Source organism: Nelumbo lutea, chromosome 3 (assembly GCF_056320005.1).
Source record: "Nelumbo lutea isolate HS-2025 chromosome 3, American lotus-T2T, whole genome shotgun sequence".
Taxonomy (NCBI): domain Eukaryota; kingdom Viridiplantae; phylum Streptophyta; class Magnoliopsida; order Proteales; family Nelumbonaceae; genus Nelumbo; species Nelumbo lutea.
This window is the reverse complement of record NC_142686.1, coordinates 790,381-1,047,939: the sequence shown is the minus strand read 5'-3', so window position 1 is coordinate 1,047,939 and position 257,559 is coordinate 790,381. Positions and strand designations below refer to the sequence as shown.

The following is a 257,559-nucleotide window of genomic DNA, read 5'->3' as shown; positions in this document are numbered from 1 at the left end:
AATTTAGGCCTAAGAACAATTAATCCAGTCTATCGAATAACTAATTTGTAGTGTCACAAAAAGAAAAGAAAAAAAAAATCAAGTAGAATAGCAATGTAGAATCATCATTTGTTCATCAAGGGGGCTAAAAGCTAATGCCCTAAAGATTGGAAACCAACCCATTAAACTTGGGTTTGTAGTTGGAATTGGAATGCTCTATTTTTATAATTTATTTGGTTCGGATAAGAATTAAAATGGAAATTAGAATCAGTTGGAATGTGATTTCATTCTCCAAAAAAGGGAGACGGAATAATCATTCTTTCAAATGGAGGAATATCATTCCACCACGAATAAGAATAATATTCCAGTTCTACCCAACCAAATAATTAGAATCAGAATGACTCATTCAAATTCAAATTCCAGACCCTTATTTCCACGAACAAAATGAGACCTTAAATTTAACTTAAAAGCACTGTGTTTAATGCCATATTTCATTACTAAGCAAGATTATCAGCTGGTCTATTAGCCTCTCTAAAAGCATGAACAAACCAGATATTAGGGGTATTATAGAGAGATTTAATCTCGTGGATATAATAAACAAAACCCCAAGGATAGCCGCTACTTCAACTAAACCATTTATAATTCCAACATTCACCTAAGTCAAGATAATGGCGGGCATCTCTTTCTTAGATCAACCATGAATGGAGCAATTTTTTGACGACTTATGATCTTCAAGTTAATGAAACCCAAGGCCGTATGCATAGTGATCATTGGTTATAATATTAGAAGAGTGAAAAATGCATGTTTTCCACAAAAGGCTTAAAACCCAAAACAAATGCCCTGAGAAGTATTTGTTGCGAAGATATGTTCATGGGCTATGTCATGCTGGGTTTTTGCTCTTCATTAATATAAATTTTTTAGGCCTGAGTTCGCAAGTGGCGCCGACTAGAGAGATTATCAACTGGTCTATTAGCCTCTCTAAAAGCATGAACAAACCAGTATCGGCTAGAGAGAGAGAGGCGATCTAGATCTGGTGGCGCCAGCCGCCAGTGCCTAAGTTCGTAGAATGAAAACGGTGCGCCTGGGTTCTGGTGGCGCCGATTAGAGAGAGAACTGAGAAGATAGAAGACATAGTTATAAGAAGAGAGATAATTGAGAATGAGAAGAAAGAAGATGAAAATGGTGCCAGTTGGAGAGAGAGATCATCGCCGAAGAGAGAGATGACTAGTTCTAATGGCACCGGCCGCCAGTGCCTAAGTTCGCAGGTGCGGCTAGGTTTGCCAGTTTTGAGAGTTGAGAGGGAGAAATGAGAGCCGCTTCTAAGAGTGAGAGTGAGAAAGGAGAATGAAAATAAAAGTTTTAAGAAGTTAGGGTTAGGGTTAGGCAGTTTAGGAATTTAGGGTTTAACTTATATAAAAGTTGGGTCGGGCCAAGTTTTTTTAACAAATCTCGAGCTTGGCCCATAAAATAGTTGGGCTCGGGCTTTTAGGCCCAAGGTCAAGCCCCACGGGCTAAAACGCAAGCTCAAGCCCGTCTGGGGGCCAGCCTATCGAGCTACCGGGCCCATGAACATGTCTAGTCGTGAATTTTTAGATATATTTGGATTAAACGTTGCCAACATCCAAAACAAATGTTGTGAAAAGTCAATTTTTAGTAAGAGGTAACTTTTTTAGAAATGTTTTAAAACTGATTCGGAACCATCAGTGGATTGATTGTATGGATCGAATGGACGGATTGTTGCAAATAAAAAAAAATTAATTAAAATAAAAATAGCCAAATATCATTGTCTAAATCGAATGGGTCAATCGTTTGACCACCTGGACCAGCGGATTGCTAACTAAGTAAATGGTTTTTCAGCAAAATACAAATTAAGAGTGAAATCGACCCTATTGCTTGAACAATTCCCAAGCCAAACAGTCCGAAACACTATTTTTTCGTGAATTGGGGTAGTGGATTCAAGTACATTGCAACTAATGTGTAAGCCAACATGCTAATTGGTTTAACGTATTGTTGGATTTTAATCTCATTAGAGATTAAATCTAATGTGATTTCATTGATTAATTACATGAAAATACACCTACACATACATTTTGGAAATAGTTTTTAAATCTTTCACTAAAATCAATCTTTTACTTATTCCACATAGGAAAATTAAAAAACATGTTTTGAGTTTTTAAATAGGAACTTATTTACACTCTTTAGATTTATAAGAAGAGAGTATGGTGGCTTGCTACCACACAACATGTACATTCATGCGTGTGTGTGCATTGCAATGAGGTGCTTTAGAGACATACTTTACTTGTACCCGTGTGGTTCACGTAAGGCATTATTATTTTTATTTGTGTGTGCGTGTGTGAGAGGCTGAAGTATGACCATTGATGTTTTAAGAAAATCCAATGGTCACGATTTTATCAGGTGTGATCAAGAGGCATTATTTAGAAGTTAGTAGTCATTAACTATTAACTAACTTTTAATAGTCATAAAATTTGAATTTGTAACTCTACAAAGAGCCTTTTCTGAACCAACACCTTCCTCTTCAAGATGATTCTTCAAAAAATTATATATAGTGTCAATCAAGCAAATGAATACACAATTTTTTGAAAAAATCACTCCTGTCTCTCTTAAGTTCGATCTGCTACTGTCTCACAAAAGGTTTCTATGAAGACTCTTCAACTTTGCCGATTGCAGATTCTCACCCAATGTTTTATTGTATCGTAGGAACAAATTTGCTTGTAACCCATCAACAAATTCAACAAAACTGAGTGGGGGCAAATAACGTTTTAATGACAATATCTTTAAACATGGCTCAGAGCTTTTCTTCCAAATTTTTGTGACTCCAATTCCCAACACATATTAAGTGGTATATCTTGTGCATGCATGTGGGCAAGTTCAAATAGATTCCATACATACCCCTTTCCAATATTGCCAAGTCTTTTTGGTCCATCTCCGCAGTAAAAGGGTTAACTCGCGAATTCGGCTTCAGTTCAGGTACCCTCAGTTAGGGCATTGTTCACACAATTGGAGGACACGCGAATTCGTGTAAATGGTTGAAGCACACGAGGATGCTTCACGCCGTTACTTAACAACATCCTCTCCTCTCCCTTGACAGCTACGGTGAACCAGCGGTGGATTCTCTCCTATTTCAGACCTCCACCTCTAGCCTCTCTCTCTCTCTCTCTCTCTCTCTCTCTCTCTCTCTCCTCTTTCTCTCTCTTTTGTCTTCCCTCCTTTTTCCTCTTATTATGTTCTCTGTTTTGTCATTGCTGAGATCTGGAACACTCTCCTGTTCCGACACCTTGTGAATCGCTTGCCAAAGGGAGCAAGCTTCACCATCATCTCAGACTCCTGCCACAACGACAACCTCATCGATAAAGGAGAAAGAGCAAATCGGGCCTTCTGTTGCCAGTGGTGCACCGCCAGCCCACCGCCCCAAGACCATCCCTCTGGACTAGGGGTGTCAACGGTATTCAAAAATCTAATTTCGAAAACGAGATTCGGCATAACCGAATCGGATTTGGATAATTCAAATATTTAATCGGTAGAATTCGGATATGACCTGATTCAATTCGATAAATATCCGAACTTGATCAATTATTTAATTCTTATATATAATATATAAAATTTTTAAATGTTTTATATAATTTATAGGGAAATTGTCAAAAACTCACCATGAGTTTTCATCATTTCTCTTAAATTCACCAAAAATTTTCAAAATGTCTAAAACTCACCATATTACTAATTTGACGTTAAAGAGACTAATGGTTGTTAATATATTACCATTTTAGCCTTCATAGAAAAATATAAAATATATACATATATTTAATATTTAGGCATGAAAAAAAGGAAAAGTTCAAAAAATATTTTTAAATATAAAAACACAGAAATTACAAAAAATATAAAAAATTATAGAAATTGCACACAAAATAAAAAATTATTTTCAAATTATAGAAACTATAGAAATTGAAAAACATAATCAAAAAATAAAAATTGTAGAAAAAAGGCCAAAATTATAAATAAAAACATTGAAATTGTAAATAAGTAACAAAAAATACAGGAAATTTTATAGATGGTAGAAAATAGAAAAATGTAAAGAAACATAAATTATAACAAAACACTAAAAATATAAAAAAAATGAAAATTGAAAAATGAAAAAGACCATTTTTCCTCTAACTCGCCATTCAAGGGTGATTTGGTTATAAAAATTGTTATTTATGCTGACATGGATACCTCTGTTAAGAAACATTAATAGTACACTAATGGAAGGTGAGTTTTGGAAAATAAAAACTTACTAACATAGTGAGTTTTAGATGTTTTGAAAAGGTGTGGTGAGTTTAAGAGAAATGTTAAAAAGTCATGGTGAGTTTTAGACAATTTCTCTAATTTATACATATAATAATTAAATTATATAAATAATTTATACATTTATATATTTTATATAAATAAAATATTTATTAATTACCTAAAATAATTAATTAGTTAAATTTGAATCAAATCGAATATTCAAATATTTAATCAGATTCGAATTCGAATATTAATTTTCAATATCCGTTGGATATCAAATCGAATTTTTTAATTGGATTCGAATTCTGACATTGCCTGATCGGATTTGAATTCGATCCATTTACACCCCTACTCTGTACTCAATTCTGCAGCACCTTAGTTCACTCACCGGCATTGACTCACTAGACATCGACACCTACCTATGCTAAGTCTTCGGCAGCGATGCAAGCATCAAATTCCACTTGCAAAAGCTTCACAACAGTCTGGTGGGGTCTCTGCACCCAGATGTAGGCCCCCAATTAGCAACTCTCTACATGCAAAGTTCTACTCCCCGGTCCCAATGGCTAACACTGTTGCCAAATACTTGGTGTCAGACCCCCGTTTATTGAGCTTCACTTGGGTGTGATGCTCCACAGAATGCGCATTCAGCAATACCTTCCACCCACTAATAATGAAGCCACTACTACTGGAACTATACTGCCTCTTCCGCTGCCATGGGAGTGAGAAATTGGGCTCTGTGTGAACACAAAATACCTTAACAACCGCATCCATGGAAGGGACTACCTTGACTACATTTTCCCATCGGGGTGATGGCTCAATAATTGAACTATGTCTTGCAAGATCTCCAACGACAGAGACAGCAATGACACACTCTCCATTATTCTCGACCGTCTAAGAAGTCTCTCTCACTGGAGAAGCGACGACACTCGTATCAGCTTTCTCGGCATGCTTTGCAGCTTTGTGAGGTCAACCCCATCCCTTGCGGGCAGTGGGAGGATTGACCTCTTCGATTTCAACATTGCTGATGGAAAAAATGTCATCGATCTGAAAAACCAGAGCTTCTCTAGTTTTTACTTTCATTATTTTATTTACTCAGAATGCCGATATATATACAGTCGAGATCCTATGTCTACAACCTCTTCTCTGATTTTTACTTTCATTATTTTATTTACTCAGAATGTCGAAATATATACAGTCGAGATCCTATGTTTACAAGGATAAGAGCTATCGGAGACTCCTGATTAAATTACAACAGAGACTCTGAATTCAATTACGAATTGTAATCCTAACACCCCCTCCCCTCAAGTTGGAGCATGCAGATTGTGAATGTCCAACTTGCGGAGAAAGTACTCAAATTCTTTGCGACCCAATGCCTTTGTAAAAATGTTAGCCAGCTGAATGGTAGTCGATACATAAGCAGGACGTATGTAGCCATTTTGAATTCGATCCATTTACACCCCTACTCTGTACTCAATTCTGCAGCACCTTAGTTCACTCACCGGCATTGACTCAATAGACATCGACACCTACCTATGCTAAGTCTTCGGCAGCGATGCAAGCATCAAGTTCCACTTGCAAAAGCTTCAAGTAGCCATTTTGAATCTCATCCCATGCAAAATGGCAATCAACTTCAATATATTTCGTACGCTCATAAAACACTGGGTTTGCGGCAATATGCAAGCTGCCTAACTGTCACAATATAAACGCATTGGGTTTGAATGCGTAACTCCAAGAGCCAATAACAATCCCTTCAGCCATTTCAATTCACATGTGGCTGTGGCCATAGACCGATACTTTGCTTCCGCTGAAGAACGAGTCACAGTGTGTTGTTTATTAGTTTTCCAAGAAATCGGCGATTTCCCAAGCATAACAAACCACCCAGACAGAGAACGTCGGGACAAAGGGTAGCTCGCCCAGTCTGAATCACACCATGCATATAACTACAAGTTACAATCTGAACGCAAGAGAATTCCTTGACCAGGATTTCCTTTCAAGTAGCGCACCACTCACAATGCAGCCTCCCAATGTCTTTCTTGCGGTTGTTGCATGAATTGGGACAGAACATGCACATAATAAGACAACTCTGGACGCGTTGCTGAGAGATAAATAAGCCTCCCCACCAAGCGTCTGTATTGCTCAGGATTAGACAAGAGGGCCCCGTCTGTCAAGGCAAGATTGTAATTCTGCTCCAGAGGAAAATGAGCAGGTTTTGCACCAAGTAAACCAACTTCAGAGATAATATCCAAAGCATACTTTCGTTGTGACAGAAAAATTCCTATTGAGTTTCTGGCAACTTCAATGCCCAAAAAATATTTCAATGATCCCAAGTCTTTCATATGGAAGCAGTCACTCAAATATTTCTTGAAGACTTGAATTGTCATACGATCATTACCTGACACGATAATATCGTCCACATATACAAGAACAAGCACATGCACCCTATCCTGACGAAAGGTGAAGAGGGAGTAATCCGAACATGATTGTTGAAACCCATATGTCTTCAAGGCTACGATTAATTTAGCAAATCAACATCTCGGCGCTTGTTTCAAGCCGTACAGAGATTTTTGCAACCGACACACCATACATGGTTTATCTGACTAAAAACTCGGAAGCATTCGCATGTAGACTTTCTCATGTAGATCATCATGCAAGTATGCGTTATGTATGTCCATTTGATGAAGCTCCCAATTTCTAGCTGCTGCGATTGCAAGGAAGGTACGGACAATAACCATTTTTGCAACTGGGGCAAAAGTTTCATTATAATCAATTCCCTCAACTTGCTTGTTCCCAAAAACCACGAGACGAGCTTTATATCTTTCCATTGTCCCATCAGCGTTATACTTGATTCGATAAACCCATTTGCATCTTATGGCTCATTTTTCGGATGGCAAAGGCTCCACAGTCCATGTTTGATTATTTTCAAGTGCTTGTATTTCTTTCTGCATAGCATCCCTCCATTTTTCATCCTTTACAGCTTCAGCAAAAGAAGTGGGTTCAACTCTTGCAGTGATAGCTACCAAGAAAGCACGATGTCGACAAGAAAATTTGTTACAGTTCACATAGTTATCTATGGGATAATGACTACCTGCAGAATGTGATTGGCCGAGTGAGCTTGCAAAGGGACGCGGAGAGGGACTCAAGCGCTGTGTGGTGTGAAGCACATAGTCTCTTAACCTTGTGGATTGCTGTTTCTGTCGATGCCCATGCCCCAAATGAGTATCAGAGTGCTGTTGTTGCTCAACATTGCCACCCCTTGACGTCAGGTCTGTTTTCGCTTGCATTTTCTGTGGTGACGTCAGAAGGATGCATGGGTGCATTGGTATTCGGGTCTACGTGGGTTCCTTCTTCTACACAAACTCCTTTTCTGCGAGTTCATTTTGCCGGCTAGTCTCCGTCTCGCCATTTGCAAGTCCAGGGGAAGAAGTGGATGGTACCAACACCTTATCTGTCCCACTTATTTCACAATCTTGTGCTTTGTTTGGCCGTGCATCCTCTTTGTGTGCATACGAGAATTCATGCTCAAAGAAAGTAATATCTCTGGAAGCAAAGAGCATACCAGACTCTAAAACATATAAGCTCTATCATTTCTTCCCAAAAGGATACCCGACAAAAACACACCGTCTGCTTCGACTAACAAATTTATCCCCTCCATGACCAGGATTGTGTGCATATGCTAAGCAACCAAAGGCTCGCACATTATCATAAGAAGGAGGTCGCCCAAATAACATTTCATAGGGAGTCTTTCCCTTTAACAGAATGGACGGTGTCCGATTGATCAGATAACATGTGATCAAGACACATTCCCCCCAAAGATCAATAGGCAAGCTAGCTTGAAAGCGCAAGGCGCGGGCAACATTGAGTATGTGGCGGTGCTTGTGTTCAACCCTCCCGTTTTGTTGAGAGGTCCCGACACAAGTGGTTTGATGAATAATGCCACTTTCAGCAAAATAACCAGCCAAGCAGACAAACTCAGTCCCATTGTCAGTACGAATCACCTTGACAGGTTTGTTAAATTGCCTTTGAACCATAGCAAAAAAAATTCGAATGACTCGTTCCACTTCCTTCTTACCAATCAGAAGATAAATCCAAACTCCTTTAGAAAAATCGTCCACTATGGTCAAGAAAATAATGTGCACCACAAGAAGCTGCAATTCTATAAGGACCCCACAAATCACAATGAACTAACTCAAAAATATTGAATACTTTATTATTACTAGGAGCAAACTCTTTCGGACATTGTTTAGCTCGGAAGCATACATCACAACCCTTATCTTGGGTGCATCGATTGATTCTCCTTGAGACGTATTGCCTTGTGCAGAGGCTTTGGCTGTATTGGCCTTAGCTTGGTTGTCATGACCTTTTCCTTCTGCCCCTGTTCGTTGTTTCTATCCACCACGCCCTCGGCCTGTTCCACGGGTATTATTTTTCGACCGATCACCCCGCCATTCAGGGTAGCCGATCAGTTGGAAACAAGACTCTACAACGTGGCCTGTGGGCTGCGAAGGCCACAACTTCAACTTTCTCTTCCTTTGCGCGTGTCATAATATGAACTTGCTCTTCTTGAACCACTATAGCATAGGCTCAATTCAAATTTGGCAAGGGTTCCGTACTGAGTATATGCGAATGCACACCTCCATAGACCATGTCATCTAGTCCCATAATCCCAATTCCTCCCATATCATCTTGAATTTACCATGGTAATTTAGAATCATCAAACCTCTTTGTTTGTAATTCGCCGGTTCGGATTTGAGTTGTTGGACTGGTGGTCCATTACCAACAGAAAATCGCTCAATCTTTGTGTATATTACGGTTGAACGTAAATTTATCCACCAATTTTTTAATTCCACTGAAAATTCCAAAGGTTGTTTCACTGATCGATGATGAAGCTGAATTTCTTCGATCCTTTGTTTTCAGCCATGTCGAGTATAGCGTTGGTGCCGCTGAAGAGAAACTGCCGCAGAACGTTGATTCGCCGGAAGAACTCGAAGTGCCGAAAACGATGAACAGTGATACTTCATAAACCAGAAGAAATGCTGCCGCTGTTCTCCGAAGGAGATGATGATCACCGAAGTGCCGAAAAAAAAAACACAGCGCAGTTGATCACTGGTCCGAAACCAGAAGAAGTGCCGCCGCTGTTCACCGAAGGAGACGACGATCACCGAAGTGCCGCCGCTTGTCCAAAAAACACAGCGCCGGACTGAAACCACAGGGCAGAACGCTGTCGCCGCTAATCGCTGATCCGAAGTCGCCGCTGATCACTAGTTCGAAGTCGAAGGAGACGACGATCACCGAAGTGCCGCCGCTTGTCCGAAAAACACAGCGCCGGACTGAAAAGTACAACGCAGAACTTTGTCGCCGCTGATCGCTGATCCGAAGTCGCCGCTGATCACTGGTTCGAAGTCGCCGCTGATCGATCGTTGCATAGCGCCGGACTGAAAAACCACAGGGCAGAACGCTGTCGCCGCTAATCGCTGATCCGAAGTCGCCGCTGATCACATCACCGAAGTGCCACCGCTTGTCTGAAAAACACAATGCCGGACTGAAGCACAACGCAGAACGTTGTCGTCGCTGATCGCTGATCCAAAATCGCCACTGATCACTGGTTCGAAGTCGCCGCTGATCGATCGTCGCTGCCGCCGTTGATCTCCAGAGTGCCCTGGCTCTGATACCATGAAAAACCAAAGCTTCTCTGGCTTTTACTTTCATTATTTTATTTACTCAGAATGCCGAAATATATACAGTCGAGATCCTATGTTTACAAAGATAAGAAGATGTACAAGGATAAGAGGTATCGGAGACTCGTGATTCAATTACAACAAAGACTCCGAATTCAATTACTAATTGTAATCCTAACATGGTCGATGAAGTGGCTCCGGTGTTGTTCATTTGGAGGTCCATAGTTTCAACAGCTGGTTTCTTGGGCTTTCGACCTCGTTTCCTCTTCTAGTCTCCCATCTTATATTAGGGTATTTTTCCAGTTCCACTGCAACAGAGAGTTGTTAGCCGATGACACTCGTATTCACTCACCGACAACTCTCTGCACCGCCAGCCCACCGCCCCAAGACCATCCCTCTGGACTTAATCCTGCAACACCTGACTTCACTCACCAGCATTTACTCACTAGACGTTGGTACCCACCTGTGTCAAGTCTTCGACGGCGACACAAGCATAAAGTTCCGTCTGCAAAAGGCTTTAAGCAGAAACCTCTCCCTAAGGTTGATCCGTTTGCCGGTAATGGTTATTTGTCGCCGGCGATAATAGATGTTAAGTCGCCGCCGGGTGAATGGGGATTAGGAAAGAGGGAGAAAAGAACGAATAATCAAAAAATAGGTTTTGCTTAACTAACGGCATGAAACATTTAACGCGTCCTCCAATTGCGCAAACGGTGCCGTGACTAAGGGTGCCTACTGAAGCCGAACTCTTAACTCGCAAATTCGCAATCCATGTAGAAGTTTATATTCTGTGGTACTCCTTTTTCTTTCTTTGGTAAACAATATTCGGTGGTATGTCGGAAATCGGATTCTTTGCTTTTTGTATAAAATAAATTTCAAATAATGACAGCTGTGGATCACGGCTCTCATATTAACTGCTAGAGCTTATGGCCCTACTTTAATTTGAATTAATCATAGGCCATGTGAGACCACAAAAATGCATCAAAGGCCGTGATCTCACGGTTTTAGCGCAGGGCTACTCTTCCATTGTGTAGCTGATTTCTTCTCACAATCAAGCCAAGGTCCTAGTTGCCCCTTGCCACTGCGTTCCTCTTATGCTAAAACAGAAAGTTCTCTGATCAGGCTTCGGTTATGAATTGTTCAGAGAGAGAGAGAGAACGCTCTTTACATGGAGAGCAGTATACAACTATGCACCAAATGCCTCCACCAAGAAATTAATTCGAGATTGAAGTATGCTTGGAAATAGCAAATCCGGCTAGGTACTAGGTGAAGATGAATGAAAATCTCTACTCACTTGTTTGCTTGGTCGATCACTGCCCAATTATCACGTACCAGAACCTACGGCAAGGTCAATGCCTCGTTAATTATTCTGAATGATACAGGCGAGGCATCCTGAACCACACTGATTCACGCACATAAATAAAAAAAGAAGAAGAAAGAAAAAGGAATAAAATACAGTGCCAGTACTTAGTATATATAACTAGGACGTTGATTCAGGTTACGAAGGAAAAAAAAAAAAAAAACAAACACACAAAGAAGAACAAAAAAAAAAGAGGAAAAAAACATGAAGAAAGGCGTGGCCTTCCCTTTGCCTATATGACTGACTTGCCATATCACCCTCAATTGCTTAGAGGATGTCGTCCTGTTCCTGTACAAATAAATTATGGCTACTCACTTTCTTCTTTTTCTTCTTCTTCTTCCTCCACATCTTGGATCAAGCTTTAAAGTGAAGAACTAATTAAGAAGTTATGGGCTCAGTCTCCCTCTCTGATCGATGGAAAAATTAACCATTTATAGACAAGAGACCTCTCATCATCAGCGGACTAAAGAAATGGATTAATACTAGGTCCCATTGATTCATGCTTATCTCCACTAAGAATGATTTTGTTCGGTCACTTTAGATTAGATATTACTCGAATAGCTAGGGTCATTAGAAATTAAGTTAAAAGGGAGCAGGGGAGGCCAACAAATAACAATAGCGACAAGCTTCACCCGTTTGTAGTTTTTCAATTTATTAATATTAATAATATATATTTTTCTGGTGAAAACTTCACCCATCACTACAAAAGACAAGAGTAATAGGCGATGAGGAAATAAATGGGAGGAGAATAGCATAGGATGGGGCATATAACTGGGTGACTTTCTATAAAGATGTGGGTTAAAGTTAGCATGACAAAATACGTGAATTAAAGGTGGTTAATTAAAGACCAATCAATGACCATGACCCCAGGAGTGTAAAGAAAGAATATTATCTCTAGGTAGATGGCTTTTCATTTTTTCTTTTTAGAGTGCGGCGATTGGCTTTACATCTGTCCATCCTTACCCACTTGACCGTATGTTAAGGGGGGAATAATGTGTCCAGATGAAGGCTGAATGACACCAATTAATATAACCCCGATCATCTATATATCAAAATAAAAAATTAATATACTACTCGATCATCTTTGGTTCAATATTATTTATATATGTTGAAGACAGTCAAAAGGTAGTGGATTAAAGGCAATATAATTAGTGCGTGGATATATTCGGTGGGAGATGGCAAATGTGGAGAGGTTAATTGCACATGGCTAGATAGAATTTAATTAATTAGTCTTTAATTAGTAGCCAAAGTATAGATTTCTGAATTTAATTTTAAGGTGAATCGATCGACTAGGAAGAAATAGAATATCCTCCACAGGATAAGAAAAAGAGAAGAGAAAATTTATGGTCATTTGGGGATTCCTGTAGATTGCACGTTGATTACCTCATTCAATCCCCTAAGCCCTAGCTAGTTTGTCTTTTTAATTTAATAGATAGAATATTAATCATATTACTAACATACTCCACAATCATGCCAACGTTTCGTGCACGCGAAGCTTAAAGCAGCCTGAAACCCAATAAGGCTGTATGCAATTTCTCCTCTATTGCCACATATCGGATTTCTGTTGAATTATGTGACTCGTCAACTAGTAGCTTGACGTATACGGCTAAAAGCAGCTAACTAGCTGGGGGCCGGCATCAGCATTTCATATCATATATTGATATTTTGAAGGAAAATGAATGCATTATGGCCTTATGGGATTCTCTCTCACCCATCTACTTCACTTCATATTTCGTCAGAATGTGCTTGTTTGTCTTCGAGGAAATGAGGGCATCTCTTCGTCTTGCTTGATCAATCAGAAATGGATACAAATTTTCACACAAAAAAAAAAAGAAAATCAAACACTAACATAATGTATGTTTTTGGTAGAATAAAGAGGAGCTACGTATACAAGCCTAGGCCAAAGATCGCATCAGTAAATGAAATCCAAATTCTTAGAGAGAGAGAGAAAGAGAGAGAGAGAGAGGAGGGGCTTAGGATGAGAGGGGAGTTTGCTTTGAGAGTTTTGTGTGCCATTCAATGCATGAGAATACATTGCTCTACGATTCAGCTTCCCCGCAAGCTTTTCACAATCGTCGATGATGATTTTAATTCCCCACAGAGTCTTGATTTTCTTTTCAAGGCATGAAATGACAATGAGAGAGTCTCCCTCGATGCTGATGGACTGGTCTAGTCCAAGACATCCCCAACTCTTTGTAAGAGAGAACTTGCTGCTGAAGAATCCAAGAAGAATCGTTGCTTTTATCGTTAGAGATTTTATTATTTCTGTTTTTCCACACAAACCACAAAATAATACCGATTTTCTCTCTATCAGTATCATAGTGGATTGTTTGGCCCATCTTTAGCCACCAGCTGTTTATGGACTCCAATTTTTCCAAAAGATCCGCTAGCCTCCAATTCTGCTTTGTTATAGGACAATCTTTGAAAATCTGGTCGACACTCTCGTCAACACCAGAATACTATGATAATGTATTGATCGATGTTCGAGCATATCCAACACCGGCAGGGCAACACTTCTTAATTAATTAAGGGTTAAATATTTAAACTAGCCTTATGATTTACTAAGTGGATACAAACATACCTTATAATTTAAGAATTTATTTAAAGCATTTGGACATTTTTGAAATGCACAATCGTCAGAAATCGGTAAAGAATATATTAAAAAGACTATTTTATTTTCTATTTTTCTTCAAATTTTCAAACAGTAACATTTTTTCTCCACCTATATCTGCCCTAACTCTAACTCTAGATCTGAAGTCCCAAAACTAAATAATTCTTTCAAGATTTTTAACTCCATTCAAACCAAACCAAAACCAGAATAAAAGGAATTCAGTGAGTGATCCTTCCGTTCAATCAAACAATAGAAAAGAGAAGGTTTATTAGAACCCAGTGAAAACAAGTTCTAGGGATCAAAAACTTAAAATAAAAGGAACCAACCTGATAACCTGAATAACAATGGTAGAAGGGGCATACACATGGTTTCAGTCCATTCCTGCATAGTAGAGCTATAAAACGGGCTATGTTGGGCTGGCATGGCATGGCCCATGGCTCGTCCCAGGCCATGCCTCCTTCCCTTGGGTTATTTTGTGGGTTAGTCTGATATGGCTCACAGCCTGAACCTACACGGGCCCATGCCATGCCATGAATAGTGGACCGGGCTAAAATTATTTATTTAAAAAAATTAAAAAATCTTAAAATTTTTATTTTATATAAATTTTGATGTATACAATTGTTTATATATACAATAATTAAATAAAATAGTATAATAAAATTGAAAGTAATTGTCTATTTTATTAATATAATAGTATATATATGGGTCATGTTGAGCTGCGGGCCATGGGTGGCATGGCTCGCAGACTTAAAACCCTAAGCCCGGCATGGCCTATACAATTATGCCATACCACAGCATGATTCATGAACCATCAGATCAGGCCGGGCTGCAGGCGACATGGCCTGATTTACACTTATATGCTGCAGAAGAAGCCTCTATACTTGTCAGTTGTAAGCAAAAGCAAGCACCTTCAACGTAAGTGATGCATGACTACAACTCTAAGTTTATAACTATATGCTAATACACAACCCTAGCAGAAGCATTGGCGGTGTCCACTTATAAAAAACATTCCATAATCGATTAAACGAAAACATCTACAATGGCATTCTTTGTTGTACTTCTGCTGTTGCTCGGCTGCTGTGCTAGTATTAAACAATTCTTTTTAAATACAAGCATTGTTTGACATAAATCTTCGTCTTAACCAAGAAAGAAAGAGAAAAGAGTCCAGCATGTAATGGAATTTGGTATGGATATGATTCATTCTTTTTGTCAAAGCCAGATTCTTGGCCTGTTGAGTGTACATGGTGGACCTGTAGTTTGGAGATACACGTACGTGAGGGCCGGGTACTGATTTCAACTACCAAATTAAAGAATTGAAAAAGATAATGCTATACAGAGAACAGGGAATCCAAGACATGGGCTCGTAACAAACCAGGGGTTCAACGAAGCATCCACTTTCTCAATCAAAGGAACTCTGAAGATGCTCATGGATGCTGCTGCATGTCAGAGATTGATTTGATCAGCTTCGGAGAGGACCATTTCTCCAAATCGAAGAAAACTCGATCTCATAACCAACGACCTTTCTTTTTTTTTAGCAACAGAGTTTCATAGTTATAGATTCTTTAATAGCATAGTTAGTTACTTGGGCGTGGCAACATCAAGCAGAGCTGAACAGAGGCTCTTGCAGCAATGGACTGAAACCATGTCTGCCCCTTCACCTGCATTTTTGGGTACTCAGTTGAGACTTTTCAGAATCTAATCCTCTCTTCACCGATGGTGGCCTCTCCGAGTGGATGAAAAATTTCAAATTAATTTGATTCTGAGTAAATAAAAATTTAAAGAGCAATGAAGGGCAAAATCGATCGCAAAATGGTAGTTTTAAAATTAAGAAAAATTATACATGTTACATGACATCACATACGAATGGATTATAACAACATGGTAATGATAATCCATTGTCAGAAATGTCAAGAATATTTTAAGTAATTTATTAAACAGTAGGATATATATTTGTATCCATTTGCTAAACCATAAAATAAGTGCTTAACCATAAATTAATTATGCACTACACTAAGCTTTTGAACAGGTGTTTAAATATTTAAAAATTTACATTCTTTTTTTTTATATGTTTTGAATATAATAAGTTAATTAAAATAATTTTATGCTTTTTCAACTTTCAATGTGCCTTGCCGAATCATATAGAGGGTCTATTGCAGCTCACAAGTCAGAAAAGTGGTGTGGTTCGAGCTCGTGTGGTTCTGCCTCTTATTTTTATGTTAAAATGCCGGTGGTGGCCGACGAGCCAGCTGTAGCTGAGAAGGTGGTTCTGCCTCCCAAATCACAGCATCAAACCTGTGTAACTGCATTAGGTATTGTGTAATACAAGACAAATGCCCTCTAAGATTATACCAAATATTAAGCCTAACCGTTGTAGTAGAAACCTGAAATCAAATCCCACTGTTATCATCAGGATTGGAAAGGTTAAAAGGGATGCATGGTGATTGGGGATGGATTACCCGATTGTGTAGCACCTTGAAATATAAACCAAACAAAGGTTAAAATGCGGGAAATTGCATGATGCCAAATGCATTTTAAGAAATGTCTAAAGAATGAAAGAAGGAAGCACGGCCTGTGCTGTTCCATGCCATGCCGACCCCTTAAAATATTTCAAAAAATGAAAGAAGAAAGCACGGCCTGACTCGATCCGCACATTAACACGGCACGAGCTGCACCCGATTTACACAATTACACCTTTGTATGCAAATCTAGAACATTTGCATTAGAATGCCGCTGATAGATGATCCAATGGTCAAAGGGTTGGAATGGATTTGACAATTACGAAGATCGTCAGCTATGACTATGAGTTGAGTTTGTAGCAATAACAAGTGAGAACATGAAGCACATGTAGAGAAAAGAAGATGGTATTAATGGGCATGAATACGATCACTCATCAGATTCAATCAACCTCAGGAGTAGTCGGGACTCGGGAACATAGAAATTGAAATTTGGTAGGAGAGAATGAGATGCTAATCTCCACACATCCAACCTTTCTCCTCATCAACAACTGCAAGACCTCTAAACAACTCCAACAGGTCCATGCCCAAGCCACCACAAGGGGCCTCATGTCTCTCTACCCATCACTAATTCTAACCAAGATCCTTTACACCTTCTCACTCCTCGACCATCTCACCACCACCTCTCCACACTACCCACTACGCATCTTCAACCAAATTCCAAACCCTTCCACCTTTTGTTACAACACCATCATCCGGGTCTACACCCTCCTCTCATCTCCTCTCTCTGCCCTCTCTCTCTTTGCTAAGATGCGCCGCCTATGCATACCTCCCGATACTCACACCTTTCCCTTCGTCCTAAAGGCGTCTGTTCGCCTCCGTGCGCTTGCCCTTGCCAAGACCCTCCACTCCCAAGTTATCAAATTCGGTTTCGGGTCGGATCTGTTTGTCCTCAACAGCTTGATTCATGTTTACTCGGATTTGGGTTCCATGACTGATGCATGCCAATTGTTCGATGTGACTCCCCAAAGGGATGTCGTCTCTTACAATTCCATAATTCATGGCTTCGTGAAGGCCGGCAACACAGGCCGGGCACGCGACATTTTCGATGAGATGCTCGTAAGGGATGACGTGACCTGGGGAACCCTTTTGGCGGGGTATGCCCAGATGAACCAATGCAAGGAAGCGATTCGACTCTTCAATCAGATGCTCGCTTCAGGGCTGAAACCTAACAACATTGCATTGGTCTCTGCTCTCTCTGCGTGTGCACAACTCGGGGCACTTGATCAAGGAAAGATTATACATAATCATATTGAGCAAAACCAAATTCGATTAGATGCATTCTTGGCGACTGGCTTAGTGGACATGTATGCCAAATGTGGTTGCATAGACCTTGCTAGAGAAGTCTTTGAGTCGAGTGAGGAGAAGAAACTATTTACGTGGAATGCAATGATTGTCGGGCTTGCCATGCATGGAGACGGGGAGTTGTCACTTGAGTATTTCAGGAGAATGAAGGAGGCAGGGATTAAGCCAGATGGGGTAAGCTTCTTGGGGGTCTTGGTTGGGTGTAGCCACGCGGGTCTCGTCAATGAGGCCCAACAGCTTTTCAACGACATGGAATGCGTCTATGGGCTTCCCCGAGAGCTGAAGCACTATGGATGCATGGCTGACTTGCTAGGACGGGCTGGGTTGATCAAAGAAGCAATAAGAATGATACAGGGCATGCCAATGGAGGGTGATGTGTTTGTCTGGGGCGGTTTGCTAGGTGGGTGTAGTATCCATGGGAACGTTGAGGTCGCTGAGATTGCTGCTAAGCACATAATGCAGTTGGACCCTGAAGATGGTGGGGTCTACTCAATCATGGCAAACATTTATGCTCATGCGAGGAGATGGGAAGATGTTGCCAAGATAAGGAAATTGATGGATGCTAGAAGGGTCAACAAAAGTGCCGGTTGTAGTTCAATTCAGTTGGGCGGAGTTACCCATGAATTTGTTGCAGGGGAAAGATTACATCCTCGGATTGATGAAATTTATTGGGTTTTGGATGGAATTCAAAGACAAGTGTTTGAATCATACTAGAAAGCGTCATTTTTTTTGTTGATAAATAACCATTATAGTATAAATATGCATTGAGTGATATTATTATAGGATTTGGATCTAGATATGTAGACTAGTGCTTCCTACCAAATGATCTCTAGTCTTAAAAGTGTACTTGTTTTGCACTTCAGCTGCCTATGAATCATGCACCATTGTGCGTCTTTAATTTCTTGTTCTTGTCTAATGGCACAGGGTTAAATTGGTTATCGTCTTGGTTCTTGTCTAAACATGTAGACATCTGGGACGCCTCCAGTTTCAGCCTCATAGAGCTCACGTTCTGTAGATTTTCTCTCATCACTAATCAGTCAAAAACTGTGTATAATCCTTGCCGTAGATTTTCTATAGATCAGTTTTGGGGCCATTACCCGGTATTGGTCCTGGTTATCCGTCTTGGAGGGGTGAACTGGATACTCTGATCACTTTACAGAGTATCTTATAGTAAGGTTTATTTAGAGAAGTAATCTTTTCAAGATAATTTGTGTTCCATATGAGAAACCTTCATTCTGACTAGGTTGGTTCTAAAGTTGATCCATAATAGCATTTGTTGCTTCAGACTTGCAGAAGCTCAGTTTAACAATAGGATGCAATTTCTGCAATGTGTTATGGTAGTAATTGCTGATATATAATTTTGTGGGCATTGTTATTCCTTCGCCTGTCATGCTTATATCCACAACATACCAACAGGAACTCATCTAATTGAAGTGGCTGGCCTCGGTAACTTGTTTACTGCTTGTGTATAGTCGTGTTTCATATGGTACCAGAGACCAGAGTATGGAATTTATCATTAATGAGCAGGTACTGTTTTCAGGTTTCAAAGGAGGGGCTAATGGCATATGACGCAGAAAGATGAGAGTCTGGTGCAGAAAGATGAGAAACCATAGTTACTCTCACCGTTTACCCACGCTTGGTTAAATTTCTGCAAGTCCATAGTTACTCCATAGAGATTTCTTCACTCTGACATGGATACGTCATCCATTTAGGAGAGTCCATGCAACACCGAGTATCACATGATATAGGTGTTAACATAAGATTGGGCCTTCAACTCACAGTTTTTAAGCTGTATGGACTATGGAGCACACTTTTGCTTACTTTCTAAATCATTTAATACTGAAAATATTGGAATCTTTGCTTTGGTAACTGCTAGGAAGTTCCACTTGGCAGTTGGCACAACTCAGTAACATCAGGAAGCTTTCAGGAAAGTGTGGCTCTTTATAGGAGAAGTTTTAATTACTAAAGCACAATCTATTTGGTTCAATCCAAATTTCTTAGCTAATAAAAGCCTTGTCAACAATCCTGATACTTGACTTATTCTTCACAGGAGGCCTGTAAAAGCTGCTTTAGCTGCTACTGCAGAACATCTGACTGGCTTACTTCCTAATCACCTGGTTTATAGTCAAGCTCATGAAACAAACTTGATGAGGGCAGATTTGGCCCTCCAGTGAAATTGTGACACGTGACACCTCGTGACAACTAGGAAAACACCCAGCCAACAAACTTACGAAGTTGGTGAGCCACCCAGGCACCAGTCTGGCCGGTCTGGTGCATCCTGCGCGCGGCGCGCGCGGCCTGCGCAAACTGCGCACGGCCTGCGCGAACTGCGCGCGGCCTAGCGCGTGGCCTGCGCGACCTGGCTGACTTGGACCAGCCTAGCGCATGATCCGGCCAAGCCGCCCACCGACAAACCTGGCCTAGACACTGACCTGCCGACTGACACAGGCACCAGCTTGACGACCTGGTCTAGACACTGACCCGCCGACTGACGTAGGCGCCCCCCTGACAACCCGGCCCCGGCGCCGACCTGGCCGTCTGACACAAGCGCCAGCCTGACGACCTCGAGGAGTTCACCACCATACCCCGGTTCTGACAGGATGCGACGAGTCTTACCGTTTGGAGGCTTTTCACCCACCTAACCCGCGAGGACTCCGGTATATAAAGACCTCACCCCCCAAAGGGGAGGGGGATGAAAAAAGGGAAGTAACCCTGCTCTGTAGCTCTCTCATATTATCTTCAAAGCTCTCTACAATAAGAGTGCTAACTTAAGCGTCGGAGAGCCCCCATCGGGAAAATACCCCCGGGACCTCTGATTCAGTTCTCGCAGGTCCTTCAGCTCCCGCCGCCTACGAAGAGGAGGAAAAGATGGAGTTCTCGGAGGTCCCTCAGCTCCCGCCACCTACAAAGAGGAGGAAAAGATGGAGTTCTCGCAGGTCCCTTAGCTCCCGCCACCTACAAAGAGGAGGAAAAGATGAAGTTCTCGTAGGTCCCTCAGCTCCCGCTGCCTACAAAGGAAAGAAGACCACCTCATGCTGAGGGCAGTCGGATTGCGCCGCACCAGGGAGCTCTAGCATTCTCTAAGTCACCGGCCGCCTAGTAGGTAGTTCGCTACCAGGCAGTTTGCCACCGAGTAGCTCGCCACCGGGCAGTTCGCCACCAGGCAGTTCGCCACCAAGCAATTTGCCACCAGGCAGTTCGCCACCAGGCAGTTCACCACCAAGCAGTTCGCCACCAAGCAGTTCGCCACCAGGGAGCTCGCCACCAGACAGTTCGCCACCGGGCAGTTCGCCACCAGGCAGTTCGCCCCCAGGCAGTTCTCCACCGAGCAGTTTGCTAGTAGGCAGTTCACCACCAAGTAGCTCATCACTAAGGCACGCCACCACCGGGTCAAATAACGAGGTACTTAGCCAAAAAATTTTACATCACAAAACATTGGTACGTGGCCAAAAATGGTTACATCAATTGGCGCCGTCTGTGGGAACACGCTACAAAAAGCTAAGTTCTCATCTTACAAAAGCTAAGTTCTCATCTTGCCAAAACTAAGTCCTCACTTTTTAGAAATTGAAGCTATCACTTTATAGTTTACATTTTTTATGAACTTAGAGACTATGCAGGGAGCTAACGGACTAAGTAGCTCTACCAACCTTACTTTCAATTCAGATAATGCCACATCAGTCCTCTCCGCAAGGTACCCCCTACAAAGATGAGCTCTTCGTGGCTTCCGCGGGAGTTGGTGGCCAACTGACTACATAGGCGCCCTTACTGGTCGAGCCTTCCAAGGCTCCCGTGTGAGGTGGCAACCTAAAGCTAGTAGTGCTGCCCTCGAAGGTCGAGCCCCTAGTAGCTTCTTGTAGGAGTAGGTGACCGGCATTACGAAGCTGATGCAGGCCAAGCCTACAGGCCACATTGCTACTTAAGACCCGGTCGCCTCTCCAGCATGGGCAAAGTCAGAAAAGAGTAAACCACTAGTCACTCCAAAGCCTACGGGCCACATTACTACTTAAGACCCGGTCGCCTCTCCGGCACGGGCAAAGTCAAAAAAGAGTAGACCACTAGTCACTCCAAAGCCCGACATGGGCAAAGTAAAAAAAGAGTAGACCACTAGTCACTCCAAAGCCTATGGGCCACATTACTACCTAAGACCCGGTCGCCTCTCCGGCACGGACAAAGTCAAAAAAGAGTAGACCACTAGTCACTCCAAAGCCTATGGGCCACATTACTACTTAAGACCCGGTCGCCTCTCCAGCACGGGCAAAGTCAAAAAAGAGTAGACCACTAGTCACTCCAAAGCCTACGGGCCACATTACTACCTAAGACCCGGTCGCCTCTCCGGCACGGGCAAAGTTAGAAAAGAGTAGACCACTGGTCACTCCCAAAGCTTACGGGCCACATTACTACTAAAGACCCGGTCGCCTCTCCGGCACGGGCAAAAGTCAAAGAAGAGTAGACTACGAGTCGCTCCCAAAGCCTACGGGCCACACTAATAATTGGATCAGCACTTACTAGCTCATCGACTTATGGGCCAAAAGAAATCTACTCCCTTCGTTGAGTTACTATCAACTCGGGAGTGGGGGGCTATTGATGATGGCAGATTTGGCCCTCCAGTGAAATTGTGACACGTGGCATCTCGTGACAACTAGGAAAACACCCAGCCAACAAACTTATGAAGTTGGTGACCCACCCGGGCACCAGTCTGGCCGGCCTGGCGCGACCTGCACGCCGCCTGACGCGCGCCTGTGCGAACTGCGCGCGGCCTAGCGCGCGGCCTGCGCGAACTGCGCACGGCCTGCGCAAGCTGCGTGCAGCGTGCGGCCTGCGCGACCTAGCCGACCTGGACCAGCCTAGCGCATGATCCGACCAAGCCGCCCATAAGGCGCCCACCGACAAACCTGGCCTAGACACTGACCCGCCGACTAACATAGGTGCCAGCTTGACGACCTGGTCTAGACACTGACCCGTCGACTGACACAGGCGCCGACCTGACGACCTGGCCTAGACACTGACCCGCCGACTAACGCAGGCGCCCCCCTAACAACCCGGCCCAGGCGCCGACCTGGCCGCCTGACACAAGCGCCAGCCTAACGACCTCGAGGAGTTCACCACCGTACCCCAGTTCTGACAGGATGCGATGAGTTTTACCATTTGGAGGCTTTTCACCCACCTAACCCGTGAGGACTCCGGTATATAAAGACCTCACCCCCCAAAGGGGAGGGGGATGAAAAAAGGGAAGTAACCTTGCTCTGTAGCTCTCTCATATTATCTTCAAAGCTCTCTACAATAAGAGTGCTAACTTAAGCGTCGGAGAGCCCCCACCGGGAAAATACTCCCGGGACCTCTGATTCAGTTCTCGCAGGTCCTTCAACTCCCACCGCCTAAGAAGAGGAGGAAATGATGGAGTTCTCGGAGGTCCCTCAGCTCCCGCCACCTACAAAGAGGAGGAAAAGATGGAGTTCTCGCAGGTCCCTTAGCTCCCGCCACCTACAAAGAGGAGGAAAAGATGAAGTTCTCGCAGGTCCCTTAGCTCCCACTGCTTACAAAGGAAAGAAGACCACCTCATGCTGAGGGCAGTTGGATTGCGTCGCACCAGGGAGCTCCAACATTCTCTAAGTCACCGGCCGCCTAGTAGGCAGTTCGCTACCAGGCAGTTCGCCACCAGGCAATTCGCCACCAAGCAGTTTGCCACCAGGCAGTTCGCCACCAGGCAATTCGCCACCAGGCAGTTCACCACCGAGCAGCTCGCCACCGGGCAGTTTGCCACCAGGTAGTTCGCCACCAAGCAGTTCGCCACCGAGCAGTTCGCCACCAAGCAGTTCGCCACCGAGCAATTCGCCACCAGGCAGTTTGTCCCCAGGCAGTTTGTCCCCAGGCAGTTCTCCACCGAGCAGTTCGCCAGTAGGCAGTTCACCACCAAGTAGCTCATCACTAAGGCACGCCACCACCGGGTCAAATAACGAGGTACTTAGCCAAAAAATTTTACATCACAAAACATTGGTACGTGGCCGAAAACGGTTACATCAAAACTGGTTGAGAAGAAACAAACTGGTCTTTGAAAATTGCTTAGAGAATTCTGTGCTGACTCTCTCTTATATTAATAGAACCATGCAGGAATCAAATCTCTTACAGCAGCAAGTTCCAACATTGGCCCCGTTGAGGATTTCCAAAATTAGATCCAGCCTTGGTCCCCGAGCTCACCACGCAAGTTTTGCCTACATTTGGCTTGATGGCAGCTTCATCAATGGATCCTATGCAGGAGTTGGTATCGTAATTTTGAACTCTAATGGTGGTTTTCTGGCTGCTAATTTAGAACACTACATTTGGACTGGTAGTGTTTTGCCTTGCTCAGCTCTTTTCTCTGAAGCCGCTGCAATCTTCTATGCGATTTGTCTCACAAAGGAGTTGGGTTTCCACAATTTCAAGCTTTTTTGTGACTGTTCTGGTCAACACTCTAAATCTTGGGCCGGACTATGCATCCAATGAATTCTATCCTCTGTTTCAAGAGATCAAAAACAAATTGAGAAGCTTTAATAATCACTTTTGCTGGAAATTTGTTAGGCGCTCAAGTAACTCTTGCTCATTTTCTAGCTAGTAGAAACTGTACTAAGGGGGAGTGGTTCTTCTCTTCTCCTTCTTGCCTGCAGGGATTCCTTTCTCAGTTTAATTTCTCTTCTTGTATCCAGAATTCTCTTTCAGATTTAATGGATTAACTTCATTTCTTACTGAAAAAAAAAGATAAAAAAAAAGAAAGCTGAGCTAATACCCATTTGATCAGAGCCTTTAATTTATTGTCAGAATACTGTATGCTTTATAAAACATAATACTAAACCACAGGAGGAAAACATTGAAACATGTTTTTGAAACCAGAAATTTAACAGTGTTTCTGATTCCAGTTTTGGAAAAAAATACTCCATGCAGATAAATATCGTGTTTTCTGTGCTTTTGTTTTAAGAATCATAATATGGGACCAAAAAAACATGCGGGAGAAGTGGAGAACATCCCTAAATGGATGACTGATGGGTTTTGAGTATGTAGATTGTCACTATGTGATTTTAATTTGACTATGAGTTGTGATGATGTTTTCGGTTTGATTCTTATGAGCAGGGAAAGGTTTCTCCTTTGTCCATAAACGGTGTCAAGCAACTACAGTATGCATTCTCACCTTTGGTGTTGGAGTGGCCAAGGTAGTTACTTCTGATATTACATACACGATACATTATGTTTATTAACTTCTTATGCCTCTTTTCTTAACTATTCTATTACTTGTTCTCTGAAACATATTAATCAACAAATTTGACCTTTGAAAATTATAATTTGAAGGCTGTGTCTAAGCAGTCTATAAGCAGATTGATCTCGAAAAAATTATATTTATTTTTGACTAATGACCCTTCTATTTTAATTCATCAGATGAAGAAATGAGAGTCTTGGGAAGAAGAAACAAGAACTCTAGAATGTAAGTTCAAGTTGAGAGTTTTCACTTGTTTTCTATTTTCTTCCTCCTTTGGTGGGTCCTTCAGGTGGCAATTCTTTACTCAGCCTGACAAGTGAAAATCTAACCCCTTTTCCAGGAAAAAAAATGCATATCTGGTAATTAATAAACCTGATAATAAATACCAACCCAGTCAACAATCCATCGATCCAATTGGTTGAATCTTTCACTCATCTGACTCCTTCAATGGGTTACCGTGTTTTTTGTCATTTTAATTTATCATAATGATGGCATCATATGGGTTGACACTTGACACATTGACTGGATGGTTGAACCGGTAATCCATTGATCCGGAGGCAAAGTGATTTAACTTCCGAGCTAGGTTTTAAAACAGTACTGTCATAATTATCATATTACCCATTGCTGAAAGCATGGACTGGATGCAATTGAATCATGTTTGTGCATGGGATTTAACTGTCTGTGTCATTACAAGTAGAGAAGTAACAGAATACATGTTCATTTAATCCTGATATCCTTCTCTCCATTTCATTTGATAATACATTCTAATTACCTGAGGACTTAAAAAAACATAAAGATCCGAAGAGGTTTAGGCTCACTCATCAAACATCATTTGGCAAACGACATCTCAAGTATTGGAGTGAGCACCGTTTGCTTCATTGGCCTGTAAGTTCTGCAGAAGAAGTAATACTATCTCTTGCCAGTATTTGTTAGATCTTTTAATTAAAAGAGTTGTACTAAAATTGCAATCTTGTGTAGGTCTGTTTTATTCGACAATTCTATGCGTCTGTTTCTAAAATCAATTATTTCACTCTTCGCCACAGATTCATTATGGTAACTCCATTATGATTTTAATATGTTTCTGGTTGTTTATCTCTCTCTAGACCCATTTTTTTCATAAGGTAGTTAATTCAACTTCCAAAGGTTTTGGAGAAGAGATGTGAATGCAGCTTTACAGGTGATGGCTCAAATAAAGGATTCAGGATGTTCCTATCACCATAATGGATCCAGGATGCACCAGGAAAACCTCCCCTGACTATTTTGATGTTCTCTAGAAGTTTATGAAGCATTGGTCACTTGAAAAATAGCAATGCAAATCAGATTTCTAGAACTTGATTAGAAGAGCAAATCATATTACCAGAACTGATTGTATTGAATTCTTGTTTCAGGTTTCAGTCTCATAATTAATGAAATGCTATTTTTAGTAAAAAAAAATCAATATGCCATCATGAAATTGATTTAATAATTTTACGCTTTAGGTTGAAGAGGGTGCCGATTGCTATTATTATTTAAAAAAAAAAGTAAAAATTTAAGCTGGAGGTCATAGAAACCACCGCCTTTGGCAAATCAATATGCCTAAGTTGTGGTTTATACTGGATCTATGCCACCATCTTTGATGAAATAAGACTGGCGGTTTAGTGAGATGACAATTCAGTCTAAGCTGGCGGTGGATTTGATTACATAATTTAACTAAGGTGGCAGTTTATTAAAATGACAAATGGATCTAAGCCGGAGGTCATAATCACCGCTTTGAATTGAAAATAGAATTGAACGACATCAATATTGGCAGTCTTAACCACCACCCTTAATGGTGCTAAGGCGGCAATCAAGAAAAAAAATCGTCGTCCACCATAATCTGTCCCGACAGTTGTGGTTGTCGGCTTACAATGCCTAGGTCGGCGGTCAGGACCGCCACTATCATTGGACCTATGTCAGTGATTAGAAAGTAACTGTCGTTTAGCTTATTTTGTCCTAGCGATTTCGACTATCGCCTTGGATTATTTGGGCCAAAGATTTTTTTTTTTGATAAATCGCTTTTTTTTACATTGTGCAGACGATTTTCTGAAAAACCGCTGGATTGTGATTGGTTGGACCAAGTTCTTAAGGCAATGGGCTTTATCTATGTTAGCAGCGGTTTAAAAAGTTAGGTTGGTGGATTGGTGTAGGGGTGTACAATTGGTCTGTTTGGTTCAAACTGAGGACCTAACCAACTATTTGGTTTTATCATTTCCTCTAACCGAATTATATTTTAAAAGTTAGAACTGAACCAAACTTAACCGAATTTAGTTTGGTTGGACCCTACTTCCACTTCCACATAAAATGACAAGTATTTAATAAGTATTATTAATAAAAAGTTAAAATGGCCCCCAAACTCAATGGTTTTAATTAATTAACTATTAATTAAAAGTTAAAATAACCCTAAAGCCCAATGATTTTAATTAATTAGCTATTATTAATTAAAAAACTAAAATAGACCCCAAGCCCTATACCAATGGGAAATCGACGAATTGGCCATTTTCAAAAATAATTAATGAATAATGAATAATTAATGACTAATAGACAATTAATAATGAATCTAGGTTTTAATTAACTATTATTAATTATTCATTGCGAAATATAATAATTAATTAGCATAAAATATTAATATTTAATATACTTAATTAAATAACAACATTAATTCGGTTTTCAATTTAGTTTGATTGAAAATTTTAATCAAATTGAACCAAAACCAAAAACTGAGTTTTTTAAAAAATAAAAATCAAATTGAACCGAACCGATAGCCGAATTAGCTTATTCAATTTGGTTCAATTTAGTTTTTGGCTTATCAACCAAATTTGAACACGCCTAGTTTGGTGACCGTCGGCCTAGATCATTTTCCTTGTAGTGAACGAAGAGGGCTTGGCCATTGGTATAAACTAGAAAATCATTTAGAATCGACAGTGGAGTGGGTGACTCCATGTTGTCCATGCATGCATTGGATTCTTATTTTTTCACATAGTGCCAAAAAATTTAGGAAAATCTATGGTTTGTTCCCCTCAAAATTTTTATCGATTTTCTGAATGTATTGTCACAAATCCCCAGTTATGTTACAATACACCCCTCCCCCGAATTGTGATAAATTTTCAGAAATTCAAAAAAACAAAAAAACCTTTAAAAACTCCAAAATTTTAATCCATGTAGAGGCCCAGAAAAGGAGATACTTTTGCTGTATGGCATGATAGCAACGACCTATGAGAGCTCACATTATGTGGAGAGTCCACCTTTTACCCTCCACTGTAGCAACACCACCAGAAGAACCGCTACCACGTTATCATCTTATCCCCTCTGTTATTTTTCCACTCCCTCTTTCCCTTCATCCACGAATGGCAATAGAATCAAAGATAAAAAAGAAAACAAAAAGACAGGAGAGTGAAGAGACAAAACTGCAATTCACAATGCAGCCTCAACTATTTCCATCTTCCCTGCTTTTCCTGTTGATAGTCAAAGAGAATACGCCACCTCTCTCTCTGCTCAAAACTTAATAAAATTGAGAAGAAACAAACAAACATTTCCATTAAGGGCGTGTTCGTTTTTGTAAAGTGAAGGGGAAAGTCTGGTCAATGGGATTGTGAATCCCGTTGACCCATTTACATATGTTCAGATTTCAAAGATGTGTGGGATTAATTTTCTCAGGTATCACTCAGGTAAATGATACTCTTGCGAGCTACGGGTAAATCGATTTCCCGAGTGGAGGGTAAGTAGATAAAAATTTAAAATCTTAAAATTGCCCCCACAATCGAGAGTACCTCTCCTGCTTCTCTCAAAATTCACCTTCACCGCTGCTAAGTAGTTTCTCCTCGTACACTTCATCGTCTTGCTGCTGTTGCTTGATCTAGCCATCGCTGTAGCTCCGTCTAGTCACCAATGCCAAAGAGTTTATCCTCCTACAATCTGTCATCTTCGTCCTCCCTCTGTTGCCGGCACCATTGATCCTCCCATTTGCCGCCGCCGCTCCGCCTAGTTTCTGTTGTCACTGCTCTGCCTAATTGCCACCGCCGCTTCTCATTGTTCTTTCCTCCATTGAAATGGTAAGAATCACTATTCCTCTGCCCGTTGATCCGTCGTTCCTCTGTGATGCACATAATGCATCTTATTTTTTTCATCCCGTTCAAAAAATTGTTTCTCATTTTATTATTCCTCTTTTATTATTATTTCATTGATTTCCTTTTTTATTTTGATTTCTTGTTTCCAGAATTCTTGGTAATCCAATTTGTTGAAAGGGTACCAGAATGATTTTGGAGGACATTAAACTTACAGTGAGGAGGAATACGCAGTTGGGAGAAGAGAAATGGAGGATCTGTTTATCTTGTTGATCAATCCAGCTATATCCTGTTTAATTGAGATGCTTTTAAAACAATGTTACTTAAGGCATGTAAAACTCAGAGAACCAAGAAATCTAGCCCAAGCGAAGTCTTACGGGAGCTCTAAATGCAGGTTGTTGTACAATAATTTCAAATATACAACAACCTGAAAAAGTTATCAAAATGTCAGCTTTAGGATGGCCAAACACGTAGGGGTTACTTATCCAGTTTACTGGGAAAAAAAATAAAAGAGAAAAATGCATCATACACCATTGTTGTAGGTCTTTGGGCGTTTCATATGATATGGTATTAATTTTTTTGAGAAATCAATGATAAAAGGGTTTTATTTTTTTGCAGAAACATATTGTTGTTAGTTTGGAATAATGAAAATAGGAAACATTTTTTTTTTAATCTTTTATTAGTAGTTGGGGCAGGATTAAGGTGCAATTCTGGTTCAATTTATTGCTCTTTTCCTATTCTTGTGTGATTTTGAATGCTTTTATATTTTTTATGGTTCCATATATTTCAGTTTGAATCTGTTTTATGATGCAAAATAAAGGCTTATTCATGTCCCTTTCTTTTCATTTTTTGTTCACATTTTTGTGGGGATAGTGGAGATTTCATCTGTTCTATTGAAATTAATAGAACTTTTTATTGAAAATTCAAGAAATTAAGTCATATCCATGGTTGAAATTAGTGAGGTTTAGGTATTCAAATGATAGAAAGGTTATCAAGAAAACCTGTCAAGGATTAGAGTAGTGATAGTCCCTAAACCTAACTGTTAGAGAGAGATAATTGTGGATTACCTTTGTATAGTTGTTTGAGACACATGTATAGAAATACTAGTAAGCCCTTATTCATCAAGAAATACTAGTAAGCCCTTTTTGGTGGGTTAGGAGACTTGGTTGGATGTCTTTGTATTTAGGGAAGTTACTATTATTGATTTATTTTTCTTTATTGATTTAGTTTCTATATTATACATAGTTTTGGGTATGGTAAACCATCTCTGAGTTAACAATACGTAGAGTTAGAATAGTACCTAGTGCTTTGTGATTGAGGAGAATGAGTATTATATATTCTAGTTGTATAGAACAGTATTCTCATCTAATATTAAGTTCTGAATTTGAAATTGTTGGTGTTGTACATAAATATTTGGAAATTAAGAAGAGGCATGAACTAGATTTTTTTTTTTTATAAGTGAGAGTAATTTTATTAAATCAAATAACAAAAATACAATCAGCCTAGGAGGAGACTCGAGATGTTACCCCCTAGGACTGAACCATATACACCAAAACTGCCTAAGCCTGAGACACAATTACAAAGCAGCCCAAAATAGATCTCCCCTTTACACCCCCTGCTTGGCCAGAGAGTCAGCCATAGCAAATCCAGAGAATCAGCCATTGCATTTGCTATGGCTGACTCTCTGGCCAAGCAGGCATGAACTAGATGTTAACCAATAATATGACAAGAAACAGTCTACTATATTTCTTAACTAGAATAGTATTGTCACTTGGTCCATGGCACAGGGCTATTTTATATTAGTTTCTCTTAATAAAATCTATGAGGGAAGAAAACATTTAGGTGCTTCATTTTCAAAACACCAATTAGTTTCTAAATTTTAGCTAATTAGTTTACTTTTCTTAGCTTTGTCATTTTAAAGGACTACTACCTAATGTTGGTTCCAGTTATCCGAGTCTTGGGAGAGGTTAATATCTACCTAAACTCTGGTGCTTTTGCACAAAATGGATATTTTCAGTCTCATCAAACCACCATTTTCACACATTTCTTAGTTTTTCTCATATGATAACAATAAGGTGAATAATGAAAAGCATTAGTAGACTCCAATTTGTTGGAAGAAAATTTTAAATACCTATACAACAGTTGATGTTCATTAGAAATAACAATTCTTCCACTATGATCTTACTTTAGAGCAACAATCTTGATTATCTATATTTATGACCTTCAAAAAATTTGGCTTTGACTGATGTTAACTGTGCTTTCTTAGCCAACTGGTGGTGGTTCAGTTGGTAGATTATTAATGTTTAGAATTTCATAGTCACTAGACAATATTGGATTTTCTTATGATAATGGCAATATGTTCTGGCTACTGGGACAAATCTGTCTTTTGTCCTATGATCACTCCTAAACACATCCTAACCCTCTTAAACAGTTAAACCCATCTTTGATTCATTCAATTCCTACATTAGAATTGGAACAACTGGCCTCAGTAAACATCAGTACAATCACTAGGGCTTGCCTCATCACTACTTACGTGCAGTGGAACTAAAATTAGAATTGGATACATAAACCTTGAGGACACGAAGGATGAACATCACATAGTTACCAATGTTTAGAGTCGCAAGCCTCAGCCTCCCCTAGGCTGTGAGGCCCGTCATTAGAACTCAGTGAGCTAGAGTCCATTGTGATCATCTAGATCACTAGATCTGAATGGATGTAATCAATCCATGTAACATTTGTGATTATTTTAGTTGCAATTATGTGCTCAGAGGTGAATGGATATTTCTATAGCTTCTTTAATACATTTTTGAGGCAACCACATACAGGCTTTTCTCCTCTTGTCAGATAAAGTTGCATTTATACTATGGAGTTCCACTTATTCTTTGATTATTATATTGTTTCGTTTTTTATTTACAGCCAAAATGCTGTTTGATTATAGAGAGGCAGTGTACTTGCTTGAAGAGTTACTGCTTATCATGAGATATATCTCAAAAGGCAAATCATTTGATGACTTCTGGGCATAGTGAAGCATGAAATGGAAGTGATGTAGCCATTCAAGTTTCTAATATGGTTGATTCAAGCTATCTATCTCCACTTCAGGTTTCTGAAGTTTGGACTTTCAGCAATTGCACCAAATGTAGATGTATTTGGTATTGCTGATCTTTTCTCTTGCTGTAACAGAAACATAAAAACAAAGAATGGCTTGTGTTAGTTCTAAAGACTCATCCATAAATTCCCATATTACAGTAAAAAGAAATATTACCTAATGTTGGTCCTAGCTATCTAGGATGTTGGGAGGGTTGGACTGGATAGGAACCCAACATTTGGGCATTTTCTTGAACAAAGTAGCCACTCTCAGACTTAGAGTAAGGAATATTAATAACATGATAATAAGCTTCCACCCAGTAAAATATTGTAAAGGAAGGTTTGATTTGAGTTCATTACATCTCCAAAGCCTTCCTTTACAATTTTCTAACACGGAGGTTGCCTTAGGCCCACATCATCATCATCAACAGCATAATAATCAGACACAAGCTTCCTTTGCAGTTGTTTCTACTGCAGTTCCAACAAGCCTCTTTCTCTCTCCTCATCTAAACAACTCTGGCATCTATTATGGGGTTGAAGGAGAAAATGGTGCACTTGATTCTCATTTATATGTAATGCCACTAAAGTCTGATGGTTCTCAATGTAGCGATGGAGCACCAGGTATCATCATTTGTTATTTATGCTCCATTTGGTTGCTGTGCAAATGCATTACACTGATATAAATGTATAGGAGTGCAAGTTTTTGGTCCAATTGCTTCAGGTTTTAGTTTGCTTAAAAAGAGTGTAATGTTTGAATAATTTTTGTTTCAGGTTTTACTTTGCTTTAGGCTATACTTCATTTCATTCCAAATGAACAAAACAAAAGGAATAGATTGGAGCTGGGTAATGAAGGGCTTTAATGCTTTGACATCTATTCTGATTTGGAGTTGTGGAAATATGGAATAAATTGGCGCACTGCAAAGGTGTATAGGGCTAACCCGCTAGAGCTCAGTTTTTAATGACAAATCACTGTGCATACTGCAATAGTGTTCGAAACATGGATTTGGACCCAAAGGGTAAAATTGAGAAGATGTGAAAAAATACCAACTTACCAAGTGCATGTTGCAAAAGAATATGTGAAAGTAAGCAATCTCATTTACCTGCTAAATTGAACAAAAAAAAAAAAAAGAATATAAATACATGTACTTGCCCAGGTAAAACAATCTCATTTCTTTGTTTCTAAGAAATCCGAGCATCAAAATGTGTTTATCCGCCTAATACACTGAACAGGTAGGGGAGAGATATAACTGACATTTTTGGCTCAAAAGGATGAGATTATTTCTTTGTTTCTAAGAAGAAATCAGAGCATCAAAATACTAAGAAGAAACGAGAAGCCTAAATAGCCGCACCTTGTTCAGATTGGACTTCAAATCGGATCAGAGAAGAAGAAGAAGAAGAAGAAGAAGAAGAAGAAGAAGAAGAAGAAGAGGAGGAAGAGAGAAACGTACCACCGGAGCTCTCACCGTCGTCGCCGATGGCCGCTGGTTCGGGTCGCTCACTGTTGTATGATCGCCGGTGTGTGTGTAGGGTTCGGTCTGCAGGGGAAAAGCATACAGGGGAATGCCAAAAATGAGGTTTGTCAAGGGTTTTTTATCTCTATTTTGTCATTTTGCGGCCGGTTTATATCCGGTTGAACCGTGCCGAATCCACCTAACGGGACTTGAAACGTTAACGTTACGCGTTCTGTGAACGACTCTTATTCGCATGTTCACTCGTCCAATGCAGGGTGCACAGAACGCGAACTCGACGTAAGGTAGGACAACGGCAATGCATCAAGGCCGTGATTTTACGGTTTTAGTCCAGCGCTATTCCAGCCGCCAGCTCCAGAGGGTATAGCTGATTTCTCCTCCGTCTTCATCACAGTGAAATCAGTAGTGACGAAAATTCAGGGGAAGAGTTTTAGTGGGACCCAGGCTCATCCAGATAATCGCAGACTCCGTCCAACGGTTCAAGGTTCAACCCCTCCTTTCTTTCTTTTTTCTTTTTTCTTTTTTTTTTATTATTATTTTTTTATTTTGTTCACTAGAATCTACTTGGTGATTTCCTCCAATTCCCCGGCAACAAATTAAAAACAAACAAAAATTTTCAACTTCACAATTTCCCACCTCTTTACCTCCTTCTCCCAGCGGAATCCGGTAAGGAATCCGACGTTGTTCTCACTCTGTATCTTCTTTTTGATATATTCATGCACCAGTCAAAGTCAAGCCAAGCGTTCTCCCAGCAGAAACTGCTTCCCCCATCTCTGCGCACCAAGCGTTCTGGACAAACGTTTTGCTCACTCTGTGTTTCTTCCATCTGCTGTCGAGTTTGCCAGCAATAGTGGGTTAGATGATAGACGCAAAGACTGAACAAGTAAAGGGAATTTCCAGGTTCTGTTTCTAGGGATATTTAGTGTTTACCAATGAATTTCAGCTCCAGAAAAGAAAAAGGTGAGTTTCTAAGCTTTTCATTATACAAAATAGCTACCGCCATTACTCTTCCTGCCAGAGATTTGAGCAAGGGACTACACAGAATAAATTGGTCTCCGAACCAGAGAACCTGCTAGAGGAATGGCACAGCTCGTTACTGTTCAGATCCTTGACTCGGTAGCTTTGATTTAGTCCTTTGCAGGATTGGACGTACAGCAGAGAAGAGGATAGGTTAACTGACTGAATCCACCCAGGCCCAGCACCTCTTGACATCAAGGAATCCGTTAACGTTAGAGCAGACTTTGAAGCCTCGATCAGAAGTCAGAACCCGATGGACTTCAGCATCGATGCGACGGACCTTGGTGTAGCGGTATTACAGGAACTGTGGAATAAAGTAACTTTTGGAGCAGCGCTAATTGTTACGGAAACCAAGGATGTGGCGTTTGAGAATGCAAGTTTCATAGAATTCTCCAAGTGTATCTCAGCGATGAATATTCTCTTTCAAGCCTTACATGCGAAGAGGATTGAGGCCATCACAGGTTTAGCTCCTACAAGAAAGGCACTGGAGACTTTGGATTCTCTGCTGAAGAAAGCCCACAATATCATCAGAGATTACAAATCTTGGAGCCGACTTCGTCTTCTACTTAATTCACAGTCCATGCTGTCACAGATGCAAAATTTAGCGAGAGAGATTGCTGAGACCATATCGTCCTTGGGGCTGGCAAATTTTGACATGGCCCTGAACTTGAAAGTACAGGCCAACCAAATCATCAACGACCTGAGGTCAATGGAGTTCCGATCAGCAGCTGCTACTGAAAGCATTGCATCAGAGATTCAGAAATCAATAGCTCAGAATGAAAGGAATAAGGACCATGCTATCCATCTGCTACATAAGATTGCAGATGCTGTTGGCACAAGTGCAAATGCTTCACTTGTACAGAATGAACTGGCTTTGCTTAAACAGGAGAAGGAAGAGTTGGAAGTTCAGAAAAAGCAAGCTGAGGCCCTTCAGCTTTCTCAACTGATACGGTTATTGTACAGTACAGAAATGGTCAGAAGCCCAAAAGAAGAAGAAACCACCACATTACAGGAATGCCAATTTGACTCATTCACATGCCCCTTGTGTAAAGATATAATGACAGACCCTGTTGCTATTCTGTGTGGGCACAGCTTTGAGAGGCAAGCAATACAGGAGTACTTCAGAATAGGAGAGACTACATGCCCTACCTGCAGACTGCACCTCCCTTCTCAGGAGCTTACCCCAAACCTCTCTCTTCGAAATTCTATTTTAAAGTGGAAGAAAAGGGATATGGACTTGAAATTTCAAAATACAGTCCACAGCATTGCTTCTGATGATCATGACACACTGAACAAGGCTTTACAAGATATGCAAATTCTAATGGAGATGCCTTGCTACAGGGATGAAGTTGTGGAGAAGGGGTTGATCCCAAGGATGGTGGAACTCCTAAAAATCGACAGGCTAAACACCAAGGCAGTTCTTAAATGTCTCTACTACCTCTTCATACATTCAGAAGACAACAAGGTAATCATGAATCTATACGTCAGTATGTCATCTGACTGCAAACCCATCTGTTCTCCATCAACTCTAAAAGCTAAATCTAGTATTTATTTGGCGCTGAGTTGCAGGCAACCATTGTCAAAGCAGGAGCAATTCGCCGAATAGTGAGGCAGTTCTACAAAGGTGAGGCTGAACCAGATGCTGTTGCAATCTTACTAGAGTTGTCTGCAAATGAGACACTTGTGGAGCAAATAGGGAATACCAAAGACTGTATTCCTCTACTGGTATCTCTGCTCCATAATAATAATCCTGAGATCCCACAGAAAGTCCAAAATGTGTTGCAAAATCTCTCTTCCAACACCAATTTTGTCATCAAGATGGCAGAAGCTGGGCACTTCCAACCATTTGTTGAATGCTTTAAACAAGGTGGAAAAGCGATGCATCTTGTTCTCACTTCTTTTCTGTTTTGCACAATGAAGCTTATTCTCTTGGTTTCTTCTTCCCTCAGGACTTTCAGAGACCAGAGCTTCAATGGCTGCGGCCCTAATTAATATGCAACTTGATGAAAACAGCATGAAGAACCTCGAAGATAAACAATTCATACACAAGCTAGTTGAGATGCTCTCATCTAGCTCTCCAGCACGCAAATATGCATGCCAGTGCATTAAGAAGCTACTGGACGTCCCCAAGATGAGCAAACAGTTTCTGGCAGATACAATCACAATACCATGCTTGCTTGGTCTCATCTCATTTTCAAAGTCTGATTTACACTGGAAACAGGAAGCCACAGAGATCCTCACCTTGTTAATTGGATCAAGCCAAGTCCCTGATTTCCAGAAATATCCATGCCTTCAGGAACTTCAATCTGAGTACAATGTCAGCCTCTTTCTGCAATTGGCAGCAGCTTCCAACTGCCAAACAAAGCTTCAGTTCCTACAATTTCTAGTTGTTCTAAGTAATAAATCTGAGACAACTCGAGACCTGATACGATCAGATAAGAAAGCAGTAACCGACCTATTTTCTTCCCTCAATTGCAGGCAATCTGATGTAAGACAAGAAACAATGAAGCTCATATACTGCATTTCCAAAGACCATCCTACTGGGGTTCCACTTCCACCATCCCCAGAAAAGGAGGCTGCAATTACCACCTTAGTAGCCATTCTCACCAGTTCAACAAAGGTCCAAGAGAGATCATCGGCTGCTGGAATCATAGGCCTGCTTCCAACTGATGACATCATTGTTGATGAGATACTCTGCAAATCTGAAGCTTTGAAAGCAATTCAGGAGGTGATCAGCACTGCAGAAGATGAGCATTGTAGGACCAAGGAACCAGTTGAACCAGGTGAGTCCTTATTGGAGAATGCTCTAGCAGCATTATTACGCTACACAGAACCATCCAAGCCTAGGCTTCAGAGGCAAGTAGGCCAGCTTGAACTGTACCCATTACTGGTGCAGCTCCTCTCTAGGGGCAGCTCAGTCACTAAGCAACGGACTGCAATTGCACTTGCTCATTTATCCCAAGCAAGCAACCTGTTAACCATCGATACACCCACCATTGCCAAACAGGCAACCAAGTCCATGCCAATGTTACGAGTAACTAGTCTCTTCCCCAACATGTTTTGGTGCTGCTCAGCGTCAACGCCTAAGCATAACTTGTGCTCTGTTCATGGGTCCACCTGTTCATCCAGGTACACCTTTTGCCTGGTAAAGGCAGATGCACTACGTCCACTGGTGCAAATTCTGACTGACACACACTCTGGTGCAGCAGAGGCGGCTCTAATGGCACTTGAAACCCTGCTAATGGACCAGAGCACACTCCCACATGCAGCTGCTGCCATAGTGGATAGCGAGGGCCTGGTAGCGATTCTAGAGGTGCTAGAGAAGGGCTCCTTGTCTGCAAAAGACAAAGCACTTGTCCTCTTCCAGAAGATCTTAGAGCATAGAGAGATTACACGTTCAGTGTCCCAGAGGTCTGAGACAATCCTTGTTCACCTCCTCTCAGACAACAAACTCAAGAAGAAAGCTGCCTTGGTACTCAGACAGATGAATATCATCCCGGATCAATCTTCCTACTTCTAAACTGGCTGCTTGTAGCAAGGAGGAAACTTCCATTACAGCTATTGGTATATTTGGCATGAGGCTAGAACATGACATTGGTTCTTAGAAAATCTCTACTGACTGCCTGAATTTTGAAGGCCATTATTACTACCTGCATTCATCCCACCTGTAGGAAATAAAGGAGCCTTCAACACACTTGCTACCAGCTTCAATGACAATGAGTTGCTGTACCACTGAAAGAAAACAAAGAGATATATATATGCATGTGCATGCATTGGCATCACATATAGATTTTCCAAATTTGTTGGCATACCTGGATTTGGGAGGCGCTCCATAACCTCATGAAGAGAATCAGAATGTGAACATGGTTGGCATTGTCTATGGGCATAAATGGCACCCTATTTGCTTCACATTCAAAGTTACAGAACCTCCAATCAGATTCAGGTGCAATAACATCAGCCCAAAACTCTTCCAGAAGATGCAGAGACTATGCTAAAGGATATGAAGAGAACAAATTCAGTTCTTTAGATTCAAATCAGCAGTGAGAAATAAGAATTGATCTCAGTCTGTCATTACCTTATTTGAAGCTAATGTATAGTAACCGAGTAGTGGCATTATTTCAGTTTTATAAGCATGTAAATTACTAAGCATTTTTCCTTTCCTTCTTGATCTATTGTACATACAATTTCTTGTCCCTTTTCTTGTAGTTTGATCATGGACAAGTTAATTTCACCCATATATTGATCAGGGAAGGAAAACCAAAGCAACATCCTAGTATGATCAATTGTACATATCAGTACAACTAAGAATTAAATATTTTCTTTTCTTTTAACATAGTAGTAGCAGTAACTAAGGAATTTTTTTTCTTGGTAAAACTTATAATCAATGAAAATGTTGAGAAACAATGAAATGAAGGCAAGTCCTTTTATTTAGTTTTGACATACCTGTTGTTGGCCAGCAAGTGAGTGTTGCTGGCTTTTGGCTTTGTACTGCCTTTTTGTGTACTTGTACACCTCTTTTTAATAAATTGATACCTTACTGGCCTACTCTTTAAACAAAATTAATGCATGGAACTGAGTTATCGTTAAAGAGCCAGCCTACAAATAAGCCAAAACTTGATCTTTGAACACAGAACACACATAGCATACCCAACAACTTCCCACACTTTTACATGCACAGTGGATCAGGAGCAGCCTCAAACAAACCAACACAGTTAGGAATCAAAATTCAGCTCGAACAGTTCCTTTCACCAGTTTTGTTCTACTTCTGTTTCAAAAGTGGAAAAGTTCATGTTCCTAATACAGGTTAAAGTTTAGGTGGCAAAATTCCATGGTTCTTTGTGTAGCTATATGCTCCTTGGCTTGACAAGCTAGCTGTAGCTGGTTTGTCCCGATCCTCTTAATAGAGAACATGTAGCATGTTACCGTGGTCTCAGAATCCAGGACAGTCTGCTACTAATAATAGTTGAGCATAAGACAAGAATATTTCATCTTTATTGACAATATGGATTCTCATTCTCTTGCCAAATTACAGATAACCAAACAATTTCCATGAAAATGCATATACACAACTGTACGTCTGGGAGGAAATTGTCATATGATGCAATCCCCTAAATATTCCTAAGAAATGCCTAGCAATAAGGTTGGTTAGGGCATGGAACATTCCTTATAAGAGATTTTGTATTGAAATGTAACTGCATAGAGACACCGCTTATGAACCTTCCTGAAAATAGAATATGGGGGTTGATGTGTTTTTCAAGCTGCCATCGAAGGTAAGGTATCTTGACCTTAACAGTAGTACTTTGAAAAATTTGGAAGGAATAATGGATAATGCCCTCAAGTGTAGTTGGCACTGCTCACTAGTACTGCAAAGAAAGAAGCAGCACAGACTTTCACGGTTCTACAGCCTGAGGTGTTAAGGCAAACACCTTTGCGTGAACGGTGCTTACAGACCTTCAGGTCCCGTTCGCATTTTGGTAAATTATTTACCTGGGCAATCTCTCCTGTGAAACACTTACCTGGGTAAGTGCCTTTACCCACATTCTTTTATTTCCCATGTAAATGAGGCAATGACCACTTTAGCCATAAAAACTCATTATTACAAGGGGCATTTTTGTCCCATTCAAGTATTGGCACCCACCTTGGAGAAGGGTATCACTTACCGAGGTAACTGATACCCAGGAAAATGAACTTTCCTTGGTCCCCACATAAATCTGAAAAAAGAACATAGGATTCTTGGTCAATGGGAATCAAAATCCCATTGACCAACTCCCCCCCCCCCCCTCAATATGGGAGATGTTGCAGATGGCAAGAATTCTGATAACTGATTGAAGAGGAAAGATCTTCATTACGATTCCTTCAGTTAAGCAAGTTTTCTTTGTTGGGGAGTGATGTGCTGTGACTAAAGATTGATGTTTGAAGGCGACGACTAAACATGAGGGAGAGGGATTGGGAAGGCAAAGGGGCGGACAGAGGTTGAAGATACTTGATATGGCGCTTACAAATAATGAAATACATTCTGCAATCATTGCAATTGTGGGGCATCTGACTCTCACTGCATTGTTCTTTCCCTGGCTTGATCTGTTGGAAGCAATGGAAACTCTGACCTCATCAAGAGCTTTCTTTCATGATGTACAAATTTCCTGCAGTATAGGTATTTTTACTGTAGCTTTTAATCTTTAAACTGCCTCGTTGTTTTGCTTCAAAAGAGTCTTGTACATGTTGAGGTATTGAATCTATGTCAAACAGAGGCACCAATTGGGTTTTTTCTTTTCCCGTTCAACTGGCTGTTCTGTAGAGTTGAAACAGAGAATTCAACTCAAATCCAGCCAAACCAACCAATCGGAAGTCATCAAGCTGGATTAACCTTAAGATTAAGGTTAGGGTTGAGGGTTAAACAACTCAGATTGGGTTAGGTTTGACCTCAACAACCCTACTTAATCCAGTTTGACTTTCACCCCTATTCTTATTAGTACTGTAAATTGTCTTCACTCCACATAACTAAACCATCTTAGGCTGTGTTGGGGAGTGCTTATTTAGGCTATTAAGCACTTATTGGTATTTAGGAAATAAGCCCCAAATAAGTGTTTATTTTAAAAATAAGGACTTATTTTTTAAGCCCAAATTTCCAGTTTTTTAAAGTGCTTATACAATAAGCACTTATTCAATTTTTTTCTTCCAAAATTATCTCTAGTTGAATTTTAAAATACCACTTATAAAATTATCCTAGTTTAATTTTATAAAAGTGCTTTACAAAAGCACTTTTATGAAAGTATTTTTGTGAAAGCATTTTTACAAAAGCACATTTATAAAAGCTATTTTATAAAAGTACTTTTACAAAAGCACTTTTATGAATGCACATTTATGAAAGTACTTTTACAAAAGCATTTTATGAAGGTACTTTTGTGAAAGCACTTTTATGAAAGCACTTTATATTCGTAAAAGTACTTTTATAAAAGTGCTTTCATAAAAGTGCTTTTTGAAAAGTGTTTTTATAAAAATGCTTTCATAAAAGTACTTTCTTAAAAGTGCTTTCAAAGGGTATAGTTTGAAAACTTGAAAGAAAATGAAGGAAAAAATTGGTTATTAGAGAAAAAGACTACCAAATGCCTAATATAAAATAAGTGCTTATTTTAAAAAATAAAACCTTGAAAATTTGGGTGCCAAATGCAAATAAGTGCTTACTTGAATAAGCACATGTTTTAAGCACTTATTTTTTTACTTAAGCATCCCCAAACATGGCCTTAATTTACTCTCATTTTATCACTTATTGAAGCTACTCCTAAGCCCTAGGTTCCTCTGAATAAGTTCATTTTGATAGATAATAAAAAATGAAGGGAAAATTCCTTATTAGTACCCTATACTTTGGCTCAAGCAACAATTTGGTCCTCAAACTTTAAAATTCAATAATCCAGTACCCGAATTTTTAAAATGTGACAATCCAGTGCCCAAACTTTCAAAATGTGACAATCTAGTACTTGTCATTAATCAACCGTTAAGTGACATTTGAAAAATAAAAAATGCCCTTCGAATGCTATCTAATTCTCTTTATCAACCATCCAAACGTTGACAAAAGACTGAATAGTCCCAAATCCTATTCTCTTTTATTCAAAAAAGTTGGTGACTACTTAGAAGAATCTAGAATTTGGGACTGTTCATTTTATCATCTATGTTTGGATGGTTGATAAAGAGAATTAAATGGCATTCTTAGGGCATTTTTGACTTTTCAAATGCCATTTAGCGGCTAATTAACGATAGGTACTGGATTGTCACAATTTGAGAGTTTGGGTATTGGATTGTCACATTTTGAAAGTTTGAATACTGAATTATCACATTTTAAAGTTTAGGGACCAAATTGTCACTTGAGCCAAAATAGAGGGTACTGATCAAGAACTTTATTTTTGATCTTACTCTTTTTTATTTTCTCACTTGTTTATTTCCAAAGTCACATTTTTACAATATTCAACTCCTTGGCATGTTTTTTTTTTTTTTACTGCCCAACATTTTGCTCCTTACAACATTAGAAGCCTTTTGTCCATTTTATAAAACTTGCTTTTAACCTAAGTGGTATTCTCCTATCACATAAGACTCCAAATTCAATATCCGATCTTGTCATCCTACTATAATTCTCAAATGCATCATCCCTTCATTCTCTTCCTAAGTTTGCCTTGACTTCATTCCTATTATTATTAAATTTACATTATATATAAAAAGTTACTTTTAAAACATCTTGTTTCTATGTTATTTATCCAAAGGTTTAATTTTGTATTTGACCCTTTTTGGTTTCATTAATTAATACCAAGTCAGCAAACAAGATGCACTGCGAGACCTCTTTTAGATTATGACTAGTGTAAATAAATGATAGCTAGGTGACGAGACTTTGAATTGCTATAGAAACTTTAGGCTGGACCGTGAAGAGGTGTAGTCATAAATTCTGCTCTCTCTCTCTCTCCAAGTCTTACATGTATCATCCTATTAATCACAACCTTTTAGGATAATGAGAACAATCATTATCTTTGGTCAAAGAGAAAACTAATGGCTGCATGATAATGAAAACAATCATACGGGTTCTTCAATCAAAAGAATGAGATCCTTGATTAGGTTGACATCCACGGCTGAAGTATTGCAAGAACGGTGTGAGGACCGATCTTGTGAGAACGAAATTTGAGTGTTGGTGTTGCCATGTATCTTAGGCCCGTTTGGTTCACAGGAATAGGGGTTTGGAATTGGAATCCAATTGTTTGATTGGGTGCAATTAGAATCTTATTCCCATTCCCGGTGGAATAGCATTTCTCCATTTGAGGGAATGGCTATTCCCTCCCCCTCCTTTGGGAATGAAATCCCATTTCTGCTGATTCCAATTGTCATTTCTATTCTTGTTTGAACCAAACAGATTATGAGAATAGACCATTCTAATTCCGATTCCAACTGTGAACCAAATGGGCCCTTAGTGATTGCAAAATTTTATGCATTCCAACTAGATCCTTGGATTCCTTGACTCCCAAACAACATAACCATTCTAAAGGAAAGTAGACAGCAATTTGCCGAAGCAAAGGTCTCAGATTTCATTCTGGTTTCAGGCAACTGGAATGGCAATCTCTTTCAAGCTTTTGAGGATGCCAGTGTAGAGGCTATTCTCAATATTCCCCTAAACTCCAAGCCTACCTAGGGATGAACTCCTTTGGAAAGGCACAGAGAATGGGATTTTTTCAGTAAAATCAGCCCACTCTTTGCTCTCAGAAACTGTCTCATCTCAGTTGACATCAGAAGTAAAACGGACTAACTTAATCTTTTGTTAGTCACTTCTTATAGATATTAAATTAATCCATGCTAATAGAACTGTACTACAGCCTGCTCATATAATAGCTAGGCGTTCATGGCTAACTAAATATTTTGTTAACTATGCTAAACCCCCCATCATTCAATCTTTCTAGTGGTTTCCTTTATATATAAATAATTTTAATCGGGTATATGTATGGAAGTTTTCTTGAAGTCGCTTTGAAGTGTGGTAACTGAACTACATTTATGTAATGTTCAATTAAAAAAACAAGTACAGGCTTACACCCCAAAAAAAAAATAAAGAACAAAAAAATAAGAATATTAAGGTGGACAAACGGTACATGACATGAAATACACAGTTGGTATGTGATACATGTAACTTCTTATATGATCAGCTTCATCCGATGCCTGCTGACATCTTAAAGTCCTCGGGAAGGTAAATATAAGAAAATAAAGATCTAAGTCCTACAAAATTTTAGTGACTCTCTGGCCCAGCACAATGAAAATGCATGGTGCTGAATCCGGTCAGCAGTAGTTCAATTCCGTAGTCTGCGCTGACTTTCTCATCTAATCAATTTCAAGGATACCAAGATACGAAAACCTAATCCCTTCAACCAGAATTCACACTCTCAGAAAACTCTCCATTAGCTGTCTTCTCGGCATTGTTGTAAATATTCATTATAAGCAGGATTATAAGCAGCGGCCATTTGTAGTAGTTTTTCCGCTTCAAACTTTCGTCCTTCATTTAATAAAGCACTGGAGTGTTGATTTGTATAGTTCAGTTCATGCAACAGGTTATGCTTAAAGATATGAAACTCAGAAAATAACAATTATGTCCAAATAGATCCAAGAACTTCAAATCTGACATCATTTATGACCACATTCTTACCTTGCAAGCAGTAGTAATCCATCAAAATAATGGGCTTTGCACTTGGGATCCTCTGGCTCTTTCAATTTTGCTATCCTTTCCAGGTGCTCTATTCCTTCTTTGTTTCTACCCTGATGAACGGGAAAATAAGGGAAAGCAAATAAGTAGAATAGAGTTAATCAATAAGATAAATATCACTTTCTTGGAGCACCAGTACAAAATGACGTGACAAGAAAGAATTGTATGTCGCATTTCAGCACCCAAAATGTGGTAATCAAGTTTCAAAGTATCGATACACCAGTGTACCGGTGCTTTAAACAATGCGCTTTTTATTTTTTTAGTTTTTTTCAAAATTTCATTTTTATTATTTAATAAATAAAACAAATAGGTTCCAGAAAACACCTTTAAACAGGTGTATACGATATCAATACTTTGAACCTTGGTGGTAATGACCCTATATGACGAGCATCTAAGCATTTGGGCAATGACCTGCCAGCCAAATCGGTTTGGTTGTCACTTGGATTAGTCATAGCTATGAACCTACAAGGATAATGATAAGCAATTGGCCAATCACTTGTCTTTTGAGAAGCAGTATCAGTGGCCATAACTAACCCTAGAAATGTTGATTGGTCATTTGCAACAATCTAGGAGAAGATGAACAGAGAGGAAGATAGAGTGAACCACCACAATTGGCAGTACCAGGGTGCTTTTTGGAGTCTCTAGAGTTACTTGAATACTTTATATTTAGTGAAAGGAAATGAGTTATTGAGGCTTACTTGTCGTATGTAGGTTACACCTGCCCACGAGGATGAAAGGATCAAAAGATCAGTATTCTCATCATCTGTCGGATGACCAACAATTAATAGCTGTTCAGATGCCACACAAGATTCTAATCAGGGGAATAACCAAGGACAGTAATCCATCTATTCATGTGAAGACTAATCCAACAATTGACATAAACAACAAGAGCATAATAAAATTTAAAGTAAACAAATGAGCTTCAGAATTAAGACCTTCGAAATAGCATGTTCAAAGTGCTCAATAGCTTCCAGCAGAAGTCCTTTTTGCATTAGTGTCTGCCCCAGAACAACCAAAGCCCTTATATATTCAGGATCCTTCTCAAGCGCCATTCTGTAGCCAAAAGTAAACTTAAGAGACAACAATGGTGGGAAAAAAATCCTTTGTTGACCATCTTGAAACAACTGTTAAGACAAGCATTCTACCGTAGTAATGCGATTGCTCTATCTTTATCTCCTTTTGTTAAAAGTTGGATCGAAAGCTGCAAAAAATCTCACTCAGAAAGATTCGATAGAAGCTAAACAAGGCTTTTGACAATTACAGATTGAAAATGAAATTATGTTTATTGCTACTCACAGCAAGAAGTTCATAAGGAGAGAGGCTTTTAACAGAGTTATTTTTCACCAGTGTATCCAATGACCTTCTCTCAAGTTTCTCCAAATTGCCAGAGGTCTCACTTTTTACCAGAGCATCTTTTTCAGGTAGACCTAACTTGTTGCGAATAGCAGGATGGTTGAGAGATAATTGCTGCCAAATTAATTGCATGCAGAAGCAATGACTACATGTTATACTCTTGATTAAATTTCTTATCTGCTATTTTCTCAAGCCAATATGAGTAAGAGCAAGTTCATTTTACAACATCAGTAAAGAATTGTTCTTCAATATGGGAGATAGACTTATACAACGAACCTGAATGACAGACAGTGAACTATTGGTCACCCAATAGATTAAACTCCCCTGCAAAATAAGTGAATCAACATGCAAGGTAAGCAATTCTTAGAAAAAAAAGAATCTTGTTCAGATACAACAAGAATAGAAGAGAAACATGAAAACAGTAGTCATATATCTGCCATTATTATGAATCTCTCTAGAAACACGGTCATTGAGTTCCCACCTAGAGTTCCATTTTTCTGTCCATTTTAGGCAACACAATAACTACTTGGTTGATATATTAATCAGAAAAACTACAGTTCTGGTTCCTTTACAACAGAAATAAGATACTATATCAGACTATATGATTCCACAGGATATTTCTAGCATTTTAATCCATAATAACAGCATAATCTTCTAAATTGTAATCACCATTTTTCATCACTAATCACAACAAAAGGAGATTTATTGCAATTAAACATAAAGAGAACTGTGCTATTAGCACCAAGAGTAAAATTTGAATATACTATTTTTTACAACCAATTTGAATATACTGTCTGCCCAGGATACTGCCTAGGCAATAACCTAGGAGTTGCTTCAACTGCACTTTTACAAGTGCTGAAAAAGGGACTACTATCACCATTTCTCCCAGCTCAATCAGTGCAGTTCTTTTGTGGAATATGGATAACTGAAAATCTTATTAGTAATGATTTGTCAAAAACATTATTAGCAGTGCCGAAAAATATAATATATACAATGCCTTGAATCCCACAACAATAGGCCAGACCCCTTTTACTAACTGTTCTATTACAATTGCTTGTCCCTTAGCTGTCCTCAAAACAGCTGAGGTCTGTTAACCCCTTGTCTTGATAGCATCAGCAATACAGTTGGCTGATCTATGAATCCAGTTGTAATTGCTAATTGTTCCTCTACTTAACTATTGTATTTCCTTCATAGCATTCCAATGTTGTCATGTGACTCTGCTCTTGTTCCTTAACTATCCTATCACAACTTCCAAATCACCATTAAGTTTTAGAAATTCAGAGATTTCAATACACTTAGGTCGTGACGTAGAGCTTTATCTCTGCTCAAGTAGTCTCCATGTCTAATTGGTCCAAAGCATGAAGCTAGTATTGAGCCACTACCACCATTAAATACCCCACCTATATCAGAAGGGCCTGGCTTACCAAGCTCTAAGGCTAAAGGATTATGCTATCCATTGCCAACCTCTAGAAAGGTCATCCATAAATATGTTTTCAAAGATTTTCAATGTTTTGACTCATTAAATGCAGCTTGTGCATTCACTATGGATTCTTCTGCTGTAGTTCAGGTGCATTCTCATAAAAATAGTGACACCGCATCCTTGGTAACTCATGTAACAATTTTGGTGATGAGAGCAAAGAAATCAGATAACTGTAGTTCTTATAGAAATGGCAAGAGATCATTAGCTGTCCTACCATGATAAAATACACTGATTTCCATAGTGGAATTTGATTCATTACTTTATGCTTACTAGTAAGGAGAACTCAGGTAATTTTGTTGTTTCTTCCTGTTCTTCTTTTCTTTCTTGAGGACCCAAGTTTTATTTGGAAGATAAGTGTGTCTGTCTTCCTTTTTGTAATTATTCTTATGTTGAATTAATGAAATTGTTATTGGGGCGCAAGGTTAGATATGTTACCTGAGGAACACAGTATCCCATCACAAATATGGGTAGTGTGAGAATTTGCAAATAGAGCTTGTAGTACTGCAACAAATATTACAGCTTTACCAATCAGATTTAAGACTGAAAAAAAGTCTTAATGCAAACAGAAAAATGTAAGAATCTGCCAATTTCTCAGTCTAGGTCAGCAACTAACTCATCACAAAAGTTTTGCCACCTCTGTAAACCTTAATTTTGTGCAAGTACAACACTAAGATATTAATTCTCAATGGAATATAATAATAAAAACAACCTTTCTCAACTTACCTTGGCTAATAAGCCAAACAGGCCAGTCGCTTTTCCAACTGTAGATGTCCGAAAAGAAATCTGATAACATAGCATAATCAAGATCAGCAAAATCATGTTAAGAGGGTCATTTTCAAGAAGATCAAAATGTAGTAACTATGCAGGACATGTTAAATCAGAAGAATTTGAATCTTCCCACAAGAAATTTCCCTGCTGGGGTCTAACAGTAAGCACCTGAGATAAACAATCTATAGAACTTATCACCATGTGATCATTAAGTTCAGGTAGACATAATGAATCATCTGAAACAAATTGAAGAACTACTGATAAGTGCTAATTTAAAACCAAATAAAAAAAAATTGTGCAAGGAAGTGGAAAGATGTTTTATTGATGTAGAACAGAAAGGAGAGACTCCTACTTGGCTGGACATGGTGAGTAAAGAAAGGGAATAAAGGATCTGGATTTTTTATCAATGATTTTGTTTCATTTTAAAGATCTAATTATAAGAGAGAAATTAAGAACTGATGAGACAAGATAAAGAAAGAGAAAATATTGCACTTTTTTTATCAGTAACAGAACTAAAATGTATTCCTTAATGAAATAGTGCATGTACAAATCACGGGTAGCCTTGGCTACCTCCCTGAAAAAAACAAGAATAGCTTTAATATCTTTTATTCTTGCATCTGAGCCCCAAAGCACTGTTCCTATTCACCCCTTGTTTTGCTAATTGGTCAGCTAGACCATTGGCTGATTTTGGAGTCCACTGAATTATCAACTGCATGTCCCTTGAAAAATTTCTAAATTTTTTAATTTCATTTCTGAAATACCAAGGAGTCTTCGCATTCTGAAATACCAAGAAAAAATATTGCACTTCAGAAGGAAAGATAAAGAATATCATACTCTTACTCGCAAGTAACTTTTTTATAAATATTACTCGCAAGTAGCTTTGAAACAAACTCTTCATTCCATTAATTAACTTTTCAATTCCAATTACAGTCATTCAATTCATGGAATCACTGGAGTTTCCCCCTGACAGACTTAAACTTCAATAAAAAAATTAACCCAAAACAACTTTTAATTGCTTCAAAACTAAGAAAACACAATAGTTCCTGTAGGGATACTCTAAGAAAGATTGACTCCTAAAATACTCTAAATATCCACTACTTGTTCTACTAAAATTGAAAAAATGAAAAAACACTCTATGATTGACCCAAAGAAATAGAAAGACCCAAATCTCGTCATAGACTGATACACATGTAAAATAGCTACAACTTCCTCAAAACACACCAGATTTAGAAGGGCTTAGTCTCATTGGGTAGAAAACTTGATAACCTTTCCAACAGAACAATAGCCATGCAAAATGGACAAGTTTTGGCGCCTGAAAAATAGGCTGGAATAAAAATGACATGATTGAATCTTTGAGCTTTGAAAATTCCAAAAACACTATATGGCCCTCTAAAAATACTATGACTCTTAAGACAACTAACCTATCTATCGGACACTATCTTCTAGCAATGAAGAGTTAGGGGCATTGATCAGCTCAAGGATTATTGGTTGGGTGTTACTTCTTCTAGAATTTGAAGGCCTAGTAAGGAAAATTTTGCAGCTGATTTTTAGTGTATTTTTTTATTGGAAATGGTAACTTCATTAATACAACTTAAGAATAACTTTCCAGAGTTAAGTACAGATGTGAACCCCTAAACAGGTGTTGAGCCCCCAGTAATCTTTTTTACAAAACTGCCAAGAACATTCTCTCCCTCACAGTCCCTTGTTTAGCCAACGTGTCGGCTAAACCATTAGCTGATCTCTTTGTCTGTTTGAAGCATGCACAGATCTCCCTTGTCGTGTTGAGGATTTCCCTTATGGGCTGTCTATAAATCCAGGCTCCAAACTTACCATATTGCAGCCACTCAATCAACAATTTAGAGTCTCCCTCTCTCAATTTGGTGTAACCCCAACTGTTTGGCATATCCTATACCTTGAAGCAAGGCCATCACCTCCGCTCTCAATGAGTCCCCCACTCCTATTGGTCCAGAAAACATAGCCACAATTCTGCCATTTTCATCTCCGAATACTCCTCCTATACCTGAAGGGCCCGGGTTACCTCTAGAACTCCTGTATGTTGAAGATTAATTAGTTTTATGATGTTTTTCTGAGTAGATGTTTATGATAGTTGTTAGATAGGAGGTGGGGACCATAGTAGTTATGTGAGTCCAAATTTTATTATGTTTTTTGAGTGTTATATATGCTGTTTTATGTTTTGCCACCCTATAAGGGCATAGTTGTCTTTGTACTGTTCTATTTATTAGTATAAATAATAAGTGAAGGGGGCGGCCAGATAAATTGCTCTCTTTTCTTTCAACTTCTCTTCTTCTCTTCTTCTCCTTCTCTCTTCCTTCTCTCTTCAAGAAACTACTTTCTTTCATATTTTTTAATTCATCAGATTTCTACTTGGTATCAGAGCATCGGCTAGGGTTTCTTGAAGCATCCTCATGCAGCCCTAGATGAGCCGATTGCATGAAAGTAAAGGGCTGATCGATCTGCTATAGATTGCCCAGTTCTTGGAGTTTTTGGTGGGATCTAGACATTAGGAAGGTGATCTACTGTTCGGCATCAAAATCAGGAAGAACTGGAGTACGGGGAAGAGTCCCAGAAAAGTTGGACTCTTTCTTTTTTATCTGATCTTGGGTGCCCAAGTATTGTTAGTTTTCTTTTGATTTTCTGAAGAGGGCATTTGGTTTCTAAAATTTTCTAGGCCTCCCGGAGTGATCGATTCACTTCTCTCTATTGAGAAGCATGGGGAGGAGAGAGATTTCCCTCCATCTAGGTTTTTCTTCTTCCGAAAGGGTTGGTTTCTATGTGTGTGGTATTAAATTATTTTTTAAAGGTCTCCAATCTATTTTTTTCTTACTGTTGAATTATTTGAAGTAAAATGGAGATTTGGAATACCGAGATAAAATCTACCAATACTGTGGGACTGGGTGTTGGAGGTAGTAGTGATATTTTTGGGTCTGGGATCATTACTATAATAAAACTTGATGGCACAAATTATTTGGAGTGGGCACAATCAACTAAGATGGCTATTGGTGCCTGTGGAAAATTAGGGCATCTCACTGGGGAGGAGAAGAAACCTGATACAACAAACTCTTCCCGATGGGTGCAAGAGAATTACATGGTAATGTCTTGGCTATGTAATTCTATGTTACCTCATATTGCAAAAAAAATCCTATGGGCTAATACTGCTAAGGAGATTTGGGATGGAGTGACTGAAACCTACTCTCAGAAGCAAAATGAAGCCAGAGCCTATCAATTAAGAAATCAGGTTATAAGTATGAAACCGGGAGAAAAACCTCTTGCTGTGTATTTCTCCATGCTGAAAACCCTATGGCAGGAAATAGATCACTTAGAAACTGTGGTATGGGAAAGTGTAAATGATGTAGCAACTTATCACAAACTAGTAGAGAGGAATAGGATTTTTGAGTTCTTGGCAGGCTGAACCCTAAATTTGACATTGCTAGGCAGCATATTCTTTCTAGGGAGGGTGTGACACTCTCTCTCAGGCCTATGCTTTTGTCTCTGGAGAGGAGAGTTGGAGGAATGTAATGCTGAGACAGCCTGGGATTGACCAGCCGGCTATGGTTGGTACAGCAAAACCTAAGCCGAATGGAGATAAGGGGAGTAGTGAGACTAGAAGGGAAGATAAGAAGGACTTGGCGTGTGATTATTGCAAGAAGCCTAAGCATACCAGGGACACTTGTTGGAAGCTTCATCCAAATCTTATGCCCACTCGGATAAGAAACAAGAAGGGAAATGCAAATGTAGCCACTACAAGAGACTCTTTAGCCACTCTCTCCCATACTGATTGAGAATCCATTGCAGTAGCAGCAGTGAGAACAGAATTGGAGAGAATTTGGCAGCTTATGAGTAAGAAAGATTCACCCAGCCTTAGCCTTCCAGATGGACAGCAGAATGCAGAAGCCAACTACACCACTTCCTTTGCACATATAGGTAGTCCATATGCAACTGCGAATCTTGCATCCACTTCAGGTAAGGAGGGACCTCCCTGGATTATAGACTCAGGAGCATCTAAGCATATGACTAATGCCCCTACCATTTCCAGTTCCTATCAGTTGTGCTCTGGTAGAGACAGTTAGAGTGACCAATGATATAACTTTGTCATCTGTTTTACATGTCCCTAGACTTCATACCAACCTACTGTCTATTAGTTCTTTCACAAAAAAATTGAATTGTTCTGTGACCTTTCTTCCTGGTAATTGTGTTTTGCAGGATCTGGAGTCAAAGAAGATGATTGGGAGTGGTCGTGAGGTGAATGGAGTCTACCTTCTGGATGAGATTCCGAGACATCAGGGCCATCATGCTAGTAGTAGCAGTAGTAGTTGGTCAGAGTCAGTAAACCAGATTATGCTTTGGCACAATCGCTTGGGACATCTTTCTTTTAATTCTTTGAAATGTCTTTTCCCAAAGTTGTTTGAGTCTGTTCAATTATCTACTTTGGTGTGAGAGTTGTCAGTTAGGAAAGCATTGTAGACAGTCTTTTAAACCAAGTGATAAAAGAAATACTTTTGCTTTTAATATTGTTCACACTGATGTATGGGGGCCATATCAAATCCCTTCCATGGGAGGATTCCGTTACTTTCTCTTGTTTGTGGATGATTATACACGATATTCTTGGCTATATTTGATGAAATCACGTGACGAGGTTCCTAACTTAATACGACAATTCCACTAGATGTTTCTCATACAATTTGGAGTGAGAACTAAGGTTTTTAGATCAGATAATGCCAGAGAGTACTTTGAGAAGGATCTAACCACGTATCTCTTAGAACATGGTATAGTTCATCAGAGCAGTTGTGCATATACACCGCAACAGAATGGAGTTGCTAAGAGGAAAAATAGACGTGTTCCTTCACGGACTTTGGGGTTTAAGGTGCCATTTTGCCTCATTTTTTCCAGATGGAGAGATATTTCATATACCTCTGAGGGTTTTTGGCTGTGTTTCTTTTGTTCACATTCTTGGCCCTCATCGCAAGAAATTTGATCCTAAGGCCAAGAAATGTGTTTTTCTTGGGTATGCTCAGAACCAAAAGGGGTATTGCTGTTATGACCCAATGTCGAGGAGCAGATTTGTCACTATAGATGTTACCTTTTTGAATCCGCATTCTTCTTCTTGAGTGGTTCTCCTCAGGGGGAGTGTTTTGGGGAGGAGAACTCACAATATGTTCCTCTTCTTGTTACTATGGTGCCTCCATCGGTTCAGCCAGCACCTGCACCTCTAGTTTCATTACTTGAGCCACTACGAGCAGCCTCATAGATATATCAGTGCCGACAGATGATGGTTGACTCCACACATCCTCGACCCACACCACTCTCTGTCAGTCCTTCTAAAACTCCAGATTCAGTAGATACAGTTCCAGGTATTCCTCTTGAGCCTGTTATGTTTTCTGATGATAATGTTTTTGTCCCTAACACCACTTTTGCAGCTGATCCCACTGACCTTGATCTTCCCATTGCACTTCGTAAGGGGAAGAGAAAGTGTACAACCCACGGCATTTCACACCATCTTTCCTACATTGCCTTATCACCCTCCTATCGTGCTTTTCTTTCTTCCCAGGATTCTGTGTCTATACCCAAGAATGTTACTGAGGCTCTCTCCAAACCTAAGTGGAAAACAACCATGCAAGATGAAATGGATGCTTTGGTCAAAAACCAAACTTGGGAAATAGTTGATCTTCCCCCAAACAACGAGACAGTCGGATGTCGATGGGTATTTACAATGAAGTATAAGGTTGATGGCAAGATAGAGAGATACAAGGCAAGGTTGGTAGCAAAAGGGTATACTCAAACCTATGGTGTTGATTATCTGGAAACCTTTGCACTAATAGCTAAGATGAGTTCAGTTCTATTCTTTTATCTCTAGTAGCCACCTATTCATGGCCCTTGTTCTAGCTTGATGTCAAAAATGCTTTCTTCAATGGTAACTTACAGGAGGAGGTATATATGGACATTCCAACAGGATTTTATGAAAATGTTGGTAAAGGAAAGGTGTGCAGACTCAAAAAATCTCTGTATGGACTGAAACAATCACCTAGGGCTTGGTTTGACAGGTTTAGAGGGGCACTCATCCGTTTTGGATACACACAGACACAGTCTGATCACACCCTCTTTGTGAAGAGAGATGCTTTGGTGTCAATTCTGATTGTGTATGTGGATGATATAGTGGTGACAGGAAATGATCTGGAGGAGATTGATGATCTCAAAATATCATTGCAACAAGAATTTGAGATCAAAGATCTTGGTGAGTTCAAATACTTCTTAGGGATTGAAGTTGCAAGATCCAAGCATGGGGTCTTCATTTTACATAGAAAGTATGTACTTGACCTACTGCGAGAGGCTGGGAAGCTGGTGACCAAACCAACAGACACTCCTATTGATCCAAATCACAGAATTAATGGTGTGGATGGTGAATTGGTAAAGGATGTGGGGAGATATCAAAGAATGGTGGGACGACTGTTGTATTTGTGTATGACACGACCAGATATTTCTTATGTTGTCAGTGTTGTGAGTCAGTACATGCATGCACCTTGGGTTCAGCACTAGGAAGCTATTGAAAGAATACTTGCATATCTGAAAAAACACCCTAGCAGAGGTATTATTTTCTCAAATTTTGAGATTCTGAAGCTAGAATCCTATACAGATGCAGATTGGGTAGGATGCTTAGATGACAGGAGGTCTACATCAGGAGTGTGCACCTTTGTAGGTGGAAACTTGATCTCCTGGAAGAGTAAGAAGCAAGCGGTTGTGGCAAGGTCAAGTGCAGAGGCTGAGTATAGATCCATGGCTCATGGTGTCTCAAAACTTCTTTGGGTTAGATCTCTTTTGAGTGAGATTGGGGTGAAAGCAGAAGAACCTATGATGTTATACTGTGACAATCAGGTTGCAATCAATATTGCCCACAATCCAATTCAGCATGATAGGACAAAACACATTGAAGTTGATAGACACTTTATAGGAGAAAGGGTAACAACCGGAGAAGTTTGTTTGCCTTATGTCTCTTCAGAGTTGTAGCTGGCTGATGTTCTCACTAAAGGGGTGGCAAGGAACAAGCTTGAACATGATCTACACAAGTTGGGAATGTGTGACATTTACTCCCATCTTGAGGGGGAGTGTTAAAGATTAATTAGTTTTATAATGTTTTTCTGAGTAGATGTTTATGTTAGTTGTTAGATAAGAGGTGGGGGCCACAGTAGTTATGTGAGTCCAAATTTTATTATGTTTTTTGAGTGTCATATATGTTGTTTTATGTTTTGCCGCCTTATAAGGGCATAGTTGTCTTTGTACTGCGATATTATTTTAGTATAAATAATAAGTGAAGGGGGCGGCCAAATTAATTGCTCTCTTTTCTTTCAATTTCTCTTCTTCTCCTTCTCTCTCCCCCAATATATTCCCCTCACTTACAATAATGCCCAGAATAAAGATTCTCTCCCCATCCCTTGTTTGTTAAAGAATCTGCAAATGAATTAGCACAACATTTAATCCAATTGAAGGTGTTTCTTTTTTTTTTATCAATAACCACGGATTTTTTTTTCTGATCAATAACCATCTGACTTTCTTCTTTTCATTACTGTATATCCATAGCTTTGATCCCCTGCCTTGTAACCAGCTTATTACCAGTTTTGAGTCTCCCTCAACAACCAACTTTCTAATGTTCAGATCTTTAGCCCTTTGAACACCTTCCATCAGAACCAATACTTCTGCTCTAAGGGAATCTCCCTCCCCAGCTGCTCCTGAGTACAGAGCTAGAATTTTGCCTTCCTCATCTCTAAAATTCCCAATAAAACCTGGTTTACCCATACTACTGCCACCAAAATTAAGTTTGATGTACCCTTTTCCAGTGGAGACCAATGGTAATTGGAGATGGACTTTGATGAGCAAGATCAGCCACTTCCTTCCACCTTCTAAAGAAGTTATCCGTTGACACATTTAAGAATGTATTCAAGGACTTCAACCAATGTACCACTCTAATTGTTATTATTTCCATTAGGTCTCTCACCTTCTCTAGAATCCTTTTGTTGTCTTAATTGCTGGAATACAGTTTGTATGTTGGTCGGTGACTCCTTGTCACCTAGTCAATGTACCTTGCTTTATTTTTCAATAAATTTTATTTTTTATTTATCTTCATAAAAATACAAGGATCAAGGATTTGCTGTCTTGGATACATAATATTGTACCCAGCTCAGCTATATTTATTCTTTCTTTAAATTGCAGAAGGAACAAAAGAAACAAAAAAAGGAACAAAGGGCAGTCCAAACCGAATGAGGAGCTCTTCATATATTTACTCTTTCTTTAAATTACTATGGAAATGCATAATTTAAGCACTAGAAATGTGTACAAGTGATATTTTATTAGTTTGGACTTCTATGGAAATATAACTGGAAACTTCAACCTGAAGAAAGAGAAATACAATAGTATACCTGAACATTCATGAAATGGAGACTGGCTATCAATATTGGGAAAATAGATCCAAAAACACCATGTGGGAGTTCCGTCAAATTCTGGAACCATAGTATGCCTCCCTGTGATGAATTTGACAGGATTTCATATCTTAGTGAAAGTAAATGCAGAAATTGACCATCCCCAAGATCAAAATGACAAGTTACAACTAAGCATTCTGTCCAAAGAAACCACACACAGTATCAACTGTCATGCTTTCTATGATACATCGTAATAAAGTTTAGTTAGAAGGGGGTAAGGGTTTCAGAACTAGGACCCAAAATGATAAAAACAATTTTAGAAGTTAATTAGATGTATTACATTTTAATGTTTCCTCTTTCCCAGAGAAATGCAAGCCAACTGACAAATAAGAAGAGAAATATTTAACCCTATAATGCGACTGACAAACATAAACAGGACTACTGCGATGATATTCGCCATAGCATGGAGTAAATAGATTATGAGAAAAAATACTATAGCTATCAGAAGTTCATTTTGTTCCACCTAAATGCATAAGAAGAATAAGGAAAGAGTGTGCCTATACATTCGTTTAGCCATAGCTTGCAGACTCAGGCTTATGACTGCTAGGTAAGGATGTGACTGGAGATCACTCAGGTTTAGAATTTGAGAGACTACGATTATGTAACGTTACATTTCTCTGTGCAAAAAAAATTTGCATTCCACTGATCATAAAATTATAAATCAAAATATAAACACTGTTATCTAAGAAAATTATGCACGCACAGTGCACAGTAATTAAACTTCATTAGTTTCTTCAAAATTTGCATATTAAAGAACATGTGAAACTCAATAAACTATTATGTAAGTTGAACATGTTCAAGAAAAAATTAGGTGTTGCTTTGAGCAAGTTGAGCATGTTCAATATCTGTGCTCCACTTGAGAGGGTTTTTAGAAAGTAGCAAAGTGTACATTAATGATGTAGTTTTATCCTCTTTTAAGAGCTAAGTATACATTCCAAAGGTGGACCAACAATGAGGCTATCATCTTCATTCTCTCATTTGAACTTTTCATCTTCTTCTTCCTTCTATCTCTTCTCTATTTCTTTTCATCTTCTCATGGCATAGGGCTTCCGTTTATTGAATGGTCCTAGATAAACATACACGAAATGATTCAGCATTTTTTTTTACTCTTCTAGCTCCATATATGCTTCCTAGTAGGGCTAGCAGTGAGACCACTCTTCATTCCTGTCCCTTTGTGTTGAGGTTATGGGGGTATTCCTTGGCATTTTTCAGAGCAAGATGGACAGAGAAAACAAATATTACACATTTTTTTGAGCCCCATAAAACCATCAAGGTTAAGATCATGTGGTGCAATCAATTGGCATTTGGATAGTGTGGGGTGAGCAAAATATTGTTTTTTTTCGATAAGAAGCAAATAGTGGAGAAACTTATAAAACCTTTGCTTGTTCACTGATAAAAAAAAAAAAAAAGAGCTTAGAGATTTCTATGTAGATGATGTAATATGAGGCTAGGGTGTTGTAGCCACATCATCACCACTGTCCAGAGTAGTCAGGCCAATATATCGTTAATCCCCCCACCTTAAAGGAGTAGTTAAGTTTAACCTTGATGGGTGCTCCTTGGGAAACCTGGGTTTCTCTGGTATGGGTCTGGTTTTCAAAGACTTGAGGACAAGGTACTGGAATCACCCCACCTTAAAGGAGTAGTTAAGTTTAACTTTGATGAGTGCTCCTTGTGAAACCTGGGTTTCTCTGGTATGGGTATGGTTTTCAAAGACTTGAGGACAGGCTACTGGAGCTGTAATGCTGAATTCAGGACCCATTGATAAAGGAGACACCATTCATGCAGAGCTCCTAACTAATTCCTTTATTATTTAGGTACTTTCTACAGTAAATGACCCCAAAACAGCTGAGCTCTGTTCAGCCTTGGGTTTTGTTACTTATTTTCTTCTGTTATCGGAATTTATTTTATTCACTTCTTTTTAAAATTTGTAAAATCTTTCTAATATGTTGTGACCAATAAAAGAACATATTACAGTTTGACAGGTAATTTTCTATATGGAGAGCAGAGATTGAAGGGCTAGCTGGAAGACCATTTAATGTATGATTAGGATATTCCATTTATAGAGTTAGGAAGCTAATAGATGAGACAGAGGAAGTGGCTCATCACTGGTGTAGAGTCTGAAGAAACTTTTCTAACTCTTCTTTCTAGAATTCAAAATAAGTCGCAAAAGAAAAACTATCGAAGTATAGGCCTGATACATAACTTTCTTTTATAGTACTGATTAACAAAATTCTTCAGACCTATCTTAGCTTCAAGATGGGGAAGACTGGAGACAACTGGAACTTGGTGGGGATATTTCTTAAAATTGTAGTATTGATTCTTTGAAAAGGATGAGCTTATCTCGTTGAGTATATGAACTTGGATTCATAAGAGAGTTTGAACTTACTCACAATTGAGAGTAAAAGATCGTATTAGATGTATTTATCTATAGGAAAATGGGAAAGATAATTACAGTTAAAATTCAAATGGTAAAACTATAGGGAAATTAAGACACTATGTTAGTGCTTTTGGAGGACACTTCATGTGATATAACAGATAAAACCCAAACTCAAATCCTCACTATTAGAAAAGAAAGAGATATAACTTGAAGTTTAGAAGACAAAGAGTTGATACTGCAATAATAAAGTTTAGAAGACAAACTGTACTAGTTTTTATTAATGAAATTGATCCTTTTTAATTATCAAAAAAAAAAAAAAAAGACAGGCTCTGAGAAGCCAAAAGTTATAAATGTCAATGGCTTACACAGTCAAACCCAGGATGATGATCCAATGACATCCTCCGAACGCTTGTCATCCACAAGAGAAAGCATGGGACCTGCAAATACATTATGAAAGAATTTCTAGACCATCAGAACAAAACTAGAGAAAATTAGCCCAGCAGCAGATAAATAATTTGGACAGTTACATGCATAATCGTTTTTCTGAAAAGAAGTTATTTCAGTTGGCCAAATAACATTGTACAGCAAAACAAAATATCTAGAGGAACAACTAGATCAGATCAGCCTTGACTCCTATTTGGGATTGGCTACATGGATCATATCCTATTGATATGTTCTATCAAGAGCCACAGTACTGCCAAACTACAAGCCCTAAGATCATTTCTCATCACTTCAGCCCATGCTGATTTTTTGGTCTTCCCCTTTATCATGCCTTGTAATTGCACCAAATCAGTCATTGTTATTTGGTAGTCATTGTCCACCTATGTAAATGACCAAATCATCTAAGTTAATTTTCCCTCATCTTGTCACCAATTGGGGCTACTTCTAAGTCCCCTTGAATGTACACATTTCTAATTGTATCTTACTATGTTTCTTAGTGCAACTTGTGCAAGTAGGAATTCCTTTTTTCTTGAGAAAAGATAACTTCATTTCAAGGAAAAAGGGGGAAGGGGAATGTACATGAGAGAATCTACAGCCAAAAAAACCTCTATGCCATCAAGAATTACATAAGCAAAGAATTCACATTATGCAGAAAATCCCAATCCACCCAGGTTTAGTTATCAGGTGTTGAATTCATTCCCCTAGAAATACATCTAAAAGTGCAGTTCAAGGAAGCCAAGATGTCATGGATCTCATGTAGAAGGTGAGCAAGCCTCCAAGGGCCAAGGTCCATGCTGGAAGACCAACCAATAACATTCCTAATAGTCACCTTCAAGAGCAAGCCTCCAAGGGCTACCTCATTGTGTAGCACCATGAAAAAAAATAGAAAAGATTACCAAAAGGTTCCTATCCCAGTCAACATACCTAACCCCTTTAAATTGCAAGTAGGATTTCTACAAATTTGGGATTGCAATACAGGCAAAGAAATATAAACTTCAATAAATGTCCAAAAGTGATTAAACGAGCAATGGCAAAAACTGCAATAAAAGGCTAGGAAATAGCTCAATCATGTTTCCAACAACTCCATATAACAAATCCAACTCCATATACTTGTTCAGATCTACACTTTATTGGGATCTAATAGCTAGATGTTCTCTTAATATCATTATCACGTTCATCCTTTTATAAAAAGAACAGAAAAGAATTTATCATAGAAAGAACAGAGATATGTTCTTTCCCTCCCTCCCTCCCTCCCTCCTGTCCTAAGGAGTGGAAAGAACCAAGGAGCAAGTCATTGACTCCAAAGTTGTTAGGATCATACATTGGCTGAAAGCAACTGAACTGTTCAAAAATTTCTCAGCTGAGGATATCCTAAGGGGATGGTCAGTAATGGCTAACTCTTCAGTAGCACAAGTTGTGGTTCAGCCCCTTTGGACACCCGCAGCACAACAAAGAGTAAAATTGAATTTCAATGGAAGCTCATTGGGAAACCCGGGGCCTTCTAGAGTCAGGGGAGTTTTCAGGGATGGGAAAGGCAGAATGCAAGGTATGAGATTGGCCAAGCAATGGGGATATCAAAACCTTGAGGTAGAGGGAGATTCTAAACTTCTAATAGGATGGCTGCAGACAAAAAGCTTGGGTGTATGGACCCTTAGACAACAGATGAGGAAAATACTTTGCCTAGAATGAGAAGTGGGAGTAATTGTAAGATTTCAGATTTTTATGGAGTCAACACTCATGCTATGAGTGGTTGACACTTGTATTTAACTGTTATTTTAATGAAAGTTACCATTTCCAATAAAAGAACCAGCATGAATAATTTGACAAATACAGAATGGTATTTTTCCCCTAATCAATCATCAGAATGAACTCTATAAGTTATATACTTGCAAATCTGCATATTGTCATATAATCTACTCTAAATAATCCATCCATGATATGCCCAATGTTGATGTATTCCTGATACTTCACATGGAGGACCTATAGGAAATAAAAAATTCCAAATATTTGGCTATAAATCCCCATATTTCACTAATATAACAAAAAACTTCAAATATTTTGGCTCAACTTGCTATTACAGTTAAAAAATCAATCAACCTTAAGAAGATTGTGTTGATATTTACTTTCAAATGAGACACTTCTCCAAGTTAAAACCATCCTAGTTATGTTGTCTTTGTGTGGCTACAATTTGCTATTGGGGTATATAAGAAATGAGACAAGAATCATAATGTTTCTCAGGTCCAATTGGAGAAGGGAACTCACCGAGGACATAAAAGCTTTCCCTTCTCCGATTCCAAGGTCTTAGACTAGCATATTCCTCAAATAATTCCAATTTAATTTTAGGAGATTATCAAGTTCTAACATCATAGTTCGCATCATATTTTGCTGGTCCTTGGATTCTTAGACATAATATGAGAGGCAAAAACATTAGCAATCAACGTAGTTTTCAAGGCATTTAGGTGATTCTGGACGATACTGGGGCGTCTAGGCAATAAGAATTTTATAATATAAAGAACTAACATTTGGTTAGTTCCCTAGTTTTATATATCATTAGCATGTATACTAATCGGAAAAAAATAGCAATTGTCTTTATTAAGAACATTAAATTTCCTCTAAAAATGTGGCAAATCATCAAATCTAAAAGATAAAAATCTTTTACATATGTTAATTTTATTATTTTCAAAAATAATACAACTTCATATCAACTAACAGCTAAAGAAGGTTATTAACTTTATATGATAAATATTCAAGATGGAAACTAAAATAGAAAAAACAAGGATGCATAGTTGTCAAGGTGACGCCTAGGCGGGCAGCCGGGCACCTAGGCAACAAGGCGCCCTTGGAGGCTCGCCTCGCCTAATAGCCAAACAGTTTTCTACTTTCTATTAAAAAATACTTTTTTATTCTTTATTTTTTGAGATTATAATTATAAAATAGACATTATTAAACTAAAATATTCATTTTGTGTGTTTATATGCTAATTTCCTTTTATTATTTTCTTATTTGTCATGGTTTAATCAACACAAACATTGATAAATGATGTGTTGAACCCTCGAAGACTTCAAAACCTAAACCAATAAGTAAGGAAGAACTTAAAATTTTGTCTAATCAACACATTTTCTTCTTCTTTTCCTATAACAGAAATAAGGGTTCACCAGTTCAGCCCCTATATTTTATGAATTTTCTTTTCTTTCTTCTATTTCTTCTCAGGAACATGTTGATTTTCTATACTTTAACATGAACTTTATACTTTTCTTATGAAAATTATGAATAATTATTAAGGAAATATGGTTATGGTACCTAGGGAACTACCTTAGGATCTACGTTTTATACTTCAAAAAATCCATCGCCTAGGCAACAAGGTGCCTCCCATGTCGCTTAGCCTCACCTTGGCACCTTGAAAACTATGCAAGGATGGAATTTCTGTTTTATTTGATTAGAGAGAGAATAGGAAAAAAATAAAAAATAAAAACTCTTTATACTTCTAATCCTTCTTTCCTCTTTCTTTCTTTCTTTTTCTCTTCTCAAAACCCTTTGATCTTTTAAATTTCAACAGTAAAACATTAAAATAAAGTATAAATGATATATATAGCATACAATAACATGCATATTAATAAGATACAACAATATAAATAGTATTATATAAGGCATCTGCCTTCTCGTTTTTGTTGAGTAGGCAGGCACCTGGTCGCCTAGTCAACGCCTTGACAACTATGGCAATGAACATAAGCTGGTCATTTAGTTGGATCCCTAGGTCTTCCAGTAGCTTTGTAGATTCTATGGGGAGAGAAGTTGCTAGGAAATGTTTATTTTTTTTAACAAAGTTGAGTTGAATTCAAGCATTCAAAGAGAATCAGCAACATAGCCATGTTGTACTTCTCCTTATTCCCCAATACTCAGTGTATGAGATTCGTTTTCTTCATTAATAAAATCTTAAACTGTTATTGATTATAACAAAACAACTTAAAGAGTTTGAAAAATAATAGTTATACCTGCTAAAATAATTCCCTAATTTTGCTCCCAAATTCATTCATTTAATATGAAACTACTAAAATTCTATGTAATAAACTCAACAAATGTATTTCCTTCTAAACACATGTATTTTATTCAAAATAAAGTATTCTTGGTTTCTGACATAAAGCACACAAGAACATTACCTGTACAGAGAAGGATGCCAGGAACCATAAATATGATGGGCATCCAATGGCGTGTCTTTCCGTGCGAAAAAGCAAAAACTGTTTTATATAACTCTTTCCTGAGAAAGGTGGTGGGAACGGAGGTGGCACTTCAAGAAATGCATAGACAAGAAGAAGAAAATTGAGAAGAAATTGATTATTCTGTGTGTCTACTATCAAACTGATCCAAGGATCTCTCTCCTACATACAGGTATACAGGTAGGAAAATAACTCAACTAACCAAAATTAATTAAGATTTAAGCAAGATAATATAAATGCTCCAGAATCAACTTGTGCTAGGTCAAGTTTTCTACTTATTCATTCCTTTAGCATGATATAAAACTGAAAACATGAAATCCAAGTTCAATTATAACAGCACAAGTTTTTTATAAGCATATTCCTTGTTAGAAAACAAAAACATGCAGAGAAAAGATAAGAAAATAAACCATAATGAATTCCAAATCAAGAAGTTTAGCAAGAAAAACTCATCAAATCTTTTCTTTTCAAAGCATTCCATATAACATATATAGCTCAGAATGGCATACAAGCTTTATGAACAATGATACCTAAATGGTGAACTAAATTAGATACTAAGAAAAAGCATCATCAATGTTGGTCCCAGCAGAGTTGGGTCCCATCAGTAAGACAAAGAATTAAGCTTAACTTTGAAGGGAGCTCTTTTGGTAACCCATGACCTTCTAGCATTGGGGGAATTTTTAGAGATGGGGAAGGAAGGGTGTTGGCTCCAGATTTGGCAGCAACAAAGGGTATTGGCTCTCTATTCTGATCAAATAGAGACTCACTGAAAGCAGAAACTATGTCCCTTCTCCATGGGCTGAAATTGACCAAACAGTTGGGGTTTCAGCAAATAGAAGTGGAAGGTGACTATAAGCTAGCGATACAGTGGATGCAAACAAGAAGTTTAGGGGTGTGGACACACAGACAAGTCATGAGGGAGATATTTCATTTATTAAAGGTGATTGGTGTTAGCTTCAAGTGGAGTAGAAGATCAGCCAATGGGATGGACAACAGTTTAGCTAAACAAGGGACAAATAGGGGGAAATTCTTTTGAGCTGCTTTGTAATTGATTTCAGCACTCTTGTCTTGGGTGATTTTACTGTTGTATCATCTATTTTATTAATTGAAAATTACCGTTTCCAATAAAAAAAGATCGTAAAAAAAAGCAAAAATGCCACTTTTATCTCTCTTATTCCCTAGGTGGATAATGCTTGCAAGGTGAAGATTTCAGACCAATAACTTTAATCCCAAGTCCATATAAAATAATTGCAGAAGTTCTTTCAAGAAGGATAAGATCAATGCTTCATCAAATTATGGATCCAACTCAAATGACATTTGTTGAGGGGACACAAATATTGGATGCAGTAATAATAGCAAGTGAATGTGTTGAACTGTTGATGCAAGAATAAGAAGCAGTATGGAGGGATTAATTTGTAAAATTGACATTAAAAAGGCTTATGATCATGTGGAGTAGGGTTTTTCAGAGGAGGTGTTAGAAAAGATGGGGTTTGGGGAGAAATGGAGTGGAACACCTGGCACACTGGATGCAACCTAGGAATACCAGGCATGTGCCTTTTAAAAGGGGCATTGCCTGGGTTCAGGCAAGGCACATGCCTTAAAATACACACATACATATAAATGTAATAAAGACATCTACAAGTTGGTGCACTCTATGTTTTCCAATTTTATTCAAACGAAGTGCAACTGATAAACAAGATAGGGCAAAGGTAATGACAAAATTCAGATTCTACTTCAAAATAAGAACTAGTAAAAACACCAAAAGGAAAAAGAACATATTAACAAGCCATGATAAAGAAAATAAATACACATACATTTAGGGAATAGCTCAGAGATCCTTTTCATCTTTTTAAGTTGTAAAATGAGAACTGGGAGTAGTGAAAGCCTAAGGGTCAAAGTAGAGGAAGCAATTGTTACCCACCTGTAATGACACTTGAAGAATCAGAAAAATTTAAGAAATAAATTAGACAGTATTTAAGGAAAGGAACAATAAAAACTCAGCCAATAGGAAGCTCATCAAGATCATTTTCTGATCTTTTTAAAGAGGAGGGGTTAATAAAAAGAAAACAAACAAATTACACGTTTACAACAACATTATAATTTATTTTTTTAAGCTTTCTATGATGTTAAAATAGGTGTGAAAGAAGGTTTATAAGTGTTTATCATTTTCAATTTCTGAGCTAGTGTTTAACATTTATACATGTTTCACATCCTTTTATTTGAGCTGGCCAAGAGGTTAGACAATTGTTAGAATCGACAATACAAGGGTATTTTGGTCTTTTGTCTATCTAATTGAGATTGAATAGTCTGTTTTGTCCTAGTTTAATTTATGTGTCTCATACTTGATGAGGGACAATATTGACTTTTGAAATTCAATACATACAATATAAATACAAGGTGGGTCGGCTGGGTGAGTGAACTTTTTCTCTCCTAGACAGAACCCTCCTCCGCCTCTTCCTCCTCCTTCGCCTCTTCCTCTCTTTCTCTTCCTCCTCCTTCGCCTCTTCCTCTCTTTCTCTTCCTCCTCCTTTTTTTTTTTCTGATCAATAACACAATTCATTAATTATCACAATAATTACAAAGAGGAAGACAAACTTTCTTATCTTCCAACTATATTATGAGCCACAAGAGAAGAAAAAAGAGAGAAAGAGAGAACATAAGAAGAAAAAAAATTAAGTTACATGTGCCCAAAACATGACATCCCTGTCCACCCCTTGTTTAGCTAACCCATCAACAAAAGAATTAGCTGATCTTTTTACCCAACTAATTTTAACTTCCATTTCTCGAATCAGCCATTTGAATTTCCTGTTCAAGTTACTATAACTCCATAAACCACTCTCTTCTTTGTTCAGCCACCCAACCACCACCTCCGAGTCTCTTTCAATTATAAGTTTTCCGATATTCATCTCCCTAGCTTTGGACACCTTCCATAATTGCGTGGATCTCAGCTCTAAGAGAGTCACCCACTCCAATTGGGCCTGAGAACATGGCAGAAACGACTCCATTCTCACCCCTGAAGACATCCCCAATCTCTGATTGTCCGGGGTTCCCTATGCTACTTCCATCAAAGTTTAGTTTTATGAAGCCCGCAGGTGGGGGAGTCCAAGACACACTCACCCCAGCTTTAGTCTGGTTATAGCTAGCAATCTCGTCCCACTTCCTTAGCATATCATCCACTGTATATTCTGTGAAAAGCTCTAGGGACTTCATCCACTAAATAACCCTTATGTGGATCAGGGCCCTCAACTCTTCAGCACCTCTCTCTACATTAGAGAAGATTCTGGAATTTATTTCTTCCAACAAAGACCAGCATACTGCTGCCCTCAATCCTCTCCACATAGTCCTTCCCCTTTTCATATGCCACCTGAAAAAAGAAGGACAAAAAAGGCCTTGCAAGTTCGAAGGAAGAATCTAAGTACACCCAAAAAGAGAGCAAGCCCACTCCTAAATAGACTTTGCAAAATGGCAAGACACCAGAAGATGAAAATCAGTCTCCACATCAGCTTTGCAAAGAACACACCAATGGGGGGACAAACAAGTATTGGGTCTCTTCTTTTGGAGCAGATTACCAGTGTTGATTCTTTCCAAAAAGGCTTCCCAACAAAAACTACCAACCTTAGGAGGAATTGGCCTGCACCAAACCTCATTAACAGGGAAAAGGGGGTTATAGGAATGGTGGGTTGGCTAAGTACCTTAAAGAAAGAGGCATAGGAGAAAAAGCCAATAGGGGTGGGGGTCCATATTCTGGAGTCATCCTTAAAAGGATCCAAGAAAACATTATCAAAAATAGAGAGGAGACATGAGATATTGTCTAGGTCTGAATCTCTCACAGCCCTTCTCAGACCCAAATTCCAACCAAACCCAGAGATGGAAGAGGATGGGGTCAAAAAAGAGGAAACTGGCTCATTTTTAAAATTCCGTGTTCTTCTTCTTCAACCAATTCACATGGTATCAAAGCAATAAGAAACCAGTTTCGATCTCAATCTTCTTTAATCGCCCTTTGTCCTCCTGGGATCACCATATCAGATTTTTTTTTGGAGTAACTCTTAGAAAGATTGGAAGATTGATAAGGAGCCAAAAAGGAGTGGTCGTTTTTTGTTCTTGGAGATAAATACGCCTCCAATTGTTGTGGTGGTGATCGTTGTGATGGTGTACTAAATGCCCTCTACTCAATGATACGAAGAGGGCTGCTTGTGGACAGGTGTGAACAGAAATTTCTATTCGGCTAATAGTGGACTGTGGTTGCTTCTTTTTGGGTTGGATTCCATTTATGTGGCAGTGTGGATTGGTAGGTAAGCATATGAACCTCTTTTCCTTCTGTTTATACCTAGATATGTGTGTTGACAGTAGGGTTTTCGAGTGCTGAACTCATGACAGCAGCAGTGTGGTCATAAGTATATTTTATTGTGTAGTGTGTGGTATGGTGCTGAATAGTAGAGGGTGACTCTTTTGCTTATTATAGTGATCTCTTTGTGGGGTGAGGTGAATCAGTTAGCATGGCATCAACTAGAGACGGTAGTGACAATAAGACAAGTATTGTGATTTCTCCTGATTACTTAAACGTCCAAATGACCTCTATTAAATTGAATGATGAGAACTATGTGTCATGGGATAAATCAGTGGAGGTGTTTTTAAGAGCCAAGAAAAAGGTGAAACACGTAAGAGAGGAGAAACCCTCTTTTGATTCTCTAGGGTTTAGTGATTGGGAACAAGAGGATGCACAGATTATGACCTAGTTGTGGAATAGCATGGAACCTAAAATTAGTGTGAATTTTATGTTCATGGATACAGTTAAGGAAATATAGGACCATGCTAAGAAACTTTATTCCGGCCAAGATAATACCACTAGAGTATATCAGCTTTACTAAGAGTACTTTAACATGAAGCAGGGTAACCAAAGGTTGGAAGAATACTATGCAAGGATGAAAATTCTCCGTAATAAGTTTAATGTATATCATCCTCTGACTCCAAATGTTCAAGTTCAACAACAACAGCGAGAACAACTTGATGTGACAAGGTTTCTACTGGGTCTAAAGGCTGAATGTGATCCTGTTCAAGCACAAATACTGGGAGGATTTACTCTCCCCTCTCTTGAAGAAGTGTTTGCCCGTCTTCGGAGGATTTCTATTGATTCTACAGAGTCCTCCCCTCTCTCAGATAGGTCTAATTTTGTGGTAACTAGAGGGGGAGGTCGTAAAAATAGATGTGGTGAAAGTGGTTGTGGATTTCCAAGAAACCGAGGTGGTCCTATGTTTAATCGTACCGGTGGCCGCAATGGAGGTTGAGAGTCAGGGGAGGTCGTGGTAGAGGAAGAAGTAATGGAACTACGAAATGCACATATTGTGGATTAGAAGGTCATACTGTTAATTTCAGTTATGATTTACATGGTCCACCCAATAGACTAGTGGCAATGGTACAGTTAGTGAAAACCAATAGACTAATCAGACCCCCTCCACATCTACTGGTGCTTCAAGGAGGGAAATGGTGAGTGTCCCACGTGAGGTATATGAGAAGTTCCTTCAGACATCCTCTCAGCAGAACATAGCTACTCTTGCTCATTCAGGTATGGCTTGCTTGGCTTCCAAACCCTCACATTGGATCATTGAATTTGGAGCCTCAGGTCATATGTCTGGGACTTTAGATATATTTTCTTCATTCTCCACATCTTCTACTTCTCAAACAGTTACTCTTTACTAATGGTTCTACCTCTCCCATCTACGGTGTTGGTGATGTTAATCTGACCTCCTTGTCCTTATCCTCCGTTTTATGTGTATGTAAGTTCCCTTTTAATCTTATGTTAGTTAGTAAACTAACCAAGTCACTTAATTGTTCTATAACCTTTCATCCCTCTTCTTATGTGTTACAAGATCTCAAGACAGGAATGAAGATTGGTGGAGGGCATAGAGCAGGTGGGCTGTATTACCTTGATGGTGGTGGCCCATTAGTAGCCTTTCAGTCATCTCCCTTACTCCTCTCCAGAGGCACTGCAAACTTGGTCACCCATCTCTCAAGGCTCTGAAGTTGCTAGTTTCATCCTTAAGTCATCTTCCATCATTGGATTGTGAGTCGTGTCAGCTTGGGAAACACCATAGAGTCTCTTTTAGTCCAATAGTTGATAGTCATGTCTTGAGTCTTTTTTCTTTAGTTCATTCAGATGTTTGGGGTCCAAATAAAGTGGTGTCGTACAATGGTTACAAGTATTTTGTAATTTTTGTCAACGACTTTTCAAGGATGACGTGACTATTTTATGAAAGATCGAAGTGAATTGTTCTCTATTTTCCAAAAATTTTATGTTGAAATACGTACCCAATTTGGAGTTCATGTTAAAATTCTTCGCTCAGATAATGCAAAAGAGTACACCTCAACACCATTCCAGCAATACTTAGAGCACCATGAGATAATTCATCAAACTTCTTGTTCTTATACCCCACAATAGAATGGAATGACTGAACGGAAAAATTGACACTTGAAACCACTCGATCCATTATGCATGATATAAATATCCCAAAGCATTTTTGGAGTGACGCTATCCTGACACTATGTTTCCTCATCAATCGGATGCCCATGTCCATCCTTGGAAGTCAATCCCCCTTCTTAGTCTTGTTCCCTACTCTTTCTCTGTTCCCTCTTATTCCTAAAATCTTTGGTTGTGTTTGCTTTGTTCAGAATTTAGGACTTGTTTAGACAAGTTAGATGTGTGTGCCACCAAAAGCATCTTCCTTGGATACTCTAGGACCCAAAAAGGGTATAAGTGTTATAACACTAACTCTCGTCGGTCCTTTGTGTGCTTGAATGTCACTTTCTTTGAGTCCGTTCCATTTTTCTCGAGTACTGATGTCCCTCTTGCTCCTATGGTCCCACTTCTAGTTCCAATTGAGGGCCCCCTTCCTGTGGTTCCTATTCAAGCTCCATCCCCACCTTCTCAAGTGTAGGTTAATATTGAGAGGTCACCAATCACACAAGTGTATACTTGCAAAAGAGCATTGGCCCCTCCTCCAGTTCAGCCCTCGTTGACAGATCATGTGGTTGCATCTCCTCCTTCTAACATTGATCTTCCTATTGCATTGCGGAAAGGTAAACGTAGTTGTACATCTCATCCTATTTGTCATTATACTTCTATTGCTCACCTTTCTGCTTCCCATCACCATTTTATATCTTTGCTATCCTCTGTTTCCACTCCTAAGTCTGTCCAGAAAGCCCTTACTTCTCTAGGGCGGCAACAAGTAATGGAAGAGGAATTGTCTGCTTTACAACACAATCATGCATGGGAACTTACTACTCCCTCTCCCGGTAAGCATGCTGTTGGATGTAACTGGGTCTACACAATGAAGTATCTTCCAAATGGCAGTGTGAAATGATTAAAGACCAGGTTAGTGACCAAGGACTATTCTCAGTTATATGGTGTTGACTATACAGAGACATTCTCTCCTATAACTAAGATTGGTTAAGTTTGTGTGTTAATTTCATTATCAACAATGTACGATTGGCCTCTCTTTCAGCTAGACATCAAAAATGCCTTGTTAAATGGTGATCTAGTTGAGGAAGTATATATGGAGCAACCACTAGGGTTTGTTGCTTAGGGGGAGGGAGGATGGTAAAGTTTGTAGACTTAAGAAGGCAATCTATGGGATGAAGCAATCTCCACATGCGCAGTTTGGTAGACAGTGAAGTAGTGAAGAACTTTGGCATGAAATAGTGTCAAGTAGACCATTCTGTGTTCAGTCGTGACTCAAAAGATGGGAAAATCTTGCTACTGGTGTATGTGGATGATATTGTCATAATTGGCAGTGACAGCGATGGGATTGAGAAGTTGAAAAACTTTCTACAAGATCACTTCCACACGAAGGGTCTTGGTAAGCTAAAATACTTCCTGGAATAAAAGTTGCAATGTCAAGGAATGGAATTAACTTGTGTCAAAGGAAATATATCATTGACTTACTTGAAGAAACGGGGTTGTTAGGTGCCAAACCAGCTGAAACACCCATGGAACCAAATGCTAAGTTGAGTGTTGATGTAGGTGAAGAGTCTGATGATCCTAGAAGGTACAAGAGGTTGGTGGGAAAATTGAACTATTTGACTATCACACGGCCAGATATATCATTTGTTGTAAGTATGGTGAGTCAATTTATGGAACATCCTCGGGTTCCACATTGGGAAGCAGTTCTAAGAATAGTCAGGTACCTAAAGGGTGCTCCAAATTGTGGTTTGTTATACAAAAGTGGAAGAACTCTTGAGATAGAAGGGTATACAGATGCTGATTGGGCCGGATATGTGTCAGATCGAACGTCAACTACAGGATATTGTACCTTCCTTGGTGGCAATCTAGTAACATGGAAGAGCAAAAAACAAACGGTGGGGGCAAGAAGCAGCATAGAAACTGAATACAGGGCTATGGCTCATACTATGATAATCAAGCTATTGTACACATTTCTTCTAATCTAGTCTTCCATGAGAGAACAAAGCATATTGAAGTCAACTACCACTTTATACGAGAAAAAGTGATCGATGGAGTGATAACTACAGCTCATGTGAGTTCAAGAAACCAGTGAGCAAATTTGTTTACAAAGGGATTGTCTCGGGGAAGAGTGGATTACATATGTGACAAGCTAGGACTATGACATATATTGTCCAACTTGAGGGGGAGTGTTAGAATCGAAGTACAAGGGTATTTTGGTCTTTTGTCTATCTAATTGAGATTGAATAGTTTATTTTGTATGAGTTTAAGTTATGTGTCCCATACTTAATGAGGGACAATATTGACTTTTGTAATTCAATACATACAACATAAATACAAGGTGAGTGAACTTCTCTTCTTCTTCTTCTTCTTCTTCAGACTAGACCTGTTCATGGGTTGAGTAGCCCGACGGGCTGGCCCGTTATAAGTTGGACTTGGTCATAAGTTTAGGCCTGCGGGCTCAGGCTCGGCCTAAAGCACTGGGCCCGACTTTTTTCAGGCCAGGCTCAGGCTTTCTCAAAAAAACCGGACTCAAGCCCGAGCCCGACTTAATACTATATATCAAATAATAAAATATATTTTATTTAATGAAAAATATATATACAATATTTTTCTTTGTTCTTCTTCTCTTTTTCTCCAAGTAATAGTGAGATGTTTATTATTTTTGAGTTTTGAAGGTTTTTAATATAAACAAAACACTTTTTATTGAATAGAAAAAGGAAAAATTTCTGTTTTCAAATTTCTGGTCAGGCTCGGGCTTCAGGCTTTATATGAGGGCCGGGTTCGGGCTCAGGCCTAAGTGTATTCTGTTGATACATATGCAAAGCCTGGCCCAATCCCGGCCCGGCCCGACCCATGAACAGGTCTACTCCGGACCTAGAACTGAACTAGGGTTAATCAACCTATTCACAGCAATAAAATCACACTGTTCAAAGTGACCCAATGGTTAAAAAAAAACAAGAGGTTGAAGATCCATTCAGCAATCAGTAATTCACCCCTCCTTATATTGAATGCTGAACAGATTCCAATGATGGACATGGACAGTAACCATTTGATAGGAGCTGAAGTAGCTGCACTGAATGACTTATTGCTTTGTCTTTTAGTTGATAAGTCATTAAGGAGCTCTTTAATGGCTGAATGAAATTTCCTTGGTAAAGGGAAAATATCTTAAGCATAAAAGTCTATTTTAGGCCCAGCTTAAAACAGGTTGTTCATGGACCTGGGGGAGTATTTTAAAAAATAAAACTTTAATCCAGTTTTGGGAGGACAACTGGCTATGCAGTGAACCCTTAGAAGCTACTCAATAACACCACATTGTAAATCCTGAATTCATAGTGGCAAATTGCATTATTTTTTTTTTTTTGATGAATGAAGAAATTTATTAATTCAGAAAAAACACCACTAAAGAGGCACGAGCTGTTACCTCTTCAGAAAAGTATTACATCAAAATAAAACAGAACTAACCATAAATAAAATTACAAAGCAGCCCAAAATAGTTGCTCCCTTCTAGCCCCCTGCTTAGTTAACCCATCCGCTAAGGTGTTTGCTGATCTTCCCACCCATAGAGAGGTAACAGTCATATTTCTTGTAAGCCAGTTTACTCTCCTTAATAAATCTCTGTGTTGCCACCACAATTTGAGAGTCTCCTTCAACTACCAAGTGCTGAACCCCTAATACCTTGTACCGCCACTAAAATCTCAGCACTATTAGAGTCTCCTATTCCCACAGGGCCTGAGAACAAGGCTAATAGGTTGCTCTCCATGTCTCTCAGCACCCCTCCTATCCCCGATGGGCCTGGGTTTCCTTGGCTGCTGCCATCAAAGTTTAGCTTTACCCATCCTTCAGGAGGAGGGGTCCACACTACAAATTCCCTGTCCTTCCTTGTAATGGCTGTTAGCCACCACTACCCAGTTTCTCCAAATATCATCAAAGGAAAAGGTATGAAAGAAGTCCAAAGTTCTCATCAACCAGTGAATGACCCTAGTCAAGATACAATCCTCAACGGCCTGAATGCTTCTTTCTTTTTCTTTGAAAATCCTTGTGTTCCTTTCTTCCCAAATTGTCCACAATGCAGCTGCTCTAATACATCTCCACATTAATTTTCCTTTTTTTGTAGGCCACACAAAAAAGGAGGGATCGAACAGTTGGCTTAAGTCTGTGGACAGATTCCACCTACACCCAAATAAAGAGAAAATCCAACTCCAAATAGCTCTAGAAAAGGAACAAGATACAAGTAGGTAGGAGCAATCCTCACCACTAGCCCTGCAAAGTACACACCACTTAGGGGATAAACACATGAAAGGCCTTTTCCTCTGCAAGAAATCCAAGGTATTAATCTTTCTATAAAACACCTCCCAGCAGAAAATAATAATTTTAGGTGGAACAGGTCTAGACTAAATCTCCTTAGTTGGAAAACCCCACGAACTCAAGGAAGAACAAAGAGCCTTGAAAAGGGAAGCACAAGAAAAGTAACCTTTTGGATGAGGGGACCATAATCTCACATCCCCACTAAGAGGGTCCAAAAAAACATTGCCAAGCAGAGACTACATGTCTTAAACACTGTTAAGTTCATCATCCCTCAACCCTCTCCGAAAGCCAAGGTCCCAACTTAAGGACAAGGGTGAAAAAGGAGAACGAAGAAAATGAGAAATAGCTTTTTCCTTGTAAAGGGAAATAGAATAAAGGGAGGGAAATTGGTCCTTTAAAGCAACAAAACCCACCCAAGTGTCTTCCCAGAATAAAACAGAGTTACTAGAGTTGACATCATACCTGACAAGGTTGAGAAATTGAGGGAGGATATTGCTTTCCAAGGAGATGCCTACGTTGCTTGCCGTGATACACCCGCATCCCATCCATTTTCCAGTCTGCCATGTATACTCACTATCACTTCATGCCACAACCTCTCCCTTTCTCTAAGCCATCTCCACAGCCATTTTCCTAAGAGGGTTTTATTCTTGAGAGTTAACCTTCCTAACCCCAGTCCACCTTCCTCTTTGCTCCTACATACTATTTCCCAATTAATTAAATGATCTTTCTTTTCCTCCCCTAGCTTCCAAAGAAAATTTCTCATTAATCTCTCCAACTTCTTAGACTCCCTATTAGGAATCCTAATAACATATAAGAAATAGATCGGTAGGTTCGCTAGGGTGGCTCTCAATAAAGTCACTCTACCCCCTATAGAGATATAATTCATTTTCCAAGCAGCTAATCTTTTCTCAAACTTTTCCAAAACTGGGTTCCAAGAACTACTCTCTTTTGGGTTAGCCCCTAGAGGGAGACTTAGGTACTGCAAGGGCCACAAAGAGACAGGACAACCTAGACAATTTGCAACAAACTGAATACTCTCCTCATCCATATTGACTCCTACCACACAACTCTTATCCATGTTTATCTTCAAATTGGAAGCCTTCTCAAATTGTTGTAACAATGCTCTAAGATTCCTCACTTTTTGCCTGTCACCCCCTTCACAAAAAATTATGATATCATCAGCAAACTGTAGATGGGTTACCCAAACATCGTTCCTTCCTGTTAGAGTTAGCCGAATAAGGGTAGATTAGTCATCTCACCTTGGTTAAGTTATGAGCTTATGTGGCAGTCTTATTAGAGGTTCTCTGTCCCATACTTAAGTAGGGGCAGTATAGTCCTTGTACATTTAATTAGAAGCCTAATCACTATTAAGAGGTCGATTGATAGGGTTTAGCTATCAAGTTCGGCAGTTCTTTCATCTTCTTCTTCTTCTCTTCTCTTTCTTCTTCTCCTTACTGGTTCGGACTACTGTAGCTACAGTAGTTACAGTGGCTACAGTGAAAACATGGTATCAGAGCGTGACAACTTCAGTTCGTGACCTGTTTTAGTTCGTGACAACTTCAGTTCGTGCTTCAGTTCTCTCCTTTTCTTCTCTGGGCTGTCAATGGAGAAAAGTGATTCGTCCCAAGCCTGAAACATCACAGTTTTTTTCTGGTGCTCAGAACCTTCTTTCCTAAGAAAACAACTTCAGCAGTGAATGGTTGGCTGAAGCTCTCAAATGAAGGTTGGTTATCTCTCATCTGTGTGTTGTTGGTATTTCTGGGTTGAAAATCTTCAAGAACTTGAGAGGACTTATTAGAACCTAGAAAACTAAGTTGGTCGTTGCCCTGGTTCTTGGAAAAAATTCCAAGAACAGGTTGCGTTTATAGTGACCAAATGGTGTAAGGGCTGCTACTGTAGGTGGCCGAATGGTGCAAGGTGTAATGCAATGGTACCAGTTGAGTTTTTTTTTTTTTTGTTGGTCTTGTGGTGCCCTCTTAAAAGCGTTAAAGCAGGTCTGTATTGTGTGTGACAGCTATGGCTGTGTGGTGGCGCTTGTAATGCACGAACTCTTGACAGCAGTAGTGGTGTGACAGCTAGTTGAGTTTTTGCTAAGTAGTTGTGGTGGTGCTTGTAATGCACAAACTCTTGATAGCAGTAGTGGTGTGACAGCTAGTTGAGTTTTTGTTGAGTAGTTGTAAATGAGCTTGCATGTGGTTAGTAAGTGCTGAGTTAATGTCGGTGTAGTCTGTGTTTTTTTTTTTTGTGAAATCAGTAGTGGTGTGAATAAGAACAAAGGCGTGTGTATCTATCATTGTGTTTAGGGACTGCTGTAGGTTCTGGAACATCAAACTCTTGACAGTAGCACTTAGTTGGTGATTGGAAATTCAGATTAAAGGCAGCATTGAAAGAGTATCATGGCAGCAATGGGAGATGGTTGTAGTGATCAGAAACCTAGTGTGGTGGTTTCCTTTGACTATCTAGGTGTACAGATGACCTCAATTAAACTGAATGGTGAGAACTATGTTCCATGGGCCAAGTCGGTGGAAGTTTTTCTCAAGGCAAAGAGAAAAGTGAAGCATGTGAAAGAAGATAAACCACCGGCTGACTCTCTAGGGTTTGATGATTGGGAACAGAAGGATGCTCAAATCATGACATGGCTATGGAACAGTATGGAACCCAAAATAAGTGCCAACTTCATGTTCTTAGATACAGCTAAGGACATATGGGAACATGCCAAGAAGCTGTATTCTGGGCAAGATAATACTACAAGGGTATATCAGCTCTATAAGGAGTACTTTGGTCTGCAACAAGGAAATAAAACCCTAGAAGAGTACTATGCCAGTATAAAAAACCTCAGATATGAACTCAATGTCTATCATCCTCTCACTCCAGATGTTAAAGTTCAGCAACAACAGAGGGAACAACTAGATGTCACAAGGTTCTTAGTGGGGTTGAAATCAAAGTATGAACCAGTTAGAGCCCAAATATTGGGGGGCTCTACCCTTCCTACACTTGAGGAAGTGTTTGCTCGGTTCCGCAGGATTTCTTTGGGACAGATAGAGAATCCCACACAGTCTGATAGATCAGCTTTTGTAACAGCTAGAGGAGGTGGACGTGGTACAAAAGGGGGAGGACATGCCTCCCGAGGAGGTCGTGGTGGTTCCATATTTGGCCGTGGTGGTGGTCGTGACTCAGGGGGAGGCCGTGGCAAAGAAAAAGGCAGCTCTTGTTTTCTTTGTTTTGAATCATTTTTCTTTTTTTTTTTTTTGTTTACAACAGAGAATAGAGAGTGGTGAAAAATGGATTGGAACCGCAACCCTTAAAACTACCACCACCATCACCCCTGCCATCCTCTTCAAAATCCTCTCCTTGGCACGAGATCAATCAAGAAGTTACAGGACAAGAAACCCTAATGGAACATCAGGCACCACCTATGGCTCCACTTTCACCCATTCATAACGTCCAGGGAGGGGCATATCGTTAACAGGATCAAAGTTGTACTTCTCAGTGAAAAGTCTCTGTTGTAGTTGCTCTGCACTAGCAAAGAACTCCTCCATCTCAATCGTTGTTGGAATGTTTCTTTCCGCTGCGTTTTGTGATCTCCGATTGGTCACAGTTGAATTGATAGGCCTGGTAGTAGAATCAGGCGTCCCGATGGTGTCAGAGTCCCTTATCAAACTACAAGGCGTGGTTTCCCTGTTGTTCCTTTCTCTTCCTTCAATCTCCAAAACATTCTCGCCAAATGAAGCTTCAATACCCACATCATTGTTGTTCTCCGACGCTCCCTCGTCCTCCTCGTACTCCAATTTGGTCACTTCCTCTGCCGACAAGCCCTCGTCCTTCTTCGAACAACTCAATGAGCCAGACCCAATAGACCCAGAATTCACAGAACCCAACCTCGAAATCGTTCGACCATTATGGTTTTGGCTAGGGTTTCCCTTGCAGCTCTCTTTGGATGCGCTCTGCTGCTTCTTGGAATCATTGCCACCAGCCACAAGTAGGGGAGGCTTCTCAAGCCTTCGGCTTCGGAGCTGTAAATAGGATGACCCAGAGTTCGATGTGGACGATGTCGGCATCGTCTTCTGGAGCCTCTGCAAAGCTAGGGTTCTGGCTCTGGTTCGAACCCCAAAGGAAGCCTGCGAGACTTCCATCACTACAACTTCCCCTGTGATCTTAGCCTTCCTCATGTACTTCCCCATCTCTTCTTCTGCCTCACTAAGCTCTCATGGAACCTACTATACACGTTCAAGAGAGAGGAGGGAAAGGAGAATACAAATGGAAGAAGAGAGCAAGAAAGCTAAATGCACAGGTGGAAGAAAGAGAGAGAGAGAGAGAGAGAGAGAGAGAGAGAGATGGTTCGTTGTTGGTTAGATGGGATCGATTGGACAGAGTGGTGAGAGTAAAAACACTTCCTATCCTCCAGTAGCTACAGTAGCTACAGTGAAAACACTTCCTATCCTCCAACTACTCACCTCCTCTTCCCTATCTGCCTTAGAGATTAATCTACTGAAAGCATCTGCCACTAAGGTGAAAAGAAACAGGGAGAGTGGGTCACCTTGTCTAAGGCCTCTACAAGCTGGGAAAAAATCTCTAACCATCCCATTAATCAAGATTGAGTAATGGCAAGAACTAATACATCCCTTTACCCAATTGCACCATCTATCTCCAAAGCCACAACACCCAAGGATCTCTAGTAAAAAACTCCAATCCACAAGATCATAACCCTTCTCAAAGTCTAGCTTACACGCAAAACCTTGGTTCCCCGACCTTCACATGTCCTTAGCACACTCATTTGCTATTAGGATCTAATATGTTATTTGCCTTCCTTGCACGAATGCACCTTGTTCTTGACTAATGATGGATGGTAGCACTATTCAAATTCTCATGGGAAACACTTTGGCCAAGATTTTATAGATGCTTGTCACCAAACTAATCGGCCTAAATCCTTAGCGTGCTTTGCATCTATTTTCTTTGGGATAAGGGCTAAGAACGTTGCATTAACTCCAGGGCTTACCTTTTTAATATCTGCAAATTCCTAAAATACCCCAACAAGATCTTCTTTAACCACATCCCAACAATCCTGATAAAAAGCCATTGTGAAGCCATCTGGACCAAGTGCTTTGGATCTATCCATTGAAAACACTTCATGTCTGATCTCTTCTTCATTGAAATCCCTTTCTAACCAATTTGCTTGTTCTTCTGTTATCCTAGTCCAATCCAAATCTTCCAATGTTGACCTATTATTCAAAGGTTTCCTATAGATTGATTTGAAGTGATCCACAAACAACCTTGCTATCTCATCTTGATTTGTTACTTCCTCCCCATTCACCTCCCATTGGCCAGCTTATGGAAAAATTTTGTGTTCCCATCCCCTTCCTTAATCCATCTTGACTTTTGCCTCCATGAAATTTCCTCTCTTAAGAGGACCTCTTCCAAATCCTTCTTTAGGTTTCTTCTTAACACCCTTTCTTGCTCACTCATCATCCTTTGGGCTTCTTTGGAATCTGATTCCTCAATCCTAGACAATAAACTAATTGTTTGCTCCTCTACTCTTCCAAAATGTTCCCAGTTCCACTACTTAATTTTGGATCTCAACCTCTTCAGCTTTTTGTGGAATCTCACTCCCTTCCATTTCACCCTCTTAACTCTTCTCTCCACCACTCCCCAATCAAATGCACAAAGTCCAAGTGAGTCAACCACATATTCTCAAATCTAAAAGGCCGTGAACCAGAGGTTATTGTTTCAAGGCTTAGCTGAATAGGGCAGTGATCAGAAGTGACTCTGGGTAATGCTCTAGCCATCAAGTTTCTCCAATGACTCTCCCAATTTTCATTAAAGAGGAATCTATCTAAATTCGAACAAAGAGGGTTTTCTTGAAAATTAGACCAAGTAAAGTTGGCTTGTAAGAGAGGTAATTCCTTTAGGCCACAATCACTAATAAATTCATTGAACTTTCTCATGCTGGTAATAACTGTTCTTTGGGGATAATTAGTTTCACTACAGAACCTAATTACATTGAAATCCCCCCAAGGCACCAAGGGTCCTCCCATAAGCCTCGTATTCCATACAACTCTTCCCACATCTCATTCCCAAGTAAATCCATCCCCCACATTACTAACCTTTACAGACACAGAGAATCTCCCCATTAGCTCCTCCACTAATTCTACCACATCTTCCCTCCATAATGTTACTAGACCTCCAGAGGCTCCCCAAGAAGGGGCCAACGTCCAATAAATTCCTCTTCATCTCCATACACTTCTCACCCACCTTTTATCTATTTCTGCCAACATGGTCTCCTATATCAACACTATGTCTGGTTTCTCTCTTCTTAGTAAGTCTTTGATGGCCCTTCTTTTTCTTTCACTTCCCAGTCCTCTCACATTCCAGCTGATGATTTTCATTGAACACTTCTTTTCAAAAAACCCTTCCCAAAAAATTCCACCTTACACCAGAATCTTTCTTCTTTCCCCTCTCCCACTAAATTCAATATCACCCTCAATATCTGAAATCAATCTCTCCACTTCTGATCTCTTTTTCTTTTTCCTTTTATTATTACCCTCGGCCTTCCTAGATGATGCATTAGTTTTTGCCTCCCCTCCCCCCAACTTAGGACTTCTGTGGTAATCCTTCTTTTGAGAAATTTCTGCTCTCTCCCTTTGACCTAACTCCTCCTCCTTTACTTTGTACTCCTCCAACAACTCACATATCATCTCCCATATTCTCTCTAATTCCTCCTCTTGTCTCTCTCTAGGGGCCACTCCTTCCTTTCTCAGTTCATTCTCAGGACTGCCAATCTTTCTTCTCTTCCCCGCAACTGGAACTTCCGCTTGGAATGCTGGAGTATCTGTTACAAGCACAGAAGGCACTTAGTAACCAAAACTGAATGGACAATCATACCTGTGTTGTCGGGGATCAATGGGCCATCATTCAAGGGAGGGGGGTGCGCATAAGGAGAAAGGCCTAAATCTGTTCCTTGAGGTTGATTTTGCCTTAGAGAATTTATAGTAGGAGTCAATACCCTGTCGTCTTTAACAGTTGAACTATTCTTCCCGTTACAGATCAAAGTGTTAGGATTTTTCATTACCAACCTCATATCCTGATTTTCCTAAGCTACTGGATTGACTTCCTTTACAAGTGCAGGCAGCACCTGAACCTCATCTTTTGTCAAACGATCCAATACATTCACATCGTCTTCTTCAACTCTTTGAAAATCATCTTCTTCCTTGTTCTCTTGAAAAAGCACCTCTGTACCCAAGCTATCTTCATCAAAAATGTTCCTCGAGCTGTTCAGATCGGTACTCCCTAGGCTCACTATATAGTCTGAATCAGTATCACTGAACTCTTCCTCCTCAAAGCAGTCATGTTGCTTTTGCTCTTCACAATCGCTTCGTCTGACGCTCCTTGGGTTGCGTTTTTCAAGTGACGATCTAATCATTTTTCCTGACACAACCCACTGTAGGGAGTTCCCAGAATATTCACTCTTCGTTGGTCGTGGTTTTCTGTCAGTTGAGCTCAACGAAGGAGAAGATAGATGGTGTTTACCATCTATCAACTCTAACCCCCTAGTCACGCGACCTTTTAAAATCCCTGTGGTCCCTTTCGATGGGCTGATATTATTCAGCCCAAATAGTGTTTTAACAAAGTGTTCCCCCTACCCCACTCCTGCTTTAGACAGGCCCACAGAGGTTGGCCCACTAATTATTTTATCCCTTCTGTTATTAAGTGGCCCAACTTTTAGAACCGGGGGCCCATCTCTTGAAGAAGGCCCATTTACAATTTTCTGGCCCGGATTGGAAATTGAATGGGCCTTATTTATTTTAAATGGATCCAGCATTTTAGCTCCCCTTCTCACCTTTTCTCAGCCGCATAGACGCATTTAATGAGGTAGCTTGCATGCCATCTGTTACTGCTAACGCATATGATGTCAGGTCTCCATCTACTGCCTTGTTGGTCAAGTTTAAGACTTTCCATCTTCAGCCAAGCTTTCGAATTTTCAAAAGCTTGCTTGCCCTCTTTTGTGTATCTGTATTTTCCTTGTAGCTTGACCAACCCCTTACTGCCACGTAAGGTTTCTTCTTCAACCTGACCATCTTCCTCCCTATGAGCTTCCTTCCACATTTCAGCTTCAATGGAGGAAGTCAGCCAGACCGCCATGAAAGCTCCTTCAACTCTCAGGTTCACTTTCCTGGAAATCTCCTCAGGCTTGACACCATTCAGTAAAATTGCTGCAGACCTTAGATCTCCCCAAAAGACACCAGCCAGTTTTGCTCCACACAATGTTGCAATGGCTTCTGCTACTTCACCCTTCCACAGATGGAAAGGTAGACCTAGCACACGCACTTTTACTCCATCCATCACCGAGGATTCCTTCGAGTTTGATGAAGGAGACCACCTGAAAATGTTCACCGACCCCAGTTTATCTTGTACACATACTGCCTCAACTTCTGGCTTATTATCCAGGGGATCTAACAGAGCTTTGCACCTCTCAAAAGAAGTTAATACATATGTGATCGTCATCCTTAATTGTTTTGTCACCAAATCAGCAACCTCCTCCCAGTTTCTACCTGGTTTATCAACTTCAACAATAAGTTTATTGGACCACTCTCCTGCTGCCACTGATGTTAATAATGCTGCTCTATTACCATCTTGCACTGAGGTAGGGGCCATTTTGTTGGGAGGCTCAAAGTTCACTACTGTCTTCATGGGAGCCTCTCTTACCTTCTTTTCTGAACCTTTTTCCTGTCTAAACTTCATTCTAGAGATAAATTCTCTCAGAGCCTTGACTATTTCTATCCATCCTTGGCTCTTCCTCCCTTCTGGAAAGCATACCATCTGCTTTCTAGCATTATCATACTTCTCTGATAGTGCTATGAAGAAACCTTTGTAGTTCTTCCTGCTTTCCACCACATATCTCCTTCCCATCTCTGTTAGAAGTTCCTTCCAAAATCTGTCCTTTCCTTTTGCACTCGCTGCAACTACAAACTCTATGAACCATTCTACCACATTCAATCCTACCAACAGCACTGTAGCCAGCTTATCCTCCCTGATTTTCAAGCTAATCTGCCCTCTGGTTCTTAGTTCTTCCAGCAGAAAACTCTTTGCCTCCACCTTGAGATGCCTTCTCCATCGATTAGCCTCCACGAAGTTCTCCATACTCTCCTTCCCTTTCCTTTCTAATTCAAGTCTTTCTTGCTCTGGCAAATTGCATTAATCAAGAGAACAAAAGTTGGAATTGGCAAACAATTAATACATTGAACCCCGAGAACGTCAGGACGAGATTTTATTCATCGGACCTAAATCAACTTCGGAGGATAAATTCATTTGGGGGTTAGACATGAAGGGAAAATCCACTACTAACTCAGCCCATAAATTGCTGACTTACCAAAGATGAAGTCTTTCTTTGGCTCCTCATGAATGGAAGACTGTCGGTAGCTCGATAAAGCCTTTCCGGCATCAAAAGGATTGGAATAGATCCTGATTGCCCACTGTAGCCTTGAGAATGAAGAGGTTGACCATCTTTTTAAGAATTGTGGCTTTGCTAATCAAATTTAGATGGCAATAAACCTGAATTACCCTGCTCCAAATGAGCATGATGGAACAGTTATGAATTGGTGGCTTCAAATGGTTGAGACAAATATGTAGAATACATTCAATAGCTATTAGTCAATAATTGTTAATATTATGCTGGCATTATGGAAAACTAGAAATATGAAGGTATTTGAGAAAAAGATAGCGGCCCACTGGAAGTCATTGAGAAAGCTTGGAATATGTTCATAGAGAAAATGGAGACAAATGAAAACAAAGACCTGGTAACCATTCTGCAGTATAAACCAGTGTTCAGAGAACCGGACTGGGCATCCACCTGGAAAAGGGAGAGGTTCATGGGTCAGAGATTCAACTGGGGTTGAACCATGATGCATAATATACATATACATAAATACATACATACATATATATATATATATATATATATATATATATATATATATATATATATATATATATATGTATTAAATTATATATATGTATGTAATTATATATATGTATATAATTATATATATGTATATAATTATATTCTTCTATAACATTTTAGTTTCAACCTTTTATATTAAAAATTAAGATTTGAGGCTAAAAAAGGTGTTTTTTGGCAAAAATAGTGCAAGGCGCCTTCGGCCCCTTGGGAAAACAGATCTCAAAATGTTAGCCAAAATTAAAAATGAAAAAGAAAAAGGTCACACCAATCAGACATCTGAGCACAAAGCTATGGCCTCTAGAAGTTTGAATTTGTGTAAAAAAAAATTCAAAAAATGGCTGGTTTTCTAAAACTGGGACCAGTTCACCAGTTTTCCGGTTTGACAGGCTGGGTCAGCAGTTTTGGCCGGTTTTTTACCCAATCTGGTTATGGGGTATGACCAAACCAGCTAGGGGCCAGGTCACAGTTCAACCAGGCCAACTGACCGGTCCGGTCCAGTTTTCTAAACACTGGTATATGCGATAGATCAAGTGGAATCTTCCTACCATTAAGAGCTAAAGATCAATTTTGATGTTTCAGATAGCACTGCAAGGAACCAGTTTGGAGAGACAATAAAATGGACTACAAGGTACTTGGGGAAACCACAATCAATGTTTGCAGAAGCTTGGGAAGATAGGAGTAACACTAATAATGGCCAGGGTAAGCAAGTGTACCATTTTTCTCTTTTCTTTTTTTTTTTTTTTTTTGTCAGCAGCAGGTATAACAGAATTTGGATCAATGGAGACTCTAAATTGGTCATGAACTGTCTGAACAAGAGATCTATACCTCGTTGGAATATAGAATACCTTGCATTAGACTGCTTCAACATCGCACGTGAGGCTGGCATGGATATCATATTTACTTATGTTTATAGAGAAGCCAACTAGGCTGCTGACTGGCTGACCAAAACTGATTATAGGTCTAGTAGTTTTGTTGAATCCAATTACGTATTACCTAAAAAAAGCCGATTACCCAATGTTGGTCCCATCCATCTGGGGTCTTGGAGGGGTAAACAGCCATATAGATCGGTTTTCTTCTCGGCCCCTAGTTCATCCGGGTTTTTTATAGTAAATGAAATTTCATTAAAATAAAAAGAAAGACAAATATATTTCAGCCGTTGTCATAGACATTGTTGTTAAAGCAGAGCCCTAGATTCCCCATGTTCAACAGCTACAATCACGACTACACCCAATAGAGAAAGAAAAATCAATAAAAAAAAAAAGCTAAGCTGCGAAAGCTTACCAAGCAAGACCAGTTAGATCATGGTACCCATCCAGCAAAGAAATAACTGCACGAACAGGACTAAGCAATCCTTCCCCATCTTCATTACTTCCAATCACTCCCACTGCATCTCCATTTGCATCCAATTGCTCCAACTCAGTCTCCAACCCCACATCGAGGCCTACATCTTTGTCTACCTTATCACTGCTTGCAGTATGAATTGAGAACGGTCTAAACCACATAGAGTTCGGAAGCCCGATCAAACTCGCATTCATCCATGGCTGGGATCTCTCTATTAAATCGGATTGACCGATGGGGAGAAAAGGGTAAGAGACGATGACTGAGTTAGGGTTTTGGGAATGGATCGAGCGAACGAGAGGGAGTGAAGGAGTGAGCAGTCGTCTGAATCGGCGAAGATCGTGTAGGAGTTTCGGTTTTCCAATCCCCATAGAGAGGCGAGGCGACTCTTTTCCTACCCTGGGAATTCCCGACAAAAAGTGGATGGCGGGATTCCGAAAATGGAAAATGACGCAGCTGCCAGCCTGCCACTGATTGTTGTACTTGTACACGAGTTGGGATCTGCTTATAACAAAAAAAAAAAAAACTGTTCCAACATCAGCGGTTTAAGGTTGTGGACCGTTGGTGTGATTATCGATATCAATATCTACATCGATTTAAGTTGTATTTACGGATCAACAAATAGGGATCAAATTATGGGTAAACTACAAAAACCTCTCTTAACTTTCTGACAATCATAAAAACCTCCCTATAATTTTACTTTAATAATAATTTCCTTTAAATTTTTAAATAATTTGACAAAAACCTCCCTTCCCTCAAATACCTATTTTACCCTTTTACAAATTAGTCTGGGTAATTTTTACTGAAATTATACCCTTGTTGACATATTATATGCTCTTTCCTCTTTGGTCGACCTATTTACCCCTAAACTCCACTGTTTAAAGTACCTATGTTTCATATCTTACATTTTATTTGTGTTTTTTACATGAAACTTGATCAAAACCATGTAAGCAAAAAGGCAAGATGAGAGTTGTTAATGAGAATGGGGATGGTGGAGAAGACATGACCGTCCCTACACACCACCAAACCCATTATTCATCTCTTCGTTTTCTTCTCCTCCCTCATCACTACCCCTATACAGTACTAAATCGCCTCCATACAGCCCGAATCTCCACTACCAGTAATACAACACCACTGTCACAACCACAGTTGGAATACCACTGGATTAATTTCGTGTTCTCAGGGTAAAAAGAGAAAGCTGGATTAATTTCATGTTTTTATTGGAATACAGCACCGAACCACCCCTATATAGTGGTGGTTCCAATGGTGATTCGCAGTTCAGTGTTGTGTAGGGACGATGAGGAGGGAGGAGAAGAAAAGAGAGATCAAAACAAAAACTTAGCTTCTTGATACCCATCAAAACCAAAACCTTTTTGAGGAATCCCTCTTCAAGTTCAATGAGGCATCTTCAAACATGATTATCATGAGAGCGCCCTTACCATGAAACAATTCATGATGAAAAGAGATCATTTTTTTACGGCTACAGGTGGGGAAAAATACTATTTTTGATAAGATCTATTAGCAAAATAGATTTCTAGAAACAACCAAATCAACAGAGGGAAGAAAATCATGTTAGAACTAGCCTTCCTCCACTCAAAAGAGAAATAAAAGAAGAGTTCGTTATAATATCCAAATCATCAGTTAAAACAAAGAGATACTTGAACAGAATGATGCCCATCAATCATGAAATATACAATGAAGAAATATGAAATTTATTTTCATGAAACCCACCCATTACTAGGCAAACAAAATCTGAGTTGTTAATACTCAAGAGAGCAATAAACCGGGAAAAAATTAAAAAAAAAAAAGAATGAGAAACAAGGGTTTTCTTCTTTTGGGTTTTTTGAGTAATCATGGGTGAAGGCAACGGACAACGACCCTGTATTCCAAGCAAAAACATTTAGAAACACGATGAGGAAAAACGGTCGAATGAAGAAAATCTCTCATTGAACTACTGGTCCTCTACGCACATGCACATACTCATTTGCCCCAGTGCTAGAGTCCTTAGTATTTGCCTCAACAAATGGATCAAAGGCAGTAGGAATATAGATGTCGAGTTCAGACATGAACCTTGGTTGTTGAAAGTGGAGGACTACAAATGGAGATTCTTTTACGTTATAATCACAAATACTAAGAGCTCATCAGAATTAGGGTTTTGAAGTTGAAGAAGAAAGAGGTTGATGGGAGAGGAAAATGGGATAACATGCCTCAGGGGTATTTTGATAAAAATACATGCAAATAAATTTGTAAATGGGTAAAATAGGTATTTGAAAGATATGATTAATCTATTTAACATTTTCTGTTATGGTTATTGAGGAAAAGAGGTTTTTGTCAAATTATTTAAAAATATAGGGGAAGTTTTTGTATTTTACCCTCAAAGTATTTATTTACAATTTACATTATAAACAATCACTATAAATAGTGACCATCAAATTTGGATATGCTCTTCACAAAACTCGTCTCACACCGACCTTAACAGCCACATCCCACCCTGTATTTGGAATATCTCCCCATAAATAATAAAAACAAATATGGGAGATGTTCTTGATGTGCAGCCAAGACATACTGTGAGGTAGGTGTGAAACGCATTCTCTGAGGAACAGATCCAAACTCCTGACCGTCTGGATGTCTCTTATAAATACTAAAACGGAACGAAATCTGCTCCTCACAGACACATTTATCTTGCATTGGGAACATCTCCCGTGAATAATAACCTATAAGTACGGGAGATATTCCCATTCCCAATGCATGGTAGGATGTGTGTATGAGATTGGTGTAAGGCGCCCTGTGTAAAGAGCAGATCCAGTCTCTACTGAAACCTCTAAATGTTGCATCAAATTGCTAGCGAATGAAATATTAAAATGTCATGTATCCTTGCTTCTTTTTCAAATCTTCGAAGTAATAAAGTCCAACACTACTATGGTGATTGTTGACTCCATTTGAGATAAAACAGTCCTTTACCAACCAATGGCTCTATCTACCTTTGCCGATTTTCGTTTCTAGATCCTTAGAAAGATTGAAAGGAAACATTACGGATAGCAATGACTTTATTATAAATTGATAACCATGAATTACTAACGACTTTGGTATAATTTTTTATTTTAGGGAACCAATTTGGTATAATCAAGTCTGAATAGGGAAGACTTGATTATATAGCAATAACTACTGTCCCTGTCATTTGGTTTGGGCAAGGGCGGAGCCATGTGTTGGTGAGGTTTTTGTCCCCCAAATTTTTTATTAAAACTATCATTTATATAGTTAGCAAGTAGAAGCTGGGTTAAAAAGAGTAAAGTGGGAAATTTTGAAATTAAATGTTAAGATCACTCTTTAATGTTCTTCCAACTTTTAAAATAAAAAAATAAAAAAATAAAAATTATTTATTTTTCCTAAAAAAAATCTCTAATAGACCAAAACTTTCCACCCCATTTCTTTTAAAATCCTACATCTTCTAAACTTCTACTCCTTGCTTCATTTTCTTGTTTGACTAGGCCCCCAAAAAGAAAATCCCTGACTCGACCATTGGGTTTGGGTTTGGGCCTCTCCTGCTGTTGCTGTAATTTCAACTTCTTTCGCGGTAATAAGAAATTCTTGGAGTGGAATCGGACTCATTGGCTGTGATTGAGGAAATTCCTCATCCAACTTTAGAGTCATTAAAGCCCCCCTCCCTCTGATTCATAGATGCACAAGATGGCGACCTATGTCAATTAGGAAAAAACTTTTACATCATTCTTGTTCTTTTCAGGGGTGTTTCTTTGCCATCTTAGTACTTGTCCAGTTGTCCTGTCATTCTTCCAAAGTTGAACTTTGAAGTCACAAAGTTGTCATTCTCCACTATGATTAACGATGGGAAAATCACTACTAATTTTCCTGAAATTTAAGATAAATACTTATATCTCCCCTGTGATTTTTTAATATTAAGTAACCATTATATTTAACGGAATCAATAAAAAGACTTCGTTGCCCTTCATTATTCTTTAATTAAAAAAAAAAAAAAACAACAAAGAACCAGGGCGGATGCCTCTATTGATAAATGAAGTATAAATCTTCTAACCCCACAACATGAACACAACAACAACAATCGGATCCTTCCTTTGGGCTCCTTCGCTTTGTTATCATCGTTTATGGGTTTGAATTTGACGGCAATTGAGCGGAGAGATTGGTGAAGGTAAAGAACATGTTTTAGGTTTGAGTGCTTTAATCATGGTTTTCAAAACTGAGAATCGGTCACATGATTAGTTCCGTTTTTCTCAAAACCGTTGATTTGGTCAACAAACCACCAAACCGGCCGATTAATTATTCGAATGGTTTTGATTATTTTTCATTTTCTTTTTTAATTTTTTGTCAGAACCAGACCATTTAAACCGGTAACCAAACCCCTGACCGGTTCAGTTTTAAAATCCATGACTTTAACAAATGTGTTGAAGTGTTAGAGTTCAAGCGCAGGTGTAGAAGTCTGCATGGACGGCAGGTTTTGAGACTAGAACAGGATATGAGACTGGATCTGCTCCTCACACCTGGCATCTCACAGGCGCCTCACACGTACATCCTATCATGCAAATAGTGCTTTATTCTGCCCCTTTAAATTGAAATCGAAAGGATTTAATAATGAATTTGATAATCCTTTTCTTAGTGCAAGTGAAAGTTGAATAACATGATTTTATTAATTGAGAAAAAAAGTTATTACTAAAATAAGGGCCTAGGAATTGTAAAGGGTGGAAATTCATGGAACAATTTGGTGTTAGTTTGTTCCAAAACATTGGCCGTCTTCATTGTTCCAGAACAGTGGTGCTCTGAGGTCAAATTTTGTTCGCTAGTATGGGAGGTTGGGGTTCTTATGCTGTAGTGGTGTTAGTGCTCCACCCCTTGGTTTTTCATTGCAAATGCAGGCATACTTGTTATGTGAAATTATCTTCTTTTTCCCTCCAATTCTTAGATTGATACAAAGAAAAGATGGGGCTTGAGAATAGAAGTGTAAATTGGGCTGTGCTGCCCGTAGTCCAGTATGATTGTACGGGCTGATGAGTTATGCTGGGTTTGGGGTTTCAGGTCAGTAGATCGGCCAGTATATGTATATATATATATATATTAGTAAAATAAATATTTTTTCCAATTTTATTATACTATTTTATTTAATTATTGTATATATAAGTAATTGTATACAATAAAATTCATATAAAATTAAAATTTTAAGTTTTTTTTAATTTTTATAAATAAATAATTTTAATCTGATCTACGACCTGGCATTGACTCAGGTCGTAAGCCGTATCGGACCGACCCCTCAAAATATCCCAAAGGAGAGAGACACAGCCCGGAACAGCCCATAGACCAGCGGGCCTCTTTTACACCTCTACTTGGGAGATAAAAACAGATGATTCACCAGAATTTTTTATGAAGTAAAAATGCATATCATCTCCGGTGGCAAGAAAATGGTTCCTAAGCATAGAGGAGGAAGAAAATGGTTCCTAAGCAGGAGGAATACACTTAACGATTTTGAATCATGGCCAAAGGGCAAATTTGGGGTTTTAAAAACATTTCAGGCACATAAAATACAAACGATCTTAATGTGTTTTTATCCGACGGGAGGTCCCGGTCCATTTTGAAAAAAAGATGGGTGGTCTTAGTATTTAGAAAAAAAATCAAGGAAGTTTGAATCTTTTACTCTTTTTTATCTCTGGGTTGCTTTCTTTAGGGAGCAAGAGAAATAGTTGGAATGGCGTGATTCATTTGAGGTTGTTATTCCCCCCCCCCCACCCAACACCCCCCCTACCCTCCCAAATCCAATCCAGTCCAATGTGAATTCATTACAAATGGATCAAGTCTAATCTAATCCAATAAATATTTTGGATCAGTCCAATTTAATGTCCAGATCATTTAATTTGTTTAAATTTGCTTTTATTTAGATTTGTTTCAACTTAAACCTGGTCTATTGACACTTGTATTCTTAAATTATATCAGTGGACCAAATATTGGCTTATTCCAACTCAATCCAATATAAATTTATTACGACGAGCCTGGTCCAATCCAATCTAATAAATATTTAGACGGGATTGGTCCAATGCAATATGTCTTATTGGTTCCATCCAATCCATCCAAATTGATTTTGGACTAGACCAAAACCGGTCCATTGACATCCTTAGCACCGGGGGAGGGGGGTTTTGCCTAGTGGGATTGGGTCCCATATATGACTATATGTGATTTGGGGTCATTTTGTGAATTCTGAATCATGGTCGATATACCATAATTGGACAAAATTGGGTCCTTCCAGTTATAGGCGGGATTAAATCCCATGAATGTGATTTGGGGTGTTTTTGAGTCATGGTCAATAGATTGTAATTGGGCAAAATTGGATTTAAAAAAGGGAAAATTCTTAAGTAGTACCTTGAGCTTTGGTGGTTGTGTTAAGTCAATTTCCGAATTTCAAAATGTGTCTCTACAATACTCTGAACTTTCAAATTGTGTCTGATAGGTCCCTATGGTTAGTCAACATTGTCACGTGACATCAAGTGTGCATTTAATAATTTCAAAATGGAAAAATTACCCTTGATATTTTTCTTACCATTTTGCCCATTTCGTTTGAGTGTTTAAAGAAAGAAAGGGAAAAAAGGTATGAAACAGGATAGGTGATCATCTGGTTACAATTGATCATTGAATGGGGGAGCTTGAAAAGGGGAATGGGAACTCCAATAGTTGATTGGTGTTTGGTTTCATAACCCTTATTCCCCTTTCCTTCTTTTAACACAGATGAAATGGGTAAAGTGGTCGAAAAAATATCATAAAGGGTAAATTTGTCATTTTAAAATTAATTAATGCACACATGATGTCACATGATGGCGTTGACTAACGATCAACTAACAGTAGAGACCTATTAGACACAATTTGAAAGTCCAGGGTACTGCATAGACACGTTTTGAAGTTTGGGGACTGACTTGACACATCCCCCAAAGTTCATGGTATTGTTTAGGAATTTTCTCATCAACTTGTGATGCGTCCCCACATTTTACTAAGAAACTTGGACCCACCATACATGTGAGTGATATGCATATAGAGATTATGTTGGAATGTGTTGATACTTTTTTTTGTAAGCAGATCTAGTCTACATGAAGGGGGAGGGGATCGACTTCAGTTAGAGCAAAGTCTGTTTGAACAGCCTTTATAGCCTTGCACTGGGACCCTACTTTTATGCTTTATTTCATGGGGAGATATTCCCAATGCAAGGCTATTTCGGGAGGGGGTGTGTGGGTTCTAATGACATCACCCTATAGGGAAGTTCTTTTACCCTACAAATTTTGAATGATGGTCTGAATTCCGTATTTGTGTGGATAGAGCGGTCTACCATGGATTGAAGGGAGTCTGAATCACTTGCCAACAAAATGTGCTCCAACACCCTACCAACATCAGTCCCACTTTATGGTAGGCCCCAGTTTCATAGTGAGATGTGTGGTGTCAGATCAAGTTGGTAGGGTGTTGGAATTTGTTTTGTTGGTAGGAGATCTCAACCCAATTGAAGGGAGGCCTATCTATGTCTACTCCTCTTTTACGGGGAGTTTAATTGTTTTGATATGCCAATTTATTATGAAAATAAGTTTATCTTTTCATATTTGGAGGAGAAGGCATTCGACCTTCTACATCCACCTAAGCCATGAAACTACGAATTGATTGCCATATGGCCAATCTTAGCACTCTCCTTAACCCCCCTATAGGCGATTTGGTCTCTAATCATCTGCATTTTGAGGAAATCACACTTGAAGTTTTCAGAATTTGTATTACTTGCACATGGCAATTTTTTTATGATGGTGATGATGATAGAAAATAATATGTTTTCATTTTTTTTACAATTTTTGTATATTATTATTATTACATAATAGGTTTATCCATTTGACTCAAAAGGTTGAATTGTTGAATTGCCACCAAATATTAAAGCAATTCCATGAAAGAATGAGACTTATTTTTCTTTAATATAGTTAATTAATGTAGGATTCAACAAAAAAATGAGAGTTAATACTTTAAATATAAGACTTCAAAAGATTAAATTTAATTATAAGAAATGTAGTAGTCCAAATTACATTTTATGTCTTTACAATTATAAAAAGATCAAATTTAAAAATAGGGGTATTCTAGTTAAGGATAGGGTTCAATGAATGTTAGTGAGAGTTAATGCCTTAAGACTTAATGAGAGGGTTTTGGATGAAGAAAAAATTAGTTGTTCAAATTACATTTTTGTCCTTATAATTAGAGAACAATCAAATTTAAAGGGATATTTTAATTAAATAAAACTTCCACACTTTTAATAGCAGTACAGATTTTCCCTTTTCTTATTGCTTGAATTCCCTATTGTTGTAATACGAGTATTTTATGGATGATTTTTGCTTTCATGGATAAAAATAATAGAAAGAGAAAATAATGGATAGTCCTCCGGATTAATTGGTTAAGGCAAGATTTTTTAGCTTTGCAGGATAAAAACATATAACTTATACAGTAGGATAAAAACAAATTAACAATGATCCCTGAACAAAATTACTACTAGCCGTGGAGGGAAAAAAAGGAAATTATTAGCTTTCCATTTTTCTAACAGACCTTTACTAGTTAATATGTTCAACAAAATGATCTTCTCTATTAACAAATGATAACGAGTCCGAATAATTAATCAAATTTACCCTAAGATCTGAACTTGATTAACATCGAATTCCAATCAACTCCAATTGAATTTGAGTCTAAACTATTCAATTAAAGCTAAATTTGATTGTTAAAAAGCAAGATGGTATGGTCTTCATTTTATATGACAGAATTGATTTAAGAGGTAGATGATGCAAATTTAATTTGTTTCCAGTATGTCAAATGTGTATCCAGTTCAAAGTTGCACAGCAAAACAAATACAGACTGGCTGAGTCAAGGACAAGTTCAAACACTTGTTTCAAGTTAGAGGCAAGGTTTTAAAATTTTGGGATCTGATATCCATTTCAAACACATTATCGTCTAAAATAAAATTGGACTCAAGTTTTGATGGAAGTGGTTCAGGTAACACCAGAGCTGCTGGTATTGGAGGAGTATTAGGGGATGAAAATGGGAACATTTGCTGGGTGTACAGTGGGCTAATAGGTATAGCTGACTTTACAAAGGGAGAAGTAATGGCTGCACTTACAGGAATCCGTTTAATCAATAGACTAGGGAACTCAATGCTCTTGCAGATGGGTTAGCAAAATTAGGTTCTCTTTTTAGAAGTTCTGTATTGTGATAAGGTCACTTCTCTGTACTTTTCAGGGGTTTGATCCCTGTTTTTTGTTTTCTTTGTACACCCACTTGTATATCCCTCTCAATCAGTTAACTTTTCTCAAAAAAAAAAAATCTAAAAGTTTGAAATCTTATCTAGAAGAATCTTCTCTTATGCTTTTTTATAACTTTTGTGTATCTATACAATTTGTTTTTGTATGACATATACTAGAACATAACCTGAATCTTCAGGAAAACTTCTGAAATTTCTTCCAAAATAAATTCAACTTTTTGTGTAATTTTATTTCGGTTACTACAATCCAAAACTCAAAATTCTCTATGCTTTTACAGAAATTAAAAACCACGGTTTAGAGGCACACACATTAGCAGGTTTGTGTACCAGGACCCAAGATTTAACTTTTTAGAATGAAAAAACAAAAATACAACTCGAACTAATAAGATACATGCCATGTTGCAGATATGGACATAATAAGATCTGATAACCACAACACATTGCTGGTCATGTTTACATTGTCCTGCATATCCGAAACATCTTTTGTACTTGGCTCAGTTTGTTTAGAAGGAGTACAAATGCAGATATATAGAATGCAAAACCTTGTATTTTGTATATATTTATTATGTACATATTTGTATTTATAATCTTTTCAAATTGAACCTTACGTTAATGATGTTCTATGATCGTAAATTCCCTTGCATGCTTTAATACTTTTGTGTGATAAAAACAGATTAACTTGTGGCTTGGGTTTGATATGTACTGATGGTATTAATCAAAATTTGGAAAAAGTGATCCGTCTTTGATTTACTGGGAACTTTGGGAAGACAAAAACATGTTCTACGTACTTTGAAGCTAAGGATACTAATCCTTATATTGTTATATCCTTTAGCATCAGGGATGGAAAACTCCTCAACAGCTAGAGGTGGAACTCCTGCTTTTTGGTCTCCACCGGATTTTGGTGCTGTGAAGATTCTGGTGGGCGGGCAGGTTGTGGTCGGTCCAGCATATGCACCATGCCCCTTTGCAGTTGAAGCTCTAGCCCTTTTAGAAGTCTTGAAGATAGTGAGAACAAAGTTAAGGAAGCCTTGAATTGGACTTTCTCTCCAGCTTATTAACCAATTCAATGATAAAATATAAATACGAAAAGTATAGGCAGGCCCAATGTAGATTTCTGATTTTCACTGTAGATCTATAAACATTTAAAATGTCAAAAACCCTTACTTTATAAACCAATGCCCGCCTATGAATTGGTATCAATTCCAAGCTGACACCCACTCTAACTGTATTTGGGGCCTAAAAATTCTGACCTTGGACTGAACCATCACTGTTGGTTCATGTCAGTCACTCAAATCTAGTTTTTTAAGGAAGATATTCTATAGCTTTGTAAATTGTAATGATGTGATTGTCATGTTCTCCTGGGTTCCCGGTGAATCGAATGGGTGGCCCGCATTTTGGCCATAAAATGGTTTTGAGATTAATTGTGGTAATTAGATGACTGTCTGCCACACTGGCTATAGATTGAGATTATGTCTTTAAGGGAACCATGCATTAAACATAAAATCTTCAGCTGTTAGGTAAGGTATTAACTGAATAGGTTTTAATTTATTCTCTAATCACCCCCTTAGTGAAAGTCTATTAGACTTGAAGTGTGGATAAGCGCAGATTCACCAGAGCACTGTGTTAAAACTTAATTAATTATTATAATAGGTTTCTATTATCTAACATGTTATCTGGGGTTCTTAGTTTGTTGTTTTGAGTTTTAGCTGTTTTCTGCTGTAGGTTTCTTTGTATTGGTCTTTCATTTTCTTTGTTTGTTGGCTGTAGTGTGGTTGTTATGTACACTGTTCACCTTGTGCTGTGTTTTAATGAATTGCTTCTTTGCCAAAAAGAAAAAAAATAGCCACTGTAATTTACTTTTTAAAATAGAAAACACAATTTTAAACGGGTTGAGAAGAAAAAGAGAATAGGCTGAGGTGCTATTATGCATACATACACACATGCTTGATCACGTAGAGTGCATATACTGATCATACCTAATGAATTCCTTGTTAAAATCTCTCCTTTTTTTCTGAATGTTTTTGTTAGGCTGTATTTGGCATTCTTTATTTTAAGGATTTATCTCATTTTTGTAATTAAAAACTCAGTGTCTACTTATAAGAATTCTGCCCACTTTTGCTCACATAATATTGCAGCCACACAGCGAGAATACCTCATCTTTCTGCATAGTATTATGCAGGAGAGATGTTCTCAATTCACGGGGCAGTGTGTTGTGAATCGACCTGAACAAAGTTCTCGTATGTAAGAGATCCCGCGTCCCATTTTAACAGCAAAAAAGAGACCATGCAAATCCTTAAAATAAGGAATACCAAGTGCAGTCTAATTAGACCTTAAAATTTATAGCTACACCTAATTTGCATCCATAGCCGGCCAAACAGGCCAACACGTTAAATAGCCAGCAAGTTGGATAACCAACCCAAACGGTCCCAGTTGACAAAGATGAACAAGACAAGAAAATAGGAAAAGGTGAACATATATATATATATATATGATAGTAATAGTTGAATATATGTATATAAACGATCGCAAGCACCCCAGAAAACAGGAAGTGCATTGATCAGGGTCTAGTAAACAATTGAGTGAAGAAATTAATTACCAAGGAAATGGAGAAGGTTTGGGGTGGATGTAGGTATGTAGTAGTAGTGGTTTTAGGCTTGGCGATTTTGGCGTGGAAGCACTGCGAGGCTCAGGATGAAACGTCGTCATGTCTAAACCAACTAGTTCCTTGCCTAAATTATCTCAACGGGACAAATATTGACCCACCAAGTAGTTGCTGTGACCCGCTGAAGTCGGTAATCGAATCGAACCCTGAATGTCTCTGTGGTCTGGCAAGTGCTAAGGGTAGCACCATGGCTCAGCAGGCTGGGATCAATATCACAGAAGCCCAGCAATTACCGGCCAAATGCGGGCAGAGTGTTAATCCCATCTCTTGTCTTACAGGTAACTCTGCCTCAATCTCCTCGTGATTCTCTATTCTCCGTCTCTTCATTTATTTACCATCATCTCACAACACTTATTAACAATCTATCTCTTCCACTTTTTTTTTTTTGGCAGATGCCAATAAGAATACAGTGCCGAGTTCTGCAAGTGGTAGTGGGTTCTCGTTTGTGAGCATCATACTAGCTGCTACTCTTGGGATGTCGGTTCAATGTGCAACTAATATTTTTGTTTGAGTTTGAGGATCGTCCGACGACCTGTTAGCACTTGCAGAGTACTTGTATTTTTGTTATCTTTATTAATTCTTATTATCATTCTTTCATGCTCTATTAATTTTCAACCACTGTCCATAAACAGGAAACTGCTTAGCTGTATCTGTATTGCTACCGATTAATAAAGTATGGTTAATATTTAATGGATGGTTCATTCAAATGTTGATAATGCATGATGATCCGTGAGCCAGAATCTGAGCTCTCTCTCTCTCTGACTTTGGGATTTGGGGTTCGAATAATACAGTTTCATTACTTGTATGATCAATAGGACAATCCGCAGGTGCAGCTCTAGCCTTATGTAGCTCGTAATGTTCAGATTTTTGTTTACAAAGAAAGAAAGAATAAAAGAAGAAGAATATTATATTCCATGATTTGGCTCAAAACATAATCTAGGAGCAGTATTTCAGAATACAAGAATTGCTGCTTTATTATAATAAAAAAAAAAAAGTAGAAAACGAATACGAAGAATTTCTTGGAAGTATGTGGCATGTGGCTGTGGGTGGTCTGTTTCCGTCTAATTTTGCCTCTAAGCGTGTCAACGTGGATTCAATTATTCAAATCTTGTAGGCCGAAGAGAAACAAACTTCTTGCTCCACTGCGAATAGTGTTGGACACTTGGGCTAAAACATGAAATCACGGTTTTTGATGTATTCTTGTGGCCCCACGTCATTTCATCCATGGATGCAGCACCGTTTTTTCCAATAACAGAAAATTGTGATGCAGTGCTGCTGATGTGTGGGTTGGAAGTTTTTTTTTTGAGAAAATGGTTTCTTTATTTTGTTTGGAAACAGTAATAAGGTAGGACGTTTCCCGGAGCAATAGTAACATTTTCTGTTTGTTTGGTACTAATACGTGAATGATTATCAGAAAGTTCTATTGTCCGAAATGGTTGGTGATAAGGGCGGATTTGGCCTTCCAATGATATTGTGACACATAGCACCTTAGAACAATTAGGTGACACCCGAAACCACTTGGCAACAATTTGCATTAGTCAAGTTGATGGTGTCCCACCTAGTGGCCCAGGCGCGGCCTGGCCCTAGCACGAGCTGGCAGCCCAGCACAGGCACGACCTAGTAGCCTGGCACAGGCACCGAGCTAGCAGCCTAGCATGGGCACGACCTGGCAACCTGGCACAAGCACCGACCTAGCGGCCTGGCCCAGGCGTGACTGGCAACCTGACACATGCGCCGACTTGGCGACTTGTAAGACGTGCTCGCCGACGAATTCGGCATGCATATCCTAACACTCCCATGATCCTTGGAAGTCAGCCGACGTGTCGAACGATTTGGAGGGTGATCAACGTGCATGGCAGTTACCTCCAAAAATCTCGAACAACTTAAACGACCTCACAGAAATCTCGGATATGGCGCGTAAATTCCACGCCAAATAATGATTATATAAAAGCACCAACCCGAAAGGCAAGAAAGAAAATTCTAGCTCTCATATTGTGTGATTTTTAGTTCACAGTCTACTATGAGATTACTGACTTAAGCATCAGAGCAACTTCGTCGGGTTAGCCACCTCGGGTCTTCAGACATTTGGTTCCTTGAATGTCTCTAAAGAGCAACGAAACTCATCAATCCAGCTTGACACCTTACAGGAATCTCGGCACCTCACAGGCAGTTCGGCACCTTACAAGCAACCCTGCACCTGGTCAACCCGATGTCTCATAGGCAACTCACCACCTGATCAGCCCAGCACCTCTCAAGTAACTCAACACCTAGACAACTCCACTTCGACCTCTAAATCATCAGCCACTTGAAAACAAATCAAATGATGAATTACTTAACCAAAAAATCAATACATCATTAAAAATCGATTCATCACTTGGGATTCACCAAGTAGGTGGTCTCATCTCATATACCGATCGCATTTGCAATATCACTTGAGCATGTAAATATGCATTACATGCATAACACCAAATTGACAAATCACCACTCCTAAATGAAAAACAAAAAATGTACACCAAACTGTGGCATGTAGTAATCAAGATGGTTGGCGAGGACAACTCTGGCTCATTAAAAGCGTGGTGTATGTACACAAAGAAGCTGTTTTAACTTTTTGAACTTCTTACAACGAGCATTCACATGCATAAAGGTGGTTGTTTACATTTCGGATGATAGAATGCTCACAGGTTGCTGATAGAACGCAGCGCCGGTGTAAGAAGAAGAAGAAGAGTGTACCGTTGGAACTCTTGCCACCGATGGACGATGGCCGGTGTATGGGGTAGGACTGTAGGAGTGTTCGGTGGAGGAGATAAGAGAAAAGCTAAAAAGGGAAGGGAGGGTTCGAACTGGGAGGGGCTTTATTACTTTTTGCCGTTTTGGACCCGGTTTAACTGCATACCCCAACTAACGGCCGAAACCCATTAAAATTAGCCAGTGTATACCCAGACCAGACGACGTGGTCATCCCTGACGTGAACCCAGGAGTTCACAGAACGCGGACACAGTTTTAACAGGATAAATAAAGATGAATTTACCTAAAACTCAATACTTACTGTACAAAAAAAACACTTTAAAGTTGGTAAATAAATGGTTATCAAAATTAAAATATATGACTTGACGGTGAACAGCTGTTAATCCCGTGGTTAACAGCTGTTTGTTTTTGAAGGGTAGAGTTCTGAACCGATGTTCTTTCAATTTGACCATACAATTGAAGCACGAAACACTAGTGAACTAAAATACAGGGAAAAAAGTTGCAGCACATCCGGGACTCCTTAGTTACTAATACCTTGACGTACACGTTATTGACTATTGAGGAGAGGCGTATGCACTCTATGCATTTTGGAGACGCACCGCCACCGAGCACCGAGCACCGTGCACATGGGGAGACCCGGCTGTTGAATTTCCGCACCCTTTCTTTAATTCAATCCTGCATGTGAAAGAGTAACCTCGTAATAACCCCGATGAGCAAGTTGAAGCGGCCGGAGAGTGGGTACCAAGGGCCAATCGTATACCAGGATCGATCATATTCATTAATGGTTCTTTGACTTCTTCCTCTATTATGAGATTATGATTTATGACTATGTTATCAATCCGGATCTCCTGCCCACAAGATTATGATGTAGAAGATCCGAACTGCTATGTTATTTAATTTAAATTAAAAATTAAGCATGGTTCTTTGACTTTTTGGTAGATTATATAACACCAAATAAAGGTCATTTATATTGACAAGTTGCAGAAAAGATCAGTATATAAGTAGTGCAGTGGCATCATCCTCCGGGCCACAGAGTGAGAGTATCCAACTGACGAAACGAAAAAAATGGGGAAGTTTAGTTTTGTAGTAGTAGTAGTAGCTCTGGTGCTCTCTGTGTCTGAATGCCAGGCTCAGCAGGATTCTTCGTGTTTAAACGAGATTGCTCCGTGTGTGGCTTTTATCAGTGAGACAAAACCGCCGAGTAGTTGCTGTGATCCTTTGAAATCGGTGATCAAGTCCAAGCCGCAGTGCCTCTGCAATCTTATAACCGCCAACGCCGCTAATGCAACTCAACTGAGGATCAATGTCGCCCAGGCGCAGCAATTACCAGCTAAATGTGGAACCAGTTTCAACGCAAGCTCTTGCCTTACAGGTAACCACGTCTCACTTCTGTTTCTGGCATGACTTTACTCACTGTAGACTCTACAGTCTTGTCCATTATACATGATACTTCTGTTAATTATTATTATTATTATAGTCTGCAAATAAGATCTCTCTGAGGGAGCAATATGGATGGGCACTTTAGCCAGTTACCCTATTTGGCCCATCATTTTGGATTAATTGGAGAAACGTAATTGGGATGGGTGAACAGTGGGATCGTATGAATTCGCATTGACGCCTCACAGCACATCCCAACCCTGTATTGAAAACATCTCCCATGGTAATTAAGGACGGTAAGATATGTATGTGGGGCCCGCTCTGTGGAGGCACCAATGTAAATTCCGATCGATCCAATCTCTCTCTACATAAAAACTCTCAACGGTGTGTAATGCCCATTTTTTATATTAATTTCAAATAAACAATTGACATAGTTACTCCATACTTAATATGGGGTGGTCACTACTTAAAAGTATTAAAGAAATGTGCTGGGCTTAAACAAGGATGACCTATTTTACCTGCTTTCCATTATAACTAATGAAATCAATCTACATTAATTGCAGGCTCACCAAGTGTAAACAATACTGCAAATGGAGGAACATCAAGTGTAAACAACACTGCAAATGGAACAGCAACAAGTTCTTCAAGTCAGTTCTCTCCTGTGAGCATTATTGTATTGGCTACGGCATTATCAGTGACTGTTCAATTAGCATCAAACAGTATTTGACCTTAAGTCGCATCTATTACATTCCTTGATTTCAACGGAGATACCATGAGATTACTTGTTTACCATTTTTGTATTGTATCTCTTCTTTGAGCTCAGGTGTATTCTTTCACTGCGGAATAAAACATCTTTTTAGTTTCATTATCATCATGATGGCGGTGATGCATCAACGATTCATGTACATGATACCTTTGCTGGTCAAGCAATTTAGCGAAGGCATGAACCATTTAACTAGGAGTCTTATGAATCAGCTTGGGTATTTGGAAAGATCTAAAGTCCCATTTGATTTGTGGGAATAGGGGTCTGGAATTGGAATCAGAATGGGCCATTCCAATTCCAACAATTGGGTTGGGGGAAATCAGAATCCCATTCCCATTCCTGATGGAATGGCCATTCCCTTTCCCTTGGGAATGAAATTCCGTTCCTGCTGATTCCAATTCCCATCTGAACCAAACAAACTATGAAAATAGACCATTCCGATTCCGATTCTGACTGCAAACGAAATGGACCCTAAGTATGTTTTACCTTTCATAGGTAGGATCATCCTCCTCTTGTTTCTTCTTGCTCTCAGTAATATAAACCCATTTTCCTCTACTACACACATGTATCTGAATAGATTGAGACCAAGATAAATAATTGGTCCCATCCAGCTTCACAGTAGTCATAGCCCCAAAAAGATTCTCCACTGACCCCATGTCCAAACTCAGAATCTGTAGAATATTTGGTCTCTCCTCCAGTTTGCTCCATTAAATAAGCGGATGTAAACGAAAATCAAATTAAGGCTTTAATAGGCTAGATTTACTATTCTAAGCAAAGAACAACCTCTCAACCCCCCCAAAATTAGGGTTTTACAAGGTCTTGCGGGATGAGGAGAAAAAGAATAACTTCAACTGCCCCTTCCAGAGGTTCCAGAACTCAATCCAAACAAAATTGCCCCCAATAGAAATCAAAAGGCTTACCTCTGATCCCAAAGCACCTGGTTCAAATTGTCTCTACAACCTGCAACAAGGTTTCTCTAGTTACCTAGGGTTTTCGGAAAAAATCTCCAAGAACCTGCCCTGGGCTTCAACTAAGGATGAAAAACCTCCACAAAACTCTCTAAAAACCTTCCTAACTGGGCTGCATAAGTAGCAGATCGATCAACCAACCAGTTCTCCATACACACTATGTATGGGCAAAGAAAGGAGAAAAAGTCGAAAGTGAGAACCCTCTCTGATACCAAGTTGAAAATTACACCTACAATAATTCGGATAATGCAAGAAAAGAAGAAATGAGAGAAAGAGAAAGAAGAAGAAAAGAAGTTTCAGCAATAGGTTGTGGAAGAAGAAAAGAAGGGAAGAGAGAAAAAAAAGAATTCGAACCTCTCTCTCTAGCCCCCTATCATCACTTTTATTAATAATTCTAAGTTTGAATACAATTACTTGGATGCCCTTAATGGGGCGACCAGAACTAAAGAAATAATTAAAAAAAATAAAAAAAGGCTCATAAAGCCCATAACAAACAAACATAACTTTTAAACACTACTTAAAAGAAATAAATAACACTAGGGCCAATTCGGCCCATTCTCACCATAGTCTTCTACTTCATCCCTCCACATCACTCTCTCTATTAGGCTTCTCTAATGCTAATTGGGATGGTTGCCCTATTGATCACCGTTCTTAGAGTGGATATGCAATTTTCTTGGGTCCCAATTTGGTTTCCCAGAGTTCTCAAAAACAACCCACTATTTGCTGCTCTAGTACTAAAGGCTGAATACCACTGCCTTCCCTCTACCACTAATGAGGTATTCTTGCTATGTATGCCATTCTCTGAACTCGGCTTCTCCTCTATCAAGCTTGCCACCATATGGTGTGACATGGGGGCAAAGTTTCTTGCATCAAATCCCATTCAATATTCACACATGAAACATATTGAATTTGACATTCATTTTATTGGGAAAAACTTGCAGTTGGTTCTATTATTATTCATTACATTTCTAGCAAAAACCAAGTTGTTGATAATATAAGTTACAAACCAAGCCTCCACTAACAACCAATAAAAGAACTTACCAATTGAGCCACCATGGAGGGGCAAAATTGAGATTATAATAAAATGTATGATGCAGTGCTAATGGCCCTAACCGTTTCATTAATGGAAGGCCTATTTATGTCAAATAGGGCCACCCAACATGGTATGCTTGAGTAGTTCTGAAAACTATAGGGTATATTTAAGTAGTTTAGTAAAACCACATGGTATATTTAAGTAATTTACCTTATTTATTGTTCTAAACTATTGTAAAAGGGAAATATAAAATTGATCTTAAAGTCATTTAAAACATTTTTGGGATGAGTATTTTATTGAGCGGAAGGTTTTTGCCAATTTGAATTCTTAGTTATCTAAATATTTTTATAATGCAATGTCTATTAGATTTCTCATTAGTTTTTAATACCATATATTTTCTTTTAAAGCAAAAAGTATATCATAAGTTTGAAATAGCATTTTTACAAGGATTTTTTTAGATAATATTTGATTTATCTTCTTCATGATGGGCCCTATCAAAGTTTTAAAAGCCAACAACCCTCCCTTTACTTTTTAACTTTATTTTTGACATTTTAGTTTTTAAAAATAATTTCACTTTTTATTATTGAACCATGGACCACTGTCCAGGTCAAATGGCTTAGTGGTTCAATCGTCCGGGTCAGTGTTTAATTGACCATTTCAACAGTTTTGGGGAAAAATCTGAGCCAGGTGAAAAATATAACCAGATAGGCGACCAATTCCCAAGTTGAACATTTTGACCGCCCAGGTCAACAGCAGTTTTAAAACCATGGACCATATTGGCTGGCATGTGCCACTCATATCCATACATGATATATGACAATTTTGGAACCCTAGACCTGTTCCTAACAACATGTCACAGATCCTGTCTAGAAATCTAGAAATCTCATTATAACTAAAACTCATATTAGGCTCAAAAGAAATTAAAACGGTAAATCCTAATTACAGATATCAATCAATCTCCCTTTAAACTTAATAAGAGAAATGTAATCTTTGCTTCCTTGCATCTTCAAGACATTTACACGGTCCCAGTGTCGCTAAATATCATATCTTATATAATGGCATACCAAATATAGAACATACCTAAGACTTTTTTAGGTTGGAGTCGGTACTGGTACCAATTTTAGGTGACTATTTGAAAAGGAGGTCTACAACCACCTAAAAGAAAAGAAAATAGTAAAAATCCATATGCATTAAATATAGTTGATATTATCAGTGAGATCTACCCTGTCTTGGTTTCAATTGACAAATGTATTGCAGATTCTCTCACATGTCAATGAGGTCGAGTCCAGTCGGTGTAGACATCCCATTTCAATTGCCCCGATACACCACCTATGGTGCAATCATGCATCTTGTTGAATTCAACCTAGCAAGTCTTCTATTGATTTCCAGTCCCATATGGTTGGGAGAATACTTGGACAATGATGATGAGGTACTCTATTGATTTTCAGCCGAGCTTGTACGGTCACATTCTCCATCTTTTCTTGATTGTTTCTTATAAGATTTTAGGGGAAAAAGAAACCATTTCTTACCATGCCCATTAACACCCCTCCTACCCCCACGGCCCCCCACCCCCACCCTTCCTAGAGAATTTATTAGTATTCAAAGGTGCAAGAATGAAGTGTATAATTCTAAAGCATGAAATGGTTAGAAGCTTTTTTTTTTTTTTTTTGAGAAAAAGGTAACTGATTATATAATAAAAACAAAGAAAGTACATGAGAAGATGTACAATCTGCTGGGAAAGACCAACACTCAGAAATTACATAGGCAGAAACCTTTCACTATATAGATTTTCCCTAAAGACCAAATCATCGGCTGTTAAATTTAACTCTGGGAACCCAGGCTAGATTTACAACCAAGGTGTCCAAAGTATCTCTGCCCTCAGTCAGGTAATGTGCTAGCATTCAAGAGCCTCCGTCTTTCTTCCCTAACCATTTTATAGTATTTGCAGAATCAACTCCAACGGTTAGAGCAGACCAGCTTTTATCTTTTCTATTCAAAGACCTGTGAGTGCAGCCAAGATTTCTGCTTTTGTAGAATCAGCAAACCCAAATTGGGCCACTGAAAGCTCACTCAAAGCTTCCGTCCCTTCTAAACACTCCACCTATCCCCTCAGTTACAGGGTTACCCAGAGAACTGCCATCAAAATTTAATCCAAGTTCTGACTCCAAACTTGTAAAGGGAACACTAGATCTGCTTAAAGACCCTGATGAAGAATAAAGGATTTCCACCAAACTCCTTTGCAAATCATTCAAAGAAAATCCTTTGAACTCCACAGAATTAGCTCCCACAGGTTACCCAAGAAAGAAATATGAGAAAGCAAATCTTCAAAAGATCTAGATCCATTTTCAAAAAGGCATTGTTTCTTTCTTCCCAAGCTAATTGTATGTACACACCCAAACTCTGGGGGTTGTTGAATAGATGGATGGTATGTTTCAGTTTCATTCCACCATAGATTTTGAACCTACCCATGGAAAAATGGGAAAAAAGTTCCTTCTCAAGAAAGAGCATGTTAGACATAGACTATATGCCTCATTGTTCCAACTAAAAGAAATAACTTAGGACTCGTAAGACACAAGATAGTCAAAAACAAAAGAAACCAGATTCCAAAACCAATCAACAAGTAGATAAGTTCACTCAAATCTCATTGACCAATTGCATGTTCCATCTCTGAAGTTCAAGGCCTATACATATTTTAAGTTCAATATGAAGGCATGGCAACAACAAACCAAAAAAAAAAAAAAAACAAAAGAAATGAAAAGGAAAGAGAGAGAGAGAGAGACTGCATTCATACTAGACAAAGAGAATGTTACGACCATGCCAGTCCACTCGAGCCCAGTCCCAGCAGCCCACGATGGATCCTGAGAGAAGCCATTTCACATCGGTTTGTTAGAAGACAGAGGGGACCACCAGCCATTACAGATGATTCAGTGCCAGAGTTGGTTACACCTGCACATGAGAATATCTGATCCTCATGATTAGCTCAGTAGGCCATTATATAAGGCCAGCAATCATGTAATAAAGGAATATAGAAATAAACTTCTTCTTCCCTTCCTATCTTCTCTATCCAAGGAGGTGAGTCTCCCTCGAAGAGACTACCAAGGTAGGCAGTACCTAGCAGTTGGTATCAGAGGCAACGAGGTTCCTAATGCCGCAGACGCGGTCGATGACAGGGTCAACCAGATTGAGTTGAGCCTGCATCAGGTGGTTTCTGAGCTGAAAGAGATTCGAGCCTCCATGTCTGATATGGCTTCCCAGCACCAAACGGGGGAATCCAGCTGCCAAGAAGGGGATATGGAAGACTCCAACTATACAGGGGGAAGAGGGGGATCGCCTTTTCCAGGAAAGGTAACCAAGATTGACTTTCCCAAGTGTTCCGGCTGTGACCCCATCCCTTGGATTTTCAAGGCAGAGCGGTACTTCGAGTACCATTAGGCTCCGTCCCACCAGCAAGTATCCAACGCTTCCATCCATCTCGATGGCGACACAATACTCTGGTTCCAGTGGTATCGCCATTCTCATCCTCAAGTAATGTCATCAGAAATCACGGAGGCATTCTGCGTCAGGTTCAGCCCTACCACCTTGAGAACTACCACAAACAACTTACTCGACTCAAACAGACCAGCACGATAATGGAGTATCAGTTGGAGTTCGAGAGGTTGTCCTCCCATGTTTTCCGATGGCCATAACCAGCTCTGGTAGGTTGTTTTCTTGGGGGATTACAGGATGACATTCGCCTGGAGCTCAAGGGTGCTCAGCCGGCGGCGGATCTGGCCAGACTTCATGAGGAACGTTTGGACCAGCTGAAGAAGGCCAACCGCTCCATGGGCCCGATCCTGAAGACACCCCCAAAGACTGAACCCATGTTTCACAAGCCCATGACTGATTTTGCAAGACCCACCATTCCCCGACCCAATGTGCCTTACGTGGGCTGAATCGCAGGCCCGGCATGAAAAGGGCCTCTGCTACAACTGTGATGACAAATTTGGTCCAGGCCATAAGTGCAAGGTCCAGCACGCCTACTTGCTACAAATCGATGAGGAGAATTCCAAAGATAGCCCGACGACAACCCCTGAAGAGGAGGCTACCCCAGCTAGCCCCGTCTAGGAGGGCACTAAGATCTCTCGCCATGCCCTGATGGGCTTGGGTTCCATGCAAGCAATGCAGGTCGAAGGCAACTTACTAGGTCATTGCCATCCATATTGAGAGCAGCTCCACCTTAAATTTCATCACCTATCTATGGCCAAGCAACTCGGTATGGTACTCCAACCCACCACCCCTTTTTCTGTTCATGTGGCTAATGGGCACAAAAATACATGTGATATCATTTGTAGAACGGAGCCTATATCCATTCAGGGCCAGAAGTTTTACATTGATTTACATCCCCTAGAATTTTTTGGGGCGGATGTTATACTGGGGATCCAGTGGCTCCGCAGCCTAGGCCTGGTTCTATGTGACTGGAAGCAAATGACTATGGACTTCTCAAACGAAGGGGTGCCTTGCCACTTACAAGGTCATCAACCCAAGAACCTGCAACCAACCACTTTGAACATGCTAATTACCATATCTAAATCCTTCGGGCATCCTATATATATGTATCTTGGCTTGCAGCCCACATCCCCCACATTAGATAATCCGGATGAATCCCCATCAAAGCCCAACCTTCACCCAGCTCTTCAAGAGTTACTAACCCAATTTATGGACATTTTCACTGAGCCCACCTCACTTCTACCCCACCTTGCCAAGGACCACCGGATCCCTCTGAGTTAGCTCTTCACCCACCAACGTCCAACCTTACCAATACCCCTATTTCCAAAAAAAAAAAAAAGAGATTGAGAGGGTTGTTGCTGAGTTGCTTCAGAAGGGGTACATTTGGGCAGCACTAGCCCGTTCTCATCTCCTGTCCTATTAGTCAAGAAGAAAATGGCTCCTGGAGGTTCTGTGTTGATTACCGAGCATTGAACCAAATAACGGTGAAGGACAAATACCCTATTCCCATTATTGATGAGATGCTTGACGAATTGGGGTTAGCAAGGATGTTCTCCAAACTAGACCTTCACTCGGGGGTATCATCAGATCCGGATGCACCTGGAAGACATATCCAAAACGGCGTTTCGAGCCCATGACAGCCACTATGAGTTCCTAGTCATGCCATTTGGGTTCACGAACGCCCCTTCCACCTTCCAGTCCATCATGAATGATCTGTTTAGACCTTTCTTGCGACAATCAGTGCTAGTATTCTTTGACGACATCCTCATCTACAGCCCAAACTGGCCAGCCCACCTAGAGCACCTCCACCAAGTGCTACAGCTTCTAAGAGAGAACTGCTTGTACGCAAAGCTCTCCAAATGCTCATTAGGCCAAAGCAGAGTTCATTATTACTTGGGCCACATTGTGTATGAAGGGAGGGTCACAACTGACCCAGCGAAGGTAGCCGCAATCCAAAGTTGGCCCAAGCCCACCTCAACGACCTCCCTACGGAGCTTCCTAGGCCTTACACGTTACTACCAGCATTTCATACCCAACTAGGGCTCACAGCTGCCCCCCTCATACATCTCCTCAAGAAGGAAGGTTTTGCATGGAACAATGAAGCCCAACAGGCTTTTGAGGCACTTAAAGCCACAGTTACCACGCCACTGGTCCTGACACTACCGGATTTTACTCAGCCCTTTGAACTCAAATGTGATGCATCGGGAGTAGGAATGAGGGTAGTCCTAATGCAGGGTGGAAAGCCTCTAGCCTATTTTAGCAAGGCTTTATCTCTTGCTCACCGGGCCTAGTCTACATATGTCAAAGAACTTATGGCCATAGTCTTGGCTGTCCAGAAGTGGAGGGCCTACGTATTGGGGCGGAAGTTTGTCATCAGAACAGATCAAAAGAGTCTTAAATATCTCCTAGAGCAGCGAGCGCACACGCCAGAACAACAAAAATGGATCTGCAAACTGATGGGCTACGATTACTGGATCGAGTACAAACCCAACATCACCAACCGGGTAGCAGATGCCCTGTCGAGGATAGAAGAGCTGGCCTAGATCATGTGCACAGAACCACCCTACCCCTTGTCTGAGGCAGTACGGCGGGAAGCCAGGACAGATCCCCAACTTCAGCTGATCAGGAATCAGATTTAGGAGAGCCCGACTAAATATCAAGGGTATACTCTTATTGGGCCGGACTTATTCTTCATGGGACGCTTTGTGGTGTCACCCGCCTCGGCCCACATTCCCGACCTGCTAAGGCATTTTCATGATTCCCATCTAGGGGGTCACTCAGGCATCCTAAGAACTCTCAAGCGGCTAGGAAGCCACTACTACTGGCCAGGGATGCGACAGGATGTTCAACGTCACATTGCGGAGTGCAGGGTGTGCCAACAACAGAAATACCAGGCCCAATTGCCAGCTGGGCTCTTACAGCCGCTACGGATCCCTAAATGGGTCTGGGAAGACATTTCAATGGATTTCATCACGGGCCTGCCTCGATCAGCTGGTAAGTCGGTAATTTTGGTAGTGGTTGATCAGCTGACCAAGTATGGGCATTTCTCAGCCCTGCCGCATCCTTACACAGTGGCCATGGTGGCGGAAACTTTTATCAAGGATGTAGCTAATGAGGGCAGATTTGGCCCTCCACTAACATCATGACACATGGCATCTCGAAACAACTGGGTGACACCCAGAACCACCTAGGCGACAACTTGCCTTAGCCAAAATGATGGAGTCCCAGCTAGCGACCTAGCGACCTGCCTCTGGTGCTGACCTAGCAACCTGCCTCCACCGCCGACTTGGTAGAAACCTAGCCAGCGACCTCGTCCACGACTCAGGGCGGTTAGCAGCACCTCGTCCAAGGCCGACCTGTGGTACCTCGTCAATATTAGCTAAAGCAACATTGACGTGGGGAGCGACCTCCCTCGAGGGCTTGCCGACCTGATTGAGGTCCAGGTGACGACTTACAAGACATTCTCGCCATCGATTTCTGCATGCATCCCATCACTCCCGAGTCTCTCAGAAGTCAGCTCTCACACCAAATGTTTTGGGAGAAACCGACTAAGGCGCAAAGATTGGCCTATGTGCACGACTACCTCCGAGGACTTCGGAGCAGTTAGGCACGTCCTCCCAGAGATCCCGGACGTGTTATGTGATGCTCACGCCAAACAATGCCTATATAAAAGCCTTACCTCCAACTCCAAGGGGGAGATGCACAATTGTTAGTTCTCATAGCTCTCTCACATTTAACTATCTTCGCTAGCTTGAGCATCGGAGTACCCACCCCAGGTAAAGCAACCCGGGCACTCTGACACTATTTCCTTGCAAGTTGCATCAGAGCCACCTCTCCAGCTCGTCACCATTTAGCTAGGCATCAGATCCACCTCTCCAGCTTGTCACCCATTCAGCTAGACATCAAAGCCACTTCTCCAGCTCATCACCACTCAGTTAGACATCAGAGCCACCTCTCCAGCTCGTCACCATTTAGCTAGGCATCAGAGCCACCTCTCCAGCTCGTCACCACTCAGCTAGACATCAGAGCCACCTCTCCAACTCGTCACCATTTAGCTAAGCATCAGAGCCACCTCTCCATCTAGGCATCAGAGCCACCTCTCCAGCTCGTCACCATTCAGCTAGGCATCCATGCCACATTCCAGGTAGGGATTATTCAACCAGGCATCCGAGTCACCTACTAGCCGGAAGTTGTCGAAGTGCGCATCATCAGTAGCCAAATTGCATGGGACACCTCGGTCCATTGTCTCCGATAGAGAACCCACCTTCCTCAACCAATTCTGGAAAGAGTATTTCCATTTGCAGGGGACTAAGTTGTTCCACTCTACCAGCCATCACCCGCAAACTGACGGGCAAACCGAGGCTCCCAACAAGTGCTTGGAGGCATATTTAAGATGCTTTGTGGGGGAAAAACCCAAGCAATGGGATCATTGGTTACCTTGGGCCGAATTCTAGTATAACACTACCCACCATTCAGCCGTCAGCATGTCGCCTTTCAAAGCCCTACATGGGCGTGATCCGCCTCCTCTGCTTCCCTATGAGATTGGGTTGACTCGGGCCGCTGAAGTAGAGGCCACCTTGACCGCTAGAGATAAAATTTTAAAGGTTCTCAAGTTCAACCTGACCAAGGCCCAGGCTAGGATGAAAGCTCATTATGATGCCCATCATAGGCATGTGGAGTTCCAAGTGGGTGAGCTCGTCTACTTAAAGCTACAACCATACAGGCAGGTTTTAGTGGCCCGATGAGCATGGCACAAATTAACCCCTAAATTCTATGGGCCCTTCAAAATAGTTGAGAGGATCGGATCGGTAGCTTATCGGTTGGAGCTTCCACCCAACACCAAACTCCATCTGGTATTCCATATTTCGCTCCTTAAGAAAGCAGTAGGTCCTCATAACGGAGTCATAGCCACACTTCCCAAATTCACAGAGGACAAAGAGCTGGAGACGAAAGCCACCTGCATTATTGACTTCATATGTCGAGGACACAAGGTGGTTCCTGAAGCCAAGGTGGAATGGTCTAGACTAACCCCAAAAGACACCACTTGGGAACCCTATATGCAGCTATAGGATCGTTTTCCCAATTTGGACCTTGAAGGCAAGGTCGATCTTAAGGCGGGGGGGAGTTGTTATGACAACGCCAGTCCACTAGAGCCTAGGCCTAGTAGCCCACGATGGATCTAGAGAGAAGGCATTCATTTCACGTCAGTTTGTTAAAAGACAGAGGGGACCACCAGCCGTTACAGATGATTCGGTGCCAGAGTTGGTTACGCCTACACATGAGAATATTCGATCCTCATGATTAGCTTAGTAGGCCATTATATAAGGTTCCCTTCCTATCTTCTCTATTCAAGGAGGTGAGTTTCCCTCGAAGAGACTACCGAGGTAGGCGGTAGCTGCGGTACCTACCAAAGAACATTGAAAACTAGACTAAAGTTCTCCATATTAAGACATGCATGGGTTTAATGCATATACATAGACTAAGAAGTAGGGTAATACCATATACCATATAATAGAATGAATGTAACAAATATAAAAGCAGCATCTCAATGTAAAAGAAAAAATCAATAAAAAATGGATGCCTATAATTTATCCCTTCTACATTTCATCAATAGTTGACTGGACTCTTTCTTTTGATGTAATAGGTGATTACTAATCCATAAATCCTATTAGGCTATTGTAGATCCCTTGGGATACTGTATACTCTTCTGAAAAGATCTTTTATGCCACGGAATAAAGAATGCTAGCTTACAATCCATTAGTTGCTAAAAATTTTCTCCAGAATGCATATAAATACGAAATTTAGAGATGACATGAACTTCAATTACAGCAAGGAAATTGAAATGCAGAATTGTAATTACAACATTGAGCAATGAAGGAATTACAAGCAACTATGTACATAATTATTTCATTGTTTTTTCTTCTGTTTCTCTTGTTTCAAATCCCCTTTAATTGTACATAGCAAGAAGCTCTTACCAGTGGTTACGGTTTCCATAAAAATAATGGATTTAATATCTTGAAATTTCTTAAGACTCTGTCTTACAGAGTTTCTTGAAAGAAAGAAAGAAAGAAAATAGAATGACCAAATAGAAATACCTAACAAGATGGTGATTGGGTGGCTATCAGCGACACTTCTTTGGGATTTCTCTGATTACTTGTACAGTAAGTCCCATATGCAATTAAAATTCCAATCCACTGGCTTTAGATAAGGACAATGTGGTGATATGAAATGAATGGAAGTCCTACTCTCACAGAATCACCCCAAGAGTAATGGGGTGGGAAGGAGCTTGCTAAGTCAAGAAGAGACTGAGTGATCATCCTTGCCCCCCCCCCCCTACTCCTCTCTCAATTTGAGTAGGGCCCAGTCTGTGTGGCACATGGAATTTGACCAACCATTAGGCTCAAAAATCAAGCACAAATCATACACTGATGAGAGAGTCAACTACATTTATACTGGGTCTCTTTTCAGCACAAATCATACACTGAAATCATACTATTCCAAGACACCATACCTCTGACCCAAACTCAGACCAAATAAAAAAACTCTTCTAGAAATTCTAACAAAAGCACACACTGACTACATAGAAGTAAGCAAATTTCGCACAAAGACATCAATTCTAAACCCCAATTTTGGGCTCAACAAATGGATATATGAGAGACAAAAGAGGGGGAAGAGCTTTCTTAGAAGCCTTTGGTGATGATGTGAGAAAGGGTTTGGTTGAATTGACCAGTGTTCATGAATTCATCTATACAGGAACTTTTGGTGGCAATGGCAACTTGTAACATTCCATGTTTGATTTGAGCTGTTCAAGAAAGGAGAGAAGGGTTTTGAATCTCAGGGATGTTAGAGAAGGCTGAAAGAGCTGCATGTGAAGGAAAATTTAAATACCATGAGTTTCAAACTTTATGGTGTTTGATGGAAACCAATGTTGCATGGACTCCCCCAAATGGATGGCATGTCCATGTGAAAAACAAGTTGGAGCCCAACACTCCAGAGATTCTTCAGGACATTTTTACATAACATTCATCTCCCTGGTTTATCTGACATAAATGAACAGCAATGTATAACATGAGTGCTATTTTTTGTATCAAACATTACTTGGTAACAAATGAAACAATTAAGACCCCTTTTTGAAGGTATATAATGTTAGAATTCAAAAAATATGAGCCGTTTTAATAGTATATACTTTTCTGTAGATATGTCTGTGAATCCATTTTTCTCATCTTGTCAAGTCAGACTCTTGGGCAAGCATCAGATTCCAACTACAACGGCTGTGTCCATGCAACACTGATGGAAACAGAATCTAGTGGGAAAGGAAGAGAAAAGCTGTACTAAACCATTGGATCAGAATACTTTTAGACCAAGGAAAAAGATTGAAATTGAGCCAAAAAAAAGGACGGATAGATGTCCCAAATTATAAGTTTTTATTGACGGAATAGTGCCAGTTGTATCTATCATGGATAGCCAATCCCACAATCAGTAACCCTCTTCCCATGGATTCTGTCACACCACTAAATAGAGAAATATCTCTGTGAATGAATATAACACAACTAATCTGCAAATGACACAACTTCGAAGGCTTTACTATGATGTGAAATACTTAAAATAGATAAATGCATGTTTGGCACAATGGCATAAGCGGTGAAGTCTACTGCCAGTCAGTTATCAAAAGATTTTATCTGGAAATGGCATAACTTTAGAAGCTTCACTACCATTCGAAAAATACATGTATGGTACAATGACATGAGCTCCAACCCTACAATTTGGTACATACCAATCCTGGGTCGTAAAACTAAAATACCATTTTATAAATCCATTTTCTAAAATTTGGATAACTGAGTAAGGTTTGGGCAACCACTGTATTCCTGGAATCATGTTACCAAGCTTTGTAAAGTTCATAATCTGTGTCGCATGTAAAGCAACAGAAAACAAGTATATGCTACAGGAAGAAGTGTCACCCAACCTCCCACTGAAAGAGCTGACGATAATGCTGTGTTGGATCACAAAGTATAGAGGTTTTTAATGACTCTGGATCCCCAGCATGCTTGCAAGTAACTTCCTCTATGTTGAGATTTCCATTGCCCCTAATAGCTCTTAGTAGTGATTTCCATAACTCAACATTCAGCTTCATAGCTGTGGAGTGAACTAACTCATAAGCTTTGTCCAACATGCCAGCACGATTCAATAGTTCAACCATGCAACCATAATGATCTATAGTCGGCACAATGTCATAGCGTTCACTCATGTATCTGAAATACCTAAAACCTTCATCCGAATTGCCCATATTTATGCATGCACATAAAACACCTACAAAAGTGATTGCATCAGGCCTCACATCTGCTCTCTCCATCTCAACAAACACGTCAAGGGCTTCCTCTCCTCGTCCATGAACACCCAAGCTAGTGATCATTGAATTCCAGGTTGCTAAGCTCTTCTTCTGCATCTTATCAAAAACCTTTTTTGCATCATCTATACTGCCACATTTACTGTACATATCAATAAGCGCCGTCCCAAGGAAAACACCCAATTCAAATCCATTCTTCAGCGCAAAGTCATGAATCCAGCTACCCAACCTCAGACTTCCTAGTTCAGTACAGGCAATTAACAAGCTAACTAAAGTAAACTCATTGGGTCTCACGTTTTCGAGCTGCATTCGTCTGAAAAGTTCAAAAGCTTCCTCAGGATGCCTATTCCGAGCATACCCATTAATCATAACGGTCCACGACACGACATTCTTAGCCGGCATAACTTCAAAAATTCCGCGAGCAGCATCTAATTCCCCGTGAGCAACAAGACCCGACACCGTAGTAGTCCAAGAAACAACATTCTTCACAGGCATTTTATCAAAAATCATGCACCCAAAACCCAAGTCGCCGCACTTGAAGTAAAGATCCATCACCGTATTCTGAACAAAGGCATCTCCCCAAAATCCAAGCTTGAAAGCAACCCCATGGACCTCCTTTCCTTTATCAATTGCAGAAGAAACGATGCAGGCCCTGATGACGAACGGGAATGTGAACTTATCGGGTCGCACACCTCGACACATCATGAGATTGTATGTGAGAAGAGCTTCACGAGGGTTATCGTTGAGGGTGTGGCCCCTGATCATGAGATTCCAGGCGAAAGTGGTCGGGCTCTGGAGCTGATAGAACAGGAGAGACGCGTAGCCCATTTGGCCGTAAGAAGAGCAGAGACGGAGCATGTTGGCAACCAGCACCTGGTCGTGGGAAAGCCCGGTTCGGAGGATTTGGGAATGGATTTGCTTGAGTTGTTTGAAGTCGGTGCATCTTTGGAGGAAGGATAGAGCTTCCCGTGAATCGAAGGTTCTAGTCCTTGGTCTTCTTATGTTAGAGGATGGAGATGGAGTTCTTGGAAGGGCGTCGGGAGAGAACGAAAGGGATAAGCAGTCCATGGAGAAAGCCCGTGGAACAAGGAGATGACGAGAAGGGTGTCATGAGCCATAAAGACTGGAATGCGATACGGGAGTAAGCGGAACATGAACTCGTCCAAGCACCACAAACCAGTAGAGGATATGACTGGGATAGAGACGGAGGTGATTAGGGTGATGTTTGGCATGGACGATGATTTCTCACACCTGATTTTTTTTTTTTAAACGGCGATTACTTGAATGAGTGAAAAAATCGCTCTTTTTGGTTATTTGGTATCATTTCCTTCATTCAGCCGATTTTTTAGGCTGTGTTTGGAACAGTGGCATTTTCTTAATAAATGTTGCCACGTAGGTGCCCTATAGGCATTTGACGCGATAAACGTTTATTAGAGGTTTATCAGCTGTTTGGTGCGACTGTTTATCAAAAAAAAAACACCAATAAATAAAAACGGGTGAATTTTCGTGCAATGAGCCATTGGGGGAAGTGAAAATTTCTTGCTTCCCCCAACGGTTTAGCATTTCACGAAACACGCATTTGACGTGGTGCATACGTGGACAGGGATGTGGCGTTGAGGGAGATATATCTGGTGCTTCACAGATCAATGAAATTATGAAGAAAACCCCCATGCCCCAAACCTTTACCACTATGCAAAAGGGACTTTTCGCAAGGATAGCCACAGAAAGGGACTTACGCAAGGAGATTCGCTTCTCACGCTGACCAGAGAGGGGGTGCTGCCGGGAAGTTTGCCGTCAACCACTACAAAATCCCTCTCAACGCCGGCCGTATGTTTCATACTGACCATTGCGATTTTTTTCTTGTCTGGCAGCCCTAATCCGGTGAGGTGGTGGTGTTGCGCACACCGGGAAGGTGCTCCGTTGTTTATTTTCCGATCTGAATGGTATGTTACATGGTTTTCAAAACGGTCAGACCGGAAAAACATTGAAAACTAAAAAAAAACCGCTGACCCGAGCGGTTGGACCGCTAAACCGTTCGACCCGGGCAGCGGTTTGTAGGTTAATATTTTTTTTAATGTTTTAAATTAAAAAATATAAAAATAAAATACCCATTATATCCCAACCACTTTGAATCCCTTATTCAGTTTTCCCTTTAGCTTTAGGGTTATTTCTCATTTTCCTGAGTTCCCTCCTCACTCCTCACTCCTCTCAACCCCCACACCCTACCGACCGATCACCTACGACGGCCATCACCTCTAGCATCCGACGATGATACACACCGACAGTGACCAGCGAGCTTGCATCAGCAAAAAGTCACCCTCACCCCAGCTCTTGCAACGACATCCAACGATGAGAAGATTCAACACTTGCAGTGGCAAACGGCGAGCTTGCAGCGACACTTGGTACTCGACAGTGGCACTTAGCACTCGGCATTGGGCATTGGCGAGCCCAATCCCAACTTGCAGGCTTGCAGCAGCAGCGAATCCACTTAGCACTCAGCACTTGCAGGCTTGTTACGGCAACTTGCCTGCAACCAAGCTCGATTGCCCGAGCCCACTGGTGGCGAATCCATTGTCACACCACCATTACCAGCACTTGATAGTGAAACCTTGAATGTATATTTTTTTTTTGTGATTTAATTGATTTTTTATTCATTTAGTTCATCAGCCCCTATTTATTCTTCATTTGGTTCACCATTTTGCTTTGGACCTGTTAGGCAGAGGCTTTTAGTGAATACTTTATAGTTTATAATTAGGAGCAGCAAACGATAAGTTGATAGATTTACTAGCAGAAAGTTGTTGCTTGTATTTTTGTATCAGTTTCTTGTTGATTATATGCCTTGCTGAACCCTCAAACTTCATTTGATGATCAAATGTTTAGTTCTTTGTTTAATTAATCTGGCTTAATTTGTTTTTAATTTTCATATGCATATTTTGCTTAATTTTCATATGATGATCAGATGCTGAAAGTTTTGCTTAAATTTTTTCAAGCAATTTACTCTCATTTCTAATGGAGTGATTTTACATTTTGGTTAATTATTTGCTTAAGTATTTGCTTAATTATTTTTTGCTTATATGGAGCGATTTTACATTTTGGTTGGTTCTTTTAGTTAATGCAAGGTTTTAAATTTTATGTTTTGTGTTTGTATGAAGGGATTTATTTTTGAGTTGGGTTTCTTTGATTGAACTAAGATGATGGAATCTCAAAGTCCAAATGCTAATACATCTAATTCAGCTCCATCACAAGAGTCAATTTCATCAAATGTTAGGGGGAAAACTGATTCTGCTTGGGAGTACATTTCCCTTAAAGTTGACCCTCTTAATGGATCAAAGTCAATGACATGTCTTTATTGTCAAAAGACTTTTAAAGGGAGAGGAATTAATAGAATGAAACAACATCTTGCCCAAAGGAAATGTGAGATTGCAATTTGTCGTAAAGTACCCCATGATGTAAGGTTCAAAATGGAGCAATTGTTGAATGAAATCAATGACAAAAAAAGAAGTGAAAAGCAACAAATGAATTTTGTTGACACTAGAGCACAATGTGGAAGGAACGATAATGATGATGATATTGAGATTAGAGAAATAGATCCACCTAGTACATATGATAACTATCAAGGGAAAAAACCAACTACATCATTGGAAAAAGGGAAAGCATCTTTATGGCTAATAATTAGCCATTTTGCTCCACGGACCACTCCAGGTGCACAACTTGGAAATAAGAGTGTATTGGCATCTAAGGGAGCAATTAATCATGTGGACCATGCTGTTATGAAGTGGTCGTGTGATGCTTGTATTCCCTTGAATGCTTTGCGTTCAAGATATTTTCATCATATGTTTGATGCCCTTGCTACTATTGGTCCAGGGTACAAAGCTCATTCATATCATAATTGTAGAACCAAAATGTTGAAGGATTTATTTCAGGAGGTGCAAATGTCATTTGATAAACTCCGTAAGGATTGGAATACATATAGTTGCATTATAATGGCTAACGATTGGACAAATACACGTAGTCGAACATTGATTAATTTTTTAGTGTATTGTCCTACAGGAACTGCATTTGTGAAGTCTATAGATGCTTCTGAAACAATCAAGAATGCAGAGAATTTATTTCTTTTGTTTAAGGAAATTATTGATTCGGTAAAAGCAGAAAATGTTGTTCAAGTGGTCATTGACAATGTTGCAAATTTTGTAGCTACAAGAAGATTGTTGGAAGCAAAATTTTCATGGATATATTGGTCACCTTGTGTAACACATTGTCTAAAATTGATGTTAAAGGAAATTGGGGAAATGGATTATGTTGCAAATGTGGTTCAACATGTATCTAGAATTACCAAATTTGTCTATAGTCATCTTTTATTACTCTTAATGCTAAGGAAGTGACCTGATTGGACTGAGATAGTACATCATGGAGCCACTCGTTTTGCAACTAATTTCATTGCATTAGATAGCATTTTGAAGCACATGCATGATTTGCAAAATTTAGTGACATATCGAAGTTTTATTGATTCTAGGTATGTAAAAGATGCAAAAGGGAAGTAAGTAATACAAATAGTTTTGGATTCTAAATTTTGGGCACAATGCAAAATAATTGTGGGTTTCACATCACCTCTTGTTAATGCATTAACACTTGTTGATTCTAAGTTTAGGCCTCCAATGGGATATATGTATCATGCAATGTTGAAGGCAAAAGAATAACTAAAAAGGTTTTTTAATTATAAGAAAGCTGAATATGATACAATCATGAACATTATTGATAGAAGATGGAATAGACAAATGGGTCAGAGGCTTCATCTTGCAGGGTATTATTTTAACCCGACCTTTCAATATGATCCGAAACCAAAAGTTAAATCCCCGGCCGTTATGTCTGCAGTTTTTTATGTCATTGAAAAGCTTGCAATCAAATCAGATGATGTGGAGATAAAGCTAAACAAAGAGCTTACAATTTTTGAAAATTGTTGTAGTAATTTTGGAAGACATTTCTCAGTGAAGACATTTAAGTCAACACCTCTAGGTAATAAATATTTTTTCTTATATCATGTTTATTATTTTAGTTTTCAATTTTATTTTATAAATTAAATCAACTCTATTTCATTGTATATAGCTGAATGGTGGTCGAGATTTGGTTGTGACGCTCCAAATTTGAAAATGATTATTATACGGATCCTTAGCCAGACATGTAGCTCATCCGGATGTGAATGCAATTGGAGTGTTTTTAAACATATACACACGAAGAGAATGAATAAGTTAGAGCACCAAAGGCTCAACGACCTACTATATGTTCATTGCAACTGCATGTGATGAATGGGAAGTGTTTTAACTTTTATGTTTCATGATTGCTTTTTTTTAATGCTTGCATTGCATTTAATGTATCATTTATTGATTTGTAGGAAAAAAACTGAAAGTCTTGACCCAATTAGGCATAAATATGTTGATGTTGTGGAAGATTGGATAGTGCACGATAATGAGAATCCCCCTCTATCATTCCCTCATGTTGTGTGCCTTTATGTTTCAATAGATTATTGATCTACTAATGTTTGGTATTTCAATTCTTATGGCATTGAATGTGCAAAGGGTAGTAAACAAGTAAAATGCATTAGATAGATGTGTAGTAACAAGTAAAATGACTCTAAATTTTGTTATTAGGATATACTATATATACATTGGATGCGCAAAAGGTATTTTTGACCATCGGCCCATACTGATCCCCTATACCTGTTATTTTGGTCGTTGGATGTGATTTTCATCCAAAATCAAGCCGTTGGATTTCAAAATATGTGCAAAGAGTAGTTTGAACCATTAGATTTCAAAATATGGCACTAAAAAATCAAGGAAATGTGCCACACCGAATCACCCATATGGCACACTTCTTGAAATGCCCTTCCAAACAACACAAGGTAGGAAATGTTTCTCATCGCTGAGTTGGCAAATGCCTTTAAACGCCATTTGAAACGCCCACAAATTTGCCCAATCAAATAACAAAAAGGGAAAACGTTTATAGGGTGTTTGGAATTATGGACATTTATTAAATAAACGTAGCCAGTAGCCACATAGACACCACTTCAACATTTCCCTCATTATGTGAATTTGTACACATAAGGACTTGCAAATGTAGGTTTCAGTTTATGTGCACATACCGTTGGGGGAAGTTTCATTTTAGCACTTCTCTCAACGGGCAGGCATTTATTCACTATTTTGCTGATGTGGTGCCTAATGGTGCCTAAAGCTCAGTTTGGAAGGAGTACAAATACAAATTTGTAAGTGCAAAACCTTGTATTTTGTATTATTTTGTATGTATTTGTATTGTACATATTTGTATTTGTACTCCTTCCAAACAGAGCCTAAGTATAACTAAACGGGTTCATTATTGCTTTCTTCGGTTTTTCAAACAAATCAAGTACAAAATGTTTACTAAATAAATGTCCACAGTTCTAAACACTTATTTAAAGTAGCATTTATTAGATAAACATTTATCTAACAAACACCCCCTTAAGAAAATCCAATGGAACCAAACATATACTTATAAATCATTCTTAAGATTGTTTGGTAAATAGTGAATTAGTAATTATTTTTCATTAAAGCATTGAAACACCTTCTCACCCCTGCCACATAGGATGCCTCCTCACCCAACAAAAATTGAAACCACCTGAAAATTGGGGAATCACCAAATCCAAATTTGGTGACCTTTGTCCAAATCAGGCTGATTTCAGGGATCGATTTCTTGTTGATTTCCTAGGAATTGACATAACTAACCGACCAAACAATTAAAAAAACCAAATTCTTCAAATCCTGATGTGAATACAATGTGACATGGATTTCTCAAAATCGGAGTCCATACCAAAAATCACCTACCTCTATGAATAGTTCAATAATCTGTACCGAGTCAAACGGCTTGATACATGAAAGCGGGTAGCTATTTTTTTTTGGGTAAAATACAAAAAATTTCCCCTGAAATTTCTATCAATCATAAAAACCTCCCTTGAAGTTTAACTTTAACAAAAACCTCTCCCAAACTTTTGAAAAACTCAACATAAACCTCCCTTTCCTCATTGTCCCGAACGGAAAACGTTTGATTGATGCATTGTTTTTTAAAATACCCATTTTATCCTTTTGTATATGATGTTACATTAAATGAAATAAGCTTTGAATAGCCCATTTATCACCCTCTTTTTCTCCTTGAAACTACATTAAGTTCAAACTCATGCCACCCTTTTTTCTCTCTGAAACTCCATCGACTTCAGACTCATGCCATCATTTTTTCTACCTAACACTTCATCGAGTTCAGACACATGCCATGAAGACATTATGCAAACCCGTGATGGTAAAAACAAGCAGTTGGTAAACCAATCCGGTAGAGAGTACTCCAATTCTTTTACTACAAAATGTCCACAAGTTCATTGGAAATCCAATAATAGATACACACTTATAATGCTTATACAAAGAAATATGGACAACAGATCTCAGATCTTGTGTTCACTTTCAATCTAGGTATTAGAACAGTGATGAAGAAAGAACTTTACACTCAGGCATACACAAAATGCCTATCTGCCACAATTTCCTCAAACACCAAAAGAATTATGTGGGTATCTTTAGACGAAGAGGAGAACATGGTGGAGTAGTTTGATTTCTCATATTCTATAGTTGGCAATGCGGTAACATATTAGTTGAGATCTAGTGTTACTCGGCCTTTCTTAGTTGTATCAAATGAATTAAGGCCTCATTTGGTTCGTAGGAATAGGGTCTGGAATCATTCCGATTCCAACTGTTTGGTTGGGCAGGATCGGAATCCCATTTCCAATCTTGCTGGAATGACATTCCCCCATTTGAGGGAATGGCCATTCCCTGCCCCTCTATTGAGAATGAAATCTCATTTCTTCTGATTCCAATTCCCTCCCATTCTCATTCTTGTTTGAACCAAGTACACTATGGAAATAAACGATTCCAATTTCACTTCCAAAGGAATTTGATTCCGATTTCAATTGTGACTATGAACCAAATGGACCCTAAATAGATTTTTGACAGATTGTAAAAATATACAATGTGCTATAAAACACCCAATTGAAACCTTCCATTCGTCTTCTGATCGAAGCTCTCACATACTATATAAAAAGCGTGAGAATCAAGGGAAAGCCCAACCTTGACTAAAAAAGCTTGATGAACCTCAAGAAGAAACTTGTTAAGAGCAACAAAATCTTCAAAGCTCATTGCTCCATTTCAATCGATATCATACATTTTGATCATTTACTTGCTGGACAACAGAGAGAGCTAGAGAATTCTAGATCTCGTACTACTAGAGCTCTCTTGTGCTTAGTGATGCTCCCTGTCTTGTCTGAATCAACTAGTTTGAACCGTGACTCCTTCAAAATCTCCGTGTTCTCCATTTTGTGTGGAAAGAGGAGTGCACTGTGCACCCTTCTTCATGGTTGTTTAACAGTTTATACGTAATAACCACTCCAATTTCATCTGCATTCACTTGAATTCAAAACATTATTTATCTAGTAAAATAAGTGCTTAGGTGCATCTCTTATTTAGAGACAGGCTTAGTACTGTTGTTGTCTCAAGTAACTAAAGATCATAATTTGAATTAGTGGAGAACTTCCTCTACTTGATTGCATTAGAGCTTGCTAGTGATGAAGAGACAGAGCTTCTTGCTCAAATGCGTGTTCCAATGGTTCTTCACTTGATTGTCAATTTGGCCTAGCACTCACCAGTGATTAAACACCATATATAAAAGAAGCACCTAATGTTGTATTTACTTATTTTACACCAAATGTAAGCATAGGAGACCATGATTTTGCCACAAGCAAAAGGGCAAAATGGGTACTTAAATAAATAATGCATCAATCAAACATTTTTCATGTCAGAGTGATGGAAGGGAGGTTTATGTTTAATTTTCCAAAAGTTTATGAAAGTTTTTTGTTAAAATAAAACTTGATCGGAGGTTTTTATGATTGATAAAAACATTAGGGGAGGTTTTTGTATTTTACCCTTTTTCTTTTGGTATTTGGTGCTAAGTACCATTTAAGGTGGGTCTGGTGGAGGAGCAGGGACAAAGATTTAGGAGGTAGATTGAGGCAAGATGGTTTGAGTTGGGATTTGAAGCAAGATGGATTTAGCAAGGCCAAAGACTCCGTCTTAACTTGGTAGGAACATAAAGTATGCAGACAATCGTGGTATACGGACCTCCCACGTTGAATATACGACAAACGTTAATAGAGAAGCCACCCGTGTACAGAGAATGAAGACTAACAGAAATGCCCTTATTTGATTTTTTTTTTCAAAAAAAGTTGTTTCATTCGGTTATTATATAAAAAATGTTATTTTGATTGATATAAGGGCAAAAAGATGACCGGCTAGGATGTACATGTGAGGCGCCAGGTGTGTGAGGAGCAAATCCGGTGCTATCTAGGACTCATCAAAACTATCTTACAATGGAGTTGTATGGTAAAGAACCATGGAGGGATCCAATGATGGTGAGTCCCCGGCAAGGCAAACAATTATTAAGACGAGATCAAATCAGCCCCCACCACGTCTCACAGATGATGGAGGGAATCAATGTGCTGTGGGACGTTGTGGGGGGCTGATTTGAACTCTATTAAGACATGTTAGAAATTAACATTTCGAGGAGTCGAGACCCTTTTTTAACGGGTCTAGGGCCCTACCCTACCCAACTACCCGAATGGTGTGGCAAGTGCATCGACAATGAGTACTTTAAAATTCGGTTACGTCGAACTGATGGAATCAAGGGATGGCCGGTTGGTGGGTGGGGAGAGTTGACACTTGACAGAGATAAAGCAAGGAGGAAATGTTAACTGGAAAGAAAGGTGAAACTCTAACCCACTTTTTAGTCTTCTCATCACTTGCTCTGGTATTATTTGCCATCTTTTAGGGTTTCCCAGCGAATATGAGCTTCCAAGATATCGAGAATGGCGGGAAGCTACCCACTGCCGGCCGTAACTCTTCATCTCAGAACCCTTCTCAGGCTGTGGCAGCTGGAATCTTTCAGATCAATACTGCCATCGCTGTATTCCGTCGGCTTGTTGATGCCATTGGAACGTCTAAAGACACCCCCGAACACCGCCAGAAGATGTAATGAACTCTCTTCGCCTCTATCTGTCCCGCCATTTCTTTATTGGATTAAACCACCTCTTTGTGCTTTAATCTCAGTTTGGCTCCTCCTTCTATTTCCCCTATGCAGACACAATGCCAGGCAACGGATTGGACAGTTAGTTAAGGAGACTTCTGCTAAGCTCCGAGCTCTGAGCGACTCTGATCATGGCAGCAATGTTAGTGTATGTAATACGCTTTTTTACCCTTTTCTTTTCTATTTCCAATTTACTGTTCTGAAAACAAAGCTTGAACTTTTCTTGCTTGCTTGTGTGTGGGTGGGTGGGGGTAGACACCTGAACCCGGGTGAAAGCGAGACTCGGTCCTAGGTCTCCGCTACAACCAGCTAGAGACTTTACCAGCAGGCTAGCTGGCACCTTCAGCAAGTGCAGTAATTTATGTCTCAGAATCGATTTTTGGACTATAATTTTTCTGATTGGGTATTTGGAATGAAAAATTTACAAGCTGGATTGATTAACTTAGTTTGGCTTCAAATAGAACGGATTGGTAAACAGGATTCATGTAACCAACCCATATAGTTGGGATAAGGCATGGTTGATGATGATGATTGATCAACTTAAATTTTTATTTGTCAAATAAGAAAAAGGAGAGAAAGTTAAATCACATAAGATCTAGGAGGAATTCTTGTTCAACCTGTTTTTTTGTGAAAGTGATGCATATTATAAAAAGTTAGGTTTCCTGCAAATAGGGCAAAATGTGTTTTGCACAAAGAGATAGTAGGAAATAAATGCACAAGCACAAAGGGAAAATAAAATAGTCACTTAAACCAAAGTTAGAAGTCTGTTTTCAGCAATTTAGGCAAAATGGTTTCTGGGAAAATCGAGACTGAGCAATATACTTACATGCACGGATGCACATGTAAAGGGGAAAACAGAAAGTGATAGTCGTTCAGTCAATACTTTTATTTGGGGTAATGATTCGGTCAATACTTTGAGATTGTATTAAAGCAAATTCAGCAGGGAACTAGGTGATCTGCATTATGGAAGTGGTTGAAGGTGGAGAAGAGAAACTACTGGCTATTTGAATTGGAGTACATGAGATTGGGTAACATTTCGAAGGCAATAGAAAGATTGGAATTTGAAAAGGAAAATGTGTTTTTAGTCGTAACAAAGCAGAAAAGGAGCTCCAAAGATAGAGGAATTATAATTATTTTTTGGGTTATCTTGATAGTGCTTTAGTGTTAGTAACTAAGTCTAAAATTGACTGGAAATGAACATTATGCAAAGCATGATAAAAATCAATTATAGCATCACATTACAAAAAAACTTTCTCTGTTACTTTTAAAATGTATTTTTTATTGTAAAATGTAAAATTAATTAGCATGATTGCTGCTGTTTCCCATTAATTTCATGCTGAAGCCAACAGGAAATAAAGGTTTACAATTGGCGAAAAGGGAATTGATGCCATTCTTAGTAACATAAAGATAATTGTTGTATTTTTTGGACGATGTGGATTGTAAGTCATGAGTATCACCAGTGGTTTAAACGACCTTGGTTTATAATTTGTGCTATCCACTTAAAATAGCTGGATGCTCTCTTTTCTGCTAGCATCTAATAAATAAATTCAATACCTTCGTTGACCTTCCTGACTTGGCATGTTCTATGGGTGCCCTTCTTGATTGTATAGTGCCCCAGAAACATTTTCCCCTTGATTTATCATCATCATCATAATCATCCAAGCTTTATCCCAATATGGGGTCAGCAACATTTTTCCCTTGTTTGAGCTATATAATTAGATTGTCAGAGATCCTTTCTATTTTAGCAATAAGTGACGTATTCTTTGGTGGATCTGTCAGCCAAGCAAGAAAGTAGAAGATGCTAAGCTTGCAAGAGATTTTCAAACTACCTTGCAAGATTTACAGAAAGTCCAACAGCTTGCTGCTGAGCGTGAATCAGCTTATTCACCTTCAGCTCCCCCGACTTCTTTTCCATCAAGGTGGAGAATCTATATTCAATGTACACATGCCTCTTTTTTTATTAATATCCACATGTCTCAGTTTGTTATAATTTACCCAAATGATCTATACAAGTTTTCTGTTTTGGTAACAGCTCAGGTTCTGAAGACAATGTGACCCATGATATGGATGGGGAGAGTCAGCCTTTCCTTAGGGAACAAAAAAGGTACATAATTAATACCACAAACAGATCTTGTATTTATATCTGATTCTAACCATTCCCTATCCCTTTCTATTATGTATCTATGTGATAGTTTGGTCTTTTCTCTTAGTATGGGAATTATATTACAGAAAATACTCTTCAGATAGAGTTGTATACTACATGTTGTTGAGTATATAGTTGAGTTTTCCAAATTTAAAATTCATTGTCTACAAGCCTGCATTTTGAGTTTTGAGTTTTCATGGATTTCCCCAGATTCTCATAGTTTTACCAGGGGCTTGATGGGATTGATCAACTTGCTGATTTTAAGATTATTGGATTGCTATTTAAAAGCTTGGGAATACTAGCATAAAGGCATGAAGTTTAACATTACATTCATGTACTTAAAAATACAAATGTATGAATTCGTGGGTCTGGTTTTTAGACTCTAATCTGAGAAATAAAAATGGGGCATTTTCACCTTATATTTGGTTTTGGTTTGCTAGACTGGAAACATAACACGTGGATCTGATTTTCTAGAGTGGAGATTTTTTTGATAGTAGAATAAAAGAATTTTTTTATTAAGATAAGAAAAATAAGTACTTACATGATGTAGACACACCACAATTCATTAAGTCTTACCTTGAAATATTTCAGAACTAAAATACACAAGTTATGAGGTTTCCTGATGCAGCTCTTAGGTGGTCCAAAAGGACGACCCAGAAATATCCCCCTCGACATCTTTAAATTCTGGATGTGCAAGATTCCAATCCAATATAATGTTTCCAATTGATACCCACACTCTTTTGTGACACTATGAGTACCATAAAAATTCTTCCATTTCTCTCATTCCAGATACCCCAAACCACAGCAAACAGAATCTACAAAATTTCTGGCATCTCAAAGACCCAAACACCACTTTACATGTGCCTTCCATTTCTCACATTGAAGGATTGGATAAATCCCTGTATTCACCCACTTTATTGAAACAAAAAAAAATGCAGACAGGAGGTACTACTGCTAGGGAATGAGGTTGCATTCAATGAAGCCATAATAGAGGAAAGAGAGCAAGGGATTAAAGACGTACAAATTGAAATTGGACAAGCAAATGAGATATTCAGGGACCTCGCTGTTCTAGTTCATCAGCAGGGAGTGATGATTGGTGAGATTCCAACATCTCAGTGAAGTGCTATTTTTCTGTTCAACTACTAATGTGCTTTTTTTAGCTCATGCTCATTAATATTATTATCCACTGCAAATCCTGGAAAACTAGTTTGTTTACATTTTTGTTGTGATTTATTTCCTGTAAGCAGATGATATTGGATCAAACATTGAAGCATCATCTGCTGCGACAGCACAAGCAAAAGTTCAAATATCCAAGGCCTCCAAAAGTGTGAAATCTAGGACATCCTGGGTAAGTTTTAAACATTTAGGGTCAATATTAGGTTAAAGGGTTAAATAACATGCTTCCAGGTGCTGAATCACCTCACTATTATTTGACCCTGATTATATGGTATTGCTGCATCATAACTGCAATATCACTTTCATTTCAAGAAGTGACACCAGGAAAGATGTGAAAGACTGAAATTTAAAAAAGAATAAAAAGAAAGGAAAGCAAGTAACGTGATTAAAAAATAATATACTAGTTAAACCTCACATACTCTCTGAACATGTCCTGCAAGAAGTATCTTTAAAACCAGAAACTAGATAAGACCATTTTCAAGACCGGTTCTAATTAATCAACCGATCAATAAGCAGGTCAGATGCCGATCCCATATAGTTGGGATAAGGCTTGGATGATGGTGAGGATGAATAAGCAGGTCAGATGGTCTGACCTGTTAAACTCGTGAATCACTATTTGGGACCATTGACTGTTTTCTAGTTAAACAGTATATGATCTTATTGGGTTTGTAAAATGCTGATTGAAAATTGCCTCATAATGGAATTCTTCGAACATTTAAGATGATATGAAAGAACAAGTGTAAAACGTGGTATGATGTAAGCATCAGATAATCCATTTCATTAACATATAGAAATCTTCCTTACATTCACACAAATAGAGGTGTAAATCGGGCCGGACCGCCCGCAGCCCGGCACAATTTTGGACCGGCCAGGCCTGACCCAGCACGATGGTCTGTGTCGTGCTGGGCCTGGGGTTTGAAGTCCATGGGCCAGCACGGCACGACACGATCAATTTTATTATACTAATTTATTTATTTAATTATTATATATAAGCAATTGTATACATCAAAATTCATATAAAATTAAAATTTTAAGTTTTTTTTCAATTTTTTAAATAAATAGTCAAAAATAGCTTTGGCCCAACTTGGGCCAAGGCTTGGCCCATGTGGGCCTGGGTTGTGGGCTGTGCTAGGCCGACCCCCAAATTTTTCATTGGGGAGGGTGGCATGGCCCATGGTACGGCATGGCCTGCATTTAGCGCGGACCACCTACGGGTCCGCCCGGCACGGCCCACTTTACACCTCTACATAGATGAAAGCTCATTCATCTATGTATTTACAAAAGAAGAAAATGACAGGTGAAGGAAAAGGAAGCAATAACATACCAGAAGAACTGGAACACAAACAAACAGCAAGAAACATAATAGATAGTAAAGCAGGACCTCCCAATTCTCTTAACTTACCACACCTACACAACATTATTAGTGGTCCCAAATGTTTGTTATATAATTATAAATACTAATGCTTTTCAAATAATGTCGTTTTTCATATTATAATCTTAAATTATTGTGTTCATTTTACCAACCTTTTTTTTTTTAATGTTATCCAACAGTGTTGGTGGGTGCTACTGGTTTTTGTATTGGTGCTTGTCATTGTTCTCCTTGTTCTTATAATATAGCGTGGTTTGCTATTGGCCTTACAAGTGCTGAGGTAAGGTTGGGGGTTCGGTTTGAAAGTTAAAAGCTTGTGTACGTCTGTTACCATTTTATTGTTTTTTTTCCACGTAATGATTCTGTTATAAAATTAGATTTCTACCGTGTTTGAATTTCCTTTTTGTTTTTCTGTTTCCCCCCACGCTGTTTGCTTTTCTTTTCTTTTCTTTTTTTTTTTTGAGGGGGGGTCCTTCGGGTTCTGTAAGCAGATTATTGGTTTCGGTTCTTATTAGTGCAACTAATTCAAATATACAGCTCATGTTGGTTGATGCGTTTTCATTTCTCAACCATGAATAGTCTGATTTGATATGATTGAGTTTTTATTATTATCTCAACGTAGTGGAATACTGAGGGAGCACCTTGACATTTGCTGAACTTATGACACGTTGAAACAGAGAGAGAGACCCTCACTTTAGGTAACTCGAGGGTCGAGGCCTATGGGCCATGGAAAATTATCTCTTGACATGGCCGTGGTTGTGCCTTCTCGGCAGCTCAGTGGCTGCAACTTGGTGCCCGTTTGCAACCTTGGCTGTTGGGACCAACAGCTGGACTGTTGGGATTTGGGAACGTTCTTGGGCATGATAGGTCAGCCCATACCCATCCAATGCCCTGTCTTTTTTTTGTCTAAAGAGTGCAATCACCCTTTTACCCCACACCCATGGTAATGTATCATCCCAAAAATGTTTTGGTGCCCCAGTTTTTCATTCAGAGGGTCGGAAGTTGGTGAAAATTTCAAAGATCCCAAATGGCCAAATCTACTGGCAGTCGGTCATTTAAAGGATTCCGGATCTCCTGCCCACGTCTACCCACAGCACACTATCCCCTGTGAATTGGGAATATCTCCTCTGTATAATACTATGCAGAGGATGAGATGTTCTCCATCTGTGACTGTGATAAACGTGGGCAAGAGATCCGGACTCCATCTAAAGGGCTATCGACTTCATCCATAGCTTATTTGGGTGTTTGTTTTAAAGCAGCTGAACCAGCTTATTGCCTGTTTATGAGGGCGGAAGTGCAACAGCTTGTTTTTTCAAGTTAGGTCTGGTAATATGTAAATACCGAAGATATTCTCAATGTACAGCTGTAGTGTCCTATGGGTAGGGTTCTTCTAGATAGGATATTGGAGTTGTATCTGCTTCAGCCTTTTCAAATAGCTTATGTAGAGAATTAGGATCTGCTATTCACAGAGCACTGCTCACACCGACCTCACAGCCACGTCCCACAGTGTATTAGGAACACTTCCCCACGAATAATAAATACAAGTACGGGAGATGTTCCCAATGTGGCAAGGATGTGTTGTGAGGAGTGCTCTGTGAGGAGCAGATCCGGACTCTTATGTAGAGAGGGCTTCAAAGCAAGTAAACATGTTAGCTAAATCTTGAGTATCCCTCCCTAATGGGTCCTTAGTTGTCTTCTATCATTTTCATAGTTCACATCTGCACCCTACAATGTCCCACAGCACATTGGATGATGTCATCATCGGAGATGTTTCTAATACATGGCGGGGATATGCTGTGGGACATTGTGGGGCGCCCCATGGCATAGATGTCAACTCTCATTTTCAATGCAAATAAAAAATAAATGAATTGACTTAGAAAATGGAAGGATTGAAATGAATTTACCCATTCTAAAATCCCAATAACTCCGTTGAAAATCCAAAATCCTCATCATGAAAGAAAGAGAAAAATATCATTGATAGACAATACCTACTCTAATAATGCAAATCCATTCGGTGCTCAAAAAAATATCATCACCAATACAAATCCTCCAAGAAAAGGGTCTTAGACCAATATACATAGAGCCATAGAAGAAATAACAAGAGCGTGAAGTATAATCTTGTGAGCAACCTTGTTTGCTAATTTATGGACAAAACACAAATGAGCACGGACGAAGATTAGAGCAGAGCTCTCTGCAATCTGCCAAAATCGTATGGAATTGCCAGGGAGGAATAAGGTTCTCCGTATTGATAGACAATTTCTCATGCTACGTAAAAACTAAAATGATGTATCAGTACTTTCTAATGCGACTAGGGTGGTAATTTTTAACCCAACCCGCTGGACTCACTCAACCACCCGGTATCTAATCCACTCAACCTGTTTATTTACTTGGCGGGTTGTGTGATCAATCCATCAACCAATCCAATATAAATATTAATTTCTTAGTCTTTTTTTATTTTATTTATTTGAATTAAATAATTTATAATTAATAAATTAAATTTCTATTAATTATTGATTAAATTTAGTTTTGTCTTGAATTAATACACTTCACCCAACATAAATCCAAATCAATTTGACCCGAGTTTGAACCAGTCCAACGCGGTCTGACTCGATCTAGCATATATTGATCCAGGTTGACTCGAATTTGAAATAAACCCTGGGTGGGATGATTTGGTGTCGCTTGCTCTGTTCGAATTTGGGTCATCTGGTCCAACCAATATCCATAGTTCAGTCTAGCTTAGTACAAGCCAATCCGGTCGACCCGAATCCAAAATGGTTTTGAGTGGGATGATTTGGCCTTTGTGTGCTTTGCACGATCTGGTCTGTCCGTCCAACTAATATCCACACGCCCGACCCGATTTACTTACATCAACCTAATTTGGGCCCACCGGTCCGGTCCAAATCCGTGCACAAATGTGATAAGGTCCGATCCAAGTCAATCCACCATTGATTGGATTGGTCCGATCTGATATGACTGGATTGATCCAGATCTAAACTGTTTAACCACCCTTGAACCTAAGTGGTTTAAGTTGGCCTGACTGGTTTAAACCTAAATGGTTTAAGTTGGCCTGACCAGTTTGAACCTAAGTGGTTCGGTCAAATCCGAAATCCGAACATAGTCAAATGGCTTTGCTGCTTGTGTAGAACCTAAGTGGTTCGGTCAAATCCGAAATCCGAACATAGTCAAATGGCTTTGCTGCTTGTGTAAAAATTGCATACATATAATGTGATTTGAACCTTCACCACTACTTGTGTAAATAGTAACTACAATTACCACCAAACTATGACCAACTTACTTGTTAAGAGAGAGAGAGTTTGTTTTTTTAAGTCCATAAATATAAGATTAATGGGTTTGGGAAGATTGGATTGGGTTAAAGCGGGTTTGGGTTGAACCCAACCCATCTAATTTTATATAATTGGGTCATTAATGGGTTGGCGGGTTAGATGGTTGGGTTGAATCTCAACCCAACCCAAACCCAACCCAACCCGCCCAATTGCCACCCTATATGTGACATCATACACTTGTGCAAGACGACTAACGTTACTTTTCTTATCTTGTCTGGTCGGTTTATAGATGTTGATTATTTTTGTTGCTAAAATGTCAAATGGCCATGTCGGTATATAGGGTTGCCAATGGATTGGGTTCGATCCAACGGACTCGATGGATTCAAATCAATTGGGCCAGTTTTGGTTCAAAGATTTGATATCAATGGATCAGTTATGCTTCCTGATTTATTGTTTTAGTTATTATCGGTTTGGAACTAGTTCTACCCATCTCAAATTGACTATATATATATATATATATTAAATGTTTGATATTTTTAACAAATTTATTATAATCGGGTCCATCAAACGCAACTCAAAATGACAACCTTACTACTATCCAAGATCACACGCGCTGTTGAAGATGGAGACAACTCTAACTCTAATTGCATCCATGTGTGATAGTGTGAATTACTTCAACCGCAACCGTGAGGATAGGTAAGCTTCCTTATAGATTTATTCAGTCATCACTCGTCAAGTAAAATAATTTCATATTGTAGGGTTGGCAATCTTGACCCCAATCCATTTGACCCACCCACCTTAAAATCCACCCAATCTATTGGTGGGTCAATATGGGTCGAGTAACCCACTAGGGTCAATGGAAAAAGGGTTAGGGTGAGTTGGGTCGAGTTTACCAATTAGGGTCATAGTGGGTTAGGTCATGCGGGTCAAGATGGGTTGGGTCAAAGTCAACTCTATCTATATTCGCCAAATCTAAAAAACATAGTAGTTGAAGTGACTCAAACTCAGACTTCCTAACACATCAATATCTCATTAGAATTCCAAACCACCATGCTACATTTCCTTTTGAGATTAAAAGTGAAATAAAATAGATTTTATTAACTTTCATGTTCACGTGCAATTTTACACAAAATCACTTATACAAAAACAATTTTATAAAGTAGTTTTATGAAAAGGACTTTTACAAAAGTATTTTTACACGAAAGTACTTTTATGAAAGCACTTTTACAAAAGTATTTTTATGAAAATACTTTTACGAAAGTATTTTTATGAAAGTACTTTTACATGAAAACACTTTTATGAAAGTACTTTTACGAATACACTTTTTATGAAAGCATAAAATCACTTTTATAAAATACTTTTATGAATGCATAAAAGCACTTTTATAAAAGTGCTTTTACGAAAGCACTTTTATGGAAGCCCTTTTATAGAAGTACTTTTATAAAATTACTTTTGTGAAAGCATTTTTATAAAAGTTATGCATTTTTTTGCAAATTTTCTGCAACTTTTTGTATTTTTTCTGTATTTTTTTGCAATTTTTTGGTATTTTCTACATTTTTTGAAAATTTCTGGTATTTTTCTGCATTTTCTACTAAGGTTGTTCATGGGTGGGTTTGGGTAGGTTTACTGGTTTTTTCTAACCGATCTGACCTGATCGGGTTACCTAGAAATGAAACCGAAACCAATCTATTTGGCATTGCCTATTTGGTGTAAAGGACCTTAGAGAGTAGAGATCATTTCTTTAAACCTTTTAAAAAATGCAAGAAGCTATCAAGCTAATATTTCTAAAGGAATAAAGGTGTAGGGAGTAGGACTAGGGATTCCTTGCCTTGCAATGCTTGCCATTAATGGCATTCCTAAAGAGAAGACTAGAAACGAATTGAACCGTCAGTTTACGCTTTTTTGTAACCCGAAACCGACAGATGCCGAAGGAAAACCGGCCAACTCGGGTTAGGTCGGATTGGATTGGTCGATTTGGTTGGTTTGGGTCTTGTTATGAACAAACTTATTTTCTACAAATTTGGTGCTTTAATGCATAGTTTTTTGCATTTTTTCTGGTGTTTTCATGATATAAATTAAATATAAAAATATATATAACATATCTAAAACATATTTATTGATAAAATATATATTTATACACATATATACATATGTGTGTGTGTATATATATAGGTAGATAGATAGATAGAGAGAGAGAGAGAGAGAAAAGAGACATAATACATATATATGATGACATGGAACGATATGAACCGATGACTCATGACCCATGAACCAGAGACAAAAACGATTTGGCCTCTGGGTCGATTTTTAAAACATTGTGCGAGAGTTCCATCTTCCTTGGCACCGATGATACTCTCAATGCACTTATGTATTGTGAGAACGCAAAATGAGTACACTGAAGGGCCCATTAGTTTTTTTTTTTTCTTTTTTTTTGTGGATTTTGAGAGGGTGGAATGTTGGTTAATGGCTATTTTTTTTCAGATTTATGTGATATCTGCAAAAAAAAAAAAAAAAAAAAAAAACTATTTTCCAAGTATCACCCATTTGCATGGGGAAAGTTACCAACACTAGTGAGGTAAAATTGCCCCTTTTAATAATGGTTTTTTATGGTTAAAATGATCATTGCCTTATTTACATGGAAAACAAAGTAACATGGGTAAATGCACTTACTTAGGTAAGTGTAGAAACTAGAAAGTAAAAAACTTTCCGAAAAGCAAACATGGCCCAAAAGGTTGGTCAATTAGGGTTTTTATTTCCAATACACTTTTGCTTTTGAGCTTTTTGCAAGTTGGGGATTTGTATATTTCTGGCTTTCAAAAGAATTAAAACATAAACTTAGAGATTATCCAAGCTCAACCTTATTTACTTATCTATTGCTTTCATGAGGTTACAATGCTCTAGTGTATGTGTGCGCGTGTGTGTGCATAAGAGAGAGAGAGAGAGAGAGAGAGAGAGAGAGAGAGAGAGAGAGAGTATAGATCATATATGTTGTGCAAGATTTTCTGCATTTATGCCTTAAGCTGTGTTTGGTTGCAATGCAAATAAATTTGCACTGACGCAAAACCTCATGGCAGTGCAAATGATTTGAGTGTAAATTTTGATATATTTTTGTTTCAAATTTTAGTTTATTTTGCTTGATTGCATTATAAAAGAAGTAAAATAAGACATAAAGCAAAATAAAATAAAATCCAAAACAAAATTAAACAAAAAATTGCATTTTTTTCATTTGCACTCTCATACATTTATATTTAGTGCAAATTAATTTGCACTGCAACCAAACACAGCCTCAAAGAAAAACTAGCTCATGAAAATTCATCAAAATTCAAGGATATCCGATTGGTTAAAGTTCTTTGCATGTCACATCTATCCACCCCACTTACATATGAGAGTTAAAAGAAACAACCGGTGTGGTGAAATTGAATTTTGATGAAAGTAGTGTTGGAGAACACACATGATGACATATTTGACAAAGAAAATGTCTCGTTTTAATTTTGAAATGGAAAGTGCGCCATTGTTGCAATACAAACAAGTTCACAGCAGATCGAGCATCGCTACAACCAGAAGTCAGTCGTTACCAACTGAGCCAGTTAGCGCTAGTTGATGATAGTTGATAAAGAAAGACAACAGCTGACATTAGTTATTTGTATGCCACTTGGAATGTTAGGATGATCTGGAATATTCTATACAATACAAATGGTAATTAACTAACTAATATCTTCATACAATTCCTTGGAGGGTATTCTTTGCTTTTCTTTCCGTTATGATATGACTATGCAAAACCTGACATTCATGATCTAACAAAAATATGATTTGGACAACAATTTAATTTGATATGAAAATACAATCACAGTTTATTTAATTTGATATGAATACACTACAGCTGATTTAATTTGATTTGAGCACACCATCACACGCGGTTGATTTAATTTGATTTGAACACATCACTACGGTTGATTTAATTTGACACGAAGACATTACATTACAGATTATTTAATTTGATACAATCACACCCATGTCTTTCACACTTTGCACATTCGGCTCAGTTTGAAAGGCGTATAAATATAAATATAAATATGTAGAGTACAAAATTTTATATTTTATTTATTTTATATATATATATATATATATATTTATATTTGTATTTATACTCCTTTCGAACTGAACCTTCATTTCTTGCATGGGTAGGGCTGCAAAGGGGAAGAATTTAATAGTATAAATAGACCTCAATTAATAGTTGTATGCTAACTTTCCTATCTCCCTCCGATGTGTATGTATTTGTCTTTTCCTCAATCTCTTCTTTCTGATGTTTGATTAGGAAATAGTATCAATTGAATTTTCTATAAAAGCATGAGAAAGGAAAGATCATCACATGAGTTGTGATTCTCCGTGGCCCATTAAAATACCCATAAAATCCTAACTCCATTTAAGGTGAATTCAAATTAATCCCAAGTCTCGGCTGCTAATACTTAGAGACTTTTTCCCGATTTCGACTGAGACGATTGTAACCTTCAAATTAATAGTTAATTATATGCATGTAGATGGTAATTGATGGGGCCTTACCCCGGCGTGACCTGATCAATACGTGTACGGTAACGTGGCTGAGGAGATGGCCATGTCCTCGACTGAGTTGGTGATGCGTTCATCACGCGTCAGTACCAACGGCCGTGCCACTAAGCGAGAACGTCGGATCAGGAGCTTTGGCATACAATGAGACCATGAACATTGAGCATTGCGGAAACTAGGGATGGCAACGGAACAGATTAGGGGAGGGTTTTTTAATTCTAGGACTTACCTGTCTCCTTAAATCTCTCAGTCCGTATCCACTTCAAAATCCGGTGCGGGTTGGATTTTGAGAATGCAAATCCTTCCCACATATGAAAGTGTAAAATGGTCTCCCACCCCTATTCTCTTTGTATTCAAGGGTAGGGGTGGGTTGGATTTAAAACCCGCATTTAACTTCATGTTATTTCTTATCATATATAAACAATAAATAAGTAAAACAACACAAATAAACATCAAGATTTCTAATTATATGATTAAAACATGTAAAAAAACATATAAACTATCAATTATTATTTGCATAAAATTCAAAATTTTATTAAAGTCAACACCGTATATAAAGTTTATATGCTTCACAACTATACGTGGATTGAGGAGGGTCGGGTTTAACCTAATACTGTACCCTATCCATATTTGTATGGGTTGTAGAATCTCAAAACTCATACCTGACCCAAAACCCATCATTTAAGAAAAAGAAAAAAAAGCATTCCATCAAGGAGAATAGGGGCGCGTACCCACTGGGTGGATTAGAAATTGCCATCGCTAGCGAAAACTGCCCTAAGGCTTCCGCTAGAGGCCACCACAGCACATGTCATGTATCCCTAAAAACGAGAATTGCAGTTGTACTCCCAGGCAAGTATTTAAGGTTATAATGAGAGAGATATCCCAAACACTTCCATCGTTGTTGGAAGTTATAATCCAATTTTCAGAACTAGGGATCCCAAACAAGAACAATAAAGATTGGGAGGTACAACAGGAATCAAAGAGTGCCGAAGAGAATAATGGAGGGCTTTTAAATCAGGGGCATTTTGGTTCAAATAAAGACATTTTCTTGACACTTACTATTTTTACACTTATTTTTGCAAAGTATCCAATTTTGTCAATTTGAAAAACTTTATTAAATTTTATGCAAAACACGCTTACATTAAAACACATATTGAACTTATGATAAGCTCTAATTAAAGTGTTTTTCTTTTAAGACAACCATCTTTCACAATATTTTAATTACTCATGACATTTTATTTCAGATGACGAATACAAGAATAAATTAGTGTCTTACGACAATAAAATAGATACCGTGACATAGTAGAAAGGAGTTTTATTTAAAAAAAAAAATAGTGTCTTACGCCAATAAAATAGATACCAATAACGTTTACGACACATTGGAATTGAATGGGTTTTATTTAAAAAAAAAATGTAATGAATAATTTCAATTAGAGTTCAGTTTTTGTCAATTCATTTGATCGAATTGTTAGATAGTGTATGTCCTTAGTTCCAATCAGAATGATGTACATTATGACATTTAATGTAAATGAATAAAGTACATATTTGTTTCATTTTATTATGATGTGTTTCTGTGTAATACCCTTAAAATGGACACACATGAGACTCGCGTTAGTTTAGAATCTTCATAGTCGTTGGATAAATTTGGGAAGATTTATCATGCCAAGACTGACACTGATGTGCCGCCAATTTGGTTGGGATGGCTTGTCTCAGTTGCCAGGGTGAGACCTGAGGTACATGCAGTGTAGGTTTTCTTGAAACCCTGAACCGGACCAGAATTCCAGTATTGCCACGGACCTTGGAGATAGATGGACAAAACTGGAATGTTACACCTGACCCCTCGACTCAATTATGATACTGCACTAGGTGTTGGATTGGGTTGTCTTTAATATGCCAATCAGTGAGATCCTTAAAGGGGGTCAAAGCCTGGGTATGTTGGGACAGTCCAAGAATTCATCTGAGTGGGTGATCATAATGATAGGATCAGCCTCTTTGTCAGACAAAGTGAATGATCGAGGATGCACTCTCTCTGATGGAAACCTAAATTTCCGGCAGTTGATTTCAACCGTTGAAATTTGTTTTGCAAAATATATTTATATAGAGATATACATACATACATACACACACACACACACACACACACACACACACACACATATATATATATATATATATCGGGATCCATGTGAGCAAAGAGTATAGCACTATACCTTGTAGTTGAGGGAAATGTCATCTTTTGTCGGACAGTGTTTGATCATTATGGGCTAAGAGGTTAAGTGTAAGACCATTGAGGGTAATACCTGATGGGCTAATCTTGCATCTGCCCACAATCATTGGGTTTTTATAAGGTGGCTTGACCCAATGACCATTTAGTATAAATGTTGGGCCCATTAAGAGCCCATGGTGATAGACTCAGGGGTTCACTGTCCCCTACACTGAATTCGGACAGACCTTGTAACAGATGTTGGGCTGAACCCATGTAATTGATGTGTAGATCAATGTTTGGGTCCCACACCATACAAGGATAACCAACTGGGAAGCAGTTAGGAGGCTAAGTGAGTAGATAAACTTAATGGGCCTAAAGCCCAATTCAAACTGGCTTAATGAAATTAGGAGGCGGTTCTGGGATTTAGATCAGCAATAGGATAAGGGATTATCCCTATCCACTCCGAGAGTCCAGATCCAAATAAACTTAATGGGCCAAAAGCCCAATTCAAACTGGCTTAATGAAATTAATTAAAAAAGAGGCGGTTCTGGGATTTAGATCAGTAATAGGATAAGGGATTATCCCTATCCACTCAGAGAGTCCAGATCCAAATAAAGATTTGGATCAGGAAATTTCTAATTAGATTATGAGGGTTAATCTTTATCTGCAGATAAGATAAGGAATTGTCCTTATCTCTTAAAGAGAGTCTAGATCCAAATACAAGAATTGGATTAGGAAACTCCTAATGGGATTAGGAGAACCTCTCTTTAAGGTTATAAATAGGAGAACAGGGTGAACCCTCATAACACAATAGAAATCATCTGAGTGACTGCTGATTTCCAGAGAGAAACAACACAGTTTGACTACACTGTCTCCTTCTCTCCTACTCTTGCCGCCATACCAGTTCGATTTCTACCTGTGGGAGCGATCAATAGGAGTTCTTGATATTACCTTTTGGCAGAAAAGGTAATCTAAAGACTTGCTCACTAGCCCTCCATCAAATTCTTACTGAAGAATTCGGTTTTTGTTGAAAAACCATCTTGCTGATTCTGCTTCATCCTGCACCGTGTCATCTTCGATGGAAGCAGTCTTTGGATCTTTCCTTGGGTGCGAACACTTTCATTGGAGGTTATTACTACTCCGTATCAGGTATAGCCTTGCATTGGGAATATTTTAGTACTTATGCACTTTATTTCATGAGAAGATATTTTCAATACAAAGTTGAAAGAGGCTGTTGGAATGGTATGAGCACGGGTTTGCACTGATTGAAGCCAAACTCCTTCAGTTAGGTTTGGGGGAAAATTTTGTTGAGTGGATAACATGATGTTTATCTTCACCAACCTAACCAATCAAGTTTTTGTAAGGCTACGTTTGTTTGGGGTGGCGTTTGGTAAATATGTAATTTTATACCAAAAATTGGTGTAAAATATACATCAGTGTAAATTTTCATTTGAATTTTATTTACATCGATAATCAATGTAATATATACATAAAAATTATTGATGTAAAATTAACCGTTCTTTCTTCCTCTCTCTTCTTCTTCTTCTTCTTCTTCTTCTTCTTCTTCGCCTTTTTTTTCCTCTTTCCGTCGTCGCCGCTGCATTGCAACGGTAGATCTAAACCCAACTCCAAAGGGAGAGTCGGAGATGACCCAAAAGGAAGAAAAAGCACTAGTCCAATCGGCCCCTCCGGTTGCAGCTGGCTTTGTTGCGAGTGATCTCTCTCTCTCTCTCTTCTTCTTCTTCCCCTTTTTTCTCTTTCCATCACCGCTACTGCAACCGGTTGCAGTGGCATATCTGAACCCACCTCCGAAGGGAGAGCCGGAGAGGACCCAAAACAAGGTAGGCCAGTCGGCCCATTTTTCTCTTCTTCTTCCTCTTTTGTTCTCTCTCTCTCTTCTCCTCATCCTTTTTCTTCCCCGCTTCCCTCCTCCACTGCAGATTGTCTTTTTCTCCTCTACACCATCTCACCAGATTTACACCTTGACAACTAAACAAAGTAGGTGTAAATTTTTAAAATCAACCGATTTTAATTTCCACCAATCAATAAATCGAATCATTTTTTCCATAGTGACCTCAAACAAATGCAGCATAACTAGAAGTATAATGACAAGAGATTCTTGACTATGTTACCGGAAACGCATCATATCCAAAAAAAATTTGGCTCGTTCACCTAGTTTACTGCAGTCATGTGGGATGAGAAAACATTAACTCCGACCAACAGCTCAAATACCTCCAGTAAAGTGTGATCACGAAAAATTAAAAATAAAAATAAAAATCAACCTGATGTGTTGAATTTTGAATTTCTTTCAAACACTGACGTGCGGCCATGTCGCAGGTAACAATTAAGACATGTCACAAGTTAACAATATGAGACCCCTTTTTGAAGGGGTCCTCCCGTGGGCCCTGCCCTACCAATGGCGTGGCAAGGGAATCGAAGATGTCATGTGCACTGTACAGTCTACTTTAAAATTCGGTTACGTTGAAGTTTGAACTGATGGAATCGAGGGAGGATTGGCCACCGGTTGGTGGGAGTGGAGAGTTAACACTTCACAGTTATAAAGCAAGGAGGAAATGGAGCTGGAAAGAAACCAGAAAGGTGGCACCACCCGGCCTCACCCACTTTTCTTGTCTTCTCATCACTTGCTCTCGCCTCTCGGGCATTAGTTGCCATCTTTTACGGTTTCCGTTTCCCGGCGAATATGAACTTCCAAGATATCGAGAATGGCGGGAAGCTACCCACTTTCGGCCTTAACTCTTCACTTCAGAATCCTTCTCAGGCTGTGGCAGCTGGAATCTTTCAGATCAATACTGCCGTCTATATATTCCGTCGGCTTGTTGATGCCATTGGAACATCTCAAGACACCCCCGAACCGCGCCAGAAGATGTAATTGAACTCTCTCTCCCTCCCTAGCCTCTATCTGTTCCGCCATTTCTTTATTGAATTAAACCACCTCTTTGTGTTTTAATCTCAGTTTGGCTTATCCTTGTATCTTCCTGTGCATGGTTTGTACAGGCACAAAACGAGGCTACGGATTGGACAGTTAGTTAAGGAAACTGTATGCAATACTTTTTTTCTTTTTTTTGCCCTTTTCTTTTCTATTTCCAAGCTACTGTTCTGAAAACAAAGCTTAAGAGTTAAAACTTTTCTTGTTTGCTTTCATCTTGAAATTGTTCATAGACTTTTGCTTTAAGTTTTATCGTAGAGCAAGTGGGGGGTAGACCGTAGACACCTCAACCCGGGTGAAGGCGGGACTCGATCCTTGGGTCTTCGCTACAACCAGCTAGAGACTTTACCAGCACTAGCAGGCTAGCTGGCACCTTTCAGCAAGTGCAATAATTCCTGTCTCAGAATCGATTTTTTGACTACATTTTTTCTGATTGGGGATTTGGACTGTAAAATTTTGATTAACTTAGTCTGGCTTCAAAAAGAACGGATTGGTGATGATGTAACCAACCCAACTATAGTTGGGATAAGCCATGGATGATGATGATGATTGATTAACTTAAAATTTTATTTGTCAAATAAAAAAAGGATAGATAGTTAAAACACATAAGATCTGGGAGGAATTCTTGATCGCCTTGGTTTGTTGTGAAACTGCTGCATATTATAAAAAGTTAGGTTTCTTATAAATAGGGCAAAATGTGTTCTGCACAAATCGATAGTAAGAAATGAATGCACAAACACAAGACACACTAGGCATTGGCTGTTTAATTAGAATAGAACCAATTGAATCCTAAAGGGAAAATAAAGTAGTCACTTGAACCAAAGTTAGAAGTTCGGTTTGAGCAATCTAGGCAAAATGGTTTCTGGGAAAATTGAGACAGAGCAATCTGGATAAAATGAAACTGAGCATTATATATGCTTACATGCACGGATGCACATGTAAAGGGGAAAGCAGAAAGTGGTAGTCATTCGGTCAATACTTTGAGATTGTATTTAAAACAAATTCAGCAGGGAACTAGGTGATCTGTATTGTGGATGTGGTTGGAGGTGGAGGAGAGAAATTACTGGTTATTTGAATTGGAATACATGAGACTGAATAACATTTTGAAGGCATTAGAAAGATTGGAATTTGAAAAAGGAAAATGTGTTTTTAGTCATAAAAAAGCAGAAAATTTTCTGGAAATGATAGAGGGAATTATAACTATTTTCTGGGTTATCTTGATAGTGCTTTAGTATTAGTAACTAAAAGTCTAAATATGGCTGGAAATGAACATTTTGCAAAGCATGATAAGAATTCAATTATAGCATCACATTACAAAAAAAAAAAAAAAAAAAAAGAAAAAAAGAAAAAACTTTCTCTGCTACTTTTAAAATGTATTTTTTTACAAGTGTAAAATGTAAAATAGATTAACAGGATTTCTGATGTTTCCCATTAATTATATTTCACTCTGAAGCCAACGGGAAATAATGGTTTACACGGCGATAAAGGGAATTGATGCTATTCTTAGTAACTTAAAGATAATTGTTATATTTTTTGGATGATGCCAATTGTAAGTCATGAGTCTGACCAGTGGTTTGTATGACCTTGGTTTACAATCTGTGCTATCCACTTAAAATATCTGAATGCTCTCTTTTCTTAATTGTATATAGTGCCCCAGAAACATTTTCCCCTTGATTCATCATCATCATCCAAGCCTTATCCCACTATGGGGTCAACTACATTTCTCCCTTGTTTGAGCTATATAATTAGATTGTCAGAGATCCTTTCTATTTTAGCAATAAGTGACGTATTCTTTGGTGGATCTGTCAGCCAAGCAAGAAAGCAGAAGATGCTAAGGTTGCAAGAGATTTTCAAGCTGTCTTGCAAGATTTCCAGAAAGTCCAACGGCTCGCTGCTGAGCGTGAATCAGCTTATTTATCTTCATCTCCACCAACTTCTTTTCCATCAAGGTGGAAATCTATATTCAATGTACACATGCTTATTTTTTTATTAATATCCACATGTCTCAGTTTGTCATAACTTACCCAATGACCTAAACAAGTTTTCTGTTTTTCGTAACAGCTCAGGTTCTGAAGAGAATGTGGCCCATGATATGGATGGGGAAAGTCAGCCTTTCCTTAGGGAACAAAAAAGGTACATAATACCACAAATAGATCTTCTGGTATTTATATCTGATTCTAACCATTCCCTATCCCTTTCTATTACCTATCTTTGTGATAGCTTGGTCTTTTAGTATTAAATTACAGAAAATACCCTTCAGATAGAGTTGTATATTAAGATGTTGTTGAGTATATAGTTGAGTTCTCCAAATTTTAAAATTTATTGTCTATAATCCTGCAGTTTGTGTTTTCAGTTTTCATGGATTTTCCCAGATTCTCACAGTTTTACCAGGGGCTTGATGGGATTGATCAACTTGCTAATTTTAAGACTATTGAATTGGTATTTAATAGCTTGAGAATACTAGCAATAGGGCATGAAGTTTAACGTGATATTCATGTACTTAAATATAAAAATACATGAATTCGTGGGTTGGTTTTTAGGCTCTAAAACCCCACTTTGATGAAACAAAAAATGCAGACAGGAGGTACTACTGCTAGGGAATGAGGTTGCATTCAATGCGGCCATAATAGAGGAAAGAGAGCAAGGGATTAAAGACATACAAATTGAAATTGGACAAGCAAATGACCTCACTGTTCTAGTTCATCAGCAGAGAGTGATGATTGGTGAGATTTCAACATCTCAGCAAACTATTATTTTTCTGTTCAACTACTAATGTTTTTGTTGTGATTTATTTCCTGTAAGCTGATGAGATTGGATCAAACATTGAAGCCTCATCTTCTGTGGCAGCACAAGCAAAAGTTCGAATATCCAAGGCCTCCAAAAAGTGTGAATTCTAGGACATCCTGGGTAAGTTTTAAACATTTAATGTCCAAATTAAATTAAAGGGTTAAATAACATGCTACCAGGTGCTGAATCACCTCACTATCATTTGACCCTGATTACATGGCATTGCTGCATCATAACTGCTATATCACTTTTATTTCAAGAAGTGACACCAGGAAAGATGTGAAAGACTGAAACTTAAAAAAGAATAAAGGCTGCGTTTGGAAACGATGCAAATGGAGTGTAAATCCCAGTTCAGGGTAAATTCGCACTTTAGTTCACTTTTACCTGTGTTTGGCAACATTACATTTATGCATTGAAAAATGACAGATCAATGCATATTTACATTGATAATAAGATGTAAAAGTATATTAATAAAGAAGAAGTAAATTTGCATTAAAGTGGGCTTTTCATAAAAAAAAAAAAAAAACATATGTTTTATTGGAATTCATGTTTGCATCCATTACAGCTAAAAGTCTGTTTGATAAGAAGGTAAATTTGTCAGTGCAAAACTAACCCAATTTTGCATTTTATATGAACCGTTTTACACTCTACATATTTGCATTCACACTTATTTGCATCGTTTCCAAACACAGCCAAAAAGAAAAAAAAAATGTAACATGATTAAAAAATAAAATACTAGTTAAACCTCGCATACTCTTTGAACATGTCTTGCAAGAAATTATCTTAAAAAACAGAAACTAGATTAGACCATTTTCCAGACTGGTTCTAATTATTCAACAGTTCAATAAGATGCCGATCCCATATAGTTGGGATAAGGCTTGGATGATGGTGATGGTGAATAAGCAGGTCAGATGGTCTGACCTGTTAAACTCGTGAATACTATTTGGAACCATTGACTGTTTTCTAGTTAAACAGTATATGATCTTATTGGGTTTGTAAAATGCTGATTGAAAATTGCCTCATAATGGAGTTCTTCAAACATTTAAGATGATATGATAACAGAACAAGTGTAAAACGTGGTATGATATAAGCATCAGATAATCCATTTCATTAACATATAGAAATCTTCCTTACATTCACACAGGAAAGCTCATTCATCTATGTATTTACGAAAGAAGAAAAATGACAGGTGAAGGAAAAGGAAGCAACATACCAGAAAGACTGGAATACAAACAAACAGCAAGAGACATAATAGATAGTAAAGCAGGACCTTCCAATTCTCTAATTAACCTACCACACATACACAACATTATTAGTGGTCCCAAATGTTTGTGATATAATAAATACTAATGCTTTTCAGATGATGCCGGTTTTCTTATTATAATCTTAAATTGTATTCATTTTAATTACCAACCTTGTTTTATGTTATCCAACAGTGTTGGTGGGTGCTACTGATTTTTATATTGGTGCTGGTCATTGTTCTCCTTGTCCTTATAATATAGCGCGGTTTGCTATTGGCCTTACTAGTGCTGAGGTAAGGTTGGGGGTTTGGTTTGAAAGTTAAGAGCTTGTGTTGTATGTCTGTTACCATTTTATTTTTTCCAATGTAATGATTCTGTCATAAAATTAGATTTCTACCGTGTTTGAAGTTCCTTTTTTTTTTTTGGGGGGGGGGGGTGTCCTTTGTGTTCTGTAAGCAGCTTTTGCAACTAATTCAAATATACAGCTCATGTTGGTTGATGCGTTTTCATTTCTCAACCACGAATTAGTCTGATATGATATGACTGAGTTTTCAGTATGATCTCAACTTGATGTAATCACTACAAGAACAAACAGATAAGTCGGCGGTCTTGAACCGGCGGTCATAAAAAATGCCTGCCTCAATACATCAATGGTGGCAATCTTAACTTGACCGCCGTCTATGAACTAAACTGAGGGTTAATATAAAGGAGGGCGGTAGTTCAATAAATTAGGCCGGCGTTTTCAGATTGAATCGGTCATGACTCGCTCTCGGGCCGGTATGAAGAAAACTTCCCTCTATTTCCAAAACATCAAAACACGCGGTACTTTGTCTTCTACATCAAAAACGTGCGGTAAGTTCCCTCCTCTTTTCTACTTGGCTTCACAGAAAGTTTTCAGTTGACTGCAGAGATTCAATCAAGATTAGATCTATATAGCAATCCTTGGTGTATCTTTGGTAGGAACAATTAGAAAAAGTCAAGAAGTTGAGGAGTAATTCCGAGAAGTTGAGAAAGGCAAGTTCATCAATCTAGGTAATGCTTAAACCCTGTTCATCATTTCCCATAAATTAAAGGATCCCTTTTCATTCTTTTTTTTTTTTTTTTTTTTTTATTTCTTGAATCTATGTTTTCTTTCTTTTTGTATCCCTTTTTCTATTGCTCGTTTTGCATTTCTTCAAAACTTATTCACAGACCTCAAGCAATAATGGCTACAGGCAGGTTCTATTCCATCATTTCTATTGGAAGAAGTCATTTGCCTGTGTCATTGTGAAGGTCTCATCATCAGACTCTTATCCTAATATATAATTTTGTCACTGTTAATTTCTTTTTTTGTCGTTCTGGTTTTTTGTAAGAAACCTTTGTCTACAGAATATTTGTCCAGTCTTACCTCTTTTAGTTTTATGATATGATTTTACTTGAATGCAGAGAGAATCCAAGAGAAAAGTTTTTAGCCAAAATATTTTGAACAGAGGGAACTGAAGAGATCGATAAGAAGGGAACAAGACCTCAGTTTCCATTGATTGGGTAACCCTGCATTTTTTGTGTTTGTTTGGTTTTTTAAATACAAGTGTCTGTGTTTGGTTTGACTTGAGTTTGGGGTTTTGTGTCGGGTTTAATTTTTTTTTCAGTTCATTTCTTTGTTAAAGTTTTCTAGCGCTTTGTCTCACTACCATTGTCAAAGCCGGACCATCTTCAGAGTGTTTTTCTTCTTCTTATATATTTGTTCTTTTTATTAAATATCTTCTTCTATTTTTTATTGCTTATTTGTTCAAATTTTTCTTTTTGCAAGGGTTTGGTCCCGTCATTATCTGTGAATCTGTAATGGCGTTAAGCTACTCCTGACTTCAATCTTTTCAACTTCTCTCATTTCTTGTTAATAGAGTATAGATTTCACATTTTTTTGAAACCTATGGATTTCATCTGTTAAGGTTGTTTCCCTATCATTTGTATTTCTCGTCTTTCTTTATTTCTTTCAGTTTAATGGAAATTTTCTTTTGGAAATTGGTTTTCTTATTTGTATGTTGTTGCACCAATCGTTATGTATAGGTACTGTCGCTGGAATTATATATCTATTAGTAGGGTTTATCATCTTTGTTCTGGGTTTCCTTTGGTGGTGAGGTTGTCTAGTTCACAAAAACGCAATGGATCCAGGTGAGAGAAACTAGCAACATGCGTCTTGGCAATTTTGCGAGGATATACAATAGAATGAACTACTCTTCTAGAAAAAGTTGGCAATTTGACTTGGTGTTTTCTTGAATTTCCGTCATCCATTACATATTTCACGGTATTCTCAATTTTTTTTGGATTTTTGTTCTCCTTTTTATAATATGTTTTAGATTTGCATTTCTTTCTATTGGATATTCTATTTTTATTGAGACATGATTTCAAAATCTCAAGATTTGGAGTTTTCTGGTATACATGTAGCTTTGTAGGTAGACCAGAATTTTTAGCTTATGATGGGATATAATATATATTATTAGATTTTTGCATGTGTATGGAGAAGCTAATTTCTTAACTAATTTCATTTCTAGGATGGGTCAAATGGATAACTCTGATCTTATTTTGAGATCTATTAAAAAAATTAGATTATTTGATTTGTGGAAATGTTCTACCCCTTACCTTGTGTAGAGCTTTATTTTCTGTTTGTATCCAAAAAAAGAGCAATTTGGGTATCAAGTCAAACATTATTCCAAATAATTGTTTGAGTTTATTTAAACCAAAATAAGTTACATGAATCATATATTCATGTAGAAACTTGTTGGGTCATGAGTTGACCAATGACAACCCAACCCTTGAGCTTTCCAGGCTACAAATGCCAAATGGGTCTAACAATCTAGAAGTCACTCACAAGAATTCTCTCTCATCCGGTGGAAAGATAGCCAATTGGCCCTTTGTAACCTTAGAATCCAAAGAAATTAAATGGAAACAGAGCCCCTTGAAACAGTTAATGATTCTCTTTTTCTCTTCAAGAAATTTAACCAACTTTTTTTTTCTAATGATTTTTTTAGTTTACAAGATCTATGGATTGTTCAAAATTATGATTTATCTTGTATGTTCTTGAAAGTACTCATTTATAAATGCATGTAAGCTTTAGGAAAAGTATATAAGCTCAAGGAGATCATTGAATGAATGTTTATTTTAAAATTAATTCATAAAAAGACTTTTAAACACTAACAATTACCTCATGATTGACTGAGTTGTACGTGTTAGGTTCATCATAGGTGGGGTTTGGATTGGAAAAATCAGGCTTTAACCCAACTAAATCTATCCGGTTTATACTCCTTTGTTAGGAGTCGATGGGGATTCAAAGGGATTTTAGAGGAGAGAAAGAGTGATTCAACCAGACCAACATCTCATAGCTTTTCATGTCTTGGCTCAACCTTAGGCTTTTTACCAACAGGAGGTTGTGCAACTACACTATCAAAATTCAAAGCAACTTTCAATGAGCCAGGGGTGCTTGACATCATATGGAAATGGGTTGAACTTGGGAGTATAATTCCAGCACAACCTGACACGACAAATGGAAGCTTCTCTAGACCATGACCCATGTTTTTAATTTGATAATTAAACTCCAAATTTTAACAGTTGGAGTTTCTAGGAAACCAAGACAAATTTCAAGATGCAAATCTGATGTCTACTAAAACATGGAAAAATGCCCAAATTCAAGCTTAAAGGAGAAGGATCAATACATGATCTGAGTGGGAATGGCTTGCCTCTAAACAAATTTGGTAATATTTCCTAGAATAAAGTAAATTTTATGGAAGGTGATTCCCAATGCATTATGCTTAGCCACTTCCTTTGTTAATGTTATTTTTCAAGAAAATAGATAAAAAACCTCAGTCCCATTTGACCCAATGCATTATACTTAGTCACTTTCTTTATGGAAGTATAAATTTTCTTTTTGCCATCTACAACTTTTTTTTTGGCAAAATCAAGCTAAAGCCTCCATTAAGATAAATAAGAATTTGTACAAGGAGCTAATAGACCCATTATAATACCTCTCTGAGGAATGATTTCTGGTGTGAGTAGTGACTGGTAACAAATAATTTGAAAACTTATGTTTTGATGGATTATATGGCTCTTTTTTTTTTATGAATATGGATTATATGACTCTTAATGGAATAGAAGTAGAAAGAATGCAAATTGATGGCATGAGGCTTGGGTGGTGATGCACTGATAATGGTGATGACAATTAGTTCATAGTATATTACCTACTAGAGACCTTTACATCAATGTGCTCCTAGTCTCTTGAAGCTTAATACTAGTGTGCCTTAGTTATATATTTAAGATCTAATGTTGCATTTCTAGTTCATATGATGACTTTTTTTTTATACGAGGTGAAGTATCATTTCGTTAAAACAGAAAAATAAAGACACATGTACAAGTTGAGGTTGTACAATGGGAGAGTACAAAACATATTATGCCACTATTCTATTTGAGATTACAAAAAGATTTTCAACCTTAAAAAGAGAACTAAGGAGAGATCTATATTCAGCTAATTGTGTTGAATACCAGGATAACAACTTCCCTAGTACTTTCTGCCCAGTGTTATCTACAATGAGTTTGAGGATCATATTTTGGATGGTTTCATAGGTTCTCATTGTTTTTATCCTCCAAACAATCTCAAGTATGTTATTGAGCCAAAGAAATAAAATGGTTGAAGATGGAAGCAAAGTCCTTCACTCCTTTATGTACGAGTATACACATGTATATCTCTGCATATGATATGGAAATTTTTTCAATTAATTTCTTTTTGTTAATTTGGTAATCATGTAATTCTTTCTACTTCAGGCAACATATTAGTTTTCTGATCTTAAAATGCTTTTTTGTTACATTCTTCTTTGCTTATAAATTACCTTTTTCTTTGCAGCAAAAGGAATTTTGGAAAGCTGAGTTGAAGGCTTTCTGTAGCAAAAGGAATTTTGTTACATTCTCCTTTGCTTGTAGATGTTCTTGAAGGACACTTGAAATTTGAGGTCTGATGCCCTTGATACCATCCTAGTATGTAGTCTACTACTATAATTCAGAAATATATTTTTTGAGGGTAACTTTCTATTCAAAAGGGATAGTTAGGAATGTTGGCAATATTTTAAAACCCTATTAGGAGGTTGAACTGCTTTTCCCACCAGGTCATGGGTTAGTGGTTCAACATACAAGTCAACTGGTTAAGCCATGAAGCAAACAAGGTTGTTGAGTAAATTAAGAAAACCAAAGTTTCAGGTATTAACTTATGTTTTTTTTTTGGTGTTCTAAAATAATTTCAAAATCATAAAAATTTGGAATATATGGAATTATTTATTTGTCTTGATAGGTGAGGAAGGCTTGAAAATGTTGCATATGGAGGGTCCTCATATATGGGTAGATTGGATATTACCTTGTCCATTGCATTAGCAGTAATGCACCCCTAATTCTATCCTTTATATTGAACAACGTGGTAGAGTATCTTTTATTGCTTATGATCGACTTATATTTTTTATTTATTTTTTGCTTATATGTGCTTGCTTTTTGTAAAATGCAAAATGGGTACCTTAATGTATGGAAATAAATGGAATTTTATCTGAATGTCAAGTTTGTTTCAATGGATACACCTAATATATGTAGGTGTTCACTCTTCAGGTATGTTGAAGATCAGTAGTCCTGTTGATCAGGTTTCTTGAATGAGCTTATCAGGCAATCAAACCTCCACCACTCAATATTTGTGGCTTCAAGGCCTAAAATAGAACTCAAAGAGAACGATGTCCCAAAAGGATGGAACATATGCATGAGTTCCATCACTTATGAGCCAACATTGTATTGCATGTTTAAATTCTAGGATAGGATAGGTATCTAGCATATTAGTGTTCTATGTTTTAACCTGTCGTTTAATATATTTATTTGTTTTTAAACAGCTACTAAACTCTGGGATATAGAGAGAACATTGATAATCCTAATGTCAGGTTAATTTTCCCATATCTGTTGATTCATAATTTAATTCATTGGAGAGGTAATAACTGAAAATTGTTTGCATCATCTTTAACTCCAAGGAGGGTAAACGGGCAACTCAGGATTTATCATTAAAAAATATATACTTTTTTAAATAAATTTGATCTATGCAGGCGGTCATTCACTGCCAGAATATATATATATATATATATATTTCTTTAATGTAGTTGACCTATGCCGGCGGTCATGACTGCCGTAGGTAAAGTTTTAAACAAAAAAGTGAACCTATGCCAGCGGCCATTCTTCGCATTGCTGCTGCCTTACATAGTGGCTAGACAGTCATAATTGCCGTTTTTTAGTACATATGCCGGCAGTTATGACAGAACCACCCATATAAAAACAGTTGGACCGGAGACCTAAGCCGGCATTTCTTTGTATCTAGGCCGGCAGTCATGAGCTAGGCCGACAGTGCTCAAGAAAGCAATCTCAAAACCGCCAGCTTAGGCCTAATCCGGCGGCTTGGAAGGCTAACCCGGCGGTTTTGTGACTGCCGCCTTAGGTCCTTTTTCTTGTAGAGCGAGCACCTTGAGATTTGCTGAACATTTGACACATTGAGAGAGAGAGACCTCGCTAAGGTATTTCGTGGGTCGAGGCCTACGGGACATGGAAAGTTATCTCTTTACATGGTTGCGGTTGTGCAATGCTATATATTCATTCTTTTTCATTCTTACCCAAAATGCGAATAACAGAGTTTTTTTTTTTTTTTTTTTTTTTTTTTCTTGGGTATTTGGTGCCACTCATCACTAATAACTCCATGTTTCCTAATTCGGTGGTTGTACAAATTGATTGCACATCAATACGGGAATGAACCAGCTATATACCAAGGAGGCACCCCTCGGTTTCTAAACAGCATGCAATGTTTTAAAAATCAATATAGAGCCAAAACCATTATGGCCACCAATTTTCGGGTTGATAGATCAATTGTTCAGTTCAAATGAGCGGCCTGTTCTGACAACAAAAATTAAAAAAATAAAATAAAATAAAAAGTGCCTGAAAACTATTAAATGGGTCAAAAGTTCAATCACCCAAATCAATGAATTGCTAACCGACACTTTTTGCCATAAACCAAGTTTGGGGTAAAAACAGAACCGGTTGCCTAAACAATTCCTGGGTCGAACAGTTTAACCATTCAAGTCAACAACGATTTGAAAACCATGAGAGCATGGTTTCATTGGATTATTGAATCACTTTAGGGAGCTTTGCTCCAAATAAAGGGCATTGAAATGGTTCCAAATCTTACCCATTAATAAAAATATGAGTGGCTTAATGTCATCTTCAAAGGACCCTGAATTCATTCTTCCATTTATACCCCTATCATTAAAATATATTTCCATCTTATTACATTTTCAAAAATTTATTAATGTAATTTTATTAGTGTAATAATAATTATTAAGTTACATTAATTATTATAGTAAAGTTTGTTATTTTCAAAATACTGTAATTACAGTAATTTTGAAATAACAGTAATTCCAATATTAATTATTAGTGTAGTTAAATTAATTAATTTTGCAAAACAATTATTACACTAATAATTATTATTGGAATTTTGGCATAGTAGTTAAATAGAGTAATCATTATAATAAATGTTTTACTATAATTACAATTTCTTAAAATTAATTTTATTACACTAACAATTAAATTGTGTTGTTTTCCAGAAAAATTACTAGAAATCAATAAATATACAAAATTTTCAACCAATAATTTCTTTATAAATGTCATTTAAAATTAATTAAAAATTATAAAAATGAAAAATAAATTCAACAATTATAGCTCCAGGAAAGAGTTGGTGGAGTTTGCAAATTGGCAAACAAAATATCAAAATTTTGGAAAAAATGGAGAAGAAAATAAAAAAATTTATTAATGTAATTTTGGAAAATTTCTTTAAATGTAGTAAATAATTATTGAAAATTATTGGAATATTTTGGAAATTTGGGAATTTTTATTACATCTGATAGATTTTGGAAAATTATTTAAAAAATATGTGATTTTCATTTTAAATTAGTATTAGTAAAGGAAAACATTAATTTGGACCAATAATTACACAAATTGTTTATGTTATTAATATAAGTTAGTATAATATTGGAAAAAATTTTAGAAAAGGAAATTATTAACTAACTTATATTGAAAAATAAAAGATGGATTAGTGTAATTTTGTAAATAACATATTTAAAAAATAAAATAAATTATTTAATATATTTAAAAATCAATAGTTTAGTATATATACTTATGGAAATTTACTAGGAGACAACTTTCAATATATCTTTTGACCAGAAAATTAGACATTGGTTTTTCCCGTGCATCACACGGGTTCCCTACTAGTTTTAATCATAAAAAACAATAAACAACCAACTTTTAAGGTCTATCATCAAACCATAGGAAATGAAAGAGAGTGGAAAATCTCAAGTTACATGAACTTATATATATATATATATCAAAGATGCGGGAAAGATATGGTATTGAAAGAGTTTTGATCTATCAAACCCCATCCATGAATTTTGATAAATAACATCTTATTTGCTATCCGTTTATGATTACATTTTATTGGTCATTTTTTTTTGGATATCATGTCTTTTCCATATCATAGTTGCACCCATAAAGTTGCATCTTAAGTACATGTTTGGTTCTATGGGTGTTTATAGCTTTAAACATTTATTTGAAAACTCTAATTTACACATTTATTGCTTTTATTATTTGATTTAACATTATTTTAAGTGTTTCCCAGATTAACACTCCATAAAGTAAAACACATTAGTATTTTATTTTAAGAAATGAAGAAACCAAGCATAGAGAAATGGTTCTGTATACAACTCTTTAAGAAAATAACTCGTGGCATATCATAACAAAATTAACATAGTCACGTTTGTTGTGACAAGGAAAGATAGAATGTTGGCTGCCACGGTCACTCTTACTCTGCACTCATCACGTGTGGATAATTAGTTTAAACAAAAAAAAAGAAATAAAATAAAATTCAATGGAATAAATATGATATAGTGGAAATTAAGGGGGTTTTCATCTATAAAAAAAAGTAATAGACAACATGGTTGATTTTGTTTTTAAAAATAAATATAACTACCATATCAGCAAAAGCAATATAATTTTACTGATATAACCAAAACAAAACCAACCATAAACATAACGGCAACTCTGGATGGGAGGGAAGAAGCAAGCTGACTTAAGGCGCTTTGAATAAATAGCTTCACCGGAGAGTAGAATTTGCGGCAGTTGTTAAGCATATTTTTGCTTTTTCGAAAATTTACCAAACATGTTACATGACTACAACATGCATTTCAGTTATAGGGTTATCACATTCTCGTTGTAACGAGAGAATGACGATTCAACGTAAATCAGAATTTTTAGGCCCAAAATACAGTTGAGGTGAGTGCCACTTCCGCGGACATTGATGCATAGAATGGGGTTTTTGACATTTTAAATGTTTGTAACTGTGCAATGGAAAGATGGGGTTTGCAGGGGACACCACAGACCAGCTGTATCGGGTTCGGGCCGATTAAAATTCTAACAAATTTTCAACCCAATCCGACCCAATACGTACCATAGTGCCACTCGCAGACCATATATGCAGTTCTAGCAGTCAACTACTACTCTCAGACCATACCATAAGCCAAAATGCCAAATCATTCCGATGTAGCGGTTTTTACAAAGGGTCTACGAATTTGATCGTGGATTCTGGGCCTATTCTATCACACACGACACACCCAGTTGAAAGTTGAAACTATTGTTCTAAAAGCTGATTTCAGGAGGGAAAAACCAAAAACCCTAAACGAGGGACTTCGCACGGGTCCAGACTGGTCTCAAGACTCTCAACCGGAAACGAGAGAAACAACAATGCAAACGGGGATGTAAAAATTTTCTGTTTTCCTTTTATTTTGTTGAAGAGGTTTTGTTCGTGGACTGCGAGAGTTCAGGCCTTCAAGGGTGCTCATGGCGAAGCTTCTTCGCAATGTTTATACTTTAAGGCGCTCTCTCATGATAGCGGAGATTCAGGTTTCAGACCTCTTTATCTTTTCTTATTGTTTTTTCTATGAATTGTTACTCTTTTTGTTTTAGGAAATATTTTAGGAGCCTTTCATCATTCCGGAATTTAAAGTGTGCTCTATTTTTATTTATTTTTTCAATTTTCGCAGGTATTATGCCCAAAAATATGTTTCTTAATGGACTTTAGGCCTTCGTTTTCAATGACATAGCTTTTAGAGATTGAGTTTTATTTAAGAAGGCCAGTTCAGATGCTAATGCTTATGGCCGTTTTTTTTGATAAGTAACTAAGGCCAAAAATCTATTTTTGAAGGACGGCTATTCAAAGATTGATCTTTATTTCAGTCTGGATTCTTGTTTGAGAATAATTATTTATACAGTTAATGCCAGATATTTTGTTTTGGAGGCACCCGCTATGGCTACTTATTTGTTTTAACTGCTGCTTATCATTTCAGAGATTGAGATTGATTCTTGTTTAGAAAGGCCATTTAGACACTTGTATTATAAGGTTTGTTTGCGGAGGCTCCTCGTGTTGTTTGGTAGTATCTAGACTGGTCTTTTGAATGTTTTCCACAATAAGGATGGTGAAAGAGCCGTTGGTTAGAAATGGACTAATGGGTAACGCCCATCACAGAAATAATGTTTGAAGAACAAAAGACAAGTGTACGGGGTGTTATGTTTGCAGGAGCCAAATCTTTATATGGGTCAAGGCAGAACCTACTGGAAATGCTTCTGTTTTAAAGCACTCTTTCTCTTCGGTGGAGAAATCCCTTATTTTGGAAACTTTTTATATCTGTTGTTTTCTTTGTGGATTTAAGAGCCTTTATTTTTTCTCATTAATCATAAAATTTTCAGGTTTCTTTCTCCAAACCTTTACGATAAACATCTAGCTTTGGAGGTGACAATCTGTTTAACCAGATTATGGCATGTGGTTTTCATGAGAAACTTCTTTATAATTTGTGGCTCTAGTTTGAAGGAATTTGTATTTTGTTGTGTGCTAAGACGCTAGGCTCTATGAAGCAATACCCATGCAAATATTGTTTTCAACAATACTCATATCATTATTGTCAAAAGGTCATTAGATATTGCCGTTCCCAACAATTTGGTGTCTTGAAAGGGGTGAAAAGAATACCAATATACGCTCTAGCATCTAGCATAAAGTGGCTGCTCCAGACTTGAACTCACATTTTCATGCTTGTCAGCCCAATATTTTATTGTTGTACTACTACTAATAATAGTAGTAATAATGATATTGTTTTGTTGTTTGCTTGGATTTTATTGGAAATTAAGACTAAAATTGGAAGTCTTGAATCACTAACCATTCTAGAGTAACGCTTCATTTTTTTGATCGGCAATCATAAAAATATTTTGTTTGAGTGGAAAGAATATGAATGTATGCTACAAGGCACACAGAAACTGATGTGTTTCACAAGAAGACTCCTTTTTTGTAGGATAGGCACTTGCCTACCTACCCTTTTCCACCCTACTTCCCTGTAGTGTATGATTCCCCTATACAACTGATCTCTACGAGCAGTTGAGCACCCTGTCCAGCTAGGGCATCTGCTAGCCCATAGCCGATCTCTATACCCATTGGACACTTGTCATTTCCTCTATCATTCTTAAAACCTTTCCCATGTTACTCCTATGCTTCTGAGAACCTTCCTGCTTGTTTCTTATCCACCTAACCACCATCACCTTTGAATCACCTTCCACTACTAGGCTATCAAAATTGGAAGATAACTTTCCATTTGGAGGCCCCAAAAGTTACAGGTTCATAAAAGAAAATATGGTATATGTCCATCATGAATCATTCTAGAGTAATGTAATATCTATTTCTTTAAACATAAGCTTCATAAATGTGCTTACCAACTTTTGTGATTCTTTATTTGCTTGGACTTTGTTCTTCAAGAAGTAGGTAGAACAGTAAGAAGAAGCTCTGGCATCCATGTTAATTACTCTTTCATTATTGATTTGCAGAATTATAGACAAGGGATTTTGGGGATCTCTTCTCAATGTTGCAACTTTTCTTCTAAAGGTGCTGCAAACCCTCCCCCCCTCCCCCCTCCCCCCCCCAAAAAAAAAATGTTTGTCTCATTTTGATTTAAATTATACTTGCATAGTTCAAGATTATTATTATTATTATTATATTGTTTCCTTCTCCTCCTTCTCCTACAAGATCCAGTGCTTTATGGATTTCTGATTTTTTTAATCATTGGCTTGTAATTTATTTAGTTTGTTAGTAAAAAACTACTGGAAGTATTTATCAAAAAGAAAAAAAAAACTACTGGGGGTCTTAAGTAAGAATCATCAGTATCCTCATCATCTAAGCTGTGCCCCAACTATATGGGGTTGGCTGCATTAATCCTGTTTCACCATTCCATTCTGTTTGGTGCTAAATTTTGAGCACTTCATTTTTTATTAGTTCAACCCATGTCCTTTTTGGTCTCCCCTAGCACTTCTAGCTCCTTCCACTTGCAACAGATTGCTGAATGTTTGTCTCATTTTGATTTAAATTATACTTTCATAGTTCAAGATTATTATTATTATTATTATTATATTGTTTCCTTCTCCTCCTTCTCCTACAAGATCCAGTGCTTTATGGATTTCTGATTTTTTTAATCATTGGCTTGTAATTTATTTAGTTTGTTAGTAAAAAACTACTGGAAGTATTTATCAAAAAGAAAAAAAAAACTACTGGGGGTCTAAGTAAGAATCATCAGTATCCTCATCATCTAAGCTGTGCCCCAACTATATGGGGTTGGCTGCATTAATCCTGTTTCACCATTCCATTCTGTTTGGTGCTAAATTTTGAGCACTTCATTTTTTATTAGTTCAACCCATGTCCTTTTTGGTCTCCCCTAGCACTTCTAGCTCCTTCCACTTGCAACAGATTGCTGAATGTTTGTCTCATTTTGATTTAAATTATACTTTCATAGTTCAAGATTATTATTATTATTATTATTATATTGTTTCCTTCTCCTCCTTCTCCTACAAGATCCAGTGCTTTATGGATTTCTGATTTTTTTAATCATTGGCTTGTAATTTATTTAGTTTGTTAGTAAAAAACTACTGGAAGTATTTATCAAAAAGAAAAAAAAAACTACTGGGGGTCTAAGTAAGAATCATCAGTATCCTCATCATCTAAGCTGTGCCCCAACTATATGGGGTTGGCTGCATTAATCCTGTTTCACCATTCCATTCTGTTTGGTGCTAAATTTTGAGCACTTCATTTTTTATTAGTTCAACCCATGTCCTTTTTGGTCTCCCCTAGCACTTCTAGCTCCTTCCACTTGCAACAGATTGCTGAATGTTTGTCTCATTTTGATTTAAATTATACTTTCATAGTTCAAGATTATTATTATTATTATTATTATATTGTTTCCTTCTCCTCCTTCTCCTACAAGATCCAGTGCTTTATGGATTTCTGATTTTTTTAATCATTGGCTTGTAATTTATTTAGTTTGTTAGTAAAAAACTACTGGAAGTATTTATCAAAAAGAAAAAAAAAACTACTGGGGGTCTAAGTAAGAATCATCAGTATCCTCATCATCTAAGCTGTGCCCCAACTATATGGGGTTGGCTGCATTAATCCTGTTTCACCATTCCATTCTGTTTGGTGCTAAATTTTGAGCACTTCATTTTTTATTACTTCAACCCATGTCCTTTTTGGTCTCCCCTAGCACTTCTAGCTCCTTCCACTTGCAACAGATTGCTGAATGTTTGTCTCATTTTGATTTAAATTATACTTGCATAGTTCAAGATTATTATTATTATTATTATATTGTTTCCTTCTCCTCCTCCTACAAGATCCAGTGCTTTATGGATTTCTGATTTTTTTAATCATTGGCTTGTAATTTATTTAGTTTGTTAGTAAAAAACTACTGGAATTATTTATCAAAAAGAAAAAAAAAACTATTGGGGGTCTAAGTAAGAATCATCAGTATCCTCATCATCTAAGCTGTGCCCCAACTATATGGGGTTGGCTGCATTAATCCTGTTTCACCATTCCATTCTGTTTGGTGCTAAATTTTGAGCACTTCATTTTTTATTAGTTCAACCCATGTCCTTTTTGGTCTCCCCTAGCACTTCTAGCTCCTTCCACTTGCAACAGATTGCTGCTTCTTTCAGGTGCTGGAGCTGGGAGGTCCAAGTGAGAATGGTTTGCATTAACTTTCTTAGGAAGAAAAGAATTAAGGTAATGCTATGGGAATATATTTTTTCTTTTAAGGATTTCAGATACTACTGCAGTTTGGAAGATGAATCAAATCCAAAATAGATTAGAACCAAATTATAGTATTCTGCTTTTGATGTTTGAAATATCAAACTATATGTGAATCTAGCAAATTATTCAATCTTTCCGGTATATAGAGAAAACAGTAAAATATCTATGGACAATACATTAAAATAAGAGGGCAGTGTAAAGTCAAATCAATCATATCCAGTGATATTGGAACTGCATGACAATTTACAGCATCCAAGATGTAGCAAACTAGCAACAAGTCATTCAGAGTAGTTGGAAAAACTTGGTAAGGAAATAAACATATTTCTGTAGGACGTTTAAGTTTTGTATGCCATATCAGATATCAGGCTTTGGATGTTTCTTTGTCTGATTGCATGGTAGGATAATATCCTTCTTTGGTCAGATGGGGACATGGATGAAACCTCTTCTCAAATTTGGTTGTCTCTATTGGGAGCTCCAAGCTGATGGCAAATTTCACCTTTTCTCTGTTCTGTTTGCAGGGAGAAGGAAGTCTAGATCTGATGGAAGTGATTCTGGCGAAGAGAGCATCTCTAAGAAGGATCTGGCATTGCAACAAGCTCTGGATCAGATTACTACCTCATTTGGAAAGGGAGCAATTATGTGGCTTGGTAGGTCTGTTTCTCCTAGACATGTTCCAGTTGTGTCTACAGGATCATTCGCTTTGGATATGGCATTGGGAATCGGTGGACTTCCAAAGGTATCTTGTCCTATTTGGATTACAACTTATTATTATGTATAGGCTAAGTCCTTTTGTGGCCATATCTTGTTTCATAGTTACCATGTAATAGCTTATGCATTTGATGTTGGTTGGAAGTATTTTATTATGACATTCTCCCACTTGAAGTTGTACACTAATGGTTGTATATGCATGTTTGATCTCTCAAGATTTATTGCTCAACTTAACTCAGCCTTAACCCTAACTATTTGTGGGCCACATTAATCCTTCCCACCATTGTGTTCTATCAAGATCCGTATTTTTTGTCAAACATAAACCCTTCAATCATTTTTTGCCACATCTGACCATGTTTTCTTTACTCCTCCCCTTTTTCTTTTAGAGCTTTTTAGTTTCACCAATTTACTCCTCGCTGGTGCAGTCATTTATTATCACTGTAATCCATGAAGACATGTTGGCATTACAAATGATACATGCTTTGCGATATTTATTTTGACCTTGACCTTGATCTCTTAATATTTTACATTTTTGTATGGCTGAATTATATATTTTCCTCTTCTTTATGCAGGGACGTGTGATAGAGATATATGGCCCAGAGGCTTCTGGAAAAACAACTCTTGCTCTTCACGTAATAGCTGAATCACAGAAGCATGGAGGTGATCCTTAACAGTTCCTTTTTGAAGGTTACTTGAATATTCTTATCTGCATTGATCTTATTAGTCAGCATGGAATGTTCTAAACTTCCAAAAGATTGAAGATGCCCACCTATCCTAGTCATTGAATTGCTTAGTTTGATATAATAAACCTGGGTCTGGTGTGTGCTTCACCAACTAATATGCTAATCATTTACATGCTTCATATGAATGCAAATGACTGGAGATTTGGGGAGGAATATCTATTGGAGAAGGGTGGTGTTATTAATACATTTGGGTTTTGAGATACAGGTTTAATGCTATAGAAGTTAATTTCACATATGGGGTGTAATGTTGTGCCTTTGGAAGTGCGTAATGAAGTTTTGTTCATTGTTTGCTAGACAAACCTTTGGCTCCGTGGTATGGCCAGTAGGCCTCATGTGCACCCTGCTCTTTGCCACCCCTGAGTCCCACTAATGTGTACTATATAATATTGCCCCTTGCAATTCACTGGGGTATATGTAGGGAGAGGGGTGGGAGAAATATTTGAAGGGATGCGGTGAAATATTAGAAGAATTGTTGCTAATATATGTTCTTTGATGATGGAGTGGTTTCTTATCCACCCTGAATTTGAAGATACAGATATTTTGTCATTTGATGCTAATTCTTGGTCAACCTTAGACCTTGTATCTGACGATATTTAGTTGGTCTTTATGTAATTTCTCAGTTGTTTAGGAGTTATTTTTTGGAGGTGAAACTTCTTCACCATTGTTCTAATATTTATATTTCTTTTTCATCAGTTTCTATTTTTATTATAATACTAGAAAATATGGTGCAAGTCACCTCCATTGTCAAAGGCATAAATCTCTATACTTTCTTTTAGGATCACCACTTCTTTACTTTCAATGGTCATGCATCTTGTCTCTTGGATGGCTGGTATCACAATATTTCATTAAATATTGCAATGCTAAGATTTCTAATTTGTCCACAATATTCTCTTTCTTTAGGCACTTAAATTGATTTTGAGTGCCTTACATATTTGGTTTACAACTCCATTAGGAGTTTGATACATGCATATAAAGAATGAAATGTGGCTTATGTCTGACAGACAAAAATGTGAATGATAAAGTATATTTATATTCTGGTAACCCTTTTCCCCCTGAAGATTGAATTGAGGTCATGCATATGCATGCAATGGTTCTTTTTGCCCAGGAAATTTATTCTCTCTCTCCTCAAGACTTGATAATTATTAATTAGCAACAACATGCTTTGTTCACTTGCATTTACTGATGTCTGATATGAATTCCAGTTTGCTTGAGCTTGACATCAGCATTTAATGAATGAGCTCAATTAATGTATTAATCTGATGCTGTAGGATACTGTGTCTTTGTTGATGCGGAGCATGCACTTGATCCAGCACTAGCTGAGGCTGTTGGTGTAAAGACAGAAAACTTGCTTCTTTCACAACCAGATTGTGGTGAACAAGCTCTCAGCCTTGTGGACACCCTAATCCGGAGTGGTTCTGTTGATGTTGTTGTTGTGGACAGTGTAAGGCACTGTATTTACATAGAACTTCTTTCTCATTGATGGAGTGCCAAACTGTCAGATGATATGCGGTGGAATATAAACACTGAGATATGGAGGAGATATGAAATAAAACTGGCTGAACTGTAAGACAATGATACTGAATTAAGATTTCAGAAACAAGAAATTGGGGGAAAGCTTTAAGATGAAGAAAGTAGAGAATCTGTAAGAAAGATAGAAAGAGGGGAAAACTTACTAAGAAATAGTTGATAGTATAAGACAAAAGAACCAGAAAAAATTACAAAAACACTAACCTTTGGTACCAGACATGCCTCACAAATATTAAACCTTATTCTATTAATTCTTTTTATTTTTATATATTCGTTTACAATGTCTTGTAGACTTACCACAGAGCATTGGAGTTCCTTTAATGGACTCCAATTTATATTCAAAAGCTGACAATAATTCTTGAAGGACATTGCCCCATGATGGTCCCTGCCATCTTGGGTCTTGAGAGCACTGAACCGGTTAAAGATCTAATCTTTGGTATTTTTAAAATAAAGTGGCTGTTTTCAGACTTGAATATACTTGTCACACCTGTCACCCCAAGAGTTTACCATCATACCAATCAATGACCCTTTCGAAAGGCTATTGCTTAATTCTAGTTTTAGCTTATCTGGGATCTTGGGAGGGGTGACTGGATGTGAATCTAAACTTTGATTGTTTTACATGAAGTGGCTACTCTCAGACTTGAATTCACGCTCTCATGCTTGTTGCCTAAGATTTTTCTATGCATTAAAGACTATATACCTAGCAAGAAGTCAAACAATTCCTAATTACTTGACATACTAGGAAAACCTATTAATTACCAAGAGAAACAGGTAAAGGCTGACTAGTTGCTTAGAGATCCACTTGTTAATTATTAAGGAAGTTGATGTATCTGAACACCTGTTGGTGGTGGAAGGAGACTCAAGAATTGTCATCAATTTGATGAGAAACTTGAAGGAAGGAGTGAAGGACCTTGGAGACGTCTACATCTTCAATGAGATTAAGAAATCTTGACTTAGTTGAATTATTCTTATAGATGGATTCCTAGAGAACTGAATAGTTTGCAGTTACTCTAGAAAAATCAGGGGTTTGAAGGGAATCCTTGTACAGTGATTCAAGTTTACCCTTGTAAATGATTGGGAGGGTCTTTTTTTGTGGCTATATTGAGATGAAGCTTGTCAGAGAACAAGAGATTGTTGCGGTCTAGGTTGATGTGAGACAGGAAGAGAACTTGAACGAGAGATTGAAGGTTCTAGGGCTATGTCTCATTGGTAGGTTTGTGGGCTCCGAGTTGGAGAAGGAGACAGCTGAAGCTTGGGCGAAGTTTGAATGGTAAGAAAAGAATTGTGGGTGTTAGTAATTTGGCCAGGTGGCTGTTTTTGTTTATGTTCCAGAACAGAGACGTTGTGGCTTGGATTTTGGAATTAGAGAAGAAGAGGAGGGAATGCAACTTAAGGTTAGGTTGGTGGTTTCCAATGGCTGGGGTAATTCTCAATGAAAAGAGAAAAAGGGTGGTGTGGATTATAGTAGTAGGAATTGCCATGCTTGCATAGGGATCATTGATCTTTAATAAGATTGGAGACAGGGGTGGAAAGTTCTTGAGAGTCAACGTTAGGAATGAGAGTTGGGAGAAGATGGATTTTACGAGATCCTTGTGGAAGTTGAAGATAAGGAGGTAGAGGTTAGACCGTTAACCGAACCAGTCGGTTCGGTGTTTTTAAAAAACTGAAGGTACCGGTTCGGTTTCGATTAACCAATATAGAAAACCGGCAGTTAACCGAACCGACCTGTATACATATATTTCTATATATTTTATATATATTTATTCATTGTAATAAAACCCAATTTGGTAATGTTGTTCATTCATTCATTCTAATAAAATGTCTTCTTAAAAAGCAAATAAAACTATAATATCATTATTTTTTGTGTGAAAACTAAGAATTTTTAAGACCTCACGTGGGCTTGTTTGGGCTTGCCTTGAGGGGCGTGGCACAAAGCCGGCTTGTAGAATCAGGAATGTAATATGTTTTACATTACATTAGCTATGTGAAGTACTGCAATTGAGTGAAAAAAGAAATTAGAGGTTTTACATCCTTGAAAATGTTTTATATGTTTGATTTTATTTTTAAATTCTCATTTGAATATGCTTTACATTTTATGTTTATGTATTTTAATTTTAGATAATAGGTTTTTTAAAACATTATTTAAAAATTTTAGTTTATATTTTTTATTAATATTATGTTTAATATTTTTATTTTTTTTGGCATTTTTTTGAAATTTTTAGCATTTTTTTTGTGCCTTGCATAAAAAAGGCGTGCACCTTGCCTTGTGCCTTGTGCCTCAGGCGTAAATTGACCCCTGCGCCTTTTTTGCGCCTTGCGCTTTTAAAACACTGCTAAAAGCCAAAGCTGAAAACTGAATTTTTCAAAAACAAAATTAACCTGAACCCAAAAAACCGAAACTGAAATTTTCGGTTTTAACCAAATTATGCTCATCCCTAGTGAGAATGCATGATCAAGAAATTAACATCTTCGTTCGTGCAATGAAGTAGAGGAGGGTTTCGGGCTTTCAGTTGTTGCAGTCAAGATGTGTTGATTTTTGAAGTGATAGTTGGAAAAGTAGGAATTGATTTGGGTCAGAGGAAGAAGGAACTGGATAGGGATGGAAGTGTGGATACATTAATAGCTGCTAAAAAGGTCTGAGGCTGTAGTAATTGTCAGATAGTGCATGCTACCAAGGTATTCTCACATCGTAAAGAGTTTGGGCGGGTGTGGGCCCCAGCAACAGATTCAAAAGATTATACAAGAGGAAGGGGTAAGATCCAAAATAGCAAAGCAAAACTTCCTAGTTGAGGAAAATCATGTTTCTGGGGATTCAACTAGGAAGGAGTCCCCGTTGTCGCCAACTTTTGAGGGGGAGGTGGTGGGGGTGAAGACTCGGTGGAGAAAGGAAAGGAAGGCAGAGGTGAAGAGTGAGTGAGGGAGGAAGTTAAGGAGGGGATTTCAGAGGGGGGAGAAGCTGAAGCAAGGAAGTGTGGATTTAAAGAAGATTGTTGACAGAGAGGTGGAGGTTGGCAAAACGTTGGGTTTGCTTGGGAGGAGAGGGCTTTGCCAAAAGGGCTTTTGAAGAATTTGAGAAGAGTAGGAGAGAGGATAACAGTAAAAGATCTGTTGTTGGGGTTGGGGGAGAGATTTGGAATGAGGAAGATGGACAATTTTTTCCCCCCTTTTTTGATGGGGTTGTTTGATGCTAAAAGGATTGGATCTCGATTTCTGTTTTGCATCCTTGTTTTCTGCTTTGGTTGTAAGGTATATTTTAGCTTTGTGGGAGGTGTTGCCTTTTGCACCTGCGATGTGGTTGTATCCATTTTCTATTGTCTTTTTAATATTTTTTTATTAGCAAAAAAGTTATTTGGATATAATTCTCTTACATCTCTTTTGTATATCCTTCCCTTTTTTGTTAGTAATGAAAGTAGCCTTTTCTTCAAAAAAAAAAAAAAGCTTTAGCTCCTAATTTGAAGCAAGCCATAAATTAAAGCCTATTAGTAAAGTGGCCATAAATTTCTTAAAAGAATCAGGTGGACGCCAGGTTTCTTTGATAATACTTGGATAATCTATTAACATAAGAATCAAGCCAAAAGAAATAATTTGAAGCATAGGATGGAAAAAGTGATAAACATGTGACTTCAGCTTTGTAAAAATCTCTATTAAAGGTCTTTAAACTATTTAGACCATGTTAAATAATTGAACTGGTCCCTGTTGCAGCCGTAAACTAGAAACCATTACTAAAGATCTAAAATTTACCTAAATGAGATACCCAAAAAAATTATGAAATTGCAAGTGGATAAAGAATCAGGTGAACAACTTTTTTCTCTCACCCGGGTTCCTTTTGCTGTTGCAATTATCTCTGTGACTCACACTTAAAGTAATAAGATGTACGATTAATTTGTAGAGCACTGAAGAATTTTATGTGCTGAAATTGCTTTCTTTCCAAGATTTATCTATCTATTCTATAAAATTGAGATTCCTATCGCTGAACTACTTCTATGTGGAACTATGTCACCAAAGGATAATTTTGTGGGCCTTGCTCCTGATGTGCTGCACATGAGACACTGATTCATATCTGGGACCTCATCATCATTCATCCACCTAACAAGTCCCTGCACATGTTAAAAAAATTCAGGCAGTTGTGTAGTCTCATGTCTATTCATTTAGACCATGCACAGGTTGATATTGTCCCTGGTGTTCTGCACATGGTACGGTGCATGCCTGGGACTTGATCATCCACCAAACAAATCATTGTACACTGGAAAAATATTCAGACAGTTATGTAGTGTCATGTCTAGACATTTAAACCATACAGGTCAATCTTGACATTTTCCTTCAGAATGTTTTAGTTCTTTATGGTTCTCTTTTCTGGGTGGCAGGTGGCTGCACTTGTGCCTAAAAGTGAACTTGATGGTGAGATGGGAGATGCACACATGGCAATGCAAGCCAGATTGATGAGCCAGGCTCTTCGCAAGTTGAGCCATTCTTTGTCCCTCTCAAAGAGTATCTTGATCTTTATAAATCAGGTAAATTTTTACATATTTCTTGTGTCATCTGCATCTTTTAAGGCAAACCTAGGGAGCTGTTATCATGCTTGATGAAAGAAGGGAAATATTGAAGAACACGGGTGTCAAACTTTGTTACCATGCTTCTTCAGAATGGCTAATTTATGATGTTTCTTGTTTGAGGAAACATCACTGTTGTTTTATGTGTTTTATTGAAGGTAGTTGCAATTTTGTTTCCTTGTAATACTAACCAGCCAACTAGTGTGAGCCAATCTCTAATTACTCTATTGTCTGAATCAAAACACGTGACTTGATTTAGGAGCTGTTGGATAATGGCTGAAGTGGCTGATCTGAATGATCCTTTGACTTTTAGTGGATAAAATACTTAAATAATACAATTTTGGAATGCATGGGTAAAATACTTATTTACTAAAAGACAAATGAATGTGGCTTGATTTAGGAGCTGTTCGATAATGGCTGAAGTGGCTGAGCTGAATGATCCTTTAACTTTTAGTGGATAAAATACTTAAATAATACAATTTTGGAATGCATGGGTTATGGGTAATAAACAAAACTTCAGCTCCAGCCATCAAGGAGGTTGCAGCCTCCTTAAAAACTTATTTACTAAAAGACAAATGAATAAATAATTCAGTTAGCTACTTCAGCTTCAGCCATCAGTCTTAGTTTCCAATCTTGATCAACGGTCTCATGCAATATAAAATTTGGCACAAAGTTTTACTGTTTTAGTACGAGTAGGCTAAATTCTAATGCTCAGTTTGGAAAGAGTAATACAATTATGTAGAGTGCAAAATCTTATATTTTGTATGTATTTATACTGTACATATTTGCATTTGTACTCTTTCCAAACTTGAGCCTAAGTTGCAAAGCTCTCGACAATTTATATGATTCAGTGGCTAGGATATTTGAGTCAAGTGGTACAGACTGATTTGCTTGTAATTAGACCAAATGCAAAGAGAAGAATGAAATTAGTTAGTGATTAAGTGAAAGGCCATATGGGATGCCAGCAGTTAGCCGCGTGCACGTAGTAGAGTTACAAGGCATTTTCAGTATCACTATTAAGCAACTCTTTTTCCTTTTCTTTCCCCTTTATGCTTTATATATTTTGGGTGAAAATTGTCTTCTGTTTTAACCATTTAGATCCATTTGAGGACATTTTCTTCTTCTTCTTCTTCTTCTTCTTCTTCTTCTTCTTCTACCCCTTCTGGTTGCATGGTTTCAGGTTAGATCAAAACTGTCCACTTTTGGAGGTTTTGGTGGCCCCATTGAAGTTACTTCAGGTGGTAATGCTTTGAAGTTCTATGCATCAGTCCGATTAAATATTAAAAGAACTGGGCTGGTCAAAAAGGGGGAGGAGGTAATAATTCCACCCATTTATTTATATGCACAAATGCACAGGCACTTCTCTGATTTTTCAATAGATAGCATTGGGTCATTATATTGGCTAGATTCTTCTCATCCTATGATGTTGTCTCTTAGATGTGATTTATTTAACAGTGGGCTTCGTTCCACTTGCACTGCTTTTCTGCCTGTTGTGCATTTCTCCAGTCTAATTGAATGGAGCTATAGCTCTTAAAATAATAAATCTTTTGGTGGTATCAATGTGTCTTTTCACTTTTGCTGTTAGACGATTGGAAGCCAAGTTCTTGTGAAGATTGTGAAGAACAAGCATGCGCCTCCATTCAAAACTGCTCAATTTGAGCTTGAGTTTGGCAAGGGGATATGCCGTTACTCAGAGATCATAGAGCTGGGGTGCAAGCACAAGTTCATAACAAAAGCAGGAGGTGCATTCTACAACTTTAATGGCCAGAATTTTCGTGGGAGGGATGCTATCAAACGATACTTGTCTGAAAATGAGGACTGTTTAGCGGAGCTGATGGCAAAACTCCGAGAAAAGCTTATGCACATTGAGACTAATATTGAAAAGGATTCAGAAACCGGAACTCCAGATGGAGATGCATCAGAAGAGATTGTGTCACCTGACACAACTGATGAGGAAGTTCTCGCTATGGTTGAGGCATGAGGATGTACACCCATTTTGAGTTGTATGATGGGCTGCACCATCTGTATGTTCTAGCAAAGACAGAGGATTTGGAATCTGCAGGTGCATATCCTGATTTTATAGGATCATGGATTATGGCAAGGGACACGCTTTGGGTCAGCTGTGGATCTACTTCCTTGGGGGTTTAATATCATCTACTACTGGGATGCTTGGAAATCAGGTGCAGGAACAGATTGCCAGTCAACAGCAATCCTTTTCCTTTGTAAGTTATGTGCCAATATGAATATATTTCTTGATTGCATCACTTTTATGAGGTATAGACTGTTGCATGAATGAAAGTTGTCAGTACAATTTGATACGTGGGAAAATGCAGAGCCAGGCATAAAATTTTGCTGGTTATGATCCCATGCTGATTGTTTCAAACGATCAGTAATTTTTTCTTTGTTCTTCAGATATACCAAGCAGTATCCAGTTACAGAAGCTTTTTCCAAGTGGAATATTTCCTTCGTGTAGCATGAGCAAGATTTTGACATCCTAAAACACATTTCGCGCTGTTGGGGTAGGGTTACTATTCTCTCTTTATTATGGAAATACTATACTAGGGATATACACATTGAGTAGGAATAAAATCAAAATTGTGAACGCAAAAGCTTGGGATTGAATGAAGAACCTGTTAATTAAGTGCTGAAACATGCTGTGCCCCATATTGAGTAGATAAGGATCCAAAGTCCAGTTGGCCTGACCGTGGATTACTGGTTCAAATATTAGGTTTTAGGTGGGGTGGCAACTGTGCATTTGGGTGGTAGCTGGGTCGGATGGAGAAGTAAATCAGGTACTGGTTATTTTTGCTATAACCTTAATTTAGGCGTCCTATTGTGCATGTGTGATGTTATAGGTGCCATCTATAATATATGGTCACAGGACTATCATTCTTCAGGCCGCAGGCTGCAGCACCTCACAATTCAGGTCTACGTGATTTGAGACAAGGCTTTGCTGAATTGGGTAGGGAAAAAGAAAATAAAGAACATTTGGGTAGTTGGGTTTGGTAAACGAAGAAGAAATGAGGGGCCCATCTCCATGTGGACTGACGATTGTTCTATATGGTAGATGCACAGATAGGTTGTTATGGGGATAAAACTAAAAGAGAAACAAACAAGTAAAACTTGTCATTGATTCATTGGCATTATCATAGACGTAAGGCAGCACGTAGGAGGCAATTTAGATGGGTTTGTTAACATGAACCGGTGTTATTGGTAGGAAAGTGTGTCTCAGTGGTATCGGTTTGATTCCAATAATTCACTTAAGTAACCAATAAAGAATGAGTGCAATCTGACTGGCTGACCCTAACCCAATTCTTCTCTTCTTTTACAATTCATAAACGGGGTGCGAATCTCATATTTATTACTTCGATGGAAATAAAATGGTCGTTAAAGTGGAGTGATGGTGGTACTGATACGGATAAATCCCATTATGTTGTTTCACTTTAAACAATACCTTTGAGTGAAGATTAATACATTATGGAGTTGAAATGTGTCAGAATTCATGAATCGGTGATTGGTGAACAAGAAAACAAGAAATGTCACTTTATTTGAACAATTTCTTTGTTTTAGACCTGCTGATACTGACAAAGAAAAAAATCTAAAGAATTTATGACCCTTGGACTTGCACGCTAGATAAACCTTAAAAGGTTTTGCTAGAAAAGCAGTTCTATATAGAATTTACAGAAGGGATGCATGATTATACTAACTTTTGACACACCCAATGTCTGTAACTTTTGTTCGGCCTGGTGACTTGGGGTTTAATTATTTTTCAAAAATGGTACAGGTTGCAAATTATCTACGTGCCCCGGAGGCAATATGCTCCTGATTCTGAATGTATATTGAGGAGGCAAAAGTGTGGATCCAGCGAGGTAGGACCCATAACCAGTCTGGGGTCTATAATTTGCTCACTGGCGATCAAAGTCATATATCTCATTTATGACCAGTCTGATGAGCCCTACCCACACCGTAAACTAGCATTTTGAATCATCTGATTTATAGCTTTTATGGTTGTATTTATAGACTCCAAAGTTCAATATTACTTTTAGTCCCATTCAAGTATTTGCTTTAGAAAACACAAATTCTGATAAAAAAGAAAGAAAACACTTATGAGTTCTAAATGGTTTTCGACCCAATTTATAATATTTCAGGTGGGATCCATTGAATGCTTGATTTCATCATCTTTAAATCTTTAATGTAGGCCAGATGGCAATTTAGAGTCCAGCCGGTTTGGGTGTTGTGTGCACAGACCCAAGCTTTTGGCATATGTGAGAAACCGGGGAATGTGTTGTGCATTTTATTCTGGTTATGGATCTTGCACTGCTCTATGGCCACATTTATTAATTGACGACACCTGGCCTAATAATCGGATGTTGGTTACTTTGGAAGAAAAAAAAAGAGGTAGGATGGGGGAAGGTAAGATCTTTATTCTTGTTGTAGTACGCACCTACCAACAATCGAACACCACAGGTCCATAACAAACACATTTCCCCCCGAAACTCCATTGCTGATTAGTGTATGGTTATCACAAACCAGAAAAACAATTAAACAAAATTATATATTATCTTCTATTCGTCTGTATACCTGAAAGAAATAAGATACCAAGTGAGGCCGAATAGGCTGGAATATGTGGTTGTGTTTTGGACGAGTTCCCCTCCAAACCAGGATTAGAATTGAATTAATTAGCCTCGTTATAACACTAGCAGGAAGCATGGCTTTGGCTTTGGTATCGACCATTTTTTGTGGCTTGCATCGTTCATCTTCCTACTTACTACTTCTAAAGCCGAAATCATCTCTCTAAGAACTCTTCGACTCTTAGTGGCCCTCTCCACTGATAACCGAGACAAAGCACAAGAAAATAATCAGAAATATATAGCTAAAGCTTTAAAAGCCACAAAAATAATCAAAACCCATTAGCTAAAGAGAAACCCTTTCCAACAGAAGCAACAATTCTAACATCCTGACCATCAAGTACAGGAGAGAACATGCTCATATTTGGAGTTGGATACTGTGACCAGTGTCCCACCTGTGTTTCATGGTCTCGTTATCCTCTTCACAATTAGGCGGCCTAGGTGTTCGTCCTCTTGACGTTGTAAGCCCATAAACATCCAAGGCTCCGGCCTCCGAAGTTGAGTTCCGGCCATGAACTGACTGCATTTACTTCCCCTCCACGTTTGCAACAATGCCCTTCTCTGCTACTCCTCAAAATTCTATTATGTTATTGTTCTGTTTCGTATTTTTATTTATTCGATTGGTCTTATTACTCTGTTTTCTCTGTTGAGACAGAACAACCTCACATGATTGGTCGGCAGGAACAACTGGAGCCGGAAATCAGAAGCACATTCACCCGTGAAAGGTGAAATCGGAAACGAAGGAATCTCATCATCCACAGTCGTCTTCGTGTCCGGAGGTTGTAAGCTCCGCATGCAATGTGGAAGGTTCCAATTCACTGGAGAGCTGCAGGGGGTGTGGTACTAAACATGCAATGCAATGGGGACAGAAGAGAGACAGTCGTGGAGGACTCCGGATTCCGGTGGATAACTTGGTTGCGCTCTCCAATCTCCAGTTCCTCCAACTTCGGCACCACAACTGTTATTTCCAAGACCAAACTTCAAAGTCTCTGTTCTCATCCCGTGTATTTCAATCCAAAGGATGGCAATTTTTCCATCCCCACACGGTGCTCGACCTCAAGGGTGGGGATTAATAAGAGTCCTTGACTGGGGTCGAGGATGAGACTATTTTGGGTAAACAACTTAAATATACTCAAAGCTTTTATAAATTGATTTAAACATATCTTATATCTTAGGTTAAAAGAAAGACTTATATAGTTATATACCTTATGTCTCTTTTATCATTTATTTTCATTTAACTTTTTAAAATATATCCTAAAATTTTCAAACTCTTTTCTCCTTCTAAATCTTATAACATAGGCAGATTTGGTAGTATAGAAGTTTTGTTTTAGATCCAACAATAATGCATGCAATTAATGTGCCAATGCCAGTTATTTGGACAGGACTGATAACTTAGATTAATATGTTTGTGCCAAAGTCTAACCCATTACAAATCAGCTGCTAAGGATTCAAAACTTAGATCTTCAGGTCTTGCTTGTCCCATTATTATCTCTCCCCTGACCCCTCTCTTCCCTAGTCAGAACTCGGTTTCTCTCTCTCTCCCCCCTTTGTCCTCTTGTTTTGTTAGGCAATCAACAATTTTTTTTTTCTCTTTTCTCCTACCCCCTTTTTCTTTTTCTTCTTTCTATAAGGACAAATAGGATTTTTTAAAATTTTTGATGTGTTTTAGGATATGTTTAAGTCTTTTATCCTTATATTTTAAAATATTCTGTTATTTGTATATGATATTATATATATATATATATATATATATATATATTAAAATATATTTAAAATTTTCTTTTATTTTAAGTAAATTTATTTTTAAAAATTTTCTGTTAATTAAAAAATAAGAAATTTGTAGATTAGTACCTTGTACTTTGGGCCTAATCTTACTTTGATGAACTTTAAAATGTGCCAATTCAATACCTGAACTTTTAAAAATGTCAGTTTAGTCCTTGTTGCAGTCCATCAATCACCTTTGTCACGTGACAAACATGTGTGACTTAAAACTTTTAAAAATATCAAAATTATCCTTTGACATTATTTATCATATTCTCACTCAAGAATCAAGGTTGAATCAAAGCAACATTGCCAAAATGCTTTTCTTTATTGACTTTTAATGGATTTGGGCATTTGGATGGTTGATAAAGAAAATTAGATGACACCCAAATGACATTTACATCCTTTCACATGCCACTTAATGATGATTAACGTATTTATACTAAATTGACACATTTTCAGAATTTAAGTACTAAATTGAGACGTTTTAAAGTTTTGAGACCAAAATAAGACTAACCTAATGTATAGGTATTAACTTATAAAAATTTTGAAGATTCAGATAAATCCCCATACTATTAAGAATCATGGATGAAGGGCGATTTTTATCTCTAACGTAAATCAGGATCACCGAGGTCGGGGTCGGGAACAAAGAATGCGATCCCCACCCTGAACCCAGCCCGTTGCCAATCTTAACTCCACGACATCGGCAGAGACCGGATCTGCTCCCAACAAGGCAACACAAAAAAAAAAAAAAAAAAAGCTTACAACGCGTAGTGGGAAGCGTTTTGTGGTTGGGAGCAGATTCCATGGACGCACATGGCAATTGTAATTTGTAGGAGGGAGAGGGACTGTCGTGACTGACTCGTGAATAATAAGATGCGTTTCATTTCCTCCTATTCCAATCCAGGGATTCAATTCAACGCATCTCCCCTTTCTTCCTTCTTGCACTTGACGAAACAGACTCCAATACAAACTCTCTGTCTGTCTGGACAATCCCGGTTTTTTGTTTTTCAATCAGATCAGATGGCCGTCTTAATCTCGCACATCCTCTCCTCGTCAGCCCTCCTCTCACTAGGCCTCTACCATCTCATTTCCACCACCCGCAATCACCTCAAATCCCCAACCACCTACACCGCGAAGCCCTACCATCCTTTCTCCCTCTCGTCCTCTCAGCCCCGCATCAAATACCTGCAACTCTACCTCATCATCCTCTCGCTTCTCCTTGCCTTCGCCCACCAGACTATCGTCTCTTCCGACTCTGACCCTCTCCTCAAGGGCCGAACTCCCGTCCACCGTTTCACCTCCCTCCAGTCTGCCGCTGTTCTCTTCCTTTTCCTCCTCCTCTCCGTCTCTCTTCTCCTCTCTGAGATCACCTCCCTCCTCCCCTTCCCCTCCGACCTATTCTTTGCCGTTGCCTCCGCTGTCTTCTTCCTCCAATACTCCGTCTCTTCTGCCTCCGCCTCCGTCCAGACCTCTGACCTCCAAGCCAAATGCGACTCCCTTTCCGCCCGAATTTCGGCGCTCTCGGCCCTCCTCTGTTTGATCCTCGCTTGTCAGCCCAAGCTCTTTGTCGCCGATGTGGGTTTGGGTGCTTCAATTTGCTTACAGGGGCTCTGGGTGTTGCAGACCGGGCTTTCGCTCTATGTTGAGGCGTTTATCCCTGAAGGGTGTCACAGGCTGTTGGATGTGGTGAATGGGGTGGAGGGGTCGACCAAGTGCGATTTGGAGGAGTCGAGGTTGAGGGCAGTAGCGATTCTGGATCTGGTGTTTGTGGTTCATGTGATGTTTGTGGTAGTGATTCTGTTAGTTGTCTATGCTGCGGTGGCTAAGAGTGTCGGGATGAGAAAGCTTGGATCGTACGAGGCGTTGCCGACGGCGGACTTGAATCATGTCCAGATGAAGGCCTTGACGGGAACCCAGGCATGAAATTGGTTGTATTTTTACACCTTTTGTTTTGTTAAATCTTTTTGTGATTTGCAGCCGAAATTGATATGTAGAATCTACTTCTCCTCTTTCTTAGTTTTCCCTAAATAGTGTAATATTGTGCAACTTCAGAGGATTTGGTGTATACAAAATGTCTAGTTTTTCGAATTGGCAGCTCACATTGGGGGTTCAGTCATTTCTTCTTTATTCCAGTTTTGATAGATACAATGTATATTCGTTTCCAAAGAAAAGGAACAAACAAGCTTACACGAAGGAAAGGACCGCCCATCCTGTGCATCAACATGCCAGAGACTATCAAAACAGGGTTGTAGGACCGAGGACATACTGCAAAGTGGTGCTGAACTCCTTTATTATGAAAATGATTTGATTTTAATATTAAAAAAATATAGGTTGTATATTGTCCATTGTGAAATTGCACTAAATGGGCGAAGTGGGGGTATTAGCTACAGTAACATGTTTTTAATGAGCTAAATCTATCCATTTGCTATTCTAATAAAACTATATTAGATTTAGTCTTCAGAGTTACCTCTCTGAAGCATCAGGAGAATTGCTTCAATTTCTTTCATGGTCTGTTTGTTTTATTTTTCAACATGAAGATATATTCTATTTTTGTTAGCTCATGTTACCTGTTTGACACTTTATCCAATATTCCGAGGTATAAATTAACAACCACCTGGTCTTCTTGCGATATAATGGTAAGATGTGTGCTGACTGATTGGTAGATTATTTTTTGGCATCTAATTTGAGTTGTTTTGGAGGTTAGAAATTGATCCTAGAGAGGGAAGGAAGGTGAGTTGGTGCATGCGTGTCAGGTATCCATATGGAAATAAGATTTTGCTGTGTAAGATGATATCTTATCATCTTTTCTTGGCTAGTCAGAATCATGCTTGATGTTTTTGCTCACGTTGATGTATATGAAAGCACAAGAGATTTCTGGCATGGCAAGAAGGATCAGTTAGTTTATTCAGTTTTTGTGTTGTTTCTTGAACAATTAGTTCTTTGTGGCATTTGAGTTGTTCTCCCATGCAACTGTGCTTGTTACGGTACAAGGCTTCTGTTTTCTTGTTCTAATGGAAAGATAAATACATAATAATACTTCTTTAGAAGCACAATGGCGAGGGCCAATCATGGGCATTTTTTAAGTGATGATATCATGATATTGTTCAAACAGAGCTACCAATAAGGATGACACACCCAAGAAGTGAGACTGCAGCTGAATTCTGAGGGTATGAAGTTGGGTGGAATGCTTAAAATATCATAATATCCCCATTTGTGTCTCAACAGAATTAAATGAAGTGAACTGAGGATTTTCTGATATAAAATCAAGCCTGTCATACTTCACTGTGTCTATTTTCTTGGAAATATGTCCACGTTCTTTCATTAAACACTTTAATGGAGTGGCTAACAAAATTTTCAGAGAGAAGAAAGCAATCGTTCAGGAAGAAACATGGTTAGGTTTTAATGGAACCTTGTATGCTTCTGCATGTCTAAGGTTGTGTTATTTTGTGTTCTTGGTTCTCTCGGAGTCTCTTCTTGTGCTTTTGGGCCTGTGCAGATAATGGTTTCTTTATGGAAAGCTAGAAAAGTCAAGCTTAGTGGATAATGAAAAGATTGCTTTTATGTAGCAGTAACAAAAGGGCATATACATTTGTCATGTGATATGAAGTTGGTGCATCTATACTTCAGATGGACAAACATTGGTCCATTCCTTTACCAGTGGTTGTCTTTATGTAGCAGTGACAAAAGGGCTTCTACATTTGCCATGTGATATGAAGTTGGTGCATCTATACTTCCGATGGACAAACATTGGTCCATTCCTTTACCAATGGTTGTCTAGGCTAATTTTTCAGTGAAAATCTTTGCCGGAGCAAGCTGGCCTATTGGAGCTGGAGCTGGAGCAGGGTGGACTGAGATGGTGGACATGGTGCTATAGAAAATTATTTGATACTTGTACCAGATTGCTGATATCTATAATTCAAGTAGTGGTAGCATGAATTGCTATGACATAACATGGATAATGTAATTTTTTAAAGACTTTGGGGGCTAATCAACTAGATGGCAGGGGATCTTGGTTAGCATGGATATTCCAACATTGGGGGATAGCATGATTCAAGTTTTCTGTGGTTGTTGTAGATTGACTAGCTACTTTTGGCAGGGAATTTAGTTCACTCATCAGGAACGGGAAGGTATTGACACCTCTAAGGAGTCTGTAGGCAGGAACTCTTATGGTGTGGATCAACTTGCTGTTGGACATGGGATCAGAGGAAAAGGAAATGATGGTGCTCTCTGATGGTAGGCCCAAGATCCTGCCTATGTTAGCGAATCATCATGATTTGAGCATTGCTTTAATGCAAAGCATGGATTTTCAAATTCACCATAAGATCGGCAATATAATGGGAAGCACCAAATGGAACCAGGGCTGTGGTTTTTGAATGCAGTAGGCATGCAGTATAAATGAAGTTACCCACTCAGACTCAGGTATTTTAACAGTCAAGGCTGTCTAGCTCTGGCTTTGTTAATCCATTATCTGAATAGATTAATTTCCAGCTCAAGAGACAACCCCCCCCCCCCTCCCCCACGATATTGTGAATGCCACATTCGCTCTAACATTGGAAAAAGAAATTATCCCCATTTCCCCCTCGTGCACTAGAGATGGAGATCTCAATGAGCATAAGCTTCAAAGTTCAAAGTAAAAGCTTGTCCACATTCATTCATTCCATGGTTTCATGCGCTTGTTAAAAATGTGGCTTCCACCACGCGATGCCCTTGATAAAAATGAAACTTCGCTGAGGGGAGTATCTCTCTTTTTTTTTTTTTTTTTTTTTTTTTTTCAAGTAGGGAAAAAGTTTACTTAGGTTTCTGTCCGTGATTCAAACACAGATTAATGCTACTAATTTGAACCAATTTACAAGGATAAAATACCTTCCAGAAACCCATATTTGATGTAGCAAAATGGTAGGACCTAATCCATCTGCATTTTTTTTTTCTTTTTTTTTTAGATACAAGAGAAAGGATTAGAACCAGCGGGGGAGAGCACGGTCAATCCGCTGCGAAATTACCTTCTATGTAAGTGTAATTGTAGGTGATTGTTGACGATGCATGGTGAGTGATTCCTGCATTCATCAGCCAGTGACATGTCCATGGAGCGGTGATGCTACCCTGCAGAATTTTAATAATTAGTAGAGAATCTCCCATGGTAATGATGTATTAGGGAACTGACGAGCTAATTTGTGAGCTTCCAAATCAGCCCAAATTTCTGCCACTGATATGGAAGTGTTTCCAATTTTCCCCCATTTAGCTTTGAAGGACCTCGCCCTTGCAACCTGAACCATGGGAGCAGCTGCCATCTAGTTTAGCAAAAGCATAAAGTAAATTTTCAATTCGGCATGGGCGGGGGACATTTTATCCAGTTAAGGTTGCGGCTAGCTATTGTATCGTAGGATAGATTTATATCTACATAATCACTGACATATTTATAAGCTTTTGCGACGATAGTTTGGGGGAGGATTTAGGATTGAAAACTTGTTCGTTCATGTTCTTCCCAAGGAACCACGACGTTATTTGTGAAATACAACTACCTACGCGGCCGCGGGGATCATACATTGCGTCGTTAGAGGGGGAGGTTTTGTATTACTTGATCATTTCATGTCGTTTAATAACCCTACTTGAGATTCAATAAAGTATCGCACACGAAAAACTATAGCAAGAGTAGGTTGAGATTAATCCATCGGAGCCAGTCAGTTGAGTTCCCTCACAAACTAAGACAATTTCACTTCAGATAAATATACACTAAAGGTAAACCTCTCCAGTTTGTCGGAGGCCAATCCTCTGACAAGAAACACCTTAGTACCTCACACTCATAAACAATTTACATTCCACACAACATCAATGTCCACGTAAAATGCAGGGCCGGTTTTGGCAGAATTTAATCTCTAGTCCAAGCAAAACTAACATGTCACAACCTCCCCACTCTGACCATACAGTTTTATTGTACAAAATAGCTATCCCTCAATTCTTTCTCTGGAAGACAATCAGGTGCAGGTGCGTTTGTTGGGAATATGCAGCTCGACTTTTCAGCAATTTCTGCATCTTGTTTCAGTCATCCAGAGAAGTAATTCTTCGCCAGTTTCAACAACCAAACAGGTATTCTTCCTATATTGTCTCCTCATACCTTAAGGGACCCGTGAATTTTCTCTCTATCACTTAAGCCCTGTTGAGTTCCAAACTCTGCAGCCAACGCATTTATATCAGGCGTTATCTCCCAGTTGCCCTTCTCGCTTACGTTTGTGTGTCTTGGCTGGGTTCCACATCTCTCTAAACTAGCAACACTCCCTATTTGACTCTGTATGTCTTCAAATTCCTCTGCAACAACAGCCTGTCGTTTCCCACCCATCTCAATGTCAAAGCTTGTTTTGGGCATCTCTGGGCTCATGACATGGCCCAATGAGAGTGAGGGGGCGAAGGCAGAGGATGAGTCCTCCTTTATCCTTGCCCTGAAGTTGTTTTTAGAACTTGGAATTTTAGAGAATAAGATTTCCCTAATATTGCGAGCCCATCCAAGGTTATAAGGGTTTGTCCGTCTATCATACCGATACCGGAAGTTTTCATATGTTGTCTGCACAAGAAATTTATAGACATATGAGAAATGACGAAAAAAAAAAACGGTAAAAAACACATGATGAATAACTTTAAGGCATGACAGTTGATAGCAGCAGAAGGAACCTGATTGGTGCAAATTAAGTAGAGATGAAATGCCGTTAGTCCTCCAACAAACCAAACAGCTAAGAATGTGTATAATATAAGAATCCCTGAGAGTGGGGATCTCAGAAGAGCTTTCCAGACATTACAATATTCTGCATCCATTATCTTCTTGATGTTTACCCAGCAGAATACAAAAACATAAAAGCACAGCATGGTTGTAGAGGACACAAACATGAAAAAGAATCGGTAATTTCTCTGCATGGAGAGAACAATAGAAGTATCAGTGAAGCCAATTGAAGGCACGAAGGCAAAATGAGAAATAACCAGTAGAATTCCAGTAATTAAAATCAGCTTTAGGCCCTAGTTTTATAGGCCACAAAATTGCCTCACATAAAGGCAGGAGGACAATTGTAACCCAGGGGATGGCTGCAAATAATTAAAACCAGCTTCTCGGCCCTACTTCCAAAGGTAGTCTGCAAGGACGGCTAAAACAATTCTTACAAAGCTTTCCCCTTTTCTGCAATTGTTATCCAGGGAATTAATGGGATAGATAATATCATAAACATTAGATTTATAGCATGCAAGCTTATCATCAGTCCAGGTGATCCAATCCAATCAAATCATGTATGCCATGTAAAAAGTACAGCCCCATTAGATTTTTCATATAACATGTATTTGAATGAATAAATGCATGCTTAGATTTGTAAATGCCAATCAATGATTATGATGACAACGGCCAATTTGAACATTCAGACTGATTAAATTTTTCCAAAACTAATGATAGGTCAAAACTCAAAAGTTCAAGGTAACACAATGAATAGATAATACCTTCCCGATACACTGCCCCACCCAGGGGCAATGGTGATCAAAACGCTCAACACAGTTATTGCAAATGGAGCAATGAGAGCATCGGGGTGGACGATATAACATGCATGTGTGGCAGTACTTGACCTTGACTATCATTCCATTGACAATGACATCTTTTATGGGTGGCAAACTTGGGACCCCACCCTGACTTCCTGTCCAGCTTGAAGATACAGTAGAGGCTACTTCACTTTCATCATCCGGTTCTGGAGGGTGAGGATTACGAGGAATAATACCCGGATCTCTCCCAGAAGTAAGAAAGAGAAGAATAATAATCTGCATAATTGAACAAGAAAAAAGTCAATTGGCAGATTTCTTCATGAGAATTGGCCAAGAAATTAAAGGACAACCTGAAAAATAATTGCATTCACTCTTATTCTCTCAATGACAAACCATGTACCGTCTCTTCCCTTACTATTTTGAAAAGTTTCTTGTATTTTAGTATTAATAGAGATAATCAGAATTAGACAAAATTAGTTTGCATTTTGAAGAATCTGAAATGGGATAAGGCATAGATGATGATGATGATGATGATGATGATTAAAGAATCTGAAACTTCATCTAGTTTAATATTTCTAACAAATTTTGAACCAACACTGCAAAAATAGGGCATTTTTCACGATTCATTTTCTTCTGTTGGACCCCTACTTTTTTTTTACAATTTTATTTTTCAGTACTACAGAAAGATATGCAATGTCCTTATTGAATGTTTTTTGCCCTAAAGGTTTTACAAGCTCCTACCCAACCAGAAAAAAAAAGGATAGAAAGAAAAATGCATTAACATTTTTTCAGATATATTTAAGATTAGCATATTTTTCTGTAACATAGGAAGTATAAACCATGAAATTGAGATGAAGCTCTAGACTCCCCCCCATTTAATAGGAACTGAGAAAAGGAAGAACTCACATATGCTGTGAAAACCACGCAAGTTGCTACTATGAGATTGCCAAGATGGTGAGGAAACTCATTAACAAGCCTTCGAGAAACAAAAACACTAAATAGGATCACTGGAGTTACAATTAGAAATATTGTAAGTGCCAGTGACCTTACATCTGGACCGAATATAAGCCTACCACCCAGGAAGAATCTCTGTAAAATTTTAAAGAGCAAGTCAGTTCCTTTTTACAAAAATGAGAAGCAAAGTAAACAATTAATTGATCTTCATTAAAAGGAACGATCTATGGATAATGTTTAAGAGGTAGAAATATATGTTAACATATCAGAGAGGCAATCAGTTGCTCCAGAAGAATCCTTGATTCATTATTCAGTGGATTAACTACAAATTTTCCATTGCAAGATACTAAACTGAAACTATTATACAACTGAATTCAAGTCAATACCAAATCTTTAGTTTTCAAAAACTAAAACACCAAATGGTTTTGTTCCACTAGATCACCATGTACTAACCAAAAACAGAAGAATTATTGGAAATGGTGCAGTAACATGGTATTAGCTTTTTTTTCTCTCTTTTTTTGGAGGGCATAGGTATGTAAGAGCAAATTGGAGAACTGTAGAAAGGATAATTTGAAGAGATGCTATTAGAAGACCGAGGATCATGGCACTTAACAAGATAATGAGGTAAAGGTAGTAATGAAGAAAGTCCAAGTAAAGTAATTTTTTACCAGTAACAGCAGCCATATTAAAAGGAGAAGGGAAAGGAAGGATATTGCAAAACCACTCATGATAGGGAGGGGTTAGGAACCATAGCCACAGAAGAGGGCTACAACAATGGGAAAACCACTAAAATGGGGAAAAAAAACTAAATCCAGCAACCCAATTCCCAATATGATGAATTCCTCCCCAACCAAGTCTAGAAAGTTTTCCTACCATCAAATTGGCAGATTTAGGATTCATTTGACCAGGCTGCTCACCTTGGAAGCCAAGCTTCTAGCCTGAATGATGTGATGATGACACAAGCTCCAAGGGCCGTCCTGTCTATCCCACATACGTTCAATGACAATCAGAGAATCACCCTTTGTCTAGACGCACTAAATAGCAGGACGGTACATCAGATTGAGTGTCTGAAGTAAAGCATTGGGTGATATTTTGCTCCTAGAAAGGATGGTTTGCACCATTCCCAAGTTGCTACTAATTATCTATGTAATTCTTTAAGTCATAACCATGAGCATCTAATTTCAACAATGTGGGGGTGGACCACCGGATGCTGTTCCTCTGTGTGGTCGATTAAGGAGTATGGTTTTGAAAGGAACAGAAGAGGTAAAAGTACACCTCAAACTGGCATTGTAATACAATCTCGCAATGTGCTACTGAGAGAATAACAACTCAAGACCTATTCTTATGGGACAAAAATGGAAGCAAATTCTATCAAAAACTTTCTCCTGATATTCTACGAATTTCCTCACCGAGCCAAATCCTATATGCCGTGGACAAGTTTATATAAACAAATGAAGATAAATAAGGAGAATGCCACAAGACAGCGAGGAGAAAACATTTGAACATAATTCCAAAGCAAAGAAATTCGTGCAAGCTGAGCTAAACACAACAATAGAAGAAAAGGACAGGAAAGGCATTAAAGCACTACAGAAAAAGATGCAATTTTTCAGAAACTATATAGATGTTGACAGAGAGAAGCAAAGGAAGGAAGCTCACGTTGCTTCCTTTCCAGACTTGATAGACTCGCTTCGACGGCCCATTTGTGTCGATTATCCGTCTATTGGAATCAGAGAGCTGAGGTGGTGGAGGAGTAGTGTAAATCTTTCCCTGCATTTTAACCAGATCCTGGCCCCTAGAACTCCAAGTTTCAATGTCTCGAAAACATGAAGATGTGCAGACAAATCCGCGATCTACAATTTTAAGGACCGAAAATCAAAATCAAGCATATTTACTGAAGAAAAAAACTGGGATTCCTTGAAATGAGAAAAAAAAAGTTGATTCCCACTTGAAAAGAAATGAAAATTCAAAGATAATTTCACCAAAACCACCAAATGAAGCAAGAAGTAGAGAAAATCGAAGATAGAATATCACACCAGAAATCGAGAGAAAAGCGAGAGAATTCTTTACAAAAACAAAAGATTAAAAAAAAAGCACTAGAGTTTACCTTGAAAAATGAAAAAGCAATGGGGGGGGGGGGGGGGGAGGGAAGAGAAAACCGAGCCCAAGCTTTCAGCGAGAAAAGTAGGAACAGGTAGCGGAGACTGAGAAAGATTGGTGAATCATTAAAACCCTAGCTTCGGTGGAGGAAGAGCAAGCTGTGCTGTTGTAACGGATCGGCTCGGTTTCGGTTTCTCTAGCCCGGTCAGAAAGAGGAAGAGGGGGGCGGGCAGCAGAGACGATTACAGAGGGAGTATGGCTTTGGCGATTATTAGGGAAAGCGTATAGGATCGCCGATTTAGGCGGGAAGGAAAGCAGCTGAGGTGAGTGAGAAGCGGGCCTGGTCTTTTAGTCTTTTGCCGGAGTTGGGAAATATGGTTGGCTCGTCGTTGTTTTGTGCTCGGCGCGGAGGGAGCCTTATAATATTAGTAGTAGTAGAAGTAGTACCGTTACCATTTTAGAAGTTAGGAGTTGAGGAGGAGAAGAGTAGCAAACAAAACAGACAAACAGTACAAAAAATTTCCAAATAAATCGTTTGGGTTTATGGAATAAAGGTGGCTAGAGTAGGTAGGGTGACGATTGACGAAGAGAAGCAGCATTTTAGGCTGTAGCCTGTAGTGCGAACTCCAAAACAAAAGAAGGAAGGAAGGAATATTTTACATGTGACATGTGTGTACATGACATGTGCAGGTAATTTACGAAAAAGGCCCCAGTGCTTTTTCTTTTATTTATGAAATGACTGCATTAACCATGCCAGGTTGGCAAGGCCCCGGAAATGGTGGCAACAGCGCAGAGCGGGACCGGCCATCCCTATCCAAGCCCATCTATATCCATTACTACCATTAGGCATTACCATATAGAATAGATAGAGGCATAGAGACGAAGCTGAGTGAGGCCCGACCTCCCTCAAAGTCTCAAGAGCTCTTTCAAAATAGGGCATATATACTATACATAAGCGGGTGAGTAGAATTTTTATGGGCCAGGCTTTATTCTTTATAAACATGATTTTGTTATGCCCGATCCCGAGCCTATCCCAATCAATTGGCCTATAACATGAGTCCGAGCCTGGCCCTAATAAAAAGCCCAAAGCCTAGGCTCGAACCCAAAGTCTGACCTAACAGAAGAAAGAACTCACGCCATTGATTATGTTCGTCGGTGCTGATTTTGCGTTTGTGTGTGTGTGAGAGAGAGAGAGAGAAGACTCACTGTTGGTCTGTCGGAGTTGTTGCATCGGTCAATGTTCGCCGGTTCTACGGCTACTTGAGAGTTAAGAGTGAGGAGGATGTGAAGAGAAGAGAGGTTCGACACTGGGCAGTTCGACTAACAGGAAATGTGGAAAGAAATGAATGAGAAGGGTTACTTAGGATATTTGAGTTTTTGGGTTTAGTCTATAAGTCGGGCCGGATTGGGCTACTTTGGCAAATCCCAAGCCCGGCTTGAATTTATTGCTGGCCAGGCTTTTTGGCCCGAGGTTAAGCCCATAAGCTCATTTGCATATTCAAGCCCGTCCGGGGGCCAGGCTGGGCCAGCCTGTCGGGTCACCCGGCCCATGAACAAGTTTAATGGTGAGTGGTGGCTGGTACGTACACAAAGTACAAACAGAAACAGGCTCGTTCGCATCGCTTGTCGCTTGTTATGTAATGTATGTCATATGTGGCTGGCGCGGTTGTGACTGTGCTGTGGGCCGCCGGCGGCCAGTTCACACTTCACAGGGGTAGTGGCGTCAAAAGCACCACACCACTACATACATGATACATGTGTAAGGCCAGCCAAAATTCAAAAGGGTCAGAGAGAGCTTGGTGTACCGTGTACGAATCCGAAGAAAGGACCGTTGGTGCACCAACTGGCCCAGCAATCCGGACCCGGCAGCTTGGGACAGGAGAGGAGAGGGGCCTTTTTGACGTGGTGCCGTGCTGGTGCGTGAGTGAGTGTGACAGTTTTTAGTTGACCGTCGTCAAACCTCATACCCCCCACAGGCCATACCCATATACCACCACACCTGATTGCCTGAATGGAAATGTGTGCATGAGTATGAGTAAATACTTTATTAAACACTGCCGTACGTTACGTATGATAATTGCTGAATGACCAAAATGCCCTTAACTAGAAACTCCCAACCCCAACTCCTCCTCCGAGCTCCGACTTGTTTTGAGATTCTCTAATCTAATAATTTCTCCGCGTCTAGTTCTAGTGGCTACTCTGGCTACTTGGGCTAGCTACTACCGAGTTACCCGGTTGTCCCAGGCCATGATCCATCATCCATGTCCCAATTTTCCCCCTGGCAGATTAATTTGAGAGTCCATTCCATCTTCCTTCGCCCGGCCATTGCATTTAGGGTGTCTGTCAATCTTTATTGGATATGGCCTGTGACTGAGTGTGGGTGTGCCCTACAGTTCAAATATTATATTGCTATACTTCTTATTTTTATTTTCTAAATAACCATAATACCCTTTTACTGTATAACATTATTTATGGTGGCTGCGGATAGGATCCGATTGAATATACCTAGATCCATTTTTTTTGGTCCCATTGGATTTAGTCAAACGGCATGTGCATTTACATCATGCAAGAGAGAAATGAACACAGGATTGAGAGGGAAAAAACATACAAGTGCAAATCTTGAATGTTTAGATCGGATCGAAGGTAGATCCATATTCCATATTCCATATTTGATTTGATAAAGTTCGATTGTTCGATGATGGATCACTCAACAGTTAACAATGGAGAAATTGGCTTATTTTGACACCGACAAAATCCGAAAAGCAACTATCGGAGAGTCCTCCAAACGGGTACCGACCACCGAGTACTGAGTACTGGCTAATTCCCCTCTCTCTCAAGACCCCGGCATCGCTTCCCTTCTGTTGACACTCGCAAACTACAAGTGCAACTATCACTTACAAGATCTAGCAGTAACAGACTGAAAGGGGCCAAAATCAAATCAATACGACACTTTTACGAGTACCACGTATAGATGAGTAAAAATCATTGCTCATCTGAACATCACTCCAAAAGGAAAAATACAAAAAGAAAAAGAAAAAACAAGGAAAAAAAACTTATCCAACGGCGCAAGCTTATCTCATGAGAATTTGGCACTGAAAGTGTGAAAAAGTACCGTTTTCTAGAGTTTTGAGTTTTGACGGGTTATGGATCGCTCGCCAGCGTCTTTCATAGGGGGCAAAACTACAAAAGAGACCCTATTTACAATTATAAAAATTGATGTATGGAGGTGTATATCGTTGTAGTTGGAACTTGGAAGCGGTGTGGTGTTTGAATAATCTTTTGCTTTGTTTGCTTGGTAGCAGGCTAGCAGCTGCTGCTGGAAGCCAAACGCCCAGAAAGCAAATAGCAACTTGAAAATTCCTCAAATGGGGCAACCCAACTTATAGCTCTGATTTCACCCAGGTGAAGACTTGATCGGCCATGTGCTCCACCAAGCTGGCCAGCTCTTGTCAATCTGTATTTAAAAAATAATGACAGAAGAGAAGAGAGTTCGTAGCCTTGTACCAGATGGTCAGATGATATGGATTGAGCTGAAATTAAGGTGATGTTTGACATCGATGCCATTGCTTCAGAAAACGGCTCCATGTCTGTGCCACATCAGAAAAAAACGGCGTGTCAAAAAACATAGCCCTGTTTAGAACCGTTGCTCCAAAAAACAGCCACACCTAAGAATTTGGAAAAGCGTGGTTTGAAAAAATGTTAAATTTGGCGTTTTCTCATTTTCGTAACTGTTGCTGCCAACAATATGATGACATGGCATCAATTGGCATCATGTAACACATTAGATATGTGGAGTTGCGGGCCAATGCTCTGAAAACAATTATAGAGCATTGATACCAAATAAAACATGTGGCTTTTCCTAGAAAACATCCTTTATGAAGCACCAATGTTAAACAAAATAATAATAATAATAATAAATAAATAAAAGCCATTTTCTTAAAAGCGGTGCGGCAGATAAAACACGTTTTCTCAGAAAATGGCTTGAAGCAACACATCAACGCCAAACACTTGCTAAAGCTGTCATATATGAAATTCCTACCTATAAGGCTATAACCCATGCCCCTTTTGCCACACTTCTCCGGTTCTCCCAAATGCATATTACAGGGGGAAAGTACTACAGTCACAATGTCATTACTGGTCTTCTATTTTACTAGAAGAAGCAATTGTCAATAATATGTGTCTATTTATTTATTAGTATCATTGTTTTTCAATGTAAATGATCCAAACACGGGAGTTGAACCATATCATACATTCCATTCCTTAATTCTGTTAAGAAGTGAGTTTGGCCATTTGCCACACCTTGAAGTATGTATTTGGTATAGCTTCCATTGACTAAATAAATGCTTGTACTTAATTTCTCTTAAAAATGGAGAAAAGTACTTCAAAAAATCTTTATGGACAATTAGATACCACTAGGCGCTATTAGGTGCCACATCAACATAATAGTGAATGAACATTTAATCGTTGGGGAAGTGTTAATATGAAACTTATCCCAACGGTTAGTGTGTACATAAATCAAAATCTATTTCGTGAATATCAATGCATATGGATGAATATAATGGTAAAAATGATGATTTGGAAATGACATAGCGGCGTTTTGATAAACACCTACTACGAAACACTCACAAAACAAAACACACGCGAAGTTCAAACACTATACTTTAAAGCACAAGCTGCCTATGTGACAAACAATATTTTTGAAGAGCTTTGCAAGTCCTAACAGGCATCTTATGGAATCTTTTATAGGCCTTTTTGATAAATGGTAAATCTGCGTTAAAAAAGGGATGATACTTGATGGAGCGCGATCCGGCTGGTCTTAGCTGTCTGCTGCCTTGCTTCTGAACGGGGTAGCAGGGAACCTGAAACGGAGGAGATGGGAAAGCTCCGGGGGGGAGCCCGGTGTAGAGGCTCCGAAGCTCAAGTTAGAATCCTTCAAAAGCAAGGTAATACCAGATAGCGCAAAGTTTGTATACCTCCGTTGTTGGGGGGCAGGGGGCTCTTATAGTCACTTCGTGTACTCGTCCCGAGGCCCTTGTCAGATCGGGTATGATTACCCTTGCGCTTGTCAACTCGGCCGTCGTCCTTTCTGCTGAGACAGAACCGTCACTGCCTAACCGTCTAACTGGAGATGGCGGCGTCAGTGGCAGTGGCAGGTGGCCGTTTAGAGTGCTGCTGCCAAACGTCAGATCCCAAGTCAGTCAGGCGTGGCGCCCTCGGGCACGGACTTCCCTAGTGTCAGGTATGGTACGACTTGTTTGGCTTTGGTGCCCAGAAGATGATGCGAAGTGCTGAGCGAGGTGGTCTTGAGCTCGGAGGTATTCCGAACTGTTACAAGGTGGGTCAGTTTGGCGAAGTGTATCCCGAACTGTTACAAGGTGGGTCAGTTCGGCGAAGTGTATCCCGAGCTGTTACAAGGTGGCAGTTCGGCGAAGTCTATCCCGAGCTGTTACAAGGTGGCAGTTCGGCGAAGTCTATCCCGAGCTGTTACAAGGTGGCAGTTAGGCAAAGTCTATCCCGAGCTGTTACAAGGTGGCAGTTCGGCGAAGTCTATCCCGAGCTGTTACAAGGTGGCAGTTAGGCAAAGTCTATCCCGAGCTGTTACAAGGTGGCAGTTCGGCGAAGTCTATCCCAAGCTGTTACAAGGTGGGTCAGTTCGGTGAAGTGTATCCCGAACTGTTACAAGGTGGGTCAGTTCGGCGAAGTGTGTCCCCTTGCCTAGGCTTGGCCCCTTTACTCTGCTATTGTAGTAGCGAGCTACCTGCTGCTGGTATGCCGCTGTTTGGATGTGCGCGAGGTCCCTTACCTCGTCTAGTAGGTCGAGGTTGGTGCGTAACTCGTCTCCGTTCGTCCGATCGTCGTATGTTTCTAATCGCAACGTTGGTATTTCGATTTCCGCCGGGATCACTGCTTCAGTGCCGTAGGTGAGGTTGAAGGGGATTTCTCCCGTGGCTGCTTTTTCGGTCGTTTGGTGAGCCCATAAGACACTTGGTAGCTCTTCGGCCCACAATCCCTTAGCTCGATCCAGACGTGCTTTCAGTTCGCGCAGGATGGCTCTGTTCATTACTTCCGTCTGACCGTTTGCCTGCGGGTGCGCGACTGACGTAAAATTTTGCCCAATCCCCATGTTCTGGCACCACTCTTGGAACTTGATATCCTTGAACTGTTTGTCGTTGTCGGAGATTAGAACCCGAAGTAACCCGAACCGACATACTATGTTCTTCCAAAAGAAGTTCTGTATGTTTCGAGCCGTGACAGTTGCCAGAGGTTCGGCTTCTATCCACTTCGTGAAATAATCTACCGCAACCACTAAGAATTTTCTTCCGCCTGTAGCTGGTGGGAATGGCCCTAGGAGGTCGATGCCCCATTGTGCAAAGGGCCACGGGCTGGCGAGGTATTTGAGGTCGGAGGCAGGTTGATGGTGGATGTTAGCGTGCTTCTGACACTTGTCGCATTTTTTGACGAGTTCGACAGTTTCTGCCTTCATCGTTGGCCAGTAGTATCCTTGTCGAAGTGCCTTTTGGGCGAGTGCTTTGCCCCCCAAATGTCTGTCGCACAGGCCTTCATGAGTGTCGCGGAGTACGAACTTGGCTTCGGTAGGTCACAGGCACCGCAAATAGGGGAGCGTGTACGACCGTCGGTATAACCGTTCGTCTATTATGATGTATTTGGCCGCCTGGCGCTGCACCCTCTTTGCCGCATTGCGTTCTGTAGGGCGTCGGCCTCTGTGTTTTCTGACCTCGGGATTTGCCTGATGATGTGTGACCGGAAGTTGAGCAGGGCTTCTTTTACTTTGGCCAAATATGCGATCATGGAGAGATCGCGTGCTTCGTATTCGCCGGTAACTTGGTTTACCACGAGCTGAGAATCGCTGCAGATGACCAAGTGTTTTACCTTAACCTTTCGCGCTAGGTCCAGCCCGACGATCAGTGCTTCGTACTCTGCCTCATTGTTGGATGCCGCGAACTCAAAGCGTAGTGCGTATTCTACTTTTGTGCCGCTCGGGCCGCACAAGACTATTCCAGCTCTGCTGCCTTGCCGGTTCGAGGAACCATCCACGTGAAGGATCCAGGGCTCCTCATCCCAATTCGCTCTTTGCCTGACCAGGAGAGATGCCACACTGGGTGCTACTTCACGGGGTTCGGACTCTATGGGCTCAGGAGCTCTGGGTTCGCCGCAACTGGCGACCTCGGGCTCGACCTGTGGGGCTTCGTGGTTGAAAGTGCACTCGGCGATAAAATCTGCCAAGGCTTGGGCCTTGATAGCGGTTCTCGGTTTGTACTGGAGGTCGTACTCGCTGAGTTCGATGGCCCATTTCGTCAGTCGATCGGAGACTTCGGGTTTGAGTAAAACTTGTCTAAGAGGTTTGTCAGTTAGGACGATGACGGTGTGAGTCTGGAAGTACGGGCGAAGTTTATGAGCTGCTATTACTAGGGCATATGCTAGTTTTTCTATCTCCGGGTACCTTGCCTCTGCTCCCTGCAAAATTTTACTAACATAATATATGGGTCGTTGGACCCGGTCTGTTTCCTTTATTAGTACCGAACTGACCGCCTCGTCGTTCTCCGAGAGGTACAGTTCTAAGACCTCGCCCACCTCGGGCCGGGCTAAGGTTGGCACACTAGCGAGGTAACCTTTTAGTTCGTCGAACGCGAACTGGCAGTCTTGGGTCCACTCGAACCCTTTGCCTTTGACTGCCTTGAAGAATGGTAGGCAGCGGTCTGCTGACTTAGACAAGAAGCGGCTTAGAGCGGCTATGCGGCCGTTTAGCCTCTGAACCTCTTTTACTTTCTGAGGTGGTTTCATATCTAGAATGGCTTTTATTTTGTCCGGGTTCGCCTCAATACCGCGTCGATTTACAATGTAGCCTAGGAACTTGCCCGAGGTGACGCCAAAGACACACTTGTTGGGATTCAACTTCATGCTAAACTGACGCAGGATTTGGAAAACAGAATCCAAGTCTTGTATTAACTCTTGTGAAAACTGAGTCTTGATGACCATGTCGTCTACATAGCACTCTATCTTCGTACCCATCAAGGGCCGGAATAGCTTATTTACAAGTCTTTGGAAAGTAGCCCCGACATTTTTTAGTCCGAAGGGCATGACTTTGTAGCAATATAGGCCGAACTCGGTTATGAAGCTGGTTTTTTCCTCATCGGATGGGTCCATCCTAACTTGGTTGTAGCCTGAGTAGGCGTCCAGGAAGCTTAGAAACTCGTTTCCCGAGGTCACGTCCACTAGGCGGTCAATTCTGGGGAGGGGGAAGCAATCTTTCGGGCAAGCTCGGTTCAGGTTGGTATAGTCGATGCACATGTGCCACTTGCCGCTTGCCTTTTTTACCAACACCGGGTTGGCCACCCAACTCGGGTAGTGGACTTCCCTTATGAAGTTTGCTGCGAGGAGCTTCTCGACCTCCTCGTCGACCGCTCTCCAGCGTTCTGGGGCTAAGTTGCGTTTCTTCTATCTAACGGGTCTGACTACAGGGTCAGTATTAAGTTTGTGAGTTATCAATCCGGGGCTAATGCCGGGCATGTCGGCCGCGGACCAGGCAAAAATATCTAAATTTTGAAGTAAAAAACTCACCAGTTCGGCTCGTAGGGGGTCTTCGATGGAAGCTTCGATGCTTAGTGTGCGAGCTGGGTCCGTAGCTGAAGTCGGGATTGCGACTGTTTCCTCCGTGGGCGAAGCTCGCTCCTCACCTTGCTCCGCCGACCGCTCCAGTTCGAGGTCGTCGGCCGCCTTGGTTTTTCCCTTTAGGGCGGCAATGTAGCACTTGCGGGACTCGAGCTGGTCGCCCCGCGCTACCCCTATACCGAAGTCCGTAGGGAACTTCATGGCCAAATAGTAGGTGGAGACCGCCGCCCGTAGGATATGCGTGATCGGCCGCCCTATTATGGCATTGTATGGGGAGGGGGTCGCGACCACCAGGAAACCATGGTTGAGTCTGACCACACAAGGCCATGTGCCGACTTCCACAGGGACAATTACTTTTCCGAGGGGCCTGACTTCCTCTCCGCTGAAACCTACAAGGGGAGTGTTCGCGGGCTTCAGCTCGCTCCTCTTTAACTGCAGCTGGTCAAATGCTGATTTGAAGAGGATGTCCGCTGAGCTGCCCGAATCCACGAGTACGCGCCTGACCTCGAAGCCGCTGATCCTTAGCTTAATGACAAGCGCGTCATCATGGGGGTAGTGGACTCCTCGCGCGTCGTCCTCCGTGAAAAAGATTGGTTCTTCGGTCTTTGGTCTTTTTGGGGGGTTCCGTTCTTCGAGGGCCGCTTCGCGAACTGAAGTCCGGGTTGCTGCCGAGGTACACCCCGCTACCATCGAACCTCCCACTATTACATGGATGGTTCCCCGAACTGGCCTCTCTTCCGGAGGCTGCTTCTGCAACAGTTCGGCAGGTCTGTTGCTAGACTCAGGGGCATCCTTTTCGTGCTCCATTTGCCGACATGCTTTATTGTTATTGCTGTGCTGTACAAAGTTTCTCAAGTATCCGCGACGGATGAGTCCCTTTATCTCGTCTCGGAGGTTATTACACTGTTCGATGCTATGACCATGGTCTCTATAGAAACTACAATACAAATTCTTGTTTCTCTCATTCGGATTTCCTTTTAGGCGAGGTGGCCACTTAATGTACGGAGCGTCTTTGATCGTCATTAAGATCTCTGTTTGCCTCGTGTTTAACGACGTGTAGTCCGTCCGAACTGCTAGGGGGGCCCGGAAGGACTGATTCAGCTTCGGCTCCTGGGTCGGGTTTTTTCTATTCACCGGGTTGGAGAGCTCGCCTTCTCTCTTTCTTTTCTCGTTCCCGCCTTCGGTTCGTTGGTTGATTTCTTCCTCTGTCCTCATGAAGTTATCCGCGAGTTTGAGGAATTCGGCCACGGTCGCGGGCTGGTTGGATACCATGTGCCATTTGAATTCTTTGTGCGTCACCCCTCTTTTGGCCACCGCGAGCTGCACTGCGGGGTCCAACCGCGGTATTTGCAAGCATGCTTCGTTGAACCGCTTGATGTAGCCCCGAATAGATTCTCCTTCTCTTTGGACCACTCCGAAGATGCTTTCCTCTGTTCTGGGGCACCGTCGGCTGGTGACGAAGTGTGTGGTGAAGACTTGCACGAACTGGGCCCAGCACTTTATCGACCCGGGGGCCAGGTTCCTGTACCAAGTGCTGGCTACCCCCTGAGGGTGGTGGTAAAGGCCACGTACATGCACGATTCGCTAGCCCTGGCGAGGTGCATTTGCGACTGAAAGGCGTCAACGTGGTCGTTGGGGTCGAAGGACCCATCGTACTTGTCCAGAGGTGGGAGCTTGAAGTCTCTGGGTAAGGGGACCGCCAGGAGTTCTGATGCGAGGGGGGAAGGAATGGAGAGAGCCGGGGCTGCCCCTACCTCGTACGAGCTCGTGTCTTTGCCTCTGAATTCCGACAAGGCGCGGGTGGTGGTTTGGCGACTTCGTCGGCGCCTTCGCCGTTGAGCGGGCATTGTGCTGGCGCTGTTGGCCTCCGTGTTACCGAGCTCGATGGGCCCGGAGTGCTGGTGGTCTGCCGCCAGGGCCCTGAATCAGTTTTTGGTGAGCGGGAGCTCGGGCTAGGAGCGCCGGGGTGCGGACCTCGCGGGCAAGGTTCCCGACCCGCCTGCGGGTTGCGAGGCGGGGATGACATTTTTCTCTCTTCGGCCTGGGGACAAGGTCTGGCTGTTGGGGTGGTTCTGGGGCCGGGAGGCCTTCACCTGGTGGGGGCGCCCATCCTGCGGGGAGGCCTTGACCGGCCTCGGAGCGGGGTGGCGAGGTGGAAGTAGTGGTTGGTTTAGTGACAGTTGGGGGAACTGCTGTTGATAGTGATACTTGGAGATGTTGTGCATCACTTGGTGCTGGTGAAGCTGGTGTTGCTGGAACTGTTGCATTTGGGCTTGCATTGCCCGCATGCACTGCATCAGGTCCTCCAATCGGTTTTGGCTAGTTGCCAGGGGGACGGCAGTTGGTTCAGTGAAAGTTGTCTCAATGGGGAGAGGAAAGGGGATGCTTGTGGTAGGAGGGTTTACGGGTGCCACTGTTTGTGGCGTGTTCAAGATGGGGATCCCATCCGCCGAAAGGGGGATGGTGAACTGTCCAACGCACACTACGGGGACCTGAAATTGCTCCCCGGTGGCGTTTGTCTCCGTGCCACGTCCGGTGTTGCTGGAGGAGGTCATGAGTGTTGGGTTTTTTGAAGAAAAAAGGGGGTATCGAAGTTTGGAGGGAGGCTTTTTGAAGCGTTCCCACAGACGGCGCCAATTGATGGAACGCGATCCGGCTGGTCTTAGCTGTCCGCTGCCTTGCTTCCGAACGGGGTAGCAGGGAACCTGAAACGGAGGAGATGGGAAAGCTCCGAGGGGGAGCCCGATGTAGAGGCTCCGAAGCTCAAGTTAGAATCCTTCAAAAGCAAGGTAATACTAGATAGCGCAAAGTTTGCATACCTCCGTTGTCGGGGGGCAGGGGGCTCTTATAGTCACTTCGTGTACTCGTCCCGAGGCCCTTGTCAGATCGGGTATGATTACCCTTGCGCTTGTCAACTCGGCCGTCGTCCTTTCTGCTGAGACAGAACCGTCACTGCCTAACCGTCTAACTGGAGATGGCGGCGTTAGTGGCGGTGGCAGGTGTCCGTTTAGAGTGCTGCTGCCAAACGTCAGATCCCAAGTCAGTCAGGCGTGGTGCCCTCGGGCACGGACCTCCCTAGTGTCAGGCATGGTACGACTTGTTTGGCTTTGGTGCCCAGAAGATGATGCGAAGTGCTGAGCGAGGCGGTCTTGAGCTCGGAGGTATTCCAAACTGTTACAAGGTGGGTCAGTTCGGCGAAGTGTATCCCGAACTATTACAAGGTGGGTTAGTTCGGCGAAGTGTATCCCGAGCTGTTACAAGGTGGTAGTTCGGCGAAGTCTATCCCGAGCTGTTACAAGGTGGCAGTTCGGCGAAGTCTATCCCGAGCTGTTACAAGGTGGCAGTTCGGCGAAGTCTATCCCGAGCTGTTACAAGGTGGCAGTTCGGCGAAGTCTATCCCGAGCTGTTACAAGGTGGCAGTTCGATGAAGTCTACCCCGAGCTGTTACAAGGTGGGTCAGTTCGGCGAAGTGTATCCCGAACTGTTACAAGGTGGGTCAGTTCGGCGAAGTGTATCCCGAACTGTTACAAGGTGGGCCAGTTCGGCGAAGTGTGTCCCCTTGCCTAGGCTTGGCCCCTTTTGTCGAGCTGTCGTTTCAGCCACGTGTCTCATAATAGAGAGGTCGGTCCAAATCTTCCTGCATCAATACTGATGAAGGGTGATTTGGCGTGACCAAGTGAGAAGGGGACATGTGGACACGACCTGACTGAGGGATGACAACTCAGCTTGGCAAGCCTAATTCTCTATGTTTGAGCTCGGGCGTTCGGTCACCTAGCATTCAATCCAATTCGGAACGAAAGAATCGAAGTATCAGCACGGGGCTAACAGCCCGAACTGCCACGTAACGACTCTAGAAGTTTCTCTAGTAGACTCCGAACCTCACGGGATCACGCCGCGTAACGACATACCTTATTTTCTCCCTGCCCGGATCGAGCGGAAACGATAAACTTTATTGACTGATACGTTACTCCCCAATTAAAGCGAAAACGAATCTCATCCCCTCAGGCCGAAGATCACAGAACTGTTCCGTGAAATCAGCGGGAGCTCAGCTATATAAGAGCAATAACTCCTCCAGGGCCCAGGTACACGTGATCACTCTACTTTCAAGCTCTCAAGCTCTCAGATTCTCAAAGCATTCAGCTCGTACCACAGTACACTTACTTAAGCATCAGAGCGGCCTCATTGGGTTAGCCACCCTGGGTTCTTTGATCCACTATCTTGCATATTCATCTAGCTCGCTACTTGATTGGAAGCCAGATCACCCTCCAGTTGGGAGTAGTCATATCGCACTACATCAATTGGCGCCGTCTGTTGGAATCGACCAAAAAGTCATCTTTTTTACAGTTACCAACCTCATTTCTATGACAATGACATCTTCCAGTCATGCCGGTCAAGCAACGAGATGAACGTCTCCGGGGGACAACCCTAACTCCCTACGGTGTGCATCGGCCAGTTCACCATCCAACTTACTGCGTCTAAAGTTCCAACGCTGACCGCGCCATCAAACACCACACAGGTGAATGCCCCACTTCCCCTGGTGGTAGGCACAACTTTTTCTGAGCCTTATGTGGTTGCCCCCGGAGTCGTGCAGTCCCAATTCAACGACCTGGTGCAGTGCACCCGGGCTATCTAGATCTAGATGCAACAGGTCTAGCAGTTTCAACAGTACCAACAACATTTCTTCTACCAACAGTACCAACATCAGTTCCCTCCATTGCCGCAGAACTAGCAACCGGTTCCACCTCGGCACCTAGGGGCCCATCAGAATCAGAACCGACCTCGGGTTAACCAGAATATCAGCCGGTCTCCCCACCAAGACGAAGAGACCTCCTGAGTCTCGATTCCTCCCATGAGTCAGGTCTCACCCCGTGGGAGAAGAGACGACCATCTTACTCCACCTGCCTCACAAGGGAACCTCAGAAACAGGTTCGAGGATACTCAGCCTTATAGGACCAACCTTCCTCGGCATTCACAGCAGGAAAATGACAGTTCGCTAGCAGGTAATCAGTTCGGGGTTCAAGGTGTGAACTCGAGATAGGGCCTCTTCGTCCGTGATAGCCAGCCCTAGAATCCCACAAGGAATCAGGAGTTACCTCGCGATAGAGCGGTACCGGAGCACACCGAAATCAACAGCACCAATGCCAAGCCAGTAAAGAAGCAACAGTGGAGACGTTGCAAGGCACGCCGTACCACGACTCAAAATAGCCAGCTAGCGAGGCCGAACCAGCAGGGAGGGCAAGCCAAAGGTAAGGAAGAAGCGAGCTCGATAGCTACAAGGGTTGCTCCTCCCCTACTTTCTAGGTTGTCTCCCCTGTCTCCCGAGCTCTAGGCAACCCCGATGCCTAAAGACTCCAAGATGCCTCCCTTAGACAAGTACGACGAGTCCTTCGATCCTAATGACCATGTGAACTTTTTCCAGTCCCAGATGCACCTAGCTGGGCCGATGAGTCTTGTATGTGTGTGGCCTTCTCCACTACTTTTAAAGGGGTAGTTTGGACATGGTATCGGAACCTCGCGTTGGGATCGATCAAAAGCTGGTCGTAGTTTACATATTTATTTACCTCACACTTCATCACCAACAAGAAGTTCCCGAGGTTGCAGGAAAGCTTTCTCAACGTAGTTCAAAGAGAAGGAGAGTCGATCAGAAGCTACATTAAGTGCTTCAACGACACCTGCTTATAGATACCAAACCTAGACCCGACGGTAAGACTCACGACAACTAAGAAAGGAATAACCCACAGGGAGTTTAAATGGCATATGCTGGCCAATAAACCAAAGGACATCACTGAATTCCTCAAGCTAGCCGATTAGTTCATCGGTACCGAAGAGGAAATCAACCAGAAGGCTGACAACCCAACAGAAAAAAGGAAAAGAGATAATGAAAACACAGGTAATGGTAAACACAAAAGAAGAAAGAACAAGTCCCCGAGCAGGGGAAGAAACAAATTCGGAAGCCGATCTCCCTCGCGAACTCGCAAATTAGGTCGGCGCTCCAGGACCCCACCTATTGAAAGAACGAACTACACGCCATTAAACGCTAAGCGAGGAGAAATCCTAATGGCCATTAAGGACTCGTCCTTTGTCAAATGGCCTCCCAGGTTGAGGGGGAATCCTGCAACAAGGAACCGGAATGTCTTCTGTCATTTCTACAGAGACCACGGGCACAACACGAAAAATTGCAGGAACCTCCGCGACGAGATCGAGGAGCTCATCCGCCGTGGGTACTTAAAAATTTTATACAGCGAGATGAGAGAGAGGCCAAGCAGATTGACAAGCAGACCGACAGGGGGACCAAAGAAAGAATGCCCCCGAGACCGGTAGGCAGAACGAGCAACCGCCGCGACAGTTGCTCGAGGAAAGACCAATCCGCGGGGTAATCAACATGATTACGGGCGGGTCCATCATCGCGGGGTGTACATCGGTAGGCGGACGGACCTCAGTCCGTGAGCTAGAAAATGAAGAGGAAAACCCGCCAAAGCGACATCGTCTTGAAGAACCAATATACTTCACGGAGGACGATGCACACAGGATCCAATATCCTCATGACGGTGCTCTAGTGATAAAACTGAGGCTCAATGACTTCGAAGTCAAGCGCATCCTAGTGAACTCAGGTAGCTCGGCGGATATACTGTTAAAGAAACTTTCGACAAGCTATAGTTACAACAAAGCGATCTAAAGTCGGCAGACACTACCCTGGTAGGCTTCATCAGCGAGGAGGTTAGACCTCTCGGATGAGTCACGGTACCCGTAGAGGCCAGCATGTGGCCAAATATTGCGAGGTTTGAGCACACATTTCTGGTGGTCGCGACTCCCTCTCCCTATAACGCCATAGTAGGTCAACCCATTACGCACATTCTACGTGCAATAGTATCTACCTATTGTCTGGCGATGAAGTTCCCAACGGACTATGGAGTAGGAGTTGTGCGAGGTGACCAACTCGAATCTCGCAAGTGCTACGTAGCTGCTCTCAAGGTGATAGCAAAGCTAGCGGCTGATGTCGAGCTCAAGCGACCAACGAATTATGCCGACGATCGAGCTGCCCCAACAGAGGAGACAGTCCATATCCTGGTCTCAACCGATGACCCGGCCAAGACTCTCTAGATCGGTGCTTCGATCAACGAGCCGCTCCGCTCCCATCTAGTAAGCTTCTTACTCAAAAACTTAGATATTTTTTTTTGGTCCGCGACAGAAATGCCCAGAATAGACTCCAAAATTGTAACTCATAAATTGAATACCGACTCCTTAGTCAGGCTAGTTAGACAGAAGAAGTGCAACCTCGCCGTGGAACGCAGGAGGGTAGTCGATGAAGAGGTCGAGAAGCTCCTGGCAGTAGACTTCATCAGGGAAGTCCATTACCCGAGCTAGGTAGCTAACCCGGTTCTGGTAAAAAAGAACAACGACAAGTGGCACATGTGCGTCGATTACACCAACCTAAATAGAGCCTGACCAAAAGACTGCTTCCCGCTGCCCAAGATCGATTGCCTAGCGGACGCGACCTCAGGGCATGAGTTGCTGAGCTTCTTGGACGCATATTCTAGTTACAGCCAGATTAGGATAGACCCATACTTACGAAGAAAAAACTGCCTTTATAACTGAGCTCGGGTTGTTTGCTACAAGGTCATGTCCTTCGGACTAAAAAATGCTGAGGCAACATTTCAATGCCTTGTAAATAAAAATTTTGAGCCGTTAATCGGCAATAAAATCGAATGTTACATTGATGAAATGGTCATGAAGACCCAATTTTCAAATTTTTTGTTGGATGATTTACAAAGTGTTTTTCAAAATTTTAAAAAATACAATATGAAATTAAATCCAAACAAATGTGCCTTCGGAGTCACATCGGGTAAATTTCTAGGCTATATATTCAACCGACGTGGAATCGAGGCCAACCCAGAAAAAATAAAAGCCATCCTAGATATGAAACCACCCCGCAAAATAAAAGAGGTTTAGAGGTTGAATGGCCAGATAGCCGCCCTGAGCCACTTTATGTCCAAGTCGACAGATCGTTGCCTAACCTTTTTTAAAGCCATAAAAAAGAGTAAAGACTTTGAATGGACTGCAGAATGTTAGCTCACCTTCGACGAGCTGAAAGGATACCTAGGTACCGCCCTAGTTCTGACTCAACCCGAGGAAGAGGATGTATTAAAGCTGTACCTCTCCGCGAGTGACGGGGTGGTCAGCTCGGTACTAATCAAAGAAGTATATTGGGTCCAATGACCCATCTACTATATTAGTAAAGTTTTACAGGATACAGAAACTAGGTACCCAGAGATCGAGAAATTAGCGTACGCGCTAATCATAGCAGCTCGCAAACTTTGCCCTTACTTCCAAGCCCATACTATCGTCGTCCTCACCAACAAGCTTCTAAGACAGATTCTGCTCAAACCCGAGGTGTCGGGCAGATTGATGAAGTGGTCTATCGAACTTAGTGAGTACGACATCTAGTATGAACCTCGAATGGCAATCAAAGCCCAAGCCTTGGCCGATTTTGTGGCGGAATGCACACTCAGTACTGCACTCTCGAGTTGGCCGAGCTCGAACATATGACGAAAGCTTCAACCAGCGTGACGTCGGTCCCGGTCAAAGCAGGTTCTACTTGGGACGAGGAGCCCTGGATTCTCCACGTTGATGGCTCGTCCAACCAACAAGGAAGCGGTGCAGGAATGATTCTGTATGGCCCAAGCGAGGTGAAGCTGGAATACGCACTCCGGTTCGGGTTCACGGCATCAAACAATGAAGCAGAGTACAAAGCATTGGTCGCCGGGCTAACCCTAGCAAGGGAAATGAAGGACAAACACCTCATCATATGTAGCGACTCACGGTTCGTGGTCAACCAAGTCACCGGTGAGTATGAAGCCTACGACCTCACTATGGTTGCTTACTTGGTCAAAGTTAGAGAGATCCTGCACGACTTCATTTCCTACTTCATCAGACATATTTTGAGGTTCGAGAATGCAGAGGCTGACACCTTGTCCCGATTAGCCAGCACAAGCAATAACACCATGCAGACCGTGTATATAGAGGACTTACCTCGGCCTAGCATTCTCGGGGGGGGGGGGGGGGGGCAGCAGAGGTCGCTCCCGTAGCACAAGCGGAACCGAGTTGGATTGACCCACTCATAAGTTACCTACTTCACGTGACCCTACCTGCAAAACACAATGCGACCCGAAGGGTAGAGCGCTAGTCAACTAAGTACATCATTCTAAACGGATAGTTATACAGAAGGTCCTTTACACTCCCCTATTTACGTTGCTTGCGACCCTTAGAGGCCGAGTACGTACTCCATGACACCCATGAAGGCTTGTGCGACAGACACTTCGGAGCAGGGCTCTCACATAGAAGGTGTTGTGGTAAGGTTATTACTGGCCCCCGATGAAGGCGGATGCAATCGAGCTCGTCAAGAAGTGCAAAGGTGTCAGAGGCACGCCAACATCCACCATCAACCTTTTGCCGATCTGAAATGCCTCACTAGCCCATGGCCCTTCGCGCAGTGGGGAACTAACATCCTTGGCCCATTCCCACCAGCGACAAGACATAGGAGGTTTCTGGTCGTAGCGGTAGACTACTTTACGAAGTGGGTGGAAGTTGAACCCTTGGCAACGATGACAATCTGCAACATACAAAGTTTCTTTTGGAAGAACATAGTATGTCGCTTCGGGCTACCTCGGGTACTCATCTCCGACAACGGGAAGTAGTTCAAATATATCAAGTTTCAAAATCGATGTGCCGAAATGAGAATTCAACAAAATTTCACCTCGATGGCACACCGCAGGCGAACGGGTAAGCGAAAGTCACTAACAGAGCAATACTTCGCGGACTGAAATCTCACTTAGCTTGAGCCAAGGGGTTGTGGGTAGACGAACTGCCCAGCGCCCTTTGGGCCTACCGGACTACCATTAAGACTGCCACAGGTGAGACTCCTTTCAACCTCACTTACGGCATAGAAGCGGTGATCCCAACAAAAATCGAGGTGCCCACACTACGCTTGGAGGCTTATGACCAGGAGACGAATAATGATGAGCTCCACACCAACTTGGACCTGGTAGAAGAGGTACGAGACCTGGCTTACATCCGGACTACAACTTACCAATAGAGAGTAGCTCGGTACTATAACATCCGGGTCAGAAAATGACACTTTCGCATCGACGACCTAGTCCTTCGGAAGGTTATGGTACCTGAGCCCGGCATTAGTAAGCTCAGACCGAATTGGGAAGGTCCGTACCGAGTAAGACAGGTGTTCGAGGAAGGCATGTACGAGCTCGAGACTTTGGAAGGGAAGTGAGTACCCCGAGCGTGGAATATCGACAACCTAAGAAGGTACTACTCGTGACCACCGAACTGGAGAGACGATTGCGAGTCACTCCCAGAAGCCCAAGGGCCAAGATGCCGAGCTGGCATAAGACCTCGGCACTACGATAAGTCCTAGTCGCTTCTTCGGCATAGGTAGATAAGCCCTAGTTGCCTCATCGGCATAGGTAGATAAGTCCTAGTCAACTGCTCGGCATAGGCAGATAAGTCCTACTCACATCTTCAGCATAGATAGACAAGTCCTAGTCGCTTTTTCGGCACATGTAGATCAGTTCTCATGCTTGAGGCATAAATAGCTGGGGTACAAACCCTACGATGTCTAGCCCACCTCGGCATATAACAACAGGTTGATCCCATTTGAAGTTAGGCCCGATGGCTCGGTAATAAGGGTAACCGACACTTGGAAAAAAAACTACTCCAGTTATTCCTATTCGTAGTCCAACTCATTAGCTCAACAGTTCGGGGTAACCGACACTTAGAAGAAAATTTACTCATATTTGGTTTAGTTCGTCAGTTCGAGAGTTATATACACTTAGAAAATTTTTACACAAAGATTGCCAAAATACTTGTATTTCATTATTATGAAGCTTTGAGTACAAAAAAAAAAAAGAGAAAGAAGAAACTATCACTATGAGCCGAGCTCGGAGGCTCGGGGTGTACATCATAAGAGGTCCAAGAAAAGAGGCAAGAGTTATGCGTCCGAACTGCCGGGCAGGTCAGTCTCCATGCGATCCTCCTTCACATCCTCTCGGCCTGACATGCTCGCCTTGGGGATTTCATCGTCGCTTTCCTCTTCAGAGGAGCCGGGTTCTTCGTTGGCCGTCTTTGCCATCTCGGGAGTAAGGTCAAACATGGAAACAGTTCCGAGGTCAAGTTCGGGAAACTTCTGCCGCATCAGCCATTTACATAGTTTGAAACCAGACCAATAAGAGCTTGATTTGTACTCGACCTGGAGATTGTGGAACTCCGAAGACTCTTTGAAACCTTCGATGGTGCGCTTTCTCTCCTCAGCTCGCGCCTCTTGGATGGCGGTCTCAAAGATCTCGGTGCGCTCTTTGATCATCGCATCGAGGTTCTCGTTCTCATGTTGGAGCTTCTCCTTCTCCTCCATCAACGCCATGATCAGCTCCTGTTGACTCTGAGCTCTTTTCTTAGCTCAAAGAACCTCACCCCGAGCTAAGTCCAGCTCGCGGTAAAGTTTCTGAGCATTCTCCTCGGCTTCCCGAGCTCGCTTTAGGCGGATCTCGAACTGGTAGACTAACGAATGAATGGTGGAGTTCACTTGGCAAAAAGAAAGCAGATGTAAGTACCTTTAACAGACGAATAAGGAAATAGAGTATAAAGGTAAAGTACTCACCACCATACAGTAACTGGTAGCCCGACCTCCGAGCTAACTTGTGGGCATGTTAGCCCACTCTGCGACTTTGGCGGGAAAAACAACGTCCTTGCTTTTGAGAAGCCCGAGCTAAGGGGTCATTATGCTCTCCTTCGAGAGCTGAGGCTTGGGCACAGAAGCACCCTCCGACTCACAAGGTGGAGCTCTGTCATCCTGGTCTTCGTCTTGGTCCATGATAGGAGGTTGGGGACGGACCTCCTCCTCCGGAAGCTCGACTGAGATCGGCTCCGGTGCACTGACCTCGGGTGGGATGCGGGCTAAAGGATCGGCCTCCCAGCGAGATTTCTTTGAGGCCTTCCTCCTTTTCCCTCTTTGGAAGCTCCTCAGAAGGTTTTCTGCATCGACCTCCGGCATAGCTACTGCAAGAGAAAAAGGAAGGATTTAGTCACGAATTGAAGTAAATTCAAAATAAAAAAGAGTAATATGAGCGTCGAGGTGCATGCCTATCAGGAGGACTCAAGCCAACTCGACAAGCTTCTCCTCGGCCAAGAAATCTCATCTCTAGGCCGAGGTCCCTCTAGGAGTTAACGACCACCCTGGTCTCCGCATCTAGCCTCACCCCGGGGTCTTTTATGGCCACCTACCAGTGAGTCGGGAAGGGCCACCCCTCAGGGTTCCAGACATAAAAGTACCTCCTCTTCCAGGCCAGTATTTTGTTCGGGTTGCCGAACAGGCTTTTGAACCCAGGGCAGGGAGAGATGTAATAACTCTGCTGGATATCCCCGCGCAGGCAAGCAGAGTTCTTTTTGATCGAACAGATTGAGCTAAAAATATCTAAGGACAGGGGTCGGTTATACTCGTGGAATAGGGAGATTATACCTACTATAGTTCGAATGGAGTTCGAATGTATATGGTTAATGGTGATATCAAAGAACTTAATAATTTTTACAATGAATGGGTGGAGCGGGAAGCACAACCCAGATACGAGTTGCTCTTCGAAAACTGCGAGCTCATGGTGACCATGAACCCAAGGGTACTGACCCAAAGGAATACTAAAAACAAGGTTATTGGGAAGATGATAACGGGCTACCAAGGACAGTAACCTGTCTGAGGTCATAGTGGAAGGACCGAAGTCATCTGGATCCCGACCCCGGGAAGAAGACGAAACCCCCTCTGGAGGCCGGTCCCTCCTCCCGAGCTTCAGTCTCCTCAAGCTAAGATGGCCCGCCTTCGGGTAAAGGAGTTTCTCGTAAGGGGCGAGGGGAGGAACTTCCTGGCGATGAGCTAACCTCACCAGTGGGAGCCAAGGACTGCACCTCGGCACCCTCAGGCTCACTAGAGTCACTAAGAAGCCTATCTATACTAGCACAAGACATACTAGAACAGAAAGGAGAACAAACTCACGAAGAGAAGACGAATTCACCAAAAAGATGAAAACGACCTCATAACACAAGGGAAGAAGTGGCGAGCTGAAGGACTCCGACGCGACCTCAGGAGAATTCTATCACGAGATTTTTTTGGCGAAGAAGAGGGGCCCCTCAGCCCCCTATTTATAGTTCACCACGTGGCGATCAACGACAGAGACCTACTCGATCCAATGACTCTCATGAAAACCGGTTGCACAACACCAGGGGACAAAATCGGTTGAGCGCGCTCTTTGATGTCCGCAGAGTCTATAAACAACATGACATCCGCACGTACCTGGGACACGATCTGGGTCATTTCGTGATTGAGCCAGACAGTTGAACAGACCCGACCAATGGTTCGCTCTTCATATTGTTTAGACCCCGTGCCAAATCCACTTAGATCCTCTATGAACTCCTTACACCGGGTTGGCACCCCTGGCATGAGTGAAGGGCAATTGATGATGGGTGATTTGGCGCAACCTAGCGAGAAGGGGACACGTGGACACGACCTGACTGAGGGATGACAACTCAACTTGGCAAGCCTAGTACGCTACGTTTGAGCTCGGGTGTTCAGTCACCTCGGCATTCAATCCAGTTCGGAACTAAAGAACCGAAGTATCAGCACGGGGCTAATAGCCCGGAATGCCATGTATCGACTCTGAAAGTTTCTCTAGTAGACTTCGAACCTCATGGGATCACGCCACGTAATGGCATGCCTTATCTTCTCCCCGCCCGGATCGAGGGAAAATGATAGACTTTATTGATTGATACGTTACTCATCGATTAAAGTGAAAACGAATCTCATCCCCTCAGGCCGAAGATCCCAGAACTGTTCCGTGAAATTTGTAGGAGCTCAACTATATAAGAGCAACAAACCCTCCAGGGCCTAGGTACGTGTTATCACTCTACTCTCTAGCTCTCAAGCTCTCAAATTCTCGAAGCGTTCAGTTCGCACCACAGTACATTAACTTAAGCATCGGAGCGACCTCGCCAGGTTAGCCACCCCAGGTTCTCTGGTCCACTATCTTGCAGATTCATCTAGCTCGCTGCTCGATTGGAAGCCATATCACCCTCCAACTGGGAATAGTCAGATCGCACTATATCAGATACAATATCTTCAACTTTGAAATAATTCAAACGGTTGGATATGAAACTAAGGCTGTAAACTATTAATATTTGGATTGAAATTGGATTTTATCCATTGTATTTTGGTTGGATTTTCATTAATAAAACAGATTAAAGTGATGTAGTCATTAAAATCAAACTAAATATTACCAAATTACCAAATATAATTTCCATGATATTTGAATTTATGAGCCTACAATAAAAATATGATATTTAAACCAACCTTGACAATGAACATATGTTTATTTTATGTAAGCATATGTATACTAATATTGTCAAACTTGGATCTTAATCAGATTAGATTGGGGTGAAATCATATATGATCTGATTATAAATGGGTAAACTTTTTGGGATCCAAATCTGGTTTAATCAGATTGGATTTCAAACTCTAAATCTGGTAACACTTGATAGCACTGGGTGATAAAAACTTAAACAATTCTATCCTCGGGCTTTCTACCACTCTGAATTGGTAGGCAATATTGCCAACATTGAGATTATCTTGTCAGAACTATGCCTCATGAACTAAAGATTTACAAGGGGGGTACCAGTCAATGAAAGCCACACAAAGGGGTACCCACATATATGCATTATAATATCAGAACCAATATTGTAAGGCTCAGACTGGATATCAAACCATTCAAATTGTGAAAACTGTTATTTAACCGGGACCAGAAAAGGTCACTGGGTCATGGTTCAACCATCCAGTCCAGTCAGAGTCTTACAGGTTACAACACTGATCAGAATCATTTGAGTCGTGTATCAAATGATAGGAAACTAAAGGTTAGCACCAGACCTGACTGAGTTCTGAGAGAGTTGAGTACACCTGAAAAAAAAATTGAAAAGAAAAGGTTTTATAGCTTGTCTTTAAAAGAACTACTTCACACACTAACGGGCAAATAACTTGACTTCAACCTATAAATATGTCCTCTACGAATTTCAACATATCATACTACTTTACAAACTAATAGAAAAGGTTTTACAAGTACCCAGCTATTTGATAGGCAAAGACTTCAACATATCAATATGTCCTCCAAGAATATACATCAGAAAGAACAAGATTTCATGTGTTCCATGTCATTTTTCAGGTTACTAGTATGAGATATTAATTTTACAAGCACATCTATTTTCTCCACATGAATTGCAAATCCTTATCATAGATACTAATGCCACCTCTAACTTGGCATGATTAAAATCAGTCTAGCAACTAGTAGATTCAGAGTAAATCCAGCCTGAAAAAGAGAAGGGGAGTTGGGGATAACAATTATCATCAACATCTAAGCCTTGTCTTAAGTCTTAACTATATGCAGTCAGCTACACGAATCATTCATCAAAATTATTTCATTTTAATAGAAAGAAATGAACAAATATGACTGAAAGCTTTAGTAGAAGTTACAGTAGGCAAATTTTACAAATTGGTTGAAATGCCAAAAAAACTGTAAATTTGACCGTGTAAGTTTCCAGGTACTTTATCAGAATCTAGAAGCAACCATATTTAATTCACTAAATCAGGATTAATAAAACCTGCAAGCAAATTAATAGGAGAAATATGAAAAGGTGTACTATATCTTGACCTAAAACAGTCAAGAGATCAACAATATCAATAATATCAACAATCAAATAAAGAACAAAAGACATGCCAGAATCAATACAATCTATATGCAGCTACAATCGGGCCTTTACATCTATCTGACCCAACACTTGAGCATCCCCTCACTTATGTCAGAAACATAGCTGTTTGAGAGTCAATCCATATGCAACTGCAATTGGGCTTTTACATCTATCTGATCCAACACTTGAGCATCATCCTGACTTATATGGGAAACATAGATGTTTGAGAATCAATATTAGTTTCTTAAGTATTATTTACAAATTATTGAATCTTGAAGCTCATCAAGCCATCTTGACTCAATTGAAAGATTAAAAGGTAACTCGATTATCTAGAAACCCAAAGGGCTCTTGAGATACTGCATTAAAACATGGGTTGATTTCTTAAAGAAAATGAGTGCCATGAACTAGAACAAAATTTCCACACTAGCATGTGCTAGATTGAGTAACTCATTTCTGAATTTAAAATGTCACTAGAAATGGCAGGTGGAGAAAAAGTCATCCCCAGGACCAGCCTTTGGCCTTCCCTTTTTTTGACATTTAATGCAGTGTAGAGATCGTCACAGAAAACCAAACAGCCTTCCTGCAGTAGGAAAGCTCCCCGCCCAACCGCTGAAGAGAAAAGCTCATGAAACATAAAGAACAATGTAGCAAAAAATATACAATTTAACCTTCCTATACTAGGCAAGATCTCTGTTCTCAATCCACAATATTAGAAAAAAATGCAGATCAGCATGTTTTGAAGTGTGCAGAAGATCCTTATTGAGGACCATGAGATATTCTATTGTAATATCAGCACCCCATTAATGACGTCGAGAGGGAAAAGAAGATGGTCCAAATTGCCTTTCCTTTTCCCTCTTAGAGATTTTTTTTTGAAGGTACTCTCATAGAGATTGTGAATGTCCTATTTCCGAGCTATCAGAAAGTTAAACATAATGAACAATCTTCTTGGAGGAAGAATTTCTTTTCAATGTTGCGCATTCTGCGATCTCGGAAAAAAGAAAGAAAGAAACACAGGTAGTTTTCTTTACCACTTGAATAGGGATTATCTTGCAGAAGAAGCAAGTTTGTAGCTGTAAGCTCCGCCTGAGCTGTTCCTTTTGCCAATGCCATCAACCTGGAGATTCATCGGATCGCCGACCGGTTTAACAGAAACAGATAGCGGTTGCATCCACCTCCTCTTCAAAGACGAAGAAAAAACCCTAGATTCAGAATCTGATTATCTGAATGGTCGCCGTTGGATGGAAGAGATTTGTGAGCTTAAGCTTACCAACCATGACTAGTCAGTTCCGAGTTCCGATGCGATGGGAAGGTCAAAACGAAGCTTTCTGCTTCAGCAGCAGCGGCATCTTCGATCGATGTCATCTCCATCAGGTTCTTTTCCGTCATCGTCATTTTCTGAGTCCGGGTAGAGGTGAAGAGAGTGGAGCCCGCCCTCGTCGAGGTTATCATCACCGGAAATATCCCCTTTCCATTTATGTAGTACGTCCGCAGTCCGCTAATTCCAAATGGCGAGCCGCGAGACTAGCAAAAGCTTCACCCCATTTCGGGGCCGGGCTTATGAGGTGGGTCCCCATGTACGCACAACGTCACACACAGACAGACCATCAGAAATAGACATGGCTGGTCCCACTATGGAATTGAAACGGAAACAGATATCTACGGCCCACTGTTTGATTGATTAGAGACTGGATCTGTCCTCACAGAAGGCGCCTCACGCGCACATCCTGCATGAGTCGTGGCGAGTCCCACAAAATTGGAACGCAACGCGTATCATGACACACACGCATTAAGCGAAACGCGTGCGGAACACATTTCACGCCGTCAAATGCACCTCCGTTAATTTCTCTTTTGCCCAAAAGTGTTTCTTCTCCCTTACTCCATTCTACTTCGAACAGATCACTCGTCGGATGGAGAGGCCATGAGGCCACAGGGATAACCCATATTGAAAGTTCGAAGAAAGATTGCTTCAAGCCTTCATCAGACGCCTTGCACATAGCCTCCGCCACATCACATAGGTTCGCAAGATTCTGAATAATAGCTTCTTGGGCTTCCGCCTGCATGTAAAATTTGCAATAAGTTTAAAATTTCCCAAAAAGAAAAAGGATGTCTCAGAAATCGATTTTTTTGTTTGCTCCCACTGGGTTTAGGTTTTTTCTATTTTTGTGGAGTCTTGTTTAAGAGCTTAAGAACTGCCGAACAATGAGAGAGAGAGAGAGAGGGATAACATACATTTCAAAACTTTTCCCTAGATAGAGAAATATGGAAAGAGTACATGTAATAAGAGGTCGTCGATTAATGGCTGGCAAACGGAACCTGAGGTTTGCAACGACTGCAAAGGAAATTCAACAGAAGTTTGTTGCTGTTGCTGCTGGTGGGTGCTTTTCTCCATCTCCTATAACATGTTTGACAAGCGTTCCCAGTGGTCGATCTCTCAGCTTCAGCAGCGTCCTCTTCTTTCGCTCCCTCCGCTGCCTCTGCTCCACCACTGGATCAGAAGCCGGTACTGGTGGTGCAGCAGTAGCAATATAATCTTGTCTTCTCCGGCAGGATTCAGATATAAATGAGAAAAAACAACAAAAATATAAAAAATAAAAAAATTCACAGCGTGGAATGAGTTCCGCACACGTCTTGCTTAATGTGCATATGTCATGACATATCGTATTCCGGTTTTGTGGGACGTTTTTGGGGGGGCAAGTACGTGGAGGCAGATGCGAACCCCTATACTCTTGCTGTGCTGTGACATCAGCCCTCAAGGGGCGTGATGGACTGACAAATGGGCGCTTGATAGACACATCTCCCGTGAATTATAACTAACGGGAGATGTTCCCAATGCATAATATGCGTGTGAGGCGCCAGGTGTGAGGAACAGATCCGGTATATCAAGGGGCGCCTCACAACGTTCTATTGAATATTTTAGCGGTGTATTAAGGACATCTTCCGATGATATTACAAAAAATAATGGAGATGTTTCCAATGCATGACTGAGATGTGTGGACGTTGTGAGGCGCCTTCTTTATCGCAAAGATGGATGGGCCCACAATGGTCCTGACTCATGGGGACCGGCTTTTCGGATCGCGGGATGAGACTTGAGTTGAGACTTGAGAGAGGGACTTCATGCTTTGTTCCTCGATTCTTTCTTCCACATGGTTTTGTTTTTAGTTTCTACAGATTTTTCTAGTTTCTTCCTGTTTCTAGGGCTTGAGAAGGCATGGATTTCCAGAGAAGGAGAGTTCGGCTTCTTTTCTTTATCGCTGCCCTCGTTGCTCTCAGTATTACAGGTACATCTCTCTCCTCTAAAATTTCATTCAAACGGATGGACTTTAACTTTTTTCCTTAAATTGATAAAATTGGCCGGGGACCCTCCGCTGCCTGGAGATTCCAACTAGATACTTAGTTCAAGGTCATCCTCTCCTGTACAAATTGGGAAAATTGTTCTGCGGAATCTTATGACGCCCAACTTGGTCTATTTCTTCTCCATTCAATCAACTAGACTTACAACCTAATTGACTTCAAGACTTGAGCATTTTTTTCCCTGATGCTGTAACTCTTACTGGGGCTTGTTGTAGCAATACCAAATAAACCCAATATTGGTATTCAATGAACATCAACAGCTTCTTAGGGCCATCCAAGGATTAGTATAGATGAAAAAAGTCCTACAGAAAAAAATAATTAAACAATAATAGTAAAAACATTATAATCCCAACTCTCAAGGTTTAAATCCTCAAAAACAGAACAAAAAACAGGGCAACCACCATATTGGTCCTTTACCTTTACAGACGTGATTGGTGTGGAGGCTCAGGAATGCATAATGTGCATTAAATTCAATATCCTTCCAACTAGGATTGTCATCTAGTCTCAAGTCACAGTTTTGTGCTTTGTAACTTACAGTTCAGCTGGCTTTGCTTTAACATCATTATATCACGACTTCACTTTCCTGCATCGACAAAATTGTCTTAGCAAGTTAGCATCAATATTGCATGGTGCTACCACACAACAAGGTGCAACACTACAATTCTAAATTAGGTTTTGCAAGGTAATATGGTAATACATGCTTTTAACCTGTATCTTGGGTTAGAATAGTACCATGCGTGGTAACTCAGAGTTACATAGTACATACATGTGTGGTTACTTGCTAACTAAAATATTCCATAAAACAGAGGATACTTGGGGACAATGATGAATACCCCCTCCCCCTAGAAAATTAATGTTTCATTTTTTTTTTTATGTTCAGTTGTACCTTTGAAGATGAATTATGTAAATGCAGATGGCAGTGCATAATATAGAATCCATGTTCATAAGAGTTTGGAAAAAGTTTTGATGCCATCTGCCAAGCTGATGCAACCTTCCTCCTTTATCTGATCCTGGGACCAGCAGTGTAAGTGAAACCCATACTAGTGGAGTTGAAGTGTCTAGAAGAGCTAGAAGCAGACCAAAAAGGACATCGGTCATTTGGTTGAAGTAGTGAATTATGTATATGCATATTGCAGTGCATAATATAGATTCCATGTTCATAAGAGTTTGGTAAAAGTTTTGATGCCAGCTGCCAAGCTGATACAACCTTCCTCCTTTATCCGATCTTGGGACCGGCAGTGTAAGAGAAACCCATACTAGTGGAATTGAAGTGTCTAGAAGAGCTAGAAGCAGACCAAAAAGGACATCGGTCATTTGGTTGAAGTAGTGAATTATGTATATGCATATTGCAGTGCATAATATAGGATCCATGTTCATAAGAGTTTGGTAAAAGTTTTGATGCCAGCTGCCAAGCTGATACAACCTTCCTCCTTTATCCGATCTTGGGACCAGCAGTGTAAGAGAAACCCATACTAGTGGAATTGAAGCGTCTAGAAGAGCTTGAAGCAGACCAAAAAGGACATTGGTCATTTGGTTGAAGTAGTGAATTATGCATATGCAGAATGCAGTGCATAATATAGAACTCATGTTCATAAGAGTTTGGAAAAAGTTTTGATGCCAGCTGCCAAGCTGATACAACCTTCCTCCTTTATCCGATCTTGGGACCAGTAGTGTAAGAGAAACCCATACTAGTGGAGCTGAAGTGTCTAGAAGAGCTAGAAGAGGACCAAAAAAGGACATTGATCATTTGGTTGAAGTAGTGAGAAAAGAACTAAGGGCCCATAACTTGACAATTGATATATGGCATTAAACAGAGCTTAGCAGTGAAACAAGATTCTTGTAGTTGACCCCATACAGTTGCAAACGCAACTTAGTTGGGTTGATATTGTAATGCATGATTCATCATATTATAAATTTGTGATTTCTGTCCTGAATTCCTGATGTTTGATCTTCTCCATGGTGTTTTCCTCATCAAAAAGACCATAGAGTTTGGGTCCTAGTCCTAGTCCTACTGTTGCCCTCTCTCCCAGTTCTGTCCTTGTGTGGCTTCCTCCCCTCCTATTGTTGTATTCTTAGATAAAAGGATTTGGACTTCTTCCTCCTTATTCTTTGAGGTTCTTTATATGGGAACTAGATTGTTGAAAAGTGAGCATTTATCACATGCTACAATGAAAATAAAAAGAAACAGAATAGACTCATCTCCCCCATGCATCTATCCTTTGTTTTGAGGAATGCAATATCAATCAAACATTTATTTATGCAATGATTTGAAACTTTGGATGTTGGGTGTTTGTTTATGCATGCATGTATTTGTGCATGTGCTGAAAGGCAGCATTGGATTGCCTTAATTATGGTGCTTGAGTTCTTGCTTCGGTGGAAGCTATTCCATTTGGGAGTGAAGTTAGATATTTTGGAACAGGGTTATGCAAACAGTGAATGCGAAACTTATGGGAGAAATTTATTAGATGAGCCTCTATGATGAAACCATCTTTTTTTGATGTCATCCAAGAGAGGATGATCTCCTCTTTAAGCCCACCCCACACTCCTATTCCCATTTCCCCAAAGCTTCCGATAGCACAGCCGAGACAGTGACTGGTTCTCTGCCCCTACGGAGATGGAGCGACAGAAGTTTTAAGAATCCAAGAAAAGGTCATGACATGACAAGCTATTTATCATTACGATAGGTGTCAAGTGGAAGTGCAGTGATTGATGCAGCTGAGGCATCCTAGTAGACCGATATAGACTTGAACCTTGTTCCTACATGACCCGATCAATTCGATTGGGCATTTTCCATCTATTTTCATTGTTCAACTCTTTGACAACATGCAAAAAAAACCAAAAGCCCTTCTCTCCCTCTCTATCTATCCAAGGGATGAAAGGGCAGAGGCCTTTGGTGTCCCCTCTAGTCAAGAATTGGGGCCTCACAATCACTAGCCAATATGCTTTTCTCTCATGCCTTTTTCTCTCATTGGTGGCAATGTGGCATTGGAGTTAATGTAGTTTATCTGTTTATAAATTAGATTTGAAGTTTTCAGATAGACTTCCTTTGAAATGGAGGGGTAGGGGTAAAGAAATCTCATTTTGTGAAGTGGGACTGAGTATGAGTTCCAAAGGTGGGTTGTGGGTAAGTTGGCTGTTAGAAGATTAAGAGCCATGAATAAAGTTTCTTTGGGAAGTGGTATTGCATGGAGAGAGAAGCCTTGTGAAGAAGGGTGGTGTTGCAAACATGGGGTTGCATGATGGATTCCAAGGGATATAGCGGCATCAATGTAAACTAGGCTAAAATGGATCCCACAGAGCTTAACAAGATGGCTGATTGGCCTAGGCAAGTCTGCATGGGGGGTTGGGGTTAAAAAGTTCCTATGTGCTTTAAGATTAAAAAACCAGATGATCTCTCAACTTTGTCTGCATTCAGGTCATTTTTCTGGATATAGAATTTGGGGAGAGCATAAATCTTACGGGTTGGGAACATCTAAAATAACTCCCTCTTCTCTAGATGAAAGATGGTGGAAGGAGTGTGCTAAATAGCTAATGCTGCCTTGAGGCTTCGATAAAAAAACTGGGTGGAGCATTCTCATAACAAAGAGGATGGCTTAACTGATTTCCATCTATATTCAACTAAGAATTGACCTAGAAATTTAGAGTTTTGGTTGGGGGTTAAAATTCTTCACCCAAGCAATGCCTAGAGACAGGGATGTGCCTGTGACTTTGAGTCCTTGACTTGTATGCCTTGCTAACTTGATGATCATGTCATATGTGTCTCTGTGTGTGCATGCATTCTTTTGAAAATTGTTCACATTCTCTCTTTAGAGTATAAACATTTTAAGACAATTTAGGTGTCTGTACAAAAAGCGTAGCTTAATTTTCTGTATGTCCTAAGACATTGATAGACCATGAAGTGTCACTCGTTGTTATTAAGTGACTTTTCAGCCTTTCTGAATTTGTGTGTTCCTACTTTAATTTGCTAGTTGATAAATCCCAAGAACCTCAGGTTTGACTTGAATCCCCAGACAACTAGACTCATTCCACTTTGCAATGTGTTTTTCAACTAAAGAAGAAATGGATTTCTGTGATGCCTGTAAATTAAGAGGGTTCATATCAAAACACATATTGTAGAATAATTTAATCTCTGCAAGACTTTTAAGTGTTTCAATCTTTTTTCTTTCTGTATCTGTAAAACGTATGTGCTTAACTTGTTCTGCAGCTGAAAAATTTCGGCAGCTGGTTGGGGAAGAGGCTTCATCCAAAAGTGGGAAGTTTACATTCTTGAATTGTTTTGATATGAGCTCTGGTACCTTGGCATGTACAGTCAAGGAGGGTGTGAAGCTATATTTTTACAATATAAGAGCTGCTCACGTTGAGAGAGCAAGACATCGAGCTATCGAGACTGCCTTGACTGATGCACTGACACAGGGTCTGAGTGCCAGTGATGCTGCTAAGCGGGCACAGAAAGAGGGAGCTAATGCAGCAAAGCTGGCAACTCGACAAGCCAAACGTATTATTGGACCTATTATCTCTTCAGGATGGGACTTCTTTGAAGCCATTTACTATGAAGGGACCATGACAGAGGGGTTTCTCAGGGGAACCGGAACCTTGTTTGGAACCTATGGAGGAGGTTTCCTTGGAGAAGAAAGGCTTGGGAGGTTTGGTTATCTTGTCGGAAGCCATTTGGGCAGTTGGGTTGGAGGAAGGATAGGACTGATGATATATGATGTCATCAATGGGGTGCACTACTTGCTTGGTTTTGTTCAAACGGAAGAAAATACAGTAAATGAAACTCTTTATGGAAGTTCTGAAGCTTCTGAAGATTCCTACGTTTATGAAACCCCTGCATATGAGCTATGATACATCCAGTGCCTCTGAATGTTCTTATTATGTACCATACTTAGGTGTCCTCGTGGTTTTTTAATTGAACTTGTAAGCTTAGTGATTGGAATATCACCATTCATATGGCAAAAAATTAATCAATGACAGTAATTGGTTCTTTGGGGGCATAAGAGATAAATCTTATTAGTAGCATTTCTGACGATGGTCGTGTTTTACTGTATGCATACCATGTTCCCTATTTTGGACCATACGGCTATATGCTTTTGGATCCACTATCATTTTCTGTGCTGGGAAGAAGAAAAGAATCAGAGGGAAAATGCACCATACTCCAACATTGTCGATTATATTATTCAATGTCTTTTTCTGCAGTTGTTTTTCCCTTGTTCATTTTGTTGTATGTACACATCTTTACACCTATGGAGGAGGATGCATATGATAGGACATCATTTGCATCTTTATGGGTTGTAAAATCTTAAGTGTCATAAAAATTGACGAAATGTTTTCCTCCATTAAGGCTCTTTTCGATAAGTTACTTATCCGGGTAAATGCACTTACCTGGGTAAGTGTTTTTAACACTTACCTAGGTAAGTGCATTTATTCATGTTCTTTTATTTCCTATGTAAATAAGGGATTTTGATTCTCATTGATAAAAAATCTCGTCCTTTTTTCAGATTTATGTGGGGACCAGGGAAAGTTTATCTTCTATCTCTTAGGTGGGTAAATAACTTTCCCATCTTGGGGGAAAGTTGCCAATACTTGAAAGGGATAAAAATGCCCCTTGTAATAATGGATTTTTTTTGGATAAAATGGTCATTGCCTTATTTACATAAGAAATAAAAGAACATGAGTAAATGTACTTACCCGAGCAAATTTTTCATGGAAAACAATTACCTGAGTAAGTAACTTACCGAAATACGAACAAGGCCTTAAAGACGATGGATGTAAGGGATTCCACTTTGGATCCGGTGTGTTTGGACTTGAAGGAATTTTTTCTTTGAACCCATTGAAATTTTGACAACTTGCCAAAACGAGTTAGGGCTAGGGTCTTGCAAAGGATTCTTGGACACAAATTAGTTTGCTCATTAGCTTTTTCCTTCTTAGTTTGTCTTTTGTATTTTGGGGTTTCCAAGACTAAAACTGAATAGGAGAATGGGAGATTTGTTTCTACTTCTCATCGGTAGCTCACTTTTGAACACTTTTTCATTTAAACTTGAAGATTTTTTTTTCACTTGTGATTTTTTCCAATTCCACTGATGATTTTTATTTTAAATTTTAGGGTAAATTACAAAGACCCCCTTCTATTAGTTTTCTATTGAAATCTGCCGTTATAATATTTTTTAATTGCCATACCACCCTTTATAATAAGACAATTGGGAGAAAAAAAAATGTTCATCTTCCCCGATCTCATGATAAATGAACAGGTAATCCCTTCTATGTTAGTGTTTTAATTCTTTCGGGGCCTGTGTGTTCAGAACTGCTCTTGTGGTATATATGGTGATTCGCAGGGTCATTGCTCCGGTTCTGGGAATATTTGTAAGCCATGGCCTATCGCCACCACCAGCTCCGCTGCTGTCGCCGCCGTGCCACCAGTGCAGCAGTCGTAATCGAAAAAGACGAGCAAGGGTTTATTGGCTTTTGCGGTTATAGGATCAGTTGGGATCATTTTTGAGCATGTACTCTTATTTTGTGGGCTTGAATATGCTGTTGCTGGCAGAAGAAAGTCCATACCATTCAACCCACCATAACCAGAGGCAATGCTAAGGCTGGCACACCAACAAGCAATAGTCCATTGAGCGCTTTGTCGAGATCATCCACCATCAGGCGGCAAAGCTCCTAAGTAAGTGTTTCCCAGGAAAAACTTACATAGGTAATTGCATTTATCCGAGTAAATAACTTATCGAAAAGCGAACGGGGCCTTAAAGACAAATGGATGTAAGGGATTCCACTCCGGATCCAGTGTGTTTAGACTCGAAGGAATTTTTTCTTCAAGCCCACTGAAATTTTGACGATTTGCCAAAATGAGTTAGGGTTAGGGTCTTGCAAAGGATTCTTGGATACAAATCAGTTTGTTCATTAGCTTTTTCCTTCTTAATTTGTCTTTTGTATTTTGGGGTTTCCAAGATTAAAACGGAATAGGAGAATGGGAGATTTGTTTCTACTTCTCGTCGGTACCTCACCTTTGAACACTTTTTTATTTAAATTTGAAGTTTTTTTTTTCACTTGTGATTTTTTCCAATTCCATGATTTTTATTTTAAATTTTATTATAATATTTCACTTCAGTTCCATTATAATATTTCACTTTGATACCGTTGTCCCTAAAATCTATGGTTGCTGTTTGATGTCCTTACTGACTAGGGGAGAAGGTTTGAGCCGCAGAATGTAAGGGTGATGTCCGTATTCAGTACCGGTTGTAGGTGATGTCTAATTAAGCATCAAATGACGTGTCAAAGTTTTAGTGAATTTAGAGAGAAAATCCCTTGGATCCGAAGTGAAGGGATTTGACTTTAAGAGTGCCAAGCTCTTCTTAGAGTACAATTTTTACATGAAGGGATTAGATCATAGTTTTAAATAAACACAATCAACCCATAGGACCCACTTTCTTATTAAAAGAAAAATTGAGTCCATTATAAATGGACAACGTCCAATTCAATCCAATGAATGTTTTGAATCAATTCGGATTGGTCTAATTTAATGTTTGGACCATTCAGTTTGTTCAAATTCATTTTGATTTAGATTGTTTTCAACCTAAACCCGGTCCATTGACACACATATATTTTTATCTTATACCAATGGACCAGATATTGGTTTAATCCAACCCAATCCAATATAAATTTGTTATGGACGAACCAGGTCCAATTCAATCTAATAAATATTTTGGACTGGATGGGTTCCAATCCAAAACTGGTCCATTGACACCCTTACAGCCCACTGCATAATTCTGAAATTATATCCCCCCATAGTCTATTAGTAGCCCCCCTTATATAAACCACATCCTCCCCGTGGATTTGACATCAATTCATGGTTAGGATTCATCCCACCTGTATGGTGAGGCTAAGAATTTTGAGGTGGGCTAGACATTCATTCTCCCTAAAAAAAATGCATCCTTATGTTACCATCAAAAAAAGAAAAAAAATCCTTATTAAGTAAAAAAATGGAGAATCTTGAGTCCGTGGTCCCTTATTATTCATTTATCTGGAAAGACTACAATCCATGCGAGATCTGCCACAAACAAGATGTGTACAATTCATCTCCATCAATATACATCATTAGGAGGTAGAGTGTGAAGCTCCATCAACTAAGATCCAATTTCCTTAGCCTGCATTTGGAATCAGTGTAAAATGTCATCGGTGTAAAAGTATGCTGATGATGTTTTACACTGAGCTGTGACTCAATGATTATTGCACTTTTGAAAAGTGTGATGTGTTCAGTGTAAAGTTTTACATCGATTTTATTGATAATTGGTTCCACAATTTTGATTATGATTTTTGGTTTAGCTTTTCCATTGGCTTATTAATAGTTTCTACTCAATCTCATGATGTTTGAGATGGTCTCATCGGAAATATCCATTTTAAAAAGTTATTTTTTTCTAAAAAAAATTGATTTATAAGATTATGAGCATCTCAATATCAACAAACAAAGAAAAACACTTGAGTGCCCTAATTATTCAAGGCATAATTGTTAAGAAGGCTTTGAATAAAATCACAACTAAATTTAAGACTAAAATATAGGGTTGGGAATCGAAAACTATTTTTAAAGATGAAAGAGTGATCCTTATCAAATAAGTTTTGGCTATGATTCTTCTATTTAGAAGGCGCCTATTGGTCGATCGGTAAGGTCTATTCCTCCTTGAGCCATTGTTTACGCTTGTCCTTTGTTAGCAGTCCCTCCCATAGTAATTTTCATGTCAACAAAATGCAACGGTAAGGTATTTTGAGGGTCCATAGTATTGACCAACTGAATTGTGGGGAGGATGATGTTGGATTCATGGAGAGGAAAGCTCGATATGCTGATTTGACTGTGTAGTCTCCACTATTGTTCCTTTTCTAGATTAGAGTGTCCCAACTTAGTTGTGGGTTTGGGTGGACAGCGAGAATTTTGTGGATCGATTCCTCATCAACCAAATTATTCAGAAGTTCATGGTTCCAGTATTGTCCGTCAATGAAGAAGTCAACAACTTTTTGATGACCAACATGTTGTGAGTTGTGAGGAAGAGGACTTGGTGTACCTCCAGTTATAGTGGGGACCCAAGGGTCTCTCAAGAACGATATGGAGTGACCGTCCTTGATCATCCAAAGTGAGTTTGTTTTCAGAGAGGGTAGGAGTTTGTGGGCCCGTTTCCACCACAACTAACTGCCTCTCTTCTTTTTATCTGAGAATAAGCCACCACTAAGAAAATAATTTTCTTTTATTGCTTTACTCCAAAGTGAATTGGGTGATTGTTGTAATCTCCAGATTTGTTTTCTAAACAGAGCTTGGTTCATTGAGGACCAATGACGGAAACCTAGGCCTCTCATTCTTTTCGGATAAAATGATTTCCTCCATATTATAGTGTGTTTCTTTTGCTTGCCTTCATCTCCTTGCCACCAGAAGTCTCTGGATAGTTTGTCCAATTTGTCATAGACTTTATTTGGGTAGATCGTATACATCATGGAATATGTTGGGATTGACAGGAGTTTTGAACTCCACGAGTTTGTTCTTCCACTTATTTTGTTGACTACATCTTAGGGCGACAGGTGGTGCTTGTTTTGAAGATGAACTCTAGTGCCCAAGTATTTTGATCATACCATGGAGTTCTTTACTTTGAGAACGTGTGAATCGGTCTTCCTGTGTTGTCTTGGGACTGAACTGCTAAACAAGATTTGAGATTTTGAGTAATTCACTCTTTAACCTGAAATATCTTCAAATTGCTGAATGATCCGATTGAGAGCCTTTATCCAATTCATTTTTGCTTTACAGAAGATAATGCAATCATCTGCAAATATCAGATGGATGATGGGAGATCCATTCTTACAGATTCTTTCCCCCTCGAGTCAATCATTGTGTGAAGCTGATTGAAGGAGAGCAAGTGAATACTTCCATTCCAATGTTGAACAGGTAGCCTTGACATAAGCCCCTTTGCAAATTGAAATGTTCAAAAGACTCCATCCCCCCTCCCCCCTCCCCCGCCCCCGAGTGAGTAATTTCCCTCACCTCATTAATAGAATGTCGTTTGTGATTTGCATGGCCTTTAGGAAGCTAACTTGTTGAGGAGAGATTAGTTTCTGTAGAATGGGTTGGAGTGGAGTGCGGCATCCTGTGCATGGCAAAATACCCACTAGTTTAATATAAATAATGGTTTAAATTATATTTTTTTCTTAATAAGGATATTTTAATTAAAAAATTTTAAATCTTAACCAGTTCGGAATTAATGCCAATTCATGGGTCCTGCTGGTCCTTTTTAAATGTCTATAGCTCTACATGATAAATCAGAAATTTGCATTGAACAAATCCGTATTATAGGTACCTTCGTACTACTCCCTATAAATATATTTATAGGATTCCATTTTCGAAAATTATATATATATAGGGTGCCGATAGTGCCAGGAAGTAAGTGCAGGAAAAAGTGTCGGTGGGGTCCCAAACTCGGCATAGTTGATTTGACGCCTTGACGTTGACTGGTTGTAACTTGTTACGTCGGTTGAAAAACGGACGGACAACTTGTTGGAATAAACTATATTAATTATCTCATTATTCTGTGGATTAATCTAAATCTAATCGAATATGTATAAAAAAAATGCTCAATGAGCTAATGGGGATCGGGATCGATTGATAGCGATGATAGGGAGATCTTTCTTTGCTAGAAAGCAAGCTGAAATACTACTACTAATAATAAGCAAATTAATTATGTGTACGAGAGGGTAGAAGAAATAGAGGGAATATACCGTCCCACGGTTGAGTACGGCGGGGAATGCGGTTGGTACTTCTCTCTCTCTCAGACATGATTGTTTTATGACATTCAGCCTAAATTTAGTTTTCTGCCTTCCAGATTTTTGCTTTCGTTCTATCGCTCCGTAATTTTTGTAAACCACTCTATTCGCTCCATAAGTTGGTTCTTCAATCTTCTGCTGTCTTGACTTCACCGACACATTCAATTTCAAGGCAAGTTGTCTCTGCATTATACTTCATTTTTTCCCTACACGAGAAACCGATCGGTTCTTTGTCGGTTCCTACATTTTAAGCCATCAAGGGCTCGGAGATCTATATCTCGCCACCTGTGTTAACTGTAATTACACTTGTGGAAGCAAGGCTGCTTAACGCTTGTTCTGGATCTTGCATTTTTATTTGCTTTAAAATATATATCTTGAATCATCGCTTCTTTGTCATTTTCTGATGTGGTTTTTGCTGAAATCCCTGTTACCTGCGGATCTGATAAATTAGGTATTGCAAAGTAGATCTACCTATAACGTTATTGTTCTTTTATCAATAAAAAACTAAAATGATGCTTTTGTCCTTTGAAATGCTGGTCAAGCTGTAGCTTCTACTGCCATTTTTGTTATCCTGCATTGCCAAAGAAAATGTTTCTTTATTTCTTATTAATAGTTACTCGATCTTTCTTATTAATATTGTATCCGAAAGATATTTGGGTATGATTGGGTTGTGAAATTTGTGTAATTTTTTATCCAATTCAGTTATTACTGAAAGAGTGAGAGCGTATTATGATTTGTGGATGCCAAGATGGTAATAAGAGAAATTGATATTGTAATATACTTAATGGCCTGTCCCGCTAATGGGACGAATTTTGATCTGACCACTACAAGCGACTTTTTGACTACAGGCATCAGAACAAATTCCTGTTCAAATGCAAATTGTTGCTTGAAGGGTCTCCTTAATCTTGATAATGGGTCGAGGACGACTTTTTGACTTTCGACTTGTGCCACTGCTTCATGGTTACATGGCAATCAGGAACTGCACTAAGGCTGAGAGTGGTTTTCAACTACAGAAAGGTGCTTTCTCACATCCATAATCAATGGGGGAGTGGGTTGTTGGAGCATTCATCAACCTTTTTGGTAGTGTTGCCATAAACTTTGGGACGAATCTTCTAAAGTTGGGTCATAATCAGGTACTACCTCATTTAATCTGGACATGTCTCCAGCAGGCTTAGTACAGTTAAACTCTTCTCTTGATGCTCGGTATTGGTGAAGTGGAAGTTACTTGACTTTTTTTTTGTACTGCTTAGTGTTGAGTCATTCTGATGAGTGTAAAAGCTGTTCTGTCTTAAGTTTTATTTATTTATTTTTTATCTTTTTTTTTTTAATGATGGAGGCCATGTTTCAGGTGTTTATGATTCTAACTAAATTTCTTGCAGAGAGAAAGGCTTTCTATGCTAGACAATGATGGAGTCAATGGAAAGATTGCCCCGAAGCCAATCATATACTTCCAGACTTGGAGAGTTGGTAATATTCAGGCTAATGGTGCTTAATTTTTTAAGAGTTAGGGGCTGTTTGATAACAGCTGAAGTTGCTGAACTGAAAGACTTATTGTTTTGTATACCCAACTTCAGTTTCAGCCATTAAGGATTTCACAACCTCCTTAAAATCATTTTCACTAAAAACAAAGCGATAAATTTTTCAGTTCAGTAAGTTATTAAGTGACCCCTTAGTTACTGATTCAGTGTTTTAAAAGGTGTGTCACGTCTGAAGCCAGGTGATCCTACCTGGTTTGCTGCTATATTGTGATAAATCAACTTTGAATTTGATTTTGAATATATAATTTACTAAATAGGGTATATGTATGATGTTTAGAGTTCAAACACTTTAGAGTTTAGACCACATAGGATGTAAAGACCAATCCAATCCATAAAAAACAAAACAACCAAAAACCCTCCCACCATTTTACATAGGTAAAGTATTCCCACTATACAAAAAGACCCTATCCACCCCAGATTTGGCTAAACCATTGGCCATACATAGGTGATAGGACTTTATTGTACAAGGCTATATCTTTCATGTTAATAAGGTTATACTTTAACCAACTCACCTAATAGGCTTTTTGAAATATTTTATTAACATGAAAGATATAGCATTGTACAATAAAGTCCTATCACCTATGTATGGACGATGGATTTAGATTTGCACATTTTCGTATAACAAGTTTTCTCTTGTTTCGTTTTCAAAAGTGCACCTACTTTGTTCAGGCTGGTGCCTTGTGCTCCAAGCTTTAGGAACTCCTTGTGCTTAAGTTATCTTTCTTGCTTTTAAAACACTGTAGAGGATCATACTGAGTTTCCAAATGGTCCATTTGAAACTATTGAAATTAATTATAAATATTTGGGTCTTTTGCATGCAGGTATTCTTTTTTTTGCTCTAGGGAATTGCCTAAACTTCATTTCCTTCGGATATGCTGCCCAGGTCGGTGTCAAATATACTAGTCCTGTTGGTTGAAGGATAAATAAAGTTTGAGCAACCTTGCATTTATTTATTAATTTATTTTGATTCTAGTGTTTTAATCAACTTGGTGGATTTTTTTCTTATGGGGGACCACCTTGTGCTTGTTTAGGTTTCAACAGATAACTGGAATCTGACAAATACAGTGTTTCTTTTCTTTTGTTTTTCATATTTTCCTTCCCACAGTCACTTCTTGCAGCATTGGGATCTATTCAGTTTGTATCAAACATTGCATTTGCGTACTTTGTTTTGAACAAGATGGTGACTTTCAAGTATGTTAAAATCAAAGCGAGAATTTGTTCTTTCCAGAATTATGGCTCTTTGCTTCATTTTTTATTTCAGTAATCATGAAGATTGGTCCTTTTGCAGGGTGTTGGTAGCCACAGCTTTTATTGTCCTTGGAAATATCTTTCTTGTAGCTTTTGGCAACCACCAGTCACCTGGTAGTTATTCTCACCATGGAGAGAGTACATGTTAACTCCCATTTCTGTGCTTAGTGATGCCCACTAGTGCTTGTTGCATTTTTTTTTAATGATAAAAATTGTTGCATCTTACACCCTGTTTATTCCATATTGCTCACAAGCCACTTATGGCACAAAAAAGAAAACAAAGTTACCATGTACATAGCAAATTAAGAGAAACTGGCAGAACTAAAATATGGAACACCTAAGGTTGCATTTGGTAGAGTAAATGTTTACCAGCATGCAAGCAGTGCTTGTGGTGTGTACATGGAAACTAGTTGACCTGCCATATTGTGGTCCCATGACTGACATCCCCTGTGAAAGTTGATCCAATTTGTTCATAAATCCTTATACTTTTCTGATTTTACAATGTTCCCCCATTAAGGTTGTTGTCTAGAAGAATATGATAGTTTTTTTTCTTCTTTTTTTTGATCAGCAAGAAAATGGTAGAGGTTATGGTCACTATCATCTAATAAAGTAAATGTTTAGCGTAGTTAATCTCCTAGTAGGAAATTCATTTATGTAACAAGTTTCCATATTCATGTGGATTGTGGGCTAATGTTGGATTCCTCAGTTGATGAAAAATCCATTTTTCTCTCTCTTTTGCAGTTTATACACCAGAGCAATTGGTAGAGAAGTACAGTAACATTATATTCCTTCTTTATTGCCTCATTTTGGCTTTGATTGTCGCTATTCATCATTCAATTTACAGGTGGGAACCACTTTTGTTTATGTATCTTCTTAATGGAATCAGCTGTACACATGCTACTTTGATAAAGCTGCTTGATTTCCATGGTCTAACATCATTCATAAAAAAGCTATCAAGATTTTCGTACATGGATCTTGTAACAATAAAAAATGGAAAACACAGGAGAGGAGAGCTTATGCTTGTTGTTTCGGTAAATGATCTCAGTCCCTATTGGCACATGTTGCTGCCTTTTTCCTATGCTGTTGTCTCTGGTGCTGTGGGGTCATGCTCGGTGTTGTTCGCAAAATCCTTGTAAGTTGCCTTTTTCACATAATGATGAAACAGCAACCTTAAATTTTCCTTATTTTTGTATCTAAAGTTCATAAAGCTTCACATGCAATATGGCTCTTGATAGAGCACAATGGCAAGGCAGGATTTGTGTTGCAAGCTCAAATAGCTGGGATTAAGGCCAAGTTGAGTTGAATTTGTATCTAAAATTCATACTTTATTTATTTATTCTTGTTTTCCAGGTCCAATTTGGTAAGATTAACCATGTCCAGTGGTTATCAGTTGCATAGCTGGTTCACATACTCCATGCTTCTTTTATTTCTTAGTACAGCTGGATTTTGGGTAATGATTTGCATAATCAACTCATTTTATATGAAGGTTTCAGATATGTATTACATTTCCAAACCTACTTAGAAATTACTAATTTTCCAAACTACTAACTTGATCTGTACTTTGTCAGATGGCAAGGTTAAATGAAGGATTGTCACTATTCGATGCTATTCTTATTGTCCCAATGTTTCAGATTGCTTGGACCTTCTTCTCCATTTTTACAGGATTTGTTTACTTCCAAGAATATCAGGTCAACCTAGGGCACATATCAATCTTTTACCTTGTAGGGTTCTCTTAAGTCAGGATGACAAGCTTATTACTGATTTTTAAACAGGTCTTTGATGCCATCAGGACAACAATGTTTATTCTAGGAATGATATCTGTGTTCATAGGAATTTCTTTGCTTGCACCTGATGAACCAAAAGGTATTTTTACTTAAAATTCCAATTGTTTTTCCTGCAGGATCATGCACAAATTAACAATTGAGAGTAACTCATGGTTTTTCCCCCTAGGTGGTGAAGTAAAGGATTCTTCTTTGGTGTCTTCTATGGATTCAAGCATTGTGACTGATATGGACAAGTATGATACAATTCTTGTACAGATTGCTGATCTCATTCCCTGGGATTTCCTCCAAGAAGAGCTCTTGCAGGTTAAAATATATCTCCTGTTTGTAAGATTTTTGTGGATAAATTGTAGATTTTTTTTTTAATCAAAGAAGTGCCTGGAAACCCAAAAAATTGTGGACAAGTTTCAAAATATGAATGGAGGCATGGGGAAAAATATTCAAGACAAAATGTTAAAATATTATTTTCTATAGTTTTTTTTTTTAATTTTTACATGGAAATAAACAATTTAGTTTCTTGTTGTATATATAAATTTAAAAGATTATAGTTAGATCTTTTAATAGAGGAACTGCATAACATATAATTTCATAAAATTAATGAGAATATGCGATTAAATTTCATTAACCAGAAACAGAAATCAAAGAACTTCTACTAATGAGATTATAGATAGAAAAAGACCCTAGAGGACCAGCATTTAGAGACAATTACAAACACATGGCTGACAAGGCACAACTATAAGAATACTACAAATACATCTCAAGTGTTAGCCCCCTGACTTGATGCCCCCAAAACCAGCTCTAGTCTTGTGATCCTTTCCCTTGCCAAAGCATCAGTTAGGCTATTAAAATTTTCTGATATTGGAGTCCTCTTGAAAATGTTGTTGAAGGATGATGACAGTTCTTTAGCTTCTTTAATTCCCAGGTGACCAAGGACTTTAAAGCCTTCAGGATGTATCTGATCTTAAAGACATTTAATATACCAACATTCTGTTCTGTCATTTCGGTTTTTAATAGGTTATATTGTCAATTTAATGGCCAAGTGAGATGTCTCTATGTGGTTTTCCCAAATTTTTCTAATATTTACAGGATGGTGAAGCTGCCTTGTGAAGAAACAGAAATTAGAGACATTAGATCATTTGGGAAAGCAATGATGACAAAAGCTACATCTATAATAACCAAGGCAAAGGTCTGGCAAACTTGGTGGAGTTTTGTTTTTTTTTCTTCCTTTTAATTCCTCAATTGTTAAGGACATTTTAACATTTACCTCTGAAAATTCTTGCAGGCTGCTTGTATGCTGTCATTAGGTCTAGGAGAGGACTCAATCAGTGCATCTTCAGTTCTAGCAATGCCTATGGTGTCATCATGGATGACAGGATTTAGGGGAGCAGGTTTTGATCGGACCAAGTTTTTATCCTTGAGAAGTCCTGGTTGGAGTAAGATTTCAATGAATGAGGATGATGCAGAAATGATGGAGACGAGTTCAATACTCTCATAGAACTGTGGGTAGGGGTAGCAATGCATCAGGATGTCTGTTAGGAAAAACATGATTTTTTCCTCTTTTAATTTCTATTATTCTTGTATATTGTTTGTATAGAAATTATATTTCTTGTTTTTCTTTCTTTCTGGGCTTTATATGGTTTCAAGGTGTATATTATCAAAGTAAAGGCACCACACACTTAAAGGTTTTCTTTTTCTTAGTTTCAGTTATGTTATTCTGTTTCCTTGTTGTTAATCAAGAAGCCATTTTTTCTTCTCTAATGAAAAGCAAAGGCATGAAGACTGTTATTTAATTTTACTTTATAACATAGTAATAATGCCCATTTTAATATTCAAATTTCAAAGTCCAATTTTTTTTTTGTGGCAAAAAAATCGTGTGTTTACATCTGCATAATTACTCCTCAAAACTGCCAAAAAAACTTTTTTAACAATTTGCAAAATCTTCAGATATACATTTTATGCACAGAAAAATGCCTTGGAGTGGTATGATGTTATATCTTTCTTAACAACTTGCACATTTGGTATTCTGATGTCCAGATCCTGTTTGCACAGTGAGATTTTACTCAACATAGAGTTTCTGGTAATTTTTATTAGGGGTGATCTCCCTCTCTAGCTATCCAGGGCTTCTTGGGAGGGGAGACTCAAACTGGCATTCTACACTTGCAGCCCAAGGTTTTGTCATCCCACCAAGGAATGACCCCTTCTTTTTTTCCATAACAGTCAAGAACTAGAAGCTATTTGGAGCTATGGGGCACTTATTTTGACTCTTGAAGTCTTTGCACTTGGTTCTGTTTGAGACACTTTGGCAGCCCAAGAAAAAGCAAGTAGAGAGAAAAGTTTGAAATAGGTAAAGAGGAATTGCCTTTCAAACTCCTTTATTCCCCAACTTGAAGTGATTCTCCAATACCTTATCACACATTTGGATTCTCAACGCTATTGTTCCTTCTCTTATAACTGCTTCTTGCATATTGGAAATCAAATGTAGGATTGGGAAGTAAGCTGTAGAAGAAGCTGACCTTAATAGTTTCTTATCCTATTGTGGAACTATTGAGGATATTAAGTTGCTCAGGTAATTTATACTGTTTTTTATCCATTAAAAGCTTTTGCTGTATATTTGATGGCTTTAGATGTTATTGTTGTCAGAAATGAAGACCAATCACAGTTGGCTTTTGTGACTTTCCATGACCCATATGCCCTGCAAACTGCTCTTCTCCTAAATGTAAGTGGTAACTGCTAACAGATGCATATTAAATATTAACACTTTGGTTTAACACTTTGGTTTATTATAAATGAATGTTTAACTAGGGGGAAGAAAAAACAATGCTTGTATCTGTATCCCTTTGTGAATATATTGATTGCTAGCTAACATGTCAGGATGGCAATTATGGTGTTCTTTATGTTCTTAAAGAAAAGATTTTAGTAATTCCCATTTATTATGATATTGCAGTTCGATATCCATGGGCTAGCTTGGATAAATTGCTAAAGCAGAGTACTAATTGCCTAACATACCTTTTGATGCCTACAAAGCCCTTCTTTTTTCCTTCACCTTTTGTTTTCTTTCTTTGTTTTTTGGCTTTAGCCTATTGATGCCCAGGCTACATCCTTCTTTTTATCAATACCCAGGCTTGATTTTCCATTTAAGAAATCAGATACTGAACCTACCTGAATTATAAAACTACACCAGTTTGATGTTCTTATATCTACGAATATGGTGAATGTTTTTTTTTTTTTTTTTTTTTCTGTTGCCAGTCTTTTGTAAATTGTAACTACTTCCCCTTGTTAATTTTGTTTTGAAAATTTTTGTCAACATGTTTGAGCTGATCAAATCTAATGGGTGAATTGTTATTGTAATTCTTGTAAGCATTCATGTGTTGCTATTGTATGCAGGGTGTTGTCATCGTAGACTATCCAATTCGTGTACTACCTCTACAAAATTTAGCAACTCCCATTTCTGATAGGACGAATAATGGAAGCCAGGTAGTTCTAATTTTTTCTTGTTTATGTTATTCACTACCTTAATTCTCTCTGTCATTTACTGTAGGTCTTGCTCTTGCTTTAGATCATGTTTGCGACTGATTAATGTTAACTAGCTCTTTACTTAGATATCATGTTTTAGGTTCTATATATCTTCATTATCTGCTGATTCCATGCAAGCCTAATCTAATAGATAGGGAAGCTCAGTCCAGTAAGATTATACTCTTATATCATGTCAGACTAGCTACAGGCCTAATCTATAGTTCTGGCTGACTATCTCAAGTATGGTCATCAATCCTCATCAAGAGCATGTGCTCCTGTGGGTAAATTGATATTTGGGTGCTGGTAGGTCATTATGGTTATAGGTTTGATTTGGAATGATATACTACAGTGGGTGTTCATAAAATGAAGAAGCTGCTTTCATGAACCATGGCCTAATGAAGATCTAAAATTTACAGAATCAGTCGCAAGGCGTCTTTCCGATGGTGCAGTCTGTTGTGCAATCTGTAGCTTCACATGCATACAAAACTTTGAACAGGACCAAGGATGGGTTAGAAGCGAAATACAGACTCTCAGAGAAAGGCAGAATGCTGGGAGAACAGACAAGATTGGCGATATCTGCAGCTGAGCAGAGTGCAGGGAGGGTTGGATCAGTAATCATGGATAACGAGTATTTCTCGGCGGGTGTACTTTGGCTATCTAGTGTACTAGACAAGACAGCCAAGCGTGCTGCTGAACTGGGGGGTCATGACAAGAGAAGAAACCCTAACTCAAGGAAACAGAAATGACAATAGGGTAGTGATAGTGAAGACTTAGCACAAATATGAATCAAGGTTTTTGATAGAATATACAAAACTAAGGGGAAGGCGACCTGCTGTATGCAGGGGGAAGGCTGTAAGGGGGAAGCCTGGATTTCCTAAAAAGCAAAAACCTGCGAATACTCTGAGAGCGCAACATCCAGCTGCACATTGGGATTATATGTTGTATATATGTATGTTAAATTCATAGGGGATGTTGATGTGCAACTGGATACTGTGCTCTTTACTCTTAAGAGTGATTGCACGGTTTTTGCTTTCAGGAAACCTTGAAGAAAATACTTGGCATATCCTGTTGTGCGCTTCTTGAACCCTAAAATGTCAGTGTCTGTGTCCTACTTTTGAAGATGCTTTTGCCCTTTATCTGGTTGATATTGATAATATTAAAGATATTTTATTCATGAAGGAATTGTGTTTTTAAAGGCCACATCTAAATGCATTGAGCACTGCAAGCAAACTTGGCAAGCCGGTGTGCAACTTTATTGCAGTTCCACTTAAGATGAACTGGAAAGGAAGGAATCCACTGACGGGGCGGGAGATGAATAAGAGAGAGAGAGAGAGAGTCGATTTCAATCATAATGTTGTGAGGTCCCGGCCAAATCAAGAGCGAACTTTGAGGCATAATAAACAGACCCAAGCTTCATTCCACTTCTTCCGGCGTGCAACGGCCAGACGATTTGGCTCTTCTCTTCCAAACACAAATTCTCTGTGGTTTCTAATAATCACATTCGCTCCTGCAGCTGCTATCGATGTTTATTTGAAGGATATCAACAGGCGGTGGGACGCAATGAGACATGCTAACCTGTTGATTTAAGGGTAGTGGAACTTCCATGCCCCAATGCTCCAAGCCAAATTAATAAATCTTAATCCAAGCCATGCAAATGATGCCACAAATTAAAGGTTGGAAAAATTCTCAATCGGTCTGAATCTTAGAGGAGCCTAATGTAGTTGAAATTCTTCGATTCAGGTAACCTGACTTGCAGCCTACATCAAAGTGGAGTTGGGATTTCCTGCACTCGGTTTCCTTTGTGCAGGGGGTGCATTCTCAATCAAATTGGGATACGTTAGAATTTGTATACAACTCTAACTTAGATATGCGAGCCATTTAAACGGTCAGTTTAAATTTGTTAGTTTTGCTTTTTAATATTTAAAAAAAAAATAAAAAGGAAAAGTGAAAGCTTTAACCGCAAGACTATATTCCATTGCAAATTTTAATGTTCTGTGTAAAACCCTATTCTCCTTTTCTTTGTTTAACATAGATTGAAAGAAGAAGAAATCGGAACTCCATAAATGCCGACTTCTACAGGTTAAGACATTGCTAATATGAAATCTTGGCTGACGAGTACAAGGAAAACTGTTGCAAACCAAGCCGCCTCTAACCTGGTGCATTAACAAATGATTGCAGACCAAATAAGGGTGGAAGTCATTTGGAAGTAATTGTTTCAGGCGCCCGTCATTTCTTTTTCACTTCAGTACTCTGCTTTTTTCAAAACACCTGCAGCTCATTTTGAATTGGATTCGGTAATGTCTTCCTTTTTATAGAGTAATTAACATTTATTAATTCTGCTCTTGAACTTATCTCAACTTCAAGACTTCTGAATCTTTACCTCAATCAATTGGATATAGCATACACTAAAATCATCAAAACAGCAAGTTTTGACGGTTTGTTGCTTCTGTTCTCATTTGCGGAATAAAAGACACTGAACCTTGACTCAAATTTAATATGAGGAGTTATGCTAGCAGTTTAGTATAAACATTTCAAGACCAGAACTTTTTCCCCTGCAATCGTTGTTAATGGCATCCACTCTACGGAAGGGTTTGGTCTGTAGCAGTGTTCTGTATTTTTACTCTTTAGTCTTTACGTCTCTCGAGCTTAGCGACAGTCAAAGTATCTATTTTACTCTTTCTTTTACTTTTTAATTTGAAAAAAAAGTGATGCAAACAGTCCGTTTAAATGACTTATACATGTGACCTAAGATGCCGTATGAATTCTAACGTGTCCCAATTTGATTGGGAGTACACCACCACAGCACATTCCGGCCATGTTTCGATGATGATATCTTCATCGAGAAATATTTTCAATATATGGTGGGGATGTGGTGTGGGACGTTGTGGGGGCAGTTTTATATATATAAATTTGATACACATACACACACAAACACGTGGGTTCTTTGACTGATCCAATGAGAGGTTAGATGTCTCCGAACCGGCAAATGGTCAGTCATATCGGTTTTCTCTTTTAACTTTTAAACAAAGAAAGAATCATCAAATGGCCACTCGCGTGCTTTTTTTTTTAAAAAAAGCTGGCGAAACCCTGTCTGTCTATTGGAATGCTGTGTGCTGGCTCCTGGCGCTATATAATATAATAGGAGTCGATCGGTGTAGCGAAAATCTGGTCGGAACCGATTATTATAAAGGTAAAACCCGGAGGTGGAGACACTTATAAAGGTCTTTTCACTTTTAAGTGCATTCACTATTTTAATTTTGCAATATGGTTTTTAATTTCTTTTTCATGTTTATGTTTTGCAGTGTGCACTGCTTCTCGTTCTCGAGCTGGTATAAAAAAGTGAAATAGAAATCGAATAATATGTGTGGACTGTGGAAATAACAGATGGTGATGATGAGAAGTCACTTTAATTTTGATTCTCTCAAGTTGTGTTGGCGTAAATTGATCTGGAATACTGTGAGTTGGAACGCAAACAACCCAAAATTAATATCGATACTGACCCTTTAAAATTAAACAACCAAGTGCTTGCTGTCGATTGCTTGGAATTGGGTGATGAGTGGTCCTGATTGATGTATATGTGTGTACAAATTGTTAGATATGCAGGCATTAGCTAGATTAAAAATATTGGATGCCGGGGTTTCTTTCTGTCTTATCTTATGATGGATCATGCATGTATCCGCTTTAACTAAAGCCAAAGGGGAATAACTTTTTTACTTGTCAAACTCCTTTATTCCCAGTTTTAATTCACTATTTCACTTGACTGATTGGCTGCTGTGCCTTGCTGGAACTGGATTCTCACCACTGGCCACTCACCCAACTAGTCTTCCCTCCCTTTAAAGCAAAGCAAAGATAGTTTTTGGAGGACGAAGACGAACGTAGTAGTGGAAGTGGGAATAGGGAGCTTAATTTGGGCTTTTGTTATGGGTGCGTCACATCTGACAATATCAGTGCTCAACCTTTCCCCTATAGTAACCTGTGCAGATGTTTTCAGTTTCTTCTCCTACTGTGGAGCAGTTGACAATATCGAGTTAGTGAGGTATAATTCTCTATCTGTTTTAATTTATTTTCAGTGCATAAAATTAATTATATATATACATATGCAGAAATGAAGACGAATCACAGATGGCTTTTGTGACATTCAGGCAGCATTACGCCCTTCAAACTGCTCTTCTCTTAAACGTACGTAAGTGAGACAATATCACATGCCATGCCCATGCCCATCATGCATATAATTAACGATTTCATCGTCATCAAGGATTTAACCATTATTTCTTGTTTTGCTTCAATAATTCAAACACAGAATGCCGTCATTGTAGACCACCCAATCCGTATACTCCCTCCGCAAAGCCAAAATTTAGACAATAGAAGTCGCCAGCAGGTGTGGTTCCTCCATCTCTAGCTACTTGCTTGTTGTTCATCGTGCGCATTGTATCAGAGATTTCTTTCAACAAATTAAAATTAAACTTCTTGTTGAAAATGCTTTGAGAATGATCACTTTATAAACATCTCAAGATCAGCAATTTGTGCTTTACAATGCTAGCTAGCTATGGTTACTTTATATCATTTTGATATATTTTGAGTGATCAATGTATATTTATACACCCTGAGAATAATGATGTACGTACGTAGTACTGTTACGTTATTCGGTGATGATGATCGATCTGTACGTTGCAAGTTGAATTGATGTCAGTGTAGTATAAAATATTAAATATAAGGGGGTTCATATAGTTGCTTAATTTCATGGCCGGGTCTAATATATAATATATTATCATATGAACATATATAATTGATATACAGAAAAGGAGAAGGCAGCATTACTCTGTGGTACAACAACAACAACAACAAAATATGGGTGGAAAAGGGTATCAAGCTTTGAACACGAAGAATGCGCAGGAAGAGATAGAGGTGAATTACAAGCTGTCAGAGAAAGGCAGACTTGTCCTGAGTCTAGAGGGAAGACTGACCATATCTGCATCAGATCAGACAAGGAGGGGAGTAGTTGGATCAATAATCATGGACAATGAATACTTGTCAGCTGTAGCTGTTGGGCTAGATAAGGCAGCCAAGTGTGTGGCTCAACTGGCCAACTATGACCAGATTAGACACCCTTACTCCAAGTGTGTGGTGTTGTAACATGCATGAGAATTGAGATTTCCTCATCCTATAATTCTCTACCCAGTACCTCTGTACCTACCCACGTTGCCAATTCCATACTCTGACTGACTCGACCAGGCTTCAGCCTTCAGACAATCTTAAACATCACCTCGATCATAACATCGTTCCCTGATCCCCGGCCCCATTGTTAATAATTTTTTTTATTTTTATTTTTATCCAAAGGTGAGTTCCACCATTTGGGTCGTTCAATTCAAATTCAGTATATAATGAGCAGAACCGGCCGCTCAATCGACTACTGATTCGGCCGGTTTGAAAAATTCTGAAACACAGATAGGGTACGTGGGCACCCCTAAGCACAACCCGGATGGTATTATTAATGGGGCAGGAACAGGAGCACTACTCATCTGCTTTTTATTTTATTTTTATATGATGTTGTGTAAGGAAGCATGCCACTGTCAAAAGCAATCAAATTTATTTGTCAATGTTTAAGTTGTGGACAATTTTTCAGTACGTATCTACAACTATCCTACCCTTTAATTGCCAAAATTTACATGTAAACGGAAATTCCTTATGTAGTTATCTTGATTATAACATTGTTTTTTAGGGTGATAATCGGGTTTTTGAAAATAACTTTGGCAGGATTTGAACCCACAGTTGTTGGTCAATGGACCATTAATATACCAAACAAACCACCCAAAAAAAAAATTATATAAGACATCAAACAAATATTATTTTTTTTATATTTTATTATTTATAAATTATGAACTATACTTATATTTATTTATCTCTCACTTAAGGATATAAAAAATTTGGGAATTCCTCGTCTCCAACAGAAAATGGGTGCCTCACCTCGAATCCACCCCATCACCGATGATGAAACGAATCAAGATAAAGTAAAGTGTCTTAACTACGGGAGCAAGGGACAGAGAAAAATGCCCCATCCCATACATCATACGGGTTCCACTAATAATATGCATAAAATTAATAGATAACCCAAATACCTCATGCTAATAGCAAAACTGTATTCGATGCTTATAAATGAAATATTTTTCTTTTATATGCACAACTTCTCTCCCGTGGTGGACCGTGGTATAAGCATTTGACTGAAACGTAACCACGGGAGGTGTAAGTATTTTACCCTTCTTTGATTTCGACTAGGCTTAGTCTTAGAATGCGCATTTTATATTCAAGTGGCACTGACATTTTTAATATTTTGCTCCATTCGTCCAAGGCTGTCAATGGGTGTATGTTCTACGTTCTACCTGACCAAACCGAATTGATTGAACAGATTATATCATCTCTATTTTTTGCCTCTTGCACACCAATTATTGAGGTAATATTATATAGAGGTTTATAATTTTCTTATAATTTTTGTTATAGTTTATGTTTAAGAAAATATATACTTAATAGATAATATAATATGATTTTGGTTAAAAACATTCTATTTATTAACATAACAACAGATTACAATTTTACTATCATAAATGTCAATATAATTTTAAATATCAATACAATCAGGTTTAATTAATTAATAATTGGCTTGTTTCGGAACTGATAGACTTTGTTTCGCAAGGTTTGCGAACGGCTGTTCATTCAGACAGTCGGACCGTTTGGTCCACAAACCGTTTAGGCAATTGTTTCATTTTATTTCAAACCCAGTTTTTGGCTAAAATTTATTGAAAAAGTCAATAATTTATTAATTCAAGTGGTTGAATCGTCGATCAATTCAATAATTTTTTGCCACTTTTTATTTTTAATTTATTTATTTATTAAAACAAGCCATTTATTCAAACTGGACGATCGAACTGTCGATTCGAAAACCGGTAATAGAGTTCCGTTTTCGAATAATTTTTTAAGACGTTGTTATTCGAAACCAAACCCGACTCCTTAAAAGCCCTAGATTCATTTCAAATGCTACTAATCAAATCAAACGGTTGAGTATGACCGATAATGCCTTTTTTTGGTAGAGTTGATCTCTGAGATGGGCTCATTAACGTTACCTTTTCAAACAACCTTAGCTGTAGGGCCCTAGGGGGCAACGGGTGCAAGACTGCAAGTCGGACACCTAACTTGAAAAATTAGCCCAACCCAAGCCCGCTGAAGTTGCCAGCCCAACCCAAAGGCCAAGTCTCTTGCTGGTGTAGGGTTAAGTTACAGCTTCCGGAGTTACGGCCTTACGGGTCGCGGACAGGGTACCTGCTGGCCGGCCCAGCCCCCATCCGGCGTCTATGGTGTATTATAGGCTATTAGCACTTTGTTTGGAAAAAATTAGGGATGACAATTTTTTTCATCTCCGATGGAGACCCGATTTTTCTGATCCGATGGGAATTGTTTTGGTGGGACGGGAATGGATATTCGGGGATGGGGATTATGGTCCTCACCCCACCCTGACTCCAATTATGTATATATATATTTAAAATATTATTTATAATTTAAAAATTTTATTTATTTTAAGTAAATTTATTTTCAATACTATTATCTAAAAAAATTTGAGAATTTAGGTCATCGCAGGGAACCCATCCCCGTGGGGATGGGAATGAAGGTTAATTTCAGAATTAGGGTCGAGAATGGAGAATATGATCCCTCCCCCACACCTGCCCCGTAGCCATTCCTAGGAAAAAAAAAAGAAATAAATAAAATACAACTTTTCTTTTGAGAAAATACTAGATTAATATACTATAATTTAGTCCTCCTACCATTTTGATCCTTAAATTTTAAAATACAATAATTTAATACATAAACTTTCAAAATAGATCAATTTAATACTTATCATTAATCAGTCATTAATTAACATTTGAAAAAACATAAATAATATCACTTAATTTTATTTATCAGTAACCCAAACTTTGTTAAAAAATGAATACTCCCATATCCTTAATATTTGGATGATTGATAAAAGAATTAGATATCACCGTAAATGCATTTATGTGTTTTCAAATACCACTTAACGATCTTTGTCTTTAAAAGTTTGGTGAGTGGCACGAGGCCCAAATTACACAATTTACTAATCGAAATTTTCCCTTTTATTTAATAGTATATGAAATTGAAAATACTACAGCTGGTTGAAGCGAACTGAACTGTACATTTTAAGAACAAAGTTGCTTCCCCTCTGACTCAGTGAGTCTGGGCTCTCTACTATCTCCCTCCCTCTCGCTCGCTTGATTTGTTTTTGGAGTTCTAAAACTGCTGTAGTTGCAGCTACAAGAGCGGATCCAAGGAAGGCCAAGTTTACCTTTTGGAATCCCAGCAAGAGAAAATGGCGGGAATTGACACCTCCCACCCGTACGTCCCCAGAGATCTACATCTCCCGGATTTCGTGCCTGGTTTCCTCCCTCAATCCACCATTCTTGCCGTTTATGGCCTTTCTTCCTTTCTAGTCGTCTCTCTCGTCTGGCTTATTTCAGGTTTGGCCTTTTATCAGTTGTTTACTTCCTTTCTTTGCCATTTTCGCTTAAACTCATTAGCATATCTTTCTCTAGATCCTAGGATCTGGTTCGATTTTCAAAACATTGAATTAATAGACAATCCGAGGGTTGATCACCCATAAAAGCCACACTGACTGGATGTTTGGAGCAACGGGGAAAATTTTCGCCAGCACCGTCCTTTGGGGAAGTAACGACTTTCTTGTAGTTTTGGCATCCAAAATTTGCATTAATATACAGGGAGCCGAGAAATTTGACAGACAGCAATGGGATGATGAGATGGAAATTTAGCCAATTTGGATGATGTGATATTTGGAGCCCATGAACAAGATGCAATTTTCTGTGAGCATGGTCCTATGACTAAGGGGATCAAGCAGGTCCTCTCAGCATCACGTACTAAGTACTGGAGCTTTGTAGCATAGTTGGCCCATTATAGCATTATTTCTAAACCATTTATACTCCTACCAAAGGTCTTTCTTCCCCAGGTCCATATTTCACTTGTACTACTGCTTTCTCCAAATGACATTTATTGGCAAATCTAAGACCATGGAGAAGAGGAACTAAGTAGGGCCAGTGGAAAAAAGCTGGGTCTATTCTTTTTAGGTGGTGACGAGTCTGCAATAAAAATGTTGATGGAATTGGAAAAGGGGAGGGTTGGAGAGGGGTTTTTCTTGAATAAATTATAGTTTATGGATGTTTGAACTTTGAAGTCTTGAAACGGTAAACACAAAGACCTGGTTTGTAAAGGGCGTGCTTGTTCTTTGTGGGTGGGGAATTGGGTGAATATAATTAAGGGTGGATTTGCACTGTTTGCTTCAGATATGTTTTTTCATCTTTGCTGAAAAGAAAAAAAGAAGGCAAGGCAGTGAGGATGTTCTGAGGCCGGGTTTACCTGGGGAAGGTATTGTTGTGATTGTTGTTGGCTGTTGGTGGTTTATTTTATGCAGAATTTTAAAATTTTGATTTTTTTTTTTCTGGGGAATGGTTGTTAAATGGGAGTGGTCAGTGTTATTTTTGCTTCCTTATTCCATGGTGAATTGGTGATACTTTGTCACACCGTATCTCAATCAAAGGAATTAGATTCCTAGCAATGATGATGAGTGTCTCTTTCTTGTGACTTTTTTGTTGGAGGATTTTGATTAAATTTATTTTCAAACCCTCTTTTCTCTGTACTTTTGTTGTGAGATCCCTATATTCAATTGCTGTATGGGGTGCATGCCCTAAGTAAAGGTACCTTAAGGGTGTGAAGCATGTCCCATATACTTCAAGGTGTCAGCCTCCAACATTGAGGTAAAGGCCTTTTCTTTTACCTTAAAAGTTATTGTATTTCTCACTTAATTCTGGAATGCATATGTAGATGTTCTTTAACAACTTGGAGACACTTAATTACTTTGTTCAGGAAGCCTCTGAAGGAGTAAGACTACTGGTTTCATGGTGAGGCTCAAATTTATTGACATTTTGATTACTAGTTATGGTTGCGTAGCTTCACTAGCATCAGAAACCCGAGGCATTTCCTTGGCAGCATGCACTTCTTGAAGCTGATGAAGTCTTTGACTTCCAGAGTGTGACGTTCAACAATGTTTTGCCCCGCAAAAGCCTCGTTGAAGGTTACAGTCCATAAATTAAGCTGTTTAACCTTAACTAAATAGGCCGACTGGCTCAGTTGGTAAGGTCTCTAGCTGGTTGTAGCAGAGATTTGGGATCGAATCCTGGCTTCACCAGGGTTGAGAGGAGAGGTCATGGGTTCGGGGATGGGCTACCTCCAATTGTGTAGCCCACTAGTCCCGTTGAAGATTGAACAGAAAAGGCCTTAACTAAATTGGCCTTATTATTTTAGTCAGTGTGCTATTTTATTGGTTAGGTAATATGTGTTATTACTGTGTTTTGACAAATCTATGTTTCAATGGTTTCATCTCTTATTGACAGTCAATGATATCAACTAATCTCTAAGTACCTTTTGATTCTGTCTAAAGGTCATGATACATAAACCAAGCTGTTTGACCTTAACTAAAGGGGCTTTGTTTCATCAGTGTACTGGGCATTGAATTGGCTAGATAATATCTCATACCGTGCATTGACAAATCAATGTTTCAATGGATTTTCATCTTCTATTGACAGTCAAATATTTGCAAATCTCCAAATAATTTTTTGGTTCTAACTGAAGAAAACATGTCTGAGGATTTCCCCTATACTGTTAAACTTCGAAAGAGCTACTGACTGGATATGAGAATACCTTTCAAAAGAGAATGTCACTTTCCAGCACCCTTCCAGAGCCCACATCTCTCAAATTGTCTACCAAACAATAACTTTCAGTTTTTATTGTTGTAAGCTTATTTTGATGTAAGGTAGGTGTATGATATGATCTAGAAATGTCTTAAGATTTTTTAGCTTTTTATTATTATTATTTTTTTGCATTTTGATCTAGTTGTGCAGTCAAATCTGGTTCTAGTACATTATGGTTCATGTTTTCAAGTCAGACTGTTTGGACCACAACCTGCCAGCCAAAACAAGCTGGTGTTTGACCTGGTTCTGGCACCACTACCTGCTGGTGCTTGTTGGGTAGCTACTACCAGTCTTTGTTACAATCTACAAGTCAGCATTAAGAATTTAAATTTTGAAATCATAACCATTAACCATAGCAGTTGGAAGAATGTTATGCAAATCATCATTCAACTGGTAGTATCAGCCCTGGAAAAAAAAAATCCTAGGATTAGCTTGACTTTTAATGCATCAATGATGTTTTATACACTTTTTTTCTTTTCCTTTTTTTCCGCGGGGGGGGGGGGTATCTCCACCAAAGGATTTGTCAGACTGTGTACTGGCAAGGATGTTGAGGTGCACGAACAGTAACTTAACTGGACAACAATTTGATAGCTTTCTTTTACATCAAATACAGCCCTAGATGGATTAGAACGGGAAACACACATACAGGGACAAAATTCTTATAACTATGGGTGAACATTGAGAGGGTCTTGGGCCAAAATACAAGTCCAAATCTGAGAATGGAATGGGATTAGGTTGGTTTGGGCCCAGTTCAACTTATAATGTGTACTAATATAAGCAATATCCTGTACATTAATCATAGTGGGCTTGTTTGTAAGTTATTTCTAATCAGGTTAAGTAGGGAGCTTATTAGCATGACCTACTTTATTTGTCTATTTTAGCCACATGGAGGTATCCTTTTGCTGATCTAGATCATTCACCTATCCTCTTGGATTGGTGATATTTTAAATCCTGCTGTCCATGTCAGCACCATTCCAACCTTGTATAGGAGTTTTTGTTTGATTAATAATAGCCCTTTTAAATTTTCAACTTTTAACAGTAAAGTTACTCATAAGGATGGACTTATCGAGATCATATGACAAGGTCTTTTAGGCAAAAAATATTTCCATTAATTTAGATCGAGGAGAGGAACATGGGGAGTCCCTTTGAGTTCCAACTCATTTGTCACATGGATGATTCCTGTTTAGGTTTCTTCACTAAATGGCATGACCAGCAGACCTGTTTATTGCATATTTGTATGTCAAATGTATTAGTGCCTTGAGTTCAGGCCAGCCCAAGGCCCAAAGTATGAGATTGTGCTAGTCTCAATCTTGGGTCTAACACCAAGCAATTAGTTTGTGTCCAGGCCTGGCCTGAACTAAAGCATGAGTTTGAGCCTTGGGCCAGGACAACCTCAGCCTGATTAGGCCTGGCATGATGATTAGCCCCCCCTGTAATGATCCAAAAGTATGGGATAAAGTTGACAATGATGAACCACCATAGAGAAATTTCTTTATAACTCCTTACTCCTTGGCGTGAAAATGATCTGAAAAAGATAATGGTTAAGGTAGTTTTGTAAGTTGGCTTTTCTTTATGCTAGCGGGATATTTAGGATTGCACTGAGCAGCTATATCCACACAATTTGTTTTGAAGTGTCATGGATTTTGAAGACTGATTGTATTCTTATTTCTTGGAAGTTATAGGCCATTACTTATAGTTTATGAAGTTCAAAGTATGGTTTCAGATTGTATGTAACTTATTTTGTATCTTAGCTGGGCTTGAAATGTCTTATTTTATTTTTGAGCTTTGTTGACTTTTTGCTTACTCTAGGTCGGGCACCCAAGATATCCAAGATTGATAGATTGCTCATGTGCTGGTGGGCATTTACAGGCCTGACCCACATTATCCTTGAGGGTTATTTTGCTTTCTCTACTGAATTCTACAAGGAGAAGACTCCTTGTTACCTGGCAGAAGTTTGTGAGCTCTTTACTTTTTCAACTTTCATAAGTGACCACAAGATTTTATTTATTTATTTTGACAGCTACGTGGCCTCTGCCTCTAATCTACGACTTCTCTACCCATAATGTTGGAAAAATTCTTGTCAGGGAAAGAATATAGTAAAGGTGATTCAAGATATGCAGCAAGGGATGCTGGTGTTGTTGCTGTTGAAGGGATCACTGCAGTTCTAGAGGGTCCAGCAAGTCTTCTAGCTGTGTAAGACCCAAACTCAAGTATCATTTAAGCATTTCTTCTTCTTCTTCTTCTTATTATTATTATTGTTATTATTATTATTATTATTATTATTATTATTATTATTTTATGTTTGCTGCTGATTCTTAAGTTTTCATTTATCATCTAATGGTGTTATGTTTCTAATTTAACCTTGTCATGTTGTGCAATAAAACATGGTTGAGTTGGTAAGCAGGTTGTATCTTTTCTCTGCATTGTAAAATTTCTTTTACAGACTACAGAGATGTTTCCCAAGCAGTAGAAGCCTATAAGAATTGGTTCAGGATTTGTTAATGCAAATGCATAGAAAATGGAGGGCATGGCTACTCATAAAAATAATCTAGAAACCTAGGCTTACCTGTGGGCCATGTTTGGTTTGACATAAGAGAAACAGAAAGTTCAGAGAAAGTTTTCAAGGAGTTTCGCAATTTTCCTTGAGAACTTTCACTCAACTTTCCGTTTCACTCTTATCTTCTATCAAACCAAACATACCTTGAGTGATCAGATTCCAAAGTTCATTTTGATCTGGGGGGGGGGGGTACAGGAGGCAGGCAATGGAAGCAATGAGATTGGGTCATGATTGGAATTAATTCTGCAACACGATCAATTGGAAATGTGGCAATGAGCCAGACTTGGTTGTCCATGAGTGCATGAGTGGAATGTATCATCTCCTTTATTTTCTTCTCAGGCTTGTTTTGTTGTTTGCAAAGGTCATCCCTTCCAAGACCCTAGATATCTTGGACTAACTTTGGGTGGTGGCCCTTTTGCTGTTTGGACAGACCAATCTTGGAATAGTATGTGTAGGTAATTTTCAGAGGTTGTAGTCTAAAATGGTTCAATGTGGTCCCTTGTGCAACCCTCTTTCCATGTTGAGCTTCAGCTGGATTGTCCTCTAGGCCTGTTCTAATTGACAGGATTCCTTTTCTTTTTCACCGTCATTTATTCAAATAAAGCTTAAAAGAAAAGAAAAAAAATCAAGGGCGCTTATTGACTATGTGGCTGACACGGATGAGGAAACAGTTTTGGTTTTCCAGAGGTTCTTCCCATCATATGGATGGTCTGGGTCTGCCATTTCAATCTTCAAGTGGCATATTCATCTTTTACCCTTTGTTTCTCTTTTACTTTTGTTGGGCATTGTTTGGATCATATTTTTTTAGAAGAACTCATATATAATTCACTTTATAAGAAATCCTTAATGCTTAAAATTTCTATGACTCTGCAGGTATGCTATTGGAACGAAAAAACCATATAACTTCATACTTCAATTTGCAATCTCGTTAGGCCAGCTCTATGGACTTGCAGTCTATTTCATTACTTCTTACTTGGAAGGTGACAACTTTGCTGCAAGCCCATACTATTACTATGCATACTACATTGCAGCAAATGCCTCCTGGAGTGTGATACCCTTACTCATAGTTATTAGGTGTTGGAAGAAGATAAGTGCTGCATCTCAAGTCCAGGATCAGAAAAAGAGCAAAGCCCGTTGAGATTTTGCTTATTCACTGGAACTGATTATTATCTGGCCTCAGGAATAAAAAATCTTCTTTCACCCATCACTTCATGATATACAATTCTTCTTTGATTTTCACTGGAAACATTTTGGTCCAGTAACTCATCAATTGATGTTGTTTTTATGGTTTTTAATTTTCATTAGTTTAAGTTGGTGCAATTTCCATGGTCTACTTTTTTATCAGATTTGTTGGGTTTATGGTTTTTTATTTTTCAATGGCTGTTTAATTACTTGAACAGATTTTGAATAGGATACACTGTAGGAAGAATTCCTGGCTGAAGGAAATGCTCTTCTCAGTTTCCACGGTCACATAACTTTGAGAATTGAGACTCCTTCCGTCACCGTAGCGTATAATTAAAAGATATTTAGAGGATGCAAAGCTGAAAAGCGAGAGATAAGAGGCAGCCTTTGTTTGTTTCTTTTCTTTTGAAAGAGGCGGCACATCAAAAGACAGGGAAGGTACGTGTGTTAATTGTTAAAGCACACGGACGGACACAGTGCACAAGGCACAAGGGTGCATTCTTTTCAAAAGCATAACCTGTGGTCTAGTGAGTCGAACGAAAGGGGCGTGCTCCATTGGGATATCTTCTCATCACAATTGCCTGTTTTCTTTGTGTTTGCATATGTACATTCGGCATCTAATCGAATGGATGTGTCGTGTGTGTGTGTTTCCTTTTCCTTTTTTTTTTCTTTTTATTTTGCTTAGATAGGGCTTCTCCTTCAAAGTTCAGTCACAGAGCTGGTTTTTTGCTGCTCAGAGAAAGAAAGCGTAGTTGGATTGGGGGGGGGGGGGGGGTAGGATCCCACAAGCATAGCTAGTCACCTCCGTTTTAGTTTGAGCATCCAAATTCCTAACACCTGCAGAATGTACTTCCATGACTCCATCTCTATGTGCATCAAATAAAACAGAGAGAGAGAGAGATCAAACTCTTTCTAATAAGCGCTTATTGTGCTTATTGCGTTCAAGAGGCTAAAAGCACCCCAAAATCATGCTTTTGTTAAAAAGCTGCAAGCGGGCTTTTTTTTTTTTTACTTTTTATTTCCTCTTTTGGACCCAAAAACCCATTTGAACAAGCCAAAAAAATAAAAAATGGTTTCCGGCTTTCAACGTTAATGAGAAGCATGTTTTAAAGAAAAAGGTTGATAAAAAAAGCACCTCACTAAATGCTAAAAAAGTGTTTGTCTTATAAGCACTTATTAAAAAGTGGTTATTAGGCAGCCCATTTAGGGCGAAATGGACCCCAAACGCAGCCTATACTCCGGTACTCTACCAGAAAGCAATATAATAATGTGATATTCAAGTGGATTTCTTGTTTTGCCATAACCTCCCAGAAACTAAGAGAACCCCATTCTATATCAGAGGATTTGTGAATCCAATTTATGGTTGCAAATTTATACAATGAAAGGAAATTAAGCAAGTCTACAAAAAGACTCGGTGGAAACTCCCAACCCGAAACCTTTTTCAAATCAATGGACCTAACAACCGCTCCGTCCACTCCATTATTCTCATTGTTTTATTTCTTTCTTTCTTTTTATCACAACCACCAAAACGAATTGATTAATGTTGTATTTTCATATTATTCTTGACCTTATAATATGTTTCCAAATTCCGATACAATCTAAGAAATTATTTAAACAGAATTAATGGTGGCCCGAGTTGCTGTCGGTGGCCATGACGCATGAGAAAACAGTTGACCAGGAATTAATTTAAACTGGGTTCACATTTTATATTATATATATAAAAGAAAATCACTAAGAGGTTGGCAACTTGGCATTAGTTAGGGAGCAGAAAAGACATTCGTAACTTATTAAGCACGAAACAGAAAAAAAAAAAAAAAAATTAAGACTAATAGGAAAACCTGGAAATTAAAGTTAGTTTGATTTCAAACTCAACTTTAGACAGATGAGGCCGTCAAAGCACTCATGATTGAATATATGCATGCATACACCATATGGTTTAATTGTGGTCATTTTATTATGTGGCTCTCGTGATGCAAATGCAATTGGTTTATCAACCAGCCGGTATCCGGTATGATAAATTTACTGCAATCACATGGATGTGGTATTCATCAAAAGTTATGGGATTGATTTTAATTTGTCAAAGCTCTTTCGATATCATATCATGTTGTGTGCGAATAGAGGTGCAATTGAACCTAACCAACTTGAATTTCAGTATGTCTTGGTTAAATACTTAAACTAAAATACTCTAATATTTGAATTTGAGTTTAATTTAAATTTTAGTTTTTATTCAAATTTGATTGACTAAATGTTCAATAAGTTGGAGTTTGGCTAGAATATTGTTTAAAAACTAATTGAGGGAACTTGTGACTTGTGAGTTCAAATTCAAATATAAATTTGACATATCAACCTGCATTTTACATTTGGAATAGAGAATAAATATCAGCTATTCTAAAAGAAAAGAAAAAAAAAAAAAACTGCATAAACTGAAAAAGGGAGAGACTTGGGTGTTGACAAGGTGAGGACAAAACTAGGTTTCCGAAAAATTAAAGGGGGTCAAATGATGTCACATGCAAATGGAATGTGACAATAACTATTAACTAATGGAGGGTAGTTTTCGTCATATTTCTAAAATTTAAGGTGTATTTTAAGTGCGTTTTATAAACTTACTTAGGGCTACTTTAAATAATTGATTAGTTAATTTGATCTAAAAATCTTGAGTTTTTCTCCCATTCATGGAATTTGGCAGCATTTAAACATTATCGAATTTGTCTCCCTTAAACCTCTGGATTTTCTGAAAAGTCCTTAAACCTCCCTTCAACTTTGACTTGCATGCCCTTAAAACCTCCCTTATATAAAATCATCAAGGCTTGATGACTGATATACCCTTAAACCTTTAACCAAAATAATAATAATAATAAAGCGGTTTATCAGATCCTGCTTATTAGGAATGGGGTATCTAATCCATCTTAAAGCTTTATTGAGGGGTTTGTAATTTATTAAGAGCCTTGGTACTCCTCTCTCTATTTCTGCTGCATTTTTTACATAAAAGGCAGGGCAGCTCCATGGGGATTTGCTTGGTCTAATTAGACCTTTCCCCAATAAATCTTGGATTTCTTTCTTACAAATTTCCAATAATCTATTGTTCATTCGAATTGGTTTGGCTTTTGTAGGAATTTTTGATTCTGTAAAATCTTCTTCATATGGCAATTCTATTGTATGTTTTTTTCTATGCTAGAATGCACTAAGCATTTCGGCACAAATTTCCTTTGTTAACTTTGTTTGGAAATTTTCAATTTCTAATTGCATTTTAGGTTCTTCAAGCTGTTTAATTAACTATTTTTCTTTTATTTCAGTTTGTAGTTCTGCTATAAGCTTTACTTTGCCTTTTACACTCTCTTTTAGAGTGTTAATATTTGAAACTCTAGGTTTTTGACAAAACTTATAAGAAACTAGAATTTCTCCTATTTTTGTCATGATTCCTGAATAATCAATCTGGCAAGGGAGGATGGATAATAAGAATGGAGTTCCCAAAATGACTTCTTGTCTTAGGTCTTTTACCATAAGAAAAGTAGACTTTAGACAAGTTCCTTGGTTGTGGGTATGGACTACAAGAATCTTGTATTTTATTTCAAGCTTTCTTCTATCCGCAACATTAACTTGCTGGGATGTTTTCTCGAAATATTTACAAGGTACAATTCCTTCTTTAATACAGTTAATGTATGTGCCTGAGTCTATTAAGTCTACTACTAAGAAATTGTAATATTTTATTAAGGCTACTATTAAGGCTACTTCTTCTATAGAGTATATAAACTCTTCATCATTTCCAACAAACTCAGCGAAAACCTGTTCTGATGATTTCTTTGATTGATCTTCCCAAAACTTTTCGGCTTCTAATTGGTTGACCCTTAGTTTGAGAGTTTTTAACTTTCTTTTTAGTTGGTTGACTTCTTCCCGAAGATCTTGTATTGTAGGAGATCGGGCAACCTAGACACCTATTGGTTTTACCAAGACTAGAACCCTTGAGCCAAGGTCGTAGCCGCATTGTAGGCCAAAGAGAGTGAAGGCCGTGAAAGTTGATTGACCATATTTGGTGAAGTAAAAGGATAAGATGAAGAAGTTATTTAGGACTGCCTCTAGTCCCCCCAAAGACTCTGGAGAAAGTAGCACCATGACATCTTTAGCGAAATCCATGTCTCTAAAAAATATGGAAGAAGTAAGCTATGATAATATAGAAAAACCTTTACATAACTGGACTATCTCAATGATTGCACCATCTAAAATATACAAAAAAGGAATATTCAGCCTGAAAATAGACCTAAATGTTAGGACTGTAAAAAGAACAATAGCTCTAGGAAACAAAGCAGAAAGTTTTTCTCTTGTAGATAAGAAGGTAATAGAAACTTATAAGAGAAAGTCTGACTGTAATTTCATACATTTTGGCTTAATACAAGTCGCCATCAAACCATTAACTAGAACGGGATTGTAGACAACTACTTTAACCTATTTGACCGATTCTAGATGAAGGCTAGATAATAATAATAATTATAATAATAATAATAATAATAATAATAATAATAACAATAATAATAATAACAATAATAATAATACTATTATTATTATTATTACATAGAAAAATATTTAATTATTTAAATATTTCAATAACTAAATATCTTAAATTAAAATAATGAGTTTTTTAAATATTTTATATATTTATTTAAGCATTTAAATAACTAAATAATGATATGTTTAACAAAACTATATTTTAAATAGTTAAAACCCTCAAATTAAGGGTCAACCAATTAGAAGCCGAAAAATTCTGGGAAAATCAATTAGAAAAATCATTAAAATAGGCTTCCACTAAGTTTGTCGGAAATGATGAAGAATTCATATATTCTATAAAAGAAGTTAAATACCAAAAATGGTATTCTAAGATTACCATCAGAATCAAAGATTACAACTTCTCAATAATAGCCTTAGTAGACTCAGGCGCATATATTAACTGTATTAAAGAAGGAATTGTGCCTTCTATATATTTTAAGAAAACATCCCAGCAAGTGAATTCTACGGATGGAAGGAAACTTGAAATAAAATACAAAATTTCGATAGCCCATATTTGCAACCAACTTGTCTAAAGTCTACTTTCCTTATGGTAAAAGACCTAAGACAAGAAGTCATTTTGGGAACTCCATTCTTGTTATCCATCCTCTCTTGCCAAATTGAATCTTTAGGAATCACGACAACAATAGGAGAAATTTTGGTTACTTATAAGTTCTGTAAAAATCCAAAGTTTCAAATATTAACACTCTAAAAGAGAGTGTAAAAGGTAAAGTAAAGCTAATAGCAAAACTACAAAGTGAAATAAAAGAACGGAAGCTAATTAAATAGGTTGAAGAACCTAAAATGCAATTAGAAATTGAAAAATTCCAAACAAAGTTAACACAGGAAATTTGTGTTGAAACGCCTAATGCATTCTGGCATAGAAAAAAGCATACAGTAGAATTACCATATAAAGAAGATTTTAGAGAATAAAAAATTCTTACAAAAGCCAGACCAATTCAAATGAATAATAGATTATTGAAAATCTGTAAGAAAGAAATCCAAGATTTATTGAAGAAGGGTCTAATCAGGCCAAGCAAGTCCTCTTGGAGTTGTCCTGCTTTCTATGTAGAAAATGCAACAGAAATAGAAAGAGGAGTGCCTTTCCTAATAAGCAGGATCTGATAAACCGCCTATATGACGCGAAAATATTCTCAAAATTTGACCTAAAATCAGGTTATTGGCAGATTATAATAGAAGAAAATGATAGATACAAGACTTCATTCACAGTGCCTTTCGGACACTATGAGTAGAATGTAATGCATTTTGGGTTAAAAAATGCCCCATCTGAATTTCAAAGAATTATGAATGAAATAATCACCCCCTATACTCAATTCATAATAGTATATATTGATCTATTCTTCATCTATAAAGGCCCACTAGAAACACTTGAATATATTCCTCCGGGTGATGAAAGAAAATGGATTAGCAGCATCTGCTAAGAAAATGAAACTCTTTCAAACAGAGATTAGACTTTTAGGATTTCAGATATCTAAATGAACCATAGCGCCCATCCAGAGAATGATAGAGTTTGTTGATAAATTCCCTAACGAGATCAAAGATAAAACCCAACTTCAAAGATTCTTAGGCAGTCTAAATTATGTAGCAGACTATTACAAAGGAATAGGTCAAGACTGCTAATTACTCAAAAAAAGACTGAAGAAGAACCCTCCAGAATGGAGCAAAAATTTCACTCAAACAGTGAAAAGGATTAAACAAAAGGTAAAAACCCTTCCCTACCTCAATATCCCTCATCCAAAATCCCCAAAGATAGTAAAAACTGATGCTAGTGAAATAGGATATGGAGGAATCCTAAAACAAAGAAGAGATGGGAAAGATGAGATAATCCAGTTCACCTCAGGAACCTGGAATGATACCCAGAGAAAATACTCTACTGTCAAAAAAGAAATGCTCATCATAGTCCTTTATATCACTAAATTTCAAAGCGATTTGATAAACTAGCATTTTACTCTTGAAATTGATTGCAAATCAACCAAAGAGATTTTGGAAAAGGATGTGAAAAATCTGGTTTCAAAACTGATGGAGCGCAATCTGGCCGGTCTTAGCTGTGAACGAACTCGCCTCTGAGCTGGAGCATCGGGGAGCTTGAAACGGGAAAGATGAGAGAACTTCGGGGGGAACCCGGTGTGATAACTCTGAAGCTCAAGTCAGTAATCTCTCAAAGGCAAAGTGTAGACCAGATAGCGCAAAGTTCACATACCTTGTTTGTTGGGGGCAGGGGGCTCTTATAATCACTTCGCGCACTCGCTCCGAGGCCCTTGTCAGGTCGGGTATGATTACCCTTGCGTCTGTCAATTCGGCCATCGTCCTTTCTACTGGGACAGAACCGTCACTACCTAACCGTTTCTCTAATTGGAGATGGCGATGTCAGGTGGCGGTGGCAGGTGGCCGTTTAGAGTGCGGCCGTCAAGCGTCAGATCCCAAGTCAGTCAGGTGCGGCGCCCTCGGGTACGGACTTCCTTAGTGTCAGGCATAGTATGGTTTGTTTGGTTTTGGTGCCTTGAAGGTGATGTGGAGTGGTGAGAGAGGCGGTCTTGAGTTCGGAGGTATGTATAGGGCAGGTCAGTTCGGCGAGGGGTATCCCGAGCTGTTACAAGGCAGGCCAGTTCGGCGAGGTGTATCCCGAACTGTTACAAGGCAGGCCAGTTCGGCGAGGTGTATCCCGAACTGTTACAAGGTAGGCCAGTTCGGCGAGGTATATCCCGAACTGTTACAAGGCCAGTTCGGCGAGGTATGTCCCGAACTGTTGCAAGGCAGGCCAGTTTGGATTACTTTTTGGTTTGGGGCCAAGGGTGAGTTCGGGCCCTTAGTAGGGAGTTCGGTCCGCTGGTTTCTCCCCTTGGTGTTCGCGCCTTGGGCTTGCTTTTATGCCGAGCTGTTGCTTTTTCCACGTGTCGCATAACTGTGAGGTCGGACCAAATCTTCCTTCATCAAAAACAATTTTTTGCTATATGGCAAGCTATTTTGTCAGTTTTTTTTTTATTTTGATATTAAATATATTAAAGGATCTGAAAATGCTTTGTCAGATTTTTTGACTAGTGAATTCTTGCAAGGTTATCTAATTAAAGATGACTGACAGAAGACTCTGTCTTCCTCTAAGTCCTAATTTCAGGAGCTTTAAAAGGACTAATGAGTCCAATCCAAGATCTAATTATGAGATCGGAGCAAGTTTGAGGACTAATCAGTCCCCATTAATGTCTCCCTTAATTAGGGATCCATCTCCCGCAATGGAAGAGGCTAATTCTAGCCAGTACATGCCTAATTCATCAAATTTCGTGGTAACTATCTCACGAGAAGATGTTGCCAGCGTCTCCACTCATATGAACCTAGAAATATGTAATAATTAATTATTTAAATATTTCAATAACTAAATATCTTAATTTACATAGAAAAATATTTATTTCTATAATGTTTTTATGTTTATTTCTTTACTAATAGTTGATGTGATCGTTTCTGGTCACGTACAAATTTTTGTGATGTATCAATTTTTTTGGCTAAGTACCTCGCCATTTGACCTGCTCCCAGGTGGCCTGTGACTCAGAGGATGATGGAGCTCTTGGTGGCGAACTCCTTGGTGGTGAGCTACTAGTGACGAGCTCCCTGGTGGAGAACTACTTGGTGAGGAGCTCCCTGGTGGAGAACTGCCTGGTGACGAGCTCCTTGGCGGAGAGCTACTTGGTGACGAGCTCCCTGGTGGAGAACTGCCTGGTGACGAGCTCCCATGTGGAGAGCTGCTTGGTGACGAGCTCCCTGGTGGAGAATTGCTTGGTGGCGAGCTCCCTGGTGGAGAGCTACTTGGTGACGAGCTCCCTGGTGGAGAGCTACTTGGTGACGAGCTCCCTGATGGAGAGCTGCCTGGTGACGAGCTCCTTGGTGGAGAACTGCTTGGTGGCGAGCTCCCTGGTGGAGAGCTACTTGGTGACGAGCTCCCTGGAGTATCGCAACCCGACTGCCCTCTGCATGAGGTGATCTCCTCTCCTTTGTAGGCAGCGGGAGCTGAGGGACCTGTGAGAATTCCATCCTTTCCTCCTCTTTGTAGGCGGCGGGAGCTGAGGAACCTACGAGAACTGAATCAGAGGACCCGGGGGTGTTTACCCGGTGGGGACTCTCCAATGCCTAAGTTAGCATTCTGATTGCAGAGAGCTTGGAGAGAAATGAGAGAGCTAGAGAGCAGGGATTACCTCCATTGGCGAGCTCCTTGGCGAGCTCCTTGGCGAGCTCCTTGGAGAGCTGTCGAGCTCCTTGGTGAGCTGCCGCCTACTTGTCACAAGGTGCCATGTGTCGCAATTTCACTGGGGGCCAAATCTGCCCTCATCATTTGCCCCCCACTCCCGAGATGAGAGTAACTCAGTGAAGGGAGTATCCTTCTTTTGGCCTATAAGTCGACGAGCTAGTAAGTGCCGATCCAATTCCTTAGGCCTTGGGAGTCGTCTGCATGTGGCGAGCTGTTTGCAAGTAGCGAGTTGCCTATAAGGTGAGGAGGTCTTCGCCAATTCAGTAGTGTAGCCCTTAGGCTCTAGGGGCAACTTATAGTTCGCTTTTTGCTGATTTTGCCCATGCTGAGGAAGCAATGGGCTATTTAGCAATAATGTGGCCCGTAGGCTTTGGGAGCGACTTGTAGTCCACTC

The 257,559-nt window shown here is 39.3% G+C and overlaps 17 protein-coding genes, 1 long non-coding RNA gene and 2 pseudogenes across 52 annotated transcripts; 14 read left to right on the top strand and 6 right to left on the bottom strand.

Annotated features, from left to right (window-relative positions):
- The first annotated feature begins 16,089 nt into the window (after positions 1–16,089).
- On the top strand, positions 16,090–18,619 carry LOC148862285 (Pentatricopeptide repeat (PPR) superfamily protein). Its single transcript, XM_088974895.1, has one exon. The coding sequence runs from the start codon at positions 16,867–16,869 to the stop codon at positions 18,433–18,435; it is 1,569 nt and encodes a 522-aa protein (XP_088831021.1). The 5' UTR covers positions 16,090–16,866; the 3' UTR covers positions 18,436–18,619.
- Positions 18,620–28,355: 9,736 nt separating this feature from the next.
- On the bottom strand, positions 28,356–33,683 carry LOC148862284 (uncharacterized). Its single transcript, XR_016110849.1, has 4 exons — positions 33,558–33,683; positions 33,162–33,209; positions 29,241–32,196; positions 28,356–29,054 (listed from the first exon to the last, which is right to left on the bottom strand). It is a non-coding gene; the product is annotated as an uncharacterized LOC148862284 (long non-coding RNA).
- Positions 33,546–38,926, top strand: LOC148862283 (U-box domain-containing protein 44-like). 7 transcript variants are annotated; one of them, XM_088981388.1, is made up of 6 exons: positions 33,546–33,683; positions 33,835–33,862; positions 33,973–34,062; positions 34,304–36,060; positions 36,165–36,462; positions 36,545–38,926. In XM_088981388.1, exons 4-6 carry the CDS (start codon positions 34,849–34,851, stop codon positions 38,113–38,115), a joined length of 3,081 nt encoding a protein of 1,026 aa, XP_088837514.1. In that variant the 5' UTR covers positions 33,546–33,683; positions 33,835–33,862; positions 33,973–34,062; positions 34,304–34,848; the 3' UTR covers positions 38,116–38,926. The 7 variants fall into 7 exon arrangements, with proteins under 7 accessions (XP_088837514.1, XP_088837515.1, XP_088837520.1 ...); XM_088981389.1 differs by lacking the exons at positions 33,546–33,683; positions 33,835–33,862 and having other exon boundaries at positions 33,923–34,062; positions 34,304–34,538; positions 34,710–36,060; XM_088981394.1 differs by lacking the exons at positions 33,546–33,683; positions 33,835–33,862 and having other exon boundaries at positions 33,923–34,062; positions 36,545–37,378; positions 37,805–38,926.
- A 5,170-nt stretch (positions 38,927–44,096) lies between these two features.
- On the bottom strand, positions 44,097–86,578 carry LOC148862281 (ALBINO3-like protein 2, chloroplastic). 4 transcript variants are annotated; one of them, XR_016109794.1, is made up of 16 exons: positions 85,932–86,377; positions 84,060–84,251; positions 82,530–83,871; positions 65,748–65,854; positions 63,880–64,098; positions 59,647–59,718; positions 56,845–56,946; positions 48,374–48,433; positions 48,086–48,151; positions 46,447–46,494; positions 46,114–46,284; positions 45,963–46,018; positions 45,753–45,870; positions 45,516–45,605; positions 44,761–44,870; positions 44,097–44,627 (listed from the first exon to the last, which is right to left on the bottom strand). XR_016109794.1 is itself a non-coding variant. In XM_088977610.1 (16 exons), exons 3-16 carry the CDS (start codon positions 83,828–83,830, stop codon positions 44,516–44,518), a joined length of 2,541 nt encoding a protein of 846 aa, XP_088833736.1. In that variant the 5' UTR covers positions 83,831–83,871; positions 84,060–84,251; positions 85,932–86,377; the 3' UTR covers positions 44,097–44,515. The 4 variants fall into 4 exon arrangements, 2 of the variants coding, with proteins under 2 accessions (XP_088833736.1, XP_088833737.1); XM_088977610.1 differs by having other exon boundaries at positions 63,880–64,007; XR_016109795.1 differs by having other exon boundaries at positions 44,170–44,627; positions 63,880–63,977.
- On the bottom strand, positions 77,902–79,058 carry LOC148862282 (cyclin-dependent kinase inhibitor 3 pseudogene; annotated as a pseudogene). Its single transcript, XR_016109796.1, has one exon. The product of XR_016109796.1 is annotated as a cyclin-dependent kinase inhibitor 3 pseudogene (transcript).
- An 11,220-nt stretch (positions 86,579–97,798) lies between the features above and the next one.
- LOC148862280 (non-specific lipid transfer protein GPI-anchored 30-like) lies at positions 97,799–98,620 on the top strand. The gene is made up of 2 exons (XM_088980786.1): positions 97,799–98,208; positions 98,323–98,620. Exons 1-2 carry the CDS (start codon positions 97,872–97,874, stop codon positions 98,439–98,441), a joined length of 456 nt encoding a protein of 151 aa, XP_088836912.1. The 5' UTR covers positions 97,799–97,871; the 3' UTR covers positions 98,442–98,620.
- A 2,639-nt stretch (positions 98,621–101,259) lies between these two features.
- On the top strand, positions 101,260–102,926 carry LOC148862279 (non-specific lipid transfer protein GPI-anchored 30-like). Of its 2 annotated transcripts, XM_088980763.1 has the most exons (3): positions 101,260–101,459; positions 101,660–102,047; positions 102,616–102,926. In XM_088980763.1, exons 2-3 carry the CDS (start codon positions 101,741–101,743, stop codon positions 102,777–102,779), a joined length of 471 nt encoding a protein of 156 aa, XP_088836889.1. In that variant the 5' UTR covers positions 101,260–101,459; positions 101,660–101,740; the 3' UTR covers positions 102,780–102,926. The 2 variants fall into 2 exon arrangements, with proteins under 2 accessions (XP_088836889.1, XP_088836888.1); XM_088980762.1 differs by having other exon boundaries at positions 101,260–102,047.
- A 13,049-nt stretch (positions 102,927–115,975) lies between these two features.
- On the bottom strand, positions 115,976–118,077 carry LOC148862278 (pentatricopeptide repeat-containing protein At3g26630, chloroplastic-like). The gene has a single exon (XM_088974464.1). It carries the CDS (start codon positions 117,712–117,714, stop codon positions 116,257–116,259), a length of 1,458 nt encoding a protein of 485 aa, XP_088830590.1. The 5' UTR covers positions 117,715–118,077; the 3' UTR covers positions 115,976–116,256.
- Positions 118,078–119,837: 1,760 nt separating this feature from the next.
- LOC148862277 (uncharacterized) lies at positions 119,838–121,028 on the top strand. Its single transcript, XM_088981079.1, has one exon. The coding sequence runs from the start codon at positions 119,838–119,840 to the stop codon at positions 121,026–121,028; it is 1,191 nt and encodes a 396-aa protein (XP_088837205.1).
- Positions 121,029–126,271: 5,243 nt separating this feature from the next.
- On the top strand, positions 126,272–132,046 carry LOC148862276 (syntaxin-21-like). The gene is made up of 7 exons (XM_088979413.1): positions 126,272–126,734; positions 126,844–126,937; positions 128,569–128,708; positions 128,822–128,893; positions 129,871–130,028; positions 130,180–130,280; positions 131,660–132,046. Exons 1-7 carry the CDS (start codon positions 126,550–126,552, stop codon positions 131,723–131,725), a joined length of 816 nt encoding a protein of 271 aa, XP_088835539.1. The 5' UTR covers positions 126,272–126,549; the 3' UTR covers positions 131,726–132,046.
- Positions 132,047–144,141: 12,095 nt separating this feature from the next.
- LOC148862275 (syntaxin-22-like) lies at positions 144,142–154,454 on the top strand (annotated as a pseudogene). The gene is made up of 14 exons (XR_016109440.1): positions 144,142–144,416; positions 144,546–144,588; positions 146,287–146,426; positions 146,539–146,610; positions 147,055–147,200; positions 147,280–147,384; positions 148,701–149,357; positions 149,466–149,537; positions 149,931–150,029; positions 150,552–150,656; positions 153,376–153,506; positions 153,635–153,725; positions 153,817–153,939; positions 154,122–154,454. The product of XR_016109440.1 is annotated as a syntaxin-22-like (transcript).
- Positions 154,455–157,802: 3,348 nt separating this feature from the next.
- On the top strand, positions 157,803–172,686 carry RECA2 (recA DNA recombination family protein). Its single transcript, XM_088978419.1, has 8 exons — positions 157,803–158,489; positions 160,455–160,512; positions 163,218–163,435; positions 163,980–164,067; positions 165,419–165,591; positions 170,042–170,188; positions 171,408–171,542; positions 171,813–172,686. Exons 1-8 carry the CDS (start codon positions 158,427–158,429, stop codon positions 172,206–172,208), a joined length of 1,278 nt encoding a protein of 425 aa, XP_088834545.1. The 5' UTR covers positions 157,803–158,426; the 3' UTR covers positions 172,209–172,686.
- A 4,614-nt stretch (positions 172,687–177,300) lies between these two features.
- Positions 177,301–178,718, top strand: LOC148862273 (plant viral-response family protein (DUF716)). Its single transcript, XM_088979921.1, has one exon. The coding sequence runs from the start codon at positions 177,493–177,495 to the stop codon at positions 178,540–178,542; it is 1,050 nt and encodes a 349-aa protein (XP_088836047.1). The 5' UTR covers positions 177,301–177,492; the 3' UTR covers positions 178,543–178,718.
- Positions 178,719–182,301: 3,583 nt separating this feature from the next.
- Positions 182,302–187,804, bottom strand: LOC148862272 (putative protein S-acyltransferase 7). 2 transcript variants are annotated; one of them, XM_088980164.1, is made up of 6 exons: positions 187,184–187,804; positions 186,736–186,929; positions 185,032–185,214; positions 184,090–184,401; positions 183,283–183,516; positions 182,302–183,175 (listed from the first exon to the last, which is right to left on the bottom strand). In XM_088980164.1, exons 2-6 carry the CDS (start codon positions 186,850–186,852, stop codon positions 182,726–182,728), a joined length of 1,296 nt encoding a protein of 431 aa, XP_088836290.1. In that variant the 5' UTR covers positions 186,853–186,929; positions 187,184–187,804; the 3' UTR covers positions 182,302–182,725. The 2 variants fall into 2 exon arrangements, with proteins under 2 accessions (XP_088836290.1, XP_088836291.1); XM_088980165.1 differs by lacking the exon at positions 187,184–187,804 and having other exon boundaries at positions 185,997–186,929.
- A 2,296-nt stretch (positions 187,805–190,100) lies between these two features.
- On the bottom strand, positions 190,101–214,211 carry LOC148862271 (uncharacterized). Of its 12 annotated transcripts, none has more exons than XR_016109798.1 (6): positions 213,820–214,055; positions 212,862–213,644; positions 212,619–212,767; positions 210,776–210,805; positions 207,473–207,870; positions 206,670–207,396 (listed from the first exon to the last, which is right to left on the bottom strand). XR_016109798.1 is itself a non-coding variant. In XM_088977633.1 (5 exons), the coding sequence occupies exons 3-5, from the start codon at positions 212,698–212,700 to the stop codon at positions 207,581–207,583; spliced, it is 402 nt and encodes a 133-aa protein (XP_088833759.1). In that variant the 5' UTR covers positions 212,701–212,767; positions 212,862–213,644; positions 213,904–214,195; the 3' UTR covers positions 206,670–207,580. The 12 variants fall into 12 exon arrangements, 3 of the variants coding, with proteins under 3 accessions (XP_088833759.1, XP_088833760.1, XP_088833758.1); XR_016109799.1 differs by having other exon boundaries at positions 212,858–213,644; positions 213,904–214,055; XR_016109803.1 differs by lacking the exons at positions 206,670–207,396; positions 207,473–207,870 and adding an exon at positions 190,101–190,763 and having other exon boundaries at positions 212,858–213,644; positions 213,820–214,211.
- Positions 214,212–214,346: 135 nt separating this feature from the next.
- LOC148862270 (uncharacterized) lies at positions 214,347–219,938 on the top strand. Its single transcript, XM_088977631.1, has 2 exons — positions 214,347–214,868; positions 219,146–219,938. Exons 1-2 carry the CDS (start codon positions 214,799–214,801, stop codon positions 219,784–219,786), a joined length of 711 nt encoding a protein of 236 aa, XP_088833757.1. The 5' UTR covers positions 214,347–214,798; the 3' UTR covers positions 219,787–219,938.
- A 5,628-nt stretch (positions 219,939–225,566) lies between these two features.
- On the top strand, positions 225,567–234,993 carry LOC148862268 (putative magnesium transporter NIPA8). 10 transcript variants are annotated; one of them, XM_088980445.1, is made up of 20 exons: positions 225,567–225,721; positions 225,795–225,907; positions 226,584–226,868; positions 227,115–227,202; positions 228,095–228,156; positions 228,379–228,464; positions 228,562–228,635; positions 229,263–229,365; positions 229,525–229,653; positions 229,872–229,971; positions 230,090–230,209; positions 230,294–230,384; positions 230,472–230,538; positions 231,389–231,488; positions 231,585–231,805; positions 232,520–232,646; positions 232,785–232,868; positions 232,927–233,018; positions 233,687–233,776; positions 234,232–234,993. In XM_088980445.1, exons 3-15 carry the CDS (start codon positions 226,776–226,778, stop codon positions 231,795–231,797), a joined length of 1,326 nt encoding a protein of 441 aa, XP_088836571.1. In that variant the 5' UTR covers positions 225,567–225,721; positions 225,795–225,907; positions 226,584–226,775; the 3' UTR covers positions 231,798–231,805; positions 232,520–232,646; positions 232,785–232,868; positions 232,927–233,018; positions 233,687–233,776; positions 234,232–234,993. The 10 variants fall into 10 exon arrangements, with proteins under 10 accessions (XP_088836571.1, XP_088836569.1, XP_088836568.1 ...); XM_088980443.1 differs by having other exon boundaries at positions 232,785–233,018; XM_088980442.1 differs by having other exon boundaries at positions 231,585–232,646; positions 232,785–233,018.
- Positions 232,917–234,561, top strand: LOC148862269 (uncharacterized). The gene is made up of 3 exons (XM_088981069.1): positions 232,917–233,018; positions 233,687–233,776; positions 234,232–234,561. Exons 1-3 carry the CDS (start codon positions 232,917–232,919, stop codon positions 234,559–234,561), a joined length of 522 nt encoding a protein of 173 aa, XP_088837195.1.
- Positions 234,994–237,573: 2,580 nt separating the features above from the next.
- LOC148862267 (uncharacterized) lies at positions 237,574–239,430 on the top strand. 2 transcript variants are annotated; one of them, XM_088975013.1, is made up of 4 exons: positions 237,574–237,851; positions 237,919–237,994; positions 238,116–238,193; positions 238,613–239,430. In XM_088975013.1, the coding sequence occupies exons 1-4, from the start codon at positions 237,736–237,738 to the stop codon at positions 238,946–238,948; spliced, it is 606 nt and encodes a 201-aa protein (XP_088831139.1). In that variant the 5' UTR covers positions 237,574–237,735; the 3' UTR covers positions 238,949–239,430. The 2 variants fall into 2 exon arrangements, with proteins under 2 accessions (XP_088831139.1, XP_088831140.1); XM_088975014.1 differs by having other exon boundaries at positions 237,593–237,842.
- A 2,456-nt stretch (positions 239,431–241,886) lies between these two features.
- LOC148862266 (putative 3-beta-hydroxysteroid-Delta(8),Delta(7)-isomerase) lies at positions 241,887–248,512 on the top strand. The gene is made up of 4 exons (XM_088978418.1): positions 241,887–242,334; positions 246,445–246,591; positions 246,720–246,828; positions 248,066–248,512. Exons 1-4 carry the CDS (start codon positions 242,187–242,189, stop codon positions 248,328–248,330), a joined length of 669 nt encoding a protein of 222 aa, XP_088834544.1. The 5' UTR covers positions 241,887–242,186; the 3' UTR covers positions 248,331–248,512.
- Positions 248,513–257,559: the final 9,047 nt, after the last annotated feature.

Bases quoted from the DNA above. Each gene is read 5' to 3' on its own strand.
- LOC148862285 (XM_088974895.1), top strand. From the start codon at position 16,867: ATGCTAATCTCCACACATCCAACCTTTCTCCTCATCAACAACTGCAAG.
- LOC148862283 (XM_088981388.1), top strand. From the start codon at position 34,849: ATGGACTTCAGCATCGATGCGACGGACCTTGGTGTAGCGGTATTACAG. The intron at 36,061-36,164 runs GTAATCATGAAT...GCTGAGTTGCAG, and splicing joins TACATTCAGAAGACAACAAG to GCAACCATTGTCAAAGCAGG. The intron at 36,463-36,544 runs GTGGAAAAGCGA...TTCTTCCCTCAG, and splicing joins TGTTGAATGCTTTAAACAAG to GACTTTCAGAGACCAGAGCT.
- LOC148862281 (XM_088977610.1), bottom strand. From the start codon at position 83,830: ATGGAGAACTTCGTGGAGGCTAATCGATGGAGAAGGCATCTCAAGGTG. The intron at 65,855-82,529 runs GTGAGAAGGGGA...GTGTCATTACAG, and splicing joins GTCTATGCGGCTGAGAAAAG to GTGGGTAACAATTGCTTCCT. The intron at 56,947-59,646 runs GTAAGCCATTGA...AATTCATCACAG, and splicing joins ATCATCCTGGGTTTGACTGT to GGAGGCATACTATGGTTCCA.
- LOC148862280 (XM_088980786.1), top strand. From the start codon at position 97,872: ATGGAGAAGGTTTGGGGTGGATGTAGGTATGTAGTAGTAGTGGTTTTA. The intron at 98,209-98,322 runs GTAACTCTGCCT...TTTTTTTGGCAG, and splicing joins TCCCATCTCTTGTCTTACAG to ATGCCAATAAGAATACAGTG.
- LOC148862279 (XM_088980763.1), top strand. From the start codon at position 101,741: ATGGGGAAGTTTAGTTTTGTAGTAGTAGTAGTAGCTCTGGTGCTCTCT. The intron at 102,048-102,615 runs GTAACCACGTCT...CATTAATTGCAG, and splicing joins CGCAAGCTCTTGCCTTACAG to GCTCACCAAGTGTAAACAAT.
- LOC148862278 (XM_088974464.1), bottom strand. From the start codon at position 117,714: ATGGACTGCTTATCCCTTTCGTTCTCTCCCGACGCCCTTCCAAGAACT.
- LOC148862277 (XM_088981079.1), top strand. From the start codon at position 119,838: ATGATGGAATCTCAAAGTCCAAATGCTAATACATCTAATTCAGCTCCA.
- LOC148862276 (XM_088979413.1), top strand. From the start codon at position 126,550: ATGAGCTTCCAAGATATCGAGAATGGCGGGAAGCTACCCACTGCCGGC. The intron at 126,735-126,843 runs GTAATGAACTCT...TCCCCTATGCAG, and splicing joins CCCGAACACCGCCAGAAGAT to ACACAATGCCAGGCAACGGA. The intron at 126,938-128,568 runs GTATGTAATACG...TGGATCTGTCAG, and splicing joins ATCATGGCAGCAATGTTAGT to CCAAGCAAGAAAGTAGAAGA.
- RECA2 (XM_088978419.1), top strand. From the start codon at position 158,427: ATGGCGAAGCTTCTTCGCAATGTTTATACTTTAAGGCGCTCTCTCATG. The intron at 163,436-163,979 runs GTATCTTGTCCT...TTCTTTATGCAG, and splicing joins GAATCGGTGGACTTCCAAAG to GGACGTGTGATAGAGATATA. The intron at 170,189-171,407 runs GTAAATTTTTAC...GCATGGTTTCAG, and splicing joins TCTTGATCTTTATAAATCAG to GTTAGATCAAAACTGTCCAC.
- LOC148862273 (XM_088979921.1), top strand. From the start codon at position 177,493: ATGCGTTTCATTTCCTCCTATTCCAATCCAGGGATTCAATTCAACGCA.
- LOC148862272 (XM_088980164.1), bottom strand. From the start codon at position 186,852: ATGCAGGGAAAGATTTACACTACTCCTCCACCACCTCAGCTCTCTGAT. The intron at 184,402-185,031 runs GTGAGTTCTTCC...TCAATTATGCAG, and splicing joins GCGTGGTTTTCACAGCATAT to ATTATTATTCTTCTCTTTCT. The intron at 183,176-183,282 runs GTTCCTTCTGCT...TTTCTTGTGCAG, and splicing joins ACTTAATTTGCACCAATCAG to ACAACATATGAAAACTTCCG.
- LOC148862271 (XM_088977633.1), bottom strand. From the start codon at position 212,700: ATGGCATTGGCAAAAGGAACAGCTCAGGCGGAGCTTACAGCTACAAAC. The intron at 210,806-212,618 runs GTAAAGAAAACT...TTTTTTTTTCAG, and splicing joins AGATAATCCCTATTCAAGTG to GTGTACTCAACTCTCTCAGA. The intron at 207,871-210,775 runs GTCTGGTGCTAA...TTTCTCTTGCAG, and splicing joins CTCTCTCAGAACTCAGTCAG to TAGCTATGCCGGAGGTCGAT.
- LOC148862270 (XM_088977631.1), top strand. From the start codon at position 214,799: ATGGATTTCCAGAGAAGGAGAGTTCGGCTTCTTTTCTTTATCGCTGCC. The intron at 214,869-219,145 runs GTACATCTCTCT...CTTGTTCTGCAG, and splicing joins CGTTGCTCTCAGTATTACAG to CTGAAAAATTTCGGCAGCTG.
- LOC148862268 (XM_088980440.1), top strand. From the start codon at position 226,776: ATGGGGGAGTGGGTTGTTGGAGCATTCATCAACCTTTTTGGTAGTGTT. The intron at 230,385-230,471 runs GTATTTTTACTT...TTTTCCCCCTAG, and splicing joins TGCACCTGATGAACCAAAAG to GTGGTGAAGTAAAGGATTCT. The intron at 231,489-231,584 runs GTCTGGCAAACT...AAATTCTTGCAG, and splicing joins CTATAATAACCAAGGCAAAG to GCTGCTTGTATGCTGTCATT.
- LOC148862269 (XM_088981069.1), top strand. From the start codon at position 232,917: ATGGCTTTAGATGTTATTGTTGTCAGAAATGAAGACCAATCACAGTTG. The intron at 233,019-233,686 runs GTAAGTGGTAAC...TATTGTATGCAG, and splicing joins AAACTGCTCTTCTCCTAAAT to GGTGTTGTCATCGTAGACTA. The intron at 233,777-234,231 runs GTAGTTCTAATT...TAAAATTTACAG, and splicing joins GGACGAATAATGGAAGCCAG to AATCAGTCGCAAGGCGTCTT.
- LOC148862267 (XM_088975013.1), top strand. From the start codon at position 237,736: ATGGGTGCGTCACATCTGACAATATCAGTGCTCAACCTTTCCCCTATA. The intron at 237,852-237,918 runs GTATAATTCTCT...ATACATATGCAG, and splicing joins GACAATATCGAGTTAGTGAG to AAATGAAGACGAATCACAGA. The intron at 238,194-238,612 runs GTGTGGTTCCTC...ATTGATATACAG, and splicing joins ACAATAGAAGTCGCCAGCAG to AAAAGGAGAAGGCAGCATTA.
- LOC148862266 (XM_088978418.1), top strand. From the start codon at position 242,187: ATGGCGGGAATTGACACCTCCCACCCGTACGTCCCCAGAGATCTACAT. The intron at 242,335-246,444 runs GTTTGGCCTTTT...TGCTTACTCTAG, and splicing joins TCTCGTCTGGCTTATTTCAG to GTCGGGCACCCAAGATATCC. The intron at 246,829-248,065 runs GTAAGACCCAAA...ATGACTCTGCAG, and splicing joins CCAGCAAGTCTTCTAGCTGT to GTATGCTATTGGAACGAAAA.